Source organism: Xiphophorus maculatus, chromosome 7 (genome assembly GCF_002775205.1).
Source record: "Xiphophorus maculatus strain JP 163 A chromosome 7, X_maculatus-5.0-male, whole genome shotgun sequence".
NCBI classification, from domain to species: domain Eukaryota; kingdom Metazoa; phylum Chordata; class Actinopteri; order Cyprinodontiformes; family Poeciliidae; genus Xiphophorus; species Xiphophorus maculatus.
In genome coordinates, this window is record NC_036449.1 from 5,078,427 (window position 1) to 5,349,578 (window position 271,152).

The 271,152-nt window shown below is 40.7% G+C and overlaps 11 protein-coding genes across 18 annotated transcripts; 5 read left to right on the forward strand and 6 right to left on the reverse strand.

The window, feature by feature from the left end:
- The first annotated feature begins 894 nt into the window (after positions 1 to 894).
- Positions 895 to 23,376, forward strand: itm2b (integral membrane protein 2B). Of its 2 annotated transcripts, none has more exons than XM_023337190.1 (7): positions 895 to 1,139; positions 18,688 to 18,858; positions 19,957 to 20,022; positions 20,130 to 20,273; positions 20,364 to 20,474; positions 21,441 to 21,591; positions 22,571 to 23,376. In XM_023337190.1, exons 1-7 carry the CDS (start codon positions 1,056 to 1,058, stop codon positions 22,657 to 22,659), a joined length of 816 nt encoding a protein of 271 aa, XP_023192958.1. In that variant the 5' UTR covers positions 895 to 1,055; the 3' UTR covers positions 22,660 to 23,376. The 2 variants fall into 2 exon arrangements, with proteins under 2 accessions (XP_023192958.1, XP_023192959.1); XM_023337191.1 differs by having other exon boundaries at positions 18,688 to 18,819.
- Positions 23,377 to 24,574: 1,198 nt separating this feature from the next.
- nek5 (NIMA related kinase 5) lies at positions 24,575 to 44,816 on the forward strand. Its single transcript, XM_023337113.1, has 24 exons — positions 24,575 to 24,679; positions 25,284 to 25,411; positions 26,471 to 26,567; positions 26,765 to 26,862; positions 27,359 to 27,442; positions 28,994 to 29,064; positions 30,474 to 30,560; positions 32,441 to 32,495; positions 32,800 to 32,913; positions 34,445 to 34,531; positions 35,597 to 35,696; positions 36,982 to 37,091; positions 37,189 to 37,247; positions 38,207 to 38,407; positions 38,685 to 38,763; positions 39,797 to 39,910; positions 40,031 to 40,111; positions 40,777 to 40,872; positions 41,764 to 41,835; positions 42,037 to 42,108; positions 42,179 to 42,353; positions 42,440 to 42,526; positions 42,615 to 42,729; positions 43,225 to 44,816. Exons 2-24 carry the CDS (start codon positions 25,289 to 25,291, stop codon positions 43,442 to 43,444), a joined length of 2,397 nt encoding a protein of 798 aa, XP_023192881.1. The 5' UTR covers positions 24,575 to 24,679; positions 25,284 to 25,288; the 3' UTR covers positions 43,445 to 44,816.
- A 206-nt stretch (positions 44,817 to 45,022) lies between these two features.
- On the reverse strand, positions 45,023 to 51,147 carry LOC102220637 (GDP-Man:Man(3)GlcNAc(2)-PP-Dol alpha-1,2-mannosyltransferase-like). The gene is made up of 6 exons (XM_023337114.1): positions 51,042 to 51,147; positions 50,606 to 50,827; positions 49,165 to 49,367; positions 48,791 to 48,959; positions 47,378 to 48,009; positions 45,023 to 46,315 (listed from the first exon to the last, which is right to left on the reverse strand). Exons 1-6 carry the CDS (start codon positions 51,089 to 51,091, stop codon positions 46,032 to 46,034), a joined length of 1,560 nt encoding a protein of 519 aa, XP_023192882.1. The 5' UTR covers positions 51,092 to 51,147; the 3' UTR covers positions 45,023 to 46,031.
- Positions 51,148 to 53,708: 2,561 nt separating this feature from the next.
- lcp1 (lymphocyte cytosolic protein 1) lies at positions 53,709 to 64,184 on the forward strand. Its single transcript, XM_005811321.3, has 16 exons — positions 53,709 to 53,852; positions 57,861 to 57,945; positions 58,149 to 58,297; positions 58,382 to 58,505; positions 59,613 to 59,745; positions 59,863 to 59,944; positions 60,035 to 60,200; positions 60,342 to 60,484; positions 60,776 to 60,871; positions 60,961 to 61,156; positions 61,251 to 61,329; positions 61,423 to 61,537; positions 61,618 to 61,751; positions 62,557 to 62,677; positions 63,354 to 63,478; positions 63,627 to 64,184. The coding sequence occupies exons 2-16, from the start codon at positions 57,882 to 57,884 to the stop codon at positions 63,757 to 63,759; spliced, it is 1,860 nt and encodes a 619-aa protein (XP_005811378.1). The 5' UTR covers positions 53,709 to 53,852; positions 57,861 to 57,881; the 3' UTR covers positions 63,760 to 64,184.
- A 1,602-nt stretch (positions 64,185 to 65,786) lies between these two features.
- cnot11 (CCR4-NOT transcription complex subunit 11) lies at positions 65,787 to 71,905 on the reverse strand. The gene is made up of 7 exons (XM_005811320.2): positions 71,182 to 71,905; positions 69,934 to 70,098; positions 69,661 to 69,813; positions 69,376 to 69,578; positions 68,120 to 68,322; positions 67,041 to 67,137; positions 65,787 to 66,194 (listed from the first exon to the last, which is right to left on the reverse strand). The coding sequence occupies exons 1-7, from the start codon at positions 71,498 to 71,500 to the stop codon at positions 65,997 to 65,999; spliced, it is 1,338 nt and encodes a 445-aa protein (XP_005811377.1). The 5' UTR covers positions 71,501 to 71,905; the 3' UTR covers positions 65,787 to 65,996.
- A 2,658-nt stretch (positions 71,906 to 74,563) lies between these two features.
- Positions 74,564 to 105,730, reverse strand: LOC102219002 (abl interactor 2-like). Of its 4 annotated transcripts, XM_005811314.2 has the most exons (12): positions 105,582 to 105,729; positions 93,858 to 94,025; positions 89,920 to 90,096; positions 88,063 to 88,080; positions 87,269 to 87,372; positions 83,304 to 83,459; positions 80,429 to 80,553; positions 78,963 to 79,283; positions 78,053 to 78,211; positions 77,194 to 77,274; positions 76,899 to 77,078; positions 74,564 to 76,086 (listed from the first exon to the last, which is right to left on the reverse strand). In XM_005811314.2, exons 1-12 carry the CDS (start codon positions 105,696 to 105,698, stop codon positions 75,911 to 75,913), a joined length of 1,782 nt encoding a protein of 593 aa, XP_005811371.1. In that variant the 5' UTR covers positions 105,699 to 105,729; the 3' UTR covers positions 74,564 to 75,910. The 4 variants fall into 4 exon arrangements, with proteins under 4 accessions (XP_005811371.1, XP_023192962.1, XP_023192963.1 ...); XM_023337194.1 differs by lacking the exon at positions 88,063 to 88,080 and having other exon boundaries at positions 105,582 to 105,730; XM_023337195.1 differs by lacking the exon at positions 78,963 to 79,283 and having other exon boundaries at positions 105,582 to 105,730.
- Positions 105,731 to 106,527: 797 nt separating this feature from the next.
- LOC102224775 (transmembrane protein 237A) lies at positions 106,528 to 116,058 on the reverse strand. 2 transcript variants are annotated; one of them, XM_005811338.2, is made up of 12 exons: positions 114,969 to 116,058; positions 113,363 to 113,552; positions 111,384 to 111,595; positions 111,187 to 111,306; positions 110,590 to 110,695; positions 109,487 to 109,641; positions 109,021 to 109,141; positions 108,493 to 108,684; positions 108,338 to 108,411; positions 108,162 to 108,249; positions 107,052 to 107,173; positions 106,528 to 106,669 (listed from the first exon to the last, which is right to left on the reverse strand). In XM_005811338.2, exons 3-12 carry the CDS (start codon positions 111,451 to 111,453, stop codon positions 106,602 to 106,604), a joined length of 1,116 nt encoding a protein of 371 aa, XP_005811395.1. In that variant the 5' UTR covers positions 111,454 to 111,595; positions 113,363 to 113,552; positions 114,969 to 116,058; the 3' UTR covers positions 106,528 to 106,601. The 2 variants fall into 2 exon arrangements, 1 of the variants encoding a protein (XP_005811395.1); XR_002753001.1 differs by lacking the exons at positions 113,363 to 113,552; positions 114,969 to 116,058 and having other exon boundaries at positions 106,569 to 106,669; positions 108,162 to 108,218; positions 108,321 to 108,411; positions 111,384 to 111,930.
- Positions 116,059 to 126,474: 10,416 nt separating this feature from the next.
- On the reverse strand, positions 126,475 to 224,915 carry LOC102224519 (ecto-NOX disulfide-thiol exchanger 1). 2 transcript variants are annotated; one of them, XM_014473419.2, is made up of 15 exons: positions 224,585 to 224,915; positions 165,315 to 165,442; positions 165,075 to 165,209; positions 157,237 to 157,404; positions 156,824 to 157,030; positions 156,220 to 156,453; positions 151,654 to 151,866; positions 146,868 to 146,974; positions 144,521 to 144,638; positions 143,592 to 143,809; positions 141,318 to 141,425; positions 137,033 to 137,089; positions 136,649 to 136,748; positions 128,013 to 128,098; positions 126,475 to 127,468 (listed from the first exon to the last, which is right to left on the reverse strand). In XM_014473419.2, exons 2-15 carry the CDS (start codon positions 165,322 to 165,324, stop codon positions 127,337 to 127,339), a joined length of 1,893 nt encoding a protein of 630 aa, XP_014328905.1. In that variant the 5' UTR covers positions 165,325 to 165,442; positions 224,585 to 224,915; the 3' UTR covers positions 126,475 to 127,336. The 2 variants fall into 2 exon arrangements, with proteins under 2 accessions (XP_014328905.1, XP_023192545.1); XM_023336777.1 differs by having other exon boundaries at positions 165,075 to 165,212.
- Positions 224,916 to 231,656: 6,741 nt separating this feature from the next.
- On the forward strand, positions 231,657 to 238,422 carry lacc1 (laccase domain containing 1). The gene is made up of 5 exons (XM_005811336.3): positions 231,657 to 232,502; positions 234,407 to 234,585; positions 234,688 to 234,853; positions 236,142 to 236,367; positions 236,510 to 238,422. The coding sequence occupies exons 1-5, from the start codon at positions 231,725 to 231,727 to the stop codon at positions 236,733 to 236,735; spliced, it is 1,575 nt and encodes a 524-aa protein (XP_005811393.3). The 5' UTR covers positions 231,657 to 231,724; the 3' UTR covers positions 236,736 to 238,422.
- A 3,501-nt stretch (positions 238,423 to 241,923) lies between these two features.
- lmln (leishmanolysin like peptidase) lies at positions 241,924 to 256,931 on the reverse strand. Of its 2 annotated transcripts, XM_005811335.2 has the most exons (16): positions 256,557 to 256,931; positions 255,068 to 255,171; positions 252,432 to 252,462; positions 251,444 to 251,526; positions 251,120 to 251,237; positions 250,389 to 250,567; positions 250,181 to 250,286; positions 249,386 to 249,480; positions 249,111 to 249,228; positions 247,779 to 247,886; positions 247,495 to 247,682; positions 246,553 to 246,685; positions 245,737 to 245,896; positions 245,494 to 245,624; positions 244,183 to 244,393; positions 241,924 to 243,220 (listed from the first exon to the last, which is right to left on the reverse strand). In XM_005811335.2, the coding sequence occupies exons 1-16, from the start codon at positions 256,692 to 256,694 to the stop codon at positions 243,120 to 243,122; spliced, it is 2,004 nt and encodes a 667-aa protein (XP_005811392.1). In that variant the 5' UTR covers positions 256,695 to 256,931; the 3' UTR covers positions 241,924 to 243,119. The 2 variants fall into 2 exon arrangements, with proteins under 2 accessions (XP_005811392.1, XP_023192637.1); XM_023336869.1 differs by having other exon boundaries at positions 247,495 to 247,886.
- A 3,995-nt stretch (positions 256,932 to 260,926) lies between these two features.
- On the forward strand, positions 260,927 to 267,535 carry LOC102218737 (alpha-aspartyl dipeptidase-like). The gene is made up of 8 exons (XM_005811313.3): positions 260,927 to 261,353; positions 262,186 to 262,274; positions 262,434 to 262,508; positions 263,377 to 263,456; positions 263,578 to 263,751; positions 265,939 to 265,998; positions 266,069 to 266,151; positions 267,414 to 267,535. Exons 1-8 carry the CDS (start codon positions 261,259 to 261,261, stop codon positions 267,478 to 267,480), a joined length of 723 nt encoding a protein of 240 aa, XP_005811370.1. The 5' UTR covers positions 260,927 to 261,258; the 3' UTR covers positions 267,481 to 267,535.
- Positions 267,536 to 271,152: the final 3,617 nt, after the last annotated feature.

Below are 271,152 nucleotides of genomic sequence, written 5' to 3' on the forward strand. Positions count from 1 at the left end.
ATGTCAATTCTTAAATATTTATTGGTTGAAACAGCTGCGTTTATTTTTACTGCTCCAATTTTTTGTGGCTTCTGCATAATTGGCTTACACTGCCATTATTATTATTATTATTATTATTATTATTATTATTATTATTATTATTATTATTATTATTATTATTATTACTACTACTACTACTACTACCATTTCATTTCAAGACATTTAAAAGAAATAATGCATATCATTCCCTTTGAAAAGAAGAAAGAAAAAAATTACATACACCACATTGTCTGAGTTAACTTATTTATGTTTTATATTATGATACTGTATTTAGACATGAACAAGAATGAAACTAAACATTAAAGCTGACAGAAACACATCAATATGCCAATACTGGAACAAAATTGCCTTATGTTCTGATCTTTATAATTCAGTTGCAGTTTCTCACTGCTTGCAGCTTGACATAAAAGTAGATTCTTTTAAATAGCTGGTGGATAAATATATGTATTGTTTCTTAAATCATTCTTCCATCATTTTAATTGCCAGAGGTCATTAATCTCTGTCTCACATTAATCTACTTTGAAGTGTATGTTTTCCAAAAATAAACTAAAAACTAAGCTGGAACTTAATATACAGTATAGGCATATATTTTTCCCTTTAACTTTAGGTTTTCTGTTTTTGTTCAGATTTAGTTTTTTCACCGTTTTCTATAGTTTTTTCTTATTGTAACATCCCTTGTTTTCCAGCAATCTTTAATTTAAAAATCTTCAACTGTATTTTGTTCTCTTAGTTTTATTTAACTTAACAGTCTTCCAAAAAAAAAAAAAAAAAAAAAAAAGGACACTAAAAACGATCAACCCAACTCGTTTTATTTTGGAAAGCCTAGCGGAAGTTGCGCAGCAGCTCCGTTGGCTACCTTGATGACCTCCGCGGCTTTGTTTTCACAACATACCAGACTTGGCCGAATAGGAAGTGCAACAACTTCACTTCGGAGCAACTTCTGATATCTTTTCGTCCTTTCAACCATTTTCTTTGTTGTGTTTCGCCTCTGGGAATCTGCCGCCGACGGTTTCAGGATGGTGAAAGTGTCGTTTAACACCGCTTTGGCCCAGAAAGACGTGAAGAAAGATGCTGAAACTCTGATCCCCGAGGACGAAACGGTGAGGCCGAAAATGGCTTTTTAAGCTGAACGGGGGGGGGGAGCGAAAACTAAAGTGTTTTTTAGCCCATTGGCGGTAGACCAACGCATTACGAACTAGTTTATGTTAATGTGGAACTTTCCGTTTAATAAAAAGAAAAAAAAAGTCGTATTTTGCCTGACATTAAAAACGTTAAAAAATTCGGAACTCGGCGGACGTTACTTCCTGATTTGGCTCTTAGTGTTTTATTGGACTTAAACACTAACAGCCATTAAAGGCACATTTTTACATACTTGTAAGATTTCGCTCCATTTTGTTTCGTTCCCACTCTTTAGGCAAAAGGATTTGTTGCCAAAATGAAATAATTTCGTAATAATCTTATGGTTTTAACAGCCGTCGGGCTTTTTGATGGAGGCCTGTCCGTTTAAGACCGCGGCGCGAGCGCAGTTGAGTTTCTTTTCCCTCTCGGTCTGTTTGGGAATCAAAACTTAAATAACGCATGTAACTGTTGTTTTTAAAAAAACCTAAGTCATAAAATAAACCAAAAAATAATAGTAAGGAATTAGTTTCACCTGTTTTACCAAGTAGGTTTAGGTATTTACGTGTGTAATTTGGTTTAATATCGCGATATTGAAGTATTGTAAACTGCTTAGTGACCTTATTTCACCGTGTTGAACAAATAACTTATAGCGGTTTACGACTAGAAATCTACAACACTTACAATTGAGTTTATTTCAAATTGAAATAGTCATTTTTATTGTAATTAGTCCTTTCGGAAACCTACTTTTTCAGTCCTGCTTTATCCTAATAGCTCTGTTGCAGGGTTTCTGGAGACTTGAGGAGAATTAGATTTCTTCCACTAAGCACATTGTTGAAAGAGATTGACTTTATATTGTTGGAAAGCTTTTAAAACTAGTTTTTATTTTTATTTTTATTATTTAACAATCGGTACTGTAGTAGCATGTGTCCTTAACCCTTTTCTGACTTAACTGCTCTCAAAACAAAGTCCATCAAAGTGGGTTGATGTGTCTACAGACCCCAAAATAGTAGGAGTTCCTGAGGTGCTTTTAATGAACAGGACAGACGATTTAGGTATTTGAGTTCTTATGTGTTGGGCCTGCATTGCTATCTTAACTGTGTCAGCACTATAAAAGCGAACGGCTAAGCAGAGGAAGTCCTTGTCATCACATGAACTCTCACTCCCTTGGACAAATCATGCTGTGTTTTGTTGGGCTATCTAATCTCCTGACAGTTTCAGAAGGGAACGCTTTCCTTTCTACAGCTGATGGAAAAACGTGAGCGTGTCAGCAGTAAAAACCCGTGCGAGTTCTGGACGGTTTCCCCTGGTGGGCCGGGCTCGCTCACATGCGAGTGCAGCTCCAGAGTGTGACAGTTTCTCCCGAGGCGGTCTCTCTCTTTTTTTCTTTTTCAGACTCATGCATTTCGCCTTCCAAAAAAAAAAACACAGCGAGGAACGCCTTGGCGATGCGACGCTTGCAAAAGAGAAATGATTCAACCTTTCAGAGCAGCGCGGGTGTTAAATCTGTAGGGGTGAAGTTCTTCACAATCGCTTTTTCTCAGCCAAGTTGCCACCCTGTTGTGAAACAAAGTTGTTTTTTTTCTTCTTATTCAAGCAGAGGAAGTTTTAGCTCTTTGCGTGCGAGAGACAGAGAGAGAGAGCAGAGTCTCAGCTCTGTGCAGATAAACTGTTTGCTCAATTGCAAAATCGGATGTGTGCGTTTGGTGCAAGTCGGAGATAAAGTGTGAGAGACGACATTTTTCTGTACATTTTATGAAGACGGTTTTTCAATCTCGGTTTCAACAACGTGGCTTTTGTGGCCTGCAGTCTTGATTGGTTTTCGATCTCGTTCTCTCTACCCCTTCTCTCGACGAGTTTGGCATTTCCTGTTTTGGGGAACGGATTGCATGCAAACACATAGCGGCTTCGCATTGAACTGGATAAAAAAAAAAAACAGAAAAAAAAGGGCTGGATCTGAAATGTTCTTATCAGCCTAATCCAACTCCTTTTATGATCATCCTAATCCTACAACAAAACACTGCAACTGAAATGCAATGGGCTGTTTTAAAGGATATGATGACAGTGTTAAAGTGATATAAAGTGACAAATTTTGTGGGGGTGGCCCACAAATTATTATTATAATTTAAAAAAAAAAAATTTTTTTTTACCCCTCCAGGGGGTCTTTTGTGGGCTCTAGTGTCCCTTATATGGCAGTAGGCTGACAGGAAACGGGGAAGAAGAGGGGGAAGACATGCGGCAAATGTCGTTATAATTTTTTTTTAATGAATGCATAGTTTGCAGACATTATACTTCATATAAGAGTCATACGTCCATATTATTACAACTCATGAGCGTTTGGGATTTGTATGTTGTTTTGAGACCATTTTCAAATGATGTCATGGTAATGGCATAAAAATGCAAGAGCACATTCTGAAAGATCAATACACTTTAAATTCTAATGAATATTTAACCCTGGAACTGGAAGACATTTTAAATAACCAGAATAAATAAACAAAACAACAGAAACGACAAGTAAAATGAATTATGATGGCTCTGTAAACCAAATTGTCCTTCAAAAAAAAAAAAAGGTCTAGTTGAGACCAAGGCACCACACTGAAGACTTTTCTCATCTAGTTTTTGGTAGAAAGAGGAAGAGAAAGGAGAAAAACAATAAATTGTGCAAATAGAAATTATTTATTTATTTATTATTTTAATTTATTAAACAATCGATTGATTTATTGCCTTTTGCGACAGCCCTGGTAATTTGCATTAGCAAAAATAATGTTTTTTTTTTTTAGTGAATAGGGTTTCCTGGTGTCCAGCCCAGGGGCCGGCATTCTTGTAAATCCGGCCCTGGATGTGTGGACTCTTTTTTTTCTTCTTTTTTTTCGTTGACCGCTTATTACTTGAAACGGTTTTGTTAATTGTAGGGATACATTATGATTTTAAGTCCTTAACTGCTACTTAGAAATAAAAAAAAAAGTTTCTTTAAGCTCCTCAACAAACAGGGAGTTTAGAGTAAATATGACCGCGCTTCTGTCAGCTTTCATTTCCCACATACCCAGATGCTCAGAGGAGCAAATTAGTCGGCCGACTCAGTCACAGACTGTAAACATGAAAAAGCTCCAGAGAATCAGAACGTGTTCGATCACGTTAGGCGTTTCCCAGCAGGAGTGATCCACTCGACAGAAGAACCTCCAAACACACGTTAATGCAGGGATTTCTGGGTCATGTTTAGGGCTGGATGATGGTGGTGTGTGTAGCAACAACTGTACGACTTGGAGACAAATACACAAGTAGACAGTGTTAATTAGACCTGTCACAATAACACATTTTGCTGGACGATAAATGGTCCCAGTTCTTACTGAGATAAATGATAATATTGTCATTTTGAGACAGTTTTCAAGTAAATGTATTGATAATGGCAAAATAACACAAGGACTGATAAACTTTCATTTTGTAAATTAACTGCAAGCCATGTTAATTATCCAGGCACACAACCAACACCTGGAATAATATCAGTTATGATGTCTCTGTTTGTTATTGCAACAATCATATGTAACATGTACTTTCAGAGAAGGCGCGTATCCAACTACTGACGGGAAAATTTAGATTTCCATCTGAAGTATTTTTTCTAAACAAAGTTGCTCCTGTCATGCCTCTCCTACATCCTTTCTACCACTTAAGCAACAAGAGTTACTAAATATATGACTGGCATAGAACCTGACAGCTTGGCACTTACATATTTAACTAACATTTATTGCCGTCCAAACAGTTTCTCTCCATATGCTTGTTGTTTTTGGTACATTTTATGATGGAGAATTATTTTAAATATTGTTACAGCCCTGATCCTGGTTAATTATTTAGTGAAACACACTTTAATAGGACATCTAATTCTCAAAACAATATAGCATTAGAACTGTGCAAATTAGTTCACATAAATGAGTATCTGTCTGTAAGCATTTCTTTAAGAGGAGAGATATTTAACCCTGGATGTTAAAAAGCAGCTTATTATTTATATTTACAGATTACGGCCTCTCTTTGTAACTTTTGTCTTTCCAATATAACTAGAGGCTCTAGATTTTAATCTGTAATATAGCCTTGAATAAGGGGTGCGAAATTATTGGGACCATTTATATGTGAAATGTGGATGAATTTTATTTCATTGGGACAATGATAAATATTGATATATACCTCAAACTTCTCATTAACTTTTACTGTTTATTTTCACTAGTTGTTTCATGAGCGCAGCAAAAGCAATTATATATATATATGTATTTTTTTAAAAATCAATAAATGGAGTTAGTGGTGCAATAAAAATGGCTAACAATACGTTTTACCATCACTTCTATCTGTATCTTAATCAATACTTCCAAATATGGAAATAAACTACATGTTTACCATCACAAATCAGCAGAATTTGATTAAAAATTTGAATTTGCTTCTTGTTCCCTCACTAGCGAAGGTGCTATTGCCTAGTAACGAGTCACTCCTTTGGTGATGAAAGTAATTAGGACTGACGATGACAGTAGCTGCTGCAGCTAAAAACATGCTGCAGGTTTGTTTCTGTGGAAACGGTGGCTTCGTGTCTCCCTCATGGAGACAATCATAGCTTTTCACTGCGGGCGAACCGACAACCAACTTTTCCTGCATGGAAATAGTTTCTACGGCTCAGGAAGCGGCTCCGCTGGTTTAGGAAGTATTCAAATGAATCCTCTCATCGTGTCGGTTATCGTTTACGTCTCCAGTGAAACCATGAAAATAATGATCATTTTAGTCGTCTGTGTGGGAAACAGACCCGCCTGCGTCGTAACCTGAACCGCCTTCAACGCCACCGTGTTTCTGTGTCACGAATCCTCTGTACTTGCAGGTGCAACAGAGGGGGCTTTCTCTTCCACTTTTCCCGAGTTTCCAGCGGCAGCGTTCAGGCGGCCATTTTCATTGCTTTCTCAGCAAACGTTAGGAGTTGGAAAAGGGGCGGCAAGATTCGTCAGGTGACCAGCTGAGCTGGACCGGACTGATTAGAGTGATGGACAAACACTGTAACCAGAGTACCGCAGTGTAAACCGTCTGATGAGCTGGTGTAGAGTGACTCAGAGTGTATATACAGCCCTCACTAGCGAATTTTTGAACATTTTTCTCTCTTTCTCTGCCTGGTGAACGCCACTGTAGTCTCTCATTCATCAGCTATTCTCTACAAAAACTTAAAAACCTCAACTAACGACCAGAAATGCTTTGGGTAAAATATTTAAACGGGAGTATTGTTTTAGGGTGTTTTCACACCTGATAGTCCGTAACAAACTCACTTCAATTGAGGCCGAAATCACACTGGCGGCAACCACAAAGGAAAAGGCGACAGGAAGTAGTTGGAGTGTAATGGCCTATCATGTTTTTTAATGACTTATTGCATGAACAAACTAATTCACTTGGGATTTATTATTTAATGGAAACACAGCAATTGTTCGACACTACCTGAATATTGACAAAGTTTTGCGCACATTTGTAAGGAAAACACAGCTGTTTTCACAAAAAAATAAAAAAAATTAAGTGGCGGGAAATTTTAACAGTTGCAGGATTTATTTTTTATCTTTTTTTTTTATTATTATTATTTCTTGTTCTAGCGCTAGACTCGCATGTTTGTTTTGGTTGCATTTACCCAGAATGCCCTGTGCTACAGTCTGCTTCCTGCTTTTGGAGTGTTCTCTAGTCCGCTTGGTGTTCTCGTATGTATTCAAACCGTGCCAGAGTTCACCTCACCCAAACTGAGACCAAGGTTTTTGGTTCGCTTTCTTGGAGTTCAGTTGGGCGTTCACACCTTCCCAAACGAACTGACTAGCATTCGATTGAAGCGGACCAAACACCCTTAGTTTCTAATTGCCTTCAGGGCCGTCTTTAGTAACACACATCCTCTGTGGTGTGTGTGATGTTGTTTAGCCTATTACAGACTCATGAGAAGCGTCTCCAGAGGATTTCAGATTGAACATACTTACAGTGCAGGTTTTTGTCTAGTGGGTGCGTGCTGGATTAGACTTGTTGATAGCAGCTTTCAGCCTTCAGTCCCCTTCAGACATGTCCTGCTTTCTTCTGTAAAGCTTTATGACATTGTAAGTAAATTGTTACATTTAGCTTCTACAGATATATCTGAATCAACATGTGGAGCTAACGTTTTCAATAAACTCATGTTATTTTTTGCAACCCTAACATGATTTCTGTTAATAATTTGGCCTCTAGCACATCTTAGAGCAAGTTCTGTAAGTTCACTCTAAACATGAGTGAAGATGACTCTGTAGGGAAACCCCAGATGGAGGGGAAAGCTAACCTTTACCCAGATCAATTAAAAATCCATTTAGAGGCAGTAGACATTGCTCTTTGTGTTTTCTGCTTTCCCAACTACCAATGAACAGGCAGCTGAGTTTTCAGTTGGAACTTTATCTATGCCCAGTGCGGATTTATAATCGAACTGCCATTATCTCCATTTTGGTTATTTTAGTAGATAGAAAAGCAGAGTTTGAGAGGAAAATGACTTGGAGGATGTTTCCCAATAAGTGTTGCAGGCCTAACTTAACCTCTAGCTGGTTTATCTTGAGGTTGACACGATGGCGCGCCGCAGCTTATCCCCTCACAGGTTCACACGTCACTCTGCGCGCTGCGCTGCGCTGCCGGCCCCGTGTATCAAAGGTCTCCGCTGAGCCAACTCTCTGTTAGACAGCAGCAGCTGCAGTGTTTGAGTCGGGAGGTGTAGCATTATCACCTTTCCCCACACGGATTTCTGAAGAAATACACTAAAATCTGGATGTGGGATATGAGAGTCTTATGGTTCCAATTGTTATGTTAAGGTCCAAGAAAAAAATGATAGAAATTTGGAGAAATCAGAACTTTTTGCCACAGTGGAGCTGACAGTCTTTTTCTACAACACATAAAATATTGTTGTTTTAAGATACTAGAAGAAAACCGTTCAGATTGAGCTCTCAACATAGTATTTGAGCTAGAGTGCCCAATTTACAAAAAACAAAAAAGTGTAAATATTTTTGTTTTTAATCAAAGATGTGAGTTTTCAAATGAAAAACGATCACAAATAGATCTAGTATTTGGTAGATCTATAGTTAAATTCCAGCTTAATATACGTTAGAAAAATATACTTGTCAGTGTATGCAAGCTGTGTGAAAATAGCATCAAAAACACACACACACAAAAAAAACGTTTTCTCATAATTGTTGAACAATTTGCAAAATTTGTCAAATCTAGAGTTTGGTTTTTCTTCAGTAAAATTACAGTTTTGATTTAATCACAATTAGACATAGTGGCGCACAATATATCAGCACTAACGTTGGTATTGGCCGATGTTAGTCGCTTTTAACATATCGGTATCGGTCCGAAATGAACAACCGATGTTTAGCTCCATCTTGTTCATCTATAAGGTCTTTTTTTCCAAAGGTGTCAAAATGGTTGTGGGCCTTAACAGCAATATTACTATCAGATATCGATATCGGTCCAACTTTTCATATTACCCAGTTATAAATATATAAATAGATCATTAATGGACGGAAAAGAGCTTAAAAACTATAAATAACACTTTGTGTAACAAGCTTTTCAAGCCTTTTTCTACCCAGTTTTGCCAGCTTATGTGAAGCGCAATAGACATTTGAGAAAAGTTTCCTATTTTGTGAGACGTGTTTCAGATTGTTTTGTCTAAATTAGAACAGCTTATTTTAATTGAGGCTGATCCTGTCGTTCCCCTGCTGAGCGCAACGAGGACAAAACGTCTTCTTAAAGCCTTCCCTGTGTTGTTGTGAAGTCCAAAGTACAGCTGCATGTAAAACTTGCTGTTACGTGGTTTGTTGTTTCACTTCTTACTGTTTGCGTTTGTTACGCCATGTCTGAAGTGACGCATTCAATGGACGACCAAAATACTAGTTGTTGTTTTTTTTCTTTTTAAATGCGGTCTTTGTAGTTTGTTGTTAGGCTTGTGGCTCATTTTAGCAACACAAATATTACAGGTAATCAGTTCACAAGACGTTTTTCAGTAGTGCTGCACCGATCCGATGCTGCGCTACCGATCCCGATATTGAAGCAAATTCTGTATCGGATATCGAGACAATGTGCCTGAACCATAAGGGCAGATCTAGTCAGTCTAATTCTATACTTTGTGTTCTTAGCGACGTCATGCTGTATTATTTATTTAACATTAAGAATTCCTAATTTCACCTTTTCAGACTGTTGTGAACGATTAGAAAGAAGATTTGTTGCAGTTTATGTTTTACATATCTGACCATGGTAGTGAATCTGTTGTTTGGTCAGTTTCAATTTCTTTATTATTTATTTTACATTGGCTGTTTTACTCCTAATTGCACTGACTGAACAATTTAAATTGATTGTTGTTTGAGCAAGCTTGTAAAGCTAGCTAAATTTGTAATTCAGTAAATTTATGTCTAAAAAAAAAATCTAACGTTTTAACTCAATTCAGCACTGTTCTTCTGTATCGTATCGGCCGATTCTACCAATATCTGTATTGGTGTCAGAAGTGAAAAAAGTGGATCGGTGCGTCCCTATTTTTAAGGTTATTCTTACTGAAATGTTCTCATTTATTATAAGTAGAGCAAAACCAAATTTAAAAGAAAAAGTCATTTGTTGTTTGATATTAATCAAGAAAAGAACCCGATCTTGAACCGATCAAAAGAAAAGTCATTTTTTTCTGCTCAGATGACCTGATATGTTTATTCTCATCAACTTTGAAGATGAAAACCTTTGAAAATCAGATTCCCATTTGGTGGAGATCCTATAAAAGATTTGAAGAAAGAATGTTTTAGCTAGGTGTGCTGTTTGCCAGAAGGCTAATCATTAGTGAAAATAGTTAGATATTGCGTTTTATGCGGCTGTTGCAGTCAGCCTCCTCACCACATCATGAAACTGCTTGTGTAGGCAGTGGAGTTTCCTTCCCTGCGCCACTTTCTGTCAACTCAAATCATCTTCTGAGCTGTTTTATTCCCGTTCAGGAGGAGCTTTCTGGTCCACTGACCCACTGCTACACCTTCACATGACGATACAAGTTTGGATCACCGACCAAACATCTTGTTGGCTGCACAAGCGGTTTTCCAATCGGGCACTCTCTGGTTATCATCTCAGGCATGTGGACCGCTTGAAAAGGATTACAGCCTAATCAAGCAGAGAGGGACTCAGCCACAGAGCTCTTTGGCTCCCTCCCACCGAGCGCCGCCGGCCCACCACAACTCAAGAAGAGGGTGAGAGAGAGGTGGACTTAAGCAGACAGGCAGGAACCGAGTTTGGCAGCGCTGGGGTCCAGACAGCGCAGGTTCACACGACCGCTTCCCTCTTTTACCGCTGATGCTTAGCGCAACTTCATAAGCCGGGCATAATGGCGTCCTAAGAACAAGGCTGCTTCTTAGTGCCTCCTCCCAGACTCCTTAAAGCCGGCCGTTTTCTAGTGGAAGAGGAGGATTTAACTGTTTGTAAATCACTTAAACTAATCACACTGCGTTTTGTGAAGCTAAGTAATCCTCATGCGCGGTCTTAAGAGTCGGGTCATTTGGGTCCCCGCAAGCTTCTTACTCTGTACGCGGTCTGGTGGGGGGCGCACTGACTCACAAAGGTTTTTTTGTTTGTTTTTTTTTGGTTTTTTTGTCTGTGTTGGTTTTTGGGAACTGACGGTCCGACGGGACACCCCCCCACAACCCTCATACCCTCCTGACCGTTGCGCTAAGAAAACTAATAGCATTTGTTGCATTTGAGGAATTTTCCAAGAAAACCTACTTTGGTTATTTGGGAGTGCACAAACCTTTTCTAGCATTTTCCTCTGAAATTCTTGGCATCAACAAAGTACTGATCTAATCCTCTAACCAGTCCTTCTCGGTAGCAGCGTAACCTACCGGCTGCTGGTAGAGTTGAGGGTTTAGAGTTTCATGTGTTTGTGTCGGTGCACTGAAATTAAAGCTGTTCTGGACAATGATACTCGGCCGTCGACACAGAAACGCAATCCTTCGCTCCCTTTGCTCAGTGGAAAAAATACTTTGAGCCAATTAGCTCTATTTCTATATGATATGGTCTTATTCATAGATAGAGAAATAGATAAGCATGCCTTTAAAATAAATCCTTAGCTTTTAGTTACATAAAACATTTTAAACATAAATAATTTTTATATTTTAGAAGGGATTACGTAGAATTAATATAAAAATGTAAATATATATTTTTGATGTTTATTTCATATGCATCTCTTGGCCTTTTTATGATGCTAATTAATTATTGATTCAAAATAAATTCAGACTGTTTTCTAGATCAATGCTGTTATATCTATATAGTAATGTTTACAGACCTGCTAGCGACTCAGGATTTAGTCTTACAAGCCAGACTAAGATGTCTCCTTCAGCGCAACATTTTTGTCGTTTCTTGACATCTAGTGGCTTTTCAGACCGTTGTACAACTTCATTATTTCAAGAAAACACAGGGAACTAGAAACTGAAGACGCATTGAAGCGATGGCGCAGGCGTTCCTCCACCTGCTCCACTTAAATAGGCACTTCATTTATTTTCTCCAGAATTATCTTACAGAAATGACAATGTTGACTTTGAGATTCTAAAAGCTTGAATTTACTCCCACATGGAGTAAATTATGGAAAAGTTCAGGAAGCTATTTATCTGTGAAATCCTTGTCAGTGCAGCTCATTTAACATTTTATTTACATGTATCATTTTCTGTGTGCAGGGTTTAACCCAGTGTATGGAAAGCCTGGCGGGCCACCAGGTTTTACTTGCGCCCCCACCAGACTTTTATTTTTTTATGTTGGCTTTTCTAAGACTTTATAGTCGGTGTTCAGGGATTGTTCATTATGTCAACCAATTACACATAATCACCTAGTGATATTTTCACATTTCCTGTCAACTTCAAAGATTTTTTTAACTGCAACTAAATGTGAGCATTGAATTTACATTTCACATAGAAAATACAAACCAACTAAAATCACTGTTAGTCATATCATTTTTAAATATTAACCATTACAATAACTGGGATTGTTACAATGTTCTGACCACGTTATAGACTCTTTACCTTCTAAAATGTTGTATGTTGCTTTAAACAAGTGGCACCAAACCTATGGCAAATTTAGTTTGAATGCATGGTACATATAAGTAATTAGCCAACGCTAGTAATATATTGTGATATTTTGTGAAGGCCTAAACACCTCTGCAGTGTTTTTCTTTCTACACTATTTTTCTTTCATTTTTCTCTTGTAGCACAGTTGGTAAATGCAATAATAAAGGAAATAAAAACTGAATAAAATCAGCCAATAGTTGTAAGAAATTGTACGAAGGAAGTGTTTGCAAGAACTCTCTTTTTAAAACCTCTGTTTAGATCATCAAAATCGAACAGAATTATTTTAAAATGGGAAACGAGAGTGGTTGTTCATTATTTCTGCGTACATCATGTTAGAGCTCTGTTCAAAACCAGCAAATTATTAATCTAATAATAACAATAGCCGTCACTCTGATGAATTACAAGCTCACCCAGGCATTATTGAAAGTGTAGAAGTGCCAAACATAATCACCTCAGTGTGCGCTGTGAGTGAAGATGATATCTTTACACCTCTGTCTGTCTGATTACATCACGGCGTGACATGATCATAGGTCATTTCAGCTTCCTCAGAATGAGCTGCGTCTACAGATAACCTTAACAAAGATGTGTGTGATACAAATAGGACAGCCTAGAAAGGTCGGCCATTTTAAAAGGTAAAGTGTCTCCTTCCTTCCTGTTCGGTAGAGTCAATGAGGCATAAACATAGATTTCATGCCTTGTTTAGAAACAGTCTGCATGTAACATCAAGTATCTACTGCTCTACATCCTGCGCACCATTTTTAGTAGTTTTTATTTTAGTTTTGATTACTGATGCCATACCTCACATATTTTAGGTTATCTGTGTTTATATTCATGCTTATTTCGATTTTTAGGCTGCTTTTGTTTTGCCCATGTAATTAGTCTCCAAAGTTTAATTATCTACATAATCTTTATAGCATGTAAAGCCCAAATCTGTGGTAGAAAAACTGCTTAACAGCTGAAATTAGTTTCATGAGGGACAAAAGGTCTCGACCAGAATGTCCCTTAATGCGTTTCCATTACACATGTGCGCCACACTTTGTTGAAACACAATTTGGTAATTGCCGTTTCTCTGTTAAATAAGAAACATAATTAAAGCACATGTGAATAAGTTTGTTCATGCCATAAGTCATTTAAAAACGCAGCAAGCCATCATTCTCCTCCCACCACTTCTTGTCTTCTTCGTGGTTTTCGCCAGTAGCATCAGCCGAGTTGTTGATCACGTGATTTGCGTGGTGCAAAAAAAGTATTTCTGTCACAGTTTTGCGAAGTACGCTAGTTTTGATACGGCCGAAAAACCACCTCAAACGTTTTATCAAAAAACGTGAATTTTTTGACGCCTTTCCATTAAGCTAGTTTGTTTTCGTAATTCCAACTTGCACAACTGTACGGCCAATGGAAGCGTAGTTAGAGACTCCCTAAGCCATCAAGTTAGACCAACTTCATGAAAAAAAAAAAAGTTTACTGGTGATGTCTTTCTTCTTATGAACATCTCTTTTTTTTATGTCATTTGCTTTTGCGTCATTTCGATCACGTTGAATAACCCAGACGGGGCGATCAGACCACGGCTTCGTTTTAAGAAGACTTTCAGGCGACTGCACATACCGTTCCCCCTGCGTGTGAGGCATCAGCATGCTTGAATGTGCAGACAGAAGAGTGTGGTAATGAGGGCGTGTGCGTTGCGGTTGTGAAACGCTCGTCCGAAGGCCTGTCGGGTCTTGTTGGAGACGTTCTACGGTGAGGTGGTAAAACAGGAAAATCGGAGCGTCTGCATCCAGAGGCGACTTCCAGAAACGTCCTGACGTGTGGAAGGCCTGCTTGTCTTCTAACTCCCACTTAGGACTAAATAAAGATTGAAATAGAGATAAATATCAGATTAACTTATCATCATAACCACACATTTAAGTATGTTTTTTGTTTGTTTGTTTTTTACCTTTGTACATGGAAAACAGTGTTCAAGTATTTAGTAAGCATCACTTCTTTCCATCCACTCCCTACATGTGTGTGGGCTCCCTCTAATAAAATCAACCTTTAATCTTTAACCTGCCAAGCCTGTATAAACCAGTGTTGTATAGTAACAAAGTACAAATACTTCACTACGTTACTTAAGTATAGTTTGGAGTACTTCATACTTTCCTGGAGTATGAAAATTTTTGATGACTTTCACTTTTACTTCACTATATTTCCGAACTTAATTGCGTACTTTTACTCCGATACATTTTCAATGTGTGGTTTAGTTACTCGTTACAAAAACGCGAGAGAGAGAAACAAAGTGTTTTGACCCCACCTACTGATTAGCAAGTAGCAAGCAGGCTACCGAACAAAGTCCGTAGCCTGCTTGCCTGGGCTTGTTCATCACCTCCAATAGGATACACCTGCTTAGCTTCTCCCAGTGTTGGGGAAATTAGAACACCTTGCAGCAGGTGAGTGGGAGGGTCGAACAGAGAAGCGTGCTGCCCGCACTGACGCGGCTCAGGGATTACGTGACACGCAGCGCCGTGCCCTATAATGCACTGTAAGCTATGTAATGTATTTTGAGGCAATTGACCAAAATCCCGGACAATTTTTAAATTCCCCCCGGACATCTTTTTAGGTCTGAAAAGTAGGACATGTCCGGGAAAAAGAGGACGTCTGGTCACCCTAGTTCAATGGGGGACAGAAGCCATAGCGATAGCAATTTAGACTAAATGTAACGAATATAGGAAAGGCATGCAAGTTCAAAACCACAAACCATTAACATGTGCTACTCTTTAAAACTGGAACAATTTATTAGCAGGTTTCATTTTGCCTGCACTTGGTTGGGTACATTATTTTAAGTTTATTTGACAAGTTTACCAAAATATAAGAAATGTCATTCAAACTTGCCTTGTTTTACTTTTTACTTGTACTTTTCATTACATTACTTGAGTACATCCATTTTTACAGTAATTTCCATACTTAAGTACAAGAAGTTTCAGATACTTTAAGACTTTTACTCAAGTAACATTTCAGTCAGTGACTTCGACTTTTACCAAAGTCGTATTTTGGAGAGGTACTTGTACTTTTACTTGACTCTGAGATTTCAGTACTTTATACAACACTGGTATAAACCTACACACAGAACCGAACCTCCTGATTAAAAAAACAAAACAACCTCACAGCACCTGGTTTAGGGTAACAGGGTGGTTTAGGGGAATGCCAAGCTGAAAAGTACTCAAATGAACATCTTATTTTCCGACAAAAATCTCTCTCCGTTGTAGTTTTTGGCTCGTCAGACTCGTTTCTGTAGCATGACCGGGAGCGGCTGGATATCTCTGTAGTAAACGCCGTTTGGACTAGGCTCGTTCGTGCCTCATTGTTGAGAACATTTGGAAGCCATTTGACAAAAACCGCCTGTTCAGAAAGCTCGGTTCTGAAGCTCAGCGTCATTTTCTCATTCGGGTTCCTCTTTTTTATCCTTTTTTAGTGTCGGTTCCTTTTTTTCCCAGCCTCAACGTCAAGACCCTCCTCAACGGCTTCCCAGCCCGTCAAAACTGACCACATCTTATGCAAAGGTCCTCTTTGCCCCAAAACAACTTTTCCTTGGTTCCTCTTTTTCTCAACAGTTGCTCTGCTCCTCTTATCGGTGTCCAGGAAGCGTTATTGTTTTTCTGTTTGAATTTCCTGTATGCTGAAGGGAAGCTCTGAAAGTGCTGACTGTCCAGCTGCGTTGTTTTTCTCGTGAATGAGGCGTTTTGTGCCAACTTCGGTTCAGACAAACGTTCTGAATACAAAAGCCGCACGTCACACTGGTCGGCGTTATTAATTGTTACGTCTTCTAAAACAACATGCTCTGTTAGTTCCGCTTTGCAATTATGCACTGCTTTTGGTTTGGTCTCGTTAAAAAAAATAGATCCAGTCAATTGTGGATTTTCTAACACGAAAACATAGGAAACGCTTAAGATTGAATGAATACTTTTGGGATAACAGCAACACAATGGCTACATAAAACAAACAAAAAAAGCCTTCTGTTATATTTTTACTCTTACTTTGTGTTGACGGGAGGAACAAGCATTGTGTCCTTGAAGTCAAACCAAGTCTGTGTGGAACATTTCACTAACAAGGGCAATTCAGATCACCGTTTATGAAACAAAGAAGACTGCATTTTGTCAAATACCATGATCAAATCGTTAAGCACATCGAATGTATTAATTAATATTCCAGTTATTATGAATCGAAGGCAGGCCGGGTTTTTAACCTCGATTCAAAGGAACTCCGTGTTTCTGCAGTTTTGCAATTTTCTGGGAGTTCCAGGTTTGTGGTGCATGGAGGCTGAATGTTTTTTAAAAAAGAAAAAAATATCCAGTGTGTTGGGAAACATTTTCTTAAAAAAACAAACCCAACATACATACATGAATAAAAAGATCTCTAAGCCAAAAATCGACTTTGAAAGTTAAAACAGTTTGTTGCTTTCCTTCCTGTTCCTGCTTTGTGCCGCCTGTCGCTGTCTGTGGGAACAACAGCAGGAAGTGTTGGTGTCCCTGAGCTGAACTGGATGGTTTTGCTGTAAACAGACGACATGGCTGCTGTTCAGAGATTCATTTTAGTTTTACTTTCAAGTTGTGCCATATCAAAAGGGGAATAACACAGATGTTGACTATTTTACAACTTGTAGACTTGGACTTTGGCGTTTCTTGGAAGAGCCTGCTGTTTCCTCACGCTTCTCTTCTTCTGATGGGGGTTTACACAAAACTGCAAGACCTGACATAGTTCAGCTCACGCAAACAGGAAGCAAGGCCAGGCACAATTAGGTGGTTTTGAATGAAGTCCTTGCACTTTTACACAGATATACTGTATATGTCTGTCTTTCAGACTTGGTGCTTAGATTCTGCAAAGTGAGGTTGAGAAACATTACTCGTCTGTTTCTCGTTTCACTGTTTCTTTTGTTTGTTTGTTTTCTCCTCCCTCGGTCTCCGTGCATTGTGGTCTGCTTTGTGATGAGTCACGCTATCCTCTATGTTCTTGTAAAAAGATGTGAAACCTTCATCTGATCTAATAGAAAATAAAGTGTTTGTCTTTTTTGCACAAAGACCCACTTTGGCCTGCCGTCACACCCTGGCCTCTGGTTGGTGGAACAGATCCACTTTTTTCACTTCTGATACCGATACTGATATTAGGTTTAGTGTTGGCGGATACCGATCCGATACAAAAAAAACTTTAAACGTTTTTCTTTCATTTTTTTTAACGCAGACATAAATGTACTGAATTACAATTTTTTTTTTTTTTGAGAACTCTCCACCAATACAGCAGACTTAAATACACCAAGCTTGGTCAAACATGCAAAAGCAACTTTAATTTGTACAGTCAGTACAATTAGTCGTATAACAGCCAGTTGTCACACAAACAATAGACTGACCGCTAACACTTTATTTGATGGGTTGTGCATAAGACTGATATGACGTGACACCTGCCATGAATATGAAGGAGTCTTTATGAATGTCTATGACTGTTATCATGAAGTGTCATTCAGTAAATAATGAGACTTTTAATTCAAAGTAACTGTAAAGGTTTCATTAAAAGTGCCAACATTGCAATATTTTGTAAATAATGACACTTTAATGCAAAGTTGGCACTTTTAATGCAACTTTTAGAGCAACTTTGCATTAAAAGTGTCATTATTTACCGAATGACACTTCATGACAACAGTCATAAACTCCTTCATGTTCCTAGCAGGTGTTATGTCATGTTTATAACAGTGTCATATTGGTCTTATGCACACCCCGTCAAATAAAGTGTTACCGACTGACCTTGGTCAAATATGTAAAAAAAAAAAATACATTCAGAAAACCTTATTTCAGATGGTTCAGACATTTCAATTAGGAATTATAGGTATAATGTTAAATTAGCCCCACTACAATAAGAAATTTTGCTAGACGATAAATTGTCGCAGACGTTTTTGTGAGAGATGATAATTTTGTTGTTTTGAGACCAGATCGATGAACTTTAAATTTTAATGAATTTAACACTGGACCTGGAAGACATTTTAAACATCTAAAATAAAGAGAACAACAGGAACAACAAACACAAAAAATGAATTGCAGCGTGTCTGTCAACAAAATTGTCTTTAGCTGAGACCAAAGCACCAGACTGAAGACTTTTGCCACCCAGTTTTTGGTAGAAAGAGAAAAACGATGGATCGTGCAAATGGAAATGATTGAGTTTCTTATTTTGTTATGCGATTGATTGATGTATTGCTTATTGCGACAGGCTTATGTAAAATTAATAATAAACACATGGCTTCGCTTGGAGCACAACACATAGAGTTAGACTGAGGACGATAAACTGCAGTTCATGTTAAAGACCCCTTCAGCTGTCTATTTAAATAAAAGCACAGGTGAAACAATACCTAAAGACATAAGTCATTGTGTTATTAATGGGGAAGCTAGCAGCAGTCGACCAATCCCTGACAGCCTCTCTTCTCTCTCCCCTGCAGGATGCCGAGGCGGCTGTGCTGGTCCGTCGCCAGTCTCGAACCTGGTGCTGGTGCATGTGTCTGGGGCTGGCCCTCATGCTGTCTGGGGTGGTGGTGGCAGGAGCCTACCTCTACCACTACTACAACCTGGAGGTGAACACAAAGCATTATAGCGCTGCGGAAGTATCTCAAGTGAGGACACAAAAAGATGTGGGATATTGGGTATTTCTGGCAGAGTCCTGTGTCTTTTCTTCACCCCACAAGGTTTCCATGGAGTTTAGGTGTGAAGACAGGTCTAGTGACATAACCATCTGTCCAATCATTGTCTATATACTTGGTTATTCTTGCTGGGTCTGGCGTCTTATTTCCAGCAGTCATTGGGCGAGAGGCGGGGCGACACAATGACACACAAACACACTCTAAGGGCAATTTAGAGAGACCAATTAGTATTCATGTTTTTGGTCTGTGGGAGGAAGCCCGAGTTCCCAAAGAGAACGCCATGTAGGCACAGGGTCGACATGCCAACTCCATGAAGAAAGAAGCCAGGTTGGGATTCCAACCCAGGACTTTCTTGCTACAACGAAACACCAATGTATGGATAAGCGGGCAGACAGTAGGACTGAGCGATGAAACGACAACGATATCTGTTGGGATGGACACACGATCAACATTGATAGAAAATACTTCAAATAGGACGTTCAATAGTTTCACTGAGCTCAAATCCAGAGCCGTACAACATTCTGGGGGAATGCAGGCAAAGGCCTCAACCACATTTAACCACTCAACCTTCCACAGGAAGCTAGGAAAAGTGGGTGACATCAATTAACTCACTCACTCTTGTTGGCTAGCAACAACCTGCTAGGTTTATAGTCGGCACTTTGAACCACGCATTGGCCTGGAATGCCAGCGAGGTCAATGCACGTGTGGAAATTTCACAATATTTTGATGTTTATTTTGACATTATTTTGACGTTTGAACGTGCAAACATCACGAACGACATGACGTTTGCACGTTCAATAGGCGTCCAAATATTATACGCCATTAACGTGTAAACAATGTGTAAAGTATGTGTGAACGGCACGTCAGCAAAGCGTAAAATATGCATTGCTCCGTTTCAAAAGCGCAACTAGAACTAGAAACATTTTCATCCGGATGTGAACCCTAGACGGATGGACGGCCACAATACATGTCTGTAGCGACTGGACAGGCACACTTAGTGTTTACAGAATCATCGTCAAAAATCTCAATATATGTTCCTATAAATGTTTTCTTTTTCTCCCCTTACCAAAGCCGGAAGATCAGGTCTTCTTCTGTGGTGTGAAGTACGAGGAGGACTACATGGTCCCCGATGAGGAGGTTTGTGAAAAATGCATTTTCTAACCCTAACTTTTTAAAAATTTAGCTGCCAGGCAAGCCTTATTTCAAAGCGACCATGTTGAGTCCTGTACCGGTGCGGTCCACAGGTGGATATGCCAAACAGGAACTTTGAGCGACTGCTGGAAGAGAAGATCAGGGTTCTGGAGCGGGACCAGGTGGAGTTCATCAACGTGCCCGTGCCAGACTTCGAGGACGGAGACGCTGCTGACATCGTCCACGACTTCCAGAGGGTGAGGAGCCGCACAACTCGGACAGAACAGAACGTTTGACGGAGGAGTGCTTAACGTGCCGTTTTTTTGTTTTTTTTCCCCCTCTCCCAGAGGTTGACCGCCTACCTGGATCTGCACCTGAACAAATGCTACGTCATCCCACTCAACACCTCCATCGTCATGCCTCCCAGAGATCTTTTGGATCTGCTCATGAATATCAAGGTAGCACAAGGTTTTTCCCTGTGACGCAAATCCAGTCTGATTTCCTCTCAGGGAACTCGACATGTGTTTGTTGTTAGTTGGTCGGAATGAAAAACGATCTAATTCTTTGTGACATCGTGGCGTTTTCGAAACGCTGTGACGTGTTGGAACAAATATTCACACAGCATTTTTTTCTCCCCTTAATGCAACACAAGGCCTGATGCAGCATGTGCAAGTCCAAAGGAATGCATACGTCACATTATTCTTACAACACTGAAGCAAAGTGTTATATTGTTGTTCTCCATGCACAGTAAATTTAGAGGAAATGCGGCCTCCAAAAAAGAGCTAAACCCAGAATGTAATGACGAATCTACGACAGCCTGTTACGGAAATTGTAGATCGAAGAAGAAAAGGGATAATTTTTTGCCCAAAAACTTTGAAGTTTTCTAGAAAAAAAACTTTAAAATTATTTAGTTTGAGAGGTCAAAACATTTGCTAAAAACAAAACCACAAATTTTGAGACCAGTCTCAGAAACTTTTGAGAAAAAACAACACAAAAAATTCTGAGTTGCAAATTTTTAGATTAATCTTAGGAACTTTTAAAAAGAAATCAAGAACGTTTCTGAGTTTGGAAAGTCAAAACGTTTGCTAGAAAAAACTGCGACATTTTGAGATTAATCTCAAAATTCCTTTGTTGGAAATTTCTGTTTCAGAAGTTGGAAAGTGTCACCTTTTGATACTCAGAAATGTACACATTTCTTTCTGGAAAATGTCAGAAGTTTTTTTTTGGCCCCACTCCCGTGCCTCTCCTTTTTTTTCTATCTGCAACGGCTCTGATACTCTGTTTACAAATCTCTTCTGGCGGTCGGCATTCTTTAGTCTGTTGCTACAGAATAAAACAGAAGAAGAAAGAAATATATTTTTTTTAAAAAGAGAGCGAGATGACCAGATTTCTCTGTGACAGAGATGTTTTCCCCCCTCTGCCAGTCTGGTTCCTACCTGCCCCAGTCGTACCTGATCCACGAGGAGATGATGGTGACGGAGCGTCTTGAGAACGTCGACCAGCTTGGGTTCTTCATCTACAACCTCTGCCACGACAAAGAAACCTTCAAGCTGCAGCGCAGAAACACAATTCTGGGTGTGTAGCTTTTCCACATAACACAACAACACACACACACACCAACAAAACACTGAACCACTCACCAGGTAAATGAACTTTAAGCACATATGATTTCCACATCTTAAAAGTTTTCAAACTTGACAGCCATACATTTGGCTGTATTTTCTTTTGGGATTTTGTGCAGTGCGTAACTGTTAAGTGGAAGGAAACGATAGTTTTCAACACATTTTTGATGTGGAAAAAAAAATCGACACTGTGAACACCGCCGTCCTCGAGTGTCCAGTGGAGAGATCTGGGTCCCAGCACCAGATTGTTGTGGACAAAAAAATGTATTGCCAAGCACTGTTAGATGAAAATTACTCATAACATTAATAAAATCTCAATGTATTACCTCCTAATGACATTTTCCACCACATTTTACAACATAAAAACAGAAAACATTTGTATTCAGCTGTTTTTAATTTCAAATTTTTTTGGAGTTCTTATTGTCTGTTTTTTCAAAATAGCTAAATCTTTTAGATATTGGATAAAAGGTACCCATGAACAACCATTTTTTTCCAAGTCTTGCTGCCGTTTTTCAATTGGATTTATGTCTGGCCTTTGACTAGGCCATTATAAGAAGCGACTGTACTTTGAGCAGAACTATTCGTAGCGTGTGTTCTTTCAGTTTTTTCTCTTTTTTCACACTTATTACTAAGTAGATGGCTTCTGAAGGCAATTGTGGTATTTTTATTAAGGGGTATTATGAAAAAGGGGGTTGAATACAAAAGGAGGACAGAGATGTTTCTGTCTACAAAGTTTTTCCTTCCACTTAACGTTTCTTGTGCTGGTCAGAAATCCAAAGAAAACACGTAAAAATTTGTGTTTGAAAAAATGATTAGATGTGGCGAAAATTGAAGGCCTTTGAATACGTTTCCAAGGCGACTGCTCTAACTTAGCAGAGGACCCAAAGTGCCGTTTACACGAGGTAACGAAGAATCTTTATTCCGTCTCACAGGTATGCAGAAGCGCGAAGCTCTCAACTGCCGCAAGATTCGTCACTTCGAGAACAAGTTTGTGGTGGAAACTTTGATCTGCGAGCCTTGAGACGCCTCGACCGCAGCTCTTAAAGTCGCAGGCGCCTGGGCGAGATCGTGTTCTTCATCGTCACCCATCTGTTTTTCTGTTCTGCAATAAAGAGTTTTGAGCAAGAGAGAGGAGTGAAATGTGAAGCTGTGTGGTAAATATCTACTGAATGTTAATTTAGGTAAAAGCTTATTATTTTCTGTTTCTTTTTCTGCTTGGGAATCATCTAGGATGCTATGATGCTTAGTCGAATATCCACGTATAAATTATTTTAATCGAAACGTCTGCGGAAAATAGCAACAGTTTGCTTCCATAGATATGGGTGTTGTTTGCAGTTCTTTAAGTATGAGTATAAAACCTTCGGAAACAGGGCATCCTTTGTACCGCTGATTGTGGTTTTCCGACCTCAGCAGACTAGGAAGACGTTTTTTTTAATGTTAGCTGTAGCTAGTAACTTGCTGCACCAATTGTCTGGAATACATTCTTAATAGGAAATTACAGAAAAATACTTTTCTTTAAACTCTGAAAACGACAGGCAAAAACTGGAAACGGAAATCCAGAGGAGTAAGGGCTAGCAGGAAGCACACTTATGTTAAGGTCTTTTTCAAATGTGTTTTTTTTTTCCTAAAAGTTTCAGTTTTGATAACTTTTCTTTTTGTTTTTCTTGTACTAATTTGTGTATATAAGCTCTTCAATGAACTCAATAAACCAAAAAGTGGATTTTAAATACCCCCCCCAGCTGTGTCTGCGTTGTCTTTAATTTATTCTCATTGATTTAATGGTGGCTTAACTATATTTCTTCTCAGCGTCACACAGGTTTAACATGCTAAATGTTGTATGGGTGCTGACAGGGTGTCCTCAGCAGCTGTCACTGCTCGTGTCATTTGATCGCAGTGGAAATTCATTTGTGATTAAAGTCTCTCCCCAGCTCCTAACACAGGAGGATCAGGGGAAAAGAACCTGGAGTTAAGATGGACGGGTCACTTTGAAAGCACAGAGGAGGGTTTTCACATCACAATTTGGGGGCGTTGCCATTACATTTACTCACACCACTGTATTAGAAATTAGTTTTATTCTTATGTTTATTTTTGATACTTTAACGTTTATATTTACTTCAGTTAATCTTTTTTTTTTAATACTGTAAATGTCATACCAAGTCACTGGTCATTTCCTTGCAGTCTAAAATAAGGTAAACGTATTTAGCTAGTTTTGTCAGAGTAATGGATAAAGAACCACAAACACTTTCTTGTCTTCTTTCATTCAAAGTTACATCGATTTTTTTTAATTTTTATATTATTTTTATTTTAGCTCCGTTATAAATTTGGACGTTAAAAACAATCTTAACACAGTCTCGGGAGGATTCATTTTTAAGAACCTTTTACAGGTGCAGCACCTGACCTTGTGGAGGTCATATGTGGAGAGGTCATATGTGGAGAGGTCATATGTGGAGAGCTCCACCGGCGTTTTAGTCTGACTTGAATGTGACAACAGCAAAATGAGCTGCGAATGAATCTCCAAATCTCTACTCTTGTTGTGAGGATTTAAATAACCGCCGTGTCTTTGCACATCGGCTTTAAAGAGCAGGCAGATGAGAGATTTAGATTTCTGTGTCACTAAGGTGACGGCGTGTCACGTATCTGGGTCGTATCAGTTTCCCTTTTGAAAAAGAGGAAAAAAAACTTAATTCTCAGGCGCCAGACTGTGTGGCCTTTTAAGGGACATTATTTTCTAACCACTAAAATATATTTTTGGATTATTAAAAGTAACAGCATTTTAAGATTTTTAACAAAGCTTAAAATTCACTGTTGTGAAGGGAATCTTGAGCTTTCTACCAATCAGTGATGGAGGAAAAAAACTACAGCTCCCAGTGTTCCCCGCGGCAACTTCTCTAGCTCGCCGTACTGTATTTTTATTTATTTATTTATTTTGTCGAAAGACGGACATTACTGTGACGTCTCGCGACTTTTCAGCTTGTTACTGCTGCTTTTTTTCCCTTCTCTCTGCTATGTTAACTTTACTGCATCGGTGAAGTTCCATACCCGTAAGTAAACTTCTTTATTTAAAACCATTAAAAAGGAAGCTCTACCAGGAAAGTGTAGCCAACTTGCTAACTGTGTTGCCGTATCCATGGTAACGGACATGTTGAATTGAATAGTGTGATACACACATGTACACAGTTGTCTTCATGATATCCTGCCGGCCTTTTTTTTTTTTTACTTTTCATGTGATACAAGACAGCAGCGTGTTTCACCCAGTTGTGACCTTAAAATAAAGACTTTAACGGGTGTGCCTCTTTAATTAACGCAAATGTGTTTGTTAACCTATCAGAAGTTTCCAAAGCCGTGACATCAACATCCGGGCTTTCGCTCGTTCATTCTCTATGTAAGCTTCTGATCTTGAAGACGACCGTAAATAAGTATTTGATGTGTTATTTCTATCAATATTGTGGGATTTAGCAGATAGAAATAATTTCGGTTGGGTTCTGGGTCGGTATTTTGCACAGTCGGTATTTTAACTGACCCAGAACCAAGAGAAAGCGTGGTCTGAAAATGTGAAAACGCTGTAGCTAGCGGTGTTCAGCTTGTTTCAGGCACAGCTAACACCCCGCTGATAATGCCGTGTTGTGTGCGTGGCGGCATTTCCAGGTGTTATGAATGACTATGAGGTTGTCCGGCAGATCGGAGAAGGTGCGTTTGGGACAGCCTTACTCGTCAGGGACAAACGGGGAGATGGAGGCAGGAGCTGCGTGGTGAAGCAGATCGGTCTCGGGAAGGTACAGGAACAACAGCGAAACCGCCTGCAGACCAGTCTGTCTGAAGGGAACAACAATTTTATAACATCCAAAAAACATAAGAGAGATCAAAATGGCTGAACGAATTCTAATATCTACTTTTAAAATTAACAGACGTTTCTCACAGATTTTACAATAACATAACATTTCTTACCAAATATCACTCATTTTATCAATATAATCAGGAATATTTTTGTTTTCCTGATTGTCTTTGGAGTTTGAAGTAAAACGAGTATTTATTTCAGATGTATTAAAGGGACAGTATTAGGTTTCCATCATGGTAGAAGGTTATTCCCTCATCAAAAACATACCTGGAGTGTTGCTTTAATTCTTTCGCGAATGTTTGAGAAGTCCTTTAATCTCCCGTGGCAACCAAAATGTGTGGGTGGACCTAGCCCCGCCTTCGAGATGCAGCTCCTCCTCGCAGCTGCAGTTTCCAAGCTAGCGAGCTTCCACCTCACAAAGCAGTCCTTCTCACTCAGCTCCTTCAGACTAGCCAGCAGCAATTAGCAAACACCCAGTGGAACTGTGAATCTGCTGAGCTCATTGTAGGAGCTACTTCTCAGTGGAGCACTGGTAAAAACGTTGTTAAAGGGACCATTGAGTAGCCCTGAAGGCGGAGTTACAAAAAGAGCAGGAGTTTTTAAAGAGACAGAGGCCCAATTTCAAGGCATTAAATTACAAAGTCAAATTTCTTTTAAGTCATATTTGATATCTATGGCAGTTTTATAACAGCTGGTATTAACAGCTACTTGATTATGCCATAAAATAGCACTATATGCCTGCAAAGCACATAATACTGTCCCTTTATACACATTAAAATTTGCAGAAAGTTTTCACGTTCTTGGAGCAGAATAGAAAAGTTACAAAATAGGGAGAGATTTTTTATCCTCTAAACCTAAATATTTCATAGGAAATATGTTGGAATCTAAAAAGACGAAAAGTCTCTACAATATAATAAAATCCAACCAATTTAAAAAAATCTCTCTTCATTCACATTTAGGGCTGTCTCTTTGACTACTATGTGTGTTTATTGTCCAGATGTCAGCGAAGGAGAAAGAAGCCTCTAAGAAAGAAGTGACTCTCCTGTCACAGATGAAACACCCAAACATTGTTTCGTTCATCACTACATTTCAAGGTGGGAGCAGATCTTCCTTCCAGAGCATTTTATAGGCCCACTGATCCACAATTCAGCCACACATTTATTGTTCCCCTAGTAGATTTAGGTGTAACGTAACATTTATAATTCCGTCACATTGTTTTACTATCTTTTTTGAGACGGCCGTCTCATTTCCTGTCAGAAACGAACCACTTGGAAACCTTTTCTGTGTGCAGAGAAGGGCAGCCTGTACATAGTGATGGAGTACTGCGATGGAGGAGATCTGCTGAAGAAGATCAGCATGCAGAGAGGAATTCCCTTCTCTGAGGCGCAGGTACCGGCTAACCTGAACCCCAGCTGGAATCTGAAATATCAATCAATCAATCAATCAATCAAATTGTATTTGTGTAGCACATTTCAGCAGCAAGGCATTTCAAAGTGCAGTACATCATATCAAACACAGAAACACAAAGCAACACAGAATCAATAATCAAAATACAGCATTAAGTAAAGTTCCATCATTAAATTTGTAATTGATTACGTTTCAAATACAATCCTAACCAGGTGGGTTTTTAGTTGAGATTTAAAAGAAGTCAGTGTTTCAGCTGTTTTACAGTTTTCTGGAAGTTTGTTCTCAATTTGTGGTGCATAGAAGCTGAAAGCTGCTTCTCCTTGTTTGGTTCTGGTTCTGGGGATGCAGAGCAGAACCAGAACCAGAACCTGAGAGGTTCTGGAAGGTTGATACAACAACAAATATGAGCCTGAATGTAACCAAAGGCTGGGCTCCCTGTCAGACGGAGAAGACAAAAAGTGAACTTTGTGTTTGTCAGATTGTGGACTGGTTCGTCCAGATCTGCCTGGGCCTCAAGCACATCCACGACCGGAAGATTCTTCACAGAGACATCAAATCTCAGGTAAAACACGTCTAAAAGGAAGACTAAAAATAAAACTAAAGATTACTGAAACACTATTATTTTTTAAACCTTGCATAACTCTTTTTATATCAGACAAACAAACAGGTTTTAGCTTTGTAGGGATATTTTTCTGTGTGAATCTAATGAACTTACGATGAGAAAAACACGTTTTTATCGTCTGTTTGAACTGCATCGCTCACAGTGAGGTCAATAAAACGTTCAAATAAAAGTTTATTTATATAATTAGAAAAAGGTTGATTTCAGCACGACACAATTTTTCATTATTTACAAAGTTTCATTAAAGTTCCACTGTGGATTTTAAACTGTTTGGACTCAGCTTCGCCTTTACTCACACGAGGACAATTTGTTTTTCCCAATGACTAAAACTGATTTAGGATCGTTTTTGAAAATTTCACAGTTGTCATTTTGTATTCCTTATTTTGTCTGTTTAATTCTCAGATATTTTAAACCTTTAAACTTTTTTTACATCCAGAAACTTCAGTCTGTTTACTGGGATTTTATGTGGTAAATCAAAAGAAAGTTGTGACAAATAATTAATTTAGTAAAATTAAACATTGTTTTCAACTTGCCTTTAGAAGTGATACTCTGAAAACCTTTCTCTTCATTTGCATTCTGCCTTCATATTATCCTGAATCCCACCAGACTCATGTTAAAACATGGCAGTGGCAGCATCATGTTGAAAAATGAAAGAAGGGGCCTTGATAACCTGATAACATCATTCCATATGTTGTTTTGCACACTCTGAACTTATTGTTCAATTTTACAATTGCTTATAATTCAAATTTATCGATCTCGAGGGGAAATGTCTGATGTTATAGGAAAAACTCGGGGGGGAGAAAAAACAGATTTTGTTTTCGTGGCGCTTTCGAAAAGATAATTTGTGCAGTATTTGTTGCTGTGTGTCTATAAACATTATCAGCATCTTGTCTCTGGGGTTAAGCTCATTAATTAACAAACATTGTCATTACAGAGCTCTTTAATTGTACAGCAGAACCGTCAGTCCTGCTCTCTCTGTGCCAGCTCCTAGAATAACTCAGCAAGATGACAACACACTGCATTTCTGTTCACAGCCATCTCTCTGTTTCATCAGTCATATCAGTTTACACACACACACACACACACACACACACACACACACACACACACACACACACACACACACACACACACACACACGCACACACACACACACACACACACACACACACACACACACACGTTTGCGCAGCTATCTTTGCGGGGACTATCCATTGACTTCCATTAATTTCTACAACCTAAACCTTACCCTTACCTTTACCTTACTCATTACATACATAACTCTAACCAAAACTCAATTCACACCTTAGTCCTAAATCTGACCCCTGACCCAAAAACAGTGTTTCCCCTTGTGGGGACCGAAGCCTGGTCCCCACAAGGAGCAGTGGGTCCCCTCAACATAGTATATGTCAGGAAAACGGTCCCCACAAGGTATTAAAAACAAACGCACACACACACACATCTGTTTTCATTCCTGCCCTCCCTCTTGCCTAGAATATCTTCCTAACCAGCGGAGGGATGAAAGTAAAGCTGGGGGACTTTGGTATCGCAAGAATTTTGAATAAGTAAGTCAAGTGTAATCTTCACACACACGTACACGTACACACACACACGATGCAGCTGCCTGTCAGCGAGTCTACCGTAAGTCATGGAGGAGCTCCAAACAACTGATTAGCATTCCTCAAACTGTCAACTCGGACAAGTAAACACAAGAGTGTGGAAATGGTAGCCGGCTAGTAGCATTTGATTGCAACAGTGGATTCAATAGTACGATAAAGTGCGCGATTATTGTCTGTACTGTACAGAAGGACAAGCCTCTTAATTTTTTGGTGACTTTTATTACATAGAAAGATGCAGAAGGCAGAAAAGGAAGGCATTCTGCTTTGGTGTGACAGTCGTACTTCTACCTGCTGCAAGAAAAAGAACAAGTTTGTAGATATGAATTATTAAAGAGGGACAGTACAGCAAACCTTCTTGTCATCACTGGAAAAGCAAAACTCTTATCAAGTATTTTTGATCTGATTTCTAGCACAAAGATATTAGTACACTTGAAATGAGACAAAACTAACTTACAAGTAACTTTTTAGCCAAACTTAAGTCAATAGTTCTTTGATATTGATGGAAAAGGTACTATATACAAGTGAAATAATCTGTTAGTGGATTTTGCCAAATTCTAAGTTAAAATGTCTGAATGATTCCACTTTTAGCTCATACTTTTCCATCACTATCACCGAATTATAGACTTAAAACAAGCTTCTGTATCTTGCTGAAAAGTTACTTGTAAGTTAGTTTTGTGTTACTTCAAATATGTTCACTAGAAATTACACCAAAAATATTTGGTAAGATTTTGTGTTTTTGCAGTGTAGCTCCTCAAATTAGATTTGGCTCTGAAAATATACTTTAGACCAGGAGCCTGTCACACTTTACAACCCAAAGAGCCATTTCTGCTCTCAGGCCAGCCAAATAAAACTTTTTAGATAAGAAAAAAAAACCCAACTACTTATAATGGGAATCTCTCTGAAATTTGTTGTCATATTTAAAAAACCTCTGTTTTATTTCTATTTTTATGATTTGAAATAAAGATAAACATAAAATGTAGCCAAAAGAGGATGGAAATTGATGAAAAAGCTCATATCCCTCATGATTTCCCACAAACGGATGTGAAAACATATTAATGGCACTTTTAGTGTCACGCTAGAAATGCAATGCAAATATTCCAGGGGAAAAAATTAAAGAAAAATAAAAACTGGTAATAACCTGAATTTGTTGTTATATCTACACTTAAAAACATTAGTTCTTTAAAATTTTTAGCTAAAAATGAGACAAGAGACAAAAGGTCCAAAAATTCTTAAAGCTCATATTTTAAAACTAAACAGTCTTCCATTTTGAACATCATATCCAATTTGTCTCCGTATTGAGGCTTAACTGAGGGTGGGCTGATTGTTATTATTATTTTTTTTTTTTTACCGTTTAGCACCCTGGAGATGGCCAGGACTTGTGTCGGGACGCCATACTACCTCTCACCAGAGATCTGCGAGAGTCGGCCCTACAACAACAAAACGTATGTACAAAACTGACTACAGGACGAGTTCAGCCTTTTATCTGGAGGTCCTGGTGGAGAGTGTGGAGTCAGCAGCCCAGAAACTGCCTGGAACGCGTTCAGCCGTTCCAACCTGACAGTGATCTAAGATACAGAAACTGAAAGTGGTCGACTGTCTCGGTCTCTTCACCTTAATGTCGCTGAGGTTCTCTGAGTTTTTTCTTACGCTGTAACTTTGCCCTCACTGTGCCGTCTGCCATTCTCACTTTCTGTTTTTGCCTTTGAGTGGATCTGCGTGCTGCGGCCTGCCTGTCACTTTGCTGCTGGTTCAAGGGAATTTACCGACTGAGGGCCAACAAATGTTGTTCCTGTTCTAAGCTGATTTTCAGCACAAGAGTATTAATGATTGATGAAAAACAATATATTCTCAGTCACATTCGCATCACTGTTTAATATGAAAGCCAACACACCAGGAACACGTCTGTGGGGTTTTACATTTATATTCAGGGTGTTTTCTTTTAAACTTTCTGTACCACTATTATTATACTTGTTAATGACATCAACTTCACAGAAAGTTTTCTGTTTTGTCGGAACCTGTGGGCTGGTTTTCAGTAGTTCACTCATTTCGGGGAAAACGGCTGATGCATCACCAAGCGCTATGTTTGCATTGAATTAGCCGTGAAGTAAAATTCCTCACGATGAGGGCGGAGTTGTTTGAAATCAGTCCAAAATTTCTGCTCCCTTGTGACGACTACAGCAGAATTGGACGCTACATGGGTGGAGTTTAGAGAACAGATGAGTTCTGGGCCTGACTGAGTGTGTCGGTCGTCATGCCTGTCTCTGTTGGACGATCATGTGTGAGCGCAATAATAAACCCCAGTTGTGTAATCGTGTTATTATGACCTAGTAGAGCTGCAATCCACCCAGAGGGGGTTTCATTCTGACAGCGTGTGCAGACACAAACATCGACCCAACAGCCCTGAAGAGGGAGCATGGGGACCAGTAAGACGTAGTGTTTATCAGGATTATAGCAGCAGTCTGATGTTGCGAGAAAATAAAGAAAAAAAAAACCCCACAGAAGCAAGTTTTGGTGTCTGAATATACTACAATTCAACGCATTGTACAGTCGGACAAAAACCAAGCTGCTCACACCAGGACAGGATAAGGTTCCACATTATCTTCTCACTATAGAGGAACACACTTTATGTCTGTTCATATCCATGTTGTCTCATCTAAACATCTCAAACTGGGATAAACTGAATATCTTCAGCCCACATCTATTCAGTCTATACAACACTTATAAATTATTTCTATTTGACCTTGTTTTGAAGTCGGAGAGTTGATTGACTGTAACGGTTATTATTATTTTTGGTTTGTGTGTTTTAAATCAAATAAACTGTCTGTCTGTCTCTTATCTCATCTGCTCTTTCCTGTTCCCGTTTTGGTGAACCTGAGGTCAAACTGACTTCCTCTTCTTTCTACCCGAGACTCTCGTCAGCGACATTTTGAGGAGGATATAATTCTGATTCTCTTGAACTGCTTTCCTTCATCCTCTTCTTAAAACGTCAAAGTACAAAGTGAAGATTTGTCGTATACGTGACTCTGAGCCAGATACAAATACCTGAAGACAGTTTCTTTTCTCTGTTGGCTGCCTAATGTCATTGCATTTAACTCTGTTTTTCCCCTCCAGGTTTATGACTTTAGCTGAAGGGTGTGAGGTGATGATAAACTGCATGCTTTTCCAACAGGTGGCATGTCATGATATGTAAGATGTACTCAGTGGGACGCTAACAGGGAGGATGTTTGTTTGTGAAATGGTGTAATTAAAACCAGGGAGAGTTTCTGTAAAATCGATTCAGGTTGACAAATATTTGCTTTTGTTTGTGTTTTTGCTTCTGCAGAGACATCTGGTCTCTGGGTTGTGTCCTCTATGAACTCTGCAGCCTGAGGCATCCAGTGAGCTCTGCCACACCGGCAAACGCTTCACCCTCACCGCTTCATAAACGCTAAGCTAACGCTACCATCATCCATCTATGAAATTACAAAGTCAACTTTCTTTTAAGTCATATTTGATACATGTAGCATTTTTCTAACAACTCAACGTAACATGGTTACTTGACTGACTTAAAATTACAGTATGTGGACTGGAACAAACATAGTACTGCCCCTTTAAAAAATGTATTTGCTGTTGTTAAATTAATTGAATGTTCGCTTCATTTTGTTCCAGTCAGACTTACTAATTGTGGGTCTCCACTAACAGTTTGAGGGCAACAGCCTGAGGCAGCTGGTCAGCAAAATCTGCAGAGGCCACTACGCGCCTGTCCCCAGTCGCTACTCCCACGACCTTCGTCTGCTGGTCACCCAGCTCTTCAAGGTCGGACACACTCTTGTCTCTTTTTGTTGCAGCGTTTATGTAACACGACAAGAACAAGTGAAGTTACACAGCAGGTACAAACAGGAACGAGCTCATGTCACTGAAAATGACTCATCATACAGAAGTGATAGTTTAGTCAGTAGTAAAAAGTATTTGCTACATTTTTTTTTTTTTTTGCTTTAGTAATGCACTTGTTTATATAATTCCCTTTGACAGTTGTTGGTTAACTCTTTCACAACATTTTTAGAAGATAAGAACATTTCAGAACTTTAGCTTACTTTAACATTAAGCGTACAAGACACCAGAACTTTAGTTGCGAGAAAGCTTTAACAATAACGTTTTTGTTTTCTGTTCGAGATTTTTGAGTTTTCACAGTTTTCCCTCTTTCTTTTTCTAACTTAACGGAGGCGTCCCCATTTGGACTCGACATTCCTAAAGAATTTATAGAAAGTGAGAATTTCACAGAGACTATGGAGCCGATTTTATGACTTGAATAAAAGCCAGCACAATTTGCGGTGCAATTCAGGGATCAAAGAACCGGTATTATGGGATTATAGTCGTTCTCTCCTTTGGCAGCAGCAGATCAGATTAAGTTATAATCACTAGGTGTAAATGACAGAATGTCGCAAACTGTTTAAGCAGCTGTTCATTATCCTGAGCTTCTTGTGATTCTCTAGAGTCTCTATTGTCCTCTCGAGACACCACTGTTAGAAATACACAGTTCTTGGTATCTCTAAAAACAAATCATGTTTGTTGTTGTACTGTAAAACCGCTGCATTAAAAATAACTCAATTTAGGTTATTTTGATAACTTTTTTGCGTTACGTATTGACCAATCCAGGTCTGGATTGACTCAACATATCACAGTTGAGTTGTGGGTCTAATCTGGCATGGAGAATTAGATTTTAATCCTAAAATATGGATCAAAAGGACTTAATGTCAAATATTAAGGCTACCAATGAGAATAAACATTAACCTGGATTATTAAATTATGAGTATTTGCCTACAAATAAATGATTTTAATTGATCCATTCTCTATAATTGTCTATTCTTGTAGGGTCATGGGAAGGAATGCTAACACCAGCAACAACCAGCAGATTAGAAGATTTTGATTTTGTGTAAAAACTAATCTGGTTCAACAAAAAAAAAAGACAAAAACCCTCTAAAGATTGATATTGTGAAAATATGTATAAAATATCAACTTTTTGACCAGTCCTTTGGTCAAAGTGTGATTCTTGACTATAGCTAGTACTAGCTTGCTATGCTAACCAATAACAAGTAAACAGCTAATGTTAGCTTTATAGAATGACCTGCTATATATTAGCTAAGGTATTATTAAACACAATCATTTTTATCGTCTTATGATTTATTATTTTATTCTTCGTTAGAGGTTCTGATGAGGTCGTTGTCTCTTCTCTTGCACAATAAACTGACTCTAATGTAATAGTTAAGTGAACTAGACATTGTGGGACATACTTGAAAATATATCATATTTGTAAAACACATTGTTTTGTTTTTGTTTTTTTTTCCAGGTCAACCCTCGAGACCGTCCCTCAGTGAGCTCAGTCCTCCGACGTCCATTTTTAGAAAAACACGTCAGTAAACACGTCAACGCTCAGGTAACGGGTCAGTTTGATTACTGGGTCAGTTGTTTAAACATTCATATTAGTGATAGAATGTACATGATAAATGGTAGCTTTGCTTGAGAAAAGTATACAAATAAGCGTCAAAAATAAAATTATTTAAAAAGGTAATTTAAATAAAAACATAAATGGATTGTATCTGTTTTTTAATACTTAGAGCACCAGTACAAAGCAGAACTTTTTTTTTTTTTTTTTTTAAAGGTTTTTATTGGCTCTAGTGGCCTTTATTTGATAGTTAACTGACAGGAAAGTGGGTAATGAGAGAAGGGGGAAGACATGCGGCAAAGGTCACCAGGCCGGGAATCGAACCCGCGACAGCCACGTCGAGGACCAAGGCCTCCTTATGTGGGTTGTGCTTAACCCCTGCGCCACCACAGCACATCCCACAAAGCAGAACTTTACTTAATTTTATGTGATAGACCAATATCAGCTCAAAGTTGTCCATAATTGTGAAGTAGAAGAAGAAACAAACATGGTTTTTAATTATTTTTTTTTTTTAAATCGAAATCTGTAAAGTATATTCATGTCCACTGACACTTTGTAGAGTCACTTTAGGTTGCAGCTACAGCCGCAAGACTCTACCAACTTTCCACCTCTACAGACTGATATGTTTTATTTTTTCTCCCCATTCTTTCCTGAACCAAGCTGCAGCTCGGTCAGATGGGATGGAGAGCGTCTGTGTACATCATTTATCAAGAGTTGCCACAGATTGTCAATTGGATTTTATTGTCACATGATGGGTTAAACAGATCTTCATGAGGTGTCTAAAGCTTAGGATGTTGTTTTATATCCTAATTCTGCTTTAAACGTCTGCAAAATGTCAACTGACGTGTTTGCTGCATTCCTTGGTGTTTGTTTTCTGATTTTCTATAAAAGAAAAAAAAGCTCTAATGCCTCTACAGAACGTACCAAAGAGTTAAGACACTGTTCTGCTTCTCATAAAACCTGTCAAATTCTTATTGGCTTTCATAAGCAGTGATGAGGTAAAATATGAGCTATCGGTGTCAAGACATGTGTGCTTGTGGTTTTCGGTGTTTGCAGACGATGCAGGGGGAGTTGAACCACGCAGCTTCCCATCGAAACGGAGCAGCAGCTGCATCAGACGCTGCTAAAATAAGAACAGGAGCATCGAAACCGGCAGGTAACGTAGCACAAAGCACCAAGTGAGAACTCATCAACTGTGTGTGTGTTTTTGTGTTTTTTTTAAATAAGAGTTCATTGACCTCTGGTATTGTCAGCGTTACTCTCCTAGACGGCTCTGGGACGGATTTGGCAGCAATGGACCATTTAGAAAACATTCAGGCCACATTTAAAATGAAATCCACTATTAATGATACAGTAAGACTTTTAGTACAGGAAGAGAAGATGAAAAACCTAACAGTGCACTGCAAAAACACAAAACCTTACCAAGAAATTTTCCAAACTAATTTTTTCCTTCAAAAAAAAAAAAACTTGGAGAGATATTTGCGATTAATCTCAAAATTAAATTATCATTTCTTTTCCTAGCAATTTTTTTTTTGACTTTTGGAGCTCAGAAATTTGCTTGTTTTTCCCTGAAACTTTCTGAGATGAATCTCAAAATATCTGAGTTTTATGGTGGGAATTCACTCCTTTTCTTTCCATCTATAATGACCCTAACTGTCAGGTTTGACACCTATTAAAGACAAATTAAACAGACACAGAAAAGACAAGAGAGTTAGATTCTTTTGATCTCACGAGGAGAACGGACAGAGACGTGTTTACAGTCACAAATCTCCAGCTGCTCTGAAACACATTTGTCCGCTCCTCTCTTTTTATTACTTTCAGAGTCCCTATCACAGAGAGCACTGCAACTCTAAGGGGTGGGGGCAAAACACTTCATCACTTAGTTGCAGTGCTAATGACAATCACTAACTAAACACATGTTGTCTTGCATTAGATTATTCGGCTCCAGACACAGAGTAAAACAGAACAAGTCGTACATCTTCAAGGCGACGGTTTTACTGCTATCTAACAGTTCAAAGGAAGAAGAAGTTCCTGCTGAGTAATAAACCCTGTGAGCCCGATTGTCACTGCTTCTCTTCAGGGAGGCCCTCTTGTAAAACAACACAGAAACAAAATGAGCTCAAAACATTGTTCTGAGCCATATGCAACGAAATTTCGTTCTGTATACACCCTGTGCATGCAAAATGATAATAAAGTCAGTCTAAGTCTAACATTCTTTATGCTGAAGGGAAAGAAAACAATTAAGGCATATAAGACAGAACATCATATAAGCAACACTATTGTTATAAATGAAACAACAAATATTTGATAATATATATGTACATTTCACCTAACACTAACACACTGCGATGGAAAACTCGATAGGTTTTATTTTTAAACATTTTCCTCCGACAAACAGTAGACATGAAAACGAAGCCGTTTTCTTCTCCGCTGTTGTCCAGAGAAGATGCAGAAGGCGAGAGCAGCAGAGAGGCCGGGGGCAGCAGGCGGGAAACCCGCCGCCAAACCGGACCACAGAGCGCCGTTCAGAGTGGTCGCCGCTCCCTACAAAGTAAGTCTGAAGCAGCATCACATGCTCTCTTTTTGACCCAGTATCTGGGTTTTTTGCGTTTCTGTTGGTTTAACTTTGTATTTATGTGCTACTGCAGCCTCTTCATCACAAAGCAGCCAAACCAGCCGCAGACGGAGCGTTTGCAGGGATTCAGAAGTGGGTAGTAAAAACCTCCTGCGTGTTTCCAATAACTGTAAAAATTTTAGCTTGTGGAAATAAATTTGGTTAATTTGGAAAAAACTCACATTTTTGAGTACAGTTTTTGTAATAGGACGATGTGGTTTTTCAATCATATTGAAACAGATGTATTTCAATACATCTGTTAGAAAATATTTCCTCAGTACCACTTGTAAGTGTTTACATTTGTGTCCACCATGATTTTTAATGACTTATCCTGTGGACAGGTTTATTCAGGTGCGATTTTAATCACATTTCTGATTTTTCGGAAACACTGCAATTGCAAAATTGTCTTTTTTTTCGAGTGGAACATCAAAAACGTTTGTAATAGAAACGCAGCTACTGATTAAACCTTGTCTCATACTTCTGTGTTAGCTGTGTAAAGTGTTAGTGAATGTTTATCGCCTAATAGTTTGGTCATGGTTAACCTCTAAGAAGTTTGAGAAACCAAAAGAATATTTTTATATACGATGGCAATATTAGGACCATAGCAAAAAAACGAATACATATCTATATCTACCAAAAACTCAGAAATTTTGAGTTTAATCTAAGGAATGTATTAGGAAAATACTTAAAAAGTTGAAAACATTGTTACTTTTTGAATATTTCTGAAAGTGGAAAAAATTCTAGAAAATTTCTGAGATTTATCTAAAAATCTCTCAGCTTTTTCTAGCAAATTTGTACTTTTAAAACTCAAAAATTTTCAAGGTTTTTCTAGAAAATTTCTGATATCAATCTGAAAAAACATAGTTGTTGGAAATGTACTCCTCTTCTTTTATCTACCGTCACAGGCATAGCAGCAAAGGACGTTATATTTTTAAAAAAAGTTGTCTTTGAAAAGTAGTAGAGATTAAAAAAGCTGCCCTGAGAAGAGAGCGGTTCATGTCACAATCCAGTCATTGTTTTAAACTTCTGAAATGAATATGTTGTTCTTCTAGCTGCAGGTTGGATGGGAGGCAGGCTGACAGCCATTACCAGCACTATTACGCTCAACTGGATGTCATTCAAAGGAGGAATAAGGACATTCCTGCTGGTGTCGCTCCACCTTCAGCTCCTGATCCTGCGGCTCTGGAGCGAGTCGCAGATGTGAACCTGCAGTTCTGGGAACAAGATTTTCCACTTGTGGAACCATACCAGCTGTGGGTGGCTCAAACAAGCAGCACATTTCTATAAAACAGCAACAAAAATATGCTATCTTTTTTTTTTTTTTTTTTACAACTTCCTGTTAAGAAACAGATTCATCTGAGGTGATATTTACATCAAATCTAGATTTGCTTAAATTAGCCACAACTTTATGTCTAGCAGGAATAAATTGTTTCTAAACTTTTTCACTGCTTATGGAGAGCTTCAGTGAGATTTATCTTGTTCCCATTACCAAGGCAACACGTGTTCACCGTCACCTGTTGTGTCTGTCAGTGTGGCTGCAGCTCGTAACGAGTACCTGCAGAGGAAACACGAGGCCAACCAGTATAAACTGAGAGCGGAAAAACAGCTGGTAAGACCAAACTCCACACAGTCAGGTTTTTTTTATCATTTATTTTAACGGATGGATTTAGAAACAGACGTGGACGTGGTTTAAAACGAAGACATGTATCTGTATGCATAAATATGACAGTTGATGGTGATGAGTAATGAATAAATGTTATCAGGAAGGGAATCTTTCAGATAAAGGACATTTGTAGTGTTTCATTACACGGTTTTCATAGTTCAAAACACATTTTACATGGAACCAAACATCAAGGAATAAAAGCCATTTTGTGAAATATCTAGAACTGTCACGACTACAAAGTATGTGTGTCACATTTGATGCATGCATGTTTATTCTGATTAAAGGCTTAAAATGTACAGTGTGCTGCTACTTTAGATAGATTAGATTACTTTTGCCATGACGAACATCCTCTAATTTTTATTTCTGTATTTTAATTAGTGCCTAAACATCTAGGGCAAAACATTCAGTTCTCTATATGCAGAGACTGCCCCCAAGTGGTCAAATAATTCTTAGCTGAAGTATCTGGAAATGGGTCTCCATTTCAAGCGCTCGGTATGCCGATGTGAGTGAATCTTCAGTTCAGTTTGTGCAGTTTAAAATACTATAGTATGTGAACATTAGAAATTGTTCTGGGTATGAAAATGTTATTTGGCCACAGAAAGAGAAAAAAATAGAGTAGAACAGAATATTTGTTATTGTAGAAGTACACGGAAATCCTGCAAAACTGAACAAGAACTGAACTGTTTGGTTTGGTTGAGAACATGACTTTAACCGCGAAAGAGTTAGTACTGAAGAATCTAGATGTATAATAAGCTACAATATATATTATATGTTATATTCATGTGAAAATAAATCTTACACATGAACATCATTAAAATAAGTGCAACTCAAAACTGGCGTCATTAAATCAAAATCTACAATCATAAGTAGAAAAGGGACAAATATTGTCAACTTCAAGCTTATTTAAATACTATTTACTGTATTTAAAGGACTTTTCTCAGTTGTTTTCTTGACTTGGTGACTTTTCTATTATCTCCAGGGTCTGCGGCCGTGCACAGCTGAGAGTAAAAGGAAGCCAGATGGCCAGGAGCAGGAAGTTGGACTACCTGACAACCAGCACTTTCCTCAAGACAGAAAATATGAGGGACAGCAGGTGGGACACCGAACAAACACCCGCATTAACTGAAATGAATGTGTAAAATGATAGAAAATAAGTTCTACAAATATCTCAAATGAAATGTGTGTGTGTGTGTGTGTGTGTGTGTGTGTGTAGGAATATCTGCGTCAGCTGGATCACATCAGGCAGCAGTATCATCAGGAGGTGAGGCAGATGAGACAGAAAGCTGAATCAGAGGTATGCAAATTAGATTATATAATATATAATGCATTTATATAAAGAGTTTGTGTAATATGCACAGACATATTCAATAACTTAATATGTTTTTGTAGGTATTAAACATGCTTTTTTTAAATATTAAAAATATTTTTGTTGATCTTGCCGTGTTTTAACATAATCATACCAGTAATCAATGCGTTAAAGCGTCATTCTGAGTGGAATTAATCTGCATCATGATGACTCCCTTAATGATGGAGTCACTAAAATACATGAACCTTTCAACATATAAATGACACATAAGAGTTGCAAATACTAGATGTAAGGCATATTTAAAAATACAGTAGCAGAAGATTCAAAGGGTTTTTCAGATGTCAGAATAAATCCAGATAGTTTTGCAAAAACTGCTTTGCTGAAACCTAAATAAATATTTTTTGTTTGTGGCTCAAAAGGTAAATGATGTGAGCTTTTTCAGGCGTCTTTAACACCCGGTTCTTTCACACAGTCTCTGCTCAGCATATGAACCACAGGGGGGGAAGGTTTGGGTTTGGGTTTGGCTGCACGTTTGATGCAGCAGCTGTGTACGATGAAGCTGATGTGCATCCCAAAAGCTCACAAGGCACCTAAAGTTTTATCTGCAACAGAATTAACAGCAGCAGCTTTACACATGTGTTTGTGCTCATCAGCCACAAGATAAACAAAGAACCTTTGTGGTGGAAAAAGCGCGAGAGCCGGAGCCCGCCTCGGATACTGAAGAGCAGCAGAAAGAAACACCTGCTCAGGTACGAATAACCACAGGAAAACAGAAACACACTTCAGGAAAATAAACTTTGAGCCTTATCGTATGTGGTGTTGAAGTCAATTTGATATTTACATGATTTGAGCTCAGAAATCAGAGTGCCAAACTTGTGCAGAATATTGTAAGGCTATTTATTATTTTGGGAAAGTGGGACAGTTAAAGCCAGACATTTTCAGACACTAAATAAAAAGACACACACATTTTTTTTCCCTCACTCTCTGAATCAGACCAGACTTTTCTTGTTTTAGCTTAGAGTTACCAAAATGATGTCTATTTGCGAAATGCTAGAAAACTTAGCGGGAACTTTCCTCAAATTCAAAAGTTTTCCTACATTTGCATCAGTATCTGATGTATGACTTAACTCAGCAATTTGCACATAACCTCCCCCCGCCCCCTCCCAAAAACACACTAAAGTTTGTGGTTGTATTATCAGATGTAAAAAAAACAAAAAAAAAAGTTGACAGATTCGAAATGGTTTGAATAAAAGAGAAAGCAGCTCCAATTTTAAAAAATGTAGTTAATTTGTTACATGTAGTTGAACTAAGTTAGCCAAACTTACTTTATTTATGTTTGTTTAGCATGACAACTTACTAAACTTAATGTATTTACTGGCATAAACTTAATTTGATTACTTTGATTAACTAACTTTTTCAAGCTGGCTCACCTGTCTTTCAGTGTAAGTAATGTTTCTCCTGAGCTTTTAGACCTTTACAGCAACACTGTGATCGGATGTGTTGTATGTTTGGTGTTGGGGTGATCATCTTCTGTTCTTTTGGTTTGAAGCTGTATCTGTTCATAAGGTCAACTTGGTCAAATCCTACATATTTGTCATTAAGTCACTCAGGTTACACAGAGTTTTTCCTTCCCGCTGCAGGACACGGACGCAGTTCTGAGGCAGATCAGAGAAGAAAACGAGGGAAATTCTCAGAAAAAAGCCAAAGATAAGGTGAGGTTCTGCCTGCCGAACCTAAAAAAAAAGACTTAATTTTGATTCAAATACTTGAACGCAACATGGAACGCCATCTGAAAAGCTCAGCTGGCGTATAAAAGGAATATTTCAAAGATTTTCAAAAGCCATTCCTTAAAACAAAAATGAAGTGACTGTTTGAAAATGATGAACAGCATTTAAATCTTTTGGTATCTGCAGAAGGGAATCATGTTTGAAATCCGGCTGGATGAAGAAGAAACGAAGGAGGAGAGGAAAAACGAAGAGAAGCAGGTAGAAGTATTGAAACAAAGTCATTTTTGCTACATGGCTTCAGTTTTCTTCTTCTCCTCTCACCAAACAGGAAGTGGACCCTCTCAATCGTACGCTAAGCTTCCAGGAAGGGGAGGCGCTAAAGCTCAAAGATTGGTCAAAGGAGAGAAAGGGGTGGAGCCAAAGGACCCCTCAGACTCTGCTGGACGCCCTGGCCAATATGGACGTGAACTCTGCTTGTAGCACAGCGGCTGAGCCTTTAGAAGGTGCAGCACGCACAACGACTGAAGTATCCCATGTATTTTTTAAAGCTCCACATATCTGACATGTCTCCCCCTGCTGGCAACTCCAGCAGGCCGCAGGCAGTGGACCAGCGGCCCCCCCAGCTCCCTGCTGAACGCTCTGGCTCAGGCTGAACTCACACCAAGTCTGGACACAGGTCAGGCCAAAACACCCAACAGGCAAGAAACTGAAGGCTAAAGAGATTCACTGAACGTGGAACGCTGAACTGTTTGTCCTCTATGAAGCGTTAGACGCTGCGCAGGGAGAGGAGGAGAAGGGGAAACAAGGAGAAGAGGAAGAGGACTCAGACATAGAGATGGATGAAGAGCGTCTGGAGTCGAGGTCTGATGATGATGACACGTGAGTTCACGCTTTAACTTCACTCTGAACACAGTATGGTACAAACCACATATTTAAAAAAAATAAAGAGAAAGCAAATACAAATTAAAGGTCACCTTAAGGCTAAACAATAAACATGTTTATTACATTTTTTGAAGAAAAAAAAACTTATGAGATTTCAGTTCTGCCTATTTTGAGCTCCTGTCAGAATGAGCTGTTTTAGGGCTCTGTCACTTTAAATCCAAGTGAGCTGCTGCTGGCCACGCCCCCCAAATTCAACGTTTACGCTCGCTGCAAACAGATGCTCAATTATACAGCCGTACATCTTTGAAAAGAATTAGTAGAGCGTCGTGCACAATCAACAAAAATGGACACAGCATTTTCATAACTACTGAGGTTAACATAGTTACCTGATGATGCTATAAAATTATACTATGGGTCTGAAAGATTTATTCTGAATCTTTAAATCTAACAAAGGGAAGGTAAATGTAGGAGTGATGTTGTGTTTTTCTTCAGGAATTTTGAGGAGTCGGAGGACGAGCTGAGAGACGCCGTGGCGGACTCCATGAGGAACCTTTACGTCATGGACGACTCGAGCTCTGGAGGAAACACGCCGGAGGAGGGTGAAGAAGCAGAGAGGAAGGACGGAGGAGCGGACAGCTCTTCAGGTCATCAGCAAGCCCAAGCAGAGGTCAGCTGGTCAGGGTATGACGGTTCACCAAACGGATGTTTCTAGTAAATCTGAAGAGTCCCAGACAGACAGGAGCGCAGCTTTAGACAAGCATCAGGCTGGAATGATTCAGTGGTTTGTTAACAGATGGATTATTCTGAATGAACTGCCTTAAAATGTGTGAAAGAAGTGAAAGTGTTCACTCTGAATTTACATGACTCACGAAGCCTTATCTATATATTCATGTGATGCATCTGGACTAAAATAGTTGACAAACCTGATTTTAAGTGAGCAATAATATAAATGTAGTTTTAAGAATGTAAAAAATCTTTATTTACTAAAAAAAAAACCAAATAAAAAGAAATTTGTGGCCTACCTGTCATTTAGTTTTCCAACACCACCTCTGATACCAAACACAAAGGGAGACACTGAATGTAACCATGATTGTTATTGTGAAATACAGTATATTTAATGTACAGCACTTTTCAAGTTCATTTTGACAACTATCGTTTGAGAGAAAAGCACCTTTCAGTGGAATATATAATCAATTTTACAACTTTTCACTTGTGTTTGGACTTGTACCTCATACCTGTCGTATTCATTTCTATGTTCAAAGTTGAGGAATATGTAAAATTGTTATTTTGTTATTCTAAGGCAACCAGCAGAACACAACAGTGGCAAAAGGAAAATATTCTCATTTAGGTACAAATGCTAACATTCTCCCCTCCTGACCAGTACTGTTCCTTTAAAGCACACAGGCAGTAGCATTCCTCTTTCTTCCAGCTGTTACGTCTCTGTAGTACTGTTTGCTGGCAAGTTGTGCAAAGGTTATGCAAAACCTATCGACAGTGAATGGAAGCAGCCAAAAGTCTCACTTTTATTCACATAATCAGTTCGCATTTTACTTCTGATGGTACAGTTGCTCTAAAGTAATCTAGCTATTTTTCCAAGAACATAACTTGTCACGCTAACTCTAAATGGCTAACTGTGCACATGCAGTAATAGACCATTTGTTGTTTATTTTGCTCAGACACTAAGAAAAAAAACAAGGCAGTACTAAAGCTAATTACTAGGACGAAGTAATTAACTTCAAATACTAAAGCTAATAATAGTAGCTTTAGTATTAGCTAAATACTAATTTAGCTAATAATTAGTATTTAGCTAATGCTAATTAGCTAAATACTAATTTAGTATGATGCGAGAAGATCATTTCAGAGAGTAAACACCTGCTCTCACTTTAATGGCATGACTGTTTACCGCCTGCTTGGCTTGGTTAAGGAAGATAAATCTGCTCTGTTCACCTGTTTATTTTCTGAAATCACTTTTCCTGTGTAGCAGGATCTGTGGTCAAAGTAAGAGTGTTCACTTTATCATTTTATATGCATAACACATTCCTTTGTCATACTGCTTTAAAATCCCAGCTACTTATCCTGAAGGACAAGATGGTAAACAAATCTCCAGTAACCATAACCATTCTGAGCGTACTGTGAGACGTTTACCACAAGGGGGCAGCACACAAAAAATTATCAGCTGCATCTTGTACTTTTCTTTTGCGTTTATTGTGTATTATTCAGGTGTAATCTCCAGGAATCTAAACATTCTCTATGCACAGAATTAAACAATATCAATGCCTCTTTAAAAATGTGGGTTTGTAATACACCTTTTATTATATTATCATGCCCATCAAAAACAGGAATCCAGGAGGAGAGCAACATTCAGACAAGGTAGATTTGGCCATCACCTCAGCTAAACCTTCATATTAAATATAACTATAGAGATTACACAAAGCAGCAAAAAGAGCTAGCCTCTTAACTTAACCTCTAATGACAGAAAAATCATATTTAAATAATCCATTTCATTTTCTTTAAAAGTCAGAAAAAATTATTCTCTTCAAAGTCATGTCAGCATTGACAGTATAACCCAGAACAAAACTCAAAAAAATCTGTTTTGCAGTTCCTATAATTCTCCCCAGATTAGTTGACAGTGAGTCTAATCTAAGTCCAGCTTAGTAAAAACAGAAACACTGGAAGCAAAGGGGGAAACTAAACGCCTCGTTGCATAAACCAATCTGATTGACCTGCATCCTGAAGTGAGGATGTGTGAGAACCAGACGATTGACCAATTAAACAACCGCAAAAACTTTCATTCATCTATCTGAGTCAAATATCAAGATGATCCTCTTTAAATATGACCATAATCATTTATCAATTTACAATTACAGAGAGTTTCCTGAAACCTGGACTATTTTTTAATCAGTTCAGGAAACACACATCCACATACGGACCTGGAACCCGGCTTCATTCATACGACCCACAAGGTATTTTTACATATCAACAACAGTCGATGGGAATGTTCAGGTTTTCTTCTCCTCAGTCTGTACAGAGTGGAGATTTTTATCTGTGTTGCGCTTTAACTGTTAGCTTAGCTTGTTTTAAACAGACATAAGATCACCGCCTAGTGATATTAGTGTAAGTTACAAAGTGTGAAGTAGGAAAAGCTTTCCAAAAAAGACAGCAGAAAGGAAGTGACTCAGATCACTTGGTGCATTCTTCCTCTCCTGAGCTTCTTCTGTTTTCAAATTCCAGCTTGCTAGCTTTCTGTACCGACAGCCGTCTCTAGTCCCAGTTGGACACCAGGTCTGCTTCGTTCGTCCTCACCGCACCATCTGATTCATCAGAGCCTCCGTGGCGGCGAGGAAACAAGCTTCGAACTCCTGGTCTGAGAAACGCCCCACGGATTCCCGCGCTGCGCGTTTTATCTCCAGCTTAGCCGAAGGCGTCAGGGCCAGGATGGTTTCCATGGCCGCGGCGTAGCTGTCCTCGCTGTCCGCCAGGAAGCCCGTCTGCCTGCCCTCGTGCGGCACCACGATGTCCAGCTTCGGGCCGCCTGACTTGTGGGCAAGGACGATGGTTCCCGCGGCCATGCACTCCACCACTCCTGGAACGACAGAGACAGGATGGACGTCTAAACCGTAAAACCCGACTTACCCTTCGAAATAATAGCATGAAATCATTTAAAGACAGAAAGCAGGGTTTCTGTAGGTCAAATTTAACTTTTTAAAGACCATCATGAATGGAATTTAAGACTTGTATCTCCACAGAGATGTGCAAACATCGTCCAGCCAACCGGGGATAAACTTGCACTAACCCATGCAATAATGTAAGCTTGCTAGCAAGTGTATATTAGCAGCCAGTTAGCGGGAGCCTTAACCTGCTAACTGGCATCTTGAGTTACAGAATGCAATAAAGATGTCTGCTCACGACTTAGACTTTTGCCTGACCGAAAAGTCCTGCAAATACAGAAAATATATGAGATGAAATTGTTCTACCAAGACAAAATTTAAGACTTGTGATGTATTATTTAATGCCAACTTACTTTTTAAAAGGAATTTCAAGGCCTCAATTTGAGATATTTTTAAGATACTTTTTAAGGATGACAACCTGAGAAACATGCAACTCATGTACACTGAAAACAAATATGACATAGATAGTTATTACCCAAGTGAGGTCATCTAGATTCCTTCTGATTTTTATGCATTTTGCTTTAGAAACTTTACTTCCTCATTATTACTTCAGAATAAAATGCTGATATGGAAAATCTATAAAAATTCAAAAAAACAGCTTTCTGTTTTTGTTTTGTTTTTTTATGCAAGCCAAATCAGATTAAATAACCTTAAATAATCTATGGCTGAAATGATTAATCAAATTAATTGTGATGAATTGATTATTGAAATAATTGCCAAATAACTTAGTAATGGATTAATCATTAACTGGAGACTCAAAGAGCAGTAACTAATTACTGAAAATCTCTTATTTAGACATTTTTGCTATCCATTAACCAACTGGTTACTGTAAACAATAATCACCAGATCATCCCTACGCCGTCTCTCAGTCTCTACCACCCTCTGCAGTCTTTGGATGTGTATCAAATACGTATTTCCCCATGTGTGTGTTACCTGCGTCATGGTAACACAGACATGGCCGTTTCTTGTGTTCTCACCGATGCCGAAGTGTTCGTTCCACATGGTGTGCAGCCCGATGGTGGCGCTCACCAGCTCCCTCTTCAGCTCGTCGAAGGGAACGTTGAGCTTAAAGTCGACGCGGTCGGAGACGCCGAGCTCCTGACAGAGCCCCCGCAGCCTCAGCACCCGGTCCTCGTCTTCCTGGTTCCTGCAGCCGCCAATCAGCACCAGCCGCAGCGCCTCCCGGCCCCCGGGCCCGTCCCCCTTCCTGTCCAGCAGCTTGGCAAAGGCTCTGATTTGCAGCGGGTGGTCCTTCTCCGGCCTGAACTGACCCACGGACACGATGGAGTGGCACTTCCTGTCTACTCCCACTCTCCCGTCCTCGTCACCCCCCAGCTCCTCCCAGCCCTCCTCCAGCTCGTCTTCGTCCTCCTCCCCCTCCAGCGGGACGTCCAGGAAGGCCCTGACGTCGCACGGCGGGTACACCACGCTGGTGCGGCTGGGGCAGCGCCACAGGGCCAGGATGTGTCCCAGCGTCCAGGTGGAGTTCACCATGACGACGTCGCTGCAGGAGCCGGCCAGGCCGTACAGCAGAGCGAAGAGGCAGTAGTACAGCACCTTCAGGGCGCTCAGAACCGGGTTTCTGGAGATGAAGTCTGCATTGTTGAACCTGAAGTTAAAGGTTTGTTAAAGTTTCTTCTCAGAATCAGAGGACGTTTCATTAAAGGGACAGTATTCTGTATTTTCCAGCCACATAGAATCATTTTATAGCACAATGAAGTAACTATGTTACCTTCAGTTGTTAACAAAAATGCTATATATAAATTATGACTTAAAATAAATTTGACTGTAATTTAACGCCTCTCTCTCTTTAAGAAGCTCCTCCTCTTTCTAAACAGGAAGTAAGCGAGTAAAGCTAACAAAATAAGCTAAAAACAAGAGCATGATTTCTTTTTTTGTCTTAAAAGAAATTTGATGGTAACTTTTTACCATCAAGCATGATCAGAAATGTTATATTTGACATTTTCTGCACTACTTCTTCCAGGAGAGCATCGATAAATATTAATAAATTTGAAAATATGACTAAATACAGTTACTGTGTGCAGCTTGGTGATAATAATTTTTTAAAAAAAAATAATTTTCTAAGTGGCACCTTGTTTCAGATGGGAATGTTTTTCAAGAACAATGTGTGTTTGTGGTTTTATGACTGCTGTGCCATTCATTCACACCCACTCAAGAGTTTTCTTAAAAATAAGCAAACAAACAGTTTTTTTTAGGAGAAGTTTTGTCACGAAGACGGATCTACATCCACCCGTGGCAGCTGAATGGTTGCCACGGGTGATTAAAGGATTTCCCAAACCTTCATGAAAGAGTCAAGGCAAGACTCCAGGTATGTTTTTGAAGAGGAAATGATACTAAAACTTGATGTAAAACTGAACGGTGATCTCTACCTGGGGTTCCTTTCTCTGACCACAGACAACATGTCCGTGCTCACGGTGGGATAATGGACGTAGCTCGCCACCTTGCAGCCTCCCAAGTAGCGGAAGATTGGAAGCGTAAAGGCGTAGCCCATGGAGTCGACGTACAGGTCAGGAACAAAAGCTGTGAGAGCTTCCCACCCTAAAACACACACACACACACACACACACACACACACACACACTCTGTTAGCTGCTATAGCACAAAGAAGAAAACACCCAAAGATCCAGAAAGACCTACTCTTGGAGAAGCTCAGATTATTAGTCGATTGACCAGAACTGAACTGTGTATCTTTTTATTTTTTCTAAACTCTAAACTCTCAACGCGTGTTACGTTCATGTCTTACCAAGGAACATGGAGCCCAGGCTCTGTCCCAGCAGGGTGAAGTGAGGGTACGAAGTGGCCTCCACCAGGTCACGGTGACGCAGGAAGATGAAGGTGACGGGTCGGGGTAGAGTTATGTTGAAACGCTGCCGCGCCCCCTCCAGGACCTGTTCACCAGTCACTCCCTTGTCCCCCGTGTACACCACAAAGGAGACATTGGAGTATCTGGAATAATGGCGAGGCAACAGTTGCCATAAGTTCTCCCTTTTTAGGTTTTCAAATATTTAAAAAAAAGGAAGATGAAGGAAGGCAGCAGACAGGTCAGGGAGAAAGTTCTGGAGCAGTTTAAAGCAGAGTTGGCTTATCAAACAGAGATCTGTTCAATCCATCATCTAGAAAAGAAGGTATATGGCACAACCACAAACCTATCAAGCATCAGGTAGCAAAATCAGTTACCAGGGCAACTGTCAGGCAAGCTCTCTGTATACTGATTTTTGTGGAAGAAAACCTTTGAGGAAAAACAGCCATCAGCAAACACCTGAAGGAAAGTGCTCTTAAAAAATGAGATCATAACTAAATGCTTTGACTCTGTGGAGGTAGGAGTGGGCATTTATCGTATCGCTAATCAGTTATCGTGATAACTTTCTTATAAGAATTTATTGTTATGATAAATTCCAATTAATGATGTTTAAAAACCAAACAAAACTGTCCATATTGTCGAGATTGTTAATTTTACTATATTGTCCACTGTTTGTTCAATCAGAACAATAAACAAAAATAAACAATAAATTTGGAAATATGATTAAATGTGGTGACTGTGTGCAGTTTAGTGATACAGATCTAATTTCTCACTAGTGTCCTAAAGGAGCACATTACAAATGGGAATGTTTTCTAGAGCAGAATTTGTGTTTCTCTATAATATATATAATATATAGATACCTAAAAAAAAGAAATAATCTTATCACTTTAACCGTTTTCACAAAAGGACCATAAAATATCGGGATAAACTTCAAGTCTATGTGGCCTATATGGTCTATATGGAGGTTGAAAACGGGACATTACTGAGGTTTTAAAAAGACTATTATACTTTAACAGGATTATGGGACGTGATCGTGGGGCGCTGTGCTGCAGAGGGCCACGTCGACACGCAGGTCACTCAGACCTGGTTTGCTCTTATCACCAGTTGTGTAAACAATTAAACCTTTGCTTTTTAAAGGTTTCTTGGTTCTCTGGTAGCCACGTATGGAGGGAACAGCAGGGAAACGGGAACTAGAGAGAAGCGAGAGGAAATGCCGGGAATCGAACTCGCGACTGTCGCCTCTGAACATTGTGCGCGCGAGCTGCCAGCTGAGCCGCAGAAACCTTTCATTCAGCCTCAAATCCTCCCCGTCAGTAACGCGACGGAACAGATATTATTTAGAGAAACGGATGTATCTGGGGTTTATTCCGGAGCTCCGGGTTACCGGTTCATCAGGGCCCTCAGGGAGCACCAGAGCACCCGCTCCCCGCCTCCTCCCGCGTTGCAGTACGGGTGGAAGAAAGCCACAGCCGGGCCGCCGTCCTGAGCGCGGCGGGTCTTGCGGCGACCCTGCAACCACGCGCGGAGCCCCAGCAGCACCAGGAGCAGCAGCAGGGTCAGGGCCAGGCTGAGGTAGACGCAGGGCATCACCAGGGACCACAGCAACCTGCGGCGGAGGGAGACGGAGAGCTGAGAGCAGGGCGGAAGTTCACCTGAAGCGGTTTAAATCCCGTTTCAGTTTGACGTTAGCCTGCTAGACGCTAGGCTAAACCTAGCACTGTCCCCTCAATTAAAGTTAAAGCAATTAATTAGTGTATTTCTCTCCGACACTTTCTTTCTATATAATGCTATATTTTTCGTAAAAAGCAGAGCATGTGTACCTCATCAAGTCGCAGAAGCACAGAGAGAAGTGGTGGTGGTGTCCTGCCATTTTGACAACACGGCGTCTGAGGTGACGCCACAACCTGTCAGCTGACCGAGCCTCCGCCCTCTGATTGGCTCTGCGTTTTGTTTACCTGCACGTCATCAACATGTGATTGACTACTTCTGCCCTCCGAGGGAAGCAAGCTGTGGTTCACGACTGTGTGTTTAACAGTTTTTGCCACATTTAATTAATTCAGAAGCAAAAAATTGAGAGAAAAAAAATCACACTTAACAACCGCACTGAAAGCAACGCAATCTAGAAATTATGTGACGACAAAGGGAACCTCCATCCTTGGTGCATTTCTTAACGTGAACTGGTGGATCATCCAGGAAGTGGCCTATCAGTTTTTTAATTACGTTTAAATGACGTCATTAAAAGAACAGTTATATTCCAAAGAGACATTAAATGTAGCTGCAACTGAACCATTGACAGTTTCATCTGCTAATGGAACTAGAACTGTTTCCATCAATATTAAGGAATTATTCACTTCAAACAAGCTCCTATATTTTGCTGAAAAGTTACTTGTAAGTTACATTTTTCTTATTTCACATGTACTAATATATTTGCAGCAGAAACTAGGCCAAAAATACTTGGTAAGATTTAGTATTTTTGCAGTGAACATGGCAACTTTTGTTTGTTTTGTTTAAGTTTTATTCAGAGAATTGAACAAACATAAAAATGGAAATAATAAGAGGTTGTGGTTCGACAGCAGGGGGTATCTGGGAGAAAATCTGGAGGAACCAGATGTCAGCAGCAGACATGACGCCAATATTCACATATAATTACCATGTAAACCTTCACTGGTTTATTGGCACTACATTTTCATACTGGATGATTTTCTTTTCCATAGCATGTTTTCACAAAGTGCTTCAAGACAAACTGGTAAACTAGCAGCAGTGAACAATACAGAAACGTAACACGCTGCAATCATAAATACCTATTTGGCTTTTTTGACCAAAACATATAAATAATCACTGACAGTTTTTAAACCTTTCTGTTCCCATGGTTACAATCATGTCTTTATTCATCTATTCACCAGTAGATGACACAAACTCACACCTCCTCCCCTACATCCGCCCAGTTGTACGTAATCCATCTAAAGTTTCATCTAACCGTTTTTTGTTTCTGTTTACTGTTTTCTTCCTATCTTTTTTTTTTTAAAATTAGTTCTAGAATCAAAATGTTGCTTTTTCAGATTTCTGCACAGATGCCATCTGTTTAGACGGGACAACGTAAATGTTTATAATGTTTTATATAAAACATTATATTCAAAAATATAATGTTTTATATTGTTAAACATTACATTTTATAAATATAATATTATTTATAAAATAAATCATTTTATTTCCATATAACTGAAATATAAAACAGCCAGATGTCAAACCCAAGTGGCATCAGGGAAAGAAAATACTAGTATTTCTCAAAAAAAAATGTAATATTGCATGCAAATGCAGCATTGGAGGATGATTTTGTGCCATGTTTTTGAATAACTTATTCACATGTGATTTCAATTGCATTTCTTATTCAATGCAAACTCTGCAATTGAGACTCTAGCGAAAATATTGACAAGGTTTTGTGCACATTTGCAATGGAAATAATGCAGAATGATTTATTCCAAACATGCATTTCTTGTGATTCTTCTGATTTTGACTCGCAGATCATGAGAACCCAAAATTCACTAAGAAAATCTATCAAAGCGACCTGGGCTTCCATTACGCCTGGTCCCCTCCACGCTGCATCGATGCAGCAGTTCCTGCCCCACCTGGTACTGAGTGCAGAGAAACGTACAAACCTTTCAGAAGGCCTGACATTTTTCCTCGAGACATTTTTCAGTTTTTCATTGATCTAAATGTGATGTTTTAGGTTTTTGAGACACTGAAGTTTGGGATTTATTTACCTGTAAGCCATAATCATTAAAAATAATAATAATAATAATCACAAAAAAAGCTTGATCTATTTTACTCTGTGTGTTATAAATCTCAATAAAACAACCATTTCCCTTTATGAAATGACAGGCAAGAAATACTGCACCGTCATACCGGCCTGAATTTTGCTGGACAATAAACCGTATCAGAAGTTATCGCAATAAACGATGATAATGTTGTTTTGAGACCGTTTTCAAGTAATAATGCAAGAACACATTCTCAAAGATCAAAAAAAAAAATTTTATTCTAATGAAAACTTAACACTGGAACTGGAAAATATTGTAAATATCCAAAATAAAACAGGAACAACAAATAAAATAAAGTGGATTATGGCGTCTCTGTAAATAAAATTGTCCTTCAAATGCAAAGGAATAGTTGGGAACAAAACACCAGAACGAAGACTTTTATCATCCAGTGTCTGGTAGAAAAAGAGAAAAAAGAAAAACGAGAAGTCGTGCAAATGGAAATCATCGACTTCGTTTTAATTTATGATGCATTTCATTGATTTATTGCGACATGCCTACCCGTTTTTTTTTACACAACATTCTAATCTTCAGACCTGCACCAGCAGTGAGATGTTGTCACCAGAGCCCCACGAAACCGACTGCGGAGGTCACCTGAACTCGAGGCCCGCGCACATTGCCATATAAAGACAAAAGCTCTTTGATTCCTGTTTCTGAAGTGCCGCATGTCACTTCCTTCCTCGTAGATTTGAATAGATGTGCCGAGGCCCCTTCAGACCGAGCCGATTCAGAGCCTGTTGAGCGGTGAGCAGCGACAGCAGCCGGACGGACGGAAAAACCACCCGCTTCACCTTCCAACCCCCTCGCCTCGTCTCTCAGGTAAGGCGGCGGAGATCGGATCAGGTTTGCCTCGCGTCCGTCTGGGTGTCTGCTCAGGTATCAGGTGAATTTGGAGGAAGTAACTCCTCCGATGAAACGGCAGAGAAGGGGGGAAACTCTAGAGTATATGTGACTTTCTGTCCTCCTTATCCTGACTTTCTGCACAATTAGTTATTATTTGCTTTGACATTTTTAAAGAAACTGCTTTCATGCACAACGCGACGCACTGGAAAACTGCTCAGCGACGACATCATTTTTAAATGATTCAGCCGCTGCTCGTGTTTAAGTAAGAAGACGAGGGCAGATGGAGGAGAGGAACGAGCAGCACGAAGCGCTGCAGTTAGCGGGAAAGGAAGTTTGTGGTTGGCCTCGCATCAACTGAGAAAAAGAAAAAAACAACTCCCTCTGAGGCAGCGTGGGCCTAACAGAAACATCGGCATTTGATTTATGATTAATAAGCCTTCTTGTTTCTTATAAGACGACCTGACCCGGATGCGTAAACACGTGTGTGGCCCGGTCTGGGAGCTGACTGCTGTAATTCATGCAGTTTTCTGCACACTGAACCTCTGCTGCTTGGACTGATGGCTGACATGCAGATTCAAATATTTGATTTTTTTCTGCAAGAAATGGTGCAAAAAAAGGGGGTGAAGACGGATTCCAGTTGCAAGTCGTTTTCTGAAGAATTTCCCCCCTTTTTTCACTGATTCCTTAAGACAGGAAGCAGGTTAAAGAAATAAACAGGTGCAGAGTGTTAGCCGCAGTCTGAGGCAGGAGAGGCGTCACGTAGATATAAAACACTCTGAAAACAGTCGCGAATTTGTTTGAAATAAAAAGAAATAAAAATATCGTCCAAAACTCAAGAGATATCTCATTTGAGACTTATGTTTTCTTCTTCTGTGGTGCCTACTAATGTTAGCTCCCCCTGCTGCCTGGTCCTTAAAAAAACCAACCAAAACCAATAATTTAAAAATGATTTAAAAGCACAATTGTCTCAATCTAAAAGATCGCCCAAACAATGTCGGTGTTATTGTATTGTAATGTTGATCTAAGGAAGCGTTAGTAGTCACTTCTTATTCAGTTTCATGGAAAAAAAACGTTTCTGTCTTGAGCCAAATATTCTTGGAGACGAGCGCCAACGTCAAAGTGAAAATAAAGGCCTGATTTGGAAGTAACATCTGTCTCTTGTGAACATGCAAACTAACTTTATTGATCCAAAATCTGAGCTCCTGCAACCTGTTGTTGTTTTACCATCTAACTGTTTTCAAATATAGAAAATTCAAAACAAGGGACACGCCTCCTGAGATAAACTTCAACCTTTTAGGTTTCGGACCTCATGAAAAACTCTCTTCGGCAGAAACAACCAAACAAACTTCCGATAACAAGTGACAAATGAACATAACATGCTCATGTTTGGGGTTTTGCATGCACAGGGAGGAGACGCAGGATGAATATTTTTTTAATGTAAAGGTGAGAACATAAAAAAAAAAAGGTGTGAATTTACTGCAGAATAATTACGATTCGTAGCAACACAGGAAGGACGTTTTAAGCAACGTGAGCAGATGCTTTTAAGAGCCGATAGAAATCTCTCCAGGCTGCGCTGCATGTAAAAACGGGAGATAAACAGCAGATAAGCCACAATCGGTGAATCTCACACTTTCAATGTCAGGCAGTCGTCTACCGTTTTGGCAACGTTTTGGCGAGTGAAAAGAAAAACAGCATAAATAACTGGTCAGGCTCTCAGTTTAGCAGAGCCAAGTTTCATTTCTGCTTCCAATCTGCTGTACGCTGCAAGAAACAACTTCCCCGTTTCCACTGCCACATTATATATCATTTACTTTCCTTTTACTGCTGTTTGAACATCTACCTGTCCGCAAACTCAGTCTGCACAGGAAACCACGTGACTCAAAAGCAACAGGACTTCACCATAGCTGTAATCCTTTATGATTAGTTCTCTCTCTTTTTTGTCTATTTAGCATCCTGCTAACTCATGTTATACACTAAAATGTCTCTTACAATACAAAAATGTCAACAGAGGCGCTCTGACAGCGATGTTTTAACAGGATATCGTTTCAACAGATAGAAGCACTTCCTCTTACTGATCTAAAATCAGTTCTGCTTGTGTGAACCATCCAAGCCGCCACCGGTCCAAAGAAACGCTCTGGGTTTCAATAAACCGCCGGAAGGAACAAGAGACGGTTCTCTGTCTGAGGCTTGTTGTTTCTGTCCTCAGTGGGTGTTGATGGTCTGAATAAATGAGGCGTTCATGAACACAAACATTGAGGTCAATCCAGTGATTGTGTGTGTAGCTAGCTTCAGTGCAGCAGCAGTTTAGCTACGTCTCTAAAGAATGGCTTGATTGAGAATCAAAATAGGAGCAACGCCTTCAAGTGTGAAGTGATTTAAAGTTTCACCGTCTTTTTTTAAAAAATCATTTCATCTGCGGAGGAGCAGGAAGTTAAATCACTGACGCCTAACGAGCTCAAAGTCCGCTAACACACCGGGGTGAATCATCACACCCTGAAATAAAATGTCCTGAATGTCATGTGATCGTCGCTAAAGCACATGAAATGTCACTGGACTGACCTTTTCCCGTTTTCTAGAGAAACAAAAACACCTTTTATGAACTTTATGAACGGTTTCGCTTGAGTAAGAAACGTGTGTTTATACGTGGCGAAAATCCTCATAACTGGTCATTCGTCCTTCGCTACAATAAACAAAATGTTCATTTCCCTGTTTGAGCCTCATGATGGTTTCTGTCTTGGATTAGCTAATAATCGTTGGCCAACTCACAGCTAGTGACTGAATAAAATCCTTACTCAGACCCATTGATTTAGAAGATGAGCTCAACCAGAAAAAACAAATAAATGTCAGCTATTCCACTTCCACTTTTCTGCAGCGATACGGTGACGCTCCAGTGTCTGTTGCAGATCGAAGCCCGCAAACTCGGCGCGCTTGTCTGACCTTCACTGGCCAAGACTGCAACACCTGCATCTTTGACCGGCTGGAAAGACGCCAGCACCGTCTGCTGCTGTCGATGTTCAAACTTTCTTTTTGAAAGTCTGATCTTATTTGTTTGCTGACCTCAGTTTGTATTTGATTACGAAATATTAAAAACAGAATCAAGTAAAAAAAAAAAAGAAAGAAAGAAACAGAAAGACCGCCTGAAGTAGGAATTATTAGCTTATTATAATTATTATCTGCTACTGACTGACGCAGGATTAAAGTTTTTTTTTTTCCCACTACTCACAGTTTTAATGTCATCAATAAATGCACAACTTATATTTCTTAACTTGCTTCTTTAGTGTTTAGCTAGCAGGGCTAATCCCAGTTAGCTAATGCGACGTAGCATTAGCTGAAACCGACTCTTTGGGTTCATCTGCTTGTTTGTTACACTTAACTTTCCTTCACTGCTTTTTGTTTTAAATTACAGCTAATGTGCTTCATATTTTAAACTGATTCTAAAAACACATTTTTCTGACTATCACAAGAAGCAACCCAAGCGGTGCTACTTGCATCACAGCTTAAGAAACATGGCTGTAAAACCCTGCAGTGACCAAGCAAGTGATTATTCTGACAGTAAATTGTGAAAGTTGTTGCTGAAGCTTTTCTCAGAGGTTTTTGAGTGTTCTTGTTTCTCACTGGAGATGGAAAGGTTGTGTTATTAAAAGAATAAAAATAAAAAACCAAATCTCAGTCCAGCCCATAAACCGGCGTTCTTCTAACTTGACCCGTTTAGGGGAAGATCTGAGTTCGTCTGCTTTGCCTGTCCAGTAGGAACTGGCAGGTTACCCTGCAGATCTTGCTGCCTGTATGTACAGCAAGGAGATATAAAGAAGTGGTTGTTTTTCAGACAGGAAGTGCTGCAGCAGGGGGAAGTTTCAGAGTGGCAAAAGTGAGAACTCTGAAGGCTTTGCATCACTTCACTAAATTAGAAGACCTGATCATGTTGCTTCTGGCCTGAAAGCCACCTCCTTCCTTACGGAAACGTTTTGTCTCTTCTTGGGTCAGTTTTAGGGTCCAGTTGCCAACATGGCCGCCACAAAGATCTCTGCCGAGGAGCTGGAGGAACTCAGAGAAGCTTTCGCCAAAATTGGTAAGAGAATCGTCTTTGTTGTCATTTCCTCTTGTGTTTCTGATAGAGGAAGGCTCAATGAGGAACTGCTGCTGGTTTTCTCAACATCCAGGCCCTCTGGACGGTTGTTCTGAACTGCAGCTGCTTCGGTTTTAAGAACAGATCTGTAGATTGTAAAATATACACAGCATCACACTTAAGAGACCTTCTCGTCTCTCCGTCAGACGTGGACGGCAACGGGTTCATCAGCAAAGATGAGCTCAACGAGTTGTTCAGGGCCGCCAACCTGGCTCTGCCCGGATACAAGGTCCGGGAGATGGTCCAGGAGCTGACCAGAACCAGCAACAGCCTCACCTTTGAGGAGTTCACCGAGGTCAGCTGGGTCCAACGGAGACGTCGCCTCAGTCGACGGGTGTTCAGACAAGCTCATGTCTCCTGTTCTGTCCCCTCGGTCCAGATGGTGCACGGTCTGAAGAGCACGGAGGTGGCCAAGACCTTCAGGAAGGCCATCAACAAGAAGGAAGGAATCTGCAACGTGGCAGGAACGTCGGAGCAGTCCGGCACGCAGCACTCATACTCAGGTAAAAACAGCTGAAGGTGGATTAACTTGAAAATGGAGGTTCACCTTCTGCCTTGAAAATGCAAAAATCAGCAAGAAAACTGTTTTGGTTTCAACTCAGAATTTGAATACCATCAAGTTAATTGAACAACAAGAGGCAAGTTGTCTAAATGTTGTCCTTTAAGTTCTGATAGCTCATTAATATTGAATTGTGTTGTTTGTTTTAACACGATGCTGTAACGGAAACCAAACAATTATCCTACAAGATGCTAAATTGTCCTCCTCACCAAGTCGAATAATAACATTGATAATGTTTTCACTCACATTATCAAGTGAAAATATTTTCATGTACAATTTAAATTCTTGATTCAGTTTCCATGAATTTTATTTGATCAAACATCCCGTCAAAGCATTCAGTTTGAACGGGGCAGTTTCCCTCCTTCTCTCTGCCCCCTCCTGTCGGATTACTGGCAAATACAGGCCACCAAAAAAATATCTTAAAACAAACAAACAAACAAACAAAAGAGCTCCTCACTCAGATTGCAACACATGATACTAAAACCTGCAGCTAAATACCCTAAGAAATGCTTCCCACTTAAAAACCCTCCCTTGCTTAATACTTAGAGATGTGACACAATTACCAAAAAGTCAACAAAACTAGCTACTGTACGTAATCTTTCACACATTTCAATTCAAAATCTAAAATTCACAAGATTTATTTGACTTAGAGCAGAAGTTAGTCGACAACAAAATGCGGCTCTAATGTTTCACCATGTCCTGCACACACAGGTCCACACACAGGTTCACACACAGTGCACAACATCTGCAAACTTGACCATTTTGTTGGCACAACTGAGAACAATTTCGTTTCCCTCCCACTGAATAAATAAACTCAAGTTGGATTTTCAAAGAGGGATACAGTATAGGTTAATTTATTTTCAGTGTTCTTACACATTCTGCCAGGTCTGCATCAAATCAGACTCCGACAGATGATGAAATTGATTGAAAACATTTTGAAAATGAATGCCTATAGCTGTGTGTGAGTGTGTTGCTGAGTGTTTTGACGCGAGTCTCTTCTGATCCCGCGACGACCTGGGATCTGACGAGGTGTGATTTGTTTGGTCCACAGAGGAGGAGAAGGTGGCCTTTGTGAACTGGATCAACAAAGCTCTGGAGAAGGATCCGGACTGTAAGCACGTCATTCCGATGGATCCCAACAACAACGACCTGTTCACCGCCATGGGAGACGGGATCGTCCTCTGGTAACTTCCACTCTAAACGCTTTCAGTTTCCTAACCCACCTTCCGTCAGAGGTGGGTTAAAAACAAGCGACTGCAACCGTGCTCATTGGCCTAAATCTGCTCCATCTCTCCTGTTAGCAAAATGATCAACCTCTCCGTCCCAGACACCATCGATGAGAGGACCATCAACAAGAAGAAGCTCACCCCGTTCACCGTCCAGGTGAGACGTCTACGACTGCAAACTGTACCGTTCCTGCAGGTCGTCTGCATGGCCGCTGAATCTGCTCGTTGCCGCGTTTGGGTCTAACAGGAGAATCTGAACCTGGCTCTGAACTCTGCGTCGGCCATCGGCTGCCACGTGGTGAACATCGGGGCTGAGGACCTGAAGGAGGGCAGGCAGCACCTGGTCCTCGGCCTGCTGTGGCAGGTCATCAAGATCGGCCTGTTCGCCGACATCGAGATCAGCAGGAACGAAGGTGGGTGTTCGGATAGAGCCGAGACTTAAACTCAGAAGATTTGTGACAGGAAAGCACCCAAACATGCTGCAGACTTCCAAGTCTTCGGCCTGTGCAGAAAAATCGGAGGTATAATTGTAATGGTTTTACTGGCGTGTGCAGCACTGATCGCTCTGCTGCGGGATGGTGAGAGTCTGGAGGACCTCATGAAGCTTTCCCCGGAGGAGCTGCTGCTGCGCTGGGCCAACTATCACCTGGAGGAAGCCGGCTGTGGAAAGATCAACAACTTCAACTCCGACATCAAGGTGACGACATAAACATCTGCTCCAAGCACACATACACACTCCCTAGCAAAAGTGTTTATGAAACTTCTTGCATTTTGTTACGCCACAAACACAACTTCACTGGATTTTATATAATAAACTGACACAAAGTAGTGAAGGTGGGAGGAAAATGACTCATGTTCTGTATCAGTTATAAATGGGATGCTGACAGTTTTCTAAATGGGTCATACAATCCATGTTTTAAAAGCTAAATAAGCTAGCTTGAAGTTGTTGTTGAGCCTGGGTTAACTTCTTCAATCGGGTTTATTCCAGGACTCCAAGGCGTACTACAACATCCTGAACCAGGTGGCGCCCAAAGGAGACGAGGATGGAGTTCCTGCCATCGCCATCGACATGTCAGGAATCAGGGTGAGACTTTATCGGCCAATCAGAATCGTTTGTTCTGGAGAGAAGTCCCGCCTTCCTGATGCCCCGGACTTTCATTCACGTCTCTGCAGGAGAAAGAGGACCTGAAGAGGGCCGAATGCATGCTGGACCAGGCCGACAAGCTCGGCTGCAGGCAGTTCGTCATGCCCGCCGACGTCGTCCGTGGCAACCCCAAGCTCAACTTGGCTTTTGTTGCCAATCTCTTCAATAAGTACCCAGCTCTGAAGAAGCCAGAGAACCAGGACATCGACTGGAGCTCCATCGAAGGTTCGTCTACATCTTCCAAACTAGAGCCGGGTCTCCTCTGTCGTTTCTGACTTTGTTATTTTTTTATGGAGGTTTGATCAGTTTTTGCCTGCAGGTGAAACCAGGGAGGAGCGAACCTTCAGGAACTGGATGAACTCTCTTGGTGTCAACCCTCGTGTCAATCATCTCTACGCGTAAGAAAGCTCTGTTAGACATCCACCTGTAGCCTGCTGAGAACCACAGAGACTAATGGACAGTGTGTGTGTGTGTGTGTGTGTGTGTTACAGCGACATTGATGATGCCCTCGTCATCTTCCAGCTGTATGAGAAGATCAAAGTACCAGTAGACTGGGACAGAGTCAATAAGCCTCCCTACCCTAAACTGGGCAGCAACATGAAGAAGGTACAGCAGGAAACTTCTGACTTGAAGACTTTCTCTCTGTCCTTGGACTTGAACTAACCATCTGCTGTTCTGGTTTCCAGCTGGAGAACTGTAACTATGCAGTGGAGCTGGGCAAGAAGGAGGCCAAGTTCTCTCTGGTTGGCATCGCGGGTCAGGACCTGAATGAAGGGAACCGAACCCTCACCCTCGCTCTGCTCTGGCAGCTCATGAGGAGGTAACTTCTCATTCCCATTTTCTTCTAACACATGTTCATTGAATGTTCCGTCTGCATGTCCAGATCCAAGTGATTTATCGAAGACCACAGCCATTTTGAGAAAATCCAACCTAAATTTTAATAGCCTGATCTTCCTGAAGTAACTTTAGCTTTTGTTGTTACTGCTTGAATATTCCAGTACTCTTGGACGTTTCATGGAGATTTCTTTTAGCCCCCAGTCACTGGGCTGGAATAGGACACTTGTTTATCTTGGTACACAAGGTTAATCTAAATAGCACTCTGTATATTAAGTTTATGTCCAGGGCTGTAGGCTTGTCTGCCTTCCAAAGGCCATGGGATCCTTATTATAGTGGAGGGTATGATCAACTCTATGAAATACCAGTAAATTCAGTGGGATTCTGCCAAAAACTGACCTAACAACAGGATAAATATTGAAAATCCATGGCAGGATTACTAGGAAAATGCTTCACCAGGCAGGAAATGTGCCTTATCCAAATCAGTCCTAAAGCTTCAAAAGAGGAGCCAGGATTAGCTTATCTACAGAGATCATAAGAGTGTTATATAGGAGACTCGTTGCTGCCCTGTTTTTAAATAGAAGTGGAATAAACTATTGACAACATTGGTGTCAATATTTGTGCCACCTGCGATTTCGTTGCAACAATGATTTTTCAAATGGAATCCACAGAATGAAGCAGAATGAGGGTTTGGTTTGTGGCATCATCGCTAAGCTTTTTACACATCTTCAACTAGGGGTACCATCTTTCCACTGGTTGTTGCGTCACACCTTCATCTGTCTCTTCCTCAGGTACACCCTGAACATCCTGGAGGATCTGGGTGATGGACAGAAGGTTGTGGACGAAACCATCGTATCCTGGGTCAATGGAACACTCACAGAGGCAGGGAAAGGCACTATCTCCAGCTTTAAGGTAAATCACCCAAACAAGTCATCCTTTAGGTCATGGGTCCCCAAACTTTCTCCTGTGAGGGCCACATAACTTGTCCCTTCTCTGATGGGGAGCCGGGGTCAGTTTGTAACAGAAAAAGTGTGACGATTGTAAGAGTGCTAAACATAAAAATGTGTTGTTTTTCAGAAAGCACAATCAAATAACCTTTTCTGGATTCTTCAAAGAACAAAAGTCAGGAAATAACACTATTTATGAAATAAATAATAACCAAATAACACTGGGTTCTCCACATAAAAAAAGGGTTAGGGTCAATTATATGCATGTATAAAATAGTTACTAACTAGTAGTTAATAATAAATAAAGTTCATTACTAAGGAACATTTTATTGCAAAAGTCCAACTTATCAAATAAAAATGCACATATATGAAAATACTCTGGTATTGTTCAGGGGGCCGGACCAAATGTGGAGGCGGGCCGCATCTGGCCCGCGGGCCGTAGTTTGGGGACCACTGCTTTAGGTCCTTAACATGACGCTGTAGTATGAAGATCGAGTTTCTTTTTACGTATTATAATAGCTGGTGGTGCTGTTCACCACATAAATGCTGTAGACGTTGAACATTTCCATTGAACGACCTGTGTGTGTGTGTGTGTGTGTGGGTGTGGGTGTGTGTGTGCGTGTGTGTGTGTGTGTGTGCAGGACAAGTGTATAAGCAGCAGTATGCCGGTTCTGGATCTGATCGACGCCATCCAGCCCGGATCGATCCGATACGACCTGCTGAAGACCGAAGACCTCATGGAGGAGGAGAAACTCAACAACGCAAAGTATGAACACAAGTTTTGCGCTTCAGATATTTGACCAAGCTCCACTTGAGCGGATTTAGACCAGAAAACAGCTCCAGAAGTCTCCAGAGTCGGGTCTACATTGGTACCCGAGTTTCACCTAACCTGAGCTGTAACACTGTGTCATCAGGTACGCCATCTCCATGGCCAGGAAGATCGGCGCCCGGGTGTACGCGTTGCCCGAGGACCTGGTGGAGGTCAAACCTAAGATGGTGATGACGGTGTTCGCCTGCCTGATGGCACGTGGCATGAGGAGAGCCTAAGGAGACCGGACGAAGCGCTCATCTTTTCTTCTTTAAGCAAGGAGGCTGTGAAACTTTACAAACACAGCCTGTTTAAACTCAGACAAGACAATATCCTTTCTTCTTTAAGACACATAAAAACATAAAGCACCTGTACAGAACAAACAGTTTAACAATAATCCAAACCCGTCCCAGTAACTGATCAGCTAATCCCCAGCATAAATTAGAGGCTTCATATTAAAACACAGTATTATTTATTTGTGTTTGGGTCCAGTTGATATGAACTGTCAGCTTTAGATGCCATATCATGAAGAATTTCTGCTTCCATTTTATCCCACTATATCTAATTTCTAGGTAAAAAGCCATAATGCTCTTTAAAAGTGAATGGATTCGCCTTCTGATCGTTCCATGTCTACAATAAATAAAGAGATTGTTTTTATTATAAAGTTGGTGGCGTTTCATTGACTTATCCCGATGTAAAGAACTGAGACCTTACAGGGTTCTGGTCCAACATGGTTCAGGTCAACGAGCAGCTACATGGAGGGAAATTCATTGTTACTGTGGTTACATGTTAATGGACAGAATATTAACCAGAGACAGAGAAGAAACTTTCAACTAGACATGCATTGGATTAATTCTCGTCTAGAAAAAATGGAGTTTGAGTGAAAGAATGAAAACAATCAAGACAAACTAACTGGATTAGCTCCGTGTTTGCTAGCTAGCATAGCTGCTACACCACATTCTGCTAAATAACTAAAACGGGTGATTTCATTACATTATCTTTACTGTGCCAATGTTTCTGTCATTTTTCTTGAGCACCAGGCAATTTGAGCCGTTTTGAACATGGCGGTTACTTAATATGTAACTTGATTTACAAAATTTACGTCACTCAGCTACGCAGCGCGAGACTTTCCATGAGCAACGTGTGGGGCACAGGAACAAACAGCTTAGCAAAGTACCATTTTTAAATATAGACTAATATTTCTTGCCATTCCATTAAATTAGTGTAGAATTTTTTTTATATTAGGAAGTTATTTTATAACCTATTAGGTTTTTTTTATGGCGCCCTTAGCAAGTTAAGTATAGTGAAGACTGGGGCTAAGGTGACGTAGTCCAGACCTCAGTCTTTCAAAATACCTTTGGAAGGTCATCAGGATTACAAAACGGCAGCCAATGAAAGAAAGGACTTCATCATCTCCCTGCTCCACCAAATCTAAATAATTAAATGACTTCCTCAAGGTGTCATCAAGCTCTGCTGGCTCCTGGTACCAACCCATCACTTCAATCAGCTGTGCTGAACCTGATGTCAGATGCTGGTCCTCAATGACAGACTTTGGGTGCCATTTCTGACTTCCTTCCTCAGCTTACCTGAGAGGTGCGCCAGCCTGAAATAATATTTCACTTAGCTACACAAATCCATTTTTAACTTCTCCAACGTAAAAGTTCATGGTTGATATTTTCGTCACATGAAATAGTTGCTTCTTCCTATCCAAGTTAGCGAACTTACAAGTATACACAGTTGTGTACAAAAGAATATAAAAACTCCCCTCCTTTCCACAGATGAACTCAAACACACCCAGCTCAGGTTATGCAGCAGGACTATGATTTTGAAGTGGCCTAGTCAAAGTGTAAACTTAAAATCCGACTGAGCTGCTGTTATGTCTGACCTTTGACTGTTTATATTTAAATTAAATTAATTAAAGCCATTCTGCAAAGAACTGACTGTATGTCTCCATGGAAACGATCTGATTTCAGCCTTGTGGGAGGAAGTGAAACAATCAGTGTTTCTGAGCCACCAAGCTCAGTGTGTGACATCATTCTGACCAGATTCAATTCAGACTCATCTTCACCTTATTTAGCATTTAGCACATGTGAACTGTAATCACTAAATGAGTCACCGGTTCTTGATTCGACACAAGATCAGCAGCTTTCTCAGCTATTTTTAATAACTGTTTAGAATATGAGGCCGTTCTGACATCCTTTCAGGAAATGAGTTCTGAGATAAGTTTAAAGAGTTGCCAATAAAATCAATTCAGGAGACAAAAAGCTGGTTATTATTTTTTTACTTTTGTAGGAAGAGAGAAAACACAGAGAGATGGTGAGATGCAAGTCAAAAGACTTGATGTCCGATTAAAAAAAATATATATTTACACTATTTACTCTGAGCACAGTGAGGCGCTGCAGATTTCACTGTGGCTGTTTAACAGGAAGCTGTTCTCCCAGCATCTCAAGGTGGCGCTGCGTCTCTGTGCGGCTCTTCATTTGGTCGGTTTGGGTTCGGGCGGGTTCTCCCCGGTGTCCAGGGTCTTCAGGAGGCGGAAGAGGCCGGCGGCCTCGCGGATGCGGCTGAACTCGATGCAGAAGGCCTGGACCTCGATGAACAGGTCCTGGACGTTGATGATCTTGTTTCGGATCAGCGACTGGAGGAAGACGCAGACCAGTCGGACCAGCCGATTCTGGAACGGACAAACCGTACATGAGGAAAATCTGGCACACAGTGACCGAGGCCCTGTCCACATGTAGCCAAGGCTTTTTAAAAACTCATATCTTTGCCATGTTCTTTAAAAAAATTACATCATACACACATGAGTGATTTCAGAAAAAGTTTTCATCCAGGTGAACTGAACAGGTCAGCCTCTCAACGTTGTTTTAAACATGCCAAACCAGTAGGGGGCAGTGTCGTGCAAAGCTAAAACCTAAGGCAGCCAATCAGATTGTTTCAAAGCCACCAGGACTTCCTGTTAAGACATACTTTTCACCAGGAGGTTGATTTGTAAGTTCAACTACTTTTGAATAGTATTTTAGAATATAAAGACAATAAAATAAGACGATGCTGATTGGGAATCATGTGAAAACAAGAATATGGATTATTTGTTGCAGATGCTAAAACCCTCAGTTTTCTCATGTACACATGCAAACACAAATACATAGTTTTATCAAATCTCCACTTTGGTCTGAGTTTTTGTAAATAATAATTTTTATTGATACTAAGCTACGTTTGTGTGTGGACGGAAAGCCGGAAGGCCTGAAAATGTCACCTGTTTTCCCAGATGTCCATCTACATGAGGACTAGGCCTCAGGCGTATTCACACCTTGGGAGCGTTTCCACTTTATGTCACATTACTACTGAAAATATCAACATGTTGTTAAAAAGACTCAGCATAATCCTACTGGAGTGCATCAGTCTCCACAACTAAAGCTAACGCCCACCATTGGGCTACATGCTGCTGCTGTGCTTTGACTAGGACAACTTCTAACGGGCATTTTCTACCTGAACATATAATTTAGGACGATCAACACACCTGCATGTACTTGTCCTTGATTTGCTCACATGTGGAGATGCAGTTGGAGATGTAGAGGTGGATAAACTCTGGAGGCAGGTCCACGGCTGTGGTCAGTCTGATGGAGGGAGGAGGAAGGACAATCAACCCCAACTAATAAACAAAACCGTCCCTTACAGCAAAGTGTTGAGGTGCAGCTCGGCTGTTTCCACACACTGGGAAACTATTGAATCAATCATCAAAAGTTCAAAGGGTTTCTACAGGTTCCTCCAACTCAAATTTGTGGCTTTTAAAGAAATTTTAAGACCATTATGAATGAAATTTAAAACTTGTATCACAACATAAATGTTCGCAACGAAAATCACATATTTTATATTTTAAAGTGTCAAGCTTTTTTTTTGGTACATAATACATGCAGAATCATTTGGGTCTCAGCCTGCAGCGAAGATGAACTCCGTCCAGCCAACTGGTGATAAAGTTACACGCTTCATCTGTTTTCATGACAGATGAAAAAAGCTAGCTAGTTAGCGAGGGTATGTTAGCAGCTAGTTAGCGGTAGCCTGAAGCACTTCGAATCAGAGAACGGAGCGAAGATTTCTGAGCGCCTCTCAAATTTCTGCCTGACAAAAAAAAATCCTGTGAGAAAAATAAACTACATGGAATAAGAGATTAAATGGTCCTGCCACGACCACGTGGTCAAATTACATATTTTTAATTGAATTTAAGACATTTTAAGGGCTTAATTTTAGATACATGAATTGAAGGCTTTCAAAGACTTTTTAAGAATGGACGGGCATCATGGAACGGTGATGGAGGACGAAAGAACCTAAACAACTTGAGCAAGAAACTTGGATCCCATAGAAAATCTAACCAGGCAGAACATTTACAGTCTGTCCAATCACTGTTAGAAATGAGTCTGGAGTTGTAATCCAGACTCAACAGTTTAATGGCAACTTATTTTTAAAAAAATGTACATTTTACACCAATGATGTCTCACTAACTTTTTTTTAACTCGTTGCAGATTTGCTTCTTGTGATTTTCACGCTCTCCATAAATCCTGCTCAGTTCAAACAAAACGAAAGTGTCCAGTCCTGCCCCACCTGTTGACCACCTCCATGGAGTGCAGCGACATGTCCATGTTGACCAGCACTGAGAAGTACTCAGTGATCTGGCTGCTCTGCATCAGCTTCAGCAGCATCTCGATGGCCACCAGTGGGTTGTTCTCCACCAGGTCGGGCAGCTTGGCCGGCGACAGGCCGATGTGGTACACCAGCTTGGGGTCCTTCTCCAGCTCGGCCAGCAGCTGCACACAGGACAAACGGCTGGCCCGGTTAGCGCCCGACTGAAAAGCAGCACTGACAAACCAAGCTGGTGAAGATCCAGGCGGGTAACTTAAAAATGCCCATGTTTTTGTGGTCAGTGAACACACCATACTTGATGACAAAACCTTTCACATCAGTAGCCGTGTTTCCATTACAAATGTTCACAAAACTTTTTCCATTTTTCACAAATTTAAAACAAGAAAAAAACTATTTCACAATCGTGGTGTTTCAATTAAATCAGAAATGCAGTTAAAATCACATAATGAATATGTTCACGCAATAAATCATTAAAAATCATGCAGCGACATCATCCTCCTACTTCCTGTCGTCTTCTTTGTTGTTTCCTCCAGTAGTTACATCCAACTGTTCATCACTGGTTGTCTAGTTGTACTTTGTACCAACCATCAGATTGGTACAAAGTTTTTTTTTATACCCGTTTATCTTTCCAGTGTTTCAGGAACAACTGATCATTCATAAAACTTCTCTAGAAATCTGGACTGTGGACGCCAACATTAGCAATGGGGTCGTCTGTGCTAGCTAGCTGCTACATATTTAGCAACTTGACTCTGGGCGTCTTCTCGAGATGCTAGTTTAGGCTTGAACAGCTTTGCTGATATGCTAAGTCCTTTAGCACAACAATAGTCTTTTCCAGGATTCCAGCAGTTTGTTTTTTGAAACAGAACTGAGCCCTCATTGGGCCACGAGAAGCAGATTGGTCATCTGTTGTTATTGTTTGCTGATGTCGCTTGTGCGACGGATTTACAGATGTACCAGAAACATGACTAGAAAGGTTCTGCCTCGGAACTTTCGTATGTAAAATAAAAAAATAAATAAATGTAAAATGTAATTAATTGCATTAAAACTTAACGTGTTAAAATTTATTCTAATCTTATCTAATTAATCTATATTAATTAACCAAAATTAATGTGTTAAAGTCATGGCCCTCAAAAAAACAACAACAACAAAAAATAAAAACAAATATAGATACTTTGTGCCGGAGCTAAATGAAGTCCGTCCCGCTCATGGTGACCCACCTGGGACTGCTGCTGGGCGGACAGCGGGCTCTTAAAGGCCTTGGACATGATGCGTTTGATCTCCAGGCCTGTGCTGTTCTTCACACACATGGAGCGGTCCCACTGGATGCTGTGGTCCGGCTCGGTCGGGTTCAGCCACGCTAGCTCGTCCTCACACACGTGGAGAGGGGGCGGGGGCCGGATGAACTCCGGCCGGAAGTGACCTGAGCGCAGAACGACCCGATTACCGTTTGTGACTCTGTGCGGTTTACAAAGCAGAACATGGGATAAAAAGTAAACTCTTACTCTCCAGCGGCGGCCGTGGCCCCGTGACCAGAGACTCTATGATCTGATTGGCTACGGAGCTGTCGAATCCTGAGTTGGAGGAGTCTGGGTCCGGGTCGTTCAGGATGCTGGGGAAGCTGGCTTTGCTCTGAGTGGGCAGCTCCGACTGACGCTCTGCAAAGCAAAGACACACAGACTGGATCCTCCGACCTCAATTCACGAACTTACCTCTACCACACGGATTCAACTCAACGTTTACTACAACAAACTAAAAAACACATGGCGTCCGCTGACCTGCTAAAGCCAGCTGCAGCCCACTGATGTCAATGGACTGGGGCATGTTGGTGATGTCCATGCAGGACACCTGTCTGGGCGTCTTCTTGAACAGATCTCTGGGCGGCGCCAGCATCAGCTGGGACAGGAAGAACTTCTCCGGCTGGGTGATGGGCGGCAGGAAACCTGGACACACAAAACGGACACAAGGCTTTCAGTTAAAGACGCTTGGATGACAGACAAATCCTAATTCTGGCTGTATGAGCCGTTTGGAGAGGAGAACATGAATATGCTACAAAATTATAAAAATCTAACATGGGCTTTCAAATCCAGAACTGCTATTTTGCGTCATACACACACACACACACACACACACACACACACACACACACACACACACACACACACACACACACACACACACACACAAGAATTCAGAAGGGCACATTTTTTATCAAGAAGAAAAAAGGTTCTCTAGCACCACCTAGTGTATAGATGTGCACATCGCAGAGTAAAAATTATTAGAAGTTTTAAGATATTAAATTCTCTTCACAAACATTTTTTCTTCAGTATCCCATAGAAATAATGCTGTTTGAAAGCATCATTATCCAGCTGTTATCTGTGAGAGCTTAGTTACGATACTTTGGATTTATTCTCAGACCAACATTGTGGATCAGAAATTTTTCGCAGCCTCTGAGTTAAAACCATATTATTCGCCGTAAACCACCGGGTTGACAAAAGTTTGCAGTCTGCTGCTTTGGTCTCAAAGAACCATTTTCAAAGGACAATTTTGTATACAGAGACTTCAATACTAAATTTTATTTGTCCTTTTATTTATTTACTTTGGGCATTTAAAATGTCTTCCAGCTCCAGTGGGAAATGTTCATTAGAATTTAGGATTTATTGATCGTTGAGAATGGATTGTTATTACTATGCCATTACCATAATATTGGATGAAAATCGTCTCAAAACGACAATTAATCCGTTAATCACAATACTGGGACAATTTATCGTCCAGTAACATTTGTTATCGCGACGGGCCTACATAGTATTGTGAGAAGATGCGACAATAAAGTCGTAGTAAGAGAATAAAGTCAATATTTCGAGAATAATGTTGGAATATTACCAAAATAAAGTTGTAATATTATGAGTTTATTCTCGTATCATTTCGACTCTATTAGGGTAGGACTAACTTGGACTATATTTTCGTCCAAAAAAAACAACAACCCAAAACTAAAAGAAAGAAAGAAATCACGCCGGGTGTCCTACCTGACAGCACCTTCTCCTGCTGCTCTTCTCCCGGCGCGGAGTTCAGCAGGTGGGCGAACACAGCGGCGAACGGGTTGGCGGCCAGCGGCTCGGTCCGGTACATCTCCCAGAGCAGGTAGAGGGCGGTGAGCCGCTGCGGGGAGCTTGGCAGCAGGTCGGGCTGCTGGAGCAGCATGACCAACACCGAGCCTACCCTGAAGTGCTCTGCCTTCCCGAAGTAATGGTGGAAGTGGGTCGAGAGGCTCTCGAAGGTGTTGGAGCAAGCCTCCTCCGAGATGATGCTCAGCAGGTTCGACAGTTCCTTCGGAGCGAGAGTCATTGTGGTGGTCTGCTTTAGCTTTAGCGTTAGCTACTTTTTCTAAAAAAACCAAACCGACGTACTTCTAAATGAATAAAGATACAATGGTATCTTGGTGGAGAAATCTTAATTCATGTTTGAGTACGTGCGCAAAACACCATAATAAAAATATTGACTCGGAATTAGCATCCTGAGCTCTGCTAGCAATAACTTACCATAGTTTACATGGTAATGCTAACTAGAAACAGACAGAGAAGTCAGTCAAAAACTTAACATTGCGACCCAAGAAACTCCTATGAACGACTCTGTGACTACAGCTTGTCGTATAAATCCAATAAAGCCTCACTGAATCGGACATGTGAGCCAAAAAGCGTTTCACGGCCTTAAAATTTGGTTCCTGGAGAACCTAGCCGTTTAAATTTGAGATAGGACACTTCCGTCGAGTTGCATCACGGGACATGTAGTTTCATTATTTGGCGTTTCACTTTTATTTTCAAATGAAAAATAGGTTTTAAATACCATTTTCATCAGGCGCACTAGGTGAAGAAATAAAAATAGTTATGATTTATAAAAACTATTCAAATTAAACCACCGTTATGAAAGTGGGAACCCCAGATTCCCTTCGCCTTGTTCTCTAACGTCAGTTTACCCGGCGGCCCTTACGACGCAATTTCCTCTTTTTGTCAAAACAAAATCTGTAAAACTAGAAGATGAATTAACTTAAATATACTATTTCGTGGTGTACGTTTTGACACTGACATATACATTGAAAAAAATTGTATGGAGTTCCACCATACAAATAAATACAATTATTTAATTATTCAGAATTTACCTGGTAATGTTATGTTATATGTTGTTCATCTTCTGATCTGTTACCAGCTGATTAGTTTTGTACATACTGGCCACTGGTAAAATGAGTAAAGGCTATATTCTGCACGTTCCACATTACAATAATGGATATTTGTCTGTTTATGATGCCTTGACTCAAAATAATCGCTGACTGTCTTTAATGAAATCTATTATTTCCTATCTGCCCTGGTCCTCTTCACAAATGACTCCCTAAATCATTTTCTGTAATAGAATAAACAGAATATAAGTGTAGTCCTTTGTAGAAGCCCTTTGATTTAGAAAAAAACAAAAAAACGAGAAACGGTGATTATTTACAACAAATTGGCAAATAAATCAGAAAATGTGACCAGAAGATGTTGTTCTTTCGGTGACAAACTATACCTGACGAGTTTACTGATACTGAGTGGATTCTGACTGTATCAGCAGAAAGCAATAAATAACAGTATATTTTCTGAAAGTAAATGTGCGAGAAAGAGACAAGAAAAGAGGAAGGCTGTTAAAACATTTATTAGTAATTTCCTTTTGCTTTCTGTCTTACAAAACAGCAATGTGCCCAGAGTTCAGATTCCGCTTTGAAAGCAGAAAGCTCGTCCGGAGAACACGTTCCACTAGGGAGATGCAGGAACACCACGGAAAACACGTAACAAAGAAACCCCCAAAAAACAAAACAAGGAATGAAGACATGAAGCAAAAATATTTGGATTTTTTCATCCCAGTCCAAATTCAGTCTCCTACAAAAAGTGAGTGCACATCAAAAAATAATAATAGTAGTGATGATAATCTCCTCAAAAATGCTTCAAATCACAAATAAGTTGTGCTTAGTGTTGATGCGAAAAATAACATACACATGCTAAAATGTGATTATTGAGATCCTGGGAAACATTTCAAAGATAAAACATGTTACTTTGGAACATCCGATTTGTTGAAGGAGTCTGTACCGTTTCACAGCTGATTTCTCCGTCGGCATTTTCTTTAAAGGGATGCTGCAGGAAAAGCAAAGTTGCCAAGATGACGTGTTGATTAGAAGCTCAGATAAGCTCCTTCTGACACTGTGAAGTCACAGTGCACAGATGTGCACAGATTTTCATAAATATTTTAAGTCATCTTTTCTAGTTTCGCTTTAAAATGCCTCTTGAAACACTGCACAGGGATATATTGTTTTTAAAAAGGTCCAGCTTCACAAGTTTGGTTCTGATTCACACACAAGATACCTGCATTCACGTCACGTCACACACAAACGTACATTTGGCACAAAATATCCGCCTCCATCTTTGATACGCTGCCAAGTCCAAACCCTCCGCAGCACGGAAACAAAACACAGAACTGTACAAGAACAAGAACGCTTCAGATGAAGAAGCAGACAATAAAACAAGGCGGTTAAAACAGTAAAAAAAATCCAAAACACTACAAAGACATATATTATGAAATAAAATAGTAAATACACGTGTCAGTTATATATATGTATATATATCAGGCATGTAGGCAGTCACGCTGTAAACTTTAAAACTGGCGACAGGTTCAGAATCTCCACCTGGCAAACTGTTTGGGTTCAATTCACAAAGACGGGGGCGGCTCAGAGTCTGAAACATGGGCGTCCATCACCAGAGATTTCTGATTTGCTGTTAGCCTGAGAGAGGATTGCAATCTGGGCTCACATGTTTTGATTTATTGCAATATGAAAAAAAAAAACTCGGCTGCTTTCTGCCTGTGTAATGTGTAAAGGTAACGGGGGTTTCTCCACTTTGAGTATTTTATTGTTTTAGTGCTTTTCTGCTTGAGTTTGGAGTGTGTGAGGGAACCTTGTTGTAAGAAGTGCTATGGAAGTGTTTGCTTAGTTGAAGTGTGTGTTGTCACAGGGCGTCCTGCAGCAAAAACAGAAATTTGTTTTTTTCTGTGACTTTATCTATTGAACTGTCTATGACAGAGCATTAGGGCCATTGTAGATAGAAAAAGGGAGGAGTAAATTCCTGCCAAAATTCTAAGAAATCTTGAATTTTCAGAATTTTTCCAGAAAAAAAAACTTGGAAACCTTTGAGTTTCAAAAGTCAAACATTTTTGACTTTTTGGACATTTTCTGAGCATTAAAAGTAGAAAATTTTCATCGTTTGAAACTAAAAAAATTCCTAGTTTTTTCTAGAAATTTGTTGAAATTAATCTCAAATTTTTTGATTTTTTTTAAAGCTGATTTTCAACCTTTTCAAACTCAGAAACGTACAAAGTTCTTGTAGAAAATTTCTGAGATTAACCTCAAATGTCAGATTTTTTTTTTGGTTTTGGCACAAATGTACTACGGTACTTTTTTTCCATCCATCGTGGCCCTAAAACGCCGTCATTACTGTCAGTACTGTAAACCAGTGTTTTTAAAAGTGTGACCCGCCAGGGGGCGCTAAGGGAGCCTCAGAAAATTGGAGGGAAGATGAGGAAGAAAAAAAATGGAATCCCATACATTTTTTAAATGATGTTTTCTTTATGAAATCTAATGGGTTTTTCAATCATTATTTAAAAATATAAGTTAAAATAACTTCAGTCGAAACTGGAAAAAAAAGGAATCGTTTTGTTTGTGTTAAAATTCACTGGCCCAGATGGTGAAATGTTCCTGATTTTAATAATCACAAGACAGAAAGAACCACCATAAAAAATAGTAATTAAATATCTTTTCTTTTGTCCTTTGGCACTTACTCTCCTCATGGCAAAATGCAAAAGCAACAAAAAAACCCCAAAAACAAACATATGGTAAAGTTAATAAAGAGGAAACATAAATCTGACACAAACTAAACAGATTCTCACACACCTTCAAAAGGTCCAGCAACCAGCTGTGCTGTTTCAGCCTCACCAGACTAAAGCGCTAAAAACTCAATGACTGAACAGGTGCAAACTTTCACTTTCAGACCTCAATAGAAAAAGAAAAGTGCAGCAGGGTAAGTCGATATCACTTCACAATTACACGTTACGTTTTGTTTGTCTATGAAGTAAAATCTAAACAAAATGCAATGAGGTTTGTGGTTGACAAAATGTGAAAAAGTTAATGAATAATTTCGCAAGGCACAGTATGCAACTTTTGGAAAGGCCGAGAAGATTTGTTTTGCCATGTGTGTCTATTCCAATAATTCTACACTGATTTATGACCAATATAACGGGGAAACATGGAAGGAAAAGTGGAGTTTTCACAGGAGTATTTCCACACTGTCTTTTGTTACCGCGTGTCTGTATTTGTAGTAAGAAGGAATGAAGGAACAGCATTCTGATGAATGGATTTACTCACAGCTAAAACATGTTGTGTATGAGCAAGTTATTCATTTATTAGTAAAACGTGACCAGCCTCGTGTGCAAATCACCTGAAATTCACCCGAGATAAATGGAGCGCAAGGAAACATTGTGAAGATAATCTGGGAGATTAAAACACTTTGTAAACAAGCCAACGAAAACCCAGTCCAATAAATAATCAGAATATCCAACTGAATTGAATAGTTTGAACCCAAATGAGGAACATATAAAAAGCCGACCAGAGTTCCCCTCTCCTGCTCAAAGGAAGTGAGCCGCAGATTTAAATGAACTCCACCTGTGAGCGAGACTCAGGCGGTTTCAGTCGGCGTAGTGCATGATGGACTCTACGTAGTTCCCTGGGAAGAGGCCGGTGGTGGCGTTCATCACCCCTTCGAACCATCCGTCCTCGTTCTTCTTGACAACATAAATGATGGCTCCTTCCTGAAAGGAAAGCTCGTCCTCCTTGTCTGCGGTGTAATCATACACAGCCACCACTGGAGGGCGACACAAAAAAACCGTCAACGAGTAAATATATTTTGTGCTGCGGCAGTAGCTGCGTTTCTGTTGCAAATCTGTGGGAAACTGTGTCGATATTCTGCTAATGTTGGGGGAAAAGAACGCAATCACGCAATGGCGGTGTTTCCATTAAATAAGAAACGCAAATAAAATCACACTTGGATAAGCTTGTTCACATGTTACAGTAAGTTATTGAAAAACATGCCGTGCATTCATCCTCCTGTCACTTCCTGTTGACGTCATTTCCACCAGTAATAACATCACGTCATTTATGTGATGCAAAAAAATAGTTCCTATTGTAGTTTTGTGAAATTTCAATGGCACAAAAACCTTGTACCGAAAAACAGGATTTTTTGAAATTGCAGTGTTTCCATAAAGTAAATTTATTTTCAAAATTCCACTTTGTGCAATTAAATGGTCAATGGGAACGCAGATAATTGCAGTTTTGCAAAATACACTAATTTTGATACGGCAAACAAACCGCGTCATCCTAACGCAAGAACTTTGTAATGAAAAACTGTCAGTTTTTAAAAAATTGACATGTTTCCACTAAACCAATTTCTTTTTGCAATTCCATTTTGCGCAGCTATATGATCAGTGAAAAAGGGGCTGCTGCTGGTAAAAAAAGCTACTTGTGTTCAATCCACTTTGTTGAAAATAATTCTGTGGAAGAATAAAAAAAATTGTGATGACAGTGAAAGTATAACCCTGCTGTAAAATGGGATTTATGGCTAATGTGACAAAAGAGTACCAACAGCTTTGAAATCCTGAGTGCGTTTCTGTGACTTACCTTTCTCCAGGTAGCTTCTGGGCGCCCACGGCGGGTCCTCTTCAGCGTACGGATCGCTGTACTCCACTACTTTAGAGTCTTCCTCACCATGTCCGTCCTCTGAAGGTTTCGGGGTGGACGGAGTCTCATTGGGCCCTGAAGGCGTGTCGGCTGACGGTTGAGGAGGAGGAGTGTCTGTAACTGTTGGTGAAGGGATGTTTTAGAGAATAAATGATCGACCATCAGCATTAGTGGACAAACACAAGCCGGTTCATTTGTGAAACAACCAAAACTCAACAGGGACTGTTTGACTCACTAGATTCTTGAACTCGAGCAACGAAACCCATCAGAGGCAGCTGAGGGGTGAACTGCAGGAGCGATGGAGGTGGCGGCGAGGCTGCAAACACAGTCAGGAGTCAATTAGGACTTCAAACTACCAGTGTAAAACTGTTGAGAAGTTTCAGTCATTTCAAATCCAGTATACATTTGTAAATAAGACAAATATACCCCTTTGAAATCTTAATTCTGACTGGCAAAAGTTAGAATCGCAGAAACCACCCCTCAAGTTCAGAATCCAATATGGCTACTGTGCACATGAAAACTAGTTACATTTGTATATATCACGGTATTTAATAGCACTAGTTAATAGTTTAATAGTTTGTACTCTTGAAAATGTCCCTTTAGTATTTAAAAAGCTAAACTGGTAAAAGGTTAACACCAAAACACAGAACCTGCTGCTTTTCTAATGTCCAACTAGAAAACTCTTGACTCTGGAGTGATGTCATTCCCAAATGTGAGCTCAGACTTTATCAATAAATCAAATTACCACTACGCTAAAACCAGAAATTTCTCATTGGCTTTTATGTTTATATTGTTGGAATCAGAAGTTTACATACACCTTTCTAATTGACCTAAAGCAAGAGGAGTTTGGTCTGGTTTAACCTCAGACAGTGAGAAAAAAAAGGTGTGTGTGTCTTTTTAGTAGGTGTATGTAAACTTCTGGTTTCACCTGTCATTGCGTAAAGTGCTCCAAAAAATAAGACTTCTGCTTTATCAGGACTTAATTTATACAAAATTAGTGTTTACAAATTGCCAAAATGAGGTTTCAAAGACATCCTTCTGTTATATTTTCAGTGATGAGTAAACTTGAGTGTTGCCTCCAGTGAAAGGCTAACCTGGGCTCTGGTTGTAGTAGGGTCCTCCGTTGACGTGGTTGGCTATCGGCTGACCAGTCACAGAAGGGGGTCGGCGGTATGGAAGTGACCCCCCCACCTGTGGGGTCTGTTGTCGAGGCTGGGGCCGGTTCATGCTGTAGAACTGGGGGACGAAGGGACCTGACGTAGCAGAGAGGAACTCTGTTACAAATCTTAAGAATGTTGATTTAAAAGGAACCTGGAGTGGGTTGAACAAGCTTTGTCTCCCTCTGCTGGTAGTGAAAGCAAGTACACACAGTTCTTATTCAAAGATCAGTAGAAAGTTTATGAGGAGGAAAAAGGCAACCAAACATTGTGCATTCAGACCAACCCTGAATGCAGGTCCGCTTTAATTGAACTCTTGCTTGTTTGTCTAGAAAGTCCGGTTCGTTTGGGAAGGTGTGAACGCGCAATTAAACTCTAATGCGGACCAAAAAAATACTTTGGTCTTGGTTTGGTTGAAGTGAACTCTGGTACAGTGCAAATGCCAAGCGAACCGGAGACAACTCCAAGAGCTAGAAGTGGACTAAAAGGCAGGGCATTCTGGGTAAATAAAACCAAAACAAAGGCGTGAGTCTAGCACTAGCAGGCGAATGGTTTGTGGTCTTTTACCGACGACAAAAGAGACAACTCCATTTTTGTCAACATTTTACGAAGAAGGAAGTTGCACTTCACTCATGTGTTGTTTTCTTCAGTGGTTCTCAGTGCAGCGCCCCCACAGGTGGAGAGGGGAACAGGTTTTTCAAAAGGTTTGGTTCGTTTGATATCTAAAAATTTAACAAATGTTGCAATTTTGGTGTCCAAATGAACCAAGTCTACCGGACTATCAGGTATTAAAGGTGTTAAAACGCCTTTAAAACAACTTGGGTTTGAGCCACTGGGACAAACTCACCTTCAGCAGGTGACGAAGAGGTGGAGAGTGAAGGAGGAGGAGCAGGAAGAGGAAGAGAAGACAGCTGGGACTGGCCTTCGGAGGTGCTGGGAGAAGGGTTAGAAGGCGGGGAGGTGTTGGTGTTCGGTACGTTTGTTTGGGAGCTTGTGTGAGGAGACGAGTCGGCTTGGTGTGCGGGCGAGTTTGGTGGTAGGGGTGCGTTAGGCTGGGTTAAGGTGGTGGTGGAGGAGGAAGAGGAGAAAGAGGAAGGAGTCGGCGAGGGAGAAGGGGAGGAGTTTGGAGCTGTGGAGGAAGAGCTGGACGGTCCAGCAGTCGGGGAGACTTGGGGAAGAGGAGAAGGAAGAGAAAGAGGAGCTAATTAGGAAGGAAGGTTAAAGTAGGGAGTGAGGGAAGAATAAAGACAGGGTTTCTGTAGGTTTCACCAACTCAAGGTTAAGACCTTTTAGTACCATTATGGATGGAATCTAAGACCTGCATCTCCACAGAAGTGTACAAACTTTGTCCAGCCAACTGGTGATACATTAGCAGTAACCCATAATAGATGCAAAGAAGCTAGCTAGCAAGCTAGCTACCAAGGGTATGTTAGAAGTGATTTAGTATTACAACGCAATGACTCAGACTTTTGCCTGACAGAAAAGACTATGAGGGGGGAAAAAAACATAAAACTATACAGGATTAAATAGTCCTGTCATGACAAAATGTAAGACCTGTTATTATGGATGTTGCTGCTGCAGGACTGGGTGAGTAGGACAGCTGCAGCTGCTGCGGTTTGTTTTAGTACCAAACCTTATGCATAGATACTCCAAGTACATCCTGCAGCTACAGAACCTGCAGAATTATTACACGGAGAAATCCATTTGAGTGTCCTAAAGGATAAAGGTTTAGTGGATGTAAACTGGGTCTGGGCAGAAGGGTCAAAGATCATTTCTTATTACTCCATGTAGAATTGAGCTGCCACGGACCCTTAGGGGGCAGTAGAGCCCCTTGTCAACTGGTTTGATACTTCTTCTAGGTAGGACAGAATGAAAGAATTTCAATCTTTGATCATTTCTCCTGTTGAAAGATTTATCCTTTTGGTTTGGTGTTATTTTATAGATTTTTCTTTTGAAGAAAAAACAGCTAATTATTTTTTGGGGAAAAATTACTGTTTAATTTACAATTCAAAAAAGGAAGCACAACAAAATAATACACTTCATAACAGATTTTTTGGGGTGGGGGAGCTAAAGCTGCCACTTCAAGAGTTCTGGGTAGAACGTATTTACAAACACAGTTTTGTTTTTCATCTTAAATGCAAAATGTATATATGTATATATTTGTACAGTTCTGGCTTAGTTGAGGCTTTGAGAATGGTATTCTTTCATCACGATTAATGCTTTCATCACGATTAATCCGATTAATCGTTTCAGCCCTCGATTCAGCTACACATCGTCAACTGCAGCTGTGACATTGAGCAAGTGTCCTGTTACCTGGGAAAGTGGAGGGTGGGGACGGCGTTGGCACGGCGATGGGAATGCCCACGCTGCCGCTGCCACTGTTCTCTCTGCTGCTGCTGCGACTGCTGCTGCTGGGGTGACTGCCTCCGCTGCTGCCACTGCACACACACACACACACACACACACACACGCACACACACACACACACACACACACACACACACACACACACACACACACACACACACACACACCCAGAGGAAGATCAGTGCTGTGGAGACAGGTGTGTTCCAGCTGCAGATTGGACAAAAGACGTGAAACTAATCCACATTTGAACTGGAATCAAAATTTTTTGCTTTTTAAAAACTGCTAAACTTTTTAGTGATGTGGAGTTTTTCAAAAAAAGATTGCAGACAGGACATGAAGCAGTAAAAACTGCACGTCCTTAGACAGTCGGCATGGCGATGGAGGCGGGATGACAAACAGTAGCCTGTAGAGAGGAAGTCCAGCGAACCGCAGTAGCAGGTTCAGGTTAATGGCAGCAAAGAAGAAATGAAACAACAAGCAGACAAGAACATGCAATCTGATTGGTTCAAAGCTGGAGGATGAAAAAATGTTCTGATCGTATGGGAAGAAGAGCTGACAACTATTTACATCTAATAAATATAAAAAGGAAGAAAAGTAACCAAAGAATCAGATAGAGAGTACTTTTACACTAAGATGCACTTTGTAAAACTTGGCAAGTTTTATTTCTAGATGTTCTCAAACCACTGCATTGCTTAATGTGGTGTCAACTCTTTACCAAACATATAATAAAAAATCTAACAATTAACTGAGACGTAAAGTCATTTTAATACCAAAATACTTTATTTGTTCCAAAGGGAAATAAAATATTGTCATAACTCATATCAAAGTATCTTTAAAGAGTTGTTGTGAATCTTCAGTAACAGTCAGTCTTGCGACAAATCTCAGGTGGCCTCTGACTAAAGACTTTTGTTTTATGTCGGAGGTGAGACTTTAAAATTTTACGTTCTGCTTTGTTAAAAATAACCATGTTAGAGCATCAGGACAAGCCCAGCAGCTAACAATACCGTTCAAACAAGTGCTGGCTAAGACAAAAAACATTTCCATTTGAGTTTCAAATTCCAGGGGACGTTTCTCTGAATTCTTTTAGCGTTGAACTTGGAAACTTGTACCTTATGAGTGAAAGGAATAAAAACCCCATCCTTCATCCAGGCACGTCGTTCTAAAGGATAACAATGTAAAAACGCAACAAACTGGAACAGTCTTTGTGGTACTTGTTCCAACACAATTCAATGGCTTAAAATAAAGAAAACCATAACACTTCTCTGTTACTAATGAACTACAAAAGTGCCAGAAATGTAATTATTGTTTTCATTTTAACAATTTCTTCCATAATCAAGGCACTTCTCTTTTGCCAAAAACTATAGCGGACTAAACAAAATATGTTTTCTGCTAGAATAGAGGAAAACAATCAATGAGATTGAATAAATGCGCAACTGAAGATGAACCCACAGAAACAAAGAAAAACAGTTAGTTGGATGCAAGCAGACCGTTAGCACAATATGACATTTAAACACAAAAAACTCTGCATACAAAAAGCCAGAAGAAAAGCAGTAGAGTGAACAGCAGCAGGTTTTAGACAAGCCAAGAAGCAAGCCCTGGTACGGAGTGATGAAACCAAGCCGAAAGCAAAATCCTACAGGAAGACGGAGAAGTCGAGAGCAAAGATTATGTGAAAATTCACAGGAGTCTCGAGGCTTTCTGTAAAATGTCTGTGGGTGAGATCCTGTATCCTAAATGTGGACGAATAATTAGCTTTCCTAGATCTGTGCACATGTCAGCGTTATTTGTTTCAACCACTTACAGATTACAACTGCAGTGGCTGCAAAGTATCTGATAAATTGTGTCCAAAAAATGTGAATGTGTTAAATTCAAAATGTTTGCTCATGTTCAGTAAAAGTGCTAACTGGGTAGATTAGCTGTGAATGGAGGAATTCAGGCCTAAAAACATGAAAGATGCTAGGAAAGATGAATTAAAAGGCAACATTTAGTCTCAGCTGAAGCAGAAAGTTATCAAAATGTTTTATTCAACACATGCCAGTTTAGTTTGGGAATACTGCACCAACTTAAAGTGCATTGGAATTAGGGATGAACCGATTGCAGTTTTCTGGCCGATCGTCGATTACCATTCTTTAAAATGTCTGACCTGCCGATTCCAATTTAGGCCGACACCTTTGTTTTTTGTCTGAAATATCGCTAAATATAGACTTAGACTGACTTTATTGTCATTTTGCATGCACAGGGTGTATACAGAACGAAATTTCGTTGCATACGGCTCAGGACAATATAGATAATATAGATAAATATAGCAACACAATCGCTGAGTTGGCAACAGTGGGGTGACTATCGTTAACAGAGGTGGATTTATCGACCGGCCGATTTATCAGTCCAACCCTAATCATAATAAATGAGCTGAATCAGAGATTATGTTCACTCCCCAAGAAACTGAATTATGGGTTTTCATTAGCACAAAGCTAAAATCATCAAGAGTAACATAAATAGTTGCTTGAAGTATTTCCTCTGTGTGTAATGTATATAAAATAAATTTAATTTAAGAAATAAATGTACTTTTGAGGATGTGTTAATTTATTGAGTTACTCCAAAATACTGCAAGTCACTTTTTATGACTAAAATAAATTCTGCTTAAAATAAAAGCACCAAAATCTGTGATTTAAACCACCTCTACATCTCTGCTTCCAAACTGAACGTGACTGTGTTGAACATCAGGAGTTTTGAAAGAACTATAGGATTAGTAGAGCAAGAGCAGAGGAAGTATATCGGAAACGCTGTTCTTTCAGTCATGTCTGAACTCTGACCCAACTACCTGTACGTTCGGGGTCGCTGGTTCAGGGTGGCGGTGCGGACCGGACTCGGAAGCTGTCCAGCACCCGTATTGTTTCTCGTCGGGCTGGAGGCATAATCATTGGGCACGACGGGAGGGCGTACCGGCTCCAGTGTCCTGTAGGGGGAGTTCTTGTGCCTGTGCGTGCAAGACGTAAAGGTGAGGAAGAGGTTTGCACAGGAACACAGACCTGTGGCATTGGTCATCTGTCCCACTGCGTCAAACTCATTTTCATATTGGGCCATGTCAAGATCGTGAATGTTCTTAAAGGGCCGGTGGTGCCAAAGTGTACTGATAAAACCCATTAACAAACTGTTAAAATATTAACAAGGATAAGATAAGATTTATTTGTCATTGTCATCAACAGATTACAACGAGATTGAGATTTGCTCGACTCGAGTTAAAATGCAGGTTATGTGTATATACATAATATACAATATACATATACTGTACATATACATACATACATACATAAAAAAGATAAAGAAATAAATAGTACAAAAGGAGCTGTAAGTCCAATAAGTACTCCTTAAAATTAAATGCTATCATGCATCTCCTCACATCAATCAGTACTTTCAGAATTTCATGATTGTTTTTGTGATACTGCCTGTTTACTCACAATTATGCAATAGTGTGAAAAACTGCAAGGATCTGTTGATTTTGTGTGAATTTTCAAGGAATTGCAAAAATAAAAAAATAAAAAGTAAATGGTGGGATTGATCGATACAATTTGGTGTAGGAACTGTAGAGGGCCACATATAAAGCTACAGCGGGTCGGATTTGGCCCCCGGGCCTCGAGTTTGACATCAACATATCCTATCAAGGTGCCACAAGGGGGCGCTGCACACCGGTTTTTTTACCCTTAAAAAGTTCTAGTAAGTAGTTAGCTCTAACCACAGCTCCTGCTGTTTAATAGTCGTGGCAATAATAACTACAGCAGAGTGAAACTGGCTCCCTGTTGCTGTAAAAGAAAAGTCAAGCCAAGTTTAAAGGTCGGGATGTATTTTTAGACAATTACTCCTGCAGCTCAGCAAAGCTGTAGAAATGTAGGACATAAAAGCAGAACAAAAAGACTCCAAAGTTTAATGATACATTCACAATAAAACCAGTCTCCAACGTTAAATCCCCCGCCCTAAAAAAATCTAAGTTTTATTTGATTTTTCAATATAAACTCAGAAAGCACAATTAAAAAGGGAAAAGGAAACAATTTCAAGACATAATGAGCATAGAGTCCGTTAAAAACTCTGCACCCACGGTAGAACAAACATGAGGCCAAACAAAAGGACTCATTGTTAGCCGAAGTAAAAGCTGGTGCTGAATGGAGCGTTTCTCAGGCAGGATAAGAAACATCTATTTGCTACAATGTCGAAGCAGCCATGTGGGTGTCTCTATTCTAGATCTCCCGAGCTCACCAAGTTTTTTTTAATCCCGGCTGAATGGAGCTTTTTCACTGGAACAGAACGCATGCAGAATGTACAAAAATGACTGAATGTTCCTCGTAAGTTAATGTGGGGAAGAAAAAAAAAAGAAAAGTGTGTGTGCTGTCAGAAGGAGCGGTTTGTCGGCAGCGGGTCGCCGACTTTCTGCTGTGCGTTTGTCCGCTCCCTGCCTGTCTATGGGGAGAACGCAGAGAGGCAGACCCGTTGGCACGGTTCTGACCAACCGCTAAGCTGCTTCTGTTCGCCGCTCCGAGAAACGGCACTTTGGATCAAATAGTGAAGATGGAGAGGTGTTGACGGACAGAAAGCTGGAGATTATCTACTACTTTTCACAACACGAAGCACCAACACACCCTTTAATGGGGCGCATTGGTTTAAAGGTTCTGTCGTTGTGCTACTATTTAACCACTAACGCTGTCGATTGAGCGTGAAACAGCCGGTTGATCAGCGGGTTACAGGAAACTGGAAGGAACATAAAGAGAGACAAGAGGAGACGCCCGCTGACTCTGGCAGCTCAGCCTACCTAGCGCCATATGGATACAGTTTTTCACACTGCTGTATTACAATCGCAACCTTTAAAACTGCAGTATGTCATCTTTTACAAAAATATATGGGTTTTTAAATATTTGGTAGAGCTCTCACTATGTCCTGAAGACAGAAAATCAACCTCCTTCTGCCTTCTCCTTGTTGTTCTATCGCCATCTGCAGAAATTCAATGCACCCAATCAGAAACAACCAATCAAAGTCAGAAGGAGGGTCTCAGCCCTGTCAAACAATCTTGTGTACACACTGCTAAGTGTGTACACAAGATTAGCAGTGTCTTGTGTACACAAGACACTGCTAATGATGTGTCTTGTGTTAATGTGCTAATGATGGGGAAATGTGCTAATGATGGGGAATGTGCTAATGATGGGTAAACATCATTAGCACATTTGTGCTAATGATGGGGAAATGTGCTAATGATGGGGAAACAACTTTACGTTACAGAAAAACTATTTATCCGCCGTCATCGGTGGCCATGCTAACTAATCTTATCATTCACAGCAGGCTCTGCTGTGGGGAACAAAGAGAATGGGAGAGGGTGTCAGCAGGGCATACACAAGCATGATTGACAGCGCTAAAACCCTTCTCCTGTCTGATTGGTTGTTTTTGACTAGGAGTGGTGCATTTCTGTAGACGGAAGTAGAACTGCAGAGAGAAAGCTTGATTTTTTCACGGAAAATCTGTCTCATGTTCTACTGTGTGGCAGTTTTAACGAATATGTAAAAAAAACAACATATTTTTATAAAAGTTACAAGAAAAACAATATAAAGCTTAAGAAATATTTTACATATTAAAATCGGAAAACTGAAGTATACATTTGTGTCCAACCCTCTCTGATCTGATAAATAAAGTTCAGTGAACCCAACTGGCTTCAGAAATCTGTGTGCAATTTAATGACCCTAAAAGTACAGCTAGAGCTGCAAAAGAATCTGCTAAAATGTTGGATGGATCATTTTTCAGGGCCCTGCTGGTAAAACAAAGCTACAGTTGCTGGTTTAAACGCCCACCAGACGCCGCCAGCCTGAATTGTTTCATAGAACATAAATTGTGGTGTACCTTTTTGATGCGCGTCAAACAATACAACAATGTGCGTCTCCATCTAGCTTAGCAGTCTGACTGTCATTGAGAACATACAGAAACAAAGGATCTGAAGGAGGGTGGTAACATAAAAAAGACAGACAGTCAGCAAAATGTCAAAGGCTTAACTTTTGTATTTTGGCTGCCGATTGTTTGTTTTTAGCACTTTGTCTCTACAATTCCCAAATGGAGAGTGTCCCAATTGGTATATGAATCATATATTGAGTCTGGGTGACAGTGTGATGAAATGTGACACTGAAAGACACACCAAAATGCAGCGTTTGCTCAAATGTTTGAGGTTTGGTCTGTTTCTGAAGAGGAAAATGAGAATTTTTTTGTTTGTTTCCTCAGTCAGAGCAGCGGTTAGCTTGGAAGAGTCAACAATTATATCCGCTTCTAAAGTGACAGATGCAGACAAAAGTGACGTGGATAAAAGAAGAGGAAACAACTGTAGGATATAAAAAAAAATACAATTATATTGTAGGAGAAAGGGGAGTAAAATACAGGTAGAGAAAAAAATACCAAAGACAGATAAAAACAGCTCGGTGACCTAGATGTTTAAGGGCAAAGAACACAACAAGCTCTCACAACAGATGACGTTATTCCTCAGAGCGCTGCATTTCAGTACGGGTGTGTGTGGGTGTGTGTGTTTTCCCTCTGCCAGCTCAAATCTGCAATAACCTCGTCACAGGACCCCCGTCTTTTCACGAGAGACTTAAATATGCGCAAGCTGCAGTCTGTTTCTAAGAGATTTCTAAAGAAAAACACAAGAGAAGTTGACCGTCTCATCTGACATGAACTATGTGTCTTCCAGAGCACAAAAGTTGAATAATTTACAGAAAAGTATGGAAATTACAGAGTAAACAAAGTGAAAGTAGGTGTACATACCCTAAGATTCCTTTTCCTGCCCTTGGAGGGCTGGGTGGTTTCTGGGTCGGGGGGTTAGTCCGGGACAGACCTCCTCCAAGTTTCAGACTCTGCTGGCCGTTTACCTGAGAAACAAACACGCTCTCTATCAAAACTACTTAGTTTGGACATAATCATATATTCACATGTAATTTTAAATTAACTTCTTGTTTATTGGAAACACAGCCATTGGGAAATAGTTCAGTTTTTTCTACATTAGAATATTGACAACAATTTGTGCACATTTGTAATGGAAACGCCGCTGCAGTCTTTTCATTTTCTGATGATGGGTTAAGCACTGACGTTTAAGAGTGCCAGATTTTGTTTTGTAACCCAAATCTCTTTTAAAATTAAAAATTATATACCACTTTGTCTTAGTCTTCCAAAGAAAATCCCAATAAAACATTTTGACATTTGAAAAACGCAAAGAAGTCCCAGAAGTTTGAATACTTTTGTAAACCACTGCGTCACATTTCCTTGGTTAGCGTCAAGTTTTTGCCAGCATAGTAACGTCTCTCGGTTGTCACAAGGATGGAAAACACTACAAGAGGAAGAATCTCAGCATCCATATTTGTATACCGGTTTAAATAAAACACGTTTGGAATAGATGTAAATAAGCCACAATTTGTTCTGTTTGATCATCAGACATACATTATGGAGTATAAAATAAAGCAGCACTTCTTCCTTTTTGCTTTTAACAACCCCTACCATGGCCAGGTAAGACACATCAGACGCATTCGCTCTGTACTGTGTGTAGGTGTGTTGTAGACTCTTACCTTGAACCTCATCAACCACTTAACACATCAGTGACAGCAGATGGAGCAGGAGGAAAAGGAAGCAGAAGACATTTTTATCTAAAGGTTAGACAGAGTGCAACTGCATCATGCAAATACGGTCAATCGTTAGGAACAGCAGACAGAAAATGCAAGGCAGAAAGAGAGCTTCAGATAAACACCGGCTGAGAAAGAGACACAGAAATCAGGATTCTTTAGTTTGGTTGTAGTTTGTGATGCAGTGATACTGAGGTGTGCAGCTAAATAAATCATTTTGAAAACAGAGACAAATAAATGAAACTACAGCCCAAGGGAATACTTTTCATAATTTGTGACACACTAGGTTGTTGACAGTATGGTTCTCTGCCCAGGGTAACACTGCACCAGTGGGTAGCAGAAACACTTACGAAAAAAGGTATAAGCTGTACACAAAATTAATTGAACTTAAGACGGTTATGAACAAAAACTTCCTAGTTTTGGTTAAAACCGTTTTAGAAATTTGATGTATCTCATCAGTCGCTGTCTTGCATCTCATTTTTAAAGTCTGAGTTTCTGTTTCCTTCACAAAAGAAATCTTGTGAAAATTAAAACCACTGTTAAAATGTTCTATCTTGAGATTTATGCTAAGTTCTCCAAGGTAGATGGAGAAAAAGAGCGGATCCTGATCTTGGAAAAACATTTTCAAAATTCTGCAAAAGTTTGCAAAATGCTGGATTACTTTTGTGAAAGATTACGCAAACGTTTTGCGGGATACTAAAGTAGTTTAGTAAAATTATGCAAGAGGTTTGCAAGATCCTGAATTAATTTTGCAGGGTCACGTAAAACTTTTCCGATTTCATGGAAAGATGCCAAATTGCTTTTGCGAGATCACCCAAAAGTTTTGCAAGATCCTGAATAGCTTTAGCAAGATCACCTCTAAAAGATTTCACAAGATTGCGTTAAAGTTTTACAATTTCTCTCAAAGATTGAAAAATTACGTTTGTGGGATCACATAAACGTTTTGCGAGATCCCAAACTACTTTTGCAATTTCACACAAAGGTTCCGCAAAGTCCCGAATTATTTTTATGAGATCACACAAAAGCCTTGAGAGATTCTCAATTATTTCTGCGAGATCGCGTAAAAATTTTGCAAGATCACCAAAAGTTTTACAAAATTCCGAGTTACTTTTGCGAAATTCTAAACTACTTCTGTGAGTTCAAGCAACATTTTTGCTTCATATTTAAGGCTTAATTCTGACACATAAAAACCAAAGAAATGGAGGACACACACCTGTAAGGGAGACATAGATTTTTATTTTGTGTTTGTTCTTAATTACAAACAAACTGAATCAATGCTCGACAGAAGACACGGTTTTGATACAAGTGAGATGATCTGAAGAGAGTTCTTAGCACACGGGGACACATTTAACTCAAATCCTACGATCTGTGTTGCATTTCCACATCGATATGTTTCCCCAGCAGCTCATTTCCGGTACATAACGGCGGGCTTTACTCACAGAGGAACTGCACACACTGCGAGAGCAATTTTTGAGCATGGTGAGTTACAGAAACTCCAAAAATATGGTCATTCCACCAAAAGACATAACTTGTTTGTTCATTTCAAACATTTTAAAGGATCTCGCAAAAGTAAATCGGAATCTTTTTTTTCCCTCCTCCACATCCCTTGAGGAGCTCTGTAATTTTCCTATCATGTTCTCAAACGTTTAAAAAAAACCCCAATACAATAACTTCCAATTTGTTCTTGCCATTTCCAGTTTCAGAGAAACGTCAACATGCTGGTCACCGTCACAGAATTTGACGGTCTGCCACTACCTTAATTATACAAGCCATCGCTGTTATTAACTCGTTTCTGCCACCTACCTTGACTCCATGACCGGTGTCATCCAGAACGCTGTAGTCAATGGGCTTCCTGATGTAGCGCACGGGCCTCTCCAGATTGGCTGGGGCGATGATTTTATGGGAGCGGGATGTGTTTTTGTTGGTGGTCAGTATGCCAATCTCACGCCTCGCCACCTTCTCCTTGTGGATGTCGACCGTCTGTAAGGAGGATCAAAGAGTCGACAATTGGACTTCTTTGACCAAATGATGCATAAAGATTAGATATCTCAACAGATCACAAACCTTGTGCATATATGTTGTAATAACTGTGTTTACCACTTCGAAACAATGACAGAAGCCAAAGAAATTTTTTGTTTCCAAGTTGAACTCGATATTTCTTTCTCTCAGAAAGGCAGCTTGGCTTCAAATCCTCCCTTGGAATCACTGATTCCCTGATTTCCTCACCGGCTGTTCAAAACCCAGAGTGTTCAGTGTGAGAATGAAATTCTCACTGCTCTGTGTTCTCACACTGTGGATATTTTTGGAGAAGTCCTAACATGGATGACAGCCTGCCTGTGGAGCTTGGGAGTCAGTAGAAGAGAAATCCACGCTGAAGGATACTTTACTCTGGTTATCGAGTGAAATTATTTACAGAAAGCAGCATCTATGTGTGCACCAGATGTGGGCGGACCACTGTGTAGGGTTGGTCTGTTGAGAGTACATGAAACAAGAAAGTACTTCTTAATATAGAATGATTAGAGGATGGCTGCACAAGTTCACAGCAGCCATTCTTGCTCAAGGAAGAGTCAAATTTGTTTTGGCATCGCACGTCATGAAGGAGATTTTCACAAGTTTGACAAAAACAAAAAAAATACTTTTTTGATAATGTATGGACAATCATTGACATTCTATTATTCAGAAGAGCTGTATGGCCAATAGCAAAGCAACCAGCTGACTGGGTCCATAACTTGGTGTACTATTTGCAGCTGAAACCACACATGTATAGTCAAGGAAGAGACTGCTGTGTTTTTGTTTTTGACCTTCTACTAGCAAACTGGTAGTTAACATCTTTCTGTTTTGGTGAGCAAGCGGAAGGACTGCTGGGAAACCTGCATTGTGTGGTCTGTATGAGAGTTAAAGACCAGAGTAACAAGGTGAAGACGACACAGCGGTTTGTCACCATAGAGACTGTTGCTTAGGTGACAAGAAATGTGACAGGTGAAGCTTCTTACTAAAGCGTTGTTTCATCTTTTGATCAAGATGAATGTCGATATTCTTAATATCTATGAAATGATCAATTAATTACCTACTTAGAAAGATAACAGGAGTGGTATTTTCAATGATATGATGAGGCTGGAATAGTCTCTCAGTGTACATTTTTTTGGGATATTTGAATCTCCAAGATATGAATTCAGAACATTGTCATTTAGGAAAGCAGCAGAATAGTTCATCTGCTTATGCTTATGAGCATCGAGACATTCCCAGGAGTACAGATATATTCATTAAATTATAATATACATTCAGATGAGGCGCAACTGTCAGATTAAAAGCATTTTTTGAAAACAACAACCTTTAGGCAGGCATTAAACATCTTTCATTAAGCCCATATTTATGATTTTAAAAATAGTTTTTTTTTTTTTAGTCTGATTGTAATATACTAATATAATAATTTTGGGCTTATCTATAAAAACATAAGATTTAAAGCAAGGAAACACACAAAACACTGAGTCCCTTTTGCCTCAAGCTACTGATAGAAAAACAAAGTTTTACGGCGTACACACACTGGACCCCGTCCTAACAATGGTTGTTGTTTTTTTTTTAACAGTCTCTGCTGTTGCATAAATAATGTCTTGGCTGATTGCAGCTGCATAAAATGCTAAATGCGTTACATAAGAGTATCTTAGTGTTTGTGAATGCGAAGAAGCCTCACAGTGCGAAGTGTTCGCCTACATAACAGATGCGAGTGTCTTTCTGAACAGAAAGTGGTGATTATAACGTGCAACCTCAGCCTGGGCCAACACAGCAGAAAGAAGCATCTCATTATGGCTGCATGGAAACTGCTCCGATAATTCGGAGGTCTAAGGGGGGAGAATGGACCCTCTGTACCGCTGAGGAGTACAAGTTAATTCCTCTAAGCAATCCTCGGTGCACTAATTTTTTTCAACTGAAGTCTTTTCCTAGCATTCAGCTTATTTTCTTTTGGAGCTGGCTGGGTTTGTCTGAGATTAAATGCACTTGACAAAGCTGCCGTTGTGTAGGAGTGCAGCACAGTGTAACTCACTGGATCGCTAGTGATGCTTCACACCTATGACTGTACTGGGGGGGGGTGCTTACATGTTCCAGCTGAGTAACACAATGGGAAATTGTGCTTTATCTTCTCGGATTTGGCATTCATAAAAAAGTGGCCACACTGACTCCCGACGCAACGTGACGTCACGCACGCAAGAAGTTGCTCGCTGACGATGACTACCATTGGTTTCAGTTGTCAAGTTGTCAACATAATGTGTTAAGTCTTAAATGTACATGTGATATATACAAGAAAAAAGGACGCAGTGCTTTGTTATTAATTCTCAACACTGCAACAACTAGATAAGGAAAAAGTGTTAATTAAAAAAAATATAGCAATGGGAAGAGAGGTAGTTCAGTTATGCTAGCTTGACTTTGACATCCTTAGCATCTAGATGGGCTGTGGAATTTGGTGTGTTTTGGTTCAGTTAAAAAAATAAGAAATGCGGTGACCCACACGCCCTCTCTGACAGACCATCAGTAGAGCAGGTGTTTAAATTAACTAACCAGCCACTGCTGTGTTCAGAAGGTCACTTATTAATACTCACAGAATAAACATCAAGCCTAGAAACATAAAACTGTAATGACAATATCAGGGCCAGGCTACTAGTTTCTTTTAAAATACAATAAAGTCTTAACATAACAAGGGTACAGTCATATCTTTATGAAAACACCAGCAAGAAAAATAACAAAAAGAATTTAATTAAAATGAGGAATGTTGAACCTTTGTCACAGGAAATATTTAATCTTTTAACACCATCACCATCAAATTATTATCAGCAGCAGAACTTTGAGACGATTGAGGAAACGACATGTTAGGACGAGATGACGCTGGAAGCTTTTTTTCTTTTTATTAAAATGTCTTTTTTCTCTTAATTTTAAAATGTTTTTCTAGGAAAATTGTATCTCTATTCTGCTAATATTCTGTGACTTTAGTCTGAGATCAAACAAAAATTCTTGACCTAATGCATTATTGTACAACTCACAGAAGGGATGATTAAATTAAAGGCCACATATTGAAAATATTTTCTGTATATAATTTCTTCTTTAGGAAAAGCGAAGGAAAAAAATAGATTAAAATCAAAAAATCGGATTTGGTAGAAAAAGAAATTCTGCGATTTTATTTGTAAGTCATACCTCCTGGCCTTAGCTTGAACTGTCTGAACCCTCTGTGATCTTCATGCCTCTCTGTTAAACGATGTAATTATTTTCCTTTGTGATGTTCGCATAGAGACAGTGAGTTTACTCAAACTTAGTTACTGAGTTTTAATTACCAACTGTACTGGAATGTGTTTGAGAGTTTCATCTACTTAGCATGAAATTGCAAAAGGTGCTATTTAGAATTTGGAAACAAGTTCCACAAATTTCTACCATATTAAAGAAACAGCTGATATAAGAACATTTCTTTGAATAAAAACAACAAAATGTCTCAATAGAGAAATAGTTTGTACCAAACATGTATCCTAACCATGCTTTTCGCACACACAAGTAAAGAAAGACAACATGTTTCTGCACTTTAGCCTCTTCTTGATGGCTGTGAATAGTTCTTTACATCATTAAGTGCAAAGTTCAGAAACAGATTCAGAGCTGCTCCACTCAGCCTGAGAGTGGCTAAATGAACCTTCATGCATGCATACATGATTATGACATATGATGTTTTTCACTCAAGTGAGAGCATTTAGGGTCAACCAGACCTGTGAAATATGGTTGACGGAGCTCTCCATGCGGCGGAGCTGCGAGGCCTGGATGTCGAGCATCTGCAGCACATTGTTGGCCAGCGTGTTGATAAGGTAGGCGACGCTGGCCAGAGACTGGGTGGTGTAGCTCTTGGTCTCCTCCAGCGCTTGCTCTTTGTCTGCAGACTGTGGACAAAGGGGACAGGAGACAGATTTGGGACAGGAGTCAGGCAAGAAGAACAGCGTAAAAAAAACCCCCAAACAAAGATAAATTGCAACAAATCTTTCAAATGATTCAGAAAGTGCAATTAGGAGTTCTAAACATAATATAAAATAAATGATAAAGGATGACGTCGCTCAGAGCGCAAAGCATAGAATTAAACTGAATAAATCTGCCCATATGGATCGGTCACATTGTCATCAATACCCGACCTAGAATTCTCTTTCAATATCGGTACCGATGCAGTTATTAATATCGGATCGTTGCATCTCTAGATGTATGAAAACTTTTGGTTTCAACTGCTTAGTGCAAATCCAAGGCTGGTAGAGGGTGTGTGTGAGTCTGGATTCTTAAATTTGGGACCCGGAGAATTTCAGACCATTCTGACACAACTAATCACTACTTTAACACAAACCTTCAAAATAAAAGCAATAGCTTCAAGGTTTCAAGAAATCATGCTGGGCGGATGTATGGAAAATATATGATGTACAGTCCTCCTAAGTACAGAAATACCATCTGTGGGCGTGTGCGTTGGCATGTGTGTGGGTGTGTGTGTGCTCAAGCACAATATAGGTCAGCGCAAATTCATTCATGCCTGAAGTTGACAAGAAACACACTGATGTGTACCCAAATGTGTATCGACGCACGCGTCTGTGTGTGTGGGCACGCACAGATGCACAGAGACGAGAAAGATGATAACTGACAACGCAAAAGGAAACACGCACACCCAGTTTGTGTCATGACTTCAGATGACCCATTGCCCTACATTCGCAGTCAGACCCCAAATCCACGCGTCTTGAACCACACCACAGCTCCAGAAAACATTTCAATCTGCCCCGGCTTCCGGTCCTGTGAGCGGCTCTAGGAGCAGCTTCCAGTTTCCACAGGCGAACCGCCAGTGGTGAAGCCAAGTGCTACCTGAGGTCACACAGACACGGGGGTAATTAAAGCATTATAATTGGCTGCGTTAAAATTCCTCTACGGGTAACAAATGAGCTCGACTGCTCATTAAAAAAATCCTGCTCAAACATGGTTGAGATGTTACTGCCAAATATTCTTCTTGTATTTATACATCTATGAATATCCAAGTTCCCTCAGTCTTTATATAGAATTTATGTGAACTAAAAATGAAAAAGCGGCCACTTGATCCCTGTGCTGTTTCCTTCTAACCTCTGGCTGCTGAGACTGTGGAAAGTCACTCCTGGATATGTGCTGAGCTACATTATTATGGTGAGATTTTAACGTTGAGTGGGCATGAGGAGAAAAGTGTTCTGCTGCGTCAGGACTGGTTATGTTACTTTTAGGATGTTTTCACACCTGACAGTCCAGTTCGATTGGGGACCAAAATTGCAACATTTGTTGCATCTTCAACTTTCGCAGTTTGCTGTCACAATGCACTGTCAAAGAACCAAAGCCTTTGAAAAACCTGTTCACCTCCTCCGCTGCACCAACAGTCCCTGAAGGAAATGACTTGGAAGCCTTTAAAGAAAACACTGAGCGCAACTGTCCTTCTTTACGAAACGTAAACAAAAAATAGAGTGGCGTCAGATTGTAGTGGTTGCAGGATTTCCTTTTTTTGTTTGGTAAAAGACCACAAGCCATTTTTCCCGCCATTGCTGTTTTTGTGTGCTTGATTTGGTTGCATTTACCCAGAATTCTTTGCGCCATGGTCCACTTCCTGCTTTTGGAGTGGTCTCCGGTCTGCTTGGCGTTCACATATGCATTCGAACCACACCAGAGCTCACTTTAACCAAAAGATCTAGGTTTTTAGGCGTACCAGAGTTTGCATTTTTAGTCTGTGTCAGAGTTTGACTGCGCATGACCCAATGACCCAACATTTCTGGGCAAAGGAAGAAAAGTTCATTTAAAACAGACTGAACAAGGCTGGTGGGAATGCACTCTATTAGTGTGCCATTACAACTTAGATTACTCTCTTATTTATGGATAAACTGACCATCGTGGAAATGATGTTTCAATGTTCAATAGTGCTCCTAAGTGGTCAAAAAATGATTAGTAATATTAATTAAAAAGTAGGAAATGTCATCAGTTTCAATTTCATTTTCAATCATCTAGCATGCAGAGAAGAGTAAAGCACATAGCATAGTGTGAGATGAATCAACACTGAGATTGGTTAATTGCTGCAATATTTACACGTGAGGTAAGAGCTGTGACCCTCATATGGAAGTTTTTTGACACTTGGTGATCAAACAATGTGAAATACTTAATAAGACAATGCTGGAGCATTATCTTCTACAGTATGTCACTGTGCCAAACTTAGTTTTAGGTGGTTGGTTGTACTCTTTTGGCTGATAAGTGCATGTCCTCATACAGCTGCAAAAATAGTAACATGATCTTTTCTCTTTTGAGAGGCTGAAAGTTGGCTTAAAGTACTGCAGTGTGTGACGGTAAAATTTTGGCTGATTTTAGTCCCTAAAAAATTAAATTAAAGGCAGAGTGTCCTTACGTAAGATTTACACTTATGTTTACATTCAGGTAAATCTGTAGTTTAGGCTGACGTGTTATTGAAATTTTTTATTTTGAATCCTTTAACTGTCTTTCTATGTCAGTTTTTAATTTTGCTCTGCCAAGCTTTTTTTCTTCAACATTTCTATTTCTTTTCCTCCCTAAATTTATGACAACATCCTTACATCTCCTCTACAGCTACCTCTTTTCCCTATCAGACTTCTAACGTCCCGTTAGCACTGACCTAGTTGGACCACTGCCTTCTTTGGCCTAAGGCGAGGGCAGACCAACACACACACACACACGTACCAACGTTAATACACCCAGATTTTTATTTCCAACTAAATTCATATACATGAATCACATTAGATCTACACTGACTCGTGTGCATGCTCTGATTCCTCTGACCTCTTTTTTTTAATGAAGACATATGTGAGTTTATTAATCACCATCTGGATGTTTCCTGCTGCATTTTTAATGCATAAGGGGGCATTTTGGTACATCAAAATGCAGCACCAACAAAAAAAAATTCCTACAAAATAAAATATAGATCTTAAATACTATCTTGAAAGGGTCGAATGACAATTATTAAAAGGAATGAAAAATGCAATCTTGAAGCAAAATAAGGATTGAAAAAGGTATCCAAACATCCAGATTTGGATTTTGCTCTACAGCAAATCCAAGTCCTGCATCACACTGATGGAAACCAATTAGAACCTAATCGTTATGATATTGTTTATCATTTATAATGATACATTTTTTCGTAAAAATTTTGATTTATCATTGTCACGATAAATTCCGATTAACGATGTTTAAAATCTCCTAAAACTGCCCATACTCTCAGGATTATTGCTACCATTTTCTTCTATGTTTGTTCAAGAATAGTATCAAAAATATCAATACATTCAAAACTATGACTAAATGCAGATACTGTGTGCAGTTTATTGATACAAATCATACTCTTTATGGGAGTGGTGTCCTAAAAAAAGTGCAAATGTGTATTGGTTTTCCAAAAGCAGCATCAGAGTTTATGGGGCTTTGACTGCTCTGCCATGGAGTCACATCTACACAACTAACTAAAAAACGAAACAGTAGTTTTTATTGTCACTTTTATCGTTATCGGAATAGCAGAACAAAATATTGTGATAAAACTTTAAGTCCGTATTGTCCAGCCCTGCTCATAGGTGTAAACAAATCCCTTAGAGATCTGATCTGGTTTTGCTTTTTAGTCACACACATTTAAATAGGCTGCTCTAAAACATTACGTTTGTTGGGGTTTTATTTTTTGTTTTCCAACCATTCAGATTGCTGGCTGGCTTTAAACTATTATTCTGCTTTATAACCCACGTGTGCTTGAGATTACAGTATGTTCGGTGGGCACTAGGCAGATGTTGCTTGGTGGTGTGTTCAAGTGCATCTTCTACCCCACTTACCCTGCTGAAGTATTGACAACCACCAGAAGACTACAGGCTGCTTTTACCTTAGAAGGAAAAGTCCCTTGCTCTGCAAGTCACAGACGGTTTACAGCTCCAATATATGTATACACTATAAAGATTTACTGTTATGGTTTAAGTAAAACAGTAACAAGTTTCCAATATAGGAACATTTAACAGATAAATTCCTCTGTAACAAAGAAAGTGGAAACTTTTAAATCAGCCTTTTGTGTTTCTCTGTGCACTACATCTTTAAATGTAAGTAGAGTCTATATCACAAAACAGCTTTTATAACTTCTGTTTATTTTGTGAGACGCTGGAATGATCATGTGGTTAATGCTCTGTGACATCCATTTTCCTCAGACAGAAGAAACGTGTCTGAACAATAAACTCTTGGCCAATGACTGCGCTGCCTGGCTCCTGAGCAGCCAGATTCGTCAGGGTTTGAGATATAAGTTACTCCAAACCCTGGGAGTGAGATCACTAACTCACTATTACTAGTAATAGTGAGTTAGTGATCTCAAAGTTGATTGATTTTATCGACTGATTAACGATTAACTGATAAAAACCTGAGTTTTCTCTTGTATCAAGACGGTTGGCCATCTTTAAATCACATAAAAGGCTAAATTTCTCCTAAAATGCTAAATTTGGAACAACCAAACAAATATATTTTAACAATTCCCTGAGTTTTAAGCTGTATTAAGGTGATAACTTAAGAAGCTTGTCAAGTGTTTATATTTCAAAACATAATCGCATAAGTGCAATTTGCATCCCACACCAGACCATATATTTTTGCTGTTCTGGTATGGCCCTGCCATCTTTGTTTCTGTATCAACCGGCTCCGCTTAAGGATGTCCAGTGGTGCCCTCTTCTGGATGGCGGCCAAAATACAACACTAAAAGAAGGTGTGGAAAGTACATCATTACTTAATCGATTGGAACTACTTTTAATTTAATAAACCATTAAATCAACACTTAATTGTAAGTTGATTAATTATTTGCCTCTCTAGTAGAAGTGTAGTTTGATAAAGACATCATGTCTTCATAAGGTTTAAGAATTGCAAATAATTTCATATTATTTGAAGTGTAGATGTCCTGATTGGTATCCTAGTCACTGTGTCAGTCTATCTGAGTTTTGCTGCCTCCTTCAAACGGCTAAAATATTAGTCAAGTTTTACATCATTCAAAGCTAATCACTAACTTAATGAACGAAGAAGGCCACGTTTTCTTTAAGATTAGTCCAAACTGAAATGCAAATGTTCAAAGACATGACATTAGTTCACACTTAAGCTAGCTAACTCCCTTGAATGAAAGCATAGACATCCTTAAATAGATATCACTTAACTTATCCATTTAAGGATATTAATATGTAGGCTTTTTTTTTTTTTTTTTAACAATTTGTTGGTTTTTGGAAAAATCTGTGAACACTGAGCCACAAATAGGAGTCTGTACTGTCAAACAATGGAAGGGGAGAGACAGTGTGATTTGAAAGAAATACAATTTCTTTTATTTGTTTGTAACTCTGAATAATAAGCATGGATAGAGCTCCGAACATCTCAAACTCCAGCCTGACTCCTCCACCAACAATCAGCGCATCACTACACACCTCTGACCCATTTCAGTGAGAGTAATACATTTTCACACTGCAACAGTGTCAGTGTTATTTTAACGGATGCGGGAGGCTGCTGATCTATAGCGCTTGACTTTCCTTTCTCCTTTCCTTATTATTGCTCCAAGAAAACAGAGCAAAAATAAGGAAAGCACAAAAAGTTCAAAGGATTTTATTCTAGGAATAGGCAGTTTTTAGTCTTTTGTTGATCTGTTCTAAGAAAAAAAATTATTTCAAAGCTGTTGCACACTACTTTCTCATGGTTTATGGAAACTGTGGCTGTATGCTAACACATCCAAAATAGACACAGTAGAGCTTTTCCAGAGACACCACACATCACAAGACAAACGAAAGGAAACCCACAGACCATTTTTAAAGGGGCAGTATTATCTGTTTTCCAGGCACATAGTGCCATTTTACAGCACAATCAGGTAACTATGCTACTTTCAGTTGTTAGAAAAAAATGCTACATATGATTTGAAATTTCACGTCATAATTTAATGCCGTGACATTGGGCCTCTGTTTCTTTAAAAACTCCTGATCTTTCGGACACTTCGCCTTCAGGACGTCATCACGACATCTCTCCTCTATTAACCCTTTAAAATGTTTTTACCATCATAGCAGTGAGAAGTAGCTCCTATAATGAGCTCAGCAGATGTGCAGTTCCACCAGGTGTTTGCTAATTGTTGCTGGCTAGTCTGAAGGAGCCGAGTGGGAGAGTCAGGGGGGGAAGGCTGCTCTGTGAGGTGGAAGTTAAGAAGCTTGGAAACTGCAGCTCCGAGGAGGAGCTTCATCTTGAAGGCGGTGTTTTGAACAGCTGAATGGTTGCCATGGAGATTAAAGGATTTCTCAAACATGCATGAAAGAATCAAGGTATGTTTTTGATTAGGGAATAAGATTATAACATGATGGAAAGCTCAAAATAGTTGATGTTACATGATGCTGTCCCTTTAGCAAGACTGCAAATTGGTGTTTGAGAATATATTTATTGAATTTCTTTCTTCTATTTTCCTCAATTTTAGAGCTTGAAATGAATAATAACAACCTATGCGTTACAGATTTCATACACACATGCAGTAATGTCATTTAAAACTTTAGCCAACACTGAGTGGGCTGCATGTCCTGACTGCAAAAAGGAAACATGAATAATAATAAGAGACTGACGGTCATTTATCTATGAGGGGGTTATCACAGATTAGTTCAACACTGAGAACAATCACACCAATGACACTAACTGGCCTGCAAAAGAAGCCAGATTTTTAAACATTTTTTATGAGAATCATAAACCTGTGTCGGCCTGCACAACGGGTCGTCCCCAGGGTTTGTCAAAAGTCACAAACCCATCTTTCCAAGCGCTCAGGCGGTTCCGCCCCCGCAGGAGCCGTTTCTGGCATCGGCGCTGAAGCTGGAAGGCTGATACCGACTCGACTGGGGACCCAATCGCCATGGTTTCCGAGTCAAAATACACACATGCGCTCACTTTGGGCATCCACAGGCAGCCTCCTGCAGCTGTGTGCCATGTGTTTTCAATGAACAGTTGGAGGCTGAGCTTCGTTTCAGCTACCTCTGCTGACGAGCTAACCGCTACCAGCTGCGGTAGGTCAACATGGTGCAGAGCTACAGGGGGAAGGCATAAGCTCCACGCTGCCCAGTCTGGTACTTGAGGATTTTCAGAAAAAATAAATGCTGATTAATTCATGTGATCCACTTACTTTTGAAGCAAATATTTGGATAAACTGCCTAGATATTCCTGGTTTCACTGTGAGAATGGCAGAGATTTGTGTATAAGGTTATGAGAGATTCACCGATCCGATATTAATGTCTGAAATTGAAAAACATTCTAGATTAGGTGTTGATGACAATGTGTCTGATCCATAAGGGCAGATCTATTCAGTCTAATCCTATGCTTTGTGCTCTGAGCAACATCATGTTTTAATATTTATATAAATGCACTTTCTGAACAATTTGAAAGATTTGTTGCAGTTTTTTTTTTTTTACATGTTTGACCAAGGTAGCAAACCTTTTTTGTCAGTTTCAGTTTTGTTACCAAATTAAAGTTGTGTTGACATGTCGGACCAAGCTTGTGAAGCTTTTGGTGTATTTAAATGTGCTGCACTGCTGAAGTGTTATCAAATAAATTTGTAATTCAGTACGTTTATGTCTGTGTTTGAAAAAAAAGAGAAACTTTTCCAGTCAGCTCAGCACTGTCGGCCGACACTAAACCTTAAATATCGATATCGGCAAATGTAAATTTTAGTTTGACGCAAGGCAAAAAAATCAATACAGAAAGGCAATCTACGGATTCATTTAAAAATACATATATATTTACATTCCTTATTATAGAGAAAAGCCTGGCGGTACTCCACAAGAAACGAGAGGAGCCTTAGATCTTTTTCTGAAATTTTCATTAGAGTAAGAAAACAGTATTTGTCAAGCTGGAAATGTTAAGACTCTTATATTGACTTGAAATGATTGAGGCCAAGTTTAAACGCTGTGAGCGTTTCACACGGGGAGAAGCCAAACACAGTTAAGAAGACTGGAGCAGAACAAGATTATGCAACACATCACATCATCTGATCGCAGCAAAAATATAGGCCAACCAACCAGTTGGTGCTGTTTGGACATGTTCGTATGGATATTTTAATGCAAATGAAGACAAACACAGGAGTAACCAATAATCAATTCTTCATAACTGCATATCCCTGACACGAAAAGCTTGTTTATGGTGCTCCAGCCTCAACAACACCCTTTATAACTATTCAGAGTTTGCAGTTAGATTCAGCCTTGAAACCTGTCAAGTTTTTTGCTCTTTAATGTCTGGAGGCTTTACTGTGACAGAGACAGAGGCTCAGCCTTCTGTGCTTCACGTTCCTGCATGTTTCAGTGTCCTCAGAAGAAACAAGTGAATCCTGATGAGGTCTGGGTGGCATGCCGTGACTTATGTTATGAATATGTCCATTTTTTTCCTGCTTTTTTTAGCCACTGTAGAGAGATGTTCCTGAGTGCATTGGTCTAGTTGCATGATTTATTGTTTATTTTTCTCCCTTTGGGGTGAAAACGAACAATTCACTTCTGCAAACAGACATTTTTAACAGGTGTTCCTCAGTTTTTCTTTTCTCTCTTTTATGTAAGAATTAATCGTTCCTTCAAGAAAAGCATCATCTGAAGCTTTTGGCGGCATTCCATTTGAAGGACTTGGTGAGAATGAGTCAAGTAATCAGCAGCAATGCCTCGCACAGTTGGTTCTGTAAACGCTGCTAAATTAAATAAATCCATAAAAAGCCAACTGCACTACTCATTCTCTGTAAAAGTTGCTCAGCAGAGCTGCTCAAAATGAACAGGCAACAGCAAAAAAAAAATGTAAATACTCCGAATTGTAGACATACGTACTGAATTACTGACTTACAGCTACATCTGTAAGTCAGTAATTCAAACTTAACTAGTTAACTTGTTCAAATTTAACATGCTTAAGTTTGAATGATTGATTCATTAACTGTCTATTTCTAAAATATATATATAAAACATACTCCTGTTCTCTCCGCTTGTTAAATAAAAATCGCTAATTCTGGTATTTCTGTAAAATCGCCGGAACATATACGTAATCCTGCTACGATGAAAGCTGAACACGCCGCTTCGCTGCAACGTTTACCTCAAAGTGACGCCTCAGCCACAGTCTGGAATCGTTTCTCTTCCACTTTCTCTTGACTGACAGTGAAACTCACACCCACAGCTGCACAAATGGGATGATTATGAAACGTGGCTGTGAACAGGTGTGTATTTAGAGCCAAGTGAGGGAGAACAGTTGTTTATAGCAGGTTTGCTTGCCCACGCACACACACGCGCACACACAGACGTTGCAGTCATGATGTCTCTTGTGAAGCACAGAGGGAGAACGGCAGCCAACCAAAGCTACTGACTTGCCATCTTGAGATGGAATTTACTCATTTATCCGCAAATGAAAAAACAAAAAAACAACAAAATGCCAAATATTACCAAATACAAAACAGGCCAGCAGCCAAAGTAAGCTGGGCTGCTGACAAAATGCGAAAAATAATGACTCACCAGTTCGGATTTATAAAGGAATTAATTAAAAGTCAGAAATGGTCCTACATGCATTGTTGAAACCAGAAGAAAAAAAGGAAACAATAAAAAACTAGTTTTTCAAGATCTGAAAGCCATGCCAATGCGATGTTTGCACGGACAGAGAGCAAAAAAAATGACTGAATTCATTGCACCAATAAGAATATAATGTAATGGCATGTTATTTTTCGGTCTCAGTGGTGAGACTTTAAGCTGCTAAAATTTGAAAATAGTGTGAAATTGTAAATTTCTGCTATATGCTGCCACCCCTGTAAAAGCATTGGCCGAGGCTTGCCCTCCGTAGATATTTTTCTAGATCCGCCACTGCTGACAAGTATTTTTGATGTGTTTATGTTGACTGTCTAAAGAACATTGTTCCAACTTTGTGGTAGAGAAAGTCCCATTTCTGTTCTATTAGAAGCAATACAGTCATACACAGTGCCTGCATTTCCATTACAAATTTGTTCAAAACTTGGTCAAATTTCAGCTAATATCGATAAAAACAACACAATTTTGCAATTGCGATGGTTGCATCAAATTAAAACACAATTAAAATCCCATGTGAATAAGTCATTAAAGCACATAAAATGCCATCGTCCTCCTTCTACGTCCTGTCATCTTTTTCTGCAGTAGTAACATGTTGATCAGGAGACTCTTGTGATGCGAAAAAAGTGTTTTCATTGCAGTTTTACGAAATACCTTCATTTCAATACTGCCGAAAATCCATCTGATCCTCACACTCAACTTTGCTTTTTTTAATCGAAAAACACAAGTTTTTGGGGGTTTTTTTTTCCAATTTTTCCACCAAGCGAATTGATTTCTCGGAATTCCAATTGGCTCAATTACATGGTCAAAGGAAACCCAGCAAGTGAACCACGGTGACCTCTTTCAGCGAAACAACGCAATCTGACACAAAACAAAAAGGTTTCCAAAAATGATTTGAGGAGCACACAACAGGGAGTCTGGAGTGTTGACTTGGCCTCAAAAATCTCCAAACCGAGCATCTCTGGGGATCTTACTGGACAAACAAATCTGATCCACGTCAAGGATCAGTCACAAGATTTAAAGGATCTGCTGCTAACGTCTTGACACCAGAAACCACAGCACACATTCAGGGGTTCCTGCCTCCAGGGCTCAGGGCTCAGGGCTATTAGGGTGGTGGTCATAATATTATGCCAACTCGATGAAAATGTGCAAAGACTCAATCAATGCGTCTGATTAGCAGAGTCTATCTGAAGCATAAAGAATAGACTTAGTTTTACACACAGGTCTCCTTCTGTATTTTATTTATTTTTTGCTTGATCCCATTAATAATTAATATCCGTAAAATTACTCAAGACCTGGTAGGGACCGGTTTAAATGCTTACAACAGAAGCTGTGGTGTGTGGTGTACTTTGAGCGAGCTCCTTCCAATTGATAATAAAATACTGTTAATACACTGTGATGCTAGACTTCACACATTTTATGGAAACAGTTCCCTGCCTGTCTGCCGCTGTCAAACATCACGTAAGAAGCGCTTTAAGACATCTTACCGTCTAAAAACAAAGTGTTGCTTTATTCGGTGTGTGCGCAATGAGCATGCGCCAGCTTCGTAAGACTAAATGAGAACTTTTAACACTTAAATCTGTCACATTCCTACTGAAGTTTCCCTCAAACAGACGCGCTATAGCGCTACAGTACCCACTGTAAAAGTTGTATTTTTTGTTGGCATTGGTCGTACTGTAGAACTATAATGAGCCTGTTTTATTTTGAATACAGTTTTTTTAAATTGTTTTCCACAGAGAGTTGACAGCAACATAACGGACCGTGTTAGTTATTCCATCACTCCTTTCCCTTACCGCCCACTCCCACACCACACAACTGTTCCGTGGGTTTCTTTTTTTTTTAAAATATAAATCAGCACCCTCGGTTTCTTTAAAGAAAAAAACGCTCCCGTACCTGGACATAATTGCTCTCGCAGTATTCCGCTACTCTTTCCAGATTGGTGAAACTGTCCAGTAACGCTCTCCGTCCCGCAGGAATTTCCTCCTCCAGCAGCATCTGCAGCTCCGCCATCTTTACATAGTCCTTACTATTAACGGCTGCGGCTCGCGCTGACTGGATGCATCCTGCTGCATTCCAGGACTGTGGGAAATTTCACAACTACGATAAGATACCTTGGAAATGTTGTGGGAAATCTATTTCAAGGACAATTTTTGCCTCTTGAAATGACTTCTTTTGACTCCTTACCATGAGTCAAGAATGGTAAAATTAATAAATAAAAATAAAAACACTGTAAATTGTATGTTTTTTTTTTAGTATTTTTTTTTATGTTTTGGATCTTTAACGACATGCAAATTTCAAAGTTTTGCCCCCTCACGTACCTTTGGGTGTGAATGTGCGTATTTATGGTTGTTGTTTTTTTTTATTATGATGTTTATTAAATTTTCTGCTGTAATCACAAATCATTAACAACCATAACTTACAGCACAAAACTTCTGTTTGTTTGAAGCTATTTTGGTTTTTGCATTTCGGACACTTTATAACAAAATCCTGCAGAAACACATCTTGTCTACTTTGATACCAATACAGAATGTGAGATATTATTCCATCACGTCTTGTTTTGACTGAATTAGCTACATTCTGCAAGCACAGGTTAAACATATCTTGAGTACTTTGCAGACGTGCAAATTATTGTAGGTTTTTCTTCTTCTTTGAATTAAAAAAGTCTAAAGATTTACACAAATCTGTAAAATATTAGTCTCCAGTTTAACTTCAGAACTGTTTGGCTCATATTCCCCTGCAATCAAACACTCTCAAACCACAGAAGCAGTTACTGTACATAAACACATTTATTTATTTACAAAATGACATTTAGCAAACAAATAATACATATTTACTTGTACAAAATCATACATCAAATAACCATTCAATTTTGAGTCTAGTACACGGGCTGACATATATTCCACAGGTCTGGTCTTAGGCAGGGATGTCCAGGTTTTCATCTCCTCTAGGGAAACCCTCCACCTCCATCGTCATCAAAAATTCTGCTCATACACAAAAAAAAAGCAAAAATCTTTCTGAGTATTGGGTTCATTGAGACCAAGTGGAATACTGTATATAATAACAACGACTTTAGTGCCATCTAGTGGCAGAACGAAAAACGCCACGATGATGAGCAATAATAAACTCTGATGATGTGCAACTATGATGTACTAAAAGGTGACAGAAAAATCTCCTTGTTGTCTCGCAGCATACATTGCAAGAGGGCTTCATTTGATCAGTTTTTATTATTATTATTATTAATATTACTTCAATATCAAAGTAAGACCAGCTCTTAAGAAATACATGTAATAGAGAAAAAAAAAATGCAATTAGTAAGAAGGTATTTCCTAACAGATTTTTATCCTAGATGTTATCCAGGCTTACCTTCTGTGTAGTCGATGTCTGGCCGCGTGGACACGACGGCCCATGCCACGCCCACCAACAGCGCCACCACCAGGTTGACCACGATCCACGGCCGCAAGATCTGTTGCTCGGAGCCCGGAGGCCTGCAAATAAGACAAACAAACATAAGAAAAAAAAAACTAGTCGAATTCAGTTCCTGAAAGAATTAGTCTCATCTTTTATAAATGTTTTTTAAAAGGCGCATTGCATTTAGTTTGCATCTTAAGGACCGAGTCACCCAAGATGGACATCCACCAGAGGACAAACATCAGATTGTGTATTAATAAATAACTAAGCAAATTTATAAAATATGCCTCTTAGATATTGACACCGCAGTTGAGGTAATGGTATATAATGCAGTCCTGAAACTAAGAGGCTTCACCTAACAAGTGTTTGGGTGTTAGCTAGCCTCATAAAAACCAACCGGTCAGTTGTTCTACGCTTTGCTTCGTATGGGTTGCCTGGACCCTCGACTATTGAGAAATGGCGTAGACTTTGTTGAAGTTTGATCTGATTTTAGCCAATCGCTAACGCTTGCGCCATCTCAAACGTGAACGGTGCTACGCTATGAAGCAAGGGAGAGCTGTAAAAAGAAAAACATCCATTGTGTCACGACATCGTTGCCAGCAGTACAATGTATTAAACATTCCTCTTGCACCAACTTGAATTGCTCAGTATTTGGAAGGGTGACCAACGCAGACCGAACATCTTCGTTCACTTCCTCCACTGCCATTCCTAAACTACAACCAAAGGAGCTACAATTCTAAATTCTTCTGTTTGCTGATTGGCCCGGATGAAATCCGCTCTGAGAAATCTAGCTCAATGGGAGCGGAACTGCATTAAAAGGCGATGGCCAGGCTAAGTTTTATTTAGCGTTACTGAGAATCCTTTTTCAAAGATTACACAGGATTCTGATGGGTTTGCAAAAACTCACATTCTGAACCACAACCATCGGCCACTTTAGTAGATACACCTGTTCAATGTCTCATCACAAAAAGCACTGAGTTGGTTTTAAATGCTTACAATAGCCTTTTAAAAAAATTTTTTAGACGATTTTCAAAAGCGCTGAAGTTGAAAAATAATGGATCTCACCACAGAGTCTCATTGGCCGTAGGATAAAGGTTGATGCGGTCGCTGGTCATCTGCTGGCTGAGGGACAGTATCAGGGCTATGAAATACACTGAATAAACACAGAGACGGCATGAAAACATTGTCATCATCTCCATCGTCGTCGTGATCATCATCAATTACATTTGTCCAGGTCTTACGGAAGGAAGCCACGGCCACCGGGTCCAGAGTGAGGAAGCCTCTCAAGGCCATAGACGTCTTGGCCAGGTTGACCCTACGACGATACGGCCAACTTCAGATGTTATTCTCACACAGAAACGTAAATCTCTGAGGTGTCGTTTGTGCCCACAGAGACCTGTCGAATGCGGACACGGTGCTGACGGCCAACAGCAGGTAGAGCAGAGACTGAGCCGGGTAGGCCAGAGGGTGGTACTGCTGCAGCAGGTTGTGCAGCGTGGTCATCTGCTCGCCGGCCAACACGTACACAACGATGATGTTCCACACTGCGTAGCCAGCCAGGAACCCATGAGAGAACAGACCGACCGCCCTGCAAGTGGAAGACACATGACAGTATTTATGTATTTATGAGCGGGTTGCCTGGATTGCTCGTTTCTGGTTTTCCATCGGTAGCGGACACCAAGTGGTCTCTTTTAGAGGATGACAGTGGTTTAAATATGAAGTCATTGTTACAAAAGCATTCTTCAGTGCATTAATCAGTGGACATGTCTTCCAGAGAGAGGTTCAGTTTCCCTTTCCTACCTCTAAACCCCACTGTAGCTTTGTCATGACAATTTAGCAAACGGCTTGGGACATTTAAAGTGAAAAGAAGCTGATGTCATGCTACATGCTTGTTTTGGTTGAGCGCTCACACATCTCAACGAACCTGAAGCCGTTGTGAACCTTCAGAGAGACGTCCCTTGTGGTCCAGATCTGCCTGGGGTCCATGTAGTCCTCAGTCAGCTCCGAGTGCCTGAGCTGCTCCACTCGGTCGGCCTGGAAACGCCCTGCGCACACACAGGCTACCCTCACACACAAAGACTAACACCTTCTGGAGACATCTGTAGAAACTACCTTGGAAACATTGTTGTGCGAAAGTTCTGGGTCAAACCTAAATTCAATTCAAATTCAAAAAGTACTTTATTGATCCCAAAAGAAAACTAAACGTTGTTGCAACTCATGTTAATTCATATTCTTCAAAGAGTTACTGTAGTTAGTAGCGATGGCTGTTGGCGGGAAAGAGCTCAATTGATGCAAATCAATTGTTTGGAATAAGAAAAAAAGTCAGAGTTTTTCCAATGAAAAATTGAAAGAGGAACTCAACACCTTTCACATATCAGATTCCCACTCACGGTTCCTCTCCACAAAAACTTTGCCGACCGGCTGGCTGTGTCCGTGCGGGGCGGAGAACAGGGAATGCTGGGGAATGGGAGACTGAGCGTCGGTGACGATGTCCTCGTCTTCGGCTTCCAGATCGTTGCTGTAGTGCTCTGCCGCCTTCGCCTTCCTGTCATGGGAGGAAGCAAAGAAGAGTTTGAAAGACAAAGTAACCAGAGACCAGCAAACTATAAATAACCGTAGAAAAAATGTGAAGGCAAGTGAAGCAGTTCCAGCTCAGAAAAACGAACTGCGAAATATACGTTACGACGATGGATTAAGGCCACTGTAGACAGGAAATAAAAATACTCAGAAATACCAAAATACTCAGAAATGTTGCAATCAATTCTGAAATTTCTTAGGAAAAACTTGGAAATTTCCAAAAAGTTGAAAATTTGCCCAAACAAAAAATAAACCAACCTCATATGTTATGATTAATCTCAGAAAGTTTCTAGAAAAATACTGGGAAACTTCTTATTTAAACTTTTCGACTTGGGACATTTCTGAGTTTCAAAAGTCAAAACTTTTTTTAGAGAAAGCTTACAAATTTCTTACTTTCAAAAGTCAAACATTTATGACTTTCAAAACTGACAGATAATTTCTGAAATTATTCTAAAAATTGACAATTTCTTGTTTTTTTTTACCGTAAATTTACTTCTGTTTCTCAACGGCCCTAATAGACGCCGTTGTAAAATATTGAAAACTCTTTCAACATTTTATCATTAGAATCAGATTTCACATTAGAGGAAAATAAAAAAAACAAACAAAAAACAATAACCGTAGATGAAGTAATATTTCCACCAAAACAAACAACTGTTTCAATGATTTACATTTTTGAAATGGTTTTGGGAAAAAGTCGGCTTATAGTTGCTTCATGTGAGTGCATCGGCGTCTTGTTCAACGTCTAGTCAATGCACTTCTTACTCAGTTAATCCGTACTGTATTTTTAATTGTAGCTGCTAAGTTGTTCTCACTTCCATATCCACTCGTTTGTTTTTATTCAGTAACTCTTGAACTTTCTCTGCTGACATCAGACCAGTCCGATCTTTTAAATCCTGCTGCAGTTACTGGTACGTACTTCTTCCGTTTTGTCTTCCTGGTGACGGCGACAGTCATCTCCTCTCCTTCCCCGGCCGCCTCGGCCGTGTTGCCGTTTGGTACATCCCCGTGTTCTGTTTCCTGATCTGTCCAAGCGACACACAGGCGGACACACTCCGTGAGAGGCACTCTGCTCAGTTCATTGCGTCTTGAGGAGGGCCTTAGCGCTGTCAATCACCCTTGTGTACCTCTGCTCCCTTTCTCTCTGCTACTCTACAGCTAGTTCTTTCATGAACGCTGAGGCGCGTTAGCATAGCCACAAATGACAGTGGATACATGGTTTTCCTGGAATGGTAATTTGCTTCTCCGCTATTAGCACATTTAGCATCACGTGTACAAGAATGATTGACAGTACTAAGACCTGCCTCTTAGCTCTGATTGGTTGTTTTTGATGCATTTCTTCATATGGCAGTAGTAGCTCAGGGTAAAACAAATCCATTTTTTAAAAGATTATCTGTCTCAAAAAAAAAAGAAGAAAGAAAATAAATTTAATTAAAGCTGTGCGCAGCCTCGAGCGGCCCTCGCAGCCAAGTGCCGCTCCGGCCATTCTCCGGCAATTTAGTGTAAATGTTCATACCAATAGTTGACGCCTTTTTCTTCTTCTTCTTCTTGTGCGGCGCTGCGTCGTGCAGATCCGGGGCCAGATGGTCTCTGCTGTCGGAGTTACTCCTGTCCTCCATCTCCACCTCCTGCCCCACTGCAGCACAAAACACGGAGTGAAGCAACAACACAGCAGGCGAGCGGGTGGAGCTGCCGCGGGCGGAGCGCCCTCACCTTCGCCCTGCTCCTCTGCCTCCATCACCTCCTTCTTCGCCTTCTTCTTCTTGCTCTTCACTGTCGGCATGGCGACGTCTCCCTGTGGAAAGCTCAAGATTTCAGCGTGAACGCCGCCCAAGGTGCGCGAGGACCGCGTCGCGAGGCCGCCACCTCTCCAGGAGTAATTTAGGTCACCAGATGAACGTTTAGTGAGGATTTGGAAGGCGGCGCTGCATGTTAGAGAAAACTGGATTAGCCGGAGGACAGGTGGCGGGGCAACTCTTTAGGAAACAGATCAAAAAGCACGAAACATGCACTTCCCACCAGGGTTAGTTTCATGTTCCTATCAGTTCATCTGCCAATATCTTTAAAGGGGCAGTATTATGTATTTTCCAGTCACATAGAGTAATTTCATGACACAATCAATTAACTATGTTAATTGATTGCTCCTCTGCTGATAAAGCCCCCAAATTGATTGTGTTAATTGACACAATCAATTAACTATGTTTAACTAAAATTTCATAATTTTACAGCTATGAAATTGCTGTAAATATCAAACAAGACTTAAAACAAATCTGACTTTGTAATTTTACTCCTTGGAATTGGGCCTCTGTCTCTTTTAGAAACTCCTGCTCTTTCTTGAACTCCGCCTCCAGGAAGTCATCACAACATGTCATCACGTCAAAAGGTTAAAGTTGTTCACATTAAAGGGTTAGCCACATTAGCCTGTTGAGCTCAGCAGATTGGCAGCTCCAACAGATGCTTGCTAATTGCTGCTGACTAGTCTGAAGGAGCTGAGTGAAGGAATCGCAGGGGAGGAGGGCTTGGAAAGCTGAATGGCTGCCATGAAAATTAAAGGATTTCTCAAACACGCATGAAAGAATCAAGGCAGCACTGCAGGTTTTTGATGAGGGAATAACACCATCACATGATGGGAAGTTCAAAAGAGTCATAATTACGTAACACTGGCCCTTTAAAGAAAGCAATTAGATGATGTTTCACAATGGATTTTTCTAAAGTCAAGTCTCAAATCAAGTCTTTTGCCCCAATTCCAAGTCAAGTCTTAAATCTCTGATGTCTGATCCAATTCTAGCTCTCTACTCCACCTTCAACACCGCAATGCTGTCCAGTGATGGCGTAGTTACTTTGAAAAAGTAACTTTAATTGGATTACTGATTACTCCTTGAAAAAGTAACTTAGATTACTTGATTTGGAAAGTAACTAACTTACATTGAAAGTAACGTTTTTAGTTACTTTCAGCAGCTGCTAACAACAACGCTGTGAAAAGTACATTGATCTTTGCCAAAACTTCATTGTAAGTTATTTTATAATGGTAACATCAACAATGTGTCTCCACTTATATGGTTGAACTGAAGAGGAGATTGTTTAAAGGTTACAACAGTACAAAAAAAAACTTTAGTAATTTGTGCGTGATTTTGTGTGTTTCTATTGTCTGGAAAACTATAAATAGGATTTTCAGTTATGGCCAGACATTTTCCCTATTATAAGTAAATTAATCTGCCAGTGGAACTAGTACTCACATGTCAGAGCCGAGGCCGGTAGCTTACACACTGCTCTTACCCCTGACTACATGGGAGAGAGATTTTCAATAAGATTTGAGTTGTAAACCATGAGACTGTAAGTCTTGAGTGTTTGGAGCAAGAGTCCAAGTCGAGTCTGAAGTCTTTCTGTTTGAAAAAAAAAAAAAAGTTAGGATCATGGTATCAAATTTAGTCTTTGACTCTGGCATAAACACCATAACACCTGGTGAATTTATTTATTTTCATTAAGGTTATGCTCCTGTGAGACTCTTATGCTAGTCCATCCCTACATGCCATCAGCATTTGATCAGGCAAAACTTGAGCATCTATTTTAATGACAAGGGCATTTAAAAAAAACAACTCTTAACTGTTTTAGGGATTGGAAATGAAAGGACATTCTGATAAAATCTTGTAGTGGTATCAACATTACAAAAACAAATGCTTGTGTATGCTCACCAGAAAAGCTGAGTGTCTGCAGAGATAAAATCCTGCAGTTGGTCCCTCTGTGTGTTTGATCTTATCGAGGTAAAGGAGAAAAACTCCTCTTCCTGCCCTTTGTCCTTAATCTTTCAGCTCTCTGGTTGGGTTTAATCGTAGAACTGCCTTCAAACCGACTTCTGGGCTCTCTGGATGGAAAGCTAGGCGCCTAAACAAAAGGTGAGGAGTTAAAACTATAGCTGACACCAAACTCCTCTCAGGGTTTAGAGTGGATCATGTGCTGAGCCCTGGGAGATCCTGGAGGTTTTCTGATTGGCTCATCAGATGTGATGTCACCCACAGCAGGAAATTATTTGTTAGTTCTCAATTGCTGTCCTTAAAATGCAGTGTTGTGACAAGATTGTCCTTCCGTCAATCAGTTTGTAATACTGTTCTCTTGCTTAGAAAAACTAACTAGAATAGAAATAGATATATATATATTTTAAAAAGTCTTTTAGATTAAATGTCACACCGCTTTAGAAATATTTTACAAAATGCATCTAGGAAAATTCAGAAGTACCATAAAGATGGTAGCTGCTGCTCCTACTATTGGAGTTTGTTTAATTTTTTGATCACCAGCTACACAAAAAAATGTGTTGAGCGCACATTTCAGATGGAGGTTTGTTTATTGTTTGAAAACCCAGTCAGGTAATATATATATATATATATATATATATATATATATATATATATATATATATATATATATATATATATATATATATATATATATATATATATATATATATATCCAGTATATATTCATTTAAAACAAATTGAAGTGAATGAAGCAGCAGTAGCTCTATGTGAGTTTAACAGGGTCTGACGTGGCAGAAACCAGGTCAGTAGAATGAATCCTATTAGAACAACACACAGGCAAACACATGCCGCTCTTACATCAAGTACTGTAATATGCACATACTGTATGACAACAGTCATGTGCTTTTTCAGATTTACTTCCCCGTCAAACAAAAGTGTCAACAATAACAACAATGAAATCCAACATTAGGCTCATCCCCTCTCATTATATCAGATGAAATAGCCACTCAGACAACGCAGAAACACCTTCCTCTCCTCCCCCCGCCCCCGCCTCACTTCCTGTCCTCTGTTATGCCGCTCCACGCTGACCGCCACCCGGGTGTGTTTAGATGGATGACAGTCGGTCCTGCATGATACAGCGAGCAGACACTAATCCTCCGGTTAAATCGCCTGAGCATCATCTGTCCAGCAGGGGATTAACCTGAGAACCACACAGGGGTCAACTCGCAATGCCCGAGCCAAACGCAGGGTCCCGTAGCCATGGCGACGGGGTCCTCCAGTCAGTACTGGGAATCCAAATATAGATATTTGAATCAGTGCCTATATTATCTATTTTTCCAGCCGCATAGTGCCATTTTATAACACAATCAAGTAACTATGTTACCTTCCCTTGTTTGAAAAAAAAAATAAAAATGTTGTGTATATCAAACATGACCTGAAAGGGGAGAAAATATGCAGAGAGCGCGCGAGAGAAAGGCGTCATCTCAAAGGAGAATTGTGGCGTCGTGGTTCGAGATGACGGAAAGGCAAATATCTGTGAACATACTGATGTCAGCTGAGTGTTTGATGGAGCCTGTAAACACCGAAACTGGAAGAACACGAGTCCTGCTGGTGCTATAACAGGCCTGCCTGGGTTCAGCTCAAAGGGAGTTTCTCCATCATGTTCTGAAGAACCTCTGCAGAATCTCCTGGATCCGCTGCCTGCAGTTGAGGCACGTGACCTCTAGGTGTCAGGGTAAGCCTTTCATCTCATTCCTGATATTGTCACGCTCACTTTACAGATTCCTTACACGCCATAGGCGTCAGCAGCGGCTCATGACAGGTCGCCCCCTGCCCACCTGCGGCACTGACCAGGAAGATGCTGCTATGGCAACCGCTGCTCCGCGTTCTGCCACGTTGTTTTCTTCTTACAGGTGTCATGAAATGACCTGATTCTGTCCATTAGCGCCTTCTGATTGCGGTGTGAACAACGATTAGAAGCTGAAGCGATGACTGAAACATGGACGAAACGATGTTCCCATGAATTTAAATCAGATTCTAATTTATTATAATACACAAATTAGCATGTAAACATATACATGTATCTATTTATTCTATTAACTACCCATCATGAGGTTTGGGGAAGGGGCGTTTATAATTTCTCTTAAAGGGGCAGTGTTGTGTAAAAGCGACTTTTTGGAGCTTTACATCATGTTATGATGTTATTCCCTCATCAAAAACATACCAACTGCTGCCTTGATTCTTACATGCATATTTGAGAAATCCTTTGAATCTCCCATGGCAACCATTCAGCTGTGTAAACGCCCCGGTGGACTTAGAGCCTGCGCATCTGCAGAGCTTATTATATAAACTATTTCTCTGTCCAGTGCTCCAAAGAGCGCTTGGAAACGGCTCAACGTCATGACAACGTGCTGAAGGCGTGAGTGCCGGAAAGAGCAGGAGCTTCTTAAAGAGACAGAGGCCCAATTTCAAGGTGTCAAATTGCCTAGTCAAATTTCTTTTAAGTTATGTTTGACACATATAGCATTTTAAAACAATTGAAGGTAATATATAGTTACTTAATTGAGGTATAAAATGGCACCATGTGCCTGGAAAATACATACTGCCCCTTTAATAAATGGAAGTAGTATGTGAAAACTGTTTTTGTGGCTATCTTTGACATAAATGTTTGTTTTACGAGTAGATTATTTTAGCACTGTGGTATTTATTCATCAATAATTTGACAGGAATTGTGTGCAGCACACAGTTGTATTGTGGTCTATACTGTACAAATGCTCAACCTGCTAGTTGGGCAGCGCCTGAGTGACATAAAATATGTGAAAAAGTGAAAATGGAACAAATTTGTAATGGAGCAAAAATAGCATTTAACAGCTTTGTACTTACGGAAAAAAGATCAGTGGAGCAGATGTCATGGAAATGGTAAAAAAAAATTTTCTGAATCAACCACCTTTTTTTTGGTGAATTTTGCCCCATTTGTTCATGGCTAACTTTAAATCATCATTAATTAGATGCAGTCACTGGCAGCTCCCTTTCACCCTAAGTGGAGTCTCATGTATGAGATTTCACACGTAATGGCTGCCAGGTGGATGACATCAGGCCTTAGCGACGGGACGTGACAGCGGCAGCGGGTGTAAAGGAGCGTCAATGCGGCTCTCCAGACAAAGCAGAGACAAAGAGCGCTGGCTAATTACTGCAGCCGTCAACAGGCTTCCTTAAAGACGGAGGCGTGCTCCCTCTGCCTCCTCACACCGCTGCCGCTCACGTTATTTATAGAGCGGCGAGCAACACACGCATCCACACACACACACACACACACACACTCCCACGTCGGCAGCTTCAACGATTGGATGCGTTTGGCCCGGAGACACTTGGCTGCCGAGCTGAATTTCATTCTGGCTTTTTAAAAATAAGATGATGTGAAAACCGTGGACTCCGGCATCTGAGATGTGACAGCAGGGAAGAATGTAAATAACAGGGATTGCCCCCAGGGGGGCACCTGGGGGTGCGTCCAGGTTGTGTACTCGGCCCCTTTCAGATGCGACACATTGCATACCAGCAGTTGAGTAACTGCAGCTCAACTAGGAGACCTGGAAAATTGCTGACACCTTTCTGACAAATAAAAATACAAAGAAATGGATGCATATAATAGGGAATATGGTAATATGACTAACCACTGTGGGTGCCATAGTGCAGGGGGCGGCATAGCAGCTGCAAAATAAAACAAACAAAAAAAAACCCCAATAAAAATCACACCAAGCTAAATTTTTAATTCACTCTACTAAAGTGACCAAAAAAAAAAAAAAAAAAAACAAGCAACAAAAACATCAAGTCATTTTGCCCCAAATGAGTTTCCTACTGGTTGTAAGTACTGCAAGACAATGTGGCTATTCATGCTTCGAAGCTTCTACCCCACAGAGCAGCCCTCCTCCCCCACTGACTCCTCCACTCAGCTCCTTCAGACTAGCCTGCAGCAATTAGCAAACACCTGGTGGAACTGCACATTAGCTGAGCTCATTGTACAAGCTCCTTCTCAGCTGGTAAAAATGTTGTTAAAGGGTTAACAGTGGAAGCCATGTTGTGATGACTTCCTGGAGGTGGAGTTTTAGAAAGAGCAGGAGTTTCTTAAAGAGACAGAGGGCCAATTTCAAGGGTCTCTCTGTCTTTGAAACTGGGACAGTGGCCTGACACGTTTTAATTCATATTTGATATTTTTACTGCATTTTCAGAACAATTGAACAACAATTGACTATGTGTCTGAAAAACATACAATACCGCCCAGTATAAAAGATTCCTATTACTGTAAGCATTTCTAATAAGAGCTACTTCACCGTTTCCATAATCGCGACTGGATTTGTTCAGCTCTCACTCTTAATGTTAAACCAGGTCGATCTGAGTGGAGAAATTCTACATTCAACTCTTTAAAAACACCACTTTGAATTTATACCGTCTATATTTGTTTTTCGAAAACCTGTGTTCATCCGTTGTTTGTGGCCTCTTAATCCTCAAACGGCCACAGCGGCGCTCTCTCCAGGGTCCAGTGGGCGAGAGGCTAGACAGGTCGATAGTCCATTAGAGGGAAGACACACATGCTTGCACACATTCACTACTGACCTGGTCATTTAACAAAGTATGCTTGTTTTCAAACTGCAGGAAGAAGCCAGAGCGCCCAGAGTGATCCCACCCATGTACACGGAGACGATGCAAACTCCATAAAAAGAGGGATTTGAACCTTTTTGCTTTACGGCGCTTTAAAAACGAACATATCTGAGTTGTAGGTTTTTAAGTGGTTAAAAGAAAAGCTTCATTTCTATAGCGACTTTGTTAACACTGTGATGAGGTTACCTGCTGCTCGAACGTCTTCCAATGAAACCAAAGTTATGTCAAACGTTTTGTGCAGCACAAATTTTCGGTTGTGCCGCTGTCATTTTAAATTCATTGACCAATGTTTCCAGAGGCTGTCTAAGGTCAACCAGCCCCGCCACGTTAACGAAATCAAATGAAACGTGGTGTCAGTGAACTCTGCTACATTTGTGCAGCACAAATTTTTGTTTGTGCAGTTAGAATTTTTAAGTAAAAAAAAAAAACAATGTAGATCTCAGAGGTCACCAGAGGAATTAGCAAAATTACACAAAATGTATTTAAATTATTTGTGCTATGTTTGTGCTGCTTTGTGCATCTAAATTATTTGTAACAAAGTTGATTTGCATGATTTTTTTGAAAGTGTGGTCGGGGAGGAAAAGAGGTCCAGTTGACCTCTGGTTAACTTCTGGTGAACTTTGGAAACATGTATGAATATCTTTTAAATGATAGTGGCACAAACGGAAATTTGTGCCGCAATAACATTTGACACCAAGTTTTTGTAATTTGGAGACGTTCGTGGTCTGGCTGACCCTTGATGACCTCCCAAAAACATTTACTAATGTCTTTGAAATGACAGCGGCACAAACAAAAAAAAAGATTTGGCCGCACAAACGTTTGTCACAAATTTTGCTTTATGTCTTACAGTTTGAGATTCTTCTACAATAATGGTGCATTAACATTGGAGAGACGGTGTAGAAATCAAACAGGCTTTGCTCTCTACCTGTGAGAAGTGTGTTGGTTTGCTGCAGGACGCAGACGTCAAGGCATCAAAATTTCTATTGAATCACAAAATAAATTGCCCTGCATTTGTTTTTCTGTCCTCTAATAATCCGTCTGTTTCATTCGGGTATTTTAAAAAGTTGTTTTAATCTCTCTGATTTCCAGGACAGTCATATATAAAAGGCTGTTTGGGCTTTCCTGATACAAATGTCAACATTTTCGGGGCGTTCTGGTAATTTCGTACATTTTCGACCAATTACATCCATCGCTCGGCCGTTTTGTTTCGCCGGCGTTTATCTGAGCGCGGCACGTTGTACTCTGTTTATCCTGCCCTGAAAGGGGGAGCTGGAAGTAATTACCATCATCCAGGCCTGATGGCTGCGTTCTCTGTTTGCTGCTGCCGCTTGATGTTGCTTTTTCAGCCACAACACAAGCAGAAAACAGAAGGCAGGCGGAGATAAATGGAGAGAGCAGAGATACCGAGGGGAGGGGGCGGCGAGCCAAACGGGAACTGCAGAACAAGAAGATTCGGGCGCAGAATGAATGTTTTTATCCCGATTTATTGGGGATCTTGTTGCCACGGTGAATGTTTTAACACACGCACTCGTTACGGAGCAGATTGGTTACTTCTGGTTCAGCGTTTACATCTCACAGCGATATGAAAGGGTCAAATAAGAACAAGTTGTTGTCGAGCGACGATGATTCCTAAAGCAGATAGGAAGGGAATCAGAATCTGGAGGCAGGAGGCGTCACTCTGATTTGTAGAAACTTCCCTTCAAGAGACTCTAACAAAATGAACTGAAATTAGACAATAAAATTAGTTCCAACACCTTTGGATATGCTGGATTTTATTTATCTAGATTTTCCTGGACACAATCCTCCAAGTTTCATGTGAGCGGATGAAAGAAGTGAAGAACATTTTGGAAGTTTAGGAAACATTTAGAATGAACATTTTGGACTAAGTTTGGATCCCGTTCCATATTTTAAAAGCCCATTTGCTGACCAATACTGAGCAACGTTTGTGTTTAATAACTTCCCTATTTGATTTATTTCAGTTTCTGGAGCAAATTACCACAATACAGATATCCTATTCTAACATAGGACATTAAAATTCTGAACTGTAAGAAGGAGCAATTAATTTCAAATTAGAATTATGTGACTATAGCTTGTAGTTTTTTGGTTGAAATATTGACAACTTTGGACAACAAAACATACTTAATGGGGCAGTACTGCGTATTTTCCAGTCAGTGTATCATTTTACAGCACAATCAACTAACTATGTTACCTTCACTTGTTATAAAAGTGCTACATATATCAAATATGACTCAAAAGAAATTTGACTTGAAATTTGGGCTCTGTCCCTTTAAGAAACTCCTGCTCTTTCTGAAACTCCGCCTTCAGGGAGTCGTCACAGCATGGCTCCTCTATTAACCGCTTAGCAACGTTTTTTTTTACCAGCGTTTCATTGAGAAGCAGCTCCTATGATGAGCTCAGCAGATGCTCAGTTCCACCAGCTCTTTGCTAATTGCTGCTGGCTAGTCTGAAGGAGCTGAGAGGAGGGAGGCCTGCTCTGTGAGGCAGAAGCTCGGAAACTGCAGCCGAATGGTTGCCATGGGAAATTAAAGGATTTCTCAAACATGAAACATGAAAGAATGAAGGCAACACTCCAGGCATGTTTTTGGTGAGGTAATAAAATTATAACATGATGTAAAGCTCAACAAAGTTGATTTTGACGTTTTCGTACGCAGTATGTTTTGAGTGAGAACGACTACAGGCAGGATCTGGGACCTTTCTGCTAATTCCTAACGAAAAGCAGGAATCTGTGGGTGTGACTCCAAAACACATTTTGAAGTTCTGAGAATGAGCTCAGAATCTCAGTCGTACTCTTTATGGTCGTGTGAAGCGCAGGAAGTCCCCTCTTCCTTCAGCCAGTAGCCCATCTGTCCCTGACTCCATGTTTTCCACAGAGCCTAAAGGAGAAAAGGATCGCCCTGATGTACCTCAGACGGACAAACAAAGACCTGCTTGTGTTCATATAAAACCTGGATGCTTCTGTTGGGCGTATTTCACAGCAACACTTCAGTTAGGAGCCAGTCTGTCTCGTTTACGTCCCGGCCGGAGAAGCGTGGACTTACCGAAGCAGAAGAAGAACTCCAGAGAGTGAAACTTTTGTCAATCACAAGAAAACAACTCAAAGAACCCAGAAGGAGAAAACTGCTTCCAGAGCAGGACATTCTCCTCGTCTGCTTCCTTCATCTCCTGCTCCCACCAATAGGATTTTGGAGTTTTTCCCCATAAAGGCGCTGTGCATAAATAGCAACGCTCTGCCCCAAATTATAAAATTGCTTTCCGTTTTTAACCAGGACCCTGAGGAAAGAGAATTAGCCTTGACTCATGGAGTGATGGAAGCTTTTTGATCATTAAGTTGACGCTGGGTCACATGAAAACTAACAAGGCATCAAGCAGCTTAAACTTTCCTCATTGATAAAACATATAGTTAGAGTAGCTTAGGTCCCGCTGCTGTGGGCCGGGCTGAAACGATTAATCGTGATTAATCAGTTGTTGAAGTGCGTCATTCTCAGCTAATTTAATAATCGATAAATCATTAACTGGAATACACAGACTCTAAAAAAATGCAATTTGCTAAAATAACAACCCAGCCAGATCGGTAATTAAGCCACAACTGTTCAAAAATAGATACGTTTTCTATTTAAGATGCCTTCGTCGTCTGTATACATTTTACCAGAACTCCTCCCCCGTCTTTGGTGGCTATGCTAACTAGCCTTAGCATGCATGGCAGGCTGTGTTGTGGCGAACCAGCTGCGTAAATACATGCTGGTCGTGTATTAAAGACGCAGTGTGGGACATTTGCTGACGATTCATGTTACAGGAGTTGATAGGATCTGTTGAGTCTGTCTGTGTTGTGTTATAAACGGATGGAAATGAACTGCTTATAATACGACAGAACTGGATTATGACTAGCCCTCTTGTTGTCGCGCATGCATACAAGTCTTAAAAGTTCTTCCCGAAGACTGGTAGCGGATATAGACAAATTTGGTATCGCATGGTAAAGATTTGTAAAATGATTTAAAATGAATCAAGCCTTCATTGCAGCTGCTTACTCTCACACTAAAAGAAACACATAGAGAACACTTTATTTTTAATTTGTTTTTTTTTTTTTTAGAAAAAACATGGAAATTTCATAGTTTCGAATGTCAAAAAATTTTCGACTTTTGGAATTTTCCCGAGTTTGAAAAGCTGAAAATGTTTGACTAGCATGCAGGTAATTTTAAGGAAATATTTTCTCCCCATAGCGCCGCTCCTGGTTCTTTCTCAGTGTTGTCCAGCCGACTGCCCTGTAAGCACAAACTAAAACAGTTTCTTATAATTCAAACCCATTAGACGTGCATCACTGTGAAACCATGCGGCCTTTAAAATGACGATGCCGACACACACACACACACACACCCACAGCAGAGGGCTGGGCGTAGCAGTTCTCCATCGATTGCTGTTCGTCCATCTTAAATTGCGTTATGACCACACAGTCAACACACCGGCGTTAATTAGCGAACAATCAGAGCATCTGAAGCAAAAATGAGTTGACCTCAGTTTTTCTACAAGCAGTTCCTCCAATTAATCGTCTTAAAACATTTCTCCTGCAGCTTTTCTGCGAACACATAACGAGCAACCGGAGGAAGTTCAATGGAAGAGAGTGCAGCGCCGCAGCGAAGTCGCACATCAATGAAAACCGGCGTGAGTGTGTGTGTGTGAGTGAGTCAGGGAATCCTCTGGGGAATTCATTTTCTTCACACTGAAGGAGCTTTGGAAGCAGAGAAAGAGGAGGAAAAAAATGCTCAGAAATTCACTCGCTTTTACCCGAGATTGTAACAAGCTCTGCAGCGATGTTAGAGTTCCTCTGCACACACACACACACGCCTGCATATCACAGCAGGGTGTGTTACGCCTGGGTTGCATCAGCAGCAGCAGGAGCAGCTCAGTGGTCATGAACAGACTTTTAAATCATCCTGTAGGCTGCATTCATTAAACATTAGGCAGGATCAGTGTGTTGCCCCGCTGCCTGACTTCTTATTTATATAACCTCTTGGTAAACACATTTCTAAATTTTCAAGTTCTTGCACTCAATATAGCTTAAATTAGGAGCTTCAGGTGAGATTTCTGCTCTGTCGCAGCAGTTCTGTGTATTGTTTAGTAGAAATAACAGTTGACTTTATAATTTAACGCCTTGAAATTGGGCCTCTGTCTCTTTAAGAAGCTCCTGCTCTTTCTGAAACTCCGCCTCCAGGAAGTCATCACAACATTCCTATTTATTCATTAAAGCGGCAGTATTATGTGTTTTCCAGTCACATAATGACATTTATAGCACAACCAAGTAACTATGTTACCTTCAGATGTAAAAGAAAAAAAAAAAAAAAAAAAAATATATATATATATATATATATATATATATATATATATATATATATATATATATATATATATATATATACATATAATAAATGACAAAAGAAAATTGACTTCCTGATTGAATACTTTGAAATTGGATCTTTGTCTCTTTCTGAAGCTCCTCTATAGGAAGTCATGGTAACATTGTTCCTCTATTAACCTTTTAGCAGCGTTTTAACCTGCGTTTGACTCAGAAGCAGCTCCTATAATGAGCTTAGCCGATGCTCAGTTCCACCAGGTGTTTGCTAATTGCTTCTGGCTGATGTATCGAGACTAATATCGGTTCTGGCCAATAAATAAAACTTGGGTAATATTAACAAACAATATTTATCTTTATATTGCTGCTGTTTGTTTCTGGAGGGGAAGGAGTGAAGGTTGGTCCTGTGGTCTTTGGTCATGTGACAGTACCTGTGTTTCCATTAACCATAGAAAAGCGAAATCTAACATTTTGAAAATGAATTCAGAAACACGTCAATTTTGGGGAAAAAAAGCTTTGGTGCTAGTATGAGGTGGGATTTTCCCCCCGCCCATATCAGAATTAGTTTATTTTGCAAAACAGCACTTTTTTCACATCCCACGCTCAACAATCGGATGTTACTACTGTCGGAAACCACAAAGAAGAACACAATAGGAAGTAGCAGGACGGTGGTGGTGCACCACCATGTTTTTAATGACTTCTCACGAGAACAAACGTCCTCATGTGTTTTTAATTGCCTCGGTTTAATTTTCAAAATTAGCGCAATATCAACAACTGGCGGAACTACATTTATTTTTAACAGAAACGCAGTTACTGATAGTGATGCAGCGCTGCATTGTGGGACGTTTAACTGAAGCAGTGGTGAAACCAGTGGGGGGGAGGGAGGTCGGGTCATTTATTTTGAAGGTGTTGAAAGGGTAGCAAAATATAGATAAAATATTTACAATATTGGTAAATACTGTAAATATTGGTAAATACGTACTGGCTACATCGGCTATAACAGCGATAGCAATATCGGATATCAATATCGGCCCAAATCTTCCTTTTTTTCAGTCAGAAAAAGCCATTTAAACTTTGAACTTATATAAACCTGCATTCTCTTGTGAAAAGCGTCTTCATACAGCAAAACGTAATAATTGAGAAAGAATGGTAAACGCCCACCTTGCTTTCTCGTGAAAAGATTTTACTGAACACATTCTACCTCGCTCCACTTTTCCTTCCCCTCCCATTCATGCTGCATTCTCTGAAGCAGTTTTTTTTTCTGCATTTTATCCATCCTTTTACAAAGTCCACAGTTTTCTCTGCAGGAAGCAGGCACTGAAAAAGACGCCCGCAGTGTTTTCACAGGTTATTACAAACCCCGGAGCATCTTTTTTTCTTTCTTTCCTTTCCCTCTCCGCAGCACCATTTATTTATTTTTGATCCCGAAATATCTGGCAGAGGAAATGAGGCTCCGCGTTTAGACCTTTGAGTTTACGCTCTGCGACCATCACGTCATCTTTGCTCCATTTTCCCTTGAATGGGGATCTTTTCCACATCCGACTGAAGCCTCAAGCACGTTGGGGAGAAACTAGACTGATGGAAAGAGTGAATTACTAGCTCTTATTTTGATGATCAAACCGACGCCGCAGGTCTGTGTATATTACTGTAATCTCAAATTTTACGTCATTCTCAAAGTAATGCAGCTTTGATGTCCCAGAGTTGAGGTGTTTGTATTCACATTTGATGTACTTGGGTCCAACAACATCCACAATGTGGATTCATAGGCTGAAACTGAATGTGTTATTGAATTTTGGACCTTTATTGAGGAACCAATTCCATCTTTTTGTAGGAGTATATGATGCCAGATGAACCCTTCCCCTGCCTCTGTACTTTGGATTAAAGCTTAAACAAAGACTTTTTTTTTTCAGGACTCTGGTAGCAAAGAGACAAACTGATCATAGCGTCAGCACCAAGGTCATCACAGTAACACATTTAATGTTTACCTGGGACACTAGTAATTATAGGAGCACATCAAATTTTAGAGACGTTGTGGACCTTCAATTATTTGAGTCACTTTAATCTTGTTTTAGTCAGTGGTGGTAAAATCGTCTTGGTGTGTGGTTCATAAACTCAGAGTTGGTTTCTAAAGGTTACCTTAAATCTGAAGTTAGTGAAACAACAGCCCTGTGCCTCCATACAAGTCACTAAATAATACCCGACTCAGAGTCAAGAGCAAGTTGCAAAATTTGTTCTCAGCGAGTTAATATGTTAATGGGTGGAATCTGTGTATCCTAGACTGACAGTAGGGCAAACTCAGGCTGACTAACACACACACGAAAGCAGGGTGGAGCCGTCCGATTTGAGTCCAGCCCTGTGGACTTTATGTCAGAGCCGACCAGTTAACTTAACGTATCCTGAAGTAAACCCAACGTATTGTTTTAATTAAGATTTTATTTATTTACTATAATTTGAGTAAGCCGTGCAACTTCTCCCGTTTTTAGCTTTTGTTTCACATCTTCCAGCTCCGTGTTGCTGTTTGTTGTAAATGCTGGGTGAGTCGAGCGCTAATCATCTGGGACGTGTGATTGATAGGAGCGGAACGGGGCGGAGCTGCACGCGCCTTGTGAGTGTGCTGCGCCTGTTGCAGGCTAAGGAACTTTGTTTATTTATTTCTTCAGGAGATCAAACTGCCTCCTCCTCTAATTAGAGTGTAACAAATAGATTAGCACAGCTTTATTTCGTGCATTCTTGTTTTAGTTTTCTCTGTGCTGCACGTATCGTAAGCTTGTGTGTCACAGAAGCCCGACCCGAATTTTGGCTTGGCTTCGGGCCATAAATCTAAACTTTAGAAAGTCAAACAAATCTTGTTGTCATCTGTTGGTTTTCTCTATTTTGACACTTTTACATCAGACCAGAATGTTGCAAGTGTTAAAGCTTTCCCTCTGCAGCCGTTACGCTAACGGAGCTTTGGAGCTATGACTGGATCCGGGTGAAATCAAAGCAACAACAACAAAAAAAACCCCATTAAGAATTCTGAAAAAACTTTACCTTAAAAGTCTTCAATGTCATTTATGGTGTCTTCGGCACACACACCAAGTTTAACATTAAAGGCAACAGAAGCGAAATGCACCAAATCTGGACAGAGATGTACTGTCAAAAGGACAACCTGAAAGAACAAAAGTCTTCATAGTTCACACAAATAAATATCTGAAGCTGACAGATCAGTGCCGTTGTCAGCTGTCCGGTATTAAAAAGGAGAAGTGCCCCAACGTCTGATGATGGCTCTACAGGAGATGAAGAGATGAGTGTAACTTTAGAAAACATCAGAACCTGCCACTGGATCGCCACCGAAGGTTTCCGTGAATGTTTAAAAGATGAACAAGCACCTTTCCAGTCGACTCCAAGTCCTGGTTTAACAGTGCTGCCGACTTCAATCTCCTGGATATCCAGCAAAAAAATTGGCAAAAGTACTCAGTGTCTTTACAACAAGGGAGCAAAACGGTTTGCACTCATCAGTTAAACAAAATGAGGTCTGGTATGAAATCTCTACAGGGTCAACTTTGGTATACAGGTTTTCCTATCCATGTTTCTGTGGGTGGCGTTCCTGCTGGCAGGCTTCCTGGTTCCTGGCTGTCAAAGGGAAGAGAGCCAGGAAGTCTTCCTCAAGACTTGTGTTTAATCGTCAAAGGTAGTTGTGTCCCTTTGGGGTTCACCGCATCTTTACGAGGGATCACAAATCCACTCGAACTTCCTGAAGGACTACCCTTCGGCTTTAAACGTTCGCCTAGTCCAAGAGTTCCGGCGCCCCATCGAGTATCGATCGACGTTCACCGCACTTCCACAGGCGTGGGCACCCGCGCGCGAGCCAGCGACTTGTCGCTGGCGTCTGCGGCGTGCGCGCTCTCCCCGCGTCACGCCGAGCCGAGGCTGTCGAAGCCGCAGAACTTCCATCGTTTCTCCAAGGTCGCCCCGACGCCACTCAGCTCCTGCCGGAACATGCTGGGCAGACGCACCATGAGGCGCTCCAGCTCCCCGGCAGACACCTGGCAGAGGTCAGCAGAAGAGACGCTGTGAGGACATGTTGGTTTTTGAGAAGCAAAGCCATGATCTGTTTAACACTCAGTGCTGAATAATCAACCGAGGTTCTTTTGCTTGTTTCTGTTGGTTAGTTACGACAGCTAAAACATCCTCAGAGTCGTAGCCAAGCTGACATTTTACCCTTAATAATCGGATCTTAGATGCAACCTAAACTTGCGCAAACCTCACTCCAAATTTAAATTATATCATCGTTTCCACCCTTTTGTAAACTGAAAATTCCATGTATCTTGTCCAGCAATCAAAAATTTTTAACATCTTTAGATCAAAACTACTGTGAAAGTACTTAAACTGTAATTACATATCATTCTACAATCAATATCTTATGTTTTTTATAACAAGAGAACATTTCTTCGTGTTATTTTCAACTAGGAAGTTTAATGTGTTAACATCCGTTAACTAATCACATCAATTTTAACACGTTTAAAAATGTCAATAGAAATGTTTACTGACTCTATCGCAGGGAAGCAAAAAGCAGCGCGGCGTCGATACCTTTGAGTCCAGCCGCTGAATGTACGACCAGAGATACTCAAGGTTGGCCCCGAATGGATGGACATGGAGGAAGGTGGAGATAATGCCTGCGGAAAGAAAGGAAGAAAACAAAAAAAAACCACTGTATGTAACAGCAGGGCATTAGGGAATGTTCAAAGTGTGGCTCGAGGGCCATTTGGGATCCTTTGACTGATTTTGAGTGGCCTCCAGCTGCAGGCACAAGGCTCCCGTCTGCCCTCGCCTTATGTTGCTCATTGTCTCTTTTCGTTGTTCTTTGGATGGGCTGTAGTGAAAGTGACGTCATTGTGCTTCTGCACAATGACAATAAAGACAATAAAGAAGATGAAGACTTCTTATTACAAATTGGTGTTAAATTGTTTCTGAAATAATTTTCTTACAATAGAAAATATTAAGAAAACAAAAAGTATGCAAGTCTTTTCATTGCCAGGCTTTTGTAACACGCAGAGGCTTTTACTGAAAAGCCGACTTTGCTGCACTCAAATTAGCATCGACCCAATTGGTTAGACTTGGCTGAACATAGCCAGCGTTTTTCATAGACAGCGATCCAAATCTTGTCCTTGTGACTGAAAACGAACCCTTTCATGGATGAATTATGACGCTTTATGTCAGGAGGTTTTTTTTTTCCCAAAGTGCTTTTGATTTTCTTAAAGCATAAAAAATTCCTTTTCTAGGATTTTTTTCTCAGTGATCAGTTGTAAATTTCTCCAAATACAAAGTTGTTATTTGGAAAACACATCCGTAGTATTGTTCTCTAGGAATTACTCGACGTCACAATACTTTTTTACCTGCAGGAGTTTTCTACAGCAGACTGAGGGACTGCTTTACTGTCTGTCTGCCATATTGGATTTAGCAAAACATTTCTTGCACTTGCAGTGGATGGAAAGTAGTTGATAGTGTATTCTATGATGCACTAGTGACCACATCAGTGGTCTGTGTGCATTTCTAACATAAAAGTCCACATGAAACACAAGTAAATATGTTTTAGATAGCTGTCCACTGCAGTGACTGCTATGCATGAAAGAGTTAATTTGTTCAAACAGGCCCCAAAAGGAAATCGAAACCACACGTGTTTCTTAAACACACCGACAATTTTGGCCCACGTGCCCCTGCACCAGCGTGGATCGCGATTAGCGTTGTAAAATTGTTTCAAAGACAAAATGTACCATCAGTATTTAACTTAACCAGCAGAGAAAAAGAGAAAAAGTGAGAGAGCAATAGGGGAACAACAGAGAAGGAAGGCTGAGCCAGACTGGATATTAGATGTAAAGTTTCCGGCCAGTCTGCATCGTCATGAAGGGCTGCGCTGTACACAAAGCGTGGCTGCCGTGAAATATGCTGGCCAGAGCAGAACCAGCTCTCAAGCTGATTACCTCTGAGAGGTCCTGCAGAAGAAAGCAGTCATGCAGAGGGATGGGGGGAAGGGAAGAGGAGGACCAGGCGGGTTAGGAAATAGAGTGGCATATCCCTGGAGGATTCTGCAAGCCCAATATTTATTTCCTTGATTTATGTGGCAAGACTCTGGCAATTACAGGCAGTGGCCCTAATTCAATTCCTTCCACCAGAAGGAATTGAGCAACGCATGGAACAGCTCGCATGGAACAACGCCACCGGAGGAGAACTGAAGGGTGAGGGGCAGAGGGGCGGGGCGTTTCGTCTCCTGAAAGCAGAGTTTTATTTCTACGACGTCACAGAAAAGAGACCAGCTGCTAGCTGAGGGGAGGATGGACAGGTGGCCGGTTCTGTTGCGTTCCAAATAAATTAGTCATTCAAATGTGGCCAAGAAAACTATTTCATGAACCACCAAGAAAGGGTGTGTGACAGCAGCTGTGTTTCCATAACAAATTTGTTGATATCCCGTTAATGTCAAAAACACAATTTCGAAATTGGGGTGTTTCCATTTAATTAGAGATTCAATTAAAATCGCACGCCGATAAGTTTGTTCACGCGACAAGTCGTCAAAAAACGTCGTCCTCCTACCCACTTCCTGTCGTCGTCTTCTTTGTGGTTTCCATCAGTAACAACATCTGGTTGTTCTCCATGTGACCCGTGTGATGCGAAGAAAAAACAAATTCTGTTACAGTTTTGCAAAATGTGCTAATTTTGATGCAGCTGGGGCAAATAAACCCCCCCTCATCCTAGCACACATAGGTTTTACTGAAAAATGTGAGTTGCCGTGTTGCCATTAAGCAAATTTATTTTCGTAATTCCAATTTGCGCAATTACATGCTCAAAGGAAATGGCCCTCATGTTTGCAACATTGAAAATAACTGCGAAACCGTGAGCTATAGATGTGGCATGTAACAGTTAGCTAATAGAAACACTATTTAGTGTCATGCTAAGCCATGTCGACGCTCTGTCTGCACTGAGGAATATTCGCTCACCTTAGGATACCAAACGCTCTGAGCGGGTCCAACCACTGGTAGCCTAACATGCTTTCTGATTAATTCTTTGACCAGTTATGGGTATTAGATTGTCCATAATTTTTAGAAATTAGTTTTTAGGTTGTCAATGAAGGGCTTTTGGTCAAAAAAATGAATTTTGATCAATTTGTAAAAGCAAAAAAAGGGTAAAGCACCCAAGGTGGTAAATACATTTTATAGGAGCTGACTATTGGGAAAGTACAATGTGATTCTTAATGGATAAAAGTGTTGTTGTGTGTTTACCCTGGAACCATAAAGTGAAAGACAGAGCAGCCATAAGACCTCAGAAAACTGTGCTTCATAAATGAAATAGGTCATGTCACCTTACTTAAAAAAAAACATTCACACAAAGTCCTGTGTTTTGATTGTTTGCATTAAAAAAAATGCAGCTTACGTTTTGTATTTTCCATCCTCCTCCTCTGCCTACAGGCAGGGCAGCCTTGGACGAAGACAGAAAGCCGGGCCTCCTCTTTTCTCATGTCTGTATCTTTTTTTTTCCCTCTGCCGCTAAGAGAGATAAATGTGCTGGCGCTGTTTCTCCTCGGCGCTTATTTATTTTTGCTGTGGACACAGCAGCCCAAATACACATTGCTCGGTTTCATTTAATAGCAGCCGCACTGCTTGTGGAACACGAGGGCTTTTAAATGACTAAAGAAAACAGAGGCGTCTGAAACAAATCCGGTCCAGATAGCGTGTCCGTGTGCTAACGGCTGCTGGTGGAGTTCAGGTGGGACGGTTCAGACACCTTCCATCTTTTATGTTTTAGGTGCTGTCGTGTTGTAAACTCACAGTTATATTACTGATGTCTCCATACGATGCGGCTCAGCCAACATTCTTCACCGTTCTGGTACGTGTGTACGATCCATCTGGAGCAACAATCGGCCTCCCGACACACCGTCTGTTCTTTAAAGTCAGGCCAGCAGATGGGGTCAGTGGAAGCCGAGTCCAAAACGATGAAGAAGCTGTCTAAACCCGAACACGCAGCTTTGAAGTGTTCCTTCTTCAGCCTGTAGCCTCTAGTTGCCTTTCCACTGACCATTCAGTTGCTCAAATTGGAATTACGACAATAGACGTGAATAATGGAAACATGTTGATTTCGAAAGAACTTTCCATGAAACACTTTGTTGCTACACTGAGGTAGCTTGTCAGCCACACTGAAATTAGTGTATTTTGCAAAACTGCAATGGAAACAGTTTTTTTCGCATCACACGTGATCAACAACCGGACGTCGCCGCTGGTGGAAAAGACGAAGAAGAAGACGGCAGGAAGTGGTAGGAGGAGGATGTTTTTTTACCCACTCATCACAAACAAACTCATTTATTCACATGTGATTTTAATTGTGTTTCTAATTTAATGGAAACATCGCAATTGCGAAATTGTGTTTTTTTTTTTTTTTTTTATGTTAGCGGAATATTGACAGACGTTTTGTGCATATTTGTAATGGAGCAACAGAAACACTAACAGTCACTTCTGGATCACATTAAAGCAGCAGCAGCTCTCCAAAGAAAAATGGACCTGGACTTGTTATTTTTACCAAATTTAGTTTAAGTTCTAATGATTCCACAAGACACCATATGAATACATAATAGCATAGATTAAACTAGAAAAACAAAATTTCGGAAGAAATTTAGCCGGGGCCTGCCGAGGCGCGCCCGTGGGGTTCGGGCCCGGCGTCGTCGCGCCACAAATCGGCGTCGACGCTAAAGAACGCCGCGACGTGATCAGTGGCACGCGGAGAACCGCAAGAACGTTAAGCGAGGCGGACGTGCACCATTCGGTACGATTTAAAATGTTGTCAAGGCTTTTATTTTGGAAGTTTTGTTAAACTTCATTTCAAAGGGCCAAACTAATCCCATGCGTAATAGTCCTTGGGTTAAAATAGTTATATAATGCTCAAAACACAAGTGGCTGATGTAAAAATATTCAAGGCCTTTATTTTGAAATTTTCAGTATGCTTCATTCAAAGGGCCAAACTAATACCACGTGTAACAGTGCTTTGGATGAAAAAGTCAAATGAAGCAAAAAAGAGCAATTACATGATGTAAAAATATTCAAGGCTTTTATTTTGAAATTTTCAGTATGCTTCATTTTAAAGTTCTGAACTAATACCACGTGTAAGAGTGCTTTGGATGAAAAAGTCAAATAAAGCCAAAAAGAGCAATTACGTCATGTAAAAATATTCAAGGCTTTTATTTTGAAATTTTCAGTATGCTTCATTGCAAAGGGCCAAACTAATACCATGTGTAACAGTGCTTTGGATGAAAAAGTCAAATAAAGCCAAAAAGAGCAATTACGTCATGTAAAAATATTCAAGGCTTTTATTTTGAAATTTTCAGTATGCTTCATTTCAAAGTTCCGAACTAATACCACCTGTAACAGTGCTTTGGATGAAAAAGTCACATAAAGCCAAAAACAGCAATTACCTGATGTAAAAATATTCAAGGCTTTTATTTTGAAATTATTATTATGCTCCATTTTAAAGTTCCGAACTAATCCCATGTGTAACAGTGCTTTGGATGAAAAAGTCACATAAAGCCAAAAACAGCAATTACCTGATGTAAAAATATTCAAGGCTTTTATTTTGAAATTATTATTACGCTCCATTTTAAAGTTCCGAACTAATCCCATGTGTAACATTGCTTTGGATGAAAAAGTCATATACGGCCAAAAAGAGCAATTACGTCATGTAAAATATTCAAGGCTTTTATTTTGAAATTTTCAGTATGCTTCATTTCAAAGGGCCAAACTAATACCATGTGTAACAGTGCTTTGGATGAAAAAGTCAAATAAAGCCAAAAAGAGCAATTACATGATGTAAAAATATTCAAGGCTTTTATTTTGAAATTTTTGTTAAGCTTCATTTCAAAGGGCCAAACTAATACCATGTGTAACAGTGCTTTGGATGAAAAAGTCAAATAAAGCCAAAAACAGCAATTACATGATGTAAAAATATTCAAGGCTTTTATTTTGAAATTTTTGTTAAGCTTCATTTCAAAGGGCCAAACTAATCCCATGTGTAACAGTGCTTTGGATGAAAACGTCAAATAAAGCCAAAAAGAGCAATTACATGATGTAAAAATATTGAGGGCTTTTATTTTGAAATTTTCAATATGCTTAATTTTAAAGTTCCAAACTAATCCCATGTGTAACAGTGCTTTGGATGAAAAAGTCACATACCGCCAAAAAAAGCAATTAGCTGATGTAAAAATATTCAAGGCTTTTATTTTGAAATTTTCAGTATGCTTCATTTCAGAGGCCCAAACTAATCCCATGTGTAACAGTGCTTTGGATAAAAAAGTCACATAAAGCCAAAAACTACGGTGGCCGACAGGTGCAAATGCGCAGCAAAAGAGAAAACATGCAAACAAAAAAGAAGACACCCCCGAATGAAATGCAGCAAATAAAAAGAGAGACGCAAACACCCCCGAATGAAATGCAGCAAATAAAAAGAGAGACGCAAACACCCCCGAATGAAATGCAGCAAACAAAAAGTGTTGAAAACGGAAGTGCTCCAGACCACTAGGGGGAGTCAAAGAAAATAGTATTCATTTCTATGGGACCAGATGCAAGATTCTTCTTCTTCTTCTTCTTGGTATTTATTGGCGGTTGGCAACAAACTTACAGTAGCATTACCGCCACTTACCAGTATGGAGTGTGGTTCGAGATGGTCTATAAACTTTCACTTTCTACCTTTTCCCTCCATTAACTCCTGATTAAACATACCCCCACACATACACACCTGCTTATATTATCCAACTTGCTTATAGCTTTATATACCCATCCATCCATCCATCCATTTTCTGTTCACCCTTTGTCCCTAATGGGGTCGGGAGGGTTGCTGGTGCCCATCTCCAGCTACGTTCCAGGCGAGAGGCGGGGTACACCCTGGACAGGTCGCCAGTCTGTCGCAGGCTTTATATACCCCTCTTTGATATTCTTTACACATTCACACCCAACTTGCTCTACTCATATCCTATGAAATAGCTTTGTTTTTTTAAGATACCGAATAATTATTTGAATATGTCTACTCCCGAAATCTCTCCTCAAAAATTCTATTAAATTAAACCTTTCTTTAATACCTACACACTCTCTCAGCATGCATCTTCTCTCTTCTTCATACTTACAACACTCTAAAATAACATGCTCTATTGTTTCAGACTTCTCACAATAATCACACTTTCCAGATGCAAGATTCAGAGAGATACCTTTACTTTCTTTCAAATTTCTTTCTCTGAATCTTGCATCTGGTCCCATAGAAATGAATACTATTTTCTTTGACTCCCCCTAGTGGTCTGGAGCACTTCCGTTTTCAACACTTTTTGTTTGCTGCATTTCATTCGGGGGTGTTTGCGTCTCTCTTTTTATTTGCTGCATTTCATTCGGGGGTGTCTTCTTTTTTGTTTGCATGTTTTCTCTTTTGCTGCGCATTTGCACCTGTCGGCCACCGTAAAAAACAGCAATTACATGATGTAAAAATATTCAAGGCTTTTATTTTGAAATTATTATTATGCTCCATTTTAAAGTTCCAAACTAATCCCATGTGTAACAGTTACTGAGTTAAATCAGTTATATACAGCCCATAGCAGCGGGTAGTTCTAAAGGCCAGTTCTCAGTCCTGATCTGTTTCAACTGAGGATAGATAGAACTACAGCGATGCGTATTTGTAGTCCAAATCAGCAGCCAATAGCCTCTTGAGTTCCGTTGCCATGGTAAATAATGGTCTCAGCAGGTGTGAGCTGTGAGTCATACATGCTCAAACACACAATTGTGTGTTTGAGCCTACACGTTTTACTGAAAAAAAGCATTGGAAACAAATCCTTCGTGTTCGGGAACCGTAATACATATTCGAAAAGCGTTTCGAGCGTATGACAGTTCAATGTGTCTTCTGCTATAGTCCCGAGATTCATATCTGTACCTCAGTCAGAGCATTTACAGTGATGAGAGAAAGAAATGTTGTGCCCAGATCTGAAATTCTATTCAAATACATGGGAGAGAGCCTCAGACAGCCTCAGAAAATCCTGTCGCATGACTTTGCTCTGAAGCACCGTGACAGAAAACCGTACGGTCTAGATAAATTTCGAAAACATTTTACCGGAGCAGACAGGCGTATCAATGTCAGGACCGATTGTGATACTAATCGTGCGATATTTGTAGGCGTGATGGCGATTTCAAAAATGATTTGGGCTGAAAAAGTTGTCTTCATCTCTCACTCTAAGCAGCCAGAGACGCACTCTAACTTTAGGAAAAATGAGAAACTTTGGGTCGCTTAGAGGCAAATTGTGGACAAACCGTAACTGGTATCGACGAGCCGTCTTCACTTTCGAAGAGATCACAGACGTATCTACAAAATGAAATTTGAATGGCATTTCTAGGTGAAATTGTGACGACACAGAAAATCCTCAAAAATAGGGTATTTCTAGGATTTTTCCCATTGACTTATAATGGGGTTTTTTTCGTAGTTTTTTGCGAATTATGTCGCCACGTTAAGCCCAAATCCCACCAAAAGTAATAGCTGGAATGGCGTGAATTTTCTGCACGTTTTGATACCTCATTTGTAGGTGTGCACCCAGCGGTACGAGCCGCATTAACGGTTACGGAAGAAAAATAAAGAAGAAGAAAGAAACACTTTCTCCGACAATAGTAATAGGTTCCTGCCATTGCTTTGCATGGCAGGCCCCAATTATCCTTTTCTTTTCTTACTTTTTGTCATGTTACAACCACAAACTGTTGACCATGCCCCCAAAACACAAAGCAGCTCTGCCTCAATCTTCTTTTTCTGCTGCAGCATATCTTTCCCCAGAACAGCCCTGTGTTTAGCTCAATCGCTAACTAGCTTCTGAAGAAAAGCCGCATGTTAGCTCTGGCGGTAAAGCTGAGACGGCTTACACAGTGCGCTTCAACGCATTTTAGTGTATATTTAGTGTTTGGACTATTAAAGACGCAGTTATGAGTGTTTTTAGAAGTATCTCAGGTATTCTCATACTTCAAGTATTTGTGGGTAATGTTGTTCCCTAACAACTCATGAATACTTTGTGTTTACTATACTTTGTATTTTCAGAAAATATAACCCCCCAAAAATACTGTTTCTGTTTCTTAACGTTTTTGCCAGTAAATTGACAAGCCGTCGACAATTGGCATTCAGCTTTCTTCAAAAACATCGCCTCTCCCCAGCTAAGCCAATGCTAACTGGCTTACCCAGAAGCAGAGCCTCTTTCTCCGAAGCGACTCCTCCTCTCATGAACTCACTCCTCCTGTCTCTGCTGAGGTACAGCGAGGGAACACACCCATTCACGCTCTGTAAAAACACACACACAGGCGGGCTTCACACACCTCGTGGAGAAGGTTCTTTCTGAAAACTCATGCAAAGCCATGAAATATGTCAAGATATTAAAGAGGGTGAGCCGACAGTCCGCCAGGATACCTGCACTCCTTTCAAACATGGAGGACCAGATGTTTTACATCTTTAATTCAAGATAACTTCTGCAATTCTTCTGACTTTAACACATTTTTCATGCAGCAGTTATTGCAGAAATGTTAACAGCTAACTGTTGATCAGAATTATTATTTTTCTGGTTTTACCTTTTCATGAAGCTCTCCATTGGTTCCCTCCACAGATTCACCTTTTCCACTCAACAGCTGCCGAGACACAAAAGACAGAAAACAGAAATTTAATTGGAGAAAATTTTTTTAAAAATAACAACAGCGAGAGATAATTATTCTGTGTTTCTGCCACTAAAATTTGAGTCAGAAAATGTCAAAAGCTCGACATATGATGGCTGCAACAAAAATAAAGGCTGGCAAGTTTATTAGAAATATAATTCAACAATGTTTTAAAGCAACAGAATACCAAAAACAATTGAGGGTGTCAAAAATTAGAATTTACTTTAGCTTTTGTCTCACAATAAAAGGCCTCAAACAGCTACTTAGACCTTGTGAATGTTTTGAAACCACACAAGAGCAACATATTGACAATAACACCGGCATATCTTGAAAAATCAAAAGCTTGGAACCAAAATTAACCTGCAGTGAAATCTCAAAGTAACATAAGGCAAAAATCAAGTCTGGAAATTTATTTTTGCCGCTAGAAATTTCTCTCAATATTACTCCAACAAGAAGCATGGCTTTTCAGAGTGGAGGTTATGTTAAAGGGCTATCAGCAGCTATATTCCACCTACATAATGTCTATATTTAGTAAAAATTCACATTCACTGCTCCTAGCAGCTGTAGCTAACAGCTACTCCAAGCTGTAAGCTAACAGCTAGTCCACGCTAGCTGGATTAAGCTAACAGCTGGTCCAAGCTAGCTGGATTAAGCTAACAGCTAGTCGAAGCTAGCTGGATTAAGCTAACAGCTAGTCCAAGCTGTTAGTGTACATCAACATTTAATGTTGTTTTTTTTCTCTTTTACATATAAACCTTTAAACTAATGTCAATAGCTAGTTATTTTTTCAGGATGTAAGCAGTGGCTAGGTGAAAAGCACATTTTCTCCTCAGTTTAGCTTCAAAGAAGAATTGAGCTTTTTGGGTTTTTTAAATTTATTTTACTTCAAGTTAAATTGTTAAAGAGTGGTTTAATGCTAGCTTGGTTAACATTGTTATGTCGCCTAAACTGCATATAAAAGTGGATTTTTACTAATCCAAGCTAACGTTTGCAAAGCTAAGTTATGTAGCTTAGCTAGGTAGTTTAGCTTGGTAAACATTTCTCTGGTTCTACGGGTCAGGCAGTAACCAGGCCTTCATGTGGTTTGTAAATGTCTTAACTAACACATTATTTTCTAAATAATCTGTTTAATCACATTAAATTAAGATTTAATAAAGAAATGATTATTTTTCTACATAGAGCCATGTTGGATTAGGTTTTTTTTCCCCCTTTAATACATGACATCCTCCTTTAATAAATCCTCTTTATATTTACTCTGGTTATCTTTAACTGTCCTAAAAATATGTTTGGTGATCTGAAACATGTAACATGGCTAATAGTTTTTCTATGTGGTTGTACCTGCACAGGAATATAGTTTCCCTTAATCTATTTGAAATAGTCTTCATTCCCTCCAGCTTATGGTCATCCGTCTGTTTCCTCAAGCTAACACGAATAACTGACAGCTGCTACAACTCTGCCCAGGCAGCTGTCCGTCAGCGGAGCGGGACGATGTTCCCATTACAGCAGCATAGCAGAGGCAAGAGCAGGGAGATGTGTTTTCACTCAACAGCTTGTATGCAAAAGCAAACCCACACTACTCACATTCAGATTTACGCTGAACCAAAGACGAAACACGATGACGTTCTTCCAAGCAACTGGTAAAAGAGGCGTCTTTATAGTGAGTTTATGGACAAAGGCCTCCATATCTGAAACTTTTTTTTTTACAAAATTCCCTATTTATGTCAGCTGCGGACTCCTCTACATGTGAGTTGTTTTTTTTTTTTTAATTTTAAAACAATGATCGGCCTTAATGTTTTATTCAACTGCATTAGCGAAGTGAGACGGTAGCTGCAGTCCAAGCAAAAACTAAAATCAATCTGCATTAAGATAGAATCAACGGACGAAGAGAAACACAACGCTGGTTCAGCTACACACGCTGAGGTTGGGAAAAATAATTGACATTTCGATGTAATCAGTCCTAAAAAGAGTTTTTTTTTTGTTTTTGAGAAACCAATATGAGAAACAAAACAGTTTTACTAACCAGCCTTTAGCCCACACATCCTTTATCTAAAGTGATAGCAATCACCTTTCAGCAGGAAAATGCAGAAAGAGTCCCTCATTAGAATTGACTGTTGTTGCCATGGCAGCGCTCGTGTCCTTCCAACATCCTTCATCTCTCCAACACTTTAAGCCCATCGTTCTCCCTCTCTCAATCTGTCTGTGTGTGTTTTATGTTTCCATGTCTCGTCTGAGAAACTCATAGTAACAAGGAGGATAAAAAAGAATGAGGAAACTGCAGCTGATGCCACAAAGGGCGCAAGGTTTTATCAGACTCTTGCTGTTCGGTTTGTGTCGTTGGGCTGGATGCTGTTTTTGTCATTTCAAACGGACTGAGACTCGCTAAAGCCACGGATGACACGTTGACAAGAAATGAAGGCAGAGGCAAATATGAACAGCTGAAACATTTTAAACCTGGGCGAAAAAAGTTATTCCATCTTATCTTTATGCAGATGATAGCATAGTTGTTTCTATGGTTTCAAAGTAATGCAGTATTTACACCAAAATATTTAAAAATTTATATAGTTGCTTATACATGAAACCGAACAGCAACAATATTTCCTGCTGCTGCTAAAATTAAACAGGATTTAGTATATTATACTCAAAATAATACTGATTAATTTTTATATATAAACTTAAAAAACAATATATAGAAGTAATATTCAATATATTTAGCAAAAGTTCCTCAAGCTATGCTAAGTAGCTAAGCTAAATAGCCAAGCTAATTGTCTAATTTCAAGCTAAGCAAAATAGCTAAGCTAAGTAATTCATATTAAGCAAAGCTAAGTAGCTTATATCAAGCTGAGCTATGTATCAAAATAAGCCAAGTAGCTCGAATCAAGCTAAGTATCAACCTAAGTAGTCCAGTTCAAGCTAAGCTAAGCTCATATCAAGGTAAGCTAAGTAGCTCGTATCAAGCTAAATAGCTTAGCTAAATAGTTCATTTCAAGCTAAGCTTAGTAGTTCATATCAAGCTAAGCTAAGTATTAAGCAAAGCTAAGTAGCTCAACTTGATATGAGAAATCCCTTCAGCCCTACAGGTAATTGTTCTAACAATAAAATATTTACATTTTAACTTGCATGAACTGAAGCTAAGAGTGAAGCTGTTTTATTTTTCTTTCATAGGAAAATAAAACAGGTATTCTGAGCGAGCTTAAAGAAGTGAACAAGATTATTTCTATGTTCAATTCCTGATTGGGGCTACTTGGATCCTCTGCTCTTCAATAAATTCCTCATTGTGTGTCTATTATGCATCATGTTTACATGTGTGGCAGTATGAACGCCCCACACAAGTGACTGAATCTAATTGGTTGTGGCGCTGGCTGTCTGTATATAAAGGACCCTCCCTCACCTGGTTGACATCACGCTGTTTTCCTTCCGGATCAGAACCTCGGTGTTTGCTGGAGCTGCACGCTAGGTAAGGCAGGCTTCATCTCCCTTTATGCACGCTCGAATGGTGCGCTTTACTTAATTTACTGCTTGATTATTTGTCGTGGACTGAACTGTATAATTGTGAATTAATGTATGTAATTTGAATATTTTGACAGGAACAGCCGGCTCGTGGTGTTGGTGGTGGACTTTCCGGGTGGTGGTACTTTTCTGGTTTGGTGCACGATTTTCTTTTATTCTTGCTGATTCGTTTGCGGTGTTTCTTTTTTTTTCTCTCCCCTCCAGGGGGTCTTTTGTGGGCTCTAGTGTCCCTTATATGAAAGTAGGCTGACGGGAAAGGGGGAAGACATGCGGCAAATGTCACCAGGTCCGGGAATCGAACCCACAACGGCCGCGTCGAGGACTCAAGGCCTCCAAACGTGGGTTGCGCTAACCCCTACGCCACCACAGAACGCCCCGGTGTTTCTTTTTTTAGGTCACTACCCTGATTTCATCTGAGTGAGCCATAACTGTTTTTTAATGTGAGTGGTTTTAAATTAGTATATTTTTTTTGACTAAACTGAAAACAATTGTGCAATAAATAAAATTATTGAATTGGGTGAGATTGTCTCAAGCCTCATCTGTAGCGGGCCTGTGTGCCTTAAAGGTAACTTTTCAAGTGGACTTATTGCAACCTTATCTTTATTAAAACAGTGGCCTTAAATTCAAGTTGCCCATTTTGATCACACTGTCTGGGTGATCTTTGTTATCCAGAGGCAGTGTGACAATGAGCACACACCTTCTCTCTGAGGGACAGCACCTCCATCTCCAGGTAGTGATGCTCCTCTCTCGCCTGCTCCAGCTCCGTCTCTTTACTCGAAAGCTTCTCCTGTAGGCTCAGGAGTTCCTGAAAGAAAAAAAAAACAAGATACGCGCTTGGCGTCAAGAAAGGATTCAAGTTTAAAACAGTCTAAAAGCAAGAAATGCATCTATATCCACTACGGAAGCCCTGAGGGGTGTGGGGGGGAAATATGCTTTTTGAAAGGCCTATTTTCTAAATCTGACCAATTTTTTATTTTATTTTCTCACTGTTGATAGGTTTATTTGTCATAACCTGCAAAGAATCAGCCAGAGACAGAGATTAGGTTTCTTTTAATTTCTTTTCTGCAGAATAGGAGAATTGAGAACAGACGCGACGAATCGCTGTCAAACACTGTCTGGACTCAATTCTGCCAGTTCTTTCTTTGCATTTCTCTTTATTGTATAGAAAAAGGAGGTTGGGCTTCTTCACACAGTCACACAGAGAATTGACCAACCGTCTTTACATTCTGGAGCCTCCTATGGACATGCCCTTACAAGGGCATGTGACTGACCACAACTAATCAGTTACATATGGAACTAATAACACATGAATGTTTAACGTTTTTAGCTTCCAAGCAAACATCCTAAACAAAGTTAATAATATACTATACTACAAAAGAAAGAGAAGTTAAGTAAATATAAAAAGAAGAATAATATGAGAGTAATAATATAAAAAGAATAATATGAAAAGAATAATATGAAAACATAACTTGAACAGGAGGATAATTTTCCTAACAACTGTAAATACAAAAAAGCAGAGTACAGTCAAATATTTAATATATTTGATCTCTATCAGTGTTTTCCCCCTGTTTTAGTGAGGCACAAAATTTGACCAAATTTATGTACAGTATATGTATTTTTGCTTCACTTTCAGGGAAAAAAATTCAGCAGGCAAATATTTCAAAAAAAAGTTTTAACCATGCAGATGGCTTCCAAAGTTGTGAAAAAGAAAATTTCCGACTTAGAGCATAGGCATGCCATATAAAAATAAAGTCTTTATTTGCCTCTCAGAGCTTCCGTAGAACGTGGTCCAGATGCTGCAAATAAAACAAGCAAACGGATTCCAACCTAGTGACAAAATCGGAACTTAAAACACATTAGAAGCACTTTTGGTGTTATCCTTTGGGGGGAATTCAATTATAATATTGCAGGAATAAACAGAAAGCTAAAAAGTCTCCAAATTTAAAATGAACTTAAACTGCCCAAAAATGTTAAAACAAAAACAAAATTGCGGTTTTTACCCCAAATCCAAGTCACTGTGTGAAAGAAAATGAAAACTAAAAAAATTTTAAAAATAAGCAAAACTCTGCGCATCAACTTCGACAAATCAATCACCTGGTGAAACATGGTGGTGGTAGTATCATGCTGCGGGAAGTTGACTAGAGGGTGTGGAGTGAAAACGCTATTAAATTTAAAATCTATACCAAGATTTAGACACTCCATCTAATCTGATTGAGGTTGAACGACTTTGAAAATAAATATTTCCAAAAAACTGTAAAGCTGTTGGAGGTACGGAGCAAAAACCTTCATTTATCTGCCAGGAAAAAAAAAAACATGTGTTCCTCCACTTCACAATAATGCACAATTTTTCACATAAAAATGTGAAACGTTTATGAAGTATGAATACTTTTGCAAGTTAAAGCGACGTTAAAGCGTTAAAGCGACGGCACAGAAAACTGTATTTAACAAATCTAATTTGTTCCCTGTGGCTTGCCGCCTGGGAAGTAAAACAGCAGCAGGTGACAAACAAGACGTGACAGCAGAGTGACCGTGTGTGTGTGCGTGTGTGTGTGTGCGTGCGCTGGTGGTCGTCCCTTCAGCCCTGTCACTTCAGATTGAGACGGACAGGAAGTCGAGTCGGATCAGGCGGGCTCGTGCCAAACAAGTGATGTGAACTAACAAAGCTTTCTGAGCTGTGGATTCAAAGGAGTGGGGGATTATGGGAGAAACCAGAATTTGTGTCTGTATGTGTGTGTAAATTTAGCCGCCTGTTTATATGACTTTTCAAACAACCTCACAGCAGCAGATTAAGGATGACTCGGTTCGATTGGGGATCAAAACTGCAACGCTTGTTACACTTTCAGCTGCTAACCTGAAAAACCTGTTCTCACTCAAAGTGAAGGAGGCCAGATGGAACTGAAGTATCACCCTGCTACAGATGTGAACACCGATTCCAGAGTAAATCAGATCAATCCAAGATGGCAGCCCCTACCTGCTGCATGTTGTGCATGCTCTGCTGCAGCAGCTGGATCTGAGCCTCGGCGGGGTGAGCGTGTGTGTGTGGCTGTGTGTGAGCGTGGTCGTCGTCCGGCCGGCCCACTCTGCCCTGCTCCTTCTTCAGCAGCTCCACTTCGTTCCGGTAGACGTCCAGCTGCCAGCGCAGCGAGTCGTTCTCCTCCTTCAGGGAGGCCTGGGTCTGATCACACACACCTGCAGGAGGCAACGTGACATCAGTTAGGAAGTTTATTTATTTATTTTTTTTGCAATTGGAACTATTTTTTTAAAGGGGCAGTATTGTGTAAAGTCGACTTTTTTATTTTATTTTTTAGATTTATGTCATGTTATGATGTTTTCCCTTGTCAGAAACATGCCTGGAGTGTTGCCTTGATTCTCTCAAGCATGTTTGAGAAATCCTTTAATCTCCACGGCAACCATTCAGCTGTGCAAAACACCTGTGTGGACCGAGCTCTGGCTTTGAGGCGACGGCTCAGTTTCAAGTTTTCAAGCATCTGAACTCCTGCCTCACAGAGCACCCCTCCCCTACGAAAAGCTTACAAGGTACTTCAAAAATTGCTCCTTCAGACTAGCCAGCAGCAATTAGCACACACCTGGTTGAGCTGTGTTTCTGCTGAGCTCGTTACAGGAGCTACTCCTCAGTGAAACGCTGGTAAAAACGTTAAAAGGTTTCATAGAGGAGACATGCTGTGATGACTTCCTGAAGGCGGAGTTTCAGAAAGAGCAGAAGCTTCTTAAAGAGTCAGAAGCCCAATTTCAAGACGACAAATTTTTTCAGTGTTAAATTTGATATGTAGAATATTTTCATAACACTTAAGGTAACATAGTTACTTGATTGTGCTATAGCAGTATATGGTGGAAAAACTTATAATACTGCCCCTTTAATGACATAACGGTTCATCAAACCATTTTCTTCCATGCGCATCCTCTTGTTGGGAATATCATCCAAATCGTCATCCGACATCTCCATCTCTTCTTCTCGTCTGATGCCCATGATCTCCTCGCTGTGAGCATTTCTCAGCTCCTGAAACATCACAGCATACACACACACACACACGCACATATATATACATATATACACAGCTTACATGGCGGGCACTTTACGAAACTAAACAATAACTTGGTTGTGGCAATGTTACAATTCAGATTTCCAGGAACAAAGAGTTTGTGGACTTCAATCAGTCATGCACATGCCTGTGTGAGGTACAAGTGGAGAGCAGAGAAGTGAAAACATGAAACCCCCACCTGGCCGGTGACTTATCAGCTCTTCGAAAGTCGCCTGTTTTAGCCTGACTTCTCACAGGAAACAAAAACTTTTCTTTCTACAGATGAAGAGTGAAACCTCTCTCTTTTTCCACATGCCGTTAAATCATAAAGCAGTGTGTAATTTGGCATTAAAAAAAAAGAAAATCTGAAAATGTGGCACTTTAATAAAAAAAAAGTATCCTATCTTTAACTACAATTCATTGCAACCAGCTGCCTTTAAAAGTCCCCCAGTTAGGAGTTTGATATTCAATTTAATCTCAGCATAACTTCAGCTGCACATCACTCTGAACGCACCAGCTGGATTTAAAAAACCCAACATGGCCATGGCACCATCATGCTGTGGGGTGGGACGTTTTTAAAAAATATATTTTTCTTGCAGGAACAGAGAAGCTGGTAGAGTTGATTTGAAAATGGATGTTGCTGTGGTCCTCACCATGGCGACAGACGTTACAAAATCCCATCGGTGTCGTCAGTGTTGGTATTAGTTGCTTGAAATTAATGTGAAAAAGTTCAATGCCTATCCAAAAGCCAATGAAGGAGAATCTTTCATATTTGAACTGTTTCCAGGTCAGGTTTTCACCATGAGGCATTATTTAAACCAGCAAGTCGATTAAACTGTCTGTAGATAACTATGAACAGAAAATGCTTTGGTTGTTATAAAAATGATATATACATATCAAATATGACTTCAAAGAAATTTGACTTTGTATTTTGACGCCTTGAAATTGGGCCTCTGTCTCTTTAAGAAACTCCTGCTCTTTCTGAAACTCTGCCTTCAGGAAGAAAACAACATGGCTCCTTTATCGACCCTTTTTTTTTTTTTTTTTACCATTTTTACCAGTGTTTCACTAAAAAGTAGCTCCTATAATGAGCTCAGCAGATGCTCAGCTCCACCAGGTGTTTGCTAATTGCTGCTGGCTAGTCTGAAGGAGCCGAGTGGGCGAGGACCTCTCTGCTCTGTGAGGCAGGAGCTCAGAAGCTTGGAAACTGCAGCTCAGTGGAGGAGCTTGGTCCTCGAAAGCGTAGTTAAGTCCAGCCCGGCGTTTTGAGCAGCTGAATGGTTGCCATGGAGATTAAAGCATTTCCCAAACATGCATTGAAAAATCAAGGCAACACTCCAGGCATGTTTTTTTTTAATGTGGGAATAACATTATCACATGACGTAAAGCTAGAAAAGGTTGATTTTCTACAATACTGTCCCGTTAATAGGAGATTTTCTTTTACAGAATTTGAACCAGGTGAAGCTAAAACTTCCACTTGAGGAGATTTGGGTCTAACATTTTTACAGGCAAAGGGGCTTTTTAAGTCGGATGCAAAATGTTTTTATTCTTTGAACAGTTTTGGCTTAATTACTGCTCCGGCTGTTGTTCTTTCAGCAAATGGACTTTTTTTTCCCAGTTCATACAGACCAGCTAACGATTAATCAATTGCTCAATTAGTTGGCCATCATTTTAATAATCAACTCATCCTAATTGATAGTTTCAGCCCTCGTCACCACCGCAGCATGAAGCCACCACCGTGCCCAGCCCAGGCGGCGACATCCGTCTGCACCCAGAGGCAGCTCTCAAGTGCAGACTGCGCTGGAACCGTCCCCCCACCCCCCCTTACACGCCGGCTCCTCGTGTTCATGCTCGTTATCTTGATTTAATTCTGGATGAATAATTGATCAGAGACCTAATCCTGGAAATCACTGTTGCCATGGCAGCGGCTCACACTTTCCAAGAGACGTCAGATGGTTTGCAGTTCCCCAGCTGGTAGGAGGAGAGGCCCGGGATCACAGGCAGCTACCTTTCTGTCTGTGTGTGTGTCTGTCTGCGCGAGGGAAAACATCCGGTAAAGCAACAACGGGGGCCGCCGACTCTGACAGATCAGACGGGGGCCCCTGTCTGTCAGCGCTCTCCCCGGGGGACTCGTAGGTGACAGCGGAGAAGAAAGCGGCGGGCCTGCGGGGTTTTGGGAGGAGAAAACAGAAAGAAGGCGTACCAACCTCACACTGCTTGCGCCAAATGTCTATGTTCTTGCGCTGCGCTTTTGAGAAATGGTCCCATGCCTTTTGCCTGGTGGCGGCCGTGAAAATGGCGGTGATCTGCTCGACTTCGAGGTGAACAGGGAAGAGGAACGGGGGGAGGAGGAGGAGGGAGTCAAGACAAAATAAGCCGTTTAGGTAGCACTGCAGCTCTGACTAGAGGCTCCTGCACCCAAACAGAGGAGAGACCATGAACACACACTCACCATGCTGGGTTTAGCCCTTCCTCATAATCTGTGGTTCATTTCAAGTCAATTAGCAGAGAAACAATGACAACTGCTCTCCAAAGCGGGGCTGTGTTGAGTAGTTATGAGTGGTCAGTATGCTACTTGTTTACAGGAGTCTGAGTGATCAAAAGAGAGGCCAATAAATCCCAATTCTGAACCACAATCTCTGTAGCTGCGTTTCTGTTACGAGTCTACTCGAAATTTTGATGATTTTACCGCTAAAGTCAGAAAAACACAATTTTGCATTTGTAGTTTTTCCATTAAAATAGAAAATGCAATTAAAATCATACGTGAATGATGTAATAAGTCATTAAACACCAAAAAAGATTCTCTTTCTACTTCCTATCGTCTTCTTTGTTGCTTCCAACATTCAGTTGTTGATCACGTGACTCGTGGGGCGTGAAAAAAGTGTTTCCATCGAGGATTTTGCGAATTACATTAATTTTGATAAGGTTGAAAAACCACGTCAGCTTAGCTCAAAAATCATTTTTTTCGAGAAGCTTGAATTTTTAAAAAAATTGCCATGTTTCCATTTGTTAAGAACAATTATAAATCACACGTGAGTAAGTCTGTTCATGCCTTAAGTAGTTCAAAAGCATGCCGCCCCATCATCGCCCTACCACTTCCTGTCATCTTCTTTGTCATTTCCACCAGTGGTAACATCCACTTGTTGATCAAGTGACTCACAGGACACGAAAAAAGTGTTTCCATCGCATTTTTTGCAAAATACATTAATTTCGATATGGCCGAAAAATCCTCGTCATTCTAGCGCAAAAGCCTTTTTATTGTTTGTTTTGTTTTAAGATACATTAAGCAAATTTATTTTTGTAATTCTGATTTGTGTAATTTTACAGTCAATGGTAATGCAGCTTGTGACTTTTCTGACTACTCAGAAATAATTCACGTAAAATAAATGCCAATTTCCCAATAGTCTGGTTTATCTTACCAGGATTCCCTAAAAACGCGTCTGTGTTTTACTGGATTTAGACACTCTGGCTCAGAGAGATAAGACCTCAGAATTTTATTTGTGTTTTTAACCCAAACAAAATGTTTTTTTTTTTTTTAATCAAACTGGATATCAGACAGATAAGTTGGTTACAAGGATGTCAGCAGGAATAATCAGCAGAATATATGCTAATGCTTTGAACTTTGAAATTTTGTTGTGTTCTTTCATTGTGTACAAATGTTCAGAATTGTTTTATGGAGGTTTAGGACCAAAATAATAATTTAAAAAATACTTTATTTACACCTAAGGGAAGCTAAATGTTGTAAGACATTTCATCTGAGTATCTTCAAAGAGTCACTTTGGGAGAGGCGATGAAGGCTTTCTAATAGAAGTCAGTCTCGCAACAAATCTTTAGAGGCCTCTGACTGAAGACTGTTGCTGTGACAGTCTCACGGCTGTCATGACCCGCTAACAGCTCAATTTCCAGACTGAAGAGAAAATATTTTACAGAAACACGTCCTGGATTACTACTATGAGTGTTTGCTTTTCCCCCTCCTCTTTAAATCTCTGCCTTGCTGTTTAGGAAGCTGGGCGGACGGATGTTGGAGTCAGAGAAATGACATTTGCCCATTACAGTGTAAGTGAGACATGGTTTGAACTTTTTTAAGCCTCCTTTTCTATTCCTCTGGGATTTGGGAGTAATGTCAACTTTTAAGACACTAAACAGTGTTTTTACTTCTTTTCTTTTTTTCACATTTGTAAAAAAGCAAAAAGAAAGATTAAGAGCAAAACTCCTTCCAGCTGCACAGAATCCAAAACCAGAGGGAATAAATTCTGACATAAACGACTCATCTATGAAAGACTGGATAATAATGTTTGAGGAAAAACTTTAAGAGGAAATCCTCTTCTTCATTAAGACGGTTGTTTTCCTCACAAATTGCAAAGGCTTGAGGAGGCTAAAGAAAAAAAATAAATTCCAAGAAATGAATAATTGTGTTTTAAAAAGCCAGCTACCTTCATCATGATTTTATTTTATTACAGACATTCCTGTGCAAACAAGATAGGGTATTAAAACATAAAAACAGAGTTTTAAAAACAGTTTTAGTCAGTATAAAACAGGTTTTTGTTTCATCAGCACTTTTTATACATTAAGATAAAGAATGAAACAAAATACAACATTGTACCCGGTTGTATTTTTAGGCTTTGGTTTTAGTGTGAAATGTGAAAAAGTCCTGAACTAGACAAAAAAAAAAATCTCTGGTGGATATTTGTCTGTAAACAACGCTTCGAATATTGCTGCTTTAATTAACCCTTTTTGGTTTTTATGAAGTGAAACTGTACGATAACAAATAAGAAGTCTAGTAACCATTTTGCAGTGGTCCAACCTGGGTCCTGACTTCAGTTTGTGTTTGCTGCTAACGGTTAGCGTCACAGCACTGTCAAAAAAAAAAAAAAAAAGGCAAAAATATCAGAGGAAAAATGTATAAAACTGGTCAGTAGTTGCTTTAATGCCAATAAAAATGCTTTTGCTGATTTTTAATCGTATCTGTTTAGACCAAAATTAGCGAGGAATGTGAATCATGTTTTGTCTTAACAGGGATTAAATAATAAAACAATTGTAAATTTGTGTGATGTGATGAACAAGTCTCTCTCCTGGTGGGTGCTCAGTACTTACATTAAAAGCAGACTCACTTCCTTCAAGACTGACAAGGCAACATTTATCCCAGAATGGAAAGACAACGTTTGGATTCTCGTCGTGAGTTTTAGCCTGGAAATGATTCGCCCTGCTCCCCCCTTTGCTGTGTTTCAGCTCATTTTCCAATGCAAGACTGTCAGACACAGTTACCATGTCAACTATAAGGGTGGTTTTAACTTCATTTCCTCTCAGACGAAGTGGATACTTCAAACGAAGCCGGTTACTTTCACATTAGATAGGTACAGTAACAGCATTCTTTCATTCTGTGTGAAAATGTTGCCTTTAAAGTTTTGCTCTCACATTTGCTGTTACTGAACATTTCTGTGCAAACATATTTTTAAAAAATCAAGACATTTCAAAGAGCGTAATGAATGTTATCTCTTATGTGAATCTACACAAAGACAGTAAAAAAGAAAAATTTAAAAAAACATTTAAAAAACAACCAAACTTTGACAGCACTGTACTTACCCCTTTGTGCTTTCTTTCACCCACCATTCAAACACAGGAACACGGAAAGCAAACTGATGACACACTCTTTTTCATTCCAAGTATCTGCCTTGGTTACTGTTCAGGATGTAATATTTGATCAATCAAAACAGTCTACAGTCTAAGGCAAACATCGTCGTTCAGAGGGTCTGGGCTATGGTGGGCTCTCTGCTTCCGAGAAATGATTGCTTCTTGGAGGCGTGGACTGCGTTGCAGCTTTACATTTTACCCAATCGCTAACGAACGAGATGTATGTAATGGATCAGTTCAACGGTATACAGCTTACCGGAAATTGCCTGCGGTAAACAGTTTCCACGGCGAAGAGAGAAGAGCCGAGCTGAACGAGGCGGCTGTTACTGTTAACTAAATACTAGGAAGCCTGGCCAACATGAACGGCTTCGTTCACTTCCTCCGCTGCCATCGCTGAAACTACAGACTACAATAGTAACAGTGCAGAAAATCAACATCATCGTCATCGATCCATCTGTGACATCAGCTTCACAGATAGATGCTCAAAGGAAATTCTTGGGGTCTCTTTTTACAGTTTAGTACTGCCTTGTGTATTTATATATACACATTTATGTAGCTAAATCTAACAGAACTAGCTGTCAGTGATGTGTTTTTCCTTTAAGCTCAGAACACACTCAGTCGCTGAACTTTTGAGTTTTGCCAAATGATGGAAGTAAAAACTCAAGCTCTGTAAAGATTGTGAAATCAGGACTTTGAGCTGATGATGACTAAAAGATGTTGAACTTGCTTTTGCTGGATAATCTATGACAGCAGAAAACAGCCTGTCCCCGGCGGCTCCGTGTTCTGGACTTTTCCGCTGCCCGGGCGTGGAAAGGTCATGACGTTGCCTCTGAAACTCCTGCGCGACTGACCCTCATCGCCGCAGCACGGTGAGCTCCGGATGCCGTGGCTGATGGGGAGACGGATGAAAGAGCGTTGTCATGGAGACAGGGCTGAGATGCTCGCGGAGTAAATGAATCAAATCGAGAACGGGCTCCAAAGCCGAGGTGCTATAAATGTCTTTATGGTGTGCACCTCCGTAATCTGTTGCGGCACCACGCCCTGCAGCAGAGAACAACTCCACTGCACTAGTAGGGAATGGGGATGAGATGACCGGAGTTTCACTACGGATTTAATAACAGGAAGCCAACAACAAAATATTACTGTGTTGAAAGTTCTTACAAATCCTAATCGCCTCACAACTCAGATGAAAGTGAATCCCTCCTGGATCGTGTTTCTTGCTCTCGTCAACGAGAGGAAGTCATCCGTCTGGCTTACCTTAATGACTGCACGGCTCGCCGCTGCTTTACCTCACAGTATTCAACCATCAGCCTGAAAAGGTTCTCTCACCGTGACTGCACTGCATTTAAAAAGCCCACTTACATTGTGTCAATATGGCCATCAGGGCGTTCTTAAAGATCTCCTTGGCTCGCTCCATCTCCTCCTCGTGGAGAGCCTTCTCGCTCATCAGCCGGCGAACGTGGCTGTTCGCCGACTGGACCATGGAGTAGAAGTGGTTGGCGGTCCGGCGGTTGACCTCGCCGCGGTCGATCCAGGTGAAGAGCACCGCCGTGGCCTCGCTGAACTTGTTGTCGTCTGTGGAAACAGTGAAGAACAGTTCGACCGGATCTAGAAAGTTGACCACTGTGGGGTTTGGATTGATTTTTTACTTTTTTTTTGCTCCCTTTTGTTATTCCAGTGACTCCTGATTTTTTTAAAACGAATCCCTCTTAGGTGACCATTTATTGGTTCCCATTATCCCGTTTTGTTGATTGTCTGCAAATTTTGAAGCAACACAATTTCACAAATGTGATGTTTCCATTAAATAAGAAACACGATCAAAGCCGCACTTCGTAGTTTGTTCACGCGATAAAGTACTAAAAAGCATCATCCTTCGAGCGAGGTTAGAATTGTTCTGTCACATTCAGGATGCATGACTTCCCGTCATGTTTTATGCTCATTCATAACAACTTTGTTAAATTGTGACTCAGCTCTTAACAATGAAATGTTGAGTTTTTCCTTAAAATTCATCGGAGGTTTAACTCTCAGCCTGGCTAAACAAACACAACCTCAGGAAGTGATTGATAAAATCCCTCTCTGCAGCCCCTCACTGCTCATTGCTCTATGAACCGCCGCCGCCGCCGCTCACCAAAAGTCATTTTGGTGATTTTTCAACTTCCTAACCCACAATCAGCCTCAGCTGCAGAGAGCCGAGTCTCCGCAGGCCTCCGACTTCGGCTTTCTTCCTCGCCATTTGAATAATAATTGAAGGATGCCACAGAGCGGCTGAAGACCAGAACAGAGTGAATTAGACGGCGCTTAATGAGCTCAATACCCAGCGCAACACAACCTGTAAGAAGACACTTTCCACCGGCTCTGATAAAGGCCCATTCATTCCCAGCAGCAGATTACAGTCACATTACAGCGCGCAACAATGAGACGCAGCTGAACGGGGGACGAGCGCGGGGAGAATGGAAATTTATTTCCCCTGCTGTCTGACGGGAAGAATGAATTGAAAAGGGTTATTGAGAGAGAAAACATGCTTGTTTATTTAGGTATTACAGGACGGGAGGAGAGGGGAAAAAAATGCACATGGGCTCAGATTACGGAGAAGCAAATATTAACAAATCAAAGCAGCGGGCTGCTACTTCTCAGAAGATATGGGAATAAAACCGAAGCACCAACCTGGAGGAGAAAACAAGGGAAATCTTATCTTTAATTTTGCTGTTATGATTGGTAGTATTTCAGTTTTATATCAAACGTTTGTAGCTCGATTTATTGCTTCTGAATTACAGCGTTCAATTTGAGGATAAAACTTCTTTTTTTAAATTTTATTAGCCACGTGTCAGCCTTATTAAATTGCTTGTCCTTTAACACCGTGCTTTTCAGAGTGGTGGTGGGAAAAATGGAAAACTACCAAAATTAAGAAAAATGTATCAAAACATTTTATTCATACATTTTTTTTATTATAATTTTAATAATTGTTTCATAAATTCAAATCTGTTTTTCAATCATTATCATAAAATATAAGGATATAATATAATGATTATATATTATATATTAAGATAATGTTATTCAGTTCAGCTCAGCTGCAATCTACACTCCACCCTATCGATGCTCTGCTGCCTCTTTAAGAACGCCATGGTAACTCTGTGTTTGAGCGTCGTCTGACTGAACGGCTGGGCGAATACTTTCTCAGTTGAATCGTGCGTCGCTGGCTTGGTTTGTTCTTTTGATTTAAGTTATTCTTTTCCCCCTCAGACTGGCTGGTGTTTATTCCTTCAGTGAGTTTTAAGGCTGGTCATTTGGGAACACCAACAACAGGAGCATTCCCAGGCTCCAATGACCAGTCCACACAAAATAACAACGTTGACTACAACAAATTGCTGAGTTTCCTGGTTGACGCGTCATTCAAAACCATGTGGTGGTTTTTCATAGCTGCAGCTCTCTGCAGGGAGTCCTTGGGGCAGAATCGTCCCCATTGTCTGCCAGCACTCCACTCAGTACGTCAGCCATAGATGATCCATCCAACTCTCCAATGCATTTGCTCTGTCGCTTTAACAAAAGGAGAATGTAGAGAGAACAACATGGCTAAATATAGCAGGGATGGGAAAAGAAACAAGCAGACTGCAGAGTTCTCCTTTAATGCTGCTGGAAAGGATGAGCATTAACCGGTCTGGACCAGTACGCTTTGGCACGTGTTCGACGGTATTTTCCTGTTTTTTTTTGTTGTTGTTGTTGTATAAAAGTATTCAGTACACAGAGGAGATTCAAAAGTATTTTCAGATTCTCCATTATTTCATATCTATTTAGACACATTGGGTTGATATAAAAATGTGTAAAAATGTGAATTACTGTTTGTCTAGTAATTATTGCAATGCTATAAATTCAAAATGATGTGGGCAATCAGTGTTGACAAAACTCTTTGTCACAGAAAAGCCAAAGACAAACTCTGCCTACAGGAAGTCATCACAACATGGCTCGTCTATTAACCCTCTAACAATGTTTTTACCAGGGTTGCACTGAGAAGTGGCTCCTGTAATGAGCTCTGCTGATGTGTTGTGATGAGGTGTTTGCTAATTGCTGCTGGCTAGTCTGAAGGAGCTGAGTGTGGGAGGGCTGCTGTGTCACGTGGAAGCTCAGAAGCTAGTGTGCTAATGTGTGCTTGGGTATGGTAAAATATGGTAGATGCAGAGAGGCTTACTACAGAAGAGTTGCTCATGTAATAGAGACCACACATGTTAGTCCGTAAATTATCCTGCTGTGGCTAGATTTATTATCGCGTCAAACAACAACACAGGGTGGTACAGAATGCTGGGTTCGCCACATGTTTTTCTTTTTTTTTACCCCTCCAGGGGGTCTTTTGTGGGCTCTAGTGTCCCTTATATGATAGTAGGCTGACAGGAAACAGGGAAGAAGAGGGGGAAGACAGGCGGCAAATATCGTCGGGTCCGGGAGTCGAACCCGCGACGGCCGCGTCGAGCACTGAAGGCCTCCAAAGGGTTCGCCACATGTTTAAGGAGAAATAGGTAGTGGATTGGTTTTCAATGAGATTGAATTACACTAAATTACCTAACTGGTTCTAGCCCGCCTGTTTTCCAGGAACCCAGAGAGGAGAAGAAGTCTCCTCCCTGCAGATACGTAGCCGCTCTCGTTCCAGGGAAAGATAGACTCCCGCCCCGGCCGAGCGGAGGATACATGACGGAGGAGGAGCGGTGACCTTCACACGCCCCCACAAACAATCGCTCATCCTCGGCTTCTCACTCCACTCCTCATTCAGCTCACTCCCACGCTGTTTCTTATGTAGTCTCCCGTTGTGCGGCGGAAGCAGGTGAAACATTTAGAAGGACGGAGGGGAAAGAGGAAACAAGAGAAGCGACCCCTTCATCTATTCGTACTCCCAATTCAGACCTACATGGTGGTCATTTTGTCCCACGTCCATCTAGTTTTGCTTTCTTCAACATCAAGGTTTTGATTTTTTTGACATACTTGCAAAATAAGCTTAGCTTTACACAGAAAATCTGTCATTTCCAGTTAAAAAGCTTTCCCCTACCCCCAAACAAAATACGGGTAAAATTGATTTACAAACTTTCCTTTAAGGAATCGATTTATTCTTGAACACCTCAATTCTCGTTTGACAGGTACAAGCCTTACAGATTTTGAGATGAATTTATTCTAAGTGAAACCAGATGTGAGGGAGGAAAAAAGCAAGGAAAAGGCCCTATACCACACTCTGAAAATTGGAAACACGTTTTGGCACTGGATCTGCCACGATTTGTCGACCCTACAGATGAGAGCCCAACGTAAGCAGTTCATGATGAATATTGAGGACTCAAATGTCAAGAACAGCGCACAAAGTGCAGAGGAAGGGAAAAAAAAATCTGGAAGAGTCTGAAAAATGGTGAACCTATGAAATAAACAATGTTTGGAAACCCTGCAATCAGGCTGATGAGGTCAGATTTTTATTCTCCCACATCTAAAACACACATATATATAATCCAGTTACTTTCCCTTGACTTGATGGTAACCTGTCATTTTTGTGGAATTCACATGATTTAACAAGCAGATTAACCTGATTTATCTTTACACAAACACCCTTGTTTGTAACGGCGCTCTTACATTTTCCACAAACGGGTCAAAGATCGATAATTGTTCAGCCTCTTAAAAGACTCATCTACATTTGGTATTACACCCAGCAGGTGGTCTGAGCAGCAGATTATGCAACACAAACACGTAAACCTGTGCGTCATCTTTAAGGAGCTTTAGGTGATTCTGAACTAAAATGTCACTGTGTCCATAACGCCTCCAGATTTCATTGCTGCTGAAGCAGTGACGACGTTTCCGTATCCCTGAAAGTAAAATGAACTGCCTCGGCTTTTAACACCCAGCAGGATGACGTTTAGCTGTGAATCTAGCGTTACTGGGCCCGTTCCTCTTAGCGTGACCCACCTTTTAGTTTCTCAGCCAGCAGCGCCGCCTCATGCTCAGAGTAGTGCACGATGGGAGGAGGAGACGGCGGACGCAGGCAGTCTTCGTGAATTTTTCGCCGGTGCCTTTCCTCTCTGGCCAACAGGCGCTGCTTGCACTCCCACTCGTACAGGTCGTCCCTGGCCTGAGCGAAGTCCACGTGGATCCTCCCGGAGTCCTTCTTGTCCGTGCTGGAGCCGATACGCATCCGATATCCTGTCCGAGAAACAATGGAGCGCGGTTAACGCTCATGAAAGGTTGAGTCCGCCGCATGGTAGGCTCTTGGAATCTGACATGATCTGCCTTACCGCAAGTTTTCTGCCAGAAAAACACAAGTTATGCCACTCTAGAGCCACATTTGATAAACTGACTACGTCCCTAACCCAGTTAGAGATACCGCCGATGATCAACAGAGTCAGAAGTAATATTACAGTGGATGCTCCGGAGTCAGCAGACATCAAAATATCACAAATAGCTATAAGTAATGCTGAATTTGTCCCCAAACCCCCTTATGTCAGTACAACATTGGTTTATTTAGTCCCATTAATAAAATGAAAATATAAAATATGAGCCTTTTGCCTTTCACCTGACAGATATATGGCCTTGTCAATCATGAACTCCTCGCTGAAACGGATGTGGCAGAAGTTCTTCTTGCTCTTGCGGATGGCGATGATCTCCCCACACTGGTCGAACACCTCCCTGATGATGTCCTCCGTGGCGTTCTCAGGCAGGCCTCCCACAAACACCGTCTTACAGCCGGGGGGGCGCTCCCGCGTCGACGGAGGGGGCAGATCTGAAGCCACCAGCATAGGCATCATTACGCCGCAGTCTAATCGTTTTCTAAACTGGGACAAATCTGCAACTTATGAGACAATATTTAGGCTGTACTTGATACGTCTATCGATATTCTGGTGGTTATTCCTGCATTGGGTTAATCTGCTTTGAATTTCCTTTTTAAGAAACGAACATCCTCCAGAGCACGGGCTGACGGGTTCTTACTGGGGTTCTGAGGGAAGAGAGTGCAGCTCTTGCAGTGGATAATCTCCTTAATGACAGGCACGTCGGGGGGAATGGGTGGAGGTGGGACCAGGCCGATGCCTCCCATCATGGGGTTTATTGGTCCAATAAGGCTCAGTCCGGGGTCAAATCTCGGGATGCACAGAGATTCTGTAGGACAGACAGGAGAACAACAACAAAAAACAACACAGACCGTATAAGATCGGCAAGATGAAACATTTATACACCATTACATTTATCGAAGGCAATACTTAATCGGATATGATTTTTAAAGATTTACCTAAAGTTTGCACAACATTCAAAAGCTTTATGCGCGTCAAAAACGCGTCTTCAAGTTTGATGCGTGTGCACTTTGAATGCAGATTCTTGGCATTTTGCTCTACACCTAACGTTTCCAGCGTCAGGTGTGTCTGGCTTACACTCAAAGTCGGAGAGGAGGCGCGTCGAGGACACGCGTCCAAATCGCTCTAGCAATTGTTTTACATTGTCGGCTTATTTGCTTAGACTTCATCAGAAATTCGTCTTCCAAAAGAACGACGACTCCAAAACAAGCCACAGCTGCAATGGATGGTTCTGATCAAAACATTTTCATTTTGGAATGGCCTAGCCAAAGCTCAGACCTAAACATGTTTGAAAGAATATATTTTAATGGCTTTCTCGTATTGTAACCTTTAAGACGGTGGTGTCCAGGGGCCAAAAATTGGCAAATTTAAACTACTGGCAGGCCACAAAATTCATTAAATGAAAAATGAGCTGAGTGTGATTTTTGTTTTGCTTGTTTAGTTTTCTTTTACCTTCTCAACAATAAACTAATTTTTAATCTGCATATCATTAAAGAAGGGCTTCAGACTGTTGCCTTATTAAAAGAAAAACGGACAATTTCCACATTTTTGGGGGTCATCTATTGTTCAGATTTTTTTTTTACCACTCTTGACTTGTGGCCAGGGGCCGAACAAAATCATCTCAGGAGGCCACAAATGGCCCCCGGGCCACACTTTGGACACCCCTGCTTTAAGAGAGATAATTGGCAGGTTGAAGCTTCGTCAAGCCAGAGACCTGAGAGGATGTGCCACAAAATGCAGAACTGAGGTCGTTATGACAACGTAAAGGATTATTATCACACTTACAACGGCTCCTAAAACTGGTATCTTGCTTTCCTCATGCTGGCTTTTGTTAAAGTAGCTCCTTCTTCTTTTTAGCAAATAAGTACTGTTTAAAGTACTGCTCCAAATAGTACATTAATAAACTGCTCTCCAACTTATCACAAACATAAAAAGATCCCAGCCTCAAAAGTGGGTCAGACAACAAAGGAAAACCAAAAGAGATAAGAAAGCATCGCTTTAATCTTGGAGGTAGCAGATAGGAAAAAGAGAAAGCTGCAGATTGGATCTGTGGTAAAAAAAAAAGAAAAAAAACTGAAAACACATCATCTGAAATAGGCCTGTGGGAAAGATGGAGGAGAGGGAAGGAAGAACAGGGTGTCTTTTCTCCAGGACAAAGAAAGTGAAGAAGAATGGGGAAGATAAACAATGAGAAAACAGAGGCGACAGCAGCAATGCTTCTCCTGTCTGGAGTGGAGGGTGGGGTGGGGTGGGGGTTGAAGGAGGGTGGTGCAGCGCCGCACGTCACCCCTCCAGGCTCCCCCCGTCTCCCACACTGCAATAACAAGGGAGCGGGAGGAACAGAACGTCAGCAGAAAGTCCTCCTGCAAGGCGGCCCCACAGCTCCGCCGCGAAGGCGGTGATTCAAATCGCACGAGAGAGGGGCTGTCACAGGAGGAACAAATGCCTCCCGAATCGTAATTTAATAGAAATAAATGTTTCTTTAGTTTCTCTGTGCAGAGAACTGATCAAATGCAGCCCTGATTCAGAGTGAAAGCCTTTTTTTTTGTTACTGCTGCTGCTGCTGGGGTGAACAGTAAGGACACGACAGAAAACAGAGACTGAGGCGCTTTAAATGTTCTGTTGACTTAATGAGGAGGGGAATTTAGCACGTATGCTAATTTGATATAAATCAAGACAAAATACTGTTTAACTTTTGCAAACTGGCTCAAGATTGGTCAGATTGGATGGAGAACATTGATTTTAAAGGGGCAATGTTTACGTAAAAGCAATGTCTTTTTTTAACTTTGCATCATGTTGTAATGTTATTCCCTCATCAAAAACATACTGGAGTGTTTATTTGATTCTTTCATGCATGTTCGAGAAATCCTTTAATCTCCATGGCAACCATTCAGCTCAGCAAAACACTTTGTGGGACTTAGCTCCGCCTTTGAGACGAAGCTCCTCCTCAGAGCTGCAGTTTCCACCTCACATTGCAGCCCTCCCCCACTCAGCTCCTTCAGACTAGCCAGCAACAATTAGCAAACATCTGCTGAGCTCATTTTACGAGTACAAACTTTGTTTAAGGGGTTAATAGAGGAGCCATGTCGTGACGACTTCCTGAAAGCGGGGTTTCAGAAAGAGGAGCTTCTTAAAGAGACAGAGGAGAAAAACGCTGGACGAAACAAAGCAGCAAACACACAGTAGGGCAAAGGCAGAGGGAGTCTGCTGAAAAAAACAATCAATGCACCATGAAATGTCTATTTATATTAATAATGTCTGCTGCTGGGATAAAGGGGTAGTTCTGTCAGTTTAATTTTTTTCCTCAAAGTGTGGTACTATTAAGTAGTTATCAGCGTAAATTTCTGCTAACTGTCTTAGTGTATTTATTTTTGTATAAAATAGAAGTAATTTACTACAGATAGTCCATACAATTAATCTTTCTATCTGGAACCTGTATTTAAAGCATCTGGGGAAAGTTAGTCAACTACAGGTAGTAAGACGATTTAAAAAATACAAAAAAAAATACTGCAGTGATTTACTTTTTTGTTGCATCATATCTCTGTTCAAATAAGATTGAAGCCACATTATGTCAGTGAAAATATTTACCTACGCAAAAGTGGTATAAAGCTTTAGATTTCAGTGTCAGCATAAGCTGCTATAATGTATTTGTCAAGGGAATTATTTAAGCTAACCCTCCAGCAGCGCTCAGGAGGAACGTGGCAATTGTCGGCGATATAGGGTGTTGTCCCGTCAGACCGTCAGTTCCCGAAACTACACACACAAAAGAAAAATAATAAAAGTGTACGAACGGCACACAGGGCCGGAAGCCTGTGGGATCCAAATGATCCCATCTCTTAAGACTGCGAGAGAGTTAATACAAATTCATAGTTCCAGTTTTAATGTGTTGGACAGTTCTTAACTTAATCTCTTTAAATGTTTCCCTTGATTAAAGCTTGCCAATGATTTGACCGTTGTTAGGGTGTTTCCACACCTGATAGTCTGGTAGACTCGGTTCGACTGGGGACCAATATTTAAACATTTGTTCTTTTTTCAGCTGTCAAACTATCCAAACCCTTTGAAAGCCTGTTCACGCATTCATCTGTGGTGGCGAAGACGACAGTGGTTGTATGATTTCTCTCTTGACTTTGACAAAAGACCACGAGCCATTTCACCGTCGTGTTTGTTTTGGTTGAATGCCCAGCGCTGTTGTTCGCGTCCTACTTTTGGAGCAGTCTCCTCTCCATTTGTCGTTAGTATTAAACATTTGCGGTCCTGAGGCATTCACACCTCCCCAAACGAATCGGACTTTCTAGGCGCTTAATTAAAGAGGACCAAACATGTTTAACACCTTTTTCATGACCACAGGATGTGTCTTTCTACATGGTTGTTAGCGACCCCTCAGTTGGGGTTGTTGGCAGCTGGAACCAGGCAGTATACAACCAACAAGAGGTTCGTACCATTTTGGTTTGGTTAAAATCCAGGTGGAAACACTTTGTTTGGCCAGGTAGTTTGTTTTACCTCCCCAGCACTCCAAACAGGCTCTATATACTGGCCCCTCTGGCATTGTCATTCACACATATGTGCTGTGCTACTGCTCTGAGCTACAATCATGCTCTTCTAAACACTTACGCAATTATTTATTTATTTTTCTAGTGAATTATCTTGCCGCTTTTAAAACCGTATTTTACTTAGAGAGGCTTGTTTTCTGAGCAGCTATTCTGTGGTCAGTAATTCCTAACATGTCTGCATTTTTTTTCTTCAGCATTCAAGCAAACTCAATGCTGCAGACACTCAATGCTTTCACGTTTGGAAAATAATATTGGAGCCGCATAATATTGGAGATCTTCAAGCTTATCAAAAAGAGAAATAAAAACACGCGGCGAGATAATCAAGCATGAATCTGAGCCGCTGCGGCATGAAGAGATTCTTCAGGTCCTATGAAAACTCATTAAAGTGCCTTCAGCTGTAACCCCCTGACAGGTAAATTGCACATCTCTGTGCCACGCATTCGTCGTAATCACACGGGGGTCGCCTTTTGCTCTCGGCTCTTCTCTCGAAGCCAAAAATCAAGCCGAGCCAGGTTCGTTTGTCTGGCTCCGAGCTCTGGCTCTGCCTCTGCCAGAGACGCAAACACAGGAAGAGATAGAGAAAGAGGCAAAATAAACACAAACACACACACACACACAGGCAGGCACAGCCAAAATCGGGGGCAAATAAAAGCAAAAAAACCCCACAACAAAACACAATTTGAAGCGAGAAAAATAAGTGTTTAAGCCCGGTAAATGTGATTATTTTAAAAAAAGGCTTAAAGCGGAACTGCCAAAAGACGTGAGCCGCGGCGGCAGCCTGGCGGCGAGACATATGGCTGCGTTCAGCGCGCCGCAGAGAGACGACGACGTGAGGTTTAAAGTTATCCTGAGTCCAATCTTTAATTGAAACAAACATCCGAACGTGACCTGGACACGTCTCCAGACCTATTAATCGTGTGGGAAACAGTAGACGCTCCTGTGGGATTCCACCAAAACCCAAATCTGCAATTTGTACGGCTAATTTTCAGAACAATTTTCTGTGTGCTCCCTGAGGGCCTTGTATTTATCCATCATAAAAACAATATCTAGAACCGGATGTCGGCAGAGACGTCAAACCTCCTGTTGTTAGATTAAGAGTAGGGATGCACAATACACTTTTTTCACCTCCGATACCGATATCTGAGGTTTAATATCGGCCGATACTGATCCGATTCAGACAAATAGTACTGATTTGACTCAAAATGTTTCTTCTTTTTTTTCAAACACAGACATAAATGTACTGAATTACCAATTTATCTGATAACTCTGCGCCAGCGCAGAACACTTGAATGCACCAATAGCTTCACAGGCTTGGTTAAATGCTAAATGTGCAAATGGTGAAGAAACAACTTACATTAAAACTGTTTATCCCCCGCCACCGGTGGCTATGCTAACTAGCCTAAGCATTTATAGCAGTGTGGGAGAACTAGCTGTAGATTAGCAAAGAGAAAGGGGGAGGATGTGAGTAGTGTATACACCGGGGTGATTGACAGCACTAGGACCCTCTCCCTAGCTCTGATTGGTTGTTTCTAACTGGGAATGGTGGATTTCTGCACATGGCAGTAGAACCACAGGGAAGTGATGGAGGAGTTAGATTTTTTTTCATGTTATCATGTCTCATATTACACATAACACATTTTTTGCAAACAATTACGTACAGGACTAAGAAAGATTAATAAAAACTCCAGTTCACAGTCAAGTACAGAAATAAACATACTTTTCAGAATCCTCACTGTTCCGCTGATTGTTATTCATTTATACGCTAGAGTGTCATTCTGTTTACTGTAAATTTGATACTTATCCAGATTTAAGTGCTAGCCCAAACTAAGAACACTTGTATCTCATGGTATTCATTTCAGTCGGGCAAAAGCCGTGGATACCTTCACTGCCACTGTGTAAACATGAGACCGTCTCTCTCAGAGATAAGTGTCAACACGTGCTTTTGTGATGCGCAGTAAAAGCAACACATGCTGTGTCAGATTCACTTCATGTCACGGCTGTCTCATGTTCCCTAAACGTTCCCACATGTAGCGCAGGAGGACGTCTGCGGATGTTTCCAGAGGTGAAGGCAGCTGAGCATCATGCCATCGCTACGATGACATCATGCATTTTACTTTACCACAGAACACATTCGGGTCCACATGCTGAAACATTCTGGCAACAAACACATAATTGTACAGAAATTAAAAAAAGAAACTTGCGTATAGAATAAATATCGTATTGTTGGAGTTCAGTTATATTTTAGAGCACTAGTACCCAGAGTGATCCAGTACATATAAATCCTTTGGTTTTTTGTAAAGTTTTCACACATTCATTACTAGGATCACAGAACATTTGGGCGTCACAGAAGGACAGAAACTGAAGGATTGAATAACTCCAGATGCACACATATCTGTTTCCCCCCCCTCAGTCCTGCATTCCCAAGAAAAAGTGTCACAGCTGGATATCTGGAAGCAGATCTCAAAAAGACGGAAAGTGGCGTCGCAACAGAGGAGCAACGCTGGACGTTTTTGGAGCGAGTTCTGCTCAGTAAAGCTTGTAAGAGGGACAATGCTTGGAAACATCTGGTGCTGCAGATAAATTCACACAAATGCAAATTCTCTCGCTTCAGAGAGTTCCACCACTTCCTTGCATCTCTGGTGTGCAATTTTAAATCAATTGAAAGACAAGAAGTGCTGCTTTTTTTTGTACAAATAATAAAATTCTAAGTGTTTTGCATAATTATTTCACAAATTCTTTTGTTTTTTTTTTGTGCTTGTTTTTCTTTTTGCACCAGTCGTCTCTAATTGCAGTTTTTCAGACAGGAAACAGACATAAAGGTCTAGATATTGGGAGTCGAAGCCTGGATGACTGTGTTGAGGACAAACAGACTTTGACTGGACCATTCTAATTTGCTTTAGTCTTTTGTGTTTCCCTCCAAATATCCCTGAATTCAGTTCCATCCATCTTCTCATCAACTCTGACCAGCTTTTCTGTTCCTGCTAAAGAAACACATTCCCACAGCATGATGCTGCCACCACCTCGTTTCATAGTGCTGGTTGTTTGTTTTGGCCATGTGTCTCGTTAGATTCCTAGATGTTAAATATGACTCAAAAGAAATTTGACTTAATTTAACGCATTGAAATTGGGCCTCTGTCTCTTTAAGAAGCTCCTGCTCTTTCTGAAACTCCGCCTTCAGGAAGGCATCACAACATGGCTCCTCTATTAACCCTTTAACAACGTTTTTACCAGCTTTTCGCTGAGGAGTACTTTTTGTAATGAGCTCAGGAAATGCACAGTTCCAGGTGTTTGCTAATTGCTGCTGGCTAGTCTGAAGGAGCTGATTGGTGGATTCACTGGGAAGAGTTGCTCTGTCAGATGGAAGCTTGGAAATTGCAGCTCTGAGGAGGAGCTGCACCTCGAAGGCGGGGCTAAGTCCAACCAGGCGTTTTGGCAATCCTGAATGGTTGCCACGGAGATTAAAGGATTTCTCCAACATGCATGAACAAGTCAAGGCAACACTTCAGGTCTGTTTTTGAGGGAACATTATAACATAACATAAAGCTGAACAAAGTCGATTTTACATAATGCTGCCCAGCTAACCATAAACATCTCTGCACTTTTCACATTTTCATTTCTAAGAACAGAATATTTCCTCTACCTTCCATTTATTCACCCTTTGTTTTTGTTGGTCTAAAGCTTAAAACCCCCATTACTTTACGTGTAAATCTTGACAACAAGCCCATGTTAGTACACTCTTTCTGAGTGCAGGATATACATTTTTAATTAAATGTGTTCAGATTTAAAGTGTATGATTTTATTGTCTCGCCGCAGGCAGAGAAAAGGACCATCAAATAGAAGGAAAAGGCATCTTCACATGTAGCCAGAGATAAAGACATAATCCTCGACACAATGAAAATAAAGGCTTCACGTAGCGAGAAGGCAGTACCTGAAACCAGCTGCTGCCCGCTGATGCCCACAGGCATGATGCCCAGGTTGTTCATGGCTGTGGCCCAGGCTCCATGATCAGCAACGGGGACGCTCAGGGGGTTCTGCTCAGCTCCGAGGTTACCTGGACCATCAGCTGCTGGAACGAATTTGTCAGAAACAGACGATCTTTCATCCCGAAAATCACCAACCTTGATTTGCTCAAAGTCTTGTCAGGCAGTTTTAGCTTTTCATTATTTACCACTGGCCATAGCAGGTCGTCCTTTGTCGTCGTCTGAAGTCCTGTCATCAGATTGCCTCTCAAACAGACAGAGCCATGGACCAGCGGACGTGTTGCCCAGTTTGGTCTGATCCGCCTTCACGGTTTACCTGTGCAAAACAGAAAACAAGAAAAAATAAGGCCAAAGTCATCGAAGAAAAGAAAAAAACTGCACAGGAATCTACATTAGTGGATTTTTTTTTAGACAGTTCCAATCCCAGCTGTGTTTCCAGCAATAAAAGACACACACACACACACACACATCCAACTCCTGATCCATGCGCAACAACAACTGCTAAACATCGGTTTTTAAACTTCTCGTCCTTAAACGTTACCGGCACTCACTGGTGTGCACACGCAAACAAACGCAGGCCCGGGCCATTTTATGTGGGCCGTTTGTGGGCTGGCACCGCTGTGGTCACCCGCCTGAGAGCGCTGTCTGACAACATGAAGTAGGCCATATCAGAGTGGAGAGGGTCATAAAGCCATTTCTAAGGTTTTGGGACTCCAGTAAACTACAGTAAGAGTAGAGAAAACATAATACCTCAGTAGAACCTTCCAAGAGGTGGCCAACGTACCAATAATACCTCAAGAACTCATCAACGACTCATAAAGCAGGTCACAAAACACCCAAGAGGTACAACTAAAGCTCTGCAGACCTCGTTTGCCTCAGTTAAGGTCCGTGTCCATGACTCTGCAATAAGAAAGAGTGACTGGACGTCAGTGGAGGCCATTGGAGAGTTTCAAAGTGGAAACCAAACAGATGGCAAAGGTCTGTGTCACATTTGGCAAAAAGAAGTTGATGATCCCCAACACTTCAAACCAAGAACATCATACCATCTCCAGGACCTGGACGCCTTGTCATAGTTGATGGAAAAATGAGAGTTTGCAGGTCTAGAGGGCTGAAGCATGGTAACCCTGACACCACGCTGGTAATCGGCGCTTTTAATTAGGAGAACAGCGAAACTTTGACGTATCTCAGTGCAACAATGAAGTGGCGGGTGTTTGGTATGCGGCGCGCGTCTCCCTTCCTTCCTCTCTCTCTCTCTTTCTCTCTCTCTGTCAATGTCTGTCAGACCACACTGTGCAGCAATCTAAATTTTTCACTTCTGACACCGGGAAACCATCCGAGCCTCCCGCCACATCCCGTTTTAATTGAGACACAATCATATACATGAGTTTTTATCAACGACTACACACCGTAATGTGTAGTTCAGGGACGCTCGCAGTCGGACTCGCACGGAGACCGTCCTTGACGTAGTCCTCCTCACTCTCGGTTATGAATCTGATTACTGAGGGGGAAAAACGGAACCAAACTGTCTGGTGCAGCTGTAGGGGGGAGAGCTCCCTGGTGATGTTCATCAGTAGTGAAGAGTCAGCCAATCAAATACTCACTCTTGTTACGGATGAGAACTTACTGACGATGTGCAAGTCCGATGGATCATAGTATTGTCTGTGGGGTGTATTCTACGTACAGCTGTGTACGTAAGGTGTGGTGTGAATCCTTGATCGTTCTGCACCAAGGATTCTGTGGAGCCCAACACAGACGGTCTGACCATTTGTCTATTGTTAAGGACAGGGAGTTGTTCTTTCATGCTAAAGAGGGCAGATAAGTTCTACGTTGGGGAAGTAACACTTAGTCTCCAGGAAGAAGGAGCTCTCCACTGCTGTTCTAAGACACTGCATACGTCTTGAGAGCAGTTTGACCAGTGATACATGATAAGACCATGTAGAAATACCTAAAGCAGAAGAGGGGGGAGGAGCACATTACAACATTTTTCATTACAAACCTTTGGAAAGATTTTGATTTTTTGAGTTCAGAAATTTCATCTTTTTTTTCCAAGAAATTTAAGACTTTTCAAACTCAAAAATTTCCACGTTTTTCCTGGAAAAGTTCTGAGATTCTAGATGGTAGAGATGGTAGACGTGTACCACAACTTTTTTTCCCCAATCTACAATGGTCCTAATACGCTGTCGTAATATTTTAGACTTTATGATGTGGAACCTTTTTTTTGTAAGATGCGTTTGGCCTCGTCCTCTAGGAACAAATAACTTTGCGGCCGGCTGATGATGAGGTGAACTCTCAGCTGTTCGTATGGAATTTTCCAAATGATTTAGTTTGTTTACCTCGTTAGCGGCTTCAGCAACCAGCACTCTACTCAAAGGCCTGCTCATGCTCTACAGAACAGCAAAAAACAAGTAGACAAAAGAAGGCAGATAAGTAGATTGATAACTTTCTTCAGACCGTCACAATAATAGCCTTAAGGGGTTGATTTCACCGCTCTGCAACTCTTTGAATTAGATTTTGCTGTTTTGGCAGTAGAACACCATTCTGACATTTATTACAAGCTTTCACTGGATGAAAGGTGGGCTTTTCGCCAGTATGTGGACACGTGAATTGCCGTGGAAGTTCAGGAGAATGTACGTTCACGTAAATGGCCAGGAATCGATGTGAAATTTGTTTTTCAAATGCACAAAAACTCAGCGATTGGACAGGGAGTGATGAGGAGAACGCTAGTCCTGTTGTCAGGACAGAAGAAGAGGTGCAGCAGTGCCTGTATGATGTATGAGCCACAACAATGGAAATATAACCTGCTTTCTGACCTGCCTGCGCATAACTAAGGGAATGTTGTCTTGTCAACCGAGACTGGTATGTAGTTTGTCATTTATTGTCATGTTTGTGATTATGTGAGATGGAATGACTGGGTTTTTTTTTTTTTTGGTGTTGATCAAATGCATCTACTTTTATTGTGAATTTAAGTTTTGAAAGACTTTATTACAATTTTAATAAATCAGTTACTTTTAAGGGTACGTGATTTTGTAAAAGAAAAACCTCCATAGAGTGGCCCAAAGTAGCCGTCATGATGGCTCATTTTTTTATTTATAGAAGCAATGAACGTTTTTACAATCTTGCTCAGATATGTATTCTTGACATACATGTCATAAGCATGGCACGTATTCAAAAATACAACCACTATCTTATTAGTGTTACCATTATTGGTATCATCATTATTACTATAACTAGTATTATTAACAATAATAACCTTGCCAGGAAAAACAATGCTGATTGTTGAAAAAAGGGAATTCTCTTACGAAATGTCACGTTTTACTGGAGCCAAAGTGCAAATGTCAGCCACTTTCACGTCAAGGCTACGTCTTAGCGTGATTAAAAAAAATGAAAGGGCACAGAGTGGGAAAAAAAGTCAAGCAAGGTCCCACGCAACAAAACTCAACGTGACATGTTGACTGGCTGATAGGGGAAGAAAGATGAGATTGAATTTGATTTTCCATCAGCCCGAGCGTGAGAGAGAAAACTCCGACTGAAAGAGGCAGGGCTTACGTAAGCCTGAAAAACAGCAGAGCTGCTAACATCGCTCCCTCTCCTCACTGCGAGTTACACATCAATTTGACAAACACATCTACACACGCACACCTAATCCAGGTAAGGATCGCATGTTTAATGGGCTGCAGCAGGCACTTACTTAAAATCTACACAGACTCAAACACCTGCAGCGACGTTCCGTCTGCAGGAACTGCTTCTTTATCCTGCTGCTTACTTGTTCATATCAGCCCGCCCTGTCAAATCTGCCTGATTTTCTCTCCGGGGGGATAGGTGTGTGCGTCTTTGAGGATGTAATGTACCATAGCAGAGTTGACGACTGCCTTGTGTACTAATAGGAATGTAGAAACGAACACTGTAGTTGTGAAATAAGTTAAATAAATCACCTCACAAACAACTGCAGTTTGTGTCAAACCTGATCTGACATCATTTACGGTGTTTTCTGACCAGATAGTTTGGTAGACTTGGTTTGATTTGAGACCAAAGTAGCAACATTTGTTCCATTTTCAGCTGCTGTGGTTTGCTTTCACATTGCACAATCCATTGGAAAAACTGTCCACCTCCTCGCCTGTGGGGGCACTGCACCAGGAACCACTGAAAGAAGCGACACTATAACCTCAGAGGAAGACACTGAACTCAACTTCCTTCCTCACTAAATATAACCAATAGTGGAGTAGCGTCAGATTTTAGCGGTTGTAGGATTTCACTTTTGTCTTTGGTAAAAGACCACGAGCCGATTCTCCCGCTAGTCAGTTGCATTTGTTTTGGTTGTATTTACCCAGAATGCCCTGCAGTATAGTCCGCTTTGTGCTTTTGGAGCAGTATCTGGTTCACTTTCATCCACATATGCGTTTGAACCACAACCAAACTAAGAATGTAGGTTTTTAGTTGGACCAGAATTCACTTTTTTGGTCTTAATCAGAGTTTCATTGAGCATTCACACAAACTGGAGTTTGGTTAAAGTGAACTAAACAAGGCTGGTGGGAATGCACCCTTAGTTAATATTATGAACAAATTTACACCGGTCTTACTACTCCAGCAATAATAACTGATGACAAATCTCCACCCAGAGGAGCGTCAACGAGCTTAAGGAAACAACAGGAAGGCTAACTGGACGACGTACGGTTATTTTATTCCATTGTTTTGGGCTTTTAGCTTCTATCTGCAATGGAACATAAAGTATTTAGGAATGTAAGCAACCAACTGGGATACTTTAGCACAAGCCATTGAGATTTACAATCAAGAAAACACTGATTTGATTTAATACTTAAAACATCAATTATTTAGAGTTGCAATACAGCAACCAACAGATAATGTTTTTCTGCTATTGAAAAGAACCTTAACCTTGGGTCCCAGATCAAACCACTGACTTTTATTGCCCCAATCACAAACTCCAGACACCGACCTCTAAAGGAAACGGAATAAATATTAACTTGACTCGTATTGATGTAGTCCATTTGTCAGGGAACCAACGTGGTGCCTGGACAAAATCTGAAAGTTTTGTCCAACATTTTATCAGTTTTAGCCACACTCTTGATCATGTGTTTTCCAGTAAAGAAGCTTTTTGTATAAAGTGTTGAGGGTTTGTGAAAGCTGCTGTAGCGTAAGAGATAAAAGAGCCACAAGTTGTTCTCAAACTAAAATGACAAAAAAAAAAAAAAGGAAGCGGTTGCTGTAATTTTCCCGTCTACACTTCTCTCTCTCTCATTTTTTTTCTTCTGAGAGCGGACTGGCCGATGCCAAACGACAATCCGAGCGTTTCTGCTCACTTTCACACATTATGAAATATTCACAGCCGAACGCATGTCCTCTAAATTATTCATGAGCTCAGTTGATCTCTGAATCCTTCACACAAAGCAACAGCAGGAGGTGCTCTGTCAAAATAACACTGAGACACACAGTCAGAGATGCACAATCATATTTGCATACATACTTATTCTCAGTTGGGCACAAGCAGCATAAAAACAGACAACTTTGGATTGCTGAATTCCACAAAGGTAAGAAATCTGGGTGTTTCTGGAAGTCTGGAGGTAGGTTTTAAAATTCTCGTAATGGTTTCTGTTATTTGAGGATCTCAAATATTTATAAAGAACACAACACATAATGTTGATGTCAACATCACATCCACTTAGCAAATTTATTCTAGCTGTTAAGCAGTGCTTCAAATGTTGCTTAGCAAGTTGATGCTGCGCAGCTAGCAAGCGAGTGCTTCTAACTGGATAGTTTCACTGGCAGATTATTTCACTTATAACATGGGAAATATCAAATATATCTAGTTATAAGTGAGATAAGTTGCTAGTGGAACTAGCTAGTGAGCCGCTGCTTGCTAGCTAGTTCCACTAGCAACTTATTTTAATTATAATATGGGGAGAAGATCTTGTTTTTAGTGAAATAATATGCCAGTTGAACTAGCTAGTTAGCATGGGCTGCTAGCTAACTAGTTAGCCTAAGCTGCTTACTAGTTGGTTCCACTGGCAACTCTTTTCACTTAAAACGTGGGAAAAATATCTTGTTATAGGTCAAATAATCTGCCAGTCGAGCTAGCTAGTTGGCATGGGCTGCTAACTAGCTGGTTAGGTTGCTTACTTGCTAGTTACACTGGCAACTTATTTTAATTACAACATAGGAAACGGTCTTGTTTTTAGTGAAATAATCTACCTGTGGAAACAGCTAGTTAGCACTGGCTGCTTACAGATTAGTTCCTCTGGCAACTTATTTTACTTTTTCCAATTTAAAGAGGTCTTCCACTGGAACTGGCTAGCTATTGCAACTAGCTAGTTCACAGGTAAATAATTTCACTTATAACCTGGGAAAACATTCCATATTTCATGTTCTGCGCCTGCCTTTGCAGAATGAACTTCGTGGCAGCTTTAGTATTAATCTGGGGACTGTTTTCCATCAGGAAAGGTCTTATAGGCAGCTGAGGATTTTGCAGTAGCTCTGTGCTTTCTGACACATGTGCTCCTGATCAGTCTCAGGATGTCCATCTTTCAAAAACTGAGCCATAAATCTGTATAAAATGTCATGCTTCTCTGCTTCTTTTAGACACATGTTGTTCCAGCTTTTAAAAATATGTTCCACAAATTCCATCTGAATCAGAAATGTTCAGCAGTCCCCGCTGAAGCTCTCTAAATACTCTTGTCTGTTTCCAGGACCGTTCCGCCGCTCAACAGATTACTGATAGATGAAAAGATACTGACACCGGCTGTTTAAGCATTACGCTCAAACACATTCCTCTACACAACATTCGCAAAACATTCAATTTGACGCAGCAAAGTAGCTTAATTACGGTTCACAGCTACTCTTTAAATCGCTCCACTGTCAGAGGGCAGAAACAAGATTTTTAGTTCAGTTCCAGTTTAAATTCTCCCACACTCATATTTGCATGTTTAATCCCTTCTAAATATGAATGTGAACTTAACTGCACGTCACTGTTGAAAAAATAATCTGATAAAGCCTCATCAACGTTTCATGAGCTAAAAGTAAGACTCCTGCCTATTTCCTAAAAGCACAGACAGGAGATCTATAGAATTAAATGGAGGCATGTTCTAGATGTGCTGAGCTACATTCAACATAAAGTCAGTTTTGGGAAGGTTTGGAAACATCAATCAGTTTCTATTTTTACTGCTGCAGTGTGAAAGACCAGTGTGTAACGAGTATGATAATTCCCATCTGTAATTCTGAGCCTATCATTAATGAGTTTGGCTTGATGCTTCATTGCAGGTTAAGAAAATGCCATGTGCATGAGGCTGTCGAAATAAGCAGTTAAACAAATAATCGCATTATCGAGCGATTTTTAATCAAATAATTGCTCGATAATTTGCATTCTGATGATTAATATTTTGGTGTTTACGTTGTCTTCATTAAACATTTTATTTATGGTTTCAGTTGTGTGCGGGTTTTATTTCCGTTGTATTTATTGTTTTTGGTTGTGTTTTACTTTGGATGTTTAAAATATCGTCCAATTCCAGAGTTAAATGTTCTTTACAAAATTAAAGTGTATTGGTCTTTGAGGGGGGAAATGTGTATTATTATTATTATTATTATTATTATTATTATTATTATTATTATTATTATGTAATTATCAATCTAGTGTTTGAAAACAACACAAATATCGCTTACTGCAATAACTTCTGGGACAATTTGCTGTCCAGAAAAATGTATTGTGACAGGCCTATATGTGTATTGGATTTGCTTAAAGGGACAGTACGACTTGTTTTCAAGGCACATAGTGCCAATTTATAGCACCATCAAGTAACTGTTAGCTTCAGTTATAGAAATCCTATTTATATGTATAAATTATGACTTAAAAGAAATATGACTTTATGATTTAATGCCTTGAAATTGGGTCTCTGTCTCTTTAAGGAACTCCTGCTCTTTCTGAAACTCCGGAGCCATCTGCGATGACTTCCGCCTTCAGGAAGTCATCGCAACATGGCTCCTCTATTAACCCTTTAACAACGTGTTTACCAGTGTTTCACTGACAAGTAGTTCCTTTAATGAGCTCAGCAGATACACAGTTCCAGCAGGTGTTTGCTAATTGCTGCTGGCTAGTCTGAAGGATCTGAGTGCGGAAATCACAAGGGAGGGCTGGAAGCTGGGAAAATGTAGCAGCTTTCGAAAGTGGCTCTTTAGGTCCACCCAGGCGTTTTGCACAGCTGAATAGTTGCCATGGGAGATTAAATGATTTCTCATCCAGGTATATTTTTGATGAGGTAGTAATATTATAAAATGATAAAAAGCTCAAAAATGAAAAGCGAATTTGACATAATACTTGCATTTTTAAAACATACTTGGCTGACTTAGCCCCAAACATTCACCAAAGAGATGCCTATGTTATAGGAATATATAATCATTTTAGTCATTCTTGTCTGTATGAGAATTTCACTTGATGGGTTAATCCCATCCAAACACATCTCTGTTAGTAATCACTGTCATCTCCCGGTTCGTCGCCGTCCGTTCCTGAGAGCTCTTCAATGCATTCTGCATGGAGGGCAGAAACTCTAATCTATGGACAGAGTGCAGGGCCTGCCATCTCCACTGCGACTGGGACTCCCTCTTTACCCTTCAGCCGAGAGACAGGGTCACGGCCCAGATATCAGTCAGCACTCGCTGCAGCAAATTACTTCTAATAAAGCCTTTAGAAAGGCTCCATTAACTACAGAGACGGAGAGAAAGAGGCAGGGAGACGGGGCTGCGGCCGAGGCAGCAAATCCAATCAGGTCCAATCAAATCACCGAGCAGGGAAACAGGCCAGGCTCCGGCCCTGTAATGATCGCAAAAAAGAAGGGGAGCATTTTGCATTTAACATGCTAATGGGCGCCGGTGAAAAGGAAAGATGGCGGCGGCGGTTTCCTTTCTACAAACAGAACGTAGATGGTTTCAACAAACGGCCTGAAGAGCAAGTCAGGAAACGCATCTGTTAAAACAGTAGCTGTGATATTGACGGCTGTAATTTCAGAGACTAGAATCTGCAGTGGAAATTAAACGCAATACATCTTTATCATCTCTTTCCTGTGTAGTTATATCCTGCAATCAGACTTATGATTATGCTTTGTCTAAAATTAGCAGTTTCCAGCTCATGCAATATGGAAGCGGAGGACATGTTGGGAACTAAATACTTATTTTCAGTCACATAATTACCGGCTAAAGCTGATAGAGAACAGATAACAAAACTCTTTATGTGAGGATTTCACTACCAGAACTACATTTCATTTTTGTCAATTTTTTAATTTGCAGTCAAACTCTATGGGCGCATTCACACCAGCCCTGTTTAGTCCGCTTTAATAAAACTCCAGTCCGTTTGCCTAGAAAGTCCAGTCCGTTTGATATGTTTGTGTAAATAGTCATATTTTTGGTGAGAATGGAGTAAAACTGAAAGCAAACGGCTCTGCTTCTGCTGCATACCTGCTGCTGTTGACGCACATTTTTTCTCTGTCGTTTACAAAACTGTACCACGCTCGTCTCCGTGCATACAGGCCCTCCAAGCATCCTAAGAGGGGGTACCAGTTTACTGTAATCACCTTTCCTATTTAAATGAGAACATATTTTGGTTTTAATTAGATATAAAAGTCATTATAACCAACTATAATTTAGTTTTATGACTCATTAAAACGGGAAAGTTTCTCATTATGAGTTTTGTATCTCGTTTAAAAAACAAAATTATATAAAAAAAACTCGTTATAATGCTCCTTAATTTATTTCCTAGCTCTGCAAGTTAAATAGTTCTAGGACATCAGCCCTTATAAGACTGATCCATTTGAGGTCAGAGGTCAGTGATGTAATCACTCAGCTATGAGTGATCTGTAACAGTAATTAGGTTTTAACTACTGAGGTGAAAATGAGTAGAGATGCATCGATCTGATACTAACATCTGTATCGGTCCCGATACCAAAAGAAATTCTAGATTGGTGACAAAGTTTCTGATCTGTAAGGGCAGATCTAGTCAGTCTAATTCTATGCTTTGAACTCTGGGCGACGTCATGCTTTATTATTCAACATTATATTTAGAATTCCTAACTTCACTTTCTGAACCACCTGAAAGATGATTTGTTGCAGTTTACTGTTTAGATGTTTGACCAAATACTCAATCTGTTGTTTTTGTCAGTTTTGTTATCATTTATTTTCCATTGGCTGCTTTACTCCTAATTGCACTGACTGAACAAATCAAAGTTGTTTTTCCCATGTTTGACCAAACTTGAGAAGCTATCATTGTATTTAAGTGTACTGTACTGATGAAGAGTTATCAAATAAATTTGTAATTCTGAACGTTTATGATTGTGTTTTTAAAAAAAGAAACATTTTCAATCAATTCATCTCTGTTTTTCTGTATCAGATCAGCATCGGCCGATGCTAAGCCTCAGATATCGGTATCGGTAGTGAAAAAGGTTTATCGGTGCATCCCTGAAAAGGAGCATGAGGTTTAAGTAGAAAGACACTGCTTCAAGTCTTTTTTTCACAACACAAATTTAGTTCTTAGTAAAAAATATAATAAACCTTGTTTTTCCTCTGAGGTAGGAAGATTTTCATTTTACCAGAGGAAATGGCTCAGCCGGGGATCCTTTCAAGCGAAGAACAGTTTGTAAAGCAAATGATACAGTGTAAACTTCACTTTGCTGGCCCAGTCAACCAAGTATGAAAACACAAATCAACCAGTTAGGGGGGAATCCCCCCCAGCAAGAACAGTTTACAACCAGAAAATAGTCACTCTCTTCCAAAGGTATCACCATTAGCTTTCAAAAACTGTGCTGCACATTAGATGAACCTCTCTCAGCAGACTGATAATGGACCTTTTTGGGTCAACGTGACAGAGCCACATTACCAAGAGCGCTCCATGAATCTCAGTTACAACGCTCCGGCTCTTTACTCTGCAAAATCAATCCGCCGTGGATTGCTTATAATTCAGGCAATGCTCTTAGTGTGGCTGCGGCTTCTGTTGGCTCGTGTTTCGAATCCATTTAATCCACTTAGGGCCAGAGACGCGGCGAGAGGAGGAGGGCTGTGGGGGGTCAAAATAAGTGCCAGCTCTGCAAAAAGAGAAAACTTGTGAAACTGACCAGGCCGACAAAGGAGGACGCTAGTAACAAATATGGACGGAGATTTTTTCTTCTGCTTTAGGTTTGCATTTCGCCGTATTTTAAGGCATAATAAAATACAATTTTCTCATGATACTTTGGTAGTATTTGCTTAAGTAAAAGCAACATTACTAACATTTTAAAAATGTAGAACACAGAAAAGTGTGAACATTGTTGATTTAAAAAAAAAAAGGTAACAAAGTGCCAATAATTATAATTGAATAGATTTTAATAACTTCAACTTATGTTTGTGTGGCGCAATTCCTGGGGTGGAAGTATACGCCAATTAAAACCAAAGAGTTCTCATTGGGAAGAATTTATTGATTACTGAATATTGCTGACCTTACTGATTAAATGTAATTACGTTCTACTAAATATTTCCAAGTTTATTTCTGTATGTATACAGAAATAAACTTGATAAAGCTGTATAAATTTCTGTATTTATACAGAAATAAGCAAAATGCAATTGATAAATAATTATTTTATGAAAAGCATAATAATATACCACATGACACACAGTCCTTTTTTATGGATAGGCTACAGTGATTTGTTCTGTAAATATTAAATTAGCCCAGTCACCAGAGTGTAAATGACCAAAAATATGTGAACACACCACGAAAAAATCCCTTAAGCGTGCTGGTTGCTTGTCTTTGTGGCAGCTATCTGTAGCACCAACCTGACAGTAGAAGTCTAAACAGTTTGTGTCCAAGTTTGTGTGGAGCTTATCCCATGACCATAAACATTTGAGATGTTTTAAGCACTTAAAACAGCTTAAATCAGCTATTTAAAACCTAAAAAGCTGATAAATCTAGCTACTAACTTAGTAACTAGTTAGTTAGCCTATCTAGATTACTAGTTTGGCCATCTAGTAAGCTAGTTAGACTAGTTGGTAGGCTGATTAGCTTATTTGCTAATTAGCCTACCAACTGGCTTGTAAGCTATTTACTGTCTTAGTAGCTAGCTACTAACTGAATAGTAAGCAGCTAACTAGCTTATGAGTCAGCCTAACTAATAAGCTAGTCAGGTTAAGCTAGGCTTCCATTTCTCCTTAAAAAAGCTAACTTAAAAAAATCAGAACTACTCCTTCAACTATGATGTGGGGAAAATAGTGAACGAATGTCCAGGTTTTGCTACCAGTAAAAAAGCTGCTAATCCATTCAAGAGTTAAAAAGTCAGGCTAACATCGCTAATACATTTAGCTTGTTACAATGATTTCCTCAGAAACGCAGCCAAAAAGATAGCACAGGATTTTTAATTTTTAGTAGCACAAGTCAAGTAAATGACTGGGTTTTATTATTTTGGGTAATGTTTTTATATTTTTTCTGTAAGCCAATAAAATATTCTGTGTGCTCACTGTTCAATTCTAGCGTCATAATTACTTCCTGCCACTAGAGGGCCCTGGAGCGACCTGCAGCGGTGGCTGTGAAGAGATGACAGGCTTGATTTCAGAAATGTTTAGAATGTCTGCACAACATGCCCAGTATCACACACTGACACACACATCTCTAGGGCAGTGGATTTTAAATGTCACAGGTCGGGGTGTGTGTGTGTGTGTGTGTGTGGGTGTGTGCGTGTGTGTGTGTGGCAGAGCCTCCTGCAGGCCACAGCGCTGAGTCACAGAAAATGACCAGATGGTGTTGGAGGAAGAAGCGAGAGGGAAACCAAAATGACAAACAGGGGAGAAGAAAAAGAGAGAGGACAAGGTAAATGCTTCAGAGGGAAAGAGAGAGAGGAGGGAGGGGGGAAGATGGAGCAGCGAAAAGACTGAGAGAAGGAGGAGGTGTTCGGGGGGAAGGTGGAGGGCTGTAGCTAGAATTCCTCCAGCCGTGACTGCTCTCTGCATTTTAAACACCTTCCCTTCTGTCGCTGACAGACCGGGCTCTGCAGGACACACCAATTAGCATCGCTCACTCACTGGCAAACACACACACACACACACACACACACACACACACACACACACACGCACACACACACACACACACACACGCGCACACACACACACACACACACACAGAATGAGCAAATAAATCCTGCCTGTGAATATTTATGTTTTTCTGGTGGACAAAAGCAAAGAGCTGGCCAGATCTGGACTGCGAAAGAGCATCATCCATGATGTGGAAGCAGAGCAACACATGAGATTTATATCCAAACTCAACTCGGTGAACCTACAAGCTGAGGACAGGCTGAGTCCGTTTGGAACAGAGAGAGGGCGTCCACGCTGAGGATGGCTGACTCAAAAGCACAAGACCATACGGACTGGACAGATTTTATCCATATATCGCTTTAAGTTGTTGTGTTGTAGGAGGTAAACAGTGTCAAATGATCAACTTAGCAAAAAAAAAAAGCCCAATGTTTTTTGCCATAAAAGTGATATTTTTGCCTAAAACATATTTTAGAAAGAAAGAAGTTGTGTGTGTCTTTTTTTTTTTTTTGCCAAAATCACATTTAGAAAAAAAAGGACTTAGGTCATTATTTTAGACAGGTGATTAAAAAAATAAATATGAGAAATAAAAAACTCCTGACGTCGTTATCAGTTTAATGATAATCAGGTTGCCTGCCAGTAAGATTTATGCCCCAATTTAAAAACATATGGATACATTTTTACCAAATATAATGCTGCTTTTCCAAAGATTACCTCACACAGTGGAAACTGGGGATGAAAATGACTGACATAAGCGTTTATTTTTCATAATTAAACTTTAGATTGGTGACCTCTGCTTTACCGTTTCATTACAAATCACTTTAAATGATCTTTTCCGTTTGGCAACGTGGCTTTGCACAGTCTTTCCTTATATTGTTGAAATATTCAGTCAGATCACAACGTCATCTGCAAACGTCATAATCCATGGAGAGTCCTGCCTAATCTCATCTCTTAGCCTGGCCATTAATACTAATAAACACATGGTAATTTAAGGTAAAAGTATCATTACTCTTTAATGGTGTAAAACCACGAGTCTTTTAGTTATTAACTGGACGGTATGTGTGTTTTACGTGTTGACTTGGTGGCTTTGTGGTTTTCGCAGAAATGAGGGACCAACCGTCTGTGACTAGCTAACATACACAAATACTTGAGACCCCCTCGAACGACGCTTATAACTGCTTATTTTAAAAGTCCAAACACCAAATATACCTGAAAATGCATTAATACGCTCAGTGGAAACCATCTTAGCGCTATCGCAGAAGCTAACATCCATGGTCATTATTATATCTGCCCAGCCAATCAGTACATGGGTATTTCATCTTTCAAAGCTACAATGTTCCTTTGAACATTTTAGATATGTTCTATAGGAAAATACGCAAATAGGCGCGTTGTTCATGAATAAATCAGAGTTACCCTCCACAGAACAATTTGCAAATGGAACCATAAATAGGCAGGGTTACACTGTGCAGAGATATAAACTGAACTATCTCTGTAATGTTGTCCAACTGCATTTATTCATTCCTGTAATTCAATATCCACATATTTACATATGTGAAATTACATGAATATTTTTTAGAACAAGGTCTCCGTTAGACGTTCCAGTTCACATCCTGGAATTAGGATATGATCAAACTAAGTACAAAAGTCAAATAAGTAAGATTAGTTTATATTATGCTATTTACATTCACGTTAAATAATTAAGTAATAAGTTACATTAATTATGTAAAGCGACCAGTTTGCTCACTTGATTTAACAAATTTCATCAATAATTCTCTCGCAACACTTACTTTACAAAATCTAGCAGGAAGAAGAAAAAATCATATATGAACTTGTCCTTTTCTCAACCATTACAAAATCAACTTTAATGACTTTATACATTAAACACAATCTGCTAACAATATATCATTCTCCTCATTATTGACTCAGAAGTGTATAAGCTGTAATATTTTTCTTATGTTTTGGTATTAAATCTGCATTCTGAGTCGTACCGTCGCTACGGCGACGCAGTGCTGCTATCAGCTTCCACGTGGCTGTTAGCATTGTGGGAGGGGAGAAAAGGTGGAGCTAAATAAATAAATCAAACAGCGCAGGCTAAGTGAGAATGACAGGATTCGAAAACTAATGGAGACAGAATCCAGCGGCTGTGCGTCTGAGGATGTGTGTGATCACAGCCTTGTACCGTAGTCATGCTAAATGGGCTGATTGACAGAAGCAGCGGGGTGAGGCGGCGCCGTCTGTTCCCATCCCCTCTAATTACAATCAAGGAAAACTAAAAGTGGCACAACTCATCTCCGTGTTGCAGCGTTGAACGTCGAGGCAGCACCACCACCACAAAAATGCTGGAGTTTATATGCTAAGTGTAACTGGGTCCATATTGTTAGTTGTATATTTTCACAAAATGTTTTCTTTAATTTATTTGTCCTCTTATACTTGTCTGTCTTTGTGTTCCTCTGCTATGAGGGGTTTGGTCCTCCAGCTCCGCCCTACTTTCTTCTTCTTTTGTTCAGGGTCCTCCAGGACTATTATAAATATTAAGTTGTTAATTTCCTCTTCCCTTTTGTTACTCGTTCCACTGGGAAGAGGCAAGTTTTATAATCCATTGTAATCCTTTCATTTATATTGTTCAAATGTTTATTTTTCTTTCTGTATTAACAATAGGTGTTTGGATATTTTTATCTGAGTTGCTATTACGCCTTTATAACATTTGATGCATGCTAACACTATTATTTTGTATAGATCGGGTTGGAGAACTGGAGCACATGCTATGTGCTAATGCTAATATCTCCCGATTGACAGATTAAATAAACGGAGAGCGCCTCCAAACCCAGACTTGGTGTTTTGTGGTTTGTCCGATCACCACATAACACACACAACGCAGAAGTCCACCGGTCACATAAGCAACTGGGGAAGAAATTGCTTCAGCAAACTCAGTAACCTGCAGCTGCTTTGTTACTGTACAGAGCGGGAAGAAGCAGAACTAGTAAATAACACAGAAACAGATTTAATGGGAGAACCAGATTTCTTTGGGGTGCCATTTGTAAAGTTACTAAGTCAGAAATTAACAGTCATAATCTGGCTTATTTAGCCTTTCACGTTTAGCTAGCTAAATGCTGCGCTAGCTTGGACCTATATATTTAGCTAGCTAATATTTTACTGGCTTAAACCTAAATATTTAGCTAGTAGCTAAGTATTAGCTAAGTACATATTTAGTCATACAAATGGTGGAAGTGGAATATCAAAATAAAACCATGGCTTTGTGGACTTCTATATAAACTTCACTGCTGGTGAGATTGAATCGTCGCTCCATCCTCCCATACTAATCACTGGGAACAATAAGACAACTAATATCAGATGAAAAGATGCAACAGAACAGGGTGAACGGCAAATAAACAAATAAAATGATGAGGAAGAAGACGACAGGAAGTGGTGGGAGGATGATGGTTCGGTTTTGTTTTCTTTGGACAGTATGCAGCCGGCTCCCCCAGAGCTCTCTCAGCATCACAAAGTTCATAAAAAGTTTTGTATCATTCCAACGTGTTGAATCCACAACTCTTTTATAAAATCGCAGACTACAATTTTCCCAAAACGCCTCAGACGCAGCCGCTCCCAGGCGTAAGGGGCTTAATGCTCCAACGCCTGAATACAATGACAACGTCTCCTCTGATTGGCTGATAGATGATGAGCGCTAGAACCATGACTGAATTATGAGCGTTTCTCATAACTGTTTACGTCCATCACTACCATGATTTTTAATGACTTATTTCGCAAACTAATTGACGTGGGATTTTGATTTCACTTCCTATTTAATGGAAACACTGCAAGTGCAAAACTGTGTTTTTTCAACATTAGTGGAACATCAACAAAGATATGCGGACATTTGTAACGCACCTGGTCCAGAGTGTGGGGGTGTAATGTCTTCCTCTGACTAACTTACACTTTGATTTCCAAAGAAGTTTCTTATGCCCATTTTTCTTTTTTTATAAGACACACTGCCACCTGGATGCACCTAATAACCAAACCACCAACGCGCGACAGAGCGCAAAAGCTCAGGTTGAGACCGACTCTTACAGATAAATACATAGCTAACTGGACGAAAAGGCAGGAGAAATAAAAATAAAAGCCTTTCATTCTGCAGAGGCTTCCAGAAATCTGATGAGAAGTCCAGATGTTTTGGCTTTCGGTTTTAGTGCTGGAGCTTGTGAGAGTGTGAGTTGGTGTCAAAGACTTAAGGGAGGGCGTGGAATGAATTAAATGAGCATTAACCCCAATTTCTCCGCCAAAGCTGAGGTCAGTTCATCTGTATAAGAGCTATTCTACCTTCAGCACACACTCTTCCTTCCATTCCCACCTCTGATGTTACCCGTTCCCCAGCTCCCCGCCTTAATCGGATTTTGTTCGGGAGACCCGAAGCCAAGACTCGGCCCTGAGGGTCGTTGCTCTGAGACGGACGTTTTTAGAGCCGTCCAGATGTTCTCACTGTCCCTGGGATCTCACATCAGCAGGACAGCTTTTCCCCCCCATGCACATATTTCTTGTTTATTAAACTTGAAGAAAGAGAAGGAGTAAAGTCCTGTTCCGTCAGTCTGAGTCATTTATCTCTCCCCTCGGGTCAATGATCATATGAGAGTCTCTGTTGAGGTCTGGCTCCGTTTTCTCCCTAAGTGCTGCCGGCTTGTGACTGGGTGGAGCGTTCAGTCTGCAGTCTGAGCCGCAGACTGCAGGCTGAACGATTCTTTGGTCAAAGCGCGAGTCTGACCTCTCAGGAGCAGAGCGATAGATATCACACACATACACACTGAGAGATCATTTCACATCGTTTAAATAAAACGACCTATCCTCAGTGAATTTGCTGCTTCCAGAAAGGTCTACGGCAGGGACAGACAAGCTAGCTCTGCTTTGGTTCTTCATGGCAGGATTCAGTGCAGCTTAACGCCATTGTGTGTAAAATGTTAAGAAGAATAAACTACGTAGGGTTGTTTTTATATGTTGGTATTATATTGAGTACACAACAGAGGACAGGGTTTCTTCTAGGATTCTTTCTAAAAGGGCCAGTATTATGTGCTTCCCAGGCATAGAATCCCATTTTATAGACAAAAAATCAGGTAACTCAGTTGCTATAAAAATGCTTTATGTGTCAAATATAATTTAAAAGAAATTTGACTTTGTAATTTAATACCTTGAAACTGGGTCTCTGTCCCGCTCTTTCTGAAACTCTGCCTTCAGGGAGTCATCACAACATGGCTCCTCTATTAATCCAACCTTTTTACCAGTGTTGCACTGAGAAGTAGCTCCTATAATGAGCTCAGTAGAGCCGCGGTTGCACCAGGTATTTGCTAATTGCTGCTGGCTAGTCTGAAGGAGCTGAGTGGGGGAATCACAGGGGAGGGCTGCTCTGTGAGGCAGAAGCTCAGAAGCTTGGAAACTAAAGCGCTAAGGAGGAGCTTCGACCCTGAAGGCGGAGCTAAGTCCAACGAGTCGTTTTGCACAGCTGAATGGTTGCCAGGGGAGATTAAAGGATTTCTAAAACATGCATGAAAGAATCAAGGCAACACTCCAGGCGTGTTTATGAGGAGGAAATAACATTATAACATAATGTAAAGCTTAGAAAGTTGATTTTACATGATACTGCCCCTTTAAACCATGGTGGTGGGCTGAGATGATGCTGCTGATTAAATACCAAGGAGCCTTCAAAATATAAAGAATCATAAGCTACATACCTACCATTCAAATACAACATACATTAATATTAGGATCGTTTTCTCAGACCTGAACTAAAAATGCAGTCAACTTAACCTTCCATTATGTTTCTCTTCCCTCTACTTTGAACTGCCGTCTCACTCCTGAGGGCAGCGCAGCGCACAGTAACCAGCTTCACGCAGGAGGCATCGGTGTTGGCTTTTCAAAATAAGGTCAATGTGATGGAGACCACGGGTTCCATCCCATGTTGATTATTGATATTATGTTGTTTTCAGTTCAAATGTGTTTGTATTAGTTCTTTGTTTAGTTATATTGTGACATTTGGTGAACATTCTTTGTGGGTGGGGAGACTGGCCATCTTTCCTGTTCGGAGAATGTGGGGGGGGGGGGAAATGTCAGTTCGTTTTGATTTAGATTAGTTCAATTTGAGTTAATTGAGTATTTGCCTTTCTGGGTGTGTCTCAGCAAGGTGGATCAGAGAGGAAGACGAATGCTCCTGGAGCATACCAACTCCCATTAAGAGGGGGAATACTCTGAGGATTTATATTTAGTTATATTTACTTTTGATTGACTTTAGATTAGTTTAATTTTAATAATTTGCATGCATGTAAATATTTGTTGGATCATTTATTGTTAGGTTTGTGTAAGTAGTGTTTGTTTGTCTTTTCTTTTTGGATCACCCCTTTACCTGGTGTAAGTGTTGGAACTTGCCTCAGGTATAAATGTCAGCTTCTTTGTTTCACTAAAAAAGAGGGTGCTGGTGTAATGAAGATTTGGAGCTCCCAAATAAATCCACCTCAAAGACATTTGTTGCCTCACTTCCTTCTTGAAACGCAGAGCCTCCGCCGGTCAAAGTGACAGTCAATTTTAACGTTTTATGATATTTCAATTCACTTCAAACTATCATTACGGCTAGCATAAGGGTTCGCCGTGATCAACTACAGTGGAGGAAACCCTGGCGGACCCCCCGATAATTTGTAGATGCGAAGGACCAAAACCACTGGTGAATAACTAAAGTCAACAAATAAAGAAAATCCCCTCTAAAAGCACTAACAGCTGCCTATTGTAATATTTCAGACACCAAATATACCTTAATATGCATTAATACGCACAGAGGAAACGGTCTTGGCAATATCACCGAAGCTAATACCCAATGTCCTACATATCTCCAGCCAATCAGCACAGAGGAAAATGGAGAGGGTTCCTGGATGAGAACTCTTTTTTTTTTTCAGTGACCTTAATCCTCTTGCATAAACAACGATACATCGCCTCCATTAGCTGTAAACAAGGCGCATCACAGCCTCTGCTAGCAAACAGGAATCTCTGATCACTCCGTCAACGAGAGCAACGGCAGACCTTCGCTTCACCTTCAGACTCCCGTTTCCTCTCACAGTTTGCTGACGAGCCGCGGCTCTGGAAACAAGGAAGGAGTGAACAGCGTGGAACTGGGAGAAAGAAAAACAGATTACGGCTTCGTCCAAATGAGGCTTTTATTGCTGGGGGAACAGCCTGAGAGTGAAGGGCTTCCCAGCAGGGAACTTTTATTTCTTCTTCTCCTTCCCGCCGAAGGCATGCTTTGTTGTAGTCTCTGATGTGGGCGCGGAGCAATTTTGCCATCAGAAAACACTAAAACCCAATAAAGTTTATTCAGCTGGGTTTGCTCCACGTTTCCGCAAAGAGTCACGCAAACAGCCGAGCGTCTCCTGGCTGAAAGCGACTTTACCTGGCTGCGTGTTTAACGCGTTTCGCTTATTCGTTTACTCAGCATGCGGCGGCCCGGAAAGCATCGACACGAGACAGATAAAGACACACAACTGACAATTGAAAAAAGAAATAAATAAAAAACAAAACAAGAATCTCACTACAGTAAAATCTCCGGTTCATCTCAGAAACATCGACTAACCACGCGAGATCGCTCTGTAAATGGAAGCGCTGTTGCGTGGAGACGTTTAATCAGCGAGCAGGTAGCAACTTCTCGTTATACTCAAGAATGAAGATGGTGGAGGGGAGGAAGGAGGGGCGATCAGAGGGAGCATCAGGTCAGGAGGCGATAAGGTTTCCCCTCATGCACACAAAAGCCTCCCACGCTCACGCAGAGAGGCTCTTTATGAAGCATGGAGGCGCTGTTCTGTTGCTGCGTTGTGCTGCTAATGTAGTAATTTGTCAGCCGGTGTGAGACTTTTTATTGTGACCCAATCAAAGAGACGGCAGGATAGAAAAAACCCCCCATCATTTCATCAAAACCCTGCAGACGAGCTTCTTTTGTGAAAGAGAAACTGATATTTATGGAGGTGTAACGTCGTATGTGTTGAATTTGAAAGGATTTCTGCATGATATACTGTATATTTCTATTACTATCTGTTTGTGTAAAAAAAGAAGAAGTTATTTTTGTGTTTCTCCTGAACTTGAGCTTCGTTTCCGTTACAAATCTGAGCAAAACTTTCTCGGTGCTACGCTCACGTGGTAAACGCACGATTTCGCAGTTGTGGTGTTTCCATTAGATAAGAAATCAAAATCACAGCTGAATAAGTTTGTTCACCTGATAAGTCATTAAAAAACGTGGCATCTTTCGACGGGGATATTCGAGGAATTCGGAGGAGCTTCTGTGGATTTACCGCATTTTAGGGCAACACACTACTTCTTGATGCGACACCATGGGAAAAACAAAAGAAATCAGGGAAATAGTTGTGGACCTGCACAAATGTGGTTCCCTCTTGGGTACGATAATGTGCAACGACCATTGGTTCAAACAGCTCAAGCAAAAATGTCCAGTCCTCGTAGTCTTAAGGATGGCGACGGGTTCTGTGGACCTCCGGTTTCTCTGGCAACGATTGCTATCAATCAACAACTGCTGTCAGTGTAAAATGTCACAACACAGACCAGACAGAATTCATCTCCACATCAAATCCACATTCACCTGTGGAGTTCCTCAGGGGTGAGTCCTCGGTCCCATCCTCTTCATCCTTTACCTCCTTCCTCTGGGTGAGGTCATCAGTCGTTATGGTTTTTTCCTTTCACTGCCATGCCAATGACTCACAGCTTTATGTAAATGCCACTTTCATCATCACTTCTTATGGGAGATCAAGGTGTGGATGAAGCACAACCAGACCTGACACTCGCAATTTTACCGTTAATGGAAAACCCAGCTAGTGAAGCTAAAAGTGGCTGAAGTCCTTCAGTAGCTCATCCAGGAGGTGTTTCTAGTTCATAGTGATGCCCTCTTCCACTTTGTAAGCATGGTTTTTGTTCTTTTTTGCATGACCACACTCACGGATCTGACAGTGGCGTTTCCGCCGGCGGGCGTAACGCACCGAGCCGGAGTGGAGGACAAACTCAAACCCCACGTCTCCCACACAGACCACGGAGACACAAAAGTCAAGCACGCTCTCAGACAAGTGTTATCTGAGGTGGCAGCAGAGACATCGGTGCATGTTCAGGTCACCTCAAGGTTGAACCAAACGACTGTAAATTATTCACAAACACGCACAGATACAACTCTTCCCTCCCTCCCCGACACTGCAGAGAGAATAGGAAACACAATTCAGACTGCTGGACGTTTAACCAACAGACGACTCAAATCAGGTGGAACAGGAAAAGGAGGCCGAAAGGATTTGAGAAAAGCTTCAATAATGTTCCACAAAACACAAACAACACAACACAGAAAACAGAAAAAGAAACATCCGCGTGTCAACAGAATCACTCGCCTGCATGACGGACCATTCCCCTGAAATCCTTACAGCGAGGAACGCCTCCTCCAGAGCTGCTGCGGCGTCGCCGGCACAGACCCCGACCTGGAACTTTCCGTTTCTTAAAGCCCACAGCGTAAAAAAAAGGAAGAGAAATAAGAAACAAGCCAGCATCGATCTGCTTCTCCCCAGGTTTTACAGTAGAGGGCATGTCAGATTTTCCTCCAGTCGGATGGCAGGCAGCGGCCGGTCTAGACATGAAATCACCAACCACAGGCGGAGGCAGGGTGGAGGTGAATGTTCCCTGCAGCACCAGATTGCTCAAGTGCAAGAGCAGAGACACATCAATGCTTTAGGGACTCTATTGACTTTTGTAAAAAAATTTAAAAAACAATATTTTATGTGTATTATGTATATACTCTAGCAGACGCTAGTATTGAAGTTGTTCTCTGAGCTCAATGCAATGGAGTTTATAAGAATCCACATGACAAAAGATGGGTAAAAAGTGCTAACCCTAACCCTAACCCTACCTCCTCTGACATTAAGCATGCGGTAAATTCAGATACGTGGCTTGCTAAAATAATCATACCGCTTTTTCATATTTTGTCACGTTACAACCACAAACATGGATATATTTCATTGGAAATTAATGTGAAAAACCAACACGAATAGTGTGCCATAGTGAAGTAGGAAGAAAATGTTACGTGATTTTCTTAACCACGAAAATCACGCGCTAGTGAGCGGGCTAGCGACGCGACACAAGAAAGTTAAAAAAAGGTCCAACTTTTGCCGTTATCTCGTTTCATGTTAAAGTTAAATAGGTGCTGAGATACTACAGCGCCACCAAGAGGAGCAAATCAAAGTAAAGCTGCAGTGTGAGAGGTTGTGGGATGATAGTTTCTCTTGTTTGATTGATTAACAAGAAGCTTCCATTGCGCCATCAGTGCAGCCACAGGTTTAAAAAACTAGCATAAGCTAGATCTGGCGCTAATGCGTCTTTTATTTGTGTCTTTTTGCACATTCTCTCTATTAAATATCCTAATAAACCACTAAAGAGACAAAACAACAATGGCGGCCAATTTAGTTGACAGTTCCTGAATAATAATTGTGTACAATTCTGTACCATTCAGCCTACTTTAGCTGGCGTTGAGTGACAATCAATGGAGAAATGCAGCCTGGACCTCTGAGTGAAATATTGTCAATATCACAATAACATTGTTGTGTAGAGTCCAGTATCTGTTCAGAATCTAACCCGGTTGTGTCTCATTGAATCCAGAATATTACACAGCCTTTTCCTGCCTCGCCTCCAAACGTGTTTTTCTCACTTCTGTTTCCAAGTCCCTCTCTCCTTTTTCTCCTTCTTTTTTCGCCTTCCTCCCTACCAGTCACCGTGATGAAGTGGCCAGTGAGTAGCCGTCTCTGCCGGTAATCACCACGGTAACTCATGGTAGCGCCGCGCTACTGGCAACATGCCATCCATCACCGCCTTCGCTGCTGCTGCAAAGTGATATATCAAGATGTAAATTCTGGCTCCACTGCTGCTGCTGCTCCTCGTCCTCCTGGGCCCGGGCAGAGGAGAGGAGAGGAGAGGAGGAAGGAGACAATAGCAGGGAGGAAGGGTGGCGGGGTGGGAGAGGGAATTATGAGAACTGAAGGACAAATGAGGAAGGAGACATTTAAAGAATGGTGACAAATGAGAAGAGGAGCTTTAAGCAGCAGGAAAAGGGAGGAGAAGACGGTGAAAACATTGAAATAACAGAAAACAGGAGAAATGAAAGAAGCAAAGAAGACAACAAAATGAGGAAAATGCAATATCGTGTACCAGGATGAAGAGAAGAAATAAAATATGTCAGGAGTGAAGAAAAGTTTATTTCACTAAGTCTCATTCTACATGTACAAACTTAAAGAACAGATTAAAGAACTATCTAGCTAAATATACTGCTATTGTCTAGCTAGCCAAACGTGCCTAGCTAGACAGCTACATAGCTATCTAGCTAGATAGATACCTGATAGATAGCTGTCAGCATTTAGCAAGCTGGCCAGTGTTAAAGAAAAATGATTATTTTTAATGCTTGATACAGTTAATCTTAAAGTTACATTCAGCACTCTTATTTGGAACAGTTTTCTGTTGAGCATTCAGAGACACAGGAACCAAATGTAGATTAAGGGAGATCTCTCAATGGGACCCCCACTGTGAGGCCAGGCCACAGGCGAAGCCATAAAATTTGCATTTTCCTTGGGAGACAGAGACTTTAGATTTCTCAGGTATCTGTGAGGTCTTATCTCAGGTCGTTCTGTACTCAGAATGACCGAGGGAGCCACGGGGGGTCAGGGCCAGCTATCCGCTCTTTTGTTTCAGTAGAAGGCAGATGGCCCTTTGATCTTGGCCGTAGATTGAGGGGAGTTCCAAGTTTTTCTGGGAGCTTCCAGTTGGTCAACAAGGGGAACGCCTAGAATGCATAAATTAAATAGAGAAACACCTCTTTACTATATGATTTCGGGTTAGGAGAGAAAATCCAGAGTTGTTGCCACTTTTTTGCTTTTTGCCTTGGCTCTCTCTCCAAAGACGTCTTTGCTTTTTGTTTGTTTTGTGTCTGTCTGTCTTCCCCCTTGTGTGTCTTTATTTTTATGAGAAAAATGCATATCTCTGTTCCTCTGCAGCTTTGTTGTTCACTGCTTTGTATGAGATTAAACTCTGTGATCTGTGACGTCAACACGCTTCGTTGTTGTTTCGTTTTAGCAGCACGCGGTCGCTGCACGTCGCCCATGGAGAGCGTCACTCGTCAATCCCGGGCAAGATTAAAGAGGAAAAGAGCCAAACGTTTTGTCCAAAGCTAGCATTAAATGATCCTCTTTTTTTTAATACCAGGTAGATAACTATGCTATTTGTCTATCTAGCTAGCTAACTTGCTAGCTAGCTAGATAGCGCTAACCTGTTCTTAAAGTTTGTATTCTTTGTCCATGTTGCCCAGCTCTAACTTTGACACATTTAAAAATGCACCCAGCCAATAGCTGTAGCGTTTTAGCTACCCAGCTATCTAGCTACAGGTAAGATGTCAGCAGCTATCTAGTTATTTAACTCTCTCCAGGCCTTTGTTTATGCTATTTATCCAAGGTAAATCCTTTTATTCAGGATGTTAACACTGAAGTGCTGTTAATTTGTCTATTTTACTGCACAAGAAAGCAAAATTGTGAATAATTAATTTTTACAAAATGGAACCTGAATTGCCTGTACTTGTTGTTGTTGTTGCTCAAATCAAGACAGCTAAAATCAACTTGCACAGAAGCAATCTTAGACAACCCTGGTGCTAAGTTCATAAAGCCAGAGAGCATTTCCTCCTGCAACAAAACTCACTGAAAGCATAATGCAATATGCTTTGAGTTTAAGAATTTTAGCCATTCCTCAAGGTGTGTTTTTAAAAAGGCTCGAAAGTTTTCTTTTTTAATGATGGCCTTGCTCTAGAGCTGATGAGTCAGCAGATTAAGAAGAAGAAGAAGAAAAAAAACAGGTTTGAAAATTGAAACTCTCGGACATTCCTGATAAAACAGATGATTCCAATCACTTAAGAATCCTCATACATGCCTCAGATTAAAGTCAGATAGAACAGCCTTGATGGTCGGATTGCTACAATCGAATGTCTGCACAATTATCAGAGACGACTCTGTTCTCTCTCCCCCATCTGCTCCAGTGAAGCTAAAAACACTCCGGCTCACACAAAGTTCTGTACAGTCGGAAGAGCAAACGCAAAACAACATGGGTCGGTTCATCATTTGTTTTTGAGTTGGGTTTTTTTCTAACATACAGGAAGTACATTTTCTAAAACCCTCTAGTCTAGATCAACACACTCAAGACTCCAAAGGCCAATATGGAGTCTTGAAACAATTACCTGTGTGAATGATTTCTGACACTAGCTTTCTTTTTTTTTGTAAAGCTTTCACACCAGCGCTGCTTTTAGCCAGTTTCTCTTTGAAAAAATTCCATTACTAGTAATCAACATATTTCATTGAAAGCTTCCAGCTGTTAGCGATTAAATGAAGACCAGAGACATCACAGTGTGAGACGAGAGCACTATCTGTAGAAAAGGGTTTTAGTGTCCGTACGCATCGGGAAACAGTTTCTGTTCAGGTGACATTTAGCGTCTGATGTGAGTGATCAGCACAGACTTTGATAGGGATAAAAAGTTTAGAAAAAGCCCAAGAGCCATGTTCAACACAGTTCCCTGAGAGAACACCAGACGTTTACATAAAAAGAATAAAAAGACTTTTTTTTTTTCTCGCTGTCTGATGTTGAATCAGACCAAACTTTTCTTGTTTAAGATTAGTTAGAAATAACAAAATTATTTCTATTTGCTAAATGCCAGAAAACTTAGCGAGGACTTTTTTTTAATTCTTTTGGAGATTTTTTTTTAATAACTTTCTTCAAATTCCAAAGTGTACATACACTGGGGAAGATAAGTGTCCTATAAACTTGGGTCAAACCTTTTGGGTTTCCTTCAAAAACACTCAACATTTCCAAATCCACTATGTTCCACGGCACAGACAAGCTTTGCTGTAATATTTTCAGTGTGACTGGTCTACATATGTGTCTGGAAAAGGTTTTAAAGTGGCAGCATTATGTATTTCCAGGCATATGGTGCCATTTTATAGCATAATAAGGTAATTTTAACTTCAGTTACATGGTTGAAAATGCTATATATATATCAAATATTACTTAAAAGGCATTTGACTCTTTAAGAAGGTCCAGCTCTTTCTGAAACTCTGCCTTCAGGAAGTCATCACAACATGGCTCCTCTGTTAATCCTTTTAACAACGTTTTGACCAGCATTTCACTGAGAAGTTTCTCCTATAATGAGCTCAGCTGATGCTCAGTTCCACCAGGTGTTTGCCAATTGCTGCTGGCTAGTCTGAAGGAGCTGAGCGGTGGAGTGAGGGTTGCTCTGTGAGGAAACTGCAGCTCAGAGGAGGAGCTTCGTTCTCGGAGGCGGAGCTAGGTCCAACCAGGTGTTTTACGCAGCTGAATGGGAGACTAAAGTAGTTCTCAAAGATGCATAAAAGAACCAAGGCAACGCTTTACATGAAGCAGCTCTTCTTTCTCAGCACATGGCTGAATCTGAATAAATCATTCTGTTGTAAAAGGAGCTTTCACAAAAACCCCTTTGATGAAACATAAATGTGGGAAACTATGGTCACGTTTTGAGCCTCGACTGAAACGAGTTGAAACTGATGAAATGTTGGAGTGCAGACCAAACCCTGAGCATCCCTCCTGTATGATGAGTGACAGTAAGCGCCAACAGGCCTCAGCGAGGCTCGCTGGACTCCGCCTTCAAAACAGCATGCGGGTTGGTGACCCATCCCAATCATCAGGCGCACAACGAGGATAAACGTTTCAAGAAAACGACGATGATAATACTCGCCTCTGACATCCGGGGAAACAACCGAGAGAAATTCGACCGTTCTCTGCTGGAAGCTCTCACCGCCTCCCGATGAAGTCGATGTGCTGCGTGAGACCAGTTCAGCCATGACATCATCCCCATCCCTCCCAGTCCCTGCAGCAGCACGCTGCTGTGCTCTGCGGATGCTAACGTTGCACGTCGCCGGACTCCAGGCTGACAGGAGGAGGCGAGTCGCAAGTCAAACGGCAGCAGCGTTTGATTTGCGAGGGGGGGAGGGCGAGCGCCGGGCACAGATGCGCCGGGCCGAGCACCAGCTGGGCAGCGGCGACCTTTCCAAATAAAGAGGGGAGCAACAGAAACCCACATGGAAGCAGGGAGGAACAGCTGGAGGGAAAAGAAAAATAACACGCTTCATCTTAAAGATTGCTGTGAGAATCTAAATCAGCAGCGACATGCAGACATTTAGGTTCTTCAGCTTGTAAAGCGCAACAAGTGAAACTGTAATTAGACAGTAAATGCTGCTGTGGATCAGATTTATCATTTAGTGTAATAAACTATTTATGGGGAAAAACAACCTGAAAAATCATAATCTTTCAAGGATGGAAATCCATAACTTCTTGTCATAATATGTAACAAAAGGGTGATGCTGGTCTAGTTACTGCAGAAGGACAGGTTTTAATTTAAAGTAGGGATGCACTGATCCACTTTTTTAACTTCCGATATCTGAGGTTCAGCATCAGCCGATTCCGAACCAAAACAGAGAAACAGACGAATTTACTTCTTTAAAAAATATATATATATATACAGTACATATATATATATGTGCTGAATTCCACATTTATTTGATAACTCTGCTCCAGTACAGCACATTAAAATACAGCAATAGCTCCACGAGCTTCGTCCAACATGTAAAAGCAACACAACCTTTTTTTTTTTTTTTCCTCCGAAGAGTTTTTGCAGCGCTAGTGGCTCATAGTTTTTTCTTCAGTAGGTAGACAGGAAGGAGGGTGAGGAGAAGACATGCGGCAAAGGTCGTCGGGACCGGGAGTCGAACCCGCGACGTCCGCGTCGAGCGAGGACTAAGGCCTCCAAACGTGGGGTGTGCTAACGCAGGCGCAGGCCACCACAGCACGCCCCAAAGCAACACAACTTTAATTTGTTCAGTTCAGTCCAATTAGGAGAAGAACCAACGCAAAATAAATAATAAAGAAACTGAAACTGACAAAAACAAAACGTTGGCTATTTTGGTAAAACACATAAAAAAATGAACTGCAACAAATCTTTCAGATGGTTCAGAAAGTGAAATTAGGACTTCAAAATTCAATGGAAAATCAATAATAAAGAATGACGTTGCTCAGAGAACAAAGCATACAATAATAATACTTTCTTTTTTAAATCAAATGCTACAAAGTGCTTCACATTAATAAAAAAATCTACTAAAACATCATAAATGACACAAAAAAGAAAACAAAATCTATTAAAATACATAACAGTGTAAGAGAAAACGAAATAAAAATACAAAAGAAATTCTGATATTAAAAGATCTGCTCTTATAGATCGGGTAGATTGTCACCAATATCCAATCTTGAGTTTTTTTCAATATTGGTATCAATACGGATATTACTATTGGATCAGTGCATTTTTATTAACTAACCCTCAAAACAACTTTTTTTTGTTGATAGACTGACTAAATTGGTTAAATATGTTTAATTCTGCACTACTTTTGCCTGAAACCGTCTCAGTGCTGCCCTCCAGTGGTGCTTAAGGGGTTGAATTTTCCCATTGGTTGCAGCGATACAGCGCGGTACACCTACATCGCAGCCTGGCGTACGAGTATGAAATCATCTCACTCAAACAAATGCAATCAAAATCACACATGAATAAGTTTGTTCATGCGATAAACCGTTAAATCTCCTGCCGCGTCGTCGTCCTCCTACCACTTCCTGTCTTCTTCTTCGTGGTTTTCGCCAGTGGAAACAGGCTGTTGTTGATCACATGATGTTAATAAAATGTTTCCATTGCAGTTTTATGAATTAAACCAGTCTTGATACGACCAAAAAAAAAAAAAAACCACCTCATCCTAGCGCCAAATCTTACTGAATAACAGTATTTTCTTTTTCAAAATTGCCGTTTCCTTTAAGGCAATTTATTTTTTTTAAAATGTCAAACTGTGTATTCATGCAGCCAGTGGAAACGGACAGAATAGAAAACATGCATTACTCACGTTGATTCCTGTGATATAATTCAATGTGATGCACGCACAAATAGCCCAGTCAGTTTGTCGGTAGTCATTTTCACAGCAGATTGTGTAAAATTAAAAATGACTCGGCGTAAGTGAGATCATAAATAACAATAAGACTAGCAGATGACAACTGAACTGCAACCTCTGAGCAGAAAGCGACTGTGTGCCATTTAATGTTCGGCCAAGTGAAGCGTACAGGGCGCTGCAGCCAGAGCGGGCCATATGGCCGAGGCGGCCGCCAGCCCAGGCGGTCCAGACCAGAATGGGGCGGTCCGGTTCCCCCAGCAGCTCCTCCCAACATGAGGGCCGCACCAGTACGCTGTCACAGCCTGGGACTGGACAGACCACTGATTCTTCTCTGATCCGCACTGAAGTCCAACTGGAGATGGATTTAGGAAGAACTAGATTCAGAACTCAAAGGTGAAATAAGAACATTTTTATACTCGACTTCTACTTTATGCTTGTTGAGTTTTCAAAGGCATGCATATTCAATCTTAAAGGGACAGTAGCATGTGTGTTTTCCAGGCACATAGTGCCATTTTATAGCACAATCAAGTCACTATGTTATGTTCAGTTGTAAAAATGCTGACTATATCAAATAGAAAAAGAAATTTTACTCCCCAACTTAACCAAATTGGGCCTCTGTCTCTTTAAGAAGCTCCTGCTCTTTCTGAAACTCCTCCTTCAGGAAGTCATCACAACATGGCTCCTCTATTAACCCTTTAGCAACATTTTAACAGCATAGCACTAAGAAGTATCTCCTATAATGAGTTCATCAGATGTGCAGCTCCACCAGGTGTTTGCTAATTGCTGCTGGCTAGTCTGAAGGAGCCGAGTGGAGGAGGTTTGCCATGTGAAGCTTGGAAACTGCAGCTCTAAGGAGGAGCTGCACCCACCGAGGCGTCTTATACAGCAATAGTTGCCATGGGAGACTAAAGGATTTTATAAAAGAATCAAGGCAACACCCTAGAAATGTTTTGATGAGGTAATAACATTATAACATGATGTAAAGCTCAAAAAGTCGATTTTACAATGCTGTCTCTACAAGGCAATGTCAAAATAAAACAATATGGCTGAAAAATGACAAAAATGTAAGATTACGGGAATTAATATCTGTTTGTGTGTGTGCGTGTGTGTGTGTGTGTGTGTGTGTGTGTGTGTGTGTGTGTGTGTGTGTGTGTGTGTGTGTGTGTGTGTGTGTGTGTGTGTGTGTGTGCGTTTGTTTGTAATACCTTGTGCATCCAAATTATGCAAGTCTTTGTGTTTTGTCCCTTGTGGGGACCATTTTACTGACATATACTACATTGTGGGGACTGAAGCTTGGCGGTGTGAATTGGGTTTTGGTTAGGGTTAGGTATGTAATGGATAGGGTTAGGATAAGGGTAAGAGTAAGGTTTAGGCTGTAGAAATGAATGGAAGTCAATGGAAAGTCCCCACAAGGATAGCCACACACACATATATGTGTGTGTGTTGTCTTTTCAGTTCATTGTTATGTTTAAAAGGAGTTTGAAATGTTATGTGTTGAACACTAATCCAAACTTTTGAGAAAAACTTAAATGAGAACAAAAACATTCACAGGAGCAACATGTTACATCTCGTTGCTTGTACTTGTGACAGTGCAAAGACAATAAAGTTGAATTCTATTCTATTCTATTCTAAATCCTTCACTCTTCCTCCTGGCGGTTTCTCTTCCGTGAAAATAATTAATGACTCGTTAATGCACACCCACTCGTTAAACCTACAGCAATCACTAACAGGCAATCAAGACATTGCCTTGATTCGCAGATGTCTTCGTTTCTAAATGGAAATTTAGATGAAAAGGCAAACAATTTGATGCAGCTGTGAGGCAGAAATGTGGAGAACTTTCAAACGGTACTTTGGGTCATTATATTGGATTCTTGAGGGCCGAGATTCCTAACTTCTTCTTATTTAGCTTTGTTGGTTTTGGAGTCATGTAGAGAGACTCAATGGATCTGTTTATTTGAAAAAAGCAGAGTTTGTAAAAGTCTTGCTTGAGAAACATAAGTGGAGAGAATACATGTCCCTGGTGCACACCCATGTGGATGGTCTTTAGAAGGATGGAGGAAGTCTGTCGACCCAATGGAACCACAAAACGATGATGACTTGGTCAAAGTTGGTCGCCGAATTTTCAAGTCAACCAGAACTTTCAACAACATCGACGAGATTTAGCAAACAAAAACGGTGGAGTCTGTTTATTCGTGATTCTACAGAGGCAGATTAAAAAACCAGCACTCAGCAACGCAACGCATCTGTGCAACCACAGCTCAGCTCAGCTCAGCGAAGTTTGAGCGGCTACTACAGGAAGCGGCTGGAATTTGTGGAATATATTTGCCTAAATTTTGCCTTCCAGTAGTTAAAGCAATTCATTGTTTTCTTAATTTCTCTCAAACTCTATGTATGAATTTTTACTGTATTATTTAAACAAATACCACCCAAGTGTTTTTTTTTCTCTCAAATAGTGACTGCACTCATAATTTGGATTAAATTGAACTATTTGGCGTTAAAGCTGACCCCGTCTTTGTGTTTTGATGTGATCATGTATCTTTGTTTGATTATGTTTGATGTTTGTCTTGTAGTTCAAACCAACCAGAGTTCTTTAATTAATGAGGGGAAAACAGATGGTTTCAGTTTAAATAGAATTTAATTGCCAACATAAAACAGAGCCATTGAGTAACCTATTACTTTAAAAGTACATTATAATTATTAAACGGCAGCCAATATTGCATGCTGGTGCTATCCGCTTATTCCACTTTCAGCCATCTTGGAACGTTTATGAAGTGTCTCGGAACAGGATGGATTTTAAATCCGACCAAAGCGATGATCCGACTCCTTCATAATTACTGGATTTAAACTGCAGCAGACAAATGAGGGAAGCGGTGAGCTTCGAATACGGAATCGTTTTTAATAAATATCACACGACGCCTTTTGGGTTTTTTTTTTTCCCTCCTCGAGCTACGAGAGGAAACCATAATTGAGTCGGACGTGTTTATCTGATTGAAAATAAATGGCTCAGTACATGTTTACAGACGAATACCGAGCGCAGAGCGAGAAATCCAAGACAAACGTCCGGGTCTCCGTGGAGCAGCCTCCCTATTCATCACACGGACCTGCTGGTACAATAGCGCTTGTCCCCCGAAACAAAACACCCCCACCTTTAATTTGTGTGCGTTTCCTCTTTATACCCCTGTGTGTTGCGTTGATCAATCACAATGTGGAGCGGAGTAAGTGAGGAGGGCGGCCGGCGGGCGATGTTCCCCGCGTCACACCTATTGGCACCATCAGTGTTCCGGCGGGCCCTCCGATCAATCACTGCTAATGACGCCGGGATGAGGAAAGAGGAGCAGGAGGAAGAGGAGCGCCACTAAATATTCAGCCGGAACCCCATCAAGATGCTACTAGCTTAAGAGAAAACAAGAGTGAGACAAAAACAGCAGAAGAAGCTCATCGCAACGCACATGAGTATTTATTGTTCACACTTGGAGTCTCTGTCAGACAAAGAGGCGATGTCGTAAGTGGAAATGTTTGCGGTCCAGTCAGAATGTGAGAGAACAAAATGTTGGGTAGATAACGTGAAGGTGAACGTGAAGGGCTCTGGTGATCACGATAATCAACATCGTTTCAGATCCGCTTCTTCTAAAATGACACGGGAAAACTGTTGTTTTTGAGACCTTACCATTTGCTAATAGAAGATGCTAAAGCTAGCTACAAAAGAACCCATAAGTTTCCAAAATTTGTTTTAGTATAGTTTTTTTTTCTTCTAAGAGATTTTGCGGCACTAGTGGCTCGTATTTTTTGTGACAGCAGGCAGACAGGCAGGGGAGGTCATACGGCAAAGGTCGCCGGGATCGGGAGTCGAACCAGCGACGTCCGCGTCAAGGACTAAGGCCTCCAAGCGTGGGGCGTGCTAACCCCCTGCGCCACCACAGCACGCCCCTAGTATAGTTTTAATATTGTTTTGTCTTATTTAAATTTACGAACGATGCCCATGCACATCTTGGCGGCTTTTTGCCATCGTTTCAGATCCACTTTTTCTAAAATGACACGAAAAAACTGAAATTTTTGTGACGGAACTAATCACTCACAAATGATGTTAGTGCTAGTTTTGAAAAAACGATACCATAAGTCTCCAAAATTCAATTTAGCGTAGTTGTAATATTTTTATTTTATTTAAATTTCTGAACGTTCAACCTATGATGCTCATGGGCATCTTGGCAGCTTTTCAACATCGTTTCAGATCCAGATTTTCTAAAATGACAGGAAAAATTGTGTTTTTGTTACAATACCAATCACTAATAGTAAATGCTAAATCTAGTTTTTTCTTTTTTTAAATGTAAGTTTCCAGAATTCGAATGAGCACAATTTTTATATTGTTTTATTTCATTTTAATATATTTTTTTCTTAATGTTGTTCTATTGAGGATACAGTATTTGAGTCAGTGTGGGTTTTGTTAGCCATTTTTGATCATGTTACACTTATATTCATTTTGTGTCTATAAAAAGTCTCCTGTTTGGGAAGAAAGCTGACTAACCTGATCGTAACCAATGGTATAAATTGATTGATTGACTGTGAATCATTTTGTTTGCTGTCTGACTGTAAATGTGGGCAGGTTCAGGTGAGTTTGACTGGATTTCTTCCACTAATGGGAACTTCTGTGTTTTTATACCATTAAGCTTCACCAAGTGGAAACGAGGGCCAGCAGCTCTTAGCATTTCATACAGGAGAGCCATCGCATTGATTAAGCCTCCTGCTGTATTCCACACACACCGCAGCAGATGGTGAAGAGAAATAACCCAGACCTTTCCCCATTTCCAGCAACATATAAAGCTTCTCCTGGAAAATCAACTCTAAGGCCAAATAGAAGATCTAATGTCGCAACAATTCCCCAGTTAAAGCAGAAGCTTTGGCCGTCCTCAGCTAACCTGCAATAAAAACTGAAAGGAATCCCTATAGATCCTCAAACCACCAATTAGAACTTTACGCTCTTTGGACCTTCTCACACGATTTGTTCCAAACATCTGTTAAAGAAACTGGATGCAAACACAGATGAAGAACCTATAGTTCTGACAAGACCTAAAAATATCAATATCTTCTTTTAACTGCAGATTCTTTAGTGTTTCTCATAATGACCCAACAGAGAGGCCTACCATCAGCATCCAGATCACGGCTCCCATCTTTCCCGCCGGTCTGAAACTGAAACCTGCTGTCGGTAATGGCCGAATGCCGGTTTTAAGTTTTTCCTGCGGGAAAAATGGCTGAGATCAAGATTTTCTCCAAGAACAATGAGGACCGGCAGAGTCTATTATTTGATGTGATGTGCACAGAAGGGCTGGTTTGCTCTGTAAGTGGCAATCCAAACACTCTGCTGCACTCACTTTAGCTCTGACACATCGGCTGCTGGGCTGCTTTAAACCGGGCCTGCTAGCTGATCGACCAGTTAGGCCAACGCATGGATGCCACGCTGACTCACAGATGACTCACAGATGACCTGGCGTAGCAAAGAGGCATCATGAATATTTAAAGACCGCGTCTGGGAGTTTAAGAAACCGTCCCGAGTGGAACTCCTCTCAGTCTGCGGAAAAGAGTGTCTGGTTTGAGAACATAGGCGACTTTTTGCTGATGACGATGTGGTTGTTGGTTTTGTCAGGTTGTCACCTGACCAAAAAAGTAAACGAGCGGTTTATTGTTTACGTTCGGAAATTTTGAGGGCAAAAAGACAATTTTTGTCTTTGCAGTCCGTAGCCACACTGCTGCGGTAGAACAAACCTGTTAACAAAATTAAACCTGGAGATTTGGGTGTTATTAACTTAGCGCGGTGAACCACAGCAAAGGGAAAATAACAGAAAAACCATTGAAGGACAACTCAAAACACCTTATATTACTCTTTTATTTTGCTCCCTGTGTCTGCTACGCTACACACAAGCCCGTTGCCATAGTGACTGACTGACCAAAAAACAGGTCAACTTTTCCCACATTCAGTTTGTTACAGTTTCATGTTTTCAGGCTTAATGTTTATTTAGCGATTATTAATAAGTGATTGTAATAAGTGACAAGCGAAGACAAAGGTGATTGATTAGCTCATTTAAACCCCTGCTCTAACGACGATCTGTCAGAGAATAGGTGGGTTTTTTTAAACTAAACAGAAACACTGAATTCTGCAGCACGTCTACATGTTAAGGTTGTCAAAGTCAAGCTAGCATAACTGGCCGACTTCCATCTCCATCACTATATTCTTTTAATGAAAACTTTTTCCTGACCTTTTTATCCAAAGAAGAAAGCTTTGGCTAACTGGTTTAGATCAAAGCATCTTTACGTCAAACGACCCAGTCAAAGCCTAAATCCTAATACATATATAATTACTTTCACAAGACTAATGCATTCATTCCAGAAGGCTGAAATCTTGGTGTGTAGATGAGGTTTTCTCCTCTTCCTTTTTGACACGCGCCTCACGTCTTCATTGGGACGGACTTGGATGAAAGGGGTGGATGCAAGTGAAGGAAACTGGGATGCAGTTGAGGGAATTGGGATGCTCAGCATGATGTTGAGTTCAGGGCTCTGTGGGGGTCAGGCCATCTGCTGCTGCTGGAATTTATTTATTTTTTTAACTATTATTCCGGTTTCATGACTTCGGCTTGATTTATGGCCCTTGGTGTTAGTCCAGTCACAAAAACGGACGACAGAGAGAAACGCAGACGACTACAGAGCCTCAGTCTTGACCTCGCTCTTTATACTGTGTTAAATCAGAACCCGTCGAGTTGCCGTTGCTGTTGCCGTTTCCTCACGAAGGCGCGCACTTTTAATCACGTCCCATTACGGCGAGTCTCACAAGCCCACGCACGTGAACGGTACGGACGAGTACAGAAGAAATATAAATAAATATCTGCCTTTGATGCTCAAATTGAATTGTGGAATAAGTCATGGTGCACTTACACTGCTGCTTTCCACGAGCCACAGCTGATTATCCCAGAGAGCTCAAATGGAAATATTCCTGAATGAGAACAAAGAGATTTCACGGCAGCTCCATCACACACACACACACACACACACACACACACACTGCATGGCAGTCCCATAGGACGTCCACAGGGACTCCCTTCAATAAAGAGGATTATAGATTTTGCCCTGTGCACCCGAGTGTTTCCAATAAAATAACGAGACGAGGCCTTCCTCCTGCATAACTCATTAAAACTTAAACCATCCCCCATGCCCCCCCCACCTCCCTCTTTTCGGCTGAATATCACTGCACACATTACAGCCTTCGCTTGGAAAAATAACCCCGCCGCGTTGGAAGCGTGTGTGCATACCGATGTGTGTGCGTTTGAGAAAATTAGAGAGGAAGATAAGAGAAAGTGTGTGAGAAAAAAATGTGTTTTCATCCTCGGAGGCCCCACAGGCTCAGTGGTTGGTTAAAGATTTCTCACAAAGAAACATGGAGACAATCCTGAAGGAGGAGGGAGGAATGCGACTTTTTTTCCCTCCTCACCCCCCTGCAAGCCGGCGGCTGATGATGGAAATACATATTTATGCAGAAGCGCAACCTTAACTCAAGGGGGGTCCGTGCTGCATGCTAATGCGCACAACAAATGACTCTGCTTTTATTTTGTCAGGTCATCAGACAGCGTACAGATCAAACAGACGTCGAAACCATAGTTTAATCTAATTCAATAAAAAAAAAACTGGTTTGATTTAATTAGCAGTAACGGTTTCATTTTATGTGTGAAAATAATGATGCTAAACTGTCACTACAGTTTGAATATGTGATATTCAAACTGTAGTGACAGTTTAGCAAAGTTCAGCAACACAATTGTGTTTTAGCACGACTGGAGACAAACCTGTCAGAAACTCAAACATCCAAACTAACAGGTCGCGCTGACAAGGACACTCTTTCATGTTGAAGGTGTTACTGAGGGAAGAAGAATCTATTTTACTATCACTGCGTTTCCATTACAAACTGTGCCCAAGTCTTTGTCTATATTGATCTAATGAAAAAAAAAAAGACAGTTTTGCAATTGCGGTGTTTCCATTAAATAAGAAGTCAAATTAAAATCACGGAAATAAGTTTGTTCAAGCGACAAGTCAGTAAAAAGCAAGGCAGCGATGGATATATTTATAATTTAGCCATGGCGCTAGCAATTACCTATCAGCCGTCAGAGACGACGGCGTCTTATTCAGGAGATGGAGCGACAAGCCCTACCTGTGAGCAGCTACGCTCAAAAAGGTCGATTTTAAATAGCACTGGCCCTTTAAGACTTGTTAAGAAGCCCAGGTGGAGCGGTTTCTGTGAACTGTCGCTCTGCTGGCCTTCCTGTTGTCACCCGACACTCAGCTGACCTCGCCAATTCGAATTTGTCCAGGACTCGGATAAATTACTACAGGTAATAAGACATTGTTATTAAATATAAAGACGCCGTCTAACAGGGATAAGTTCAGATTGTTTTGACCAGGGTTCTCTTACCAGTCGCTATCTCAGCTGCTGTAGCTAAGATGGTAAAGCTAACAGCTAATCCTCGCAGGGCCGAAACCAAAACTGTTTGATACCGAACAAAATCCAGGTTCAAAAACCTTTTTAGGGGGATCGTGTGAACCCTCAGCTCTTTGCTGGATGTTTTAGGAAACTTATAATCTGCCTTCTGAAAAGGTTAGATTTCTTTTTATGTATACTTTTTCTTTTATGTATTATTGTTTGTTCTTTTATGTTACTGGTTTGTAATAAAGTATATCTATCCATAAAACATCTATGTAACAAACAAATACATTTATGGCTGCTCCCTGAAGAGAAGAGCCTCTTTCAACCAATCAAAAGAAAAAACATAAGTTTCTTTATAAGCGATTGTGCTGCTGAGTAATTGATCAAACAAATAAAAGTTGAGAAAGCGAACGGGTTCACAACACGAGCAACAGTACCGCTCCTCTGTTGCTTAGCAACCTGTTAACTCACATATATTTTAAAGGATGGAGTAAATTTGACTTAGGAAAACCTGCAGCCTTCCTCTTTTTCTTTGTCTTCCTCTCAGTCTGCCAGGCTGGAGTCACAGAAGACGACACAAAGCTGCAGCGCCACACAGTCAGCGGCTAAAACCTGAGTTTTTTCCCCCTCCCCTCTGTGAACGAGAAGGACAATCGTGCCACTGCTGTAGCTGGAGCGTGTCGGCGTGCGACGCGGCCATGCTCTACACGCCGCGGACAGGACGGACGCCACAAAACACAGGAGGAGCAGAGACGAGGCCCGCTTAACCTCCTGCTCCTCTCTCTGCCCTGCGGCTACTTCCCTCCTCAGTCAGAAAGGTTGAGAGATGAACTCTGACGTCTCAGCGGACTTCCTGCGCTCCACGTCAGGACAGTTCAGATGTAAACATGCCATCTTAACGTCCAGAGCAGAAGGTCTAACACATCCTGAGCGGGACGGCGAGCCGTTAGCTTTGACGGTGAATTCTGCGTCAAAACGCACATCTGAACGGATATTTTGCCGTGACGATACACCTACTGGCTCTGGGCTTGGCGAAGGAATAGATGGGTGGGAAAGATTGAGAAGTCCATCCCAACCTGACTTTCCGTCAGCAGCAGAAAGAGGAGTTGCCACGAGAAACGAAGGCACAAACACGTCGTCCTGACGTCGACAGAATCCAACAGATCGTACGCATCAACAAGCTTCACACAGTAGTTTACTGAGATTTGGTCCCATTCCTTCTGACAGGACAGACACTTTCCTGCAGAAACAAACAAATCAATTGGAAGAAAATGAAATATGCTCTGTATATAAAACAGGCAACGTCCTGGTAGAAAGTGTCCAAGCATGTTCAGCCGCCTACAGAACATTTTCAGATTTTACGGCGACACCATAGTTAGCAGAAAGATCCTCAGTGTTTGTGATCACACTGAGTTCAGGTGAACATCCACACTGAGTGAAACATGAGCGTAGAACCAGATACGAGAAGGTCACTTTAAAAAGGCAGCAGACAAGAGAATTCCTCAGCAACTATTGCATATCATAAAATAGTATTCATTGTTTTTTGTCCTTTAAAAAATGTGGAGAGAACGCTGGTGCGTTCAAGTGCTTCTTCACCTGAGGATTCCTGCATACACACAAAGATTAAATCAATAAATAAATACAGAGAGGAAAAGAAAACATACACTAAGGCCTGATTAAAACATTGGGACAGAGCTGGACCAAACAAAGATCAGACATTCTTCATTAAAACTTTTAACGAAGCTTCTGAAACACCAGAGATTCCTTTGTCATGAGCTCAATTGGAAAAAAAGCAGACCTGCAAATTCAACCTGATTGAGTCACCATCAGCTAACGGCCACAGAGTCCGGTGACCAGAGGAACCCATGTTACTTAGATTCTGTCCGTCCCGACTCCGAACGAATGACTTGGTCCACCTTGTCTTGGCCACATGCTGGGACACATTCAAATGTTTCAAAATGATCTTCCATCCTCTTGTAAAAATGACAAAAATCATCAAATCTTCCCATGAGCTCCTTTCTCACTCATTCAAATTTGATTTATCAAATATTCCGGAGATTAATCTATTAATTAGATTTTTTTTTTTTTTTTAAGTTTGCCACTTTCTGCAGATTTTCTTGTTTTGAATAAGAAAATAAACACTTTATTGCGTAATATGCGACAATGCAGCGTTCTTTAGTAAATTCTTGTAGCAAAGGATAAATTTAACATGGCGTGAAAAGCTCGGCTCTTTCTGCTCAACTTATCAACACGGCGTCAGGTTGATGTGGTGATTGTTGTTTTTGGACTGACTCAAAATAATAAATAGAAGATTTATTAAGTGCGGCAGAAGCTCAGAAGGTTGGAAATTGCAGCTCTAAGGGGCTTCGCCTCGAAGGCGGGGCTAGGCCCATCCAGTCGTTTTGCACAGCTGAACGGTAGCCATGGAGATTAAAGGATTTCTCAAACATGCATGAAAGAATCAAAGCAACACTTGAGGTATGTTTTTTGATGAGGGGAATAACATTATAACATTATGACATGATGTAAAGCTCTAAAAAAGTCGATTTTGCCCAACACTGCTCCTTTAAAGAAGCCGTCGCATCTGGAGCGAACACCTTGGTCTCGGCTCGTCTCCGCGCTGGCACAGACTCAGGCGACATGAGCAGAACAACCGGTGGAAAGCGGGTCGCTCATTAGGCCTGAGCAGCAGAGATACGGCAGGGAGGTGGATGATGCTGCGGCGGCGGCGGCGGGCCACAGGCGGCTTGTTCCCGCTTTTGTTCCCGCCGCCGGACGGTGTAATTATCCGTCTTCTTTGTCCACAGCGGTCGGCTCGGTAATGAAGCCTCATTCCTCACTGTCGGCGGATCTCAAACCGAGGCTTTCGCAGGGCATGCCGCGTCATACGCACACACACACACACACACACACACACACACACACACACACACACACACGCACGCACACACACCATACACACACACACACGAGCAGCAGAGCTGAGCTACACTGGGTTTTATTGCATCACTGTGATCTGCGTTCGGATTCTGCGATGCCAAATGCGTTTTGACGGAGTAGAAGTGCCACGGGAACAGCGGGGGGTCAACCAATTATCCGCATGGCCGCGTTTCAGAACTAACTCTCGCCATTTCCTCCAATTACTGGAATCGTGACTTTGTCTGATGTGATTTCTGATTAAAAGCAGCTAATTGAAAACGTGCTTTCTGGCCCGGTTTGCTTGTTCTCTGTCTCGGCGCGTCCCGCCCGCAGCAACAGGAGGCGCGATCAGGATGGAGAACAAGACTGAAGTAAGAAAGAACCAACAGAGTCGATTTTATTTATTTTTTTGTTCTTTCTAAATGTATTATTTAGCTATTTGACTCTTCAAACAACAGCTTCATATTTCCTCCGCCTGGTTCAGCAGCGTACTGGCAGAAATTTTGTGGGAGGCAAAACGAAGACGTATGTTTGCAAACTAATCGCTTCTTCTTCTTTTTTTCAACCAGCAGCCATTTTAAACTGCAAACCTTTCGGCGTGTTTTGTTGATGCAGCTTGTCAACAAAAGGATTTTACATTTTTTTATGATAAATTGTCCCAAAAATTGTTACGATAAACGATAATATTGTCGTTTTGAGGCCATTTTCAAATACTATATTGAAAATGGCCTCATGATACAAATTTGCCCCATCAAAGACCAATAAACTTTAATTTTGTAAAGAACTCTGAGCACTGGAACTGCAGGGCATTTTAAATACCCAAAATAAAACACAACAACTTAAGAACTATAAACTGAAATAATAATAAAAAAAAACACACAACCGAAATTATAGATAAAATCAATTATTATGAAGTCTCTGTACACAAAACTGCTCTTAAAAAATTTTAATCATCAGAATGGAAATGATCAGCTTATTCAAGTTTATCATGAGATTAACTGATTAATCGATTATTGCAACGTGCTTACACCTGTAACAATAAAGAACAAAAATAAAACAAAGCACTAGTGCTTCTAACTTGCAGGTGTGTGTGGGCGTGTGTGTGGGTGTGTGGGTGTGTGTGCGTGTGTGTGTGTGTGTGTGAACAGGTGGCTTTCAGCCATCAGCACACAGAGGAAACCTGTGAAAATCTTTTTACCGCGAGGCTCAGCAAATCTGGTCGCCATGCTGTCGCCGACTGGAAGAGCTTCTCACCGAGACAGAAATGCACTTTGCTGCAAATAGAAATACGAAGTGGAATAGTCCAAGCATGCAGCTAAATGCGAGGCTGCAGAGCGACCGGCGCAGTCATGTTATTGGTGTAAAGTCGGCTTAATGTGAAGAGCGAGAGCAACTGCTTGGCCACAACATTCCTCCCAAATCCTAAAACCCACACGCACATAAACAAAGAACGATTTATTTGACCCTGAAACACATCCACAATTTGTGTGATGAGGCCACAGAATATTTTTCCTAAAATGTTATAACTCTGATAATAATACGTTAGCATCAATAGGAATGATTCTTTATTTTTTGTAGATAATACTATAAATTTGGTATAGATACCATGATACTGTGAACGCCACAGAATATTTATCTTAAGTTGTCTCATATCAGAAAACATGGCTCCTTCACATTTTTCATTCATTAAAAACTAAATATCATCATTAGATCCACTAATCGCTGTGATTGGATGTTTAGTTATTAAAGGTGTTTTTCAGGCACATAAAGCCATTTAGAATCAAGTATCTATATTACCATTAGTTGTTAAAAATCTATCAAAAATATATCGAACATGACTTAAAAGAAAGCTGACTTTGCAATTTAACAACTTGAAATTGGGCCTCTGTCTCTTTAAGAAGCTCCTGCTCTTTCTGAAACTCCGCCTACTGGAAGTCCTCACATCACTCCTCTATTAACCCCTTAACATTTTTACCAATGTTTCACTGAGATGTTTCTCCTATAACGAGCTCAGCAGACGCTCAGCTCCACCACGTGTTTGCTAATTGCTGCTGGCTAGTCTGAAGGAGCCGACTGAAGGAGGGCTGGTCTGTGAGGTGGAAGGATCTTCGTCTCGAAGGTGGAGCCAGGTCCAACCAGCCACAGCTGAATGGTTGCCATGGAGACTAGAGGATTTCTCAGACATCCATTCATGATGTCTGAGAATCAAGGCAAGACTCCAAGTATGTGTTTGATGAGAGAATAACTTTATAACATGATGTAAGGCTGAATAAAGTCAAGTTTACATACTCCTGTCCCTTTAAAGCATTTAATTTGGCTCGTTATAAACAGACCTGAGTACAAAGGTTTTTATTGTTTCCACTGTAGCAGGGACGTAAAACAGAACAGACTTTTTCTCAGAGCGTTTGCTGAAAGAAATGTGAGCATCTGTCACAAATGATCTCAGTTTTGCTTTATTGTCTCGTCTGTGGAGATGAAAGGGAATTAGATTTGGTTTGTCCTTTTTTGACTTTTAATGAGCGCTGGTGGTTTGCAGAATGCTGCGCTGCCATGTCTGACCACCTTTATGTAGAGTTAGGTAAACATTACGATGATAAATCGATAAATATCCCTACCAGACACAGTCTGCAGTGTCCACTCCTGCATTAAACACTGCAGCTCTCTGTCTCTCTGGCTGCCTCTGCCTCTCTGCATGGGTAAACACTCTAATACCTCCAGCCAAGCAGCAGAACAGAGCAAAGTCTGACAAAACGAAATTATTAAAGATTTAATCCATGCCAGATGCAACCGGGATGAGTTCTCTCCTGCAACAAAAGTCAAGAGTACCAGACCCAAACGCCGCCGGTCCATGAAGTCAAACCACCGCCATAAAGATGAAAGCGTTAGCGCCTCCAGCTCCGGGCCGCGCGCACAACAGATTTAAAAGCATTTAAGCTGCAGGGAGAGGAGAGGAAGGAGAGCAGATGATGCATTTCATCTGCAGCAAACAGAAAAAGCCCAGGAAGAACAAACACTCGGCCCCCTCCGGGCGTCCCGAGCAGACTGGGACCCCGCCGTCGTCTCAAACAGCCAGGAGCGGCTGCAGCCAGAGATGAATGAGGTGCCGTCCAGCAGCGGTTTGTGTTTTGGGCCGCAGTCCGGCCAGAGCAGACGAGTCCCACAGGATGAGCTGCATCTGTTTCCATCACATGTCATGTATTTATTTTTTTTATACCTGAGCTCCGCCTACAGTGGCCTCCTCCATCCAGCTCCTATAAACCAAAACCTATTGGATTAAAACATACAGAGAGGCAAAAGCAAAATATACATAAATAGATAAATAAGTAAATAGTGAACCTCGTTTCATTTGATCATCTAGTGCAGCGGCGTCCGATGGCACAATGACCATGACTTTCTAGTTTTTGAATCCAATTTAAAACATAAAAAAATATTCAAATGTTTCTAACAGTTCAACAATATAACATGCAATATTTACAGAAAGGAAATCTCTAAAATTCTGCAGATATAAAACATAAACAGGATATTTGCCCTATTAAAGGGGCAGTACTGTGTTTTCCAGTCACCTGCTGCCATTTCATATTTAAAAAAATCAAGTATGTTACCTTCGGTTGTTAAAAAAAATGCAGCATGAATCAAACATGACTTAAAAGAATTATGACTTTGTAATTTAATGCTTTGAAATTGGGCCTCTGTCTCTTTAAGAAGCTCCTGCTCTTTCAGAAACTCTGCCTTCAGGAAGTCGTCACAACATGGCGGCTCTATTAACCCTTTGACATCGTTTTTAACATTGTTGCTCTGAGAAGTTTCTCCTTTAATGAGCTCAGTTCCACCAGCTGTTTGCTAATTGCTGCTGGCTAGTCTGAAGGAGCCGAGTGGAGGAGGCTTCCTCTGTGAGGAAGAAGCTTGGCTTGGAAACTGCAGCTCAGAGGAGGAGCTCGGCAGAAAAGGCGTCCCTCAGTGTGTGCAAGCGTTTAGGCATCCCTGAATGGTTGCCATGGAGATTAAAGGGTTTCTCAAACAAGCATGAAGATAGAAAATAGAAATCTATAACACTTTGTGCTCATTGTTACGTGTGGTGGAGGATCTGTGCTTGTTGCGGTGCGCGGTATGACGTCAGCAATAATATTCTCACATGTCAATCTGACATGTTGTTAAATGTGAATAATTAACGGCAATGAATTGTTTTCATTTGAAACTTTTAATATGAGTGAGAACTAAAAGTTGGACTCCTTTGTCCCACACGGAGTCATTAATATGAAGAGTGTGTGCGTATGTGGGTGTGTGCGTGGGGGGTGGGCGTGTTTGCGTGTGTTTGTCGCCGCCCCGTTATCAGCCGCTGCCTCAGACAGACAGGAAGTTAAATCCCATTTCCTGCTGAACTCCTCTGCAGCTTTCAGCACAAATCAGATTTACTTGAAGTGTAGCCAGAAAAGAGACCACACACACACACACACACACACACACACACCCCTACACTTAGAAAAAAAAAAACACAAAACAACACACACGCACACACACACGCGCCATTGTGTGAATCAGACAGCACTTCTGTCACTGCAGCCCCTCCGCTCCCCTCCGGCTGCTTCCTCCATCTCGCTGATGGTCGAGCAGCCTTTGATGTGCATCCGCTCACAGGCGTGTGCCTGTGTGTGTGTGTGTGTGTGTGAGGCTGAAATCATGCAGGCTGTTAACAGATTAACCAGCAAAACTCCAAATGAGACAGAGCTGCCAATAAATGTGCACGTTTCCCCCGTCAAAACAAACACCAGCTGACTTGATTAATCATCTGCTATAGTCAACTGGTTGCTGCAGAAGCTAAACCAGGGTTGCGTAAAAAAATATATATATAAAAGAATCACAAGCTGGGACGTCCAGATTTGATCCCTGGCAACAGCTCAGCTCCACTGTCTGAGCTGTGTGGCTGTGGTTTTCCTGGACGACTTTAGAAATCAACAAATATTTACATTTACACGACTTGCAAAACTGCATTTATTACAGGATAAACACTAATGTAGCTGATAGTTAGAAATGGGCATTCATTAACATATTTAAGAGCTTTTCACCCTTTGCAATGATGCTAAAAAATAAACAAAAAAGACAGACAGGTGCATTTTCTGGTTAGTTGTATAAAAACAAGAGAAAACATGCTAATGTTAGCCTAGCAATTTATCTGCATGCATGCTCCATTTGCAGGCGTAAGGCGTAAATTTCTTACAGACTGAAGCTGTATGTATCAAGTCAGGTATATCTTTACAAATAAAGTTATAGCTATGCCTGTTGGAGGTGAATATTATACTAGCTTAGATAGCATGCTACATCCATGCTGCATCAGCATTAGCATGCGACACCATTACAATGCTGTGAGTAATTTGTCTCATCTCATATTTTCTCTGTAAAAAGACATCGTTTAATTGCTTGTAAAAAATAAAAATGAACTTTAAACGTAAAAAAAAATGTATCAATAAAAATGTTTACGTCAAGGGCCAAGTCAGAACACCCTGCCCTCTAACACTTACTGTTACCCTGTTACAGTTTTGACTCATCTGTCCAAAGGACGTTATTCTAGAAGTCCTTTTTCTACACTTTCTCCAGCAAAATTTAGTCTTGTCTTCAATTTTCTTTCTCAGAAGGCAAATGTCTCCTCCTATTAAAGTTAACCTTGTACAGCCTCCTTCTGACTGTAGATATGGACTTTCACGTCCACAGCGGCTGTGGGACCCAGTGGGTCCAAAACATTCAGTGGCATCCGGGGTCATTGGGAGAACAAAGTGTGTCTAGTAGGGATGCACAATGTTATCGGCATGGTATCGGTATCGGCCGATATTAGCTGTAAAATTTAATATCGGCCATTCTGTCAAAATAACTCACCGATATGAATGGTGTTGTTTTGATCTGATAAACCAGTGGCAGGCAATGATGCCTGCAGCTCAGCACAACGTCAAATTTGTGCCGCTTGAGCTTTGTTATTGTCTTAGAGAGAGCAGGCGTCATGAATAAATTTGACATTAAACATAATGCAAGTTGAAAGTGTGCCATCATTTTTAGCCTCCTTTTTAGCATCTGTATTTGTTACTCATGTGTCCAAAGGTTGATTCATTAAATGTTAATGAACCAACAGAGAGCATGTCTTGTAAACCACAACAGCAGGGTACACTGACAGAGATGATGCAGTATTTTAATTCCACAGTAGAGCAAGCCATATTCTTATAGGAAAAAATATTGGTTTCGGTATCGGTTCTCGGCCAAATGAGTTTTAGTATATCGGCATATCAGATATCGACCAAAAATATTGTGCATCATTAGTGTATAGCATTAGAGGCATGGAAAGACGATACTGTAACACATTTTAATAAAGGTGACTTTGTGTTCTTACACCATAAAAACATCCAATCGTGTATCGTCTATACTCGCTTGTTTTTGCAGGGCTGCAGAACGGTTGGTGCCTCGTTCCAGTGGCCATTGGGTGAAATGTGGGCTACACCGTGGACACAACACCATAGAAACACTAGATATGCAATACAGCGCTCTGATGTTCTGCCAGGTTTAAGACAGTGAAACATTAGAAGAAGTTCAACGTTTGTCTTGTCTTCTTTGAACAAAAGTGTATTTAAAAATCTGTTTGAGTAAGAACTAACAGGAACATTAACACGGACGATCTTTGAGTTGTGGAGAGAAAGAAAAAAGACGGAACACTGACGTACAAATGGGTTGTGAAAGCCCGTACCCACACCGATACGTGAAGAGCCGCAGTGCGAGTCTAAAAGCTGAGATAGCTTTGTGGTTTGAGTGACGGTAATGACTTTGTCTCCATTAACATGAGGAGGAGGAAGGAGACGGAGGATGGGGGTTCACTGAGGCTAATGCTGGAAACACACCCACCTCTCCTACAGCCACACGCCGCTGATACCCACACACTCCAAGGAGAAGCTGCTCTCCTTACTTTAACAGTTTCATCATCTCTCCTGAGGAGTGACACACAATGCGCCGCTGCAGATCCATTTTTTTTAGAGACCATTAAAGGGATACTTTGTGTTGCTGAGGTAGGACTGTGAGGGGCGCTCAAAAGTCTTGTTTGGAGAAGCCAGCAAGCAGAGCAATGTCACATTGGAGGGAAATCTCATAGGGGAGTCGGGTTAGCCGCCGCTCTGAAAAGGACCATTTGGGGGCCTCAGTTGGTGGAGCACACACTGAGGCTACGGTCTTTGACGCCGTTTTTCTGGGTTCGATTCCAAGACTCAGACAATTTCTCTCTTCTGCCTAATTTCTGTCTGCTTACTGTTCAACAGAAGGCCACTAGTGCCAAAAATATCTTTAGAAAAAGACCATTTGAAAGAAAATTTGACCTCCTCGCAGCTGAGGGAAACCTATGCCAGATGTATTTCATGTGTAAATTAAAATGTAGGCCCTGGGTGAAGAAACAGGCCTCACTATTAAAAATCTATCTGTACTTGTTAAATATCAATGAATCAACAGAGAGCATTTTTTTGTAAACTCCAGCAACAAAAGTATCAATCTATAAACAGATGATGTAATTATTCAGTTTCATAGTCATTATAGTTTCAATTAATGCTTTAATAATCCATATTGAGAAGTGCAATCACCTGAACACTGTCTGTGTGAACAGAGATGGCGGCACAAAGACGGACATGGCAGAGAAAGGAATGGCACCGTAAAGACGAAACAAAAGAAGTGGAAGAAGACATAAAACTAGAAACCTCCCAGCCATTAGTCGCTCCGTGTTACACATATTCAATTACTAATGTCTCGTTGAGTGAAATCAGATATGTTTTTTCAAACTTGCATGTCAAAAACGTTTTATTCTGAAGGACAGGAATGTTTCCCTAGTAAAACTCCAGCTTTAAGAGCATCTGGTTTAGAAGATCTCAGCGGTGCAGCTTGAAAATATCTACCTGCAATCAAAAAAGCAAACGCACTGGCAACTCTTCTGTATGCAGGCGTGTGTGTGCGTGTGCGTGTGTGTGTGTGTGTGTGTGTGTGTGTGTGTGTGTGTGTGTGTGTGTGTTCAGCCTAGACACTGTCCTGCTGCTCACACTGGGCTGTGATTCTCTGAGTCGGATTTCAGTGACAGCCAATAAGAACCAGCTGTGAGGAGAGATGGAGGGGAAAAAATTGGTTCAGAGCCAGAAGTCAGTCTGAATGCTGCGTCTTTAGATCAATACCCAGCTGGTGTCTCCTCTCTCTCTCTCTCCATTTCTCTCTCTCTTTCCGCGTCTCTAACAAAGATCCTTGTGTTGACCTTAATCAGCACAAGGCCGACCTTTGAGAAATGTGGCATCCAAAATGTATTACCATCATCTTGCTAAGGCAATCCCACCTACCACAAAATATATACGTATAATATATTCTCTACAGAGTATGAGAAGAATGTAAAAAAAAAAAAGAAGAAGAATATCTAGTTTTTTTCCTCTTTTGATGAAATCCTAATTTTGAATATCAGCTTGGAGCTAACAGGAAGCTGGGGCTGCTGCTGTTTCCTTAAACAGTGCTACGCTTGACCGTCTCTAACGAAGGAATACACTTTATGGATGCTAAAAACATAAAAGGCAGCGTTTACGTCTGTATATCTGCACATATTTTATATGATCAAAACAGATCGGTTTTTGTCCGCAATAAGAACGTAAAAATTGTCCAGGAAATGGATGCAAACATCTTTGGATCCCTTGCTGATTTGAACTCTAATTTCTGAACAACATTGCATACCAAGTAAATATGACTCTTGGGTGGTAGAAAAATACATTAAAATAAAGAAATTAACATTTTTAAAAGGGGTGTCAAAATAATATTTCTATATAACTGATACAAGCGAAAAAATATCCAGATACTTCTTTGCATTATGCTGACACAAAACTTGGGGCACTAAACACTCAGCTGATACATACAGAAAAATATACAGTACAGACCAAAAGTTTGGACACACCTTTTAATTCAATGAGTTTCCTTTATTTTCATGACTATTGACATTGTAGATTCACACTGAAGGCATCAAAACTATGAATAAAACATGTGGAAATATGCACTAAACAAAAAGTGTAAAACAACTGAAAATAGCCCTTATATTCTAGTTTCTTCAAAGTAGCAACCTTTTGCTGTGATTACTGCTTTGCACACACTCTGCATTTTCTTGATGAGCTTCAAGAGGTCGTCACCTGAAATGGTTTTCACTTCATAGGTCAACCTGCCCTGTCAGGTTAATAAGTGGGATTTCTTGCCTTATAAATAGTCATGAAAATAAAGAAAACCCATTGAATTAGAAGGTGTGTCCAAACTTTTGGTCTGTACTGTATGTGCAATTTGTTTAGCCAAGAAGGCTAACTAAAACATTATTCAAACGTTCTCTTCCTATGAAGCAAGCAGACAGGAAATAAACAAAGTCCTGAAGGAAGCGGCATGCTAGCTGTGCTAACGCTACAAGCTAACGCTACAAGACCGACGTCTGAGAGCGCCTAAAAGGTCAGTGATGCTCAAAAATCTACAACAGTGCAGTAGCAGACCTTCTGTATGACATAAACTAACACTCTCTGTTTAAATATTAACATTAATCAGGTCAGCTACTAAATAGTGAGGCAAAAAATAAAAACGGCAAAAAAACAGGGTGCCCCTCTCTGTTACTCTTGTGGTATCAAGAGTTTATTGAATTCTTTTTCTTAGTATCCAGATCTAAATTTTTGTCTTGTGACAACATGAGAGCCTACTGAACTCTGACCTGTTATAGAGCTAGCATGCGGCTATGGATGGTAAATACTCACCAAATGCAGTTACTGTGTGCAGATTGGTGACAGAAATCTCACTTTTTTTAAGTACGTAGTGCTTCTTTCAAATGGGAATATTTTTCAAGAACAGTATTTGTGCTTATGGAGATATGTATGCTGTACTATGCTTTCACAGACACACAGTTACTGTAAAAAAAATATGTTTTTTTAATCATGATTTTTAATCATTATCACAATAACACCACAAAATATCGCAATAAAGTTCCATGTCCATATCGCCCACCCCTAGCCGCTCACCATAGCAACAAGCCACAAAAAGAAAAACCCAAACAGACCCCATTTATAACTGCATAGCTGCACACAAGTTTGTGCACCTCCACCTGTTCTATAACCCGTCTCTACTTGACAGATTGCCCTTACGTTTGCACACCACGGGGTCGCCACGTACAGATTCATCAGAGTCCAGAGCGAACAGACTGAACGTATCTTTGCTTAATAAAAACACATCCTTAAATCTTTTCTCCCAGGGTGGGGATAGAAAAGCATCTACTGGTGTTTAACAAGACCCCATAAAACCATACAACGGCAGGAGAAAAATGTCTTGATAGGTAAACACATCAGAATTGTGAATGGACTATCTAGTGAGAACTTAAGGTAAAATAGCCAGATGAATGCAGGCCTTTATTTGCTTTTTGTTGTTGTTTCCACAGTGTGAGGCGGCTGCCAGGACTGCGTCGCCGCACTGTTCTGTGAAGCAGGGACGCACAAACAGGAAGAGAGAGACACAAATGCTCCCCAACACACACACACACACACACAAAAAAAAATGCTGTTGGAGGCATCTCTTGTGGGCAATCCTTCCAGTGGTGGAACACGGCCTAATGCTCCCACCGCATCTGAAAATGTCACCGCAATTAGCGACAGACGTCCCCATTGAGCTGTGCGGCGTGGGGTCAATTAACGTTTGTGAGGTGGCACGGCGGAATCCGCTGAAGACATGAAGAGGACGGATAATCGCATTACGGAAGCCAACAGGTCCGCCATTCGCCGCGTGGCGTATTGACACGCGGAACATATAATCGCTCCGGTCTGAGGCCTGAGAGGGAATTCTTGTGTCTGTGTTGCTCAGTAGCGGAGGCCGCTTTGCTTTGTGTCGAGAACCCGGCCGTGTTCTCGACAACAACCCAAAGGCCTCCACGTCCTCACACTCCACAGCCAACACAACGCTCAAGCTAAACGAAGCTAACCTCCGCCGCCATCAGAGCGGTGTCAAATTCTGCTGCACCGACTCCAGAGGTGATATTGGGCCGCCATGTCAAGCTCCACGATGCAACACCGGCTGTTTGCCCGCAGACAACAGAGACGCTGTTTGTTGACGATGATGAGTGGTGTCTGTGTACCCGTCGGCTCCAGGGAATCGTCGCCTTAACGTCGCTCATTCACAGAGACGGGGGACCGTCAGAGTCTCGGCCCGGATACTGACGCTGCTGTTTGGCAGCAGAAAGAGTTCATTCACGGGCTCAGAAGAACCGGTCCCCAGAATATTGAAGACAAGAAAGACGTGGTGGAGCCCAAATATACACCCCAGAGTCATTTCAGGGAGCAGCGCTGCAACAGTGAGTGACAGAACCTTTTGAAGCTAAATTAGCTTCAGTTCAATTCTTCTTGAAGCATATTCTTGATGGCGCCAGTGTGTACGGCACGCCGTCCGACTCGCTCTCTTTGTTTTGTTGTTTTTGTTCTTTTCGCTCTATTTGTACATTTATGCTTCTATGGTTCCAGTGCCTTGATTTATTATGACCGTCAGGCGCTTCTGGACATTAAAACATCGGTAGATTTACAATTTGGATGTGGTCTGGGTCCGAGAAACCGAGGCTTCGAGTTCCTCTCAGACATCCCCGCTGAGCTGCTAAGCTGTCCACATCTTATTCCGGAAAGGCGTCCCCGCAGAAGACGTGGTAAACGTGGAGGACTGGCGGTGAGGATTAAAGCTTATCTAGCATCTCTTCGCTGTCGAGGCGGCTCTCCTCGACTTGGATGGTGTCCTCGTTTCCTGGATGTAAGACGCCGTTGGATTTGTCACGTCTTTCCGGGTTTGTGCGCCTCTCAGATGGATGTGGAGAAGATTTTTTATTACAGACGACGGCGGGGTAAATGGAGGAATGTGGACAGTGCTAATCTCAAGCGGTTGAACGATGTCTCCACCCCAACTTGTGAAGCTGGATCATCAACCGTCTCCTTGGCGTTGCTTAATGCTAGGTCACTAGCTAACAAGACCTTCATGCTACACGATCTCTTCACTTCTCGGGATTTGGATTTTTTATTCATCACAGAAACTTGGTTACAAGAAGGTCAGTTGTCCCCGTTCTCTGAACTTCTACCTCAGAACTGTACTTTTATCAACTCTCCCCGACAGACTGGAAAAGGCGGAGGTCTGGCTACAATTTTTAAATCCAGTTTTTATTGTCAACAATCACACATACAATCATTTTGCAGTTTTGAACTCCAAGCTTTTGAACTAAAATTAACTGAACCAATTTTGTGTGTGGTGATCTATCGTCCGCCAAAGTTCAACAAGGACTTCATTCATGAATTCTCTGAACTTTTGGCAGGGATTGCCGTAGAGCATGATCGTATTTTAATTATAGGTGATTTTAATATACACATATGCTGCCCAGATAAACCTCTGGTGAAGGACTTTTTGGACTTGATTGATTCATTTGATTTTATACAATCTGTGGTTGGACCAACACATTCAAAGGGCCATACTCTGGATTTGGTGTTATCACACGGGCTTTGTTTGGATACCATTGAAATCTTTCAGACTTGTATTTCAGATCATTTCCCTGTATTATTCTCTATCAAGATTTCACCTCCTGTGGTTACAAGCAATGTTAAACCTTTACTTTGTCGTACCATTAACTCTGATACTGCTCTTCAACTGAATGCAATCTTAGCTCCTACTACATTCCCTACTGATAACCTTGATATTGAAGCTCTTGTTACAAATTTTAACAACATCTGCTCTAATGCTCTAAATACTGTAGCTCCTTTGAAAATTAAATCAACTACAAGAAAGAAAGTTTTGGAGCCGTGGCTTAATGAAACCACACGCGCGCTTAGACGAGAATGTAGGCGCGCTGAGAGGAGGTGGAAAAAAGATAAGCTTCAGGTTTCCTTTCAAATTTTGAGAGACAGTCTAATTAATTATCAGAAGGCTGTCAAATTAGCAAAATCGAAATATTTTATTACTTTTGTAGCTTCAAATAGGCATAGGCCGCAGGTCCTTTTTAATGTCCTGGATAGGATTGTCAATCCCTCGATTATATCAAGTCCTTTAGACTCTGTTGAACGTTGTGAGGCTTTCTCTATGTTCTTTATAGGAAAGATTGAAGCTCTTAGAGGCTTGAATAAGCTGGTAGACTTAGATTCCCTTGGAATGCCACAATGCCCAGCAACTCTAGAGCACTTTCAGCCAGTTTCCATGGATGAACTGAAGTTGGTTATAAACCATCTGCGGCCTTCAAATTATCCACTGGACTGTCTTCCTACTCGTCTGATAAAAGACATTTTTCTGATTTTTGGCAGCTACATTCTTAAGGTGATAAATACCTCATTGCAGTCAGGTTGTGTACCATCTACTCTCAAACATGCTGTGGTCAAACCTCTTCTTAAAAAATCCAATCTAGACCCCAGTGACCTAGCAAACTTCAGGCCCATTTCTAAATTGCCTTTCTTATCTAAAATTCTTGAGAAATTAGTTTTTATTCAGCTTGAAATGTTTTTAAAAGACAATAATATAACTGAGAAGTTCCAGTCTGGGTTTAAAGTTGCTCATAGCACTGAATCTGCCTTGCTCCGAGTGTATAATGATCTCCTCTTAACAGTTGATTCAGGCAACATTGCAGTTTTATTACTTCTAGATTTGAGCTCTGCATTTGATACTGTAGATCATCAAATTCTCTTACATAGATTAAAACACTGTGTTGGCCTGCGAGGCTCAGTATTCCAATGGTTCAAGTCTTATTTAGAAAACAGAACCTTTTCTGTTCATCTTGACCAATCCTGTTCTGGGGCCAGACCATTAAAGTATGGTGTTCCCCAAGGGTCAATTTTAGGGCCCATTTTGTTTATCTTGTATTTACTGCCTCTTGGTAAAATTTTCCAAAAATTTAATATTTCCTTTCATTGTTTTGCAGATGATATCCAGATTTATTTGCCCCTTAAATTGCAAAATGGTACAACTGATTCTCTTCAGCTGTTGCTAAACTGTTTAGCTGAAGTTAAATTATGGATGGAAAAAAACTTTCTTCACCTCAATGAAAGCAAAACTCAAGTTCTATTATTTGGTCAGAAACTTCAGACTACAAATCCAGATCAGATTCTTGGTTCTTTAGCTCGCTCTTATCAGACCTCTGCTAGGAATCTTGGTTTCACTTTTGACAGCTCTCTAAAGCTACATAAACAAGTTAGTTCTGTCGTTAAATCGAGTTTTTATCACCTTCGGCTTTTAGCAAAAGTTAAATCTTATTTCGGTTTTAAGGACTTTGAAAGACTTATCCATGCCTTCATAACAACTCGACTGGATTACTGCAACTCTTTATATAGAGGGATGGAAAAATCACAGATTCAGCGACTTCAAATGATCCATAACGCAGCAGCACGGCTTCTCACAGGAACCAGGAAGCATGACCACATAAGGCCAACTCTGGCATCTTTACACTGGCTGCCTGTTTTTTATCGAATAGATTTTAAGATTCTTTTGTTAACTTTTAAAGTTTTAAATGGGTTAGCCCCCCCTTATCTTCGGGGCCTTTTAAATTTCCAGTCTGTGTCCAGAACGCTACGATCAAATAATCAGTTATTACTTACAGTTCCTCGAACTCGACTTAAGAGGAAAGGAGATCGAGCTTTTTCTGTTGCTGCTCCTGTTTTATGGAATAACTTACCTTTCCAGATTAGATCTGCCCACAGCCTGGACCATTTTAAATCGCTTCTTAAAACTCATTTTTACTCTTTGGCATTTAAATGATGTGTGTTCTGTTTTGTCATTGTGTTGTTGTTTTTGTGTTGTTATTTTGTGCAGCACTTTGGTGCAGTCTTGTCTGCTGTAAGGTGCTATATAAATAAATTTGACATTGACATTGACATATTGCACCTTTCCACCGCTTGTTTCTACAACGTTCCTACTGCTTTGTCTTCAAACTCTTTTAAGTTCAGGTTTGTTTGTGTTTTTGGCAGTAAACAGAAAATGCATGTTTTCCCAACTGTTTCAAGAAGCACATTAAGAAAACTTTCACACGTCATTCTTTTCTGCTGCAGCTACTGGCCAATGTTCACTATGGAGTTTGAGGGTCGTTGTATGGCAAAGAAAGAACGATTATATAGCCACGTAGAGTGGATTCACGCCAATAAACTCAACATGTCTAATATTTAAGTTCATTTCACATATTTATGTCGTAAACATGAGATTCTCACTTTCTAATAACCTGAAAATTGTCAAAAATACAATAAAATCAAGACTTAAACTCCACTTTAGTACCAAGTGGTGAGAGAAATTTATAGTCAGCTAAAATCTCTGTAAACAATGTTTCAACACATGGACTCAGTGTTGCAAGACTAAAGCTATCATGGAATAAATCATATTGAATTTAATGGAAGATTTTAAGTCAATATGCTCATTGCATCAAATATTCTCCCCGTCTTTCCAAACTAAAGCAACACTTGGAGTCTAACTAGCTTGATGTTAGCTGGTTAATTCGCTGGACTCTGTTGCTTAACACAGCTGAAATGAATAACTTCACTAACAGTGATTGGTTGACCTCCTTCAGTTTCCATGACACGACTTTCCAAATTTCTCCCGGTCTTCCTTGGGCTCAAGGATCCTGTGTGAACGTCGAAACAGGTTTGGGTGAGCGCAGAACAAGACCGTAACCGTGTTAAAAGACGGCAAGTTGCCACAAACACAAAGATACCCAAGCCGAATCTGGCAGAATCTTCACAGGACAGTACTCTGGAGGTAAAGGTGGACTTGGATGGATCTCCAGTCTGTTACAGGGTCAACACAGAGGACACACACAGTCACACTAACTGGATCTTGGTTGGACCCCCCTGATCAAAAACATAAACACGCATTCGTGAGTGGAACATCCAAACTCTGGTTCTGGTTGGACCTTGATGGTGTGAACAATTCAGTGTTAACAACCATCTTTAACATATCCATACCAAAATGCTACGTTAAAAATTAAGGGTGCATTGATCGATCTGCCCTGATTTCCTTGACTTTGGGTGATCGTTGATTGGCTGATACTTAAATATAAAGCCGATTTTTTGCATTGATCTAAAAATCAACCTTTCCTCATCTGCTCTCCCAGACCAGCCCACCAGGTCATGTCTGCATGTTTGCAGTTAACAATAGTCGCCCCACTGCTGCCAACTCGGTGACTTTCTTGCTATATTTAGGGACATTTCAGACAAAAGAAAATCTGCATCGAACGAAATCGGAATCGGGCTTTAAAAGATCAGCAATCAGCGATCGACCTGGAGACTGCAGTTGGTGCACCGCTATTAAAGAAAGAAAGTAAGGGTATGTTATCAAAACCATTACATAACACAGCTTACAGTTGGGTCATTGCCCTGGATGTTGCACACTTCAGTTACCAACCGTGTCTTAAACCAGCCTGAAGAAACTGCAGACCTAACAGTCCCTTACTGTGTTAAAGGCCATCTCTTCTGCCGGTGTCTGAACCGGATTCTTTTGACCTTTTAGTGGATTTTATACCAGAAAGAGACCCGGGCAGATGTTAGACTTTATGAACCAGTGGTGGTGAGGCAAGTTTTTACGTAAAACACGCTTTCATTTTCAGAAAACAATCCGTCCGCTTCGCCTCTACTGTAAAGAAAATGGCTTCTCACGTCAAACCGCGTCACAAACCGAGCTCTGAGAGTCGTCCCCGTCCCGGTTCCTGTCAGATTAAAGTCACAGTTTATTCCACTCCGTAAAGCCGCCGCTGCCGCGCCCCGCTCCTCTCTGTGGTGCTGAGGACGTCGCCCTGGCGACGCGTTACCAGGAAGCCTGGTGTTTGTGAGCCGAGATGCTGAGCTGCTTAGACCTTAAACGTTCTGCACTGAAGTTTAAAGCCGTACTTATGCTTTACTCGGCCAATTTGACTCTTTATGCATCGCCTCTACGAGAACGCTGCACTTTTATTGCACCGTGTTGCTTTACTAACTACCACATTTAAGCATTTTACTCAAAAAACGTGACGACAGACTGTTAAAGAGACAAATTTTTCTTTACTGCTCGATGCAAAACTTTCCCTATTTTTTAAAATACTTCTACATCTACAGGCATGAATGACGGCAGGTGAATAACACGAGCAGAAGCGTGACAAAGGCAGCTCTCTGTGCTGCTGAGGGGTCGTCAAGGTGACTCCACAGCAAGGGCATCCACAGCTGATCTCTCTCTCTCACACACACACACACACACACACACACACACACACACACACACACACACCAAACACCTCCATCCCTGCTTGCTTTTCAGCTCCTACACAGCAAGAATTTGACAAAAGAAGCTTTGAGACTTGCAGCCCTGCAGGTGCAAAGTGGAGCAGCTGATGATCCAAACCATCCACATCCTTTAATTGTAATCAAAATTATTTTATATATATATATATATATATATATATATATATATATATATATATATATATATATATATATGTACAGACATATTTTAGAAATGGTTGTTCTCTACTGTTTGGTCACTTTTATTTTCGCCTGTGCTCGTGACGTTTTTGCGCCGTTTTATGTCTTAAAAATGATAAGTTTGCACTTTGGAGCAGAAATCAGTTTGCAATTCCTCAGCTGTGAGCGCGTCATTGTTCGGCTCCCCTGCTGCGTGCAGGATAAAGACGGCGGCGTGCGGTCGCTGCTTCCGCGTTTGCATGACATTAAATAAGAAATAAGGTTTCTAATTTGTAACTGGAAGCAAATAAATAAATAAAAATAAAAAAATCTTCGATTCATCCTCACTTTAGGTTTTCTTGGTGCAGAATTAGGCTTTGCTGATGACTCTCCAGTAACAGCAGCGTGTCACCGAGCAGGAGAATAATAATAATAATAATAATAATAATAATAATAATAATAATAATAATAATAATAATAATAATAATAATAAAACACACATAAACAGGTGAAATCACAGCACAGAGAGAGAAAGGGAGAGAGAGGGAGAGAGAAACCCAGGTTCTTACCGGGTCTGATTCCGACAGGAGCTCCGGAACAAGCGGCACGTCAACGCGGTTTAATCCGTGAACGGTGCTGGTGGAGCCGGACGCCGATCCTCCGTGTGCTTCCGTCCTTCCCAGGCGTTCTTCTCAGTGAGGGACACACCGAGCCGCCGCCGCCGCCGCTGCTGCTGCTGCTGATGGTGATGCTGCCGCCGCCTCCGGTGCAGGACCGGGAACCCGAAGGCGCGTCACCGACAGGCGTGCACGACGGTCCGGGGGGTCCGGTTGTCAGTGAACCGGCACCGACCCGTAGAAGCCGGGACCGACTGTCAGCTGGGTTACATGGCGACATAACGCAGCTAATGACTAATTAGACTAGAGACAAAGTACATACACCTTAAATTATTTCACATTTTCAAACTACGTCGTGTTATTGGGACGATATGTAGAAAAACCAAGGCAAACAACTACATAATGATGACGTAGAAGGAAATTTGCGTTTTTTTCCCCTCGCGATTTGTGTGCAAATTTAATCACTCCGGTACCACTAATTAAAATCTATCGAGCTGAAATAATGAATCGGATTAATCGTGATTAACTGATTATTGAAATAATCGTCAGCTAATTTAGCAGTTGAGACAAAACTGTACACAAAATGTGTTTTGCATTATAAATCAAAACCCTCTTTGTCTATCAATATGTTCGACCCAGAACTCCTCAAGTGTCATTTCAGCGTCACCGGGTCCAAATTCTGTAAAATACTCATATTAGGCACCTTTTGCTGTCAAGGTTTTAATTGGGTAATTGAAGTATCGTCAACAGATTAGTCCTACTCTGAACTGATGCTAATTGTAGCAGGAAAAACTTATTTATATATTTATTTAGCTGAGAATGCATCGTTTGCTAGGCTATTGTATTTTAGGGAATAAAATGTTTATTTGCTTACTACCAAAAATATATATTGAATTGTTTGTTTGCATTTTTTTCTTTTTACATAATTTAATACTGTATGAAATAAGATTACGTGGTTAAAAGAAAAAATCTGCAGAGTGTGCCTTTTTTAAAAATCCAATTACTCGATGAATCTTCAGAATAAATCGATAACTAAAATAATCGTTAGCTGGAGCTCTAATAAAATCAGTCAGCTGTCTTAAGTGGTCACCTAATTGTTAAATTGTGTAAACTAGGGGTTTCTTAAAAGTGTGGTGCAGTTTGCTACAAGCCACATAGTGGACATACTGTAGGTATCCTGGTCAAAGGAAAAAAAAAATTGAACCTTCGGGTTCAAAATGGATGTCAGAGAGAGTGCAAGCTCATTCCAGTGGGTTTGGGTTGGATTTACAGGATTCTGGTTTAGGCTTCGGCCACTCAGGAATGTTGGGTTTTTTTCTTCTCAAATGGGTGGTCAGTTTAAAAAATAATAACAACACTCATCCAGACCCAGAACATCTATGCAGGAACACAGGGAATGGTCCAAATACTTTTTTTTTTAACTCAAATCTCACTAATAACACTTTTTGTCTTTATGTTCCCTGCGTTCATTTCTCCTCTGTTGGTTTCTTCTGTGGTGCTGTTTAAATGTCCAGATCTCCTCAGGTCTCTTCTGATTTTATTCCTAAATCCTGTCTTTCACCATTCACAAAGTGCAAAGATTGCTTCTGGAGAGGTCGGTTCAAGTGGACGAGGCCATCTCGTTGTTGTGCGGCCAACGCTCAGTCTACGGTCATGTGAAAGTGTGACATGAACTTGTGTTGGACAAAACCGGCTTCAGCCGAAGAGCCCGGATCCTCTTAAACTTTGGCCCGTCCTGTCGTGGTTGGCGTGGCGATTCGACGTCACCGAAGTGGTCAAAACGTCATCAGCTTAACAGACAATGATTAAATAGCTAATCATTAAAAGAAAATGTCTTAATGTAATAGTAAGACCCAAAGCGCACCAGAAAGTCTAAACTTTACTTTGATTGAGTTGTCATGACATGACCTTCAACAGGTTGTTCATGCAACTGAAGTTTCTTTCATGGTAATTTAAATGAAAAAAAAACTCAGATTAACCCTGGTTTGCTCCTGTTGCTAAGAGCAACTAGGAAACTAAAACTCTGAACACATACAGCTCTAAAGGAAACAGAAATTAGGAAGCCTTGTTTCGGTCCTGCAGGAGGTTTAGACAGAATAAGTCAGATGAACACATTCTCCTTCTGTTGTTAGTGGCAGGTGCTGATGGAGTTGATCAACTCTACAGCAGGGAGCGATGAAGATGGTGCTTAATTCCTGATCAGCAGAGCGCTGTGACCTTCACAGGAAAGATGGGAGGAAGTTTCCGTCCCAGAGGGAGCTGCGGTTCAGGGCAGCACAACCAGAAGGACTTCCTGTTGCGGCACCACAAACTTCCTCTGGGACTAAACCCTGACTAGTAATGCATGGAGCATAGCATCCATCGAACGGTTAACTTTGACCCAGATTGCGTATCGTGTTAGAGCAATAGTTGATAGCATGAAAAGCGTGAAAGTTTAAAAGCACACCACCAACCTGGAGATTTTCAAATCTGAAACGGGTATTTGGTGACCTCTGCTGGTTGTTTGGAGAAAGTACAACTTCCTGTTGACTTTCTGAACCTGGTTTCCTGCGGAAGGCTGCTTGAACGCAACACTGAAGAGCTGAAAGTACAAACTGATCATCTCTAGAAGCCATGTGTCTATGTCCTTCCTAGAATAATCCTGGTATAGATGTACATCTGCACTACAAGCTTCTAGTTTCGGTATTACCCGAGTTTTCCAGAGACGTTTGTAGGCAAGAACAAATTAGAGATCAATAAAAGAAATAAAGTATTTAAGTATATTTAAGATAATCTGTAATCCATTCTTCTATGTGAAAATAGTGGATAACAGAAAAGATAACGTCTCAATGATATGCAGACCAGAGAAACTTGGATAGGTCCCAATGGCACGCCCTATCCTATGGCTGATGAGTGGGTGTCTGACCTGTGGTGACCCCTGGCATTATAACTCTTTCAGGTGAGGTGGAAGTGGCCAGACATCAGGTGCTGACTGGGAAAAACTAGCGTCCAATGTTCCCAGTCTAATAAGAACATCATGTAACATCTTGGACTGGTCACATTTCCCCCACATAGCAGACAGGCCTTGGGTTCTGGTTTCACTTTGATCAAAGTTGGGTTTAGTTACACTTTGGGGGCTTATGTTTTACGTCATACACCACCTGGACATAGACTCCTTCATGAGCATCCACACCACGCATGACTTACTGATGGTCACATTATATGTTGGAGAGTAAATTTGCACTAATTTATTTAAACAGACCAAACCCTGAAGATGGTGTGTCTCATCTTTTTGGGTTGATCTCACAAACCAGGATTGACACGAATTTACAACATGTAAATTAAAAATGTTTCTCAACACAAAACCATGCTTAGAGTTTACCAAAGAATATGCGGAAGAAGCAGATATGATGTATTCTGGCCATTGGCAGAAGTGACCAAGCCCAGATCTACCATCCTGAGAATTGTACATACCGTCTTCCTCCAGTCCCTGAATCAAATGGCTCATCTGGCACTTTTAGCTCATTTGATTCACTGATTGGTATGTAGAAGCAGGGATGCATCTGAATGTCGCAGTTCAGTAGATCTCAAAGACTGGACTTGGTAACCCTTCGATCAAGGCAAATGTCACACTATAATGAGGAAACAATTTCCACAGAGAGGCACGGCAGTAGCAGCGTCATCACATGGGTTATTGTACCCATAGTGCAATCCTGTGGATTGTGCTGAATGCTACAAAATCTTGAAGGAAAACCTCTGGTCAGATTTAAAACTGAGAAGTTGAAATTTCTTCTTGGTTTCTACTCAGTAATGCATATTGTTCATGTGCACAACATTAAAACATGAGTCAGTAGTGAAAAATCTCCAAAAGGTCACGTCCTAGTCAAAGATCACAATTTAGCAAGAATCCCAATATGCGGAATTAGCATGTAGCTGTCAAAACAGTTTTGCTTTAATGATAACAAACAAGAAAAAAATCCAGTGGTTAGATGAAAAGGGCAAAATGACAACATGAGGTTTCCAGCGGTAATTATGGTTTTTTGTTTGTTTTGTAAAATGCCAGTAATTGTTTGCCTTCCTGTTGAACACAGATCTCAGTGGAGGATGGACCCAAGCTAATTTGCGGTTCAGGATTCATGGATTCAGAGCTCCCGCCTCACAGAGCAGCCCCGCCCCCAATCAGCTCCTTCAGACTAGCCAGCAGGAGCTACTTCTGAGTGGAACGCTGGTAAAAAATGTTGTTAAAGGGTTAATAGAGGAGCCATGTTGTGATGACTTCCTGACGACGGAGTTTCAGAAAGAGCAGGAGCTTCTTAAGGAGACAGAGGCCCAATTTCAAGGTGCGAAATTACCAAGTCAAACTTATATATTTGATATATATAGAGAGCTTTTATATAACAACTGAAGGTAACATGATTATGCTATAAAATGCCACTTTCTTCCTGGAAAATGTTTAATACTGGCCTTTTAAAGAGGAAGAGGCAACTTTAGAGAACCGGCTGAAATCAAAACACACGTCCATTTTAGTAAAACATGGAACTTGAGAAATTGTTTTTGGGCCTTCCAAACTGATGGGAAGTGTCAGCTGTCTGCTCCACTGCAAGCTGTTTGTGCAAAGTCACATTCCATGTGCAAACTAAAGAAACTTCCTGCTCGTCACCACATTTACAGCGCTGGGCTTTCCAGCAAATAAACCAGCTAAAAGTCTCCCTCACGCTTCTTTCGATAATGCCGATTTCCAGCCCCAGCAATTTTACTTTTGTTTTTTTTTGCAACTTTTATTCTCTCTGCAACCTTAATTACACTGTTGATGTCGCAGAGACCAAACAACCCCAGGAAGTTCCTACATCCTCCTGGCCTTCAGGTAAGACGGTCGGAGTTCACACGTGAGCTCTGCATACCTCACAGCAGATTTCCTCATTCTGAGCGACTCGGCAGCTCAGGCCGCTGGAGGAGTCGTCAGCTGAGAGAAGCAGACGGCGCTGAGGAGTTTACATGCTTGTTGTTTCCCCCCCCTCCCTTGCATGACGCATTTGATGGTCACTACATCCAGTATTGTGGGAAGTTTTGTTCTTCCCTAAAGCAAAAGCAGCACCGTGAGTTTTATTAACACCGAACTTTACCACAGCCCACCACAAACAGAACACTGGTGACGGATATAAAATAAGAGAAATTGGATATTTTAGAGTCTTCAGATAATATTTACTTAGTGCTGCACAATTTATCATGAATATATTGTCTTTACAAAATGTCGTTGAATTGAGTTGACACAAATTAAAGTGCACAAGATGTTAAAGGTCAGAGAGAGAGCTGGAGGCACGAGAAAGCTGGGAGTGAGGAAGATTTGCCTGAACTGAAGTCTTCATTGAGTTATTTTGTCCTGGGTTAGGGTAAGAATGATGATCTAATACCGAGCAGTCCTAATGTCTTTGTCTGAAGTTAACCCTGTTAGCTGTAGATTAATGACCACCATGTTTGATAAAAACCATGTTAGTGCTCATTAGTTACAGCTCAAAGTACCAGGTTGGAGCTTCTTTTACCTTCAGAACTGCTTTGATTCTTCCCAATATAGAGTCCAAAAGGTCTTGGAAACATTCCTGAGACACTTTGGTCCATATTTACAAGACGACATCATGACATCACCGCTGTTTTGTAATGCTGCACATTCATGATGAGATTCTCCATGCCCTGGATCCCAACGGTGCTCTGTTCAGCTGAAATCAGAAGTTGCACTTTTTAGACTTTGGTTGCAGCAGAACTTTTCTTGTTGCCTTGCCACGCCATCTCAAATCAAGCTGTTTATTCTCTCACTCGCATTTTTGTCCACACAACTGATGCTCACTGGATGTTTGTTTTTTTGGCCGCAGTCAGTGGATTATGTTCTTAAATACTCAGACCAGCACCAGTCTGGCACCAATAACCATGACATGGTTAAAGCGGCTAAAGGCCCTTTTCCACCAGCACCTGCTCAGCGTTGCTTGACTCTTAAGAAGGTTTTCCTCCAGTAACTGTTTTGTGGCACCAGCCACATCTATAGAACCTTCTTTAGCCTCTTCTGCATTGTCGAGTCTCGCTCTGGTCGGTTACTGTCTGGTTTGGTTCTAGCCAAGTTGGACGCGTCTCCGTTGGCAGGGTGTTCCTCACTGAAATGTGGGAACGTGGGCGGGCCGAGAGCACACAGGAGCTACGGTCGACGCTGCACAGACGTCATTTTGCTCGTGTGCCCATGGGCAGCCAGTTTCTCCGAAATCTCTTGGTATATTTGTTCGTTGTGGGTCGCCCCATCGAGTCTACACTGTGCATGCTGTTGCACCAAAATTGATCAAAATATTTGACCGCGGAGTTAGTGATTTTCAGCGGTTTCATGGCAGACTGAAAATAGTGGACGAGAAGTTTTGACTAAAGTAAATCCAAAAGGAAAGGAACCCAAACTGTGTAGAGTTGAGTCAAGTCTAAGCATCCTTCAGAGGTGCTAGTGGAAACGGGCCAATAAATTCCTACTCCTAGAGCCACCTTTGAGGCGCTCCTTCAGACTAGCCAGCAGCAATTAGCAAACACTTGGTGGAGCCGAGCATCAGCTGAGCTCATTGTAGGAGCTACATCTCAGTGAAATTCTGGTAAAGACGTTATTAAAGGGTTAATAGAGGAGCCATGTTGTGATGACTTCCTGAAGGTGGCATTTCAGAAAGAGCAGGAGCTTCTTAAAGAGACAGAGGCCCAATTTCAAGGCGTTAAATTACAAAGTTGAATTCTTTTTTACATCATATGTAGCCTTTTAAAAACAACTGAAGATAACAGTTACTTGATTGTTATAAAATGCATTGTACATGCTGCCCCTTTAAAAGCTGCAGGACCCCAGCCTGCAGTCTAAGATGCGATTTCTATCAGCTAAGTTGAATAAATACTTTAGAGTTCATACATGTGGCATTTACAGTTGCGTCATACATTTTATTTCCCGTACAGCGCAGGTATTAACACGTTAACATTCCTTAGTTGCTTTAAGAAAAAAACTTTAATCCCACAGATCAAGAAAAACAACCTAAATAAGCTCAATTTGTCTCTATGGATCAGTTTTTTTAAAGAAAACTTTTGCACAATCTAAAACGTTTCTACATGTTGGTGCCTCGCTTTGCAGCATGTTTTTGGTGTTTTGCAAACTTTGACAGCCCTGCAGTAAATGCTGGTGCAACACTCAGCAGCAGCGGCAGCAGCAGGAGGAGGAAACCAACCCAGATGAGAATTTCCAGCGGCCGAGCGGGGTTTCCAGTCTGGGCGGAGCGACGCGGCGCAGGAAGTTCCTCTGCAGCCAGATGGAGTTTCTCTGTTATTCCGCCGGACAAACGCGCTCCCTGCCGCGGCTATAAAGACAGAGCGCTGCCCCGAGCTCAGCACACAGCCGGGGAGAGGATGGCCGTCCTGCTGGATCTGACCCGCTGCTGCCGCTGCAGCCCCGGAGCCTCCCTGCTGCAGGAAGCGGACTCGCACGTCTTTCTGCTGTGCGGCGCGGAACGTGACCGGCGTGAGAACGGCCTCTGGGACCCGTCCCCGGGATCCCACAGGAGCGTCCACGTCCTGGACTCCGGGTCCACCGCGGAGCGTCTGTACCGACTCAAGCGGACCCTGGACGAGCTGGACCTGAGTGCTGTCCGGGTGCTGACCACGGCGCGGGGCAGAGAGGTGCTGGCTCGGTACCAGGAGACGCTCTTTACCGCTGTTTATACCTTTAATTACGACGTGACGCAGACGGACAAGGTGACCTGTTCGGACTGCTGTGGCTCCGCCCACACGGACTCACCTGAGGGTGACGCGGAGGAAGAAGTGTCGGCCTTTCTGCAGCAGCTGCCCGCTTTGAAGGGAGACATCAGAACCCTGCGGTCCACTTTGATCCCAGGTGGGTTTAAGCAGAGGTATTTATTGATTTATATAAAAAAAAAAGTGGATTAAGGTTGTTCTAAGATGTACAAAAACAAAATCACCTAATTTGATTTATTTGATTAGCCTTTTCTCAACCAAAATAGCGTCAAAGATCATAAGGATATTGTAACTTTTCTCATTCTGAAATCGGATCAGGGCCGGATTTACAAGGATGTGGGCCCCTGGGCTGGAGCCACTTTTGGTGCCCTAAACGCTAAGGAAAAATTATTTTACTAATGAAAATTAGTAAAATAATTGGCAGGGGCCAATCAATGCATGGTAGGCTTAATACGTCCCCTACCCAATAACTCAATCCCAAAGAAATTGACGATAATGCCATCATTTTCCAATATTTGAATGTTTATATTAATAAAAAACTCAAAATATGAACACAACTCACTGACTCTAGGCCTATAACATCTATATAAAGTTTAATGTTTACAAAACATGGACTCGTTAAGAAAAAAAATGTTTTGGACGCCCCCCAAAAAAATCATATATATATATATATATATATATATATATATATATATATATATATATATATATATATATCAGCACAGAGTGTAAATAAATAAATAAAAACATCTAATAAATGAATAAAAATAATCCAGATAAATACCAGATTGGTAGTTTTCTATGGTTGATCATTATAAAATCTGTTTTTACAATAAACTCCACCTCAGTGGACAGTAGGGTGTCCGATGCTGCCGCCATGACAGAGCTTTTAAGAGCTGCACAACAAAACTTTGACTTTTTTTTTTAAAGTTTACTGTGTTTGTCAATAAATAAAAAGTGAAATGAGCACAAACTAATACGGGGGGAAATGTTATAATCTACTGACGATGCATGATTGCTTGAAGGGTCAGAGGTTAACCCCAAAGTTTCAAACAGGAAAAGTTATCAGAAGGGTGACTGGTGGAGTTGCAGGTTTCTCTTCAAGCCCAACTCAAAACTTTGCATATGAAACTTACAGTATTTGCCACGCTGATTTTGGGTAACTTTTTAGACTTTAAAAAATAAAACGTCAGCATTTGAAAACTGCCTTTTGTATTTCCCGAGGTTGTCTCCGTCTTTTGTTAAAACTACTTAGATCTGAAACCCTTAGAAACAGTAAAAACTGAAGAAGTTTGTCGACAGAACCCGCGACCTCTCACACCATCCAGGGTCAACTTTGGGAAAGTTTTTTAACCTTCCCGGTTTCATATGGTGATGCATATGTTCTTCTGAGCTGCATGTGTCCTAAAAATGCTAATTTCACTTCTGCAATATATAATAGCCGATGATGACTAAAGTTTAAAAAAAAAAACTGTCATTTTGTACAGATGTATGAAAACTAAACGTGTCACTCATCTTAAAGTTCAGATTTGATTTCAACCTGTTAAAACGATTCAGTGGAAATGAGAAATGGCCCTGTGAACTTTTAGTTTTAGTTGATTCACTTAGAAATGTCAGAAATGTGTGCTAGATTATAAGAAATAAATTTAAAAAAAATCTAAAACAAGTTGTGAAGCTTTTGTTTGTTTTCTTCAATGAAAGCAAAATGACTGAATTTGCTTTTTGTACATTTTACCTAAAAGGTTTATTAGTTTATTACTCTGATGTTACAATGTAAGACTCGAGGAGATTCAGGCACTTGTAGCAAAATTTATTGATATATATGTCTTGATACTGGTAAAAAAAAAAAAAACGGTACCATCGGGTCAGAACAACCCCGTCCCCCCAAAAAATCCAAGGATGCGATTGTTAGAGGATTATTTTTCAAATGAAATGTACCGACTAAGTCTACACGCTGTCCAACGTCTGCACTGTAAGAGGCAAAGTTACAGAGCCTATTTGTCAGTAAAGCTGGACATTGTCCGTCTCCTCTGTGTCTCTCAGACTGCTTCGGCCACGGCTTCAGCACCCGTTCAGGCGGCGTCTCCTACATCCCCACTCTGTCCTCCTTGAATCTGTTCAGCAGCAGCAGGAGGAGGGACCCGCGGGCCGTGGTGGAAGAAAACAGGCGGCGCCTGGCCGTTCACGCCGGCTTCCATCCCATTCCCCTGCGTCTGGTCAAGGTACGTTGCTGCAAAACCAAAAGAAAAAAGCCTCTACGGTGCACGCGATCCAGCTGTTAATCGCAAACCACGCCTGCGCCCGTTCAAACCTGCGTCCTGCAGGTGAACCATGCCAGCGACGTGTGGGTTTTGGGGAAACCCGAGCCGGAGAGCTACGACTCCATGGTGACCGATCAGACAGGGGTGGTTCTGGCGGGTCAGGGGGCCGACTGCTTGCCCATCCTGTTCGCCGATCCCGTGAAGAAGGTCATTGGGGCCGCGCATGCAGGTGAATAATACTCTGACTCGTCATAGCAAAGTTAGAAATGCACAATATATCTGCGTAATTGGTCATGTAGTTTGGCCGTCTGATGTGGATGCAGTGTAGGATAACCGAGGTAAAGCAGCAATGTAGGTCCTTTTTTCATGAGGTAGAAAATGGAAACATCTATAATGTTGGTAAATATTGGTTTTGAGTCATAAGTGCAATATGAAAGTGGAAGGATTATGTATTTTCCATCCATACAGTGTCATTTTATAGCACGATCACATAATGTTACCATCATTTATTATAAAAAGGCTGTATACATATCAAATGTGACTTGAAAAACTTTGGAATTTAACACCTTGAAATTGGGTCTCTGTCCCTTTAAGAAGCTCCTAGTTTTTCTGAAACTCCGCCTTAAGGAAGTCATCACAACATGGCTCCTCTATTAACCCTTTAACAAGAGAAGTAGCTCCTATAATGATGTCAGATGATGCACAGTTCCACCAGGTGTTTGCTAATTGCTGCTGGCTAGTCTGAAGGAGCTGAATGAAAGGGAGGAGGGGGACTGCTCTGTGAAGCAGAAGCTCAGAAACTGCAGTTTAGAGGAGGAGCTGGGGCTAGAAGGCGGGGCCAGGTCCACCGAGGCATTTTGCACAACTGAACGGTTGCCATGGGCGATTAAGGGATTTCTTAAACACGCTTGAAAGAATCAAGGCAACACTCCAGGTAAGTTTTTGATGAGGGGAATAACATTATAACATGAAGTAAAGCTCGAAAAATTCAGTTTTACGTAACTCTACCTCTTTAGTATCAGACATTGACATCACTGTACAAAATCTTTTTTTTCCCCACCATTAAGAAACTTGCTGTTCCAATATCACCTTCTTCCTGTCGTCGTCTTCTTCTTAGTTTGAGCCAGTGGCAACATCCCGTTGTTGATCATGTGACTCGACTAATTCAAAAAAAGAAAAAGGATTTTCATTATGGTTTTGCGAAGTGAACCAATTTTCGTACAGCAAAAACAACACCTCACCCAAGCACAAAAACTTTATATCAAAAAACAAGTTTTTTCAAAATGGTTATGCTTCCATTACGCAGATGTATTTTTGAAATGTCAAACTGCACAACTACAGTGTAAACTACAGTATATGCCCAATGGAAATGCAGCTGCTTTTTAATACTTCACATCCAGACATCACCTTCTGACTAATTCTTCTCTTTTTCCCAGCTTGCCTACTCCAGTCTGTTCTACCCTCCAATTGTTAACTTGTTCTCCGAATATCCCCTAAACTTTACCGTCAATTCCCAGGTTGGAGAGGGACCTTGATGGGCGTGGCCACGGCAACCGTGGACGCCATGGTGACGAATTTTGGTTGTCGGTACGGCGACATCGTGGTGGCGGTGGGGCCGTCCGTGGGGGTGTGCTGCTTCACGCTGGACAGAGAGCAGGCAGCAGACTTCATTTCCATCCATCCAGACTGCGTGCCTGATCCAGAGTCGGCCAAGCCACACGTGGACATCCTCCTCGCCAACAGGTACGAATCCAATAAAATAAAAAGAATATGACACAGTGTAAGCAGATTTTTAAAAAAATCAAATACAGATAAAACTCTTAAAAGACAAATGGAGTACGTTCGGTACGTTAGTCGCTGACCCTCACCGCTCCTCCGCTCCCAGAGTTCTCCTCCAGCAGCGCGGCGTCCTTCCAGAACACATCCACGACAACACGGAGACCACCCGGCCCCCCGTGACGCCCTGCACCTCCTGCAATCCCGACGACTTCTTCTCCCACGTCAGAGACGGCATCAACTTCGGCACCCAAGTGGGTTTCCTGTGGATCAAGGAGAGCGGAGAACAGGCCGGCGCTCCGGAGAGCCAGACGGGCCAACAGGGCGGACCTTAAGACGTGGAGATGAACCAAAACTCGACGGCCGAGAACTTCTTTTAGTCAAATCCGACGGGTCGGGTTCCAGTTACCGGCAAAGAAAATCTGAAGTGATTCTTTGGGAAACTGTGAAGAACTACTAATCTAGTAGACTACGTACTAAAGAACACCTTCAAAGGACGAAACAGCTGGAATAAACTACCAGAGTTCTGAGCTGGGGTCACAGTTCAAACTGTAGATAGATCAGTAAAACATGTCTGTAAATTTCCATAGTTACTTATGAAAGCAAAACAACACAGAGCTTATAGATTTAAATTGCCCAAGTCAGGAAAAAAATACTCAAACCTGCAGCAGATACTAGAACAGAGACAAAGTATTATTTTCCAATCCTTTCTGCTCAGTGGTCGTTTTATTACAGCATATAAGACCTTCAGGTTTTATGCACCACAAAATCTGGAATAAACTTCCAGAAAACTGCAAAGATGCAGAAACATCGGCTCCCTTTGATTCACTGGAACTGGAACATTGATCAATATATTTGCGTGATGATTTTGAGAATGCCATTTGACAAAATGTGTCGTTTATTTCTCCTTCCTTGGATGGTTTCTGTATTATGTTTATGTGACGTAAAGCACTTTGAACTTTGAACACTTTGAAATATTCTGCGCAAATAAACCTGACTTGAAGACTAATTGGCTATGGAGTTATGAGCAAGTTTACTTACCAATTTCATAAGATATTATTTAAATAAGACAAAACTCGTTGTTCTGGGGGAGGGGGAAGCATTTATTTGGAGGTGAAAAGCCTCTATTTGTAATAAAGGCAGCCCTTTTTTAAAAAAGAAAAAAAGAAAATAAAAGTAGTGTTTTCACTGTTCCACTGCTTTTCACCAAAGTGCTAAAATAAAAACACAAACGCCACGTTTCCATGACATTTTCTAACAACAAAATGATTTTTCTTTTCCAACTCAGTCCAACATCAATAAATACAGACGCACAAATTCAAATACACGACGAAAAACGGGCCGAGGTCAGATCATCTGAACAGTGCCAACAGTGACGAGACCAACATCAACGCTGTTCGACTCTGAACATGTTGCTTGTGAAGGCAAAGTTTCCTTCTGGTGGACATGTTGCTGCCAGAACGTCGATCAGAACGCAAAAACAGACGAGTTATGAGAAAACGCGTCAATAAATAAAGAGCTGAACCCAAATGCATCCTTCAGTTACTCTGTCGCAGTTTATCAGAAAAGTCCTCATTAAGGCCAGCTCTTCTGGTGTAGCGCAAGCTTCAGAAAACAAAGTTCATTCTTTAAGTACTTTATGGAGATGCAGGTTAATACGAGTTAGCTGGAGAACGGGGATGGAATTTTCTTCAAAAACAATAAAGACCTAGACAGGGTAATTTGTCAAGTCCTTTTGATTTTATTAATAGTTATTTTTGCTCTGTTTGGTTATTCAGTCCTTTATTCTTCATTTCTATAAATTAGATAACTAAAGACAAAAGAGGGCTGTTTAGTTTGTTCCCCCAAAGTAACCAATAGATCAGGAGCCTTGTTGATGTCAGCATCTTACAGCACTTTCTGCTGAAGGAAAAGGCTAGTCCAAAGTTGCCAAGACAACAGACCCCTGTAGGAACCAAAACATTCATGAAATCCTTAATGGTTTGATTTGAGAGACCATCAACTTTCTGACTTGTTTGGGGGGGAAAACAAAAACTTCTATTACACATATGGCTCTTTCCCAATAGCAACGCAGCTCAACACAGTTCGACTGGTTTTCCATTAACTGAGTAAGGACTCTAGTGGGTGGAGTTGTCATAACTGCGTAGTCCCACAGTCTGAAAAGTAGTGTGACACGGCACACACACAAAAAAACAACAACAAAAAACAATGGAGGACATGGAAGCTACGTTGAACATTGTGCCGAGTCTGCCATGGTCACAGATCCACTCGGTCGCTGTTGTGAGTCTTTAAAAATGGCGGGTCGGATCATCGTAAGGCGAGCTAGCTGGCTCAGTTGCTAGAAGGTGCGCACCATATTCAGAGCAGGAGAGGCTGGAGACGTCAACACGGTTGCCCTGAATTTGACTCCTGGTGTCAGGTCCTTTGCTGTACGACTTTCACTTCTCTCTTTTACCTGTGTTTTTTTTTTTGCCTCCTTACTGTTCAATAAAGCTCACTAGTGCCCCCCCAAAAAGTCTTCCTTATTAAAAAAAGGGGGGTAGTCCTTCTTTTGTCGCAACCTCTGACCACCGCTCCGCCTATCTAACCGAATATCTTGTTTTTTCCCTTTCCTTTTGTTTTAGTTTTTTTTTTTTTTTTTCCAGTTGCCAGAATAGAAACGGTCAAAGAGAAGTGAGAAAAGACATGCGGCAAAGATACCGGAAGTCAAACTCTAGTCCACCGCGTCCAGGTCTGTAGCCTCCGTATATGAGTTGCTCTTACCGACACTTTTCTGACATCGTTTTTTCAGCCCAACTAGGCACACTACGACCCCCAGCAAAGTATGTCCTAGAAAAGTGTCTGGTTCCACATAGGCGGATATCCCTTAGAACCACATGGAGCCAAGTCAAGCTGCTGTGAGCAGGTGCAAGTGGAAAAGGGCCAACAGTAACCCCCCCTGACAACAAAACCACAGGATAACTGAAAAAAGGGTCTAACAGTCACCGAGGTTTGAAAAGTTTACCGTACAAACATTGAATCTCTGTTTTTGACACTACTGATAGAAATGAAAAGCACAGTCGACGCCAACCCTTTCTTCTTTAGTTTACAAAAAACATTTTATGTGTACCTTTAACAGCATACAAGCATTTCTCAGTCTCTTGTCACAGAAAACACAGACAGACATTTAGCTGAAAGGTCATTTGTTCTGCAGTGAAACGAACACTTCACATCATAGAGAAGTTTGGCCGTAGCTTCCTCCGGTTTGCGAACGTAAAGACTTCAGCCGCTGAACCGAGGACCAGTTCAGACAAAGTGGTCTTTATCTCGCTGGGCTGCATTTTAAAAACAATCATGTACAAAACTGCAAAACATCTTTTGCAATAGATGTGTCCAACATTACAATTGAGCTGATTAAAACCGTCCTTCAGTTTCTTTTGACGTCCATGTTAAAATAAGAAGCACCGCTGCGTTCCTGCCGGTGTTGTCCGTCAGTGGCTCTGACATCTGCCTGCTCCATCTGCAGGATGTTTAACCCAGAGTAGAGGCAGATATAGGAAAACAGTGGAGGGTCTAAATCCCTCCTTAGGAAATAAGAATACTGATCAAGAGTTTAAGAGCACAGTTTTACCATAAGATACCTATAGGCATCACCAACCGTCGTTTATTCTGCAAAAAGCTGTAGCTGTCCTTGTAGCTTACAGCAAATCGAAATGGAGCAAGCAAACCTTCACAACTGATGGGAAAATAAAAAGTGGATTTAGATGTGCCTAGAAATGTCAGGATACGGTTCAAACCGATGGCTACACTGTGGCAACTTCAATCAGACATTTACATGGCACTGGAACGTCCCAAGTACCAAAGGTCTGGCACAGTTTTGTGTTCAATTCCACACGTCCAAGTAGGAATTTTGCTGCCCGTTTCTTTTTTCTCAAAAGTCAGAATCAGTCAGTTGTATTTAAGAAGGACACTACCTAAAGTCAGAATTTCACAAATATGGCTTCCTCTCATATAAAACAGCATCGCTAAACAGTTTTTCTTGCAATGTCTGGCAGCTTACATGTCAAACCTGTAGCACACGTAGCAATACACGTGCAGATTACCGTTGCCCAGGCATGCCAAGGTTTTCCAAACTTTCAAGCGTACCGCTCTTCCTGTTTAAATAGCTTTTGATGGGAGGTCAGAGAAAGTGCTGCAGTGATTGTAGTTTTTAAATCAGCCGATTGGACTACAAAAAAAAAAAAAATTCTGAGGTGAATAAAACCAAGAGACCGTTAACTTGAGTGTGACGAGATCCAGGTTCTGACTTTGTATGTCAGAAGCAGCGTATGATTAATCAGCTCAGCAGAAATTCAGCTTCAGAAAAACAAATGAGCTCTCAACACGCTGTTGTACCGTCACGTGAACAGCTTATCCCAACAAGAGATACAGATTCATTCAATGACTTCATTAATGAAACACAAGGTCTGCTCACTACAAGAGAGGTAATTCATTTAAACGCCAGGTACTCCACCTCACACACATATAATTTAAAACGTTTCTGTACGACAAATTGCCTCGCATTCTAAAACTTTAAACTGTTCCCCACAGCTGCCAGCAGGGGTCACTAAACTGCGAGACCCCTGCTGGCAGTGTAAAAATCCCTCACCCCCCCCAAAAAACGTCCTAGGGTTCCTCTTTGTTCCCATCTGAGATGAATGAACAAAAACTAAACAAAATGTCCAAAAGGAGATTTGAAATACAGCTGTAGTGTTGATATCTTTAATTCTACTTCTAGTGCAACATGAAAGGAGAAAAATAAATAGAAAACCTGATCATTGAGAAGTTGAAGAAACTTTCACAATGGGTTCAAGCTTGAGAGATTCCACCCATCGTGTTCCTCCTTCACTGGGAGAAAGACGAACACCCTGCTGTGTTTGACTCAGCGCGGCGCTCAGGAGAAGTGCGACAGATGTCACGGTCGGAAGTTGTCCCGTCAGACCGTCAGTTCTCGAAACCACATAGTGGACAAAAATAAATAAATAAAAAAAACAGCAAAAATGCACACGGGGTCAATGCGACCTCTCCAGACCGCGCACACGGTAAAAAAACCTGTGGGGTCCAAATGACCCCGTCTCATAAGACCGTGGTAAGGTTCAAATGAAATAAAATTATATTTCATTTTAATCAAATGAGTATTCTGTTCCCTGTAATATAAGAGTTATGACAACATGTTTACATGCACTGCAAAAAACACCAGTGAACTATGTTCCCCTGATGGTGACTTCCTTTTGTACTTACAAGCCAAACTAATTAATATTCTGAGTCAGGAAAAATAACTTGGACACCTCTGGAAGTTAGAAATCTGACTTGAAACATCAGAGTTACCTAGGCTACTCTGTTTGAATTCAAAATGGCCGCCGCCCATTTAAAATGTCTGTTGGTATTCCATTAAATACCTAGTACTGCTGTTCTGCATTTATTTCTGCCAGTTCTCCTTTAGTATCTAAAAGCAAAAACCAAAATGAAGCATCTTGTGCTGCTAAACGAGGTTAGCATGCTAACTAGCCACAACGACAATAAAATCTCAGTGGCTTTCCAAATTGCAGCTGAAAAGATCTCAACTGTGACATCTTTCATAAATCCAAGATTTGGGACTGACTTACCTGAAATTTGAAGGGCAACACAACAAATCTGGCAACTATCTAAGCAATCTTCAATTCTTAGGACAGTTTGGCGGCATTAGTACATCCTGACAGGCAGATCTGATTTGATCGATCGGTGGATTACAGATTGCAGTGTGGGTGATATTCTGAATGTTTTGTTTGTGTACGTTCACAAAAATGTTATTCAGATGAATTTCACTCATGTTTGGGACTGAATAGCCACAGCTCAAGTGACTGAAAACAATTAGTTGAGCTCTAATAATTAACTGGGCTCTGACGATGCAGGATGAATTTCAATGCGAGATATGAACGCTTGTGTCGAAAGCAGCAAACTTTTATCCGAAAAGGGGAGGACCCTTTTGACAGGTGAATTCAAGAATAGAATGAAATGTAAAATCAAAAGCTAACCTTTGCTTTACTAACTTGATAATAGAAATCTGTCTGTGTTTGTTCTCGCAATAAAAATGGTTAATTTTAAATAATTCTATATATTTACATCAATATAAACGCACCGCAGCCTTGAAAAGAGAGAAGTATTGGGTCATAACATGAACAGTTTACTTGCAGGTAAACTGTTCCTTTAATACGAACAGTTTACCTGCAAGTAACCACATAAGCTGCCACATTTAAATAACCGTACCTCCCAGAGCCAGCGATAACCTTTAGAAACAAGTAGGTGTGTCTGCAGTGTTTACATTCTGATTACAGTGACCATGGTTCTCAATTACAGAAAAAAAAATGAGGGCAACCTGGTTTTTGAAGTGCATGTAAACACATCCTTTTGTGGCAGACGGTTTGGAGAGACGCAGACACAGTTTTGTCATCGGAAAAACCCCAAAAAAGGAACGGAAGAGCAAAGATCCTGAGAGGAAAAACGTCGAGTCGAAGGTGGAAATAATAACATAGGAGTGGAGGGAGGGAGAGAGAGAGAGAGTCAGGGATGTACAAAGGTTGTTTTTTCCCAGCTTCAGGTTAAAGGAAAGAAAACCAAATTCAGAAGAAAAACAAGGTGTGTCATCAAGTCCTCTGAGGGCTACAGTACAGTAGAGTTTTAGCTACCTTATTGTGAGCGTGTATGTGTGTGTGTGTGTGTCATCAGCTCCAGTGACAGATCAGCAGTTCAGCCACTAAAGGGAGCAGGTTGAGCAGAAGCAGCCAGAGAGTGATGGCCAGACCTGGAGAACTGGAGCAGGGATCTGAAAGCAAACAAACACAGATAATTAATGTTGTGTTCTTAAAAGGGATGCAAACAATTCATTGAATTACGTTGAAATGTCGATTAAGTCCTAATGTCTGTTTAGGACTTATTTTAGTGTAGTTTGGCCTCCGTCCAGAAGAGGGCGCGGCTGGTCATCCTTAAGCGGAGCCAGCAGACACAGGAATTAAAGATGGCGGAAGACAAACGGTCCGAACAGAGTCCAGTGCGGGATGAAAAATGCACTTTATGCGGTTCTGTTTAGAAATATAAACACTCGACGAGCTCCTTAAGTTTAACCTTAATAGCGTTGATTCAGCCGAGCTGAAGGAATGTCAGCTTCTCATTCAGAAATGGCTTTTGTGCTACGAAGGTCAGGATGTGGCGGCAGAAACGCAGAGAGGAAAATGTAACATGTCGAAAAAAGACAATAAAAACACGGTTGACTCTGAGGGCTGTCCTGAGTTAATGTACTTTATGTAGCGAAGTTTTAACTTTCCTTCAAGAGCAACCAGTCTGGGTGAACATGTATATGTTCATGGGGAGATGAGTGTGAAACATATTTTCAAAAAATACTGCATTTATCCCAAAGGGAAATTAAATAATTACAATTAATTGAATTATCCTTTTCATATTTTATCTTTCTATTTATCAACCCAAGAAGTTCCTGTTTTATAAATACGTCTAAGTTTAGTATTGTGAGAATCACAGTTTCATGTTTATCCTGTCAGTATTTAATACAGCTGACACAAAATAATTATATTATGTAATTTTTTTAAATTCAGCATATTAAAAATGGAGCCCTTCATCTTCTGGGAAGATGGTCGGCCCTTTTGATACAAGTGAGAACTTAGGTTTATTTTTTTTTATTAATCCTCAGTCGATCAATGCAGTCGGTTACCTCTAGATTAAGTCATTAATCGATAACTTTGTGTTATAACCAAAGCCTCGAGTGAAACTGACCGATGGGATTGCTCCTGGAGGCGTTGATGGGCAGGAGCTGGTGGGGCAGGGGGCAGTCGTCACAGAAGTCGGCGCAGGCGGGGCAGAGCAGGACCCCGTTGTAAACCCAGTCGTTGACCCGGACGCTGACGCTCAGCTGCTGACCTTTCCTCACGCACAGGAAGGAGCGGTCCTGAACGTACACCGTCAGGCCCTGAGACGAGCACGAAACCTGCAGGCGGGGAAGCAACAGCGGTCAGCAGCTGCTGCGTTGAACAGTTACAACAGCTTTGTGTGAACTCTGACACAAAGAATGTTACAATTCTTTGGTTCAAGAATGTTACAAATTTGGCCCTCCGGTGGATACTTTTGTCTTTTTTTGTCAACATGAGAACTTCAATCACAAATTTTTATTCTTCTTTAAAGGAAACTGTTAGACACAAAGCGTTTTTCCTTTAATAGTTGTGTTTGTAATTTTATATTTATAGTAAGTAGAGCTGTCAACATCTAGCAACTTTTTACCAAAAAAAAAAATTAAAAAAAAGACAAGAGCACATTAATTCTCTTTGTTGGTGGGAATAGAATAAAAACATTTTCTAGACCAAATAAACTGAAATTACTCTAAATGTTAGGAAACTGTCCGCCTTTTATTAATACAAAAGAAAAAAAATAACTTGCCACTTTGTTTCATTAAAATGTTGCTTGTTTTTGCTGAGCAGATAAAAAAAAAAAAACAAAAAAACAATTATTTTGTTTTTCCAAGTTGGGAAAAACAACAAAGCCCCTCCAGAGTATTTTCACCATCGGGATTCTGGCCCATGTGGCAAAAAGTTTGGACACCCCGGCTTTACGCCCCTAAACACGACACAGTCACATGTCACGAGTGCATACGTGCCATAATAAAAACAAAAACTTTCTGGATTGTTTTAATTGGACGTAGGTCACAACCTTGAGAAAACCTTTCACTTCACTGAATTAGTATTTAGCTGACGCACTGGCGCCAACCTGTGGCAGCAACAGGACATTATCAGCAGCTGGAATCAGAATAGAAAAAAATAGTTTGAACAACTTCTGTTTGCAGTCCGGAGTTAAAATGATCTTCCTCTTAATCTTATTGCTTAACCTAAAATCGTTATGCATTCTTCGCACCTCAGAGAAACAATACGTTTTCGTGAACTTTGTTAGCAGCATACTTTAAGTCACAACTTAAAACTTTTTATGCAACTTCACAAATAAATATAGATGTATATATTTTCTTTTAAAGCAGGACATGAGAGACATCTCCGCAGACTCCAGGTGGTCCTTCACTACGTGAGGACAAACTGAGCGCACCTTGTAGCATCCAGAGCCCCAGTCTGGATACGTCATCTTCCTGGTGCACTGCTCCATGACGAAGGCCGACTTCTGGTACAGACACACAGAGTCCAGGCCGTACTGCTCCGCTCCATAATTCCTCCATGAGTCTAAACACACACACACATAGATGGTTAAATTACTTTAACTCAGACATCAGCTGATGTTCAGAGCACTAGATTCTAGTCATCATCATCTGTCTTTGCGATGTGTGAGCAGCACCTGGCTGGTTCTCCGATACTCTGCAGTACGAGTTTCGTTGATATTCTCCGCTGAGGTGCCAGCTGAACTCCTGGCTGAAGGGGCAGAAATCGGCGATCTCCACAGCGCCCCCGAAGGACGACAGCTGATCTGCAGCAACGTCCGGGATCCGATCGAAATACTGACAAAACAACGAGGCACATGGGAATGTCTTTTCTTAGTAATTTATTGTCTATTGCTTGGGAATATCAACATTTTGGGGGGAAATGTATTTTTTTAAATTATACTCTTTTCATTTTTATATTTGGGAATGTGTACTTTTTTTTTGAATGTTTATCAACTTATTTTTTTCAGGGAATGTATTTTATGGGGGTGGAGAGATATTTTTTCAGGTTGGGAATATATTCTTTTGGTTATTTGTATTTTTTTATTTTAATGAAAAATGTCTGTATTACATTTTTTATGGGGAGAGCTTTTTTTTTCCTTTTTGGGAGGGATGTCTTTTTTTTTATTTATGTTGGGTATGTTTTTTGGGGGGTAATGTTTCTTTTTGGTGTGGAACGGGGGGTATTTCTTTTAGGGTTTGGGTTGAAAAAGTAGTGGTCAGAAGCTAAAAAAGGTATTTCATTTAATCATTTTATGTCACTCAATGAGCTGTCTGAGATACAGTAGGTTTTCATTTATTGCCTAATTCTATTGATGAAATATCCGATCTGTACATTTTCCAAAACGTCTATTGCCAGTTATTTAGAAAATTTGTACAGCGACGACCTAGAAAGTCAAGTTTAGATGCATAGTAACCAAGAAATGGTTGCTGGGAAAAGGTTTTTGACTCACTTGGTATTCCAGGGGCAACTGCTGGGGGTATTTCTGCAAGTTGCAGACAGCCACTGCCAGCTGGTCCTGTCTGCAGGTCAGCTGCAGAGGAGAGGCCCGCACCGTGTCACAGAACGGGGTCACAGGGTGCCGCCTGCAAACAACAGTGAAGGGCGAAACTAAGAAGGTAAGGCATGATCAGAAAATATCAAAAAGAAACAATTAAACAGGCAGTATTATGTGTTTTCTCGCCACGTAGTGTCATTTTATAGCACAATCAAGTAGATATATATAAAACGTGACTTGAAAGAAATTTTACATCATAGTTTAATGCATTGAAATTGGGCCTCTGTCTCTAAAAACTCCTACTCTTTCTGAAACACCGCTCTCAGAAAGTCATCACAACATGGCTCCTCTATTAATCCTTTAGCAACTTTTTTACCAGCGTTTTCACTGAGAAGTAGCTCCTATAATGAGCTCGGCTGATGCTCAGTTCCACCAGGTGTTTGCTAATTGCTGCTGACTAGTCTGAAGGAGCCGAGTGGTGGAGCCACAGAGGAGAGATGTGAAATCTTAGAATCTGTAGCTCCAAGGAGGAGCTTCGTCCTTGTACTTCCATCCAGGCATTTTTCACAGCTGTATGGTTGCCATGGAGATTAAAGGATTTCTTAAACATGCATGAAAGAATCAAAGCAAAACTCCAGGTATGTTTTTAATGAGGGAATAACATTACAACATTGTGTAAAGCTCAAAAAAGTCAATTTTGCATAATGCTGTCCCTTTTTGTATCAAAAAGTTACAGAACAAACTCAGATTATTTATCCTGATTTTTTTTTATGACAGACTGCTTAGTAGGGAAAATTTGGCCACCAAACTATTAAATAAAAATAACCCTGAGAGTTGGCACTAAAAATAACAAAAGCTGACATCTGGAATTATTACTTTTCTTATTTTAAACAGCACCTCTGTCTCTGTCTGTCCATCCAGAACTTGCAGCTCTTCATAACGAAGTCGCAGCCGAGACCGTGGCCCCAGTCCAGCCTCTGGGCCAGGCTGTAGTTGGCCCGGTACCAGCCGCTGTCTTCCATGATAGCCAGCGTGAGGCGGGAAAACACCCGGTTCTGGGTGTGGGAGCCCGTCATGGCCTCGTTCTGGAGAGAGTCGTGCGGAATCACGAGGAGGAAAGAACAAGTTGGGTTTGTTTGGCGTTTTGTAAAACGTAGTGGGGTGGGGGAGAAGGTGCGGACCTCCAGCAGCCGCTTCTCCCAGTGGTTGAGCTCGGTTCCCGTCCCGCCCTGGTTCTCCAGCTCCATCCCCTCCAGGATGGGGCAGCTGAAGTGCCTCCTGGCCTCCTCCTGCAGGAGCGACACAGACAACCCGGTGACTCCGTCACATCCGCTAAACCAACATCCAGACCAAACTGAAGTATTACTGAACACATCCAAGACTCACTGGGTTTTCTGTCAAGTTAACAGAGTTCCGTTAAAAACGCTGTTAAGAAAATGGACAGAAAAGAACAAAAATGGACACAAAGAAATTTTAAACACAATGGGCATAAAGAAAGACCAACCAAAATGAGGCGACAGTTTAAGACCAGTCAAACCTGCTGTCTCTCATTTTGTCACCTCAGAGGCTTCAGTGTATTTAATTGGGATCTTATGTCATTGCCAAATTAAAGCTAGCTAAAAGATAATTATATCAGTAAACAAGTATTTATCGATTATTCGTAGCAGTAATCAGATAAAAGTAAATAAATATGGCACATTCTGCATATTTTTCATTTGCTCTCTTAAGCTTATTTTAAACAATATTAAAACTACATAAAACATGCAAATAATTTTGTTTTTAAATAATACATTTAAACATATTCTTGCCTAATACGCAATATTATAGTATTCCTTGTTTCTATGCTTGATCATTTGTAGGAAAGGATAATAATACTTTTAACATCAGAGCTCTTTTTTTTTTTTGATTAACCGACTAATAAGTGGATTGCAAAAGGAGCTTAATAGTAGTGCTGTCTGCAGAATTTGAACCAGGTGAAGCTGAAACTATGCCACTTTGTGTTGAACATGTTTGCACACAGAAGTTTTTTTTATCTTAATTACACAGTTTGGGATTAATTACTCTGGCTGTGTTGTCTTTTGAGCAAATTGACTTTTTTTTTAGGGTGTATACTCAAATTGACAATTAGTCAATTATTTGAATAATCAATCCATCACGGTTGCTCTGGGAGGCAGAAGCCCAAGAGTTTGGAAAATGCAGGTCAGAGGAGGAGCTTCGTCCTCAAAGGCGGAGCCAAGTCCACCCAGGCGTTTCACACAGCTGAATGGTTGCCATGGAGATTAAAGAATTTCTCAAACATTCATGAAAGAATCAAGGCAACACTCCAAGTATGTTTTTGAAGAGGGAATAACATTATAACATGATGGATAGCTCAAAAATTTCAATTTTACATAATACCGCCTCTTTAAAAGAGAACCAGAAACTTTAGAGCCCGCCCCCATGAAAGTCAATCATTAATTACTGACTTTATAAATTCTACAGTGAATCTGTGAAGCAGAGAAACTGCTCCTTACCACGACCCGAGGAGTGACCAGGACGTGAACATGGTGCCGCACCATCTCTCCTCCTCTGATGTCCCACAGTCGGCTGACCCTCCTGATCACCGCCTCGCTCCACTGGTACAGGCCCAGGCTGAGCAACAGGTCAAAGGTTAAGAGGTTAGAGGAGGGGAATCTGACTGGAAACAGCATCACAACACAAACGAAGCTGATTGGATGAAAACACAGCCAGTGTCGGGCGGATAAGAAATGAAATCGGCGGAGCGGAGCGAGATCGGCCGTCTGTTTACCTCTCGTTGAACGCGGGAAGGCCGCTGGCGAAGCGCGGGGTCAGAGGTTTGCCCTCGTCGTCGTGGTAGAAGGCGAACAGACCGGCCGAAAACCCCTGGTGAACACACACAAAAATCTCAGTTTCTGAAGTAGGAAGTAGGGCAGAGAGATGTTGAAGTAGGGAATATCGTTGATTTTCATGGCTGGAAGCCTGTTACCTTAGCAACAGCAAAGCTAACGTAACAAGAATGACTTGAAGTGTTTTGTATGACTATTACTCAGAAAAAAAGCAAAAACAGGAAGTGTATTCCAGATCAAGAAAAAAAACTAATTAAGCTTAATAGGTAGGCCTGTTGTAAGCAATAGATCAATTAATGACCTGATAAATTAAAAGAACCTGAAAATTTCCATTTGGCCAAGTTATCGTTTTCCTCTCTCTCTTTATACTATGAACTGGATGACTAAAGTCTTCAGTCGGCTGCTTTGGATTTCAACTACAGTAAACCTTTTTTGAAGGACAATTTTGTTTTCACAGAGACTTCATAATTCATTTTATTTGTTGTTTATGTTGTTTTGTTTATTTGGATATTTCAAATGTCTTCCCGTTCCAGTGTTAAAATGTTTATTAGAATTTAACGTTTGTTGATCTTTGAGAATGTCTTTTGGCATTATGATGCCATTACCGTTAATGGTCTCAAAACAACAATATTATCGTTTATCGGGATAACTTCTGGGACAATTTATTGTCCAGCAGAATGTGTTATTGTGACCGGTCTGGTGATGTGTGTGTCAGAGATGAGTGAAACTGTTCTTACCAGAGCGTGGATGATCTCGTGTTTGACAGTGGATAGCATTCCTTCAAACTCCTGAGGCTGAGAGGAGATCATGGCTGGACACAGGTTGGCATAACCTGCAATGGGCCTGAAAACACACACACACACACCGAGAGAGAGAGAGAGTTAAAAGATACAGATTTGTCTTTATTCCTGGACTTTATTAAGGTTAAAGGATAATTAAGCTGACCGGTCCAGCTCTGCTTCCAGCTGGCAGTAGGCAGCATAGGCCACTATGTTCTCCTGTCCGCACCGCTCAGTGGTGATGCCGCTGACGTACAGCACAAAGTCTGAGCCCTCCACCCCGGGGCCGTCTGGGGGCCCCGCTGGGCCACAGGACTTCCCAGACTCACTGCAAACCTTACATTGCTGAAAAACAAACAGAAATGTGGAAAACCCTCTTTGATGCCTTCACCCTCCACCTTCCAGGGCCGTCCATAAACCAGATAAAGTTTGGTGGCCGATACCCAGTTCCTGGTGTCCATGGAGATAATTTCAACAGATCAAGATTTAATAGTACAGTTACTAAAGCAGGCAAAAAATAAATTCACAATTATTTTTTTAGTCTTAAGTCCAACACCTACGACAGTGTGTTGGGGCCAGATTGAGATTTTTTTTATTACGAGAATGAAGTTGTAATCTTAGGACAATAACATCACAATGTTAGCAAAATAAAGACAAAAAAATAGAAGAAAATTAGAAAATGATTTTAAGTGTTTTATAAAGAAAAAAATCTTCTATAGTTATTCTGTAGCAATAAGAAAGTTATATTGCTTTGTCTCATTCTCATGTTATTACGACTTTCTTCTCACATTACTACGTCATATTGTTGTACAACTGTTTCTCGCAATATTATGACTTTTTTCTCATATTATTCTGACTTTATTGGCGTAAAATTAATTTTTTTTCTCAGTTTCCGACCTGCAGGTGGTGCTGTGGTACGACGACGGGACCGCACCGGGTGACGTCTGCGCAGGCGTCCTGGCAGTATCGATGAGGGTCACCTCTCTTCCGCATGTACTGATTGGTTGCACATTGTCTGAAAAGAGACAAAGATATTAAACACTGCACAGGTTTATCTGGTTTCTGATGTCTTTCCGGATTTGACAACTAAAACCGTAAAGGAAGACATTTGTTTCCACCAATTAAAAAACCCCCACAAATGAACAAGCGCACATAGTTACTAAATCCGTCAACTGTTGCCCAGATTCTAAACTGATGGGAATCACCGGGTTTAGCAGGTACCTGCTGAGCAGCACGGGTCCCACCCTGCGCCTCAAGCTGAACGCCCTCTGAAGGTAGTCGATGGCCTGAGGAAACAGCTTGTCCTGAAGAGAGACGTACAGAGAGAGCTGGGAACCACAGCCAATCGCCAATCTTTAAGAAAAACCCAACCTACCGATTCCGATTCTGGTCCATACCAATATTTTTTGTTTCAAAAGTTGACAAATATGGAGGAAGAATTCAGTAAAGGTCTAAAATTCAGTGGTTGACTTTCAGACCTTTAAAGAGGCAGATGAGATCGGTTTCACATGGAAGTGCTGGACAATCGGCAAACACCCAAAATTAAGAAAAGTGGCGCCGCTTTATCGTTGCACCTTTACTTGAAAGTCGCCACGTCATTTATTTTAATGATGTACCGATTTAAAGCCATGCACATATTTACACACAATCCACAGTGAACATGTGCAACTATTAGCTTGTGTAGCAATTCACTTCAATATGTTTCAAAGGTATCTATTATGTCTCCTTGAACATGTTAAGATAGGTCTGTGGGTATACAAAACATATTCATCACATTTTTAAAAATCATTCTTAGGTGGTGAGGTTTCAGTTTGCTCAGTGCTGCCTATTTTGATCTCCTATCAGAATGACCTGTTTTAGGCCTGGTCACATTATCACCGCGTCACAAGAGGCAACAATGCTGCTGTTTGTCAGAATGATCACACTGATGGTTTATATCAGGTGGCCCAAAGTTGGTCCTCGAGGGCATCCTGCATGTTTTAGTTCTTTCTCTGGTGGTACCAACAACCTTTTCAGCATGTCAACGTTCTTCTTAGGCCTCTAATGAGAAATCATTGGATCCAGGGAGAGAACTAAAGCATGCAGGATGCGGGCCCTCGAGGACAGACTTTGGGCACCACTGGTTTATATCCTCGTCTACCAAGAGCCATTTTTATCTTTGCAGCCATTGTTTTTTTTTTAAACAGGATGGGATGAGGTGTCCTCTCACCTTCACCAGTCTCCGTTTGTCAGCAGGAAGTCTATGAAGACAAAGAGTGAGCACGTTAACCACCGACAAAAAAATGATATATGGTGCCTTAGCAAAATTATTAATGTCTATTAAAGCGTCACACATTTATCACATTACAGTCGCACGTTTTCTTTTTCCCCCCCGATGTCGTTAAATCAGGGTCAGTCCATTTTACAATCCAAAGAGACGTTTTTATGCTCTCTGCAACTAAGATAATCCGACAAGAGCTCCAAAGATCTACAAGATCCTACTGAACTTAGCAAATTTTAAGAAGCGTCATGTAAAAAAATATATTTAAAAAACCCCTAAAAGTTATTTTTTAGTGAAATGAAAGAACGGCTTCTTTTCTTTTTAGGTGTTAAACCAAAAGAACTCCCAGACTTTTACGAGTAAGAAAAAAAAATACAACTTTCTGAATAGAATTATATTTTTCATATAAGCAAAAAAAAAAATTAAAATCAATAAAATACCTGTTACTAATTATGTAAACTTGACACACAAATGAGATTTTTACATAAAAGGACGATGAGAAATGTTTGCTTTTTTAATTTTCCACAACAAAATGACACAAATGCTAACCAATACAAATATTACTAATAGACTGAGGATCTTTTGTAGTCTTTCACTTTGTCATGCAGGTTCTGTTTAAGTGATGATCAGGAATTCAGGTGTGACAAACCACAGTTACGGTTTAACGGAGGACACAACCACTTTTTCCACACAGTGCCATGCAGGTTGGAATTTTTCCTCCCTTAATAATAATAGACGCCTTCATTTAAAAACTGCATTTTGTGTTTGAAGTGCGACAAACATGCAAAGAAACAGAAAATCAGGATAGCAGCAAACACTTTTTCGAATCACTGTAAAGAAAATCCTTTCCGGAATATTCCAAACAAATCGACGACGCTGTGGGAGCTCTGCTGTGTCTCTGGGGTCCCAGTATGTCAGCGGCTGTTCGCCCGGCGCGTCTCAGGACAGAGCGTTTCCCCGACTCCAATTAAAGCAAATGAAAAGCCGCAGACAACCTAAACAGGTCGGAAGAAAACAAAACTCTGTGCTGCTTTGCGTGGATTCACCCCGGCATTAAGGGCTGTTCAAACATGTTCAGACTGTTTGATGCCAACTGCGAATGAAGCCTCAGGTATGGGAAGCTGAAGGAGACATATCCTGAGAGAAACAGCCACAGGCTCTTCTGCAAAGTATTCACCCAAGCAAAGATCGTAAGAAACTGTGTTTTGTTATTTCAAGTAAAATCCCAATAAAATAACCCAGAGTTCTGTGGTTGTCAGAAGAAAAAAAATTGAATGTTAAAAAAGCCGTGTAACTATTATAAAAAATGTTTTTTTACATATTTGTTGAAACTCTCACTACATTATGACAGTATGGTATGTGACAGATAATCTGTTTTAAAAAGAAACAAACAAAACGTCGAGCTCCTCTGCCTTCTCCCAGTGCTAATTAGAAACAACCAATCAGAGTAAGGAGGAGTCGGCCTTCTGCCACCTGAAGAACATCTCCAGGATTAGAGGACTTTTGTCTCAGCGAGATCTATAGAAACACGTCCATATGTTTATTTTCAGTCGCACTGATTACTGCAACGGCGTCTTCACAGGTCTGACTAAATCACAGGTGTCAAACTCCAGTCCTCAAGGGCCGCTGTCCTGCAGTTTTTAGATGAGCCACAGGTACAAAACACTGGAACGAAATGGTTTAATTTCCTCCTCCTTGTGTAGATCAGTTCTCCAGAGCCTTAATGACCTAATTATTCTATTCAGGTGTGGTGCAGCAGAGGCACATCTAAAAGTTGCAGGATATATATAGACTGAATAATAATAGACTTTAAAATACTATTGTTAGTTTATAAATCACTGAACAGCTGAGCACCACAATACATTAAAGGCCTGTTATTGTATCAACCTTCCAGAACCTCTCAGGTCTTCTGGTTCTGACTCTACTCTGCATCCGCAGAACCAGAACCAAACACAGAGAAACAGCATTCAGCTTCTATGCACCACAAATCTGGAACAAACTTCCAGAAAACTGTAAAACAGCTGAAACACTGACTTCTTTTAAATCTCAACTAAAAGCCCACCTGGTTAGAATTGTATTTGAAACGTAATCAATTATGAATTTAACGATGGAACTTGACTTAATGTCATGGTTTGATTGTTGATTCTATGTTGCGTGACTTTGGGTTTATGATATAAAGCACTTTGAAATGCCTCGTTGCTGAAATGTGCTGTACAAATAAAATTTGATTGATTGATTAACACTCAGTTTAACTTGCTTTGTTTCTCTGCCAATAGCACATTTAGCAGCGAGTACATAAGATTGATGGGCAGCGCTAAGACCCGCCTCCTAGCTCTGACCGGTTGTTTTTGGTCGGGAACGGAGAATTTCTTCAGATGGAAAGAGTAGCGTAGCTCAGGGAGATCCATCTTTTCACAGATTATTTGTCTCATAAGACGTCAAAACATGGTGACAGTTTAAACAGTTATGTAAAAAAAAAAAAACAATTTTTAAAAAATAAATGTTACAAACTGCAGCTTTAAAGCAGTGTGAACAGTTTTGCAGAGAACTGTATAACACTGCAATTCATGTCACTATGAACTTACTGGTCAACGCTGCTGTCGTAGACGATCTTTATCTTTAGCTGCAGGTCGTCAGGAGAACTTCTCTTTGCCAAGCGCTCAGGCTTCAAGTACACTTGATGGACAACCTAAAAGAAGCAAACAGGAACTTTAATGTGATGCAACTGTTTTTGTTTTTTTCATTGTGTGTTTGAAGGGGCTTGAAAATCAGTGAGTTAGCTGCCCCACAGCTTTTCTTTCACATTTGTTTAATATTTGTTTTACATTTAAGTTTTCTACTCAATGTTAAGCTACCCAACATGGTGCTCTTATTTTCGCAATCACTATTTGTAAATAATATTTAGAAAATCTTAGCATAGATCAGAGGTCTGACCTTCCACAAAGGCTCTAAGTAACTGGCTGAAATGATAAACCAATACTTTTACATGTGTATGTGTATTTCGGGTGGGCAGTTTGGCGTTAAACTTTTAGGAAGATATTTGGAAGTCATTGAAATAATTATAAAAGTGACAATAAAAACGTATAACTAGTTTTAAATCTTTTAGGTAACAGAATGGCACTGCGGTCAAAGCTCCACAAACATAAAATTAAATCATTTAGTTATGTTTTATAACTCATTGATACTCACGAAATCAACAGCAGAAAAAGATAGCAAACAATTCTGACAGCAAAATGTCAAACTGTACAATAATACATAATACTAATTGCAGATTTTAACTGGTTTCCAGCTTTACCTGGATTTGCATTAATTTAGTAAAACAAAGTACTAAATTGCAGTAATATTCAGATCATGTTTTTCTTGTCATTAGGTTTGTAAATCCTTTTTTCACAAATAAAATGTCTTCATCTCATTGAAATGTAGCCAAGTTTTTTTTTATAAAGTTGTTTATTAATTCTTTATTTCAAATGTTAAATTGGTTGTTTAAAAACGACAAATTCTTGTCAAACTACATTTTGTCCTTTTTTTTAAAAGGTCATGCAACATTTTTTGTTCTAGATGAGTTTTAATTTGCTGGACTTGGGATAAAAACGGCTCTTTGGGTTGTAAAGTTGCAGATGTCTGGTTTACAATTACATTTTTATTGAGCTTTTATTCTGAAAATGCCCACCCGGACGTACTATTTTTGCTGTTGCTATGAGAAGTGAGGCTTAAATTGAACAGTTAGAACTAATAAACTGATTGTAAATTTCTGAATAATCGCTATAATTGGGCAAATACACATAAATTATGCTGCAAATTAAGCCGGATGAACAGGCTAGCTTCTGGTTAGCCTCTTAGCTTTTCAACTAACTGCTAAATTCCAAATTACAGTGAGCAGAAACAAAACTTTACCACGGTGTGAGTGTGGAGTAGGGTTCTCAAACATATTTGTTCATCAAATTTGGGTTTAAACATCCTCTAATAGAATTTATAGTTAATAAAATCAACGTTAATTGGCTCAGGAAGCTAGCTGGCTAACAGCTCAGCGCTACAAACTGTTCAGTGAACGTTGCAGAAAGAGCCGAGGCTCACCTCACGGCCGGAGGGGACTGTGTGTGTGCAGGTTCTGTGACAGCTCGCTTGCACCGCTAGGAGGGAGAGGACGAGGACAGGACCGAGGAGACACCGGGACACGGACGGCTCGCCACCCCCTCTTAACCAGCGCTCCATCCTCTGACGAGCCCGAGAAGCGGTACTGAGCAGCACGGAGCAAACACACCCGCCGCCGGTCTCCGTCCGGTCCCCTCGGCGCGCGTTTTACTCATCGCTCGCGAGGTGAATCTGAACACGATACCATCCTGTAAAAACGGTCGATGATTCGGTTCTACTTTTTCGAGCAGACTGTAAGTGCCGGCCGGCTGAAGGCTTTAATGACAGCAGCTGCGGGTTCTGGTTTGTTGCTCCGGAGTCAGCTGAGAGGAGGCGGACCCGGCGCTCCGAAGACCGTGTAGGAACAGGATGCGCCACTCCACTTAAAAAAGAACAAGGGAGCGTTACAAGCCTACAAAGATCGTTTCTAGCTATGACGAGTTACTAGAGCTTGTTTAGAGATGTATTATAGCTTTTTTTATTCGACATATAAGTTTGTTCTGTCATTAATTTTACATTATGTTTAAAAATGGTTTTGAAGTGTCTTATTTCTACGCTCCTTGTAGGATAATGTCATTTTAAAAGAGACATACATGGTGGTAACAGAAAGTGTTTTCGCTGACGTAGATAAGTCTTGGTTTTTCCTACTGACACAAACCCCAAGGCCCCGATTAGTCTAATAAAACTTGAAAGTTTGTTTCCAAGCAGTGAGACAAAAGCTTTGACAGGTAGCTAATTTTATGGCCCTATGCATTGCTGCTAGGGCCATAAAATTACAGGCAATTATTGGCAATAATTACCTTTTTTTTTCAATCAAAATGAGTTGAAATCTAGGTTATATAGGGTAAAAGAAACACTAGTAAAATAATTAAGGCCTTATTAGTTTAATGAGACTGACCAGGGGCTCCTGACAGACCTGCCCATGTAGTCTGATGGTTGCGTTGCCTATAGCTACAATCTGAGGCTGTTATTTTAATCTTTGCGTTTGAGCTCGGTTTCTTCACAAATACATCTTGGCAAATAATAACCAATTATCAGTGACTGCGTAATAAACCTCCCCTCTCATCCTAGACTCCACCAAATATATGTTTTATGGGCACAAATTACAGTCAGAAATGTTGTACACTTGTAAATCAGGATGTGTCACTGTGAGCTGAGTTTTATAACCTTGTACAAAATTTTGGCAGGAATCGTTATCTTTGTGCGTGCACAGGTAAGAAATAAAAATGTGTATTTAAAAATGATTGTGACATTTTTTTTGTCACTGTTTTGTAGCAAACACAAAATACTCTGGTCAACTTAGATGAAAAAAAGTTTGATGCAGCATGCCAAGAGAGAAATAACATTTTTATTTAAAAAATATATATATATTTGCTTTAATTGCAACAATATCACATTTTGTTTCAGTTTCCTAATACAACTGCTAAAAATAGAAAAGAAAAAAGCTTCTCTCAAACTAAACTGGAGGATTTAAAAAGCTTTCTCCTATAAAACATAAGCAGGTCCATTAACCCCAAAAGTCTAGAACACATATGTCTATCTGGAATCCTGTTCATTTAGTGTTTATATTTCCACAGCTGGGAAAATTAGCCGATTCCCTCAGAGGTTTCCAAGGCAATCGAGCAAACTAATACGAGATGATCCAGGAATATTTTTGTTGCTTCACTGCAAAAACACAAAACCTTACACAGTCATTTTTGGTCTAATTTCTTAGTACGCTTGACACGAGACAAATGAATTTAAAAGTAACTTTCAAGAAAGAAACAGAGGCTTGTTTTAAGAAAATAATGTATTAAAATTGATGAAAAAGTATTTGTTCCATTGGCAGATAAATTAACAGGAAAAAGGTCTTGTTATAAGTGAAACAATCTGCCAATGGAAGCAGTACCTTTCCATCGACCTTAGAGAATTGTTTAGTTAAAACATGCCTTTTTATTTTGCTAAAAAGTTACTTGTAAGTTAGTTTTGTCTTATTTTTAAATGTACCACAATATTTGCACTAGAATCTAGACCAGAATTACTTGGTGGGAGTTTGTGTTTCTGCAGCCAGCCCTCATCACCGGGTCGTCTAGTGTAACCCAAATACAATTTGTGGACTTTACTGGAATTATCTACAAACAGATTCTAGAAAATCTAACTAGACACTGCCAGTTCAACCAATCAGAAGGAAGCAAACAGAGGCGAACATCATCGTCAGTCATAAAACCTGAACATAGACCCCCCACCATCTTCAAATGCCCCCACTCTCTAGTTTATTAGAAAGTCATCACATCTAAATTCCAATAAGGCTCAACGATTTGGTCTTTGTTGTCGTCACGTCGACAACCTCTGAGCTGCTGTTTGCTCACAGAGACCTTCATTGGCAAGATTCTTACAACGTAATCGGTGAAGGATTGTGGGAAAACCTTGTTGGTGAAGGTGTGTGTGAAGGTGTGTATGTGCGCGTTGGTGTCCAGATAAGAGAAGGACAGCTTCCCTCCCCTCCCATCTCCTTGCAGAAGCTGTGGCTGCACGAGAGAAGAACCGGATCCTTGAAGACATCCTGGCAGCCCGGACAGCAGAGATCCTCCTCTAATCTGGAAGCCATTTCAGTGAAGCTGGAAGCACGGGGCTCGGTTTTCCTCCCACAGAAATGGTTCATTTTCTTACTTTCACGGTGATATTATCGGTTTTCCTCCCACAGAAATGGTTCATTTTCTTACTTTCACGATGATATTGTCGGTTTTCCTCCTGCAGCAGACTGTTTAGTGTCTCAGTCCCTCACTTTTATTGTCCGTGTTTTCCATCCGGTTTTCTTTTTAATGGTTCCGGTTGTATTTTTACTCTTCAGGCGGAGATACGGCGCCCTCTAGAGGATGTCCTCTGTAAGTGCAGTTTTAGAAAAAGCTTTTTCTGATACATGAGTTTTTTTGGGGAAAAATATATTTTCGGTCCCTCATGAAATTATCGTAGTGTGAATTTCAGATGCACACATTTAATTTTCTGTGTCTTTTTTTATTTTTTATTTTTACGTTACACTCTGTGGGGGTGAAAGTGTTGAAAGAAACTCCACATTAGATTGGATATTAAAATACTAATTTTATGCGAGAACAACAGCTGACAGAGACGGTGAGGCATCGACAAGAGCTACAAGCAATAGTAGGTCAAGTTGGCAACTGTAGTACGAGTTAAATTATTGAAATAAGCAACGATAAACTGATCTAAAGTGACGAGTGTTTTTATTGCGCATCCAGAAAGTTTTCACAGCTTCACTTTCTCCACATTTTGTGAAATTATTCCACATTTTAAAATAATTTTACAGCATTATTCTAAATTACCATTACGACAATGTAGAAAAGACTGCCTGCCAAAATTAATTTCTAAAAAGTACCATTTTTGTTTATGTATTTTCTTCATCTTATATAACATTGCCTCATAAGATACTTAATGTAGCCTCTTTAGAACAGAAGATATTTTATGGATCCCTAAGGGGAAAATAGCTTGTTGTAGACCATGACTTACATGGCCTACAACAGGCTATTTTTTCCCTAAAAAGATAGGAAATGTAACATTTATGTCAAAAAGTTTTAATCTTCTTTTTTTTTAACCCTCTATGGCATGACTTTTTATTTTTGTGGGGAAGAAATATTTTCCTGCATTCTTTGGGAGCTTGGTGGTCCCTAATTACATGTCAATCATAAAATCGGACTCTGACACCTCCTGGAACCAGATTTGGGTTTGTTGCCTCAGGGTAACATTGGTCTAGAACACCAAGATTGTCTACACTGATTATGAGAAATGAAATACAAATCAAACAAAAACTATATTCATAAAAGAACTATTTTTTGGACAAAAATATGTCAAAAATCATGCCCCCCAAAAAATAAAATAAAGGAGCAATGTGAGGTACAGCTATGTGGTTTGTTGCCTGAGGGCAACGCCATGCCATAGAGGGTTAAGTCCAATATTCGTTATTATGATGCAATATTTCATACTCATACCACGATTTATGTTTATTTGTAGAGTGACTGGAGCACTTGTTTTGAATTTGTATGTATGGAGACTATTTTTTTTTTATTATTATCATTATTTCTTCGGTACTGGTAGGGCTTTTATTTTGATAGGACTTCAAGATAAAGAAAAACTGCTTCCGTTTTTGTTTTTAGCCGCCATTGTTTTATATTTTAATATTATAATTATTGTGAACAACATCAACAGGAAAAAATAATGTTTTCATATAGATAGAGACTGTCAAAAAAAAAGCCGGCTTTTGTTGTGAAAGTAATGGACCGGACGACGAAACTTTTACTTTGACACAAATACGCCAAAGATGATGACGTGTGGGAAATAAATAAAGCAACCCAAAACAGTTATTTTAAAATATGTATTAAAGAACCATAAATGAAACCTGGGAACAAAACAGAAAACTAAGCCGGATGTGCGTGTCAGTGGGGAAAAAAAACATTCAGAGTTACTTAAAGCAGCGGAACGTCGTTGAGACGTAAAGTCGAAAGTGACAGCAGAGGTTTGTTTCCCCCCCCAAGGCGTTTCTGATTCTGTAGAAAGCCGCAGTCAGCAGAATCTTCCGGACTCTGACCCGAAACGTTGGACTTCACCTGCAGTCCGGCTGAGCTCGGTGTTTCCGTGAGACCCCCCGCGGTGAGACATGAAGCGGAGACTCCTGCTGGTGTCCAACTCCACTCTGCACGGCAGCGGCTACCTGGACCACTGTCAGCAGCACATCTCCGCCTTCTTTGGAAAGTACGTCTGAACAGAAACCCGGGAAAACAAACCCAAGGAGACTCAACTAAAGCCTATAAAGAGACCGCATACGTCAGCTGGACAGCAGGAAACGAGCGCAGGCCGTCAAAGGGAAGCAGATTTCTGGGAAAGTTTTAGAAAAGTCCTCAAGCTAATGAGCCTCCAGATTTAGAGGCGGGTTTTGTTCTGGGTGATTTGGCTCTGTGGTCTGGGTGGCATGGGACAGAGGGGCGCCAAGAGAAACACCGAGTTGTTTCTGTGGCTAACGCTGCATTTGAGTTCAGTGCTGGTAATAACTTCATGCCAATTGAAAAACGGAGCAATGTGTTATGTATGTTTTGGCGGTAAAAACGAGGAGCACCAATTCGCTCTTTGGAAAAGCAAAGTAGTGGAAATTTTGGGTATTTGCGAGGGGAAGGGAGGTTTCCTAGCACATTTCTAATCTAGTCAACAGAAAATTCAGTTCAGGAAGATGACGCACCAAAGTAAAAATGCTGCTCTTCTTGAAGCTCTCTTGGTTCTCTCGTTTGCGAAGCGGCCAATCCTGGAGCGCCGTTTATTTTCCTCGCCGCCTCCGTTCAACACCGCTGAGCACCAAAGGGCGGCTGATGGTGCTGAAGTTGGCAACCGATCCACAGCTTGTCGTCTTGCTCAAATATCTTCACATCGACGTCTTTTAGTTCTTAATGCTGCTACCAAACCACATGCTAACCCTTTTTATGTTCACGCAGAGTGTTTGTTTAGTTGAGGGGTTTGCCCAGGGTGTCATCAGTGTGAGGACGACTCCATATAGACAGCTTTATATTTCTATATGTGTTGATTCGTCCTTCAGGAATGTGGCCAGAGTGCTGTTTGTTCCCTACGCCCTCCATGACAGAGATGCCTACACAACAACTGCCAGGAACAAGTTCAGATCCTTAGGTAGGGCTGTTCGCCGCCAGTACCTCTAAACTATTGCTTACGTGATCGCAGCCTTCAGCAGTCTGTCTGTGTTCGTTGATAAAGCCGAGTGGAGATGCACTCCGGCTGTTGCCGCGGTGTCCTGAAAACACTTGACTTGCCCGTTTGTGACCCCGGCAGGTTATGAGGTCGACGGCATCCACGAGGCTGCAGACCCCGTCGAAGCCGTCCGGAAGGCTGAAGGCATTTTTATTGGTGAGAACTGAGGGCGGCGAGCTGAGGCGACGCTCTCCTCCCCACAGCACAGCCCGCTCTTTTTCAACCTTCTTTAATTCTGTCGTGTCTTTTACTCGAGTTCTGCTTCCTTCTCTCCTGACGGGCAGTGATGGTAAAAGGTTTTGGCAGGTGACGGACTTTTTGAAACAGTCTGCGCTAACTGCTATATTGGCATTGAAACGCCATTTCATGCTACGGCTTATTTCTAAGCATTGTCCTGAAGGCAGATTTTTATAAGCCGGTATTATTTAAGTCATTATCCAACCAGACTTTGTGTCCCTCATTTTTCCTCTTGGACGTTATTGTTGATTTCTCCGTTATTTCCCGCTAACCTTACAGACCTGACGTAGGACTAGTTACAGAATTTTCTTGCCTGATAAAAACAATGCTAAAGGGTTAATGGAGGAGCCATGTTGTGATGACTTCCTGAAGGCGGAGTTTCTGAAAGAGCAGGAGCTTCTTAAAGAGACAGAGGCCCAAATTTAAATGACCAGCTTCAATTTATGTTATGTCATATTTGATATGCAGCCTTTTGTAATAACTGAAGTTTACATATTTACTTGATTGTGCTATAAAATGCCACTATGTGGCAGGACAACACATAATACTGCCCTTTGACATTGCAGGAAGCTCTGGTCAGCTCCTACAGAGCAAATATGCAAAAACCAACCAACTACTTTTTTAAGTGCAAGAACTAATGAGAAGAGAATGGTTCAGAACTCTAATTCTAGTAGGTTTGGTGTTTTTTGCGAGCCTTGTTTCTAAGCACTTCACTGCCATGAACTTTTCCCCACGACCACACTGACCCCGTATCCACGGAGACGCTAACGGACGCATCCGCTTGCAGGAGGAGGCAACACTTTCCGGCTGCTGAAGAGCCTTTACGACAACAACGTGGTGACGGAGATCAGGAAGAGAGTCCTGGAGGTGGAGCGCACACACAGCCGGATCGCACAGAGCCCAGCAGCCTTGACGCAACACGCAGACATGAGCGCAACACGAGGTCCAGCAATGTTTTCCCCGTTCTCTGTGCCTCCTCCCCTTCTAGGACGGCGTCCCGTACATGGGCTCCAGCGCCGGAACCAACGTGGCGACCATCAGCATCAGCACCACCAACGACATGCCCATCGTTTTCCCGCCGACCTTCGATGCCATCGGCCTGGTCCCCTTCAACATCAACCCGCACTACCTGGACCCCGACCCCAACAGCCGCCACATGGGGGTGAGTCGAGAAAAAAACTAAAGAGACCTTACAGCAAACTTTCTGCCCTAAGAGACAAAATTGCTAGGTTCAAAGAACTTTGGTTTTTTAAATCACTGTAGGTACAAAATGAAGAACAAAGGTTTTGTTCAACTGCGTTACGAGACAGGCCCAAAGTTTGTGACTTTCTGGGGTTGGTTATTTTCTTACTTGGGCTGAATGCTTTACGTTTGAGGAAAAGTCGTTTGTGGTTCTAATCAGCTAATACAAACGGAGAAACGTCGTCAATAAATGGGAATCTATTTTTTTTTCTAAGATGCTATTTATCTATAAAGAAATCTTGCTCTACAAAACGAAAAACAGTCCATCTGCATCAACCAGCCTACGCTCAGGTAGGTCGGATGGCCGCGCAAAGTCCTGGCTTCATAACTGACCTAAGTGGTTAATGGTAAATTCAGATTTATTTACTAAAATAAGTGGTAACGCATTTCAATTAAGGAGTATGACAAAATATGTAAACCTCCGGATGGTAGAGTGATTATGAACATACGTCCGTATCGACTGCATATTTTAAGTTGAGCTATGCCAGAAGAGCTGCAGCATATAAAATAATCTGGGGGAGGAAAAAAAAAAACCCCAAGTGGTATGCAGGGTTTCCCCAGTAGATTATAAGCCTGGCGGGTCACCAGGCTTTACTTGACCCACCCCACCAGGCTAAACGTTACTTATTTATTTTAATACACCAGTAACAGTGACGGCAAAGAACAGGCTGAGCCGGGTTTATATATAATAAACCATCAGTAATCCTTAGCAGATAATTATCTATTTAAAAATGATAAAAGCCTTTGATTATACATACAAAAGCCTGTGCTTTACCTGAAACACATGACTGCGTCCCAATTCAGACATAGTTGCGTTAAAAGAAAAACAAACAAAACGACGACTCATTTGTGTGCTGAAAACTTGCAGCGGTTTGAATTTCTCCAGGCACAGGAAACCGCAGAAGCACCGAGCGGCGTCAATTTAAACGCGCGTCAGCAAAAAGCCGCGTCGGCCATTGAGAAATGTGACACTTTATTCCGTCTGATTCTGCCACTGCTTCCTCTGGAATCGCTGAACGAAAAGAGACTAACCCCGAAGCGAACGGCGCTTTGCGAGACGCCGTGCTGATGTGGTGGTTTGGTCTTAGTTTAGTTTTAAACAAACTTTCTTTTATGCTTCGTTTCCCTGCAAATATTTGTGGAGAAATATAGAATTTTTCAGACAAATTTATTTCCAAAGGTTTTTTAAAGCTAACCCTCAGGTGATCATTTATGTTGTCAAGGAAACGGGCTTCATAAAACTCTTGCTTTGGTTATATTCTTGCATATTTTATACAGTATTTATTCAGGTTTATTTATCAATCCATCCATCCAGCTGTTATTCAGGAACATTTCATCCCCCGTTTATAGATTTGTAATTCAGATTAATTTTTCATTCTCAGTCTGACGTAAAAGTCAAGAGATGGTTGCAGGTCAAAACCTTCGTTCGCCCTTTGTTAGGATGGCCCAGTCAAAGTCCAGACCTAAATACAACTGAGAGTCGGGGTGAGGCGTGAACATGGCTGCAGCTGTTTTCACCAGTTCTGGTTTTAATTCAGTTTCACTCTGAACGAGCCTGGAGGAAAAGTAACATTTGCTCCGTTTGTAATGTGCAAAACAAAATCAAACGGCAGCACATTCAATACTTGTGCAACGGCTCCGCCTAGAGGCCAAACACACACACTGCAACAACAACAGTAAAAACGGTGCTATGATGCATCATTGCTTGGCCATGTGGCTCCAAAACGATCTAAATCTCTGTAAGTTCTGTAGCTTTTTAAATCTGTTGTGGCTTTTATTCTCAGTTTGCTAAAATGTGATTCTTATTTTAGTTTCAAAAGGTTCTTTATAACGTTTTACTTACTTAGGACTAAAAGAAATTATGAGCTACTGTGGCTCAGCGTTCACACTGCAACAGTCACACTTACATTTTTAATTAAAGTAAGAAACCTAGTAAGAATGGACGGGATTCTGGTTTCGTCGGCCATCTTGTTTGCTGTGGTATGTTGGAGTGCAGTCGGTCCGTTTTTCCTCGGGTTGTTTTTTTATGCACAAATATGCGTTATGAAATGACTCCAGGTACAAAAACAGCTAAAGTGTCATGTCGTGTCACATTGTTGTTGTGCAGGAGACCAGGGAGCAGAGGATAACCCAGTACCATGAAGAACCCAACACTCCGAGTGTCCTGGTGAGTCAGAACCGGCTATTATTGGACTGTCCTGGTTCACACCTGTTTTTATTTATTCAATATATATTAGGGACTGAGGGAAGGCTCCCTGCTGCTGGTAGAAGGAGACAAAGCCACGCTGCTGGGAACGACAAAGGCCCGGCTCTTCACCAGGTGCTCCGTCACTTTAAGAGTTTATTTATACAAGTTTAGCGTGCGAATTATGGGAGCTGAAAAACTGAAATATTTACACATACGTCAAAAACTCCCACAGGCCTGGTAAACTTTAATCGCATTCTAATCATTCTAAAACCGAAATTGAACATTTTCCCTCCACTAATGTCTCGCCTTGATCAAATCAGAAGGTTAGTTCAAATTTAGTCCATTCCCCAACCATTACATGAGCAATATGGGAAACTAAACTTCAGTATCCAACTGTAGTTTTATTATTCAGGTTTTATACAAGTTGTGGTGTTTATTTGGAAGACTCGTATGCAAAGAAAAAACATTTTATAGTCTTTAGTGACAATAAACAAAAGAAATGTAGAATTTTCTGCAAGCGAGATACTCGATTATTAGGGCCATACCAAGAAAAAATGAGGAGATTAAAGAAAAAAAAGTTGAAATAATACGAGAAGCAAGTTGTAATACTGTGACTTTATTCTTGTAACATTAAGACTTAATTCTCCTGTCATTTCTTCTTAGTGTGGCGCTAATACTCCATCATACTTAATGAAGTTTGCAGAACAAACAGAACCATTTAGTTCAAATCATATTTTACACTGAGAACTGGAATCAGTCCTGACCGGCGGCTCAGAAACTCAAAAATACAATCTTTTCTAGTCAGTGAACACACCATAGCAAGGTCCATCAGGGTGTTCTAAAGGGAACACTCTTCAGTGTGTCAAGTTCTTACTGAGTGCAGAATACTCAAAGGTAGACATTTTAGTGTCAGAGAGGATTTTACAAGGAAGTCAGAGGACGAATTCAGATATCAAGCAAAAAAAAAAGAAAAGCGGATTATAAAGTAACATGTTTTGTACGGCATGTCGAGACCCAATCTGCAGTTCATTCAGGCTGCGAGAGAGTGAGAGAGAGCAGGACATTAGCAGGTAACAGGAAGGCTGAACACACTGCAACGTTTTTTGGTTTGTCCCCTGGACCTTTCAACTTCTGAGTTAAAGTTTGGACCTGTTCTCTAGGAATACAAGTGGAGACTGCTGTGATGCTAGCAGCGCTACCCATGCTAACTGCTAATGTGGGATACGAAAGACAAACAGCGACACACACGGCGTTCTGGCACGCCTGGTCCTAATATTAATAATTAACCACCACCATCACTACTCTGCAAACACTTAAAAAAGTCTTGTTGATGCGACTTATGTTTTCATGTGATTGTCTCTCCGTCCTCTGACTGTCCCGTTTGGGTGTTTCAGTGGGAAGCCCTCGGCGGAGTTCGATCCCGGCAGCGACCTCAGCTTCCTGCTGACGGACGCCCAGTGAGGCGTTAAAGAGGAACGGAAACCACACAGAATAAAAATCTGAAGCAAACAAGCAGCGTTTGTCTTAATATGAGCAGTTATTAGTGTCATCGACAACACTTACCCTGATACTTAGTGTTTTGTTTTATTTTTTTATTAAGGTCCCGCTCGTCCAAGATAACGTGGAGACAAACCACAGGACAAAAAAAAAATGTGAACAAATCTGTTTATTTCAGCCCAACAGTGAAATCATCTTTTTTTTTTTTTTAGAAATTGTTAGTATTTACTCTCTAAGTGTAAGAATACATACATCAAAAAGAAAAAAAAAGTCAATATTTACTCGTAGCAGAAAGGAAAACAGAGTGGTGTTAAATATGTCAAAAAAAGAAACGCAGGACTGGAGTCAAATCGCCACGAGTCGGTTCACAGAGTCTGATTCTGCTTTTAGACTCTCTACACTTTCCTTCTTTTTTTAAATAGAAATCTTAACCGCGTTCAGATTCAAATGTCAAAACTACAGAGCAGAGAATTAAGACGCGACTTAAAAAGCTGCAGGTGGTTCAGACAGTGTGAGCAGATTTCACTCCAGCTGGTGAAAGTGAGACGAGAGCTCAGCCATAAACAACCAGAGATCTTCAAAATCTGTCATGTATCATGAACAAAAAGAGTCGATTTAAACCAGTTTTGAAATGCGCCACATTAAAAGACAAGTTTTTGTGCAGACTTTAGCCACTCAAATCAAGACGGTTACCATTAGGAAGTCCTTAAGATCCCTGTCGACCAATCAAACCTTTGCATTTGTGACTCTTTCACCTTCAAAAAGTTAAAGGTTTCTCTGCAGTTCGCAATCCCCTCACAGGCATCAGTCTCAGAATATTAAGATATTATTTTTTCAGGCTGGAATGAACAACAAGACTTGAATAAAATGTGACTTTATGGTTGATTTTCTCTCATTAACTCGGGGCTCCCATCAGTTTCCTACACGCTGCCTTCGCTTTTAATAACATTATGGATAATTGTGTTAAAGTTATACTGCTGTTTTATTCTATTACAGATTTATTGTCACAAATCATACAACTACAAAGGGGTCATTTTGGTTTACAATACAACGGTGTGATAAAGGCTCCTGCATAATTAACTTTTTCTTTTTGGTGTCTGGACAGATTAGTTAAAATGAGTTAAAATCTGGAATAAAAACAGGAAGAAGAAAAAATAAAATCCAGATTTACTTATTCTAGATAAAAGCACTGATGTCCTAAATTAGAGTTTGTGGTTAGTGGTACATCCATTTCAAAGAATTTACCCCAAAATTTACATTTCAGTGCTTTATTAGGAATCCAAGCCGAGTTCAGTCCAGAAACCCTGAGTGCAGTTAAACATCCAGAATTAAAAGCTTGTAAAAGCCCCAAAACACTATTTCTTTTTTTTTTATTATTTTATGAGTGTTGATTATTTTTACAAACTCTAAATTATCAAAAAGTTGGAAAAGCCATTTATTTATCATCTAAATAAATGAATACAATAACTTCCCTGTTTGAGAAAATAAAAAGCTCATATTTAAATTTTGAACTTTTACACAACAAACAAGAATCGACAACATTTTCACTTTCTTTTCATTTTACTTACTTGAAACTAAAGTCAACTTTTCAAGACCCTGAGGTCCAGTGGAAATGTAGTTTTGTCTTATTTCAAGTGCACTAACAAATATATTTTTGCAAAGAAATAGGAGCTTGTTTTGACTCAATCATCCTTAATATTGATGATAAACTTCTACTTCCATTGGTGCATTAATTCACTTATAACTTGGGAAAAAATGTCTTGTTATAAGTGAAATAATGCACCATTAGAACTAGTACTTTTTCCATCAACATTAAGGATTATTGACTATGAACCATATATCTTATGTCAATAAAATTATTTCAAATGTGCCAAGATATTTTCACTATAAACTAGACCAAAATTACTTGGTAAGATTTTGTGTTTTTGCAGTGCAACAGATGAAACAGGCTAATATAAAAACTTGTGGACTGGTCCTGACCTCAACCCAGCTGAAAATATCTGGACTATGTTTAAAGAGGCAGACCTGTGTCAGAAAACCAAACATTAATTAACGCTAGTAATTCAGTTTCTTCTTTCTTTACTGACTATTAAAAATGATGAAGTCGAGTTGCAACATATAAAGAAAACTTTTAGCAAATATTAGTGACACCATGTGTGTATATGGCTGGTTGGATACGTTTCGCCCTGTGTGGATTGGAGCAAATCCAGAATAAATTCAAACTCATGTCTTTAGAAATCACTAAAGTTACTTGGTTTATTATTAGTCCATCCTGAAAACAGAAAATCTACATTAACGTAACATTCATACTGATGAGTTTGATTGGAAAGAAATATATATATATATATATATATATATTAATCAACAGTCTGACCAGGCCTGTTTAATAATTTTATTCTAATAAAGAGAAAACCATCTAGCCTGGCTAAGACTGAAGAAACCAAGATGAGAGAAATATTATGGTACGTTTAGGATGAGTGGCCCTATTTACACCATGTTTAGGTCCATGATTGCGACTGTGTGGGTAAACATGGCGTACAGTATGTTCATGTTTCATCTGGAATATAAATCCACCCAGTGTGGAAAAGCAACAATGTAACGTTTATTGCTCTGAACGTGTTTTGTGCTCTCGCTCGCTGTCTGCTGTTGAAATGAAGTCATCAAAATATGCAAACCCAATATGGGCAAATAGCACAAAAAATGTTTTTGTTCCTTTTCTTTTAAATACATAAACACACACAACACAAGTAAGATCAGAGTCATTAGAAAACAGCAACCAGCCGATTTTTGTCTTTTTAAGTTTCTGGCGAAGCTGCCAGTCACCAGTTTAAAATCTGAGGGAAAACTACAAGAAAATGAACAAAAAAAAAAAAGAGGCTTCAGTGCAGGAAATGGCAGGAAAGTAACAAGCGACCACGGATTAAACCCCGCCCCTTAGCTACAGTTGCTATGGCTGCTCCGGTTAAGGACAGCTAAACAGCTGCAGAGGAGTGTAACAAATGCTAAGTGTGGATGATTGTTTTTTTGTATTATTGACTATTTTCTCTCTAAGAGGATCAATACATTAAATCAATAAATTAAAGGTTATTATTCTGTACTGTTTAACAGCACAGGCCAACCAGCGGGATAAAAATGAACTTTTAGTTTGTTTGATTCTCTGACTTCATGCGATAAGAAATTTAGACCATCATATTTTTTTTCCAGAGAATCAATTTGATCTTTGTCAGAACAAAACTACTTCATTTTAACGAAGTTAAACTAAACTACAAAATCACTACTTATTATTATCCGCTAAATGCATCCAAATGCTAATAACGGTAGCATTTACTTCCATTAGCGAATAACGATAGCTATCGTTGCTAATAACGTTAGCATTCCGATGTGTTTAATGCAAACTCATTTGCATAGCATCAAATAACAGAATAATTGAGCAGCTGTTCATTGTCTGTTGTGTATTTTTTTTAGCTACATAAAGGCTGAAAAAAGAAAATACTTCTAGTGTAGTAACACATATTGGCCTCCAGGGGTCAGGATGTATTGTAAACCGTATTCCGCAGGTCCGGGGTTTAACCAAGTGATCAAAGGCCAAAGAAAACAGTTTCTTGATTGTGTTAAATAGAGCTGGACCCACTATTG

Bases quoted from the DNA above. Each gene is read 5' to 3' on its own strand.
- itm2b (XM_023337190.1), top strand. From the start codon at position 1,056: ATGGTGAAAGTGTCGTTTAACACCGCTTTGGCCCAGAAAGACGTGAAG. The intron at 1,140-18,687 runs GTGAGGCCGAAA...TCTCCCCTGCAG, and splicing joins TGATCCCCGAGGACGAAACG to GATGCCGAGGCGGCTGTGCT. The intron at 21,592-22,570 runs GTGTGTAGCTTT...TCCGTCTCACAG, and splicing joins GCGCAGAAACACAATTCTGG to GTATGCAGAAGCGCGAAGCT.
- nek5 (XM_023337113.1), top strand. From the start codon at position 25,289: ATGAATGACTATGAGGTTGTCCGGCAGATCGGAGAAGGTGCGTTTGGG. The intron at 26,863-27,358 runs GTACCGGCTAAC...TGTGTTTGTCAG, and splicing joins TTCCCTTCTCTGAGGCGCAG to ATTGTGGACTGGTTCGTCCA. The intron at 38,408-38,684 runs GTGGGTGGCTCA...TGTGTCTGTCAG, and splicing joins CTTGTGGAACCATACCAGCT to TGTGGCTGCAGCTCGTAACG.
- LOC102220637 (XM_023337114.1), bottom strand. From the start codon at position 51,091: ATGGCAGGACACCACCACCACTTCTCTCTGTGCTTCTGCGACTTGATG. The intron at 48,960-49,164 runs GTAAGACATGAA...TGTGTGTTTTAG, and splicing joins CCTGGGCTCCATGTTCCTTG to GGTGGGAAGCTCTCACAGCT. The intron at 48,010-48,790 runs GTAGAGATCACC...CTTTAACTTCAG, and splicing joins GTCAGAGAAAGGAACCCCAG to GTTCAACAATGCAGACTTCA.
- lcp1 (XM_005811321.3), top strand. From the start codon at position 57,882: ATGGCCGCCACAAAGATCTCTGCCGAGGAGCTGGAGGAACTCAGAGAA. The intron at 58,506-59,612 runs GTAAAAACAGCT...TTTGGTCCACAG, and splicing joins CACGCAGCACTCATACTCAG to AGGAGGAGAAGGTGGCCTTT. The intron at 61,330-61,422 runs GTAAGAAAGCTC...TGTGTGTTACAG, and splicing joins CGTGTCAATCATCTCTACGC to CGACATTGATGATGCCCTCG.
- cnot11 (XM_005811320.2), bottom strand. From the start codon at position 71,500: ATGACTCTCGCTCCGAAGGAACTGTCGAACCTGCTGAGCATCATCTCG. The intron at 69,814-69,933 runs GTCAGCGGACGC...TTTGCTTTGCAG, and splicing joins GCTGCAGCTGGCTTTAGCAG to AGCGTCAGTCGGAGCTGCCC. The intron at 67,138-68,119 runs GTGGGGCAGGAC...TCCCTCCATCAG, and splicing joins TCCATGGAGGTGGTCAACAG to ACTGACCACAGCCGTGGACC.
- LOC102219002 (XM_005811314.2), bottom strand. From the start codon at position 105,698: ATGGCGGAGCTGCAGATGCTGCTGGAGGAGGAAATTCCTGCGGGACGG. The intron at 90,097-93,857 runs GTCTGGTTGACC...TCCTCCTTACAG, and splicing joins CCGTCAACCATATTTCACAG to ACGGTCGACATCCACAAGGA. The intron at 77,079-77,193 runs GTGAGTCAAACA...CTTCACCAACAG, and splicing joins TGCTCGAGTTCAAGAATCTA to TTACAGACACTCCTCCTCCT.
- LOC102224775 (XM_005811338.2), bottom strand. From the start codon at position 111,453: ATGCCGACAGTGAAGAGCAAGAAGAAGAAGGCGAAGAAGGAGGTGATG. The intron at 109,142-109,486 runs GTGAGTGGGAAT...GTGTGTGCGCAG, and splicing joins AGTTTTTGTGGAGAGGAACC to GGCGTTTCCAGGCCGACCGA. The intron at 108,685-109,020 runs GTTCGTTGAGAT...TTCCACTTGCAG, and splicing joins AAGGTTCACAACGGCTTCAG to GGCGGTCGGTCTGTTCTCTC.
- LOC102224519 (XM_023336777.1), bottom strand. The intron at 157,405-165,074 runs GTACTGCCTTCT...TCTGTCCTACAG, and splicing joins CGGGCAGCAGCTGGTTTCAG to AATCTCTGTGCATCCCGAGA. The intron at 127,469-128,012 runs GTATCGACGCCG...GACCTCTGCCAG, and splicing joins TTCAGCGGCTGGACTCAAAG to GTGTCTGCCGGGGAGCTGGA.
- lacc1 (XM_005811336.3), top strand. From the start codon at position 231,725: ATGTTGGTGCCTCGCTTTGCAGCATGTTTTTGGTGTTTTGCAAACTTT. The intron at 232,503-234,406 runs GTGGGTTTAAGC...TGTGTCTCTCAG, and splicing joins GCGGTCCACTTTGATCCCAG to ACTGCTTCGGCCACGGCTTC. The intron at 236,368-236,509 runs GTACGAATCCAA...CTCCGCTCCCAG, and splicing joins GACATCCTCCTCGCCAACAG to AGTTCTCCTCCAGCAGCGCG.
- lmln (XM_023336869.1), bottom strand. From the start codon at position 256,694: ATGGAGCGCTGGTTAAGAGGGGGTGGCGAGCCGTCCGTGTCCCGGTGT. The intron at 255,172-256,556 runs GTGAGCCTCGGC...TGCTTCTTTTAG, and splicing joins CAGTCCCCTCCGGCCGTGAG to GTTGTCCATCAAGTGTACTT. The intron at 251,527-252,431 runs GTGAGAGGACAC...GTCTCTCTTCAG, and splicing joins ACAAACGGAGACTGGTGAAG to GACAAGCTGTTTCCTCAGGC.
- LOC102218737 (XM_005811313.3), top strand. From the start codon at position 261,259: ATGAAGCGGAGACTCCTGCTGGTGTCCAACTCCACTCTGCACGGCAGC. The intron at 261,354-262,185 runs GTACGTCTGAAC...TTCGTCCTTCAG, and splicing joins ATCTCCGCCTTCTTTGGAAA to GAATGTGGCCAGAGTGCTGT. The intron at 263,752-265,938 runs GTGAGTCGAGAA...GTTGTTGTGCAG, and splicing joins CCAACAGCCGCCACATGGGG to GAGACCAGGGAGCAGAGGAT.